Here is a 288,358-nt window from a genome sequence, read left to right as displayed (position 1 = left end):
TAATAGCGTGGCATGTCAGCATACAGCAAAGTGCGAGCAAAATCATCAGTTTGACAGACTGTGAAGAAACTTGTTAATGTTGTCGACGGTGGATGTGCCGCTCTGTCTGCCGCGTTAGATTCATTAAAATAAACTCGTTGACCATTTTCTAAATGGACTGCCAAATGGTATACTGTTGGTTGTCTTTCATGGATCGCAAATGGACGACCTAAGTCAGATCGTCTTCTCCTCGGTTTCGTAAATTGTAATTAATCAAATTGAGAAAATTTCCTGCTCATTTAGCAGTAAAGTGTCACTATCACAAAAAAGAGCACATTACTTGGAATGTCACTATCACAAAGGATCACCAAAGTAAAGAAAGTTCTCGCGCACGTAGCCACAAAGATAGATATAATATTGTAATAATTCTTAAAACTTCATGCTTTATTCAATTTTTATTAAATACAGATTGGATTTGACATATTAGTTGGTTGTTCTATTTTAAAAATATCTAGGTATTTGTTTTTTTTTCTTTTTTTTATGTACTTTTTTTTGTGACTGAGTTTTAGCGAGACTAACGAACAGCAATTCATTTTTATATATATAGATTTTAACGAAGTCGCGTTATGGCATATCCACCATTAAAACAGTTGCCATGACAACGGAATTTTGTTAATTCAATGTCATTATAAAATTGATTATTCGCGACTTCGTTCGCCACCTGATTTTTTTCGGGAAATGCGTCATTTTCCCGGGGTAAAAAGTAGCCTATGTCCATCTCCTGGCTCTAAGCTACCTCCCTACCAATTTTCAGCCAAATCTGTTCTGCCGTTCTTGAGTTATAAGTGGTGTAACTAACACGACTTTCTTTTATATATATAGACTAGCTGACCCGCGCAGCTCCGCTCGCGCTTTCTTCTATAGCTGACCCGGCAGACTTCGTACTGCCTCATCGATAAATAAAAGACCTAATCTTTTGTATAAAATGATTTTAAAACAAACAAATCGAATCTGTATTTAATAAAAAAGTATTTATTGAATAAAGCATGAAGTTTTATTATTATTTTCGATACATCATGTTGCTTACTTAGGAAACGGAGTTTTCCTGAAATACTGGCTATTTATAAGGTTTAAATTTGATATTCACAGACACACACTGTTAAAATACAGTATGTTTATTACTTTAAAGCTTTCTCATACACTATATTTTTTGTTTTGTTTTGTGGTGCGTAAATAAACAAAGAAGACGGTTTTCCGACGCGCGAACACGCGACGTATAATTGTCCATGCGCGAAACAGGGAAACTCTAAGCTGATTCCACAAACTTCTAACGACTGTCCTTGCGATTTATTTATGGTCATCGCAAAGGCCAGACGTACTGGAAATTGTAAGCGTTTAAAATCGAATGGTAAGTCCGTTGGAATCATCGGTATCCGCGGGATCAAGACATCCTCTCCTTTGTATTTTCCTTTTATGATTGTCGCCTCAATGACGTTATTCATCAGTCTTTTCACAGCCAGTCTTGTTCCATTGCATAGTCGAGGTTGATTAATGTTACGCAGCATGATGACAACTGATCCTACTTTTAACTGCAAATTGTGAGGTGGTAATCCAGGCAATTCTAGTGAATTTAAGAACACAGTGGGATAGTTGATTACGTCATCCTGGTTCATTACGGTGTCGACTGATTTGAAGGAATCCAACTGTCCTGGAAGAAAATTCTGAATGGTTGCATTAAGATCCTCGACATCATTATTTTTCGCTGCTAATATTGCTCGTTCACCCAGCCAATTATGGTTATTGAACTTTTGCGCTATATCTGGGAAAACTCGCTGAATAAGCTCCACATTTGAGTCTGTGATGTGACAGAAATCTGTAGGTAATGTGATGAATCCGGTCGAGGTGTCCACTGCAACTTTATTATTTCCAATGTCTAACAACTGCTTCGCAAACACATTTGCAGTTTCATCTTGTTGCAAAAATACTCGCATGTTAGTTGTTAAGTGGAGTGTCTTTACGTACTGCCACAAATTTGATGATTTTAGGCATGCATTTAGTTCATCAGCAACAGTTGATCGGGGAATAATTGGAAGAGTCTGACGAAAATCACCTGACAACAGAATCATGGCCTTTGCCTTTTTTTCATCATCTTTTGGTTGTCACGAAGTTCTTTCAACGTTCTGTCCAGTGCCTCCAGTGACCTCTTATGGGCCATTGTGCATGCATCCCATACAATCAATTTGCATACATGTAGGATCTTGGCCATTGCGCTATTTTTGGCGATGTTGCAAATTGGTGTTTCGGTGATTTGCATGTTTAGTGGTAATTTCAAGGCAGAATGTGCAGTTCGCCCGCCTTCTAGCAGAGTTGCAGCTATTCCAGATGAAACCAACAAACAAAATTAAAAACGTTTTTCCGGTTCCTCCGGGAGCATCAAGGAAATAAATTCCACCAGATCCACTGTTCACAGCTTCTATCAAAGTGTCGTACGTAATTCTTTGTTGTTGATTTAATTGTGGAACATTTGTACGAACTGTTTCGGCCAATGCTTCAATGTCGTACTGACGTTCTCTTTGCAACTCGTGGTTTAATGCATCGTGCATATGACGATTGGGTGCTGTCATTCCCAAACACGACAATACTTTATTTGCCATCAATAAACACATATCTTGATGATCATTGACATGATCAATTTGTCATTGTAAATTTCTTCATTCATTTGTACCTAGTGTAGGATTCAAAGTTTGACGGCGCACACGATGCAAAACATCCTCAGACATGTCATCTCTATACTTAACCCACAAATCTTTTGGATTCGAGGGGAAACATGTCGATATGATAATCGCAAACAACGTACGAATTTGATGCGGCGACGAAGATATTACGGAATCCTTGAGCGTATCATCCCAGTGCGAATCGTTCTCAAGTAAATGTAATAGTTGACATGCCTCACGGTAAGTCGCACACAGCTGTCCATCAACTGTTCTCAGTTGTTTAAACGATGTCGGACCACGAACATTCACCAACAACAACAGCAAATAATAACATTCATCGTTATTTGGATGTACTGTGTAGATGCGACCCAGAGCATCTGAAGCAAATACATTTGGATGTCCTTCAACTGGTGTTCCTTGTTTTCGACGCTGAAACGATTTTGATGATGCGTTCCATGTGTAATAGCGTGGCATGTCAGCATACAGCAAAGTGCGAGCAAAATCATCAGTTTGACAGACTGTGAAGAAACTTGTTAATGTTGTCGACGGTGGATGTGCCGCTCTGTCTGCCGCGTTAGATTCATTAAAATAAACTCGTTGACCATTTTCTAAATGGACTGCCAAATGGTATACTGTTGGTTGTCTTTCATGGATCGCAAATGGACGACCTAAGTCAGATCGTCTTCTCCTCGGTTTCGTAAATTGTAATTAATCAAATTGAGAAAATTTCCTGCTCATTTAGCAGTAAAGTGTCACTATCACAAAAAAGAGCACATTACTTGGAATGTCACTATCACAAAGGATCACCAAAGTAAAGAAAGTTCTCGCGCACGTAGCCACAAAGATAGATATAATATTGTAATAATTCTTAAAACTTCATGCTTTATTCAATTTTTATTAAATACAGATTGGATTTGACATATTAGTTGGTTGTTCTATTTTAAAAATATCTAGGTATTTGTTTTTTTTTCTTTTTTTTATGTACTTTTTTTTGTGACTGAGTTTTAGCGAGACTAACGAACAGCAATTCATTTTTATATATATAGATTTTAACGAAGTCGCGTTATGGCATATCCACCATTAAAACAGTTGCCATGACAACGGAATTTTGTTAATTCAATGTCATTATAAAATTGATTATTCGCGACTTCGTTCGCCACCTGATTTTTTTCGGGAAATGCGTCATTTTCCCGGGGTAAAAAGTAGCCTATGTCCATCTCCTGGCTCTAAGCTACCTCCCTACCAATTTTCAGCCAAATCTGTTCTGCCGTTCTTGAGTTATAAGTGGTGTAACTAACACGACTTTCTTTTATATATATAGATTTGTCATTTAAAAAATATGCAACAAGGACACTTCAAAATAATATAAATTGAATTTATCACTATGAGAGTCATCATGACAATTTTATGTTGTTTAAAACGGTTCTTGAACTTCTGTAGCATAATTCTGTATAGTCTGATCTGTCGACTATCGAGAATTTGACATTTAAAATGTAATGCCAAAATAGTTCTTACGGAGCCCGGTAGAGGCGCTATACCGATTTTCGAGTGAATGTTCTCGATAGCTAGCCGGTTGTCGATAGTTGATAGTAGTAGAATATTGAGCTACTGATCACAGATCTCCACTTGGCCCGCGCGTTATTCAAGCACCAGCCCTTTGCTCATACATATCTAAGAAGACAGAACGGGCTACATACATTAAAACGTCGCGTCCTTTTCTCATAGGGTTAGGCAGAGACTAGAGAACGCCACTTGGTACGTTCTTTACAAACTTTCTTTGCTTTTTTAACATGCATGCATTCATTCAGTAGGTTATTAATCAATTTTTATATGCATCTCAATTCATCAGAGAAGGTGTAATTTAACCACTGCCAGACCAAAATTCACACGCAAATCTTGCCAAAAAACACATTCTGAAATAGCACCGCAGCTTAGAGCACTTTGATAGTACCCACCATATACAGGGTGTCCCAAAACTCAACGATAATCCGAGACAGGATGAAAGGCCAAGTCATACCGGCTATAGGAAAAATAAAAAATAAATTCCATATCACTTAGTTCAGCAATAATAGACCCTTTTCAAAAAAGTTGAAATTCCACACCCTTGGTCGCATTTTCAAGTCCTGTGATCACCAATGTCACAATTGTGCTGTGTTTTTTTGAATTTCGTGATCTTAATTAAATATGCTATTAATTGTATAACAAATTAATGCACAAAACATTGTTAATTTAATAAAAAAAGTTAAGTTTTAGTGAGTCATCTTTCTCAAAAATATCGTTAGTCAACTTTGACGCTTCATACTGAAAAAAAAATGTACTACTTTACCCTTGGCAAGTTATTTCAAAAGTTGGCGCATTTAATCAAAATTTCAAAATAGTATAACACTTGCCACTTTTCTTGCCATTAAAAATGTTATTTTTATTTGAAAGAAGAGTATCCTCGCAAATGGATCGGACGCAGTGGTACAATTTTATGGCTTCCTTGTTCTCCCGATCTAAATCCAGTAGATATTTTTTACTGGGAATGCATAAAAGAAAAAGTTTATTCGAAATCAATACAAAATCTATCATAACTTAGACAGAAAATTGACACAGCGTCAGAGGAAATAAATGCAAGGAATTTTGATTGACCGGTGCAAAGGTCTTTTGTAAGGCGTTGCAGAGCCTGAATTCATGCTAGAGGAAATGTAAAGTAGTACCTTTTTTTTTTTAGTATGAAGCGTCAAAGTTGACTAACGATATTTTTGAGAAAGATGACTCACTAAAACTTAACTTTTTTTATTAATCTAACAATGTTTTGTGCATTAATTTGTTATACAATTAATAGCATATTTAATTAAGATCACGAAATTCAAAAAAACACAGCACAATTGTGACATTGGTGATCACAGGACTTGAAAATGCGACCAAGGGTGTGGAATTTCAACTTTTTTGAAAAGTGTCTATTATTGCTGAACTAAGTGATATGGAATTTATTTTTTATTTTTCCTATAGCCGGTATGACTTGGCCTTTCATCCTGTCTCGGATTATCGTTGAGTTTTGGGACACCCTGTATAATTCCCATCAATTATTTAATTCCTTGTAACCCCAACCTAGACATTAGACAGCATTACCGCAGCCTGCAGCGAGACTATTCCTAGAACCGATTACATCGATGCTTAGCTAATTGAGTTATCGATACAGCAGTGATTGATAGTGTTCAATGGATATAATACACTAATTCTGATCATTCCATGGACTGAGTTCTCAGAATTCTGGATAATTGGCCCGTATAGAGATTAATAGACCAGGCGGCCAATAGACACGGCTAATTGTAGATATGCAGTGTATTAATATACGGAATATCTTTAGGATTATGAAGAAATTCTGTCTGTTCTGCCACTTTAAGAAGCAAAACAATTCCAAATAGTACTTTTCTTTAGGGTCGGTTTGCATAATCATTTTATCATAATTTAATATTTAATTTTGAGTTCATAAGCAGGTAATTCGAAAATTTCAAAAATGTTTTATCTTCACGTAATTTTCACTCGGCATAATATGACAAATTAAATTTCGGGTCTATCCCACTAGTCCCGTTGAGTTGTCCCGTGACGGGACAACTGGCGCTACTTTGTCCCAGTTGTCCCGTGGCGGGACAAGTGACACTGTTTTGGTGCCACTTGTCCCGTTGCAGAAAAATCACGGGACTAATGGGACAGACGGAAGGGTCAAACAACTGGTTCCATTGAGTTGCTGTGTGACAACAGGTACTTGGTACTTTGGTAAGATAGCAGACGTTATACGTTGTGTTGTAGTACATTTTTTCTTAATTTCTAGTAGGTAAGTTGAAATTACATTAGGTACATGTTGAATTGACTTGAGTGTTTGAGCTGCTCCAGGGGCCTGTTAATAATATATTTTTAGTTTCCTTACATTATGTTTTTTCAAGTAGGGAATTTCGGATAAGCATTTTACATTTATGGTATGGAAGGTCGTAGATATGGACACTCTTGTCAATTTAATTATAAAGTGAAAAGCCCAAATGGTAAAAAAAAACTTCTTGTGAATTTAAAGTTTACATAAAGTAGCGTACGATTCATCATCTGCTATCTTACCAAAGTACCAAGTACCTGTTGTCACACAACAACTTAATGGAACCAGTTGTTTTGACCCTTTCGTCTGTCCCATTAGTCCCGTGATTTTTCTGCAACGGGACAAGTGGCACCAAAACAGTGTCACTTGTCCCGCCACGGGACAACTGGGACAAAATAGTGTCAGTTGTTCAAATAGTCGAAACAAGCATTAAACCTGCTGATTTCGGAACTAAGGAATCTAAAAATCAATAAGTATTTAAAACAAAACACACGGCCATCTCATTCTAAACTAGACGGAGGAATTACCTATTTCTAAATACTGCGTGTAATTTGAAGGCCGCCATACATATCCACCGGTTACGAAACCTACGCTCCCGAATTTTGCACCTCCCAAATATCGCTGTAAACAAAAACGGCAACAAATACCATTGATATTTTATTCCAAATGCTATTCGATATGAGAATCGTCAATATATTTCAATATGAAACATGTCGATTGGACATCCAAGTCGAAATAACTTCGTTAATGCGAACAGCCGCACATGTATGTTCGTTGCAGCCGTGCCGGATGCGAAGCGAACTATGCCGTGAGAGGTACAAGCGTGTGCCAGATGTTCGTATGAATGCCTCCTCAGTTAAATGGGTTTTGGGTCGATGTGGGGATCTTGTGACCAGTTTGTAGGCCAAAGCGGGATTTCTGATCTCTTTTGTTTGATAAAAATCGACCAGACACAGACAGTAGTCACATTTGTGACCCACGCAAGTCGTCAAGTGCTCGAAAAATTAGTATTAAAAGTTTAAAAGAAATAACTATACCACGTTTTTTTCTAACTGTAGACGGATGGATTTGGTGGAAGAGACCGTGATGTAGTTTTGCACACCCAATAGTTCTATAGATAATGCAAAGACAAGAATCTAACTTGCGTAGTAGACTCAAGTCCTAACTACTCGAATATTACAAAATAAGATCTTTGCCCAGCGAGAAGGATAAGTCTTTATCCATATTTATTGTAGGCTAAACTACATTTTAGAGTTGAACTACCTTTTATCCAGTAACATTTTTTTTCTTTATTAACATGAATATAGAAACATGTAGCTACTGGAACAAAACACACAAACAAACTTTATTCCTACAGATGTTTCATAGCCACTCTTTACCGAGATAGAATTTACCTTATTTTTTGTTCTCGACAAGGAAAAGTGGGACATTTTTCTTCTCGTTGGGGAAAGTGGAAAAAGTCCTTTCAAAACTAGACGTATGGTCACCTCAGATATTCAGTACACATCAGCCATCTCTGTCTGTCCGCTTTGTCAATTAAAGAGATTATTTCGGTTGAGCAAATCGTAATGTGTGTGAACCATCATGATGTCACGAATTAGTGTTTGCTTTCAGCATGGAAATTATCTCTGATGGCGTTTAGCAATGTCTCGTCGATGACAATTTCGCGACAGATTAACAATTTATGTTGGAAATTTGTTGTTTTGATTTGGAATATTTGAAGCTTGAATTCAAGTGGTTTAGAGTTATCAAGCGTTCAGTGCCGCGATTGTCTACTGCTATCGACTATTGATAACCGGCTAGCTGTCGAAATACTTTGTATAAAAATTAGAATAGCGCCATAGTAATTATATTTGCAGTAAATTTTAAATGTCAAACTGTCGATACCCAGCAGAACCGACTGTAGTGAATTGCACTACAGTTCAGGATGTGTATGTACGTTTTAGAATATAGGCATACACTTTACAAAATGCAACAATCTACAGTAACATGTTATGATTTTGAAATAAATACTTTCGTCGATTCAGAAATATGATGGGTATGAAATAGTACGGTTCGGTTTTAATGAAAACTAAGCTTAAGGTGGCTTTGGACTCCCATTATCACGGTGGGAGTCTAAATAAGAGTACTCTTTTTATTTCATTTCAGAGTATCCACATGATTTTAGTTAGGAAATAGTGTTTATGTTACTGGGTACTAAAGGGTAAGAAATTGTTATTTCAGATGGAATTATCAATTGGATATTAGTTCGTAAAAGCTTTTCCCCAAGAATCGTATATTTTGGACTTTCCAACGGACTGTTGTAAAATTGTTCATGACATATAACTTTTATTCAAGTAGAAGGTAAAACAGACGCAGAACTTGGGAAATTGCATTTACATACATTACCTAGCTCTGAGACGAGATGTCCCGCGACGTAACTTACAAAGAGATATGTTTCTCGTTTTCTTGAGTGAGTACCTTGTATTTGTACTTTTGCTGTAAGAATTTGAAAACATGAGAAGAAAATAAAGGTTTCAGTAACAAGATGTTGTTGCGATTCTTTATTTATCAACCGATCTTCATATCGAAAACTTAAAAATTAATTTTGCCGCACATAAGACCTGTGATTTAGATTTTAGTATTATGTGTATTTACGAGCCGCGATAGTTTAAAAGCGTTAAGATGAGGTTGTCTTTTCAGCAGTTTTTTTTTAATTAGCCAACATTTGTGTTGCTGGACAAATACCTTCCATGGGCCTTAGATTTCCAGTAACTCCTATTGTACGTTGCCTCTGGCAGTAAATGCTTTGAATAGGGAGTTGTATATTATATTTAAGAAGACTTTAAGATGTGTCTGCGTTACACCAGCCATAGCCGAATGATAGTCTAACATAACTTGCTTCTTACACAAATGGTCAAAAGTTACAAATCTTCCCAAACACTTCTTGAAATAAATACATATATACACTATTCCTAAACACTTCTTGAAGGAATGCAAAGTCTGCAGTAGCCAGCACGGCTTAGGGCTCTTAGAAAGAAATTAATATTTCTTAGCATAACAATAATTATTTTAAATTTTTATGCATAGAAAGCTATCAAATTTAGCTCTCTTTGATGTCTTTTTTCGAAGCTTGTATAATTTTCTATAATATAATGATACTGTGTAAGCATTATTTTAATAAACAAAGTGCGAGTGGCTGTCTGGAGTGGAAGCCCGTAAAAGGTTATTTTAATTGGTTGTCGGCAGTCGGTCGCTCGTACCTCAGAGGATACACTGTGGACAGTTTTCTTATAACAAAACACCCAACGTCTAACGAACTTTGTTATTTTCTGTCATAAATTTAGTATAAAAGTATCTAACATTGGACGAGAATTAACGGGATCATGTATCTGCCCGCAATAATGAACGCGGGAAATGATTGGGGGAAAAAGTATCATGTGCTAATCCGAGCTATTCTTCGCAAACACGGAGATGCTTACACAAGGTACACTATGCCGCCTACATTTACGGTATGTCCGTACAGCTAGACGTTGTTCTTGATACTATTGTAAATTTCTACTTAATAGTCTTCATTTTGGGAGGAGACCATCACCAAGAAGCGGGTCAGTAACGGGTTTAATTTATTTCATACTGCGAAGAATTGAAGAGTAAATTTTAGTAATACAAAAGTGTGAAAACACTCATACATAATTCATAGACTTATTATTTCTCAAAATACCAAATTCTAAGTAAAAAAGATCATCTAAGAATTCATTCGTAAATAGTTGGTTTAAAGATAAGAATTTTTCTAAGAATTTAAAGTGAAGCGCGCTGAAAACGCTCGGTGTTTAAACCGCGTCTTAGCGTTCAAAGCATTGGCTCAAAGTCACAAAAGGAATGTTTCCAGTACATACTCATACACCGCATCGCGTCTTGAGAATTTCGTCGAACCACGCCGGGTATTTGTGAGACACATTACTCAATGCTTGTAAGATTTAACAGCACTTTAGTGCACATAATCCGTTTTTTACACAGAAAATATTTTAGTTAAAGTCCGAGTTATTTCTCGGACTTAGACAAAAAAATATTTTCTAAAACCTAATAAATTTTCTAAAATATAATAAATCACTTTTGACAGATTTTTAGTACATTTATGAACTACTAGAGGCCACCCGCGACTTCGTTCGCGTGGAAACCCTTCCCGTGAAAATTCCGTATGCCTCGACAACTCCGGGATTAAAAGTATGTGCCTATGTGTTATTTTGGGTCTTCAGCGAAAACAATTACGAAGAAATTTGGAATGTAGATATTCCAAATCTCTTCGTAATCGTTTTAGTAGTATTTGCGTGATAGAGTAACTAACATCCACAAAATTTCGAATTTGAATGTGTAAAAATAAATCAGTCTGGTAGCAACAATAGTAAATTCCATTTGACATAAAGAATTTTAAGTTTATGGTTATAATACCGCTACCGTAAATTGAACCGTGATCTTAGATATTATCTTAAACATAGCTTTGTGAAGAAAGTGATTTAGAAATATGTATTCATCCAAATTTTTGATAAGTAAGTGAATGTTCAATATGTGAACATCCATCCAATTTTATATTCGTAATTATTTTAACCAACCTCTTACAAAATTGTTACACCAATCTCTTAAATAAACACATTTTCACCACATTTCACTTCACGTTTTTTAAACCACAGCTTGGCTGGTAAAAGCAAAATGTCGCCTGAAAAATTCTTCCCCGATAAATAAGGTATGCAAAAATGTACATAGATCCGAGGTAGCACCTTATTGGTGCATTTTATATATAGCGCGATGGATATAACCAATTCCGTATGATAGATTAAACTCGATTTGCGTCCGTCGCTCCCGATTACCTCTGGGGAGCCGTCTCATGAGATCAGGCGAGGTGATGCATACGAAATACAATTTATTACATCGATATATTATTATTTTTAAACTAGCTGGTTTTTATCGAAGTAATTGTTAATATGACATATTATTAGCTTGTATATTAGGTTGGGGAAAAAGTCTTTTCGTATTATAGTTTATATGAACTTGTAATAAAATCTTTTCCCTACACAAAAAAGCTGGATATCTGGGTACCTCACGAGCTCACTGAAAGAAACCTAATTAACCCTGTACTCATTTGTGATTCTTGTGTGATAAATTAATGGGAAAGTTCGTGAGTTTGGATTTTTTTTATTTCACTCACCGATAGCTTATTATAACCTAGGTTACCACAAACGTTACTTTTTACCCGTGAAATTTTTGAATGACATAAATATCTCAGAATCGATTAATCTTAGAGAAATTGATAAGTCAGTCTTAGTATATCTGTAATCAAAATAATATTTTTTATCGGAACATTCCCAGTTTATGCAGAACAAAGATATGATTAACCTCACTGCCATTATTTCCATAATAAGCCGTTACAGATAAAAATAACAGTGCCAATCAAACAATGCCAAAGTCAAAATATTTGTAAAAATATCTAAATTAATTGAAAGCAAATCTCTCGTACTATTACTATCTATTTGATGTAACGGGTCAATTCTGCGCCACGATTTTCAAACACCATCGACTATCGACAATCGGCTAGCTATCGAGAAATTATATACGAAAATCTAATCAACGCCTCTAGTGAGCGACGTATGAACTATTTTCGGAATACATTTTAAATGACAAGTTCTCGATACTCGAATGTACCGATTTTAGAAAACCGCACTACACTAGCTCGATTCTCTACCACTATCAAGTATCCACAACTGGCTAGCTATCAAAAAATGTATGAAAATCTGGTCAGCGCCTTAAGCGGACGTTGTAGAAACTATTTTGGCAGTACATATTAAATGTCAAACTTTCGATACTCGGCAGTACTGACTAGAGAATCGCACTACTGTTCGCAGCATTTCAATAGTTTTTTGTTCAATAAACTGCGTATTGTTTCGTAAACGTGATTGTTAGGAATTTATTGGTAAAAATATTTTGTCCAATTCCAACTCGGTACTTCATTTTTAAAATGCACGTATTGTTTTTTTAAACGGCGAATATCAACTGGGTTATTTTATTTATAGCAACAGCAATTACCGAACGAATACCAAATAAAAATACTAAACTAATATTGTATTTTACACAACTAACGGATAAACTATCTCGCGGATGAAGAGGTAAACAATGTGTGATACAGTAAATGTAATTTATTAAGATAAGCGACGCATACTGTCATCTACTTACTAGTAAGAATATTTGATAAATAAAAGCGTGTTTATATGGGCGGCTTCCGTAGCGCAGTGGTTAATTTCATCTAGTTACAAACCCACGTTATTTGCATTGTCAATACGGTAACTCGATAACCCCCGAATCTCACACAAGTTGTTAGACAAAGTGTTCTCAGTTCAGGCGCTCAAGTATGCATAGTTCTCGCGTGTTTGCATATTTGTGAGCCCACTGCTTCAGACGGCGACGCATTCCACTCTCCCGTGCCAGTGTAGGTATTGTTTTAGATATCTTAGATGCTTGGATTTTGTTCTGAAAAGGCTTTTTATTTTATCGTGTATTTGGTTAGACAGTAAGTAAAGCATAAATGCGCGTATGAAATATTTACTTAGGTTTGTTAGATGACCCGCACGACAGCATTGGTTCTAACTGACTAACCAGTCTAAATTGCGTAAAAAATAATTGTTGAGTTCTAAAAACATGAGGTCTATACCCGATTCCAACTTTTTTAACTATATCTATGATAGTTTTCATCGAAATCGGTTCAGATTAGATAGAGTCCAGCGTTCGCCATTGCAAATTATAGTGCTACTGAACAACGGTCTCCTCCCGTAATGAAGGAGGGACTAGGCCTCGGGTCTGCCACACTGGCCAAGTGGTTGAAGACTTTGTATTCCTTCAAGAACTGTGTTAAAGAACTCTCAGACATCCGAGGTTGAATTACGATTCCTTCACTGTTAGAACAAGTAATAATGATTTCTAATACACACATCCAAAAACTTCAAAAGGTAACTTTAGTATAGAGATAATTAAATTATTATCATTTCAATCGTACAAACAGACTAGTCAAGTCACAACAATCAAAGGCTCTTTATCTGTAAGACAAAACATCTTACCTTCCTCAGTTGAAAGGTAAATAAAACTTAAAAGAAATGTCTGCAAGGAGATAGGAAATTGCATTGATATCGAGCGACAGTCGCAACAGTATACCGGGTTCGACATCCGGAAGTATCGTATGACCTCTATTGAATTTATGTTTAGTTGTATATTTTAATGTTTTATTATAGTTTATTTGAGACTAGCTGACCCGCGCAACTTCGCTTGCGTCACGTTAGAGAGAATTTGTCAAATTTTTTTTTAATGTCAATAAACTATGGTTTTGAAAATTAGGTGTACGATACTATTATTCAAACACTTTTACCGTGACTGAGCGACTGACACTTTTATTGGCTGGAATCGAACGTCAAGACATGGAAACTATCAGCTCAAATTCCTTGTGGTTTATTTTTGAGGCAATTATCCATGCCTATAGAAAGAAGCTCGTGGCTAAGTAACAATAACTTTACTTGCTGAGCTTTGTCAGTGGATTGGCGACCATGTTGCACATACTGTGTACCGTGTACTAGTTTCTCCGTATTAAGAAAGACACGGTAAAGTGTGAATCCCAGTAGTCATATGCAAAAGATCTTTGACAGTCGTTACCAGTAGTCAGATGCTTGAAATTCTGATATCCATCCTTATCGAGGCATATCATGTTAAAGCCCAAGCAAGTGAGTTGTTGGGGTGCGATAGGATAAAATACTGGTATTCAGCTGCATCTGGTGAGACTGGAAGACGAATCCAACATATGTATTTGAATTACTCCACGACCCGGAGTCCCTAGGGTGTCCCTACCAAATAATTTAACTTACTGACCGTTTCCCCATCAGCAAGCAGAACTATACAAACCGAAATAGAAATAATATTAGTTCAGTCCTATGTTACGTATTTAATAGTATTTATTATCAAAACTAATGACAATTTCATTCAGGTCAGTTTGACAGTTATGAATGATGAATGAGTTGGTTAATATTCGATTGGAACGTTTGCAAACGGCCTGTGTGGTGCAACTCAATATTATTTTAAACACTAATGAGTGTATTTCAAACGATTATTTTGATTGACAAAATTATGACAACTATTTGCGCACTAGTTTTCGTCAGCTTTGTAATTAGTTCATGTGCTTGCTGAAAAAATGAAAAATAGAGTTTTTTGAAAATTATTTATGTAGCCTCTACCTCATTACGGGAGGAGACCCTTGCCCAATAGTGCGACATTAATAAATTGATTTATTATAATATTCTTTATAGTATTTTATTCATGTAATTATTAATGTAATATACCATTTTCAGTTGTTAACATACACAGTTTCTATACTTGGCTATACGAACTGTGTATCGGAACCGATTTTCACGAAATTCGGCATAGAGTTGGTAGACAACTCAAATTGTACGCGGGAGCAAAGTTGCATTGATCAGCTCATACAAAATATAATATTTCATATAGTTTTTCCTATGAAGTAAACAACTTAAACTCATCTAAAACTTCTTTATTGCACAAAACGTGTGCCTGCGCCATCTAGTAGCAGATCGGAGAACTACTATGTGATATGCGTAATAGGCTGCTCTATTGAATACATTTTTCATTAGAATAAGATAACATAAAAGTTTTAAAACTATCGCAGTTTGTACACATAATGCTAGGCAGGTCTTAAACACGATGGCAACCCTTAACATTCCCATTGCTATCACAACTCAGTATAATAAGTAAAATCTGTTGATAGCTTGAGGTAATACATACGTATTCTTTGGTATCGGTTGTACTCATCGGTCAGAAAACGATCTGTGGGTTAAGCAACCGTTGGCGCGGTCTATCTATAGATGGGTGGCCGCATAGTGGTAAGTATTTGAACTGAAAGTCTCCACGCTTCGCAGGGCACGTAAAAATTCGGTCCCGGTTGTTGTCAATTAAGATAACAGTCGTTAAGCCATGTCAAACGCCTTTCGGGCGGCTGGAACAACTTTGACACTAGATTGACCACTAACCATACGAGAGATGATGAGGATGATGATGTCGGCGGCCAGTTTTATTGTAACCAGCCAACTCTGCAAGACTTTGATTATAGTGACCAAGTGTGTGCACAATACACAGGTACACTCTCTGTTCCTTTACTCTCATAGTCTGGTGGGACGGCTAAACCGACACGACCAGAGAGTGGTCAGGCGCAGGACCGACGGCTTTACGTGCTCTCCGAGGCACGGAGTTCTACCGACCTCAACTCCCTAACTCCGGGCAATCTGAGAATTTTTAAACAGAAAATCTCAGAAAAGACTTTTTGGCCCAGGATTCGAACCTGAGACCTCTTGCGCGGCAGTCGTATACACTACCAACCGCGCCACAGAGGCATACGACAGATAGATAGGTATGATAAGCTGCACTTAGTAACTAATTGACCCGCGGCTTAAGTGACACAGTAACACAAAATACATAAGCAAGTATATAAACAGGATACAATACCCTAATCAATGGAAATGTCACTCCTGACCTCAATAATTAATTAACAATTAATGGCTTCTATTGTGATCCGATCTGAATATCAAATTAACTGTCAACGTACATATTTAAATATACATATATAGTATAGTTTATATAGTATATCAATCATAGATTAACTATAGTACTTACTATTTATTTGTTATGTAGCTTTATTGATTAATGATAGCTGATTCGGCTCTGATACATACCTGCGTATATATTTAATCTGTTATTTCAACCACTTAGGGGTTGATGTAGGAATGTTTTTGATCCAGAGTCTTTTACTATGTCCACTCTCAACTTTATTCAAATTTTCTCAGCTGTATAGACAGGTTTTTGCATAATAATATTAGTATGAACTAGTATCGAGTTCTAGATCAATCTTCTAAATTCATGCCGTGCCAAGCACTGAGCTCAAGTACCACAATGCTGCCACCCATCTGTAGTCCACAATAACGTTGCATAACCCAAAGTTTGTTTACAAACAGGTAAGCAGAACTGGATGTGAACACCTCACAGAACTCAAATATCCAAATGTACTTATTTTTACAAAACCATTAAGGCTTTGTAAAACTTTTACTAAATAAATCCGACTTTTAACATGATTTGCACATGATTTTCTTTCATATACAATTCAAAGTGCTCAAAAGTATTTGACATGACGTAAAAACTATTATCCCTACTCCGCAGCATGGAGAGCCTCAACTCTATTACTGCTAATTAGCCAATTGTGTATAGTAGGTATATGCCAAAGTTTTCCTCACTCACTGACCATTTACCAACCAGTAAATACAACAAGCCAATACGCAAACTTAGGGAGAAACCATGTTTGAATATTACTGACGTTTCAATGCATTAATAATGCATTAGAAATTAATATATTGCCCGTCTTTGCCTAGGCTATGATGATACACAGGTTAACTTAAAAAAGATTGGGTGTGTGGATTTTGAGATTAACGTGAAGCGACAGACGGTCGCGGCTAGAGATATTTTTAATTTATATAGTATGCAGTGATTAGCGCGATTTAGAGGTACAAAACTTGACGTTAAGACAAAGGCGTAGGTTTTACATTTAAGTCGTGGTCGCAATGTGAGTGAAAAGTCACGTTGTGCCAAAACATCAAACAATCCAAGGCGGAACGTTTGCATCAAATGCCTTTAATATTAGACAAGAAACATGCAAGGTGAAAGTTTAAAAAGATATAAAAGTCTAAAGTGTAGAAATAAGGGTAATAATCTCAATTGCCCTACCAGTGACAGTCTTACTAGTTATTCTCCTGAGACATAACAATAAATATCCTGTCACTTTCCGCCACATGTGTATCTAATATTATACAATTATACAAAGATAAGCGAAATCACGCATTTACCTTACTTGATGTTTCTCAAACTGATCCGCTGCCCAAGCATCCCAGCAAAACATGGCGTAACATCATAAAACTTATAACTTTGTATTTTAAACTACCGCGATTAAAAAGTTGGTAAACTATCGTGTTCTGCCGGAAGTTTCACACGGTACAACTTATCTACTTAATTAAACTTCTATCGATATATGCTGATCAATTTTGTAGATTGTCGATACCAACTTGATACCTATAAGGTCGCATTCGTTATGACAATTTTCTTCGCTTATTCCAGGTCGTATCTAAAGATATATCTACATATTACGGAATATTTAAGACTAGTCTTATACTTTGTTATGCATCCACTAGATGTCGGATTAAATGTATAAGTCTTAAGTAAAATCTTTTACAGTTTGGAATATTTTAACGTTTATTGATTAGATTTTTGACCCTCCATCTTAGAACACACAATTGAAGTTCTATAAATCCATATACTTTGAAAGCGGTGGAATATTCAATAGGGCTAATTTAATAAAAATAAAATATGACTCTTTTATTGTCATCTGTTAATGTTGATATTGATTATAAATAAGATTACTAATAAAAGAACAAATACTATTCCACTACTCTAGTAAATTTTATTCCTTAACCAAGAGTGGTGTAACAAAAAACCCGAATTAAACAATTAAACGGCGATCGCTGGAAGTGGCGAGGCGGTAAATATCTGTAATTATTGGCTTATTAACCACTACGGCGCGACGCCGCTATTTAATTGCACAATAATTACTATTTCACTGTTATTCAATTATGCGACATGTGCCTGTATAATAATATATAACTGCTTCTGTGGCGCATTTGGTAAGGTCGAATCCTGGGTTATGCCAAAAAGTTCGTTTTGTTTTTTGAATAGACAACTCCCTCACTAAGAATTGCTCTTGTGTCTCGGGGACTTGCAAACATACAAGAAACGGACACAAAGTACAACCAGACCCGAAATAATTATTTGTGGATCGCACAAATAATTGTCCCGTGTGGGAATCGAACCAGAGCGGCGTGGTGACCTAAACTGTTTCTGTTGAGCTGTAGGCCTCTTTGCCTCGAAGACCACGTATAGCCGTCAGAACTGCGCCGAATCTCTCACTGGTCGTGTTAGTTATTCGTGCCACTGGGCTATGACAATAAAATAATAGAGAGTGTATGACCGTCTCTGTGGCGCGGTCAGTGCATACGACTGCCGCGCAGAGATATCGGGCTCGAATCCAGGGTTTGGCCAAAAAGTTTTATCTAAGTTTTTCCGCAAAGAAGTTCTCAGAAATTGCCCGGAGCTAGGAGAGTTTGTAGGCGTTCTAGCCTGGGAGACCACGAAATGCGTCCAGGAGAACATGATATGGGACCAGTATTTATTTCTCCACTGTAACAGCCGATTGAGCTGCATTAATGAAATAATTTTGACTGATGTTGCGTTTGGGAAATTACCGAAAATCGGAATGAAAATTCTTTACGATAAGTGCTGCAATTTTTGGGATTTTCAATTAATTTTGAGCTAAAATGTTATTTTTACATTTATTAACAAGCCAGTTTTTGCATTGCCAAATATCATTGACATTGATTTTATTTTGATAATTTTGATTGTTTAAATTGTTAAGGGTCAGTTTCACGGCTTATGGATAAATGACATATAACTTATCCGATAGACGCAGTGATAATAAAGGTTAGTTTAATTGATACTTATTCAGGAGTAATGAGTTTAGAGTCAGTGTATACTTTAACAACCGGCGAATTATATTCAGGAGCATTTTCAGTAGCTCGATTCTCTACGACTATCGACTACCGACAACTGGCTAAATATCGAGAAATTTTGTATGAAAATATGATCAGCGCCTCTACCGGGCGTCGTAGGAATTACTTTGACAAATTATCCGCGTATATCGCGATACTGGACAGTACCCACTCTGTACAGAATCGCACTACAGTACAAATTTATAAATTCCAAATTATACGTTCCTTTGTTTTAACAATACGGTATGTTTCTACCAATTAAATCGGTAACTTTTTATGAAACATCAAAAATGCCTTTTTAGTACAGAAATGCTGCCGTGATGGCGTCACAAGTATAGCGTTTTTGTTAAGATCAAATGAGTTATTAATAGATTGTGTCTGCAATAATTTAAAGATTTAGTATTGTAAATAGAGAATTAAAACATAAAATAAAATTTTGGATGTAAATTTTATCAACATAGGTATTCATTTTTTTTTCGTTAACTTGCTACAAAGGAAAGCAAGAGGTATAATTATTATCTGCATAAATAACAAATGTAACAACATAAACCAAAATCGACAATCAATAAACGTTTTAAACATCGGATTTAAAAGTCACGTAGCTTTGCCTCGCGTTAGAGTAGTCTTGTAACAAAAAGAGCAAGTATTCAACTCGGTTTCAAAGGTAACCGGATTAGTTCCGCGGGACGATTGCAATCGCAAGCGGCACCGAATGGCGTCTATTTTCAAAAGTTTATACGATATAATAAATCCCTTTAAGGATGCTCTGGTTTCAGTCTTAAACACTATCAAGATTATGGTTTTGTGAATTTAAAATGAGTATAAAGACAGAGTTGTTAGCTTTTAAGTAAGGTTTGAGAATAATTACGTCTGTTTAGTTTGTTTACATCTATAGACAAAATCATGTTTTTTTTTATCAATAGAGGGATACAGAAATCAAAGAATGCTATTTGGTGCAGTCCTCACAAACTATCCTTGCCTCATTCACATCCATACAAGTTGTCATCCAAGACAGGGTTACGAGTAATACGCAAGTGACTATTTTCAGGACACACCGGTACGTTTTGTTTATGATTTTCTTAAAAACGTTTCCTTGTTAAGATAGCCTCAAGAAAATATCTTTGTTTTTGTAAACACTCAATGAAAGTCTTTAAGAAATAGGAGATTATCTTGCGCCGGTTTTAATATAAATTGAACCTTGGTTTTATGTTCCTTGATAAGGTGTGGATACATTTTAACAATTTCTCACTTTTGGTAGACGCACATAGCCGGTCATGTTCTCTGGTTAGTACATCAATGAGTTAAGCAACTTTTGGCGCGGACATAGCATTGATTAGCCATTGGTAGTATTCAAGCTAAGTGTCTCTTTGCTTCCGACGACACTAAGGTTTAAAAAATGGTCCCAAATTTTGTGAATTATCATAAAATAGGGTTTTTAAATTTATTTTCGAGAACTTTAAAGACACAACATAATTATAGTCAAATTCAAATAAACTATTACCTGCATCTACAACAGGAATACAGGTACGTAATCCAGAAAGCTAACCGTCGTTATACACCCAGTGTGTGTAGTACAAACTTGGGTTACTCATTAAACATGCAATCAAAATCTTGTTGGCTCTTCTATAACTCAACACTATCTTGATGTTGATTTGGTTTAAGGAAGAGTTGTGCACTAATACGCTAATCTATACTATAATATTATAAAGCTGAAGAGTTTGTTTGTTTGTTTGTTTGAACGCGCTAATCTCAGGAACTACTGGTACGATTTGAAAAATTCTTTCAGTGTTAGATAGCCCATTTATCGAGGAAGGCTATTATATAGGCTATATATCTTCACGCTACGACCAATAGGAGCAGAGTACCGGTAAAAAATGTTACAAAAACGGGGGAAAAAATCACTCTTTCTCTCTAATGTGACGCAAGCGAAGTTGCGCGGGTCAGCTAGTACTTAAATAAGGCTAAAGTTTTCAATTTAAATTGCTCCGCTAGGGGCGCTGATTGCTGCCGGAAATTAGTTGTGTTCATTTGAAAGTTGATCTAAATTCAGTTCAATATCATACTTTGTAATATAACCCCTCCCTTATTCGGCTGACCATTGCTTTCCAGTGAGGCAGTCGCGGGTTGCGTAAAATACTGTTACTAGAAATACTTTTCCTAGTGGACATTATGTAAAATGAAAAATTTTGTATGATCTTAACGAATTACAAAACAAAACGAATTCAAATTTTAAGTATCGTATAGTCTAAAAATCTTTCAGCATTCCTACAAGGTCTTAGGGCTGAACTTCACCGGGCCAATGGCATCGATTGGCGAGCGCAGGACCGCCTCAGTCAGACCAAGACCGCGAAATGATTCATTCGCCGATACGTCACATGTCGACATGAGATCAACTACGCGTCTCCTGTATTGTGACGTCATTGATGGGGCATTTTATTACTCCAATCGACTACCGACAACCGCGACGCTATCGAGGAATTATATATAAAAACCATAACTTTTAAACTCTCGCGTTACATGTTTCATTAATAACAGAATACGGGAATTAACGCATTATATTAAACATGAAAATCTGATAAGCGCCTCGAGCGGGCGCCTTAGGAACGTTTTTTCAGAACATTTTAAATGTCAAGCTCTTAATACTCGATGCTAAAATACACAGATCCCATGATCGGTGTAATTCGATTGAAATGTGAGGAAATTGCCAAGTCAGCCAGTAACCATTCACGGACTGACTGATGTAGCTGTTAAGCGTCGTCTCCTTGTATCGCGAGTTTATACACCTACCCTCACTTGGAATTCAATTTTATTCCTTTATAATATTTTTTCCTAATTGTTCGGTTTTGTAGGTACCTCGATACAAACGACGTCTTCACACTAGCGCGTTCCGTGATGGCGGCGATGGCTGCACTTGCTGATAACAAGTAATCAATATGTTATCCTAATTAATTAACTCCATTGTTAAATGCTCATCACGTTAATCTTGATTAATACATAACTAGCCACAATATAATATATTTTTTAACTTGGCATTGTCACCGAACAAAAGAGGAGATAGGTCTTCAGTTCATCACACTGCCCAATGGAAGGATGGGGACGTTGCGTGCCCTCAAAAAAATTAACAAAGGAGAATGCTCAAAAAAAACCCAGGCTGTACACAAAAGTTATGTAACTCAAAAAATTAGTTATACTGTGTAATTGAATTCCCAATGTTTACCTCTATCAAATTCGATGGCTGAACATACTATTTTGCTATAACTTTTCAGTAGGGGTTTTCAATATATTTTTATATTTTTTAAATAAGTTACCTATATAAATGTTTAATCTTTTTTGAGTCACACATTTTTAATATAGGTATGTAACTGAGTTACAAATTAAAAAAATTAAAAATATATTTTTGAAAAATGAGTCATCATCACCGGGTCATATATGTCCCCACCGAGGGGCACGAGCCTCCCCTCTTAACAAAGAGGGGGATCAGGCCTTAGTCCACCACACTGGTCTAATGCGGGTTGGCAGACAATTGGAGGGCTATTATAAGGTAGAAAAGTGTTGTCATGGTGGTAGATTGCTAGCCTAAAGCCTATGAAGCACCAAACTCTTCCATCCCTCTACTGACTTTTGCAGTATGCACGGGAAGAAATGCAGCTGGCACCTTCTACTATGTAGTGATAGAATATAATTATTTTATTGTTAATAATCTTTTTAAATCACAGTTCCATTAAAATTAATTATTTATTAGTATTAGATATTTACTTATACAATTATATTATTCAAAAAATAATCATTGTGATGAATGTTTGAAAAATATTTATTTTTTAAATTGACCTTTTAAATAGTAGATAATAGCAAAAAAATAGTATTCAGCCATCGAATTTGATAGAGGCGAATATCTGGAATTGAATCACTCAGTATCACTAAAATTCTGAGTTACACACCGTTTGTGTACGGCTTGGGTTTTTTTCCCATACATTTTGAGCATTCTCCTTTTAGGCATGCAATGTTTCATCACGATATTTTCTTTCACCGTAAAAGTGATAATTATCTCTAATACAAGCGTAATTTCAAAAAGTCGTTCACTACTTTAAGCTATAATATTTATTCAATTTTAAGCTAACCTAATTAGCAAAATAATAAAGTTTTTAGATGCAAATTTTGAATACTATGCTTGTTTACATACAGTAAGGCCTGTCCTATTACATGGGAGTGAAAAGTCTGACGTTGTCAACTCGCTCAGTCAGCGGTCTACGGTTATTCACAGTCTTGTCACATGACATACTTAGGTCTTTAGCATTATTCTACGTACGTAGAGAGCTTGTTGGAAACTAGGGGAGATAGCTCGGTTATACAAGCTTACATTTGACAAAAGTGTAACGAATACGAACCTTACGTTACGTACTCATTATTTATCTTGTTATGCATTTGAAAAACATGATTGTTTATAGTAAAAACGACATTGTTCTATATTCATCAGTGGCTAATTATTTAGTTTTGTTGATGATTAAGTCTAGATAACAGTGAAGAACTAGGCCAGAAATCTAACATCCGACTGTTACTTTTGTAAATATTAAGCTATCACATAATGCAAGGGAAAATCCTGAAGGTGTGATTAGTAAAACGAAGTCAAACTGCAATGTGTGTTTTGTTTGTGTAATAATAATGTCGTCCTAACCAATATTATTTAGTTTCGTCACCGAAATCTTTGTCTTCAACTTCCTAACTTTGGATCATCACTGAGACTTTTTTGACGAAAAATTCAAGAAACAACCTCAGGGGGGCTATCACGTATCTCAGTTGACAGCCATTTGAAAGCCACTATGCTGTCCATTGTTTTCTCCCTTAGATTATAGTAATTAGTACGTTACGTCAAAGCAGCAATGTACTGAATAGTGACCATAGATTTGACGTATACTAGCTGTCAACTGAGATACGTGATAAGCCCGCTGGTCTTATTCGGGTTTGTAACCCGACACCTCTGGCGGCAGTCGTATAAACTACCGCTCGTGCCACAAAGTCGGTAAAAGTTTTGTCATCGAGTGTTTTGTTTTACTTTTTGCTTTTCTGAATAAAAATTTAAACTAAAACCTGCAATATATCACAAGCTTGGCATATTCTCACCCACTATTTGCGAGTGACCTTTATTTGTACACGATGACAGGTGTCAACAGAATAACATAGTAATGAAGAGCAAATATTGGGAGGAAACCACATTCTAGTTAAAACTTGTTTCAAATTACGTACAATTTGTAGGCAAAATTATCTTAAAACAATGTGATCGCGATTAGGAGCATTGCTATCCATACTTATGATGGCTATATTGACGATGGGAAACATATTGCATCTTGATGTATAATAATATGTATATTTTATTGCTTGTCATGCAATTGGATTAACATAACACCTTTCAAACTCTGCTAGAATAAAATATAATACATAATATCGCACTTTAGTTGTTTCCATTAAAATTCAAAAAGTAATACCTATATATTATGGGTCAAAAAAGTGAAACGCCTCTTTAAATTTTCCTTGAGACGTATTTTTACACGAAAATTCTTTATGTACGTAAAAACCATATACCACATAAGGGATAGTTAGGAGTTGGCAATAGTATATAAAGATTTGCATAAGCAAGAATTTTTGGACAACGTACCATTTTAGTGAACTTAAAAAAAACTTATTTCGATTTAAGCAAAACTGAAACTGTCTGTCTGAAACTGTAATTTTGGTATGTCTGTTTAGTTTTTCACAGAAAATTTATGCTTTTAATTAGATATCTTTAAATTTATATTTAAGTACATGCTATAACAAACAAATTATTGAAATTCTTATGGTCAAAATGTACTGCAAAATATCTTCTACGTCAAATCAAAAAATCAAATCATTAAAAATTACCAAATGTTAGGCGATATCAAAATCCTGTATTTTATTTAAACCAGTTACTCTGAAAGATAACAGTACAGTACTATCCTGGCATAGTGACAAAACCATGCGTTGTTTCATTTGGCACCCTGGTATCATTTGCGGCTGTAACCTACTTTACCCGGCCGCCACCACTTTCATCCGGTCCAAGTTATTCGCTACGCAATTCATCCTGTTACGTCATTTTGCTCTTATTAGGCTGTGGGTTATATGTCAGTTTTGCTAGAAAGTTTGTATGAAGGTCAGAAATGTCATTTCTTGTCGCAATCACTAGGTAGAGAATTTTCAAAATCTTTTTTTTTACGTCTCAATGCTATTTTTGATACAAATTAGTTTTGTTACATTATGGACATTGAATGTGTTTTTTCTGTTCAACTTACAGTCCGCGTATGTGTTTTTAAGCTATGCATTGCATTTTATTTTGTGATACATAACAAATCTCACTTACTACTGGGTTAAGGTTTCCTAACAAAACTATTAAGGACCAAACCACACTCAGTGCTTCCGATAAGACTGCTGAGGTCCTTGTCCGCGTGCCATCACCTGTAGGCAGGTCTTAAATTGAGCCTCCGAGTCCAACTTCCTGTTTTTGTTAGTTTAAGATCTGTTTTAAAGCTGTGGTCTAGAAAAAAGTTAAGTATTTTTTTCATAATTTACCTCTTTCCCGACACGATGCGCCATTAATCAACAATCTATTGCAAAATAAAACTCACAGTATTGAAGTTCTTAACGCCTCTCGCTTGCACCTTTATAGACTCTGCTCGCGTTTAAAAGTTACCTATTTAAAATTAGAAAATTTCATCCTGTATAAATATACATTTTTACGCAAGATAAATTACAAGGTTATTCCCAACCACATGCTATCAAAAATATTTTTCGGGTTAATTCCTAGAATATTAATATACTTAACCTGACGTTCTTCCTAGAAAATGTTCATACATTAACGTGTTTGAAACACGACGTCAAAAATGCCTAAGTTTATCGCGAACTCTCATCGTTCACTCGCTGAGATGAATTCTCAAAATAACTTTAACAAGATGCTCTCACATTATATCATAAATTCTGTTGAATCATTATTATTTTACATGTTATTTCAGACTTGATTTTTGAGAGTCGTTACCAGAATTCAGAAGCTTGAAAGTCTGACAGCCAGTCTTACCCTTATGAACCAGGTAACTAGGTAGTGGAGCTCCGATAGGCAGTCGCTCCATATAAAATACTGGTATACATACAACTGTAGCACTGTGACCGAACGAATATGATTTTATTTTCTTTCTAAATCATATTAATTCCTATTTGGGCTTAAGGAATTCAAAATACTTCCTAAAAATATAATGATATCTCTTTTTTTCGCATGAAACCTAGAACAAATTAACCACTCCACTGGAAATACCTTGTAACCTTTCTTTTATATAATTAAGAACTTGTAAACGGTACACAGCAGAATTTTCTAATTAAATTAAAGTTTTTAATCAAAGTTTTACTGTACCGGTCAAGTGCAGCTACAAACTTTACTCCCCTTCAGAGAAAACTCATAGTGAACTTACTTGAAGCACATTTAACTCGATATTTTCTTTGGCCATTAAAACGAGCGATTTTCTAATTGACTTCGGAAACTACAGTTCTATTTAATTGTTCGAGTGTAGTAATCAGGATCCAATGAATTATTGATGACTGCAATTTGGTATCGGAAACGGAATTTGATAAAACTGAAAGGCATTTCAAATATTGCTTTTATTCCACTAATATTATAAATGTGAAAGTTTAGAAGTATAATTGACGTACGTTTGTTAGTCTTTCGCGATAATACTGGATGGATTTTAATGAAATTTGGCACACTGTTAGCTTATTTGGATTAAAACATAGAATACTTGTACAAAAAACATTTCATGCAGACGAAATAGCGGGCAGAAGCTAGTTATTTATAAACCATATTATGTTTATGAGGTTAGAAAAGGTACATGTTTGAAACTTTATAGGTATATTTGAAAGATCTTTGGACACTTCTTGAAGGAAGCGAGCCTGTACTTTACCCGCGTAGTGGCCTCAAGACGGTACCTCTCTCTTACTACGGAAGTCGTTTACTTAGTCGTTCATTAACTGCATAATACATTTGCATGTGAAAGAAGACCGACCCGCTCCTGTACAATCTAAGGTCAAGACTGTAATAATAAGGATGTAATTAGGTTAAAATTCAATTTCTAATCAAATAATTTGATTTATTTCCAAGCTTATATTTTTCGAGATTGTATATTTCATTGATTTTAAGATGGGGCGGATGTAAAATTTGAGCATGTTTTACATTTTTTAGTTCAGAAGTCACTTCTTCCTTAATATATAACAAATTTGTCTTTGTAACATGTTCTTTAAATAACGTCTTTAGGCACTTTCTAAAAATAATATGTAATTAAGGAAAGGAAATTAACATGACAACCGTGTAGCCTACTTAAGTAGCATTTCGTCTCAAGTTCAGAATTACTTTAAAAAACAATTACAGAATGAAAATGAAATCTTTCATTTCACGTCCCTTAAATTCTTAGACCTATTTCAGTTCTAAAAATAGCTACTTGTGGACACAGTAATGAGATGGTAGGTAACAACAGTGTCGCTGAACGTGAATAACCGACGAGATATAAAAGCCTCCGTGTGACGGAACTAGGTCGCTCTGTCCGACCGCACCCTAATATTACTCACTTTATACTATTAGACAGAAATAACGTAGCATTCAGTCACTTATATCGAAGTTTTTTTGAATGATTACTACATTTGACACTTTCACACCCGTATTTATAATCAAGACTAAATAAATATTTGAGTAACTATTGAAATTGTATAGTCATTAATAGCTAAAAGTAAGAACTTTCAAGCGTTAGAATTCTTAACCAAGCAATAGTCGCCATTATGCTTGCTGAAGTAATTACTTCCTATTCTTTTACTGAATTTTCTTAATATTTTAAGTTATTTGTCAGAAGATTGTTATTATGGCTGTATCTCAATTAACAATGAGCCATATAGTAAAACATGTCAGTTGTGCATTAGCTTTATGTACAGGGAATAAAATTTCCAACAATTTTAAGAAGAACAAAAGATGATTTCAAAATTTTTGGTTGGTTTGGAAAGCCTGTTTGGATTGAACATCTTTGTCAGTAGTGTAACCATTAACCTATGTAAAAATATCAAAAGTTTCTACTATCTATACTAATATTATGAAGTTAAAGCTCTTTTTGTTTGTTTGTTTGAACGCGCTAATCTCAGGAACTACTGGTGTGAATTTGTAAATAATTTTACTGTGAGATAGCCTGCTATTTATTGAGGAAGGCTATAGGCTATATAACATCACGCTACGACCAACAGGAGCAAAGTAGCAATAAAAAATGTTACAAAAACGGGGAAAATATCACCCATTCTCTATAATATTACGCAAGTTGCGCGGGTCAGCTAGTATTAAATAAAAGCGCCTTTATCCTTTACTAACATTTATAAAAGGTTAGGCTTACTTAATCATTTAATGTCTTAACCAACGTCCTGATTCTTAGAACCAATAGAACCTCACAATGGTATAAACGTTCTCTTTAATATAAAATAATAAAATAACGGACACATTCCTCCACGTGGATGAGGAAATCTGTAATACCAAGAAATGCATTCATAATAATTGTTTTAAAACTGTTCTCAATACAGAAATTATTTAATTATCTACTCTTATCTAATGGAAAACGAATACCTGATTAAAATTCCCATAATTAATATAATTGCATTCATAATGTAATTTCTTTCGGGATGATGTGTAAAAGAATATTCTGCCAGTAAAAATGTTTTTTATGTACAGGGAATCTCACCTACAAGCTTTTACGATTTGGTAAGGATCAAATAATGTCACTGTCATGTGTCAGTTTTATTGTTTAAGATTTCAGAGTTTTGAAAGATACATTTTAAAATCATTCCGTTATGAATCATCAAGTTTTAGAAGGAATTTTTACTCATATTTTTCAATCATAAAGGCTTTTATTAATCAGTAATAATGTAGCATTCGTATAGTGAAATATTTTTAAAATCAGTCTAGTAGTTTTTGAGCTAATTTGTACATACATACATATTAACATTTTTTTTCCTTTTTATAATATTAGTAAAGAAGTATAAATACACATTACTTAAAAATAATATTATTATCTTTAGATTCTGATTATACCAATATACAGTAGAGTCGGCTACTACCTTCTTAAAAAGAAATAAAAAGTCTTTACATATCTAATAGGTTTAGAAAACAAAGTTTATATTATTAAGCTATTTATCATTTGTCTTTAAACCCGCCACCGACCCCAAAGACAGGTCCCAGAGGAGCTATCGTACTTCAATTGACAAATTCTTGAAAGCAACTTTGCTGTACCTACATAGTTTTCTCTATTAGATTATCGTGTATAACACGCTACGTCAAAGCAGCAATGTACTGAATAATGACCTTCAATTTGTCGTATACTAGTTGTTAACTGAGTTACGTGATAAGTCCACAGGATCCACTAGCGCTATCGCCCCCGTTGGGAACCTATGCACTGTAGTGCTATAGTAATAGTATTACCATGATTGATGACTGATTTGCCCACTAATTAACGCATCGGGCGGCGTAACTTGATCTACAACACAACTGCTAACACATTCAATTGAATTGCAGAAATTGACAAGAGACATATTAATGCAGTTAACCTGTGTTTTTTTTAACCTTATTAGGTTACAGTGGAAGCGCAACCTTTGATCACCTGTAGCGTATTTTTTTGCAGTCGGTACTGTCGAGTATCGAGAGTTTAACATTTAAAATGTACTGCCAAAATAGTTTTTACGGAGCCTGCTCGAGGTGCTGATCAGATTTTCATGCTGCGAGTGGATAGACTTAGAAAATCTGGTCAAGACTACGATGAATTATAATACTTTTCGTTCATTAACCAGATTGGTGACTATCTATATAAGACGAGTATACTTCTCGACCAACACCTCAGGGAAATATCAAGATGGTCTGTATAAATTACGCCGTGTAGATTATTTATATTCTTTGTGTGATTTCAAAGAATATCAATGTCTCTTAATTATTAGTTTATGTTAATGCCAACGTAATGTTTATTTTTCCAACTAATATTGTATAAGAAATTTAGCGACGGTTTTAGCAAAACGGGTAGTTATTTTCGTAGGTAAAACAATAAAAAATAAACTATGGGACGAAATTTGTATAGATTTTTGTAAAAATAAGTTCAAAACACATCAATTCCAGAAACGCGATTTTAAACGTGCTAATTAAGCTTTATATACTACGTAAAACATTATTACAAACGTGTAGTAGAAAATTTTAAAAAAAATCTTAATACACGTTTTAATTTCTATACATCGTAATAAAATGTGTTTTTTATGTTATAAGCATACTGTTTTATAGATATAGCAAACAAAAAATATAATTTTCATTGCATTTTCATCTCCTTTCTCAACAATTAGTCTTCTAATTCCAATTTAAAACCAATTTTATCTTATCAGCCAGTGAGTGAACCACTATCCGACCTATTTCAAACAAAATAATAGAGAAAAAGTGTTAATTTCTTCTTCTAACTGGCCTTAATTTGTAACGTGATGGACACGTATCCCGGGTAACGAGGTTAGAACCTACTTTAATTATTCTACCCTTCTAACCGATGCTGCGAGCAAACCGTCTTGTAATGGCAAACGCACACTTATCCGAATGAAACGAACGAACCGAGCCGAACGAAACAATATTAGCAATACTACTTTTTTTTTTGACGTGGCTGTGCCACTGCTGGGCAATGCTAGCCCTTGAGTCCACCCTCCGGACCAAGTGCGAGTTAGGTACTTTGAAGAAATAGGTTAGAAATTCTTTAAATTATTAATTTTATCGAATGGTTAGTGTTCTGCTGTGACAAAGTGGTTGCCCCCCGAAAAGCTTTTGACATGGCTTAACAACGTTCATTGACAACAACTGGGCATGGAGTCACTCTGCTCAAACACTAGTATTCGGCCACCCAGCTATTGAATGTCTACGCCAAATGTTGCTATACCCACACAACTTTACATACATACAAAATCATGAAATCTTACCCGTTTATTCGCTTTCATACGAAGTATCTATGCTCATAACTTTACATACTCACAAAAGTATGAAATGTGGTCCACTTTCATGCGAACATTAAATTTGTAAGTATAATTCGTTTTGTTCGACGCATTCGGCTCGGATAGTTGTGCGTTCACCTTTAAGGTCGGCGGTTAGACATCTCTTCTAACTATGTAGGATAAGGTTAATTGCAGTGAGCGTTTATGTGGATTTATGTTTTTGAGAAATGCTCTAAGAATTTATAAAAATAATAAATAAAATAAAATAAAAATCTTTAATTACCAATCACAGAGTTTTTACAAGTTTGTTTATCTTAAGCCTAGTTAACATAAATTCAGATCCTTGAATACTAGTGAGGCCCAAACTAAGCGTATGCTTGTATCTTGGGCCTCGTGAGTACAGTTTATTTCTATGCATACGTATACTACACTTAACAAAATTTGAAGTTAAAGTTATTTATGAGTGAAATATAATTTAAAGTTTTTTTAATAGAGAATGATGCGGTACTTATGTGTGTGTGTGTGTGTGTGTTTGTATGTGTGTGTGTGTGTGTGTATGTGCGTTTGTGTGTGTGTATTTGTGTGTGTGTAGTAACTAGATCAGGTTTTCAGTGTCATCATAGGAAAGCTCAAGTAACCATGATTTTGTTGCTTTTATACATTGTAAGTGAGAATAGTTCTTTAAATTATAAAGACTAACAAAATATGAGCTAATGATACGCTCTAAATATAACTAGACCTCAAATATCTATTTGTATATTAAGGTAATATTTTGTTTGTCGTGGGAGTTTTTCACAGACATAATTATCATAGATCAGACACTCTGAAGTCTGATATTCATAACTTTTAAACTATCGCGTTGCATGTTTAATGTATAATAATAGAATAAGAGGAATTAACGCGAATACGCACTCCGATATTCTTCATCACAGACTTAATGTTCGTTCACGAGACACTTTTATAAAATTTAATAGCTGACCCGCACAGCTCCGCTCGCGCTTTCTTCTATAGCTGACCCGGCAGACTTCGTACTGCCTCATCGATAAATAAAAGACCTAATCTTTTGTATAAAATGATTTTAAAACAAACAAATCGAATCTGTATTTAATAAAAAAGTATTTATCGAATAAAGCATGAGGCTATTTATAAGGTTTAAATTTGATATTCACAGACACACACTGTTAAAATACAGTCTGTTTATTACTTTAAAGCTTTCTCATACACTATATTTTTTGTTTTGTTTTGTGGTGCGTAAATAAACAAAGAAGACGGTTTTCCGACGCGCGAACACGCGACGTATAATTTATTGTCCATGCGCGAAACAGGGAAACTCTAAGTTGATTCCACAAACTTCTAACGACTGTCCTTGCGATTTATTTATGGTCATCGCAAAGGCCAGACGTACTGGAAATTGTAAATTGAAATTGTAAGCGTTTAAAATCGAATGGTAAGTCCGTTGGAATCATCGGTATCCGCGGGATCAAGACATCCTCTCCTTTGTATTTTCCTTTTATGATTGTCGCCTCAATGACGTTATTCATCAGTCTTTTCACAGCCAGTCTTGTTCCATTGCATAGTCGAGGTTGATTAATGTTACGCAGCATGATGACAACTGATCCTACTTTTAACTGCAAATTGTGAGGTGGTAATCCAGGCAATTCTAGTGAATTTAAGAACTCAGTGGGATAGTTGATTACGTCATCCTGGTTCATTACGGTGTCGACTGATTTGAAGGAATCCAACTGTCCTGGAAGAAAATTCTGAATGGTTGCATTAAGATCCTCGACATCATTATTTTTCGCTGCTAATATTGCTCGTTCACCCAGCCAATTATGGTTATTGAACTTTTGCGCTATATCTGGGAAAAATCGCTGAATAAGCTCCACTTTTGAGTCTGTGATGTGACAGAAATCTGTAGGTAATGTGATGAATCCGGTCGAGGTGTCCACTGCAACTTTATTATTTCCAATGTCTAACAACTGCTTCGCAAACACATTTGCAGTTTCATCTTGTTGCAAAAATACTCGCATGTTAGTTGTTAAGTGGAGTGTTTTAACGTACTGCCACAATTTTTATTTGATGATTTAGGCATGCATTTAGTTCATCAGCAACAGTTGATCGGGGAATAATTGGAAGAGTCTGCCGAAAATCACCTGACAACAGAATCATGGCCTTTGCCTTTTTTTCATCATCTTTTGGTTGTCACGAAGTTCTTTCAACGTTCTGTCCAGTGCCTCCAGTGACCTCTTATGGGCCATTGTGCATGCATCCCATACAATCAATTTGCATACATGTAGGATCTTGGCCATTGCGCTATTTTTGGCGATGTTGCAAATTGGTGTTTCGGTGATTTGCATGTTTAGTGGTAATTTCAAGGCAGAATGTGCAGTTCGCCCGCCTTCTAGCAGAGTTGCAGCTATTCCAGATGAAGCCAACAAACAAAATTAAAAACGTTTTTCCGGTTCCTCCGGGAGCATCAAGGAAATAAATTCCACCAGATCCACTGTTCACAGCTTCTATCAAAGTGTCGTACGTAATTCTTTGTTGTTGATTTAATTGTGGAACATTTGTACGAACTGTTTCGGCCAATGCTTCAATGTCGTACTGACGTTCTCTTTGCAACTCGTGGTTTAATGCATCGTGCATATGACGATTGGGTGCTGTCATTCCCAAACACGACAATACTTTATTTGCCATCAATAAACACATATCTTGATGATCATTGACATGATCAATTTGTCATTGTAAATTTCTTCATTCATTTGTACCTAGTGTAGGATTCAAAGTTTGACGGCGCACACGATGCAAAACATCCTCAGACATGTCATCTCTATACTTAACCTACAAATCTTTTGGATTCGAGGGGAAACATGTCGATATGATAATCGCAAACAACGTACGAATTTGATGCGGCGACGAAGATATTACGGAATCCTTGAGCGTATCATCCCAGTGCGAATCGTTCTCAAGTAAATGTAATAGTTGACATGCCTCACGGTAAGTCGCACACAGCTGTCCATCAACTGTTCTCAGTTGTTTAAACGATGTCGGACCACGAACATTCACCAACAACAACCGCAAATAATAACATTCATCGTTATTTGGATGTACTGTGTAGATGCGACCCAGAGCATCTGAAGCAAATACATTTGGATGTCCTTCAACTGGTGTTCCTTGTTTTCGAAGCAGAAACGATTTTGATGATGCGTTCCATGTGTAATAGCGTGGCATGTCAGCATACAGCAAAGTGCGAGCAAAATCATCAGTTTGACAGACTGTGAAGAAACTTGTTAATGTTGTCGACGGTGGATGTGCCGCTCTGTCTGCCGCGTTAGATTCATTAAAATAAACTCGTTGACCATTTTCTAAATGGACTGCCAAATGGTATACTGTAGGTTGTCTTTCATGGATCGCAAATGGACGACCTAAGTCAGGTCGTCTTCTCCTAGGCATCGTAAATTGTAATTAATCAAATTGAGAAAATTTCCTGCTCATTTTGCAGTAAAATGTCACTATCACAAAAAAGAGCACATTACTTGGAATGTCACTATCACAAAGGATCACCAAAGTAAATAAAGTTCTAGCACACGTAGCCACAAAGATAGATATAATATTGTAATAATTCTTAAAACTTCATGCTTTATTCAATAAATGCATTTTTATTAAATATAGATTGGATTTGACATATTAGTTGGTTGTTCTATTTTAAAAATATCTAAATATTTGTTTTTTTTTCTTTTTTATGTAGTATGTATTTTGTGACTGAGTTTTAGCGAGACTAACGAACAGCAATTCATTTTTATATATATAGATAACGAAGTCGCGTTATGGCATATCCACCATTAAAACAGTTGCCATGACAACGGAATTTTGTTAATTCAATGTCATTATAAAATTGATTATTCGCGACTTCGTTCGCCACCTGATTTTTTTCGGGAAATGCGTCATTTTCCCGGGGTAAAAAGTAGCCTATGTCCATCTCCTGGCTCTAAGCTACCTCCCTACCAATTTTCAGCCAAATCTGTTCTGCCGTTCTTGAGTTAGAAGTGGTGTAACTAACACGACTTTCTTTTATATATATAGATGATACCCTAAGAATAACTTCAAATATTTATTTTTGTAATTTCGACAAATTGTGCTCAATCTTTTACATTAACAGCACTTAAGAAAACCAGTAACAAATCTGGCCTGGATAAATACTTAACCCTCAAATAAATAACGTATAAAGGTGGAGTCGTGACGGCCGGCCACATTTCTCATAATCCGGGTTTATCTTTATGAAAACTATCCGGTCTGTCGCATTTGTATGCTGCTAGGGAGGCCAACCAATCCGTCAGCGGCCCGAGGCGCGTGACGTGAATCACGCCGAACTACATGGATGTACAGCGCTCAGAACCACTAGGACCTCTAGAGTACACAGCGCTTTTAAGGGTTAAAAAATATTGTATCTTACTAAAGCTATCTCGCTGAAGTAAATCCTTTGTACTTGACACAGTCGTACAAAACCCGAGGGAGCGTGAAGCCCTCTGTGGAAGGGAATAAGGTCAAAGCTAACAAGGCCAGTAATTATATTAAGTTTTTATGAAGGGACGGTTGAAACTGTGGGGGTCAAAGGTCTTTCACTGTTTTTGTACGCTCACCGGTAAATGTGATTAAGGAACATTTAACAAGGACATTGGGTGGTATTCTAATAAAGTCTCATGGTTATATTTTCAAAAAGATAGCATTTGAAATTGCACTTACTTTCGATTTAACTTAGTTTGTTGGTATTCAAACCGAGTATGACTGTGCTTCAAAAAGTATGTTAGTTGGTCTCGCTTGTTGTCAGAAAAGATGGTAATTTATTGCGTTTCAAATAATTTCCAGTAGGTAAAACATCTTCTGGTGAAGAAATTTCATAGCTGATAGATGTCCACGTTAGATTTCGGCAATATAAGGCTCAATCACAGGCTCTTCTCCCATTATACTTGACGCCGTTAGTCATTTGCGCTAAAGGATCAATGGGTTAAACAACCCTTGGCAACGTCAATCTATAGATGGGGGGCGCATAGTGGTATTTTAACTAGTCACCGTGTTTCGGAGGGCACGTAAAAAGTCAGTCTCGGTTGTAAGATAACATTTGTTAAGCCACGTCAAAAGCTTTCGGGCGGCTTGAACAACTTTGACACTAGGTTGACCACTAATCATACGATAAAAGGAAGAAGACACGGAACTAACATTGTTAATAACAAAACGTGTCTCTTCCACCTCAACCTACGCTTTCAGGTACAACAGAAGCGACATTATGTAATACATCTATTACCAAAGATAGTGTTCATGGCTCATCTAGTTTATGTCTCATACAAACAGGCTCTAATGTACTGTCAATAAGCGCGTTACTCTCGCTTGCTTTAGCACATAAGTCCGATGGAATGGCGACATGTGTTATGTGTATATGGGGAAGAGATTTTATCGAAGATAGTTTCAAAATGAATCGATGATAGAGTGAAATGGTGATAGAATGTGTACAAATGTTTTGAAAGTATAGTCTGTTGCTTCGTTTAGAATTATTGAATTAATTTTGAAGCTTATAGAAAGTTATTGTACCACAGTTTTTAGGATTCTGTACTCAAAGGATAAAAAACGGGCTTTTATTGCTAAGACTGCACTATCCGTCCGTTTCCCAGCAGGCTGTATCTCGTTACCGTGATTAGTTCAGGTAATGGGTTGAAGTATTCATAGATGATGTTGATATCTGTAAAAATATAATAAAACAAAATTTTAGAGGGGCTCTACTATAATTAATTATCAAATCCAACTATTTTTTAACCTGCGTGTGATCCACTGCTGGGCAAGGGTACCGTACGAAGGTATTGCTCTTGGCCAGTTTTATTTTAAACACAGGTTTCTTTTACGTAGAAAATCACCAAACAGTTACAAATTTTACTCTAGCTTGAAGGTATAAAGTTCATATACCTTACACTACGAAGGTAGCGTGCTGTTTCACAAACTGTCATAAATTTAGGCCTTCGTATCGACAGGGTAGCTTACAAAGTTTCGTGAGCGTCGACACTTAAACAGAGGAGCTTGTTTACAATTCAGTAATTCTCCTGAGAACACAAGAATGAAGCCGTAATTGATAAATAAATAATTTTTGAGACAGTTTGACCTGTAAATTCACTATGCGAACGTAAATGGTAACGCCGGAAGGGGATGCCCTAGAAAGACATACATAGATCATATCGGTGATGTCTTGCTAAAAGGTCAGGTGAGTAGCATTCTCTGTATGACAAGATGTATGGATGTGAATGGAGCAAGGGAAGTTTTGAAAAAATCGTACCAAGTAGCGGTCTCTACATATCCGTGATTTTATGTATGCACGTTTGGTCAGAATTTTGAAATTTTTCGTTGCTACCGTTTAATATGTTCGATGACCAAACTAGGTCTAGTAGTTTGGTCCGCAATTTGTTTTTTCCACAAATATTAAAAATACAACAAAATTTGATTATGACACTATCAAACTATAAATGTATTTGAAATCACAGACATAACAAAATTACTTAATATGTCGCTCCTTGAATACAAAAGGGTCACAAATCGAAATCTATAAATTTTACAGGAGAGCCAAAACAAATTTTTGAAACTGTTTTTTTATAATATTTCATAAATTTATTTATTAAATATGAGATGTTAATATATCATTGGATGCGTATTTTTTAGCTCTATCTATTTACAAAATAAACTTTGTAATAGCTGTTACCTATTAAGAGAAAAAAGCATATAAGTCTCTTTTGCATTCAAAATTTGAACCAATATTATGAAAAATATGTCAAAAATTTAACACAGTTTTACAAATAAAACTGGTTTATTGTACTTTTTTGGTAAAAAAACCGTATCAAAAAGTTTAATTTTATTACTAAGTAAAACCATAAGTGAATGGACATCAGGAAAACATTGTATTTAACAATCTAAATTTTAAAAAAATAACTTATTATTAAGTAAGTAATATAATTGAGATCAACTTTGTGCGTAACTTTCATTATTCAGTAAAATTAAACATCAATCATTATCATCGACCAATGGTAACGTAACGGGTAGACTGAGTGCAGCAGGAGTATTAAAGAAATAAGATAATCGAAAAGTTTTGAGTTTATGGGTTTAATAAGCCTTTATATTTAGCATTCGTGGATTATTCCAAAGCTTATGACAGCATTACTCATTCCACCATAGAATCATCACTCCATAACCAAGACCTACTTAAAGATAATATGAAGAATCGAACCTACATACATCAAACTCACCAAAGCAATAGACTACAATATCATTCCAAATCCAAAGAAGCGTGAAACAGGGAGACCCTCTACCTCCCAAATTATTTACCAGCACCCTCGGAGTCATGGCAATCAAAAAGCATAGTTGTTAGTGGTAAACAGTTAACAAACCTTAATTTTGTAGACGACATAGTTCTCTTTTCTTCTTCTGCATCGGAACTCGAATCAATGCTCAAAGATCTGAGCACGGCAAGACTTCAGATTGGACTAAGTAAGAACCGTACAAAAACCTAGGTTATGACCAACAACACAAAACGTAGGGTCGAGGCAGACGGGCACGTCATAAACTATGTCGACGAGTACACTTACTAAGGCCAGATAACCTCTTTTAATAACCGACGGGACGAAGAGTTGTACAAACGTGTCACAAGTGCCTAAAAGAGCTCCTGGTCCATGAAAGAGCTAATGAAGGGTAACCTTCCACTGTCACTGAAGCGGAAGCTCGTCGACAATGACATGTTTATACTCCTATACCTATACCTACGCTGCCCAAACATGGTCCCTTACGGAAAACCAGAGAGAGCCAGAGAGCGATGGAGAGGATATTGCGCTCCCAAACTCGCAGAGCCGATGTAGGGGAGAAGACCGCCAGGCTGAAATGGAACTGAGCCGGCCACATTAAGGAACACGGAAAGGTGGGCCCACATATCTACCAACTGGATGCTAGAGGATGGTCATCGCAGACGCGGGAGACCTAAACGGAGATGGCAGGATGACCTGGACGCATTTGAAAAGGACTGGTCGGATCTTGCCGCTGAAAGAGGGATTTCAAAGGAAAGGGTCCCCCCTTGCCTTTGCCTGCATCAAAATGTATATTTTTATTTAAAAAATTGTAGACTAAAATTACTATCATGCCAAACGGCCATATTTCTGGCCTTCCCATTCTAGCACGCTAAAAATGATTATTTATTCCACAATAATTTAATGCAAAAGGGACGTATTTCAAAATATGGCAATTTTGTATTACAAAATATAAAATAACAAATACTAATGTTTGAATGCAAAACGGTCGTTTTCAGAAATATGGCACTTTTGTATTACAAAAACTAATGTTAGATAGCAAAAAAGACGTTTTCCAAAATATGGCAGTCTTGTATTGTAAAATATAATCACACTTACCTAAAATTTTGCATCCAACACAGACATATTTTGGATTGTGGCACTTTTTCATGCAACCGACGTGCGTTTGCGTAAAATTTTCGGGCGCAACTCACAAAGTTGCTGTTTTGCACTGACATTACCTGTCAAAGTGGGCTAATGCAAAAAGGGCAGTAAGTCAGTGCAGCCTTAAAATAAGCAAAAATGATGGGGGTTTTTTTTTACTATAAAATATAGTCGGTCCAGGTGTCATTTTTGCAATAAAACGATTTTCATTTTTTTTTGAGTTGTGGCCCTTTTGTATTGAAGGAGCGATGTATAGAACTTTAAAGTAAGGGTAGAACCCTTAATACAAAGATAATTCGATACAAACTCAAGCGTCTGTCAGTAATACTCACTTCACTATATTGAAACATCATCTATATGGAAATTGGACCCTAAAAACATTTTTCACGGAAGACTTCCTAATATCTCAATAATCTTTCTTATATTTATCATCATAAGGTTGAAAATAGTAAAAATAAGAGACAACACAAACATTAATCTGGATGCATGTCTCCCCTCGATGGTGTTGCGTTGCCATGGCAACGGACCCAGATGCCATTAATTGCTAACGCTGACGTCTATGAGTGATTCTTGTTGCTATGACAATATTGGATGGTGTTCGTGCTTGGTTTCACGACTGTACGTGTGGCGTATACGTATTTTTGTGACCGATTGTACTGGATTGTAATTTAATTTGTTATCACATTATAGTTTTAAATGTATGAAAGAAGTGATCAACGAAATAAATTACTCACACAGGTTGTCATTCTGGTAAATAGGAACGATATAAAGATAATTGGATATCTTATACTTAGATTGTCTACGGTATAAATTCTAAGATGCAATATTAATTTCATTAATTTGATACAATTTTTACAAAAATACCACTATTCAAGCTGCTATCATTTTGAACATATTATTATTACCGATATTTGCAATTTGTTTAAAATATATGTGACGTCTTGGGCGAGAAAAGCTATTGTAAGGAGCAAAGGCCTAAAACTTATTATTTTCATTTAACATCCGAGTATAACATAATATCACGCCTATTTCCCATACAATATTTTATCCATGTATAACTAGAAAATTCTCGAAAATATTTGTTTTCATAGATACAGAGACATAGAAGGGATATCAACAAAGGGGAAGCTACCCTCAAAACAAGGGGATGCCAGGGGAAGCAATACTTCGGTAACAACATTCAAAGATGTTACACTGTGTATCGCTGGTTCAATTCCTATACACGACAAAATTGCATTTAATTCGATTTTTGTAACGACAGGGGTGTGTTTTGAAAACAAGAAAAGGTAGGTTTTTTTTCCCAGTCGTCGTTAGTTTTCCCAATTTTACATTGAATGTTGCTGATTCACTCCTATTAGTCATTGCGTGATGTAGCCTGTTACCTTCCTTAACAAAAAAGCTACTTGACACAAAACAATTTTTTCAATTCTAGCCAGCAGTTTCTGAGCGTAGCGTTTCGAACAAAGAAACAAAATCTTCAACTTTAGGGATTTCTTCTCCCATGTTATGAATAATGGAAATCCTTTACAGTTATGTATAGATAAAACTATCACTATCATCAATACATATTGGAACAAACCACCGTCTAATAGTTTCTTCATGACCACCTAACACAATGACATAATTTAAATCTCGAATATCGGCAATAATATATTTTGTTCAAAATTATTACGGCTTAATGGCATTTTAGTTAAATTAGTATCAAATACTGTTAGATATCTGTCTGTTTGTTCGCTATTAACTGAATATCTACTAACAGGATTTTCATACAGTCTTCACTTATAGATTATATAATTGAAGAGAAAAAAAATATTGTCTAATTTATTAAGGTTTTGAGTAAATTGTCTGAATACGATATGGTAATGGAAAGAGATGTCTATAGAAAAAAGTTGATCGGGCAGGCAGAATATACGGCTGGTCGAAATATAACTAATAAATTAAATATTATGGTAGTGGCTAATATTGACAAAATACAGCCTGTTTACATTTCCACTGCGTTGTTTATTTAAATAATTCGGAGTATAAATATATATATAATAAATAGTGCTGTGTAAAAATAAATATATTTTTGTGATGCTGTACAGAAATGTCGGTTTATTTTCAACATCCAAATGAAAGCTAAAATAACTGGATCATAGTTATTTAGGGCATTCTTATATGTTTTTGTTCTTGTAGTTTCTTATGGTATTTTTTTAAAATAAACATGCAAAAGCTTTTTATTTCGGGTGAAAGTTGAAACATAACATAATATAATTAAGCAAAGTATAAATTAAATATATTTAATATATATATATATATTAATTAGTATTTGAATAAAGTTTTGACAGCTGACACAAGATACAAGGCTTAAAATTATTATTATTATGTTCGTCTTTTGTATATCTCGGGACTATAGAGTCCCGAGATATTATTATTATTATTATGTGAGTCTTTACCACATCTCGGGACTATGGAGTCCCGGATTTTTGGAAGGCGTGCGTGGGGCCGAAGCCAACACGTAGAGGCCCTTTTCGACTGCTTTAATATTTCAAAAATGTATGGTTACACAATCCGGTGATTATCCCTGTGCACACTATGAAATGCACCCAAGGACAATCACCGGACTGTGTGGGACTATGGCAAAACTAACAGGATATACTACTTGGGCTATTGGGATGGGGTGCTTATGAACTAGAAAAACTGGGGATCTATGGGAGCTATGACGCCTGCCTATAACAATGTAAATAACACGTAAAAGTGGCAGGCGGAGACTTGCCAACTCACAAACTGGGCCCCCTAAACTAGTCGCTCAAAATGCAACAAGGGGGCAACAGGGACGTGAGTGGCTGAAGGACGGAGAGGCCTCGCTGGACGTTAAACTCAGATCACTTGCTCCCTGAGGGTCCGGCATCACTGGCCCACTAGCCACTTACGCTCAGCATCCGTCCTCCGAACAGAGTGGGAGCTCTGCTCTCGCGACTCCACTCTGGACGGCCAATGAAGGCAAGCCAGAGGCGGGGGACCGCTTCCTCGTCAGTTTTCACTCCGACCAGCCAACTAAGGCAAGCCGGAGATGAGGAAGGGTGACTTCCCCCTGGAGCACTCAGGTACCGCGGGGTCGCTACTCCCCGTCACCTCGCCTCAAGGTGCCCTGCGGGCTTATTATTATTATTATTAGCCTATATCGTCCCACTGCTGGGCAAAGGCCTCCCCCATAGCTTTCCACTGCAAGCGATCTTCGGCGGTCTGTACCCAATCTGGGTTGTAGGAGTCAATCTCGTCTCTCCATCTCTTGCGAGTTCTCCCTCGCCGCCGTCTCCCGGTTGGCGGGGTCCACTTCGTCGCTATTTAGGCCCATGCGTCATCCGGCATTCGACAAACGTGGCCCGCCCAGTTCCACTTCAGCTTAGCGGCCTTTTCAGCTACGTCTGCTATTTGAGTTTTGGAGCGCAGTGTCGTGTTTCCGACCCTGTCTGTAAGCCGTACACCTAGTATGCTGCGCTCCATGGCTCGCTGGCAAACCCTGAGCCTGGACTTCTGGACGCATGTCAAAGACCAAGTCTGTGCGCCGTAGGTAAGTATGGGAAGGATGCACATATCCATGAGCCTACGCTTCATGGTGATTGGAAGCTTGCCTTTCATTAAATGTTTCATAGCCCAATAGCTCTTCCAGGCATTTTCAATTCGTCTTTCGACTTCTTTTTCTTGTCGAGCCTGGAAGGAGACTATTTGCCCTAAGTATGTAAACTCATGGACATATGCAACCTGTTCTCTGTTCACTTCAACTCTACGTCTGGCGCTATTTGTCATAAGCTTGGTCTTTGACATATTCATCTTCAGTCCAACCTCAAGGCCCGCCGAGCTTAGGTCTTGTAACATAGATTGCAGTTCCGTAGCTGTGGTCGAGAAAAGAACGATGTCGTCGGCAAAACGAAGATTTGTTATCTTAATTCCTCCGACATCGATGCCTTTTCCCGACCATTGGTCCGCTAAACTTTTGAAGGTTTCCTCGAGAACACTGTTGAATAATTTTGGAGATAGCGGATCGCCCTGCTTGACACCTTTTTCTATTTTAAAACATGGACCGGTGGTTTCAAGTTTTATTGCGGCTGTACTATTGGCATATATGTTTTGTATTAAATCAATGTAGGTTTGTTCTATGTTTTGTTTTTTAAGTGCAGTGAGAATGGATTCGTGGGAAACACTATCGAAGGCTTTGGTGTAATCTACAAAGGCCATGTAGATCGGGATATTGAATTCGTGGTGCTTTTCTATGATTTGGTTAAGTGTTTGGAGGTGGTCGGTAGTGGATAGACCGGCACGGAAACCGGCTTGTTCGGGGGGTTGGTGTTGCTCAAGTTGTTTAGTGATTCGGTTTGACTATTTGCACAAATTTCTATAAGCAACTGTATTCAGACAGCGATCCATTACAAACAGTAACCGCCTACCAGTGTCCCGATACTATTTCCCCTTTCACAGGCATTGAAGTACAAGTCGCTTTAAACAAGATGAAATACAACAAAAGTTCAGGCCATGATGGCATATCCACTGAAGCTTTGAAAATTGGCGCACCGACCCTTCTTCCTACTATCACAAACTTTTTTAACGACATCTTAAAAACCGGCTACATGCCACAGGAGTTCTGTCACTCCGAGATCATACTTCTTCATAAAAAAGGGGACAAGAGTGACATTAATAACTATAGACCCATAAGCCTAATCTCCCACTTATACAAAACATTTATTAAACTCACTAGCTGACCCGCACAGCTCCGCTCGCGCTTTCTTCTATAGCTGACCCGGCAGACTTCGTACTGCCTCATCGATAAATAAAAGACCTAATCTTTTGTATAAAATGATTTTAAAACAAACAAATCGAATCTGTATTTAATAAAAAAGTATTTATCGAATAAAGCATGAGGCTATTTATAAGGTTTAAATTTGATATTCACAGACACACACTGTTAAAATACAGTCTGTTTATTACTTTAAAGCTTTCTCATACACTATATTTTTTGTTTTGTTTTGTGGTGCGTAAATAAACAAAGAAGACGGTTTTCCGACGTGCGAACACGCGACGTATAATTGTCCATGCGCGAAACAGGGAAACTCTAAGTTGATTCCACAAACTTCTAACGACTGTCCTTGCGATTTATTTATGGTCATCGCAAAGGCCAGACGTACTGGAAATTGTAAGCGTTTAAAATCGAATGGTAAGTCCGTTGGAATCATCGGTATCCGCGGGATCAAGACATCCTCTCCTTTGTATTTTCCTTTTATGATTGTCGCCTCAATGACGTTATTCATCAGTCTTTTCACAGCCAGTCTTGTTCCATTGCATAGTCGAGGTTGATTAATGTTACGCAGCATGATGACAACTGATCCTACTTTTAACTGCAAATTGTGAGGTGGTAATCCAGGCAATTCTAGTGAATTTAAGAACTCAGTGGGATAGTTGATTACGTCATCCTGGTTCATTACGGTGTCGACTGATTTGAAGGAATCCAACTGTCCTGGAAGAAAATTCTGAATGGTTGCATTAAGATCCTCGACATCATTATTTTTCGCTGCTAATATTGCTCGTTCACCCAGCCAATTATGGTTATTGAACTTTTGCGCTATATCTGGGAAAACTCGCTGAATAAGCTCCACATTTGAGTCTGTGATGTGACAGAAATCTGTAGGTAATGTGATGAATCCGGTCGAGGTGTCCACTGCAACTTTATTATTTCCAATGTCTAACAACTGCTTCGCAAACACATTTGCAGTTTCATCTTGTTGCAAAAATACTCGCATGTTAGTTGTTAAGTGGAGTGTCTTTACGTACTGCCACAAATTTGATGATTTTAGGCATGCATTTAGTTCATCAGCAACAGTTGATCGGGGAATAATTGGAAGAGTCTGACGAAAATCACCTGACAACAGAATCATGGCCCCACCGAAAATATTTTGGTTGTCACGAAGATCTTTCAACGTTCTGTCCAGTGCCTCCAGTGACCTCTTATGGGCCATTGTGCATGCATCCCATACAATCAATTTGCATACATGTAGGATCTTGGCCATTGCGCTATTTTTGGCGATGTTGCAAATTGGTGTTTCGGTGATTTGCATGTTTAGTGGTAATTTCAAGGCAGAATGTGCAGTTCGCCCGCCTTCTAGCAGAGTTGCAGCTATTCCAGATGAAGCCAACAAACAAAATTAAAAACGTTTTTCCGGTTCCTCCGGGAGCATCAAGGAAATAAATTCCACCAGATCCACTGTTCACAGCTTCTATCAAAGTGTCGTACGTAATTCTTTGTTGTTGATTTAATTGTGGAACATTTGTACGAACTGTTTCGGCCAATGCTTCAATGTCGTACTGACGTTCTCTTTGCAACTCGTGGTTTAATGCATCGTGCATATGACGATTGGGTGCTGTCATTCCCAAACACGACAATACTTTATTTGCCATCAATAAACACATATCTTGATGATCATTGACATGATCAATGTGTCATTGTAAATTTCTTCATTCATTTGTAGTGTAGGATTCAAAGTTTGACGGCGCACACGATGCAAAACATCCTCAGACATGTCATCTCTATACTTAACCCACAAATCTTTTGGATTCGAGGGGAAACATGTCGATATGATAATCGCAAACAACGTACGAATTTGATGCGGCGACGGAGATATTACGGAATCCTTGAGCGTATCATCCCAGTGCGAATCGTTCTCAAGTAAATGTAATAGTTGACATGCCTCACGGTAAGTCGCACACAGCTGTCCATCAACTGTTCTCAGTTGTTTAAACGATGTCGGACCACGAACATTCACCAAAAACAACCGCAAATAATAACATTCATCGTTATTTGGATGTACTGTGTAGATGCGACCCAGAGCATCTGAAGCAAATACATTTGGATGTCCTTCAACTGGTGTTCCTTGTTTTCGACGCTGAAACGATTTTGATGATGCGTTCCATGTGTAATAGCGTGGCATGTCAGCATACACCAAAGTGCGAGCAAAATCATCAGTTTGACAGACTGTGAAGAAACTTGTTAATGTTGTCGACGGTGGATGTGCCGCTCTGTCTGCCGCGTTAGATTCATTAAAATAAACTCGTTGACCATTTTCTAAATGGACTGCCAAATGGTATACTGTTGGTTGTCTTTCTTGGATCGCAAATGGACGACCTAAGTCAGATCGTCTTCTCCTCGGTTTCGTAAATTGTAATTAATCAAATTGAAAAAATTTCCTGCTCATTTAGCAGTAAAGTGTCACTATCACAAAAAAGAGCACATTACTTGGAATGTCACTATCACAAAGGATCACCAAAGTAAAGAAAGTTCTCGCGCACGTAGCCACAAAGATAGATATAATATTGTAATAATTCTTAAAACTTCATGCTTTATTCAATTTTTATTAAATACAGATTGGATTTGACATATTAGTTGGTTGTTCTATTTTAAAAATATCTAAATATTTGTTTTTTTTCTTTTTTTTATGTACTTTTTTTTGTGACTGAGTTTTAGCGAGACTAACGAACAGCAATTCATTTTTATATATATAGATAACGAAGTCGCGTTATGGCATATCCACCATTAAAACAGTTGCCATGACAACGGAATTTTGTTAATTCAATGTCATTATAAAATTGATTATTCGCGACTTCGTTCGCCACCTGATTTTTTTCGGGAAATGCGTCATTTTCCCGGGGTAAAAAGTAGCCTATGTCCATCTCCTGGCTCTAAGCTACCTCCCTACCAATTTTCAGCCAAATCTGTTCTGCCGTTCTTGAGTTATAAGTGGTGTAACTAACACGACTTTCTTTTATATATATAGATAGATTGAAGGCTTAAAATTATTCTTAGAAAATAATTTTCATTATATTATATTTATATCAGCTGTAATAAAAAAAAAAGAAGCGACCCGTCTACGACGAAGTTACATGTGCCACTAATTCCTAAAATCCAGCTACTGTGGCGGAGGAGGCGAGGTAGTGCGAACTAAGAGTCGTTCATATATAATTTACTGGTACATTTACGCCGAGTTAATCGTGGATTTAGCGGGGTCGGCGTGATTGCGTCGCTGTCCCTGACAGGACGCGGCGCCGCCGGCTCCTAGGCAACGCCTCGGCCAGCGCGCCGATTGGCACGGCGGCGGCGCCCCGAGCAACCCGGGACAAATCTTTGTGTGATGAGCACGAATATTTGTTCTGAGCCTGGTTGTCAATTTATCTATATAAGTATGTATTTAGAAGTATATAAGTATGTTTATCAGTTATTTGGTTACCATAGTACAAGCTCTGCTTAGTTTGGAATCAAATGACCGTGTGTGAGTTGTCTAATAATATTTATTATTATTATGCTCTTTATTTATAATTCTTCTTAATTATTACATTTTTAAATATATTCTCAATATAGTAAGAAAAATATAAAAAAAAAACATATTAAAAATATAAAAATTAGGTGGCCACCGGTATCGGGAACAGGGTCCAAAGTACCGGCGGTTAGGACTCCAGGGCGAGGAACCTCCTAACGATTCGTGCCGTGCCGAGAAGAACCGCCTTCTGCATCAGGCCCTTGACCCAGCTGCCCAACGCAAGCCTCCGGAGATGTTGGTCGAGACTCTTAGCTATAAGTCCATTAACTGACACGACTATGGGGACAATAATCGCGGAATCCACATCCCACATGTCGACAATCTCATGAGCCAGATCCAAATATTTAACTTCTTTATCTTTTTCGGCCTTCACGAGATTCTCGTCATGCGGGACAGTGATGTCGACGATTACTGCGACACGCTCTGATCGGTCTACAACCACTATATCGGGTTTGTTCGCAATTATAGTGCGATCCGTGATTATAGACCGATCCCAGTACATGGTGATTGAGCCATTTTCAAGAACCGGCTCCGGAACATACCTGTAGTAAGGGACCTCGGTGACCACAAGATTATGCTTCAGAGCAAACTGCTGGTGGATGATCCTGGCTACTTGGTTGTGTCTGTGCAAGTACTCTCCATTGGCAAGACGCGAACAGCCGGAAACTATATGTCTGAGGGACTCGCCAGGCTGAATACAAGCCCGGCACACGTCAATTGTGCCGTCCTTCATAATATATTTCCGGTAGTTGTTCGTCTTGACAACTTCGTCAGCAATTGCGCAGACAAACCCCTCGGTTTCTCCAAAGAGATCACCGAAGCGTAACCAGGCCACCGACGCCAGCGGGTCGACATCGGGTCCGTGAAGGGCCCGATAGTACCTGCCATGCAGCTCCTTGCTCCGCCACACATCGATGCGGTCTCCAACGTCCATCACCACAGGCCGTCGCCAGTTCTCGTTAGCCAAGGACAGAGGAGTGAGTCCTTTATCAACTGCAACCACATCTCGGTGCAACCCCACGTCAGTGTTGAGAAAATAATCTCGAAGACTGCCCACCTCGCGGTTGTGGAGGGTTTTGGCATTCAAAAAGCCTCGACCCCCACACTTCCGCGGAATGTACAGTCTCATCACTGATGATCGCGGGTGATGCATCCGATATGAGGTCAGCAGTGACCGGACTCTCCTATCCAGGGCGTCCAGCTCGGTCTGAGTCCACTTGAGTATGCCAAAGGAGTACATCAGAAGTGGAATGACCCAACCGTTAAAGGCACGAACCATGTTACCACCCGACAAAAGACTATTAAGTACTTTTCTCAGGCGGCCAAAGAAACGTTCCCGCAACGATCGTTTCACTCCCACCTCATCGATGCTTAACGCCTGTGACATACCCAAGTATTTGTAGGTGTCGGTGGCGAGGAGCGGTCTGAGAGTTGTGTGATCCGAGAGTTGTAAACCCTCGGATGTCACCACCCTCCCCTGTTTTACATGCATGACCGCACACTTGTCTACACCAAACTCCATTCTGATGGAATTACTGAAAACTTCAGTCACCTTCAGCAATTCCACCATATGCGGTTCGGATGAAGCAAACAACTTGAGGTCATCCATGTAGAACAGGTGAGATATGACTTGACCATCTCTTCGCAACCTATAACCTTGGCCCGAAATCCTCAGTAAAGTACTGAGAGGGTTCAGTGCCAGGCAAAACCACAAGGGACTCAGACTGTCACCCTGAAAGATGCCTCGCTCTATCCTTAACAACTCGCCGTCACCGAGAACCCGCCCACACCCTGGATAGTGAAGGCCAGTCGTCCATTGGCCCATGCATGATCTCAAGAAGGCGCATAGAGTTGCATCTACTTTATACAACTCCAGCACCCTCAGCAGCCATGAATGGGGCACAGAGTCATAGGCTTTCTTGTAATCTATCCAGCATGTAGACAGACTCCTACGGTTCCGGCGAACCTGCTGGCAAATGGCCATATCAATGAGGAGTAGCTCTTTAGTGCCACGGGCCCCATTCCTACATCCATTCTGAGAGATAGCCATGATGTTATTTGCAGTTATATGTTCTTTTAGTTTTCCTCTCGGAATAGATGTGAGTAATTTATATAACGTGGGTAAACAGGTGATGGGCCGATAATTTTTGGGATCCGTGGCATTACCTGACTTATAGAGCAAGTGGGTGATACCGTTAGTTAAAAAAGATGGTAGCGATCCAGACTCCACAGATGACTGGAATAGGGAAGCTAAGCGTGCATGCGAACTACGCAGCCATTTTAACCAAAAGTTATGCAGTCCGTCCGGTCCAGGAGATTTCCAATTGGCCAACGAACGGACTGCGTTGGCTACATCTTCGGTCTCAATATTTATAGCCGGCATTCTTTCTATGGGCTCACATGCACGCTCAACCTCCCGCATCCAGACACCCTCAGTGTGGTCAACCGGTACCGACCAAATACTACGCCAGAACGTATTCGTAGAATCAGCATCCGGTAGGCCCATGTCGCCCACACTTTGATCGGATCGCTCCCAGTCTCTGTATATCCATCCATCTGGAACATGCGATTCTGGGTATATCTTGCTACACGCTTTTTGTACCTCTTAATGCGGTTTGCCCTAAACCTTCTACTTCAGAAAGTCGATGCGCTCTGTGATCCGGGCATGGTAGTCTTGGGGACTTATCAGTCCCCGTGAATGCTCGACGCACAAAGCGCATAACTCTCGGGCGCATATTGCCCGACCTGAAGCAGATAAGTTTGCCAATCATCACCCTGGCATCAGCAATACGTCGTTCAATCCTGCACTGCCAAGCCGGTACGGCTGGCTTCGGTCGCATCGCTGTGTCTTGTTGGAATTTAACACCAGTGATGCGACATACTGCATTGGCTGCACAGTACAGAATTGAATGCACATCAATCAAATCGTTACAGGTACAGATATAGTCGACTAGCAGCATATCCATGGCGACGACTAGGGAGATGTTTTTCCTGTGGGTGGGCAAACGAGGTAAACGCGGTCTATTATGTGGAGGTGTGTTTCGATACTCCAGAATCGCATCCTCCAGAGCACTCCTCAATTGACTATTACACTGGGTACTCACTGAGGATACCGCTTCACCTACGTCCTCATCAGTAGGGCCGGAATACACCGGGACCAATGTAGGTGCCAGAGCAGTCGCGGTAGGCGTGACTGTCTGCGATGAGGTCGGGTTAACACAGCTCCTCAATGAGTCAGAACGTAGTCTCTCAAGTGTCGCGTCATCAAGCAGGTGGCATCGCTGGATGGCACGCACTTGATCCGATAGCCGCTGAACAGATACGTCGACAGCTGGTTCAAGCTCCTGAAACAGAGATAGGATTCGACTACGGTACGCCGTGAGGTTGGCTCCTCCCTCTGTAGCCGCAAAGTATGCGCGCATGACATTCTCATTTAACTTTGATGTCTATTTCATGCGCTGCACACTACCGCCGGTAGCGAGGATCCTATTCGTAGCCGGTGGGCCACGGGATCCCAGGCATGCTGGCGGCCGGCCTCGTCCCCGTCGTACAGGTGGTGGCGACGATGGTGGCGAGTAGTACTCGTCGCTTGAAGTCGAGCTCGACGTCTCAACAACCTCAACGAGTGGTGCTGCTGCAGATTGCGATGGCTGCGAGGCGGAGCTATGCGACGAGCCCGGAGGTGGAGGATGTGCACTTGGTCTCACTCTTAGGTTGTACGGCATTTTTCTTATATTGACATAACGTCTAACATACTTTTAACAATGTTTTTTGTAAACTGGTGTCCAAAAGTTTTGGCTTCACGTATTGAAATACATTATAAATACATTTTTGTAGATGAATTTTGTAGATAATAGGTATATGTAAAATTTAAAATATTGTAATTTAAAATATGCAGAAAAATTTTTTGACATATGTCATGATGTCGTGCCATAGAGTCATTATTATTATTATTAATCTGTGACATTGTCACATTTTTTCGGTGTTTTTTATATTATGTATTGTTTTAATTTTATAATTATTTCTAGTAATAAGTGTAAATATTTAGAGATAAGTATATGTCACAGTGCAGAGACAGTGGCGATGCAGAAGTGAGTGCCAGTCAACCATCTGTGTCATCGCGCGGTCTAGTGCGCTGCCCCCAATGCTCCCAGGCTCGTTACTTTAAAGGCGAGCGGGGCTTGAAAGTACATTTTGGCAAAGTCCATAAACCCAGAATGTGCTTTCCAGCCCCGAGAATTCTGATCACACCAATTTTTCCCCACAAATTCCCTTTGGGCAAAAGCTTGCAAATCTTAAACATTCGGTCCCAATTTTAAAGCGCATTCCCCGGGCTGCGAGACCTGCAGTGGCTCAAAACTTGGCTCACTGTGTGGGTTCCGCCGTCCGGGAGAACTCTTTTAGTGCCTGGGAGCAGCTTTTAACCTTCCCCTATAGGGTTCTACATGTACAGAAAGACCGAAGTACTAAAACTTTGACAGCAAAAATTAAACAAAATAGTAATAAATCTAACAATCATTTCGACCCAACATTTTTAAAACATACAAACACATACACATACAACAATGATTCGGTCTTTCGACATGTAGAGGCCAAATTGAGGGAAAATGATATTTCTGGTGCGTCTAGACTGCTCTTCAGCACAGATTCGGTGGCGCCTTGCTCTCCAGACACCCTTGCTGGTCTGCAGAGCAAGCATCCGACGCCGCCTGATGACCTCATTTTCCCAGATCCGCCCGATCCAGACATGGATCATATCCTGACTACTTCGAAGGACGTCCTCGCGGCTGTGGGCTCTTTCAGGAGTGGATCGGCCGGCGGTCTCGACGGTCTAACGCCCCAACACCTGAAAGACCTTGTGAGTCCGGGCGCCGGTGAGGCCGGTTGTGAACTGCTGAAGGAGCTCACCGCTCTGATTAACTTGATGCTCTCCGGCGGTGTGGCCGGTGCCGTCGTTGACGTTTTGTATAGCGCCAATTTATGCGCCCTACGAAAGTCGGATGGCGGCATTCGCCCCATCGCCGTCGGGTGTACCTATCGGCGTATGGTAGCAAAAATTGGTTGTAAATTTTATAAAGAACATTTGGCTTCAAAATTCCAGCCCCTTCAACTCGGTTTCGGATCAAAAGGGGGCTGTGAGGCTGCCATACACGCGCTGAGGACGTACCTTCGCTGCAGTGAAGGTGAGGTCATCCTGAAGGTTGACCTAAAGAATGCCTTCAATTCTGTGAATCGGGACACTCTGTTGACACAGGCAAAATTAGAAACACCTAAATTATTTAAATTTCTTTGGCAATGTTATCGGCACCCTTCTAAGTTACTCTTTAAGGATAATCTTTTGGAGTCTTCAGTAGGCTGTCAACAGGGTGACCCGCTTGGACCGGTCATTTTTAGCTTGGCTATTAACCCCATTATTCGGCGTCTAAATTCAAAATTTAACGTTTGGTATTTGGATGATGGTACCCTTGGGGGCGATGTAGATACTGTATTTAATGATTTGGCTTTCCTAAAAAATGAATTCAAACGAATTGGTTTAGAACTAAATTCAAATAAATGCGAAATTTTTTTTAATAACTTACCAGACAAATCTTTGGCTTTTTCCAAATTCACTACTTTGGCTCCTAATTTGAAAATTATGCAACGAAACTCTCTTCGCCTCCTTGGGTCCCCTATTTTAGAAGACGGTTTTGAACCTTTTATAGAAGAAAAAATTCAAAATTTTAATGAAATTTCGGAACGCCTCATCAAAATTAATATTCATTCGGCATTTACTATCATTCGGTTTTGTCTTTTCGTCTCAAAATTTACACATGCCCTTAGGGCTTCGCCTTTTTGGAAAATCTCGGTTCCACTTCTCAAAATTGATGATATAATTAGAAATACACTCACCAAAATTCTCAATGTGGCCTTGGACGACCGTGCATGGCTTCAGGCTTCCTTGCCTATTCGTCTAGGAGGCCTCGGCGTCCGCAAAATTTCAGATATCAGTTTGCCTGCGTTCCTGTCCTCGGTCCACGGCACGGAAGAATTGACCAGGAAAATCTTAGCTCCTACACTGGTTAATTCTGAAGTGTCGTGTAAGACCGATGCCATGAACGCCTGGAAAATGGCCGCTCCAAACACGGATTTACCTCGAAACTTGTTCTCTCAGAGACAGTGGGACGCGCCGCTCAGCAGTTTGATTAAGGAAAATATTTTATTAACATCTTCCACTTCTGCTGAGCGTGCTCGCCTTCTGGCTGTGGGAGAATGGGAATCGGGGCTTTGGCTTCAGGCTCTCCCTTCATTTAAAGTTGGTACCATGCTCGATGATACCACGTTCCGCATCGCCACATGTCTTCGTTTAGGAGCCTCGTGTGTTTCTCCGCATCGTTGTCACTGCGGGGAAGCTGTCGGCGAGCTCGGGCACCATGGTCTATCATGTAATAAGAGTGCGGGTCGTTTCCCGCGTCACGCCCACCTAAACGACATAATTCGCCGGTCTCTTGCCACCGCGGGTGTTCCAGCTCTATTAGAACCCAATGGGCTGGCGCGCGACGATGGGAAGAGGCCGGACGGTATGTCGTTGTTGCCTTGGAGTATGGGCAGGCCCTTGGTTTGGGATGCAACCTGTGTCGACACCTTGGCGCCTTCCCATATTCCAGGTACGGTGGGCATTGCGAGCGCTGCTGCCGCATCAGCAGAAAACCTCAAGCGGCGCAAATATAGTAACATTATTGGTAATTACGTATTTGTGCCGTTTGGGGTTGAAACCTTAGGACCGTGGGGCCCGAGTGCTCGTAGTCTCTACCGAGAGATTGCGAAGCGTCTTGTCGATGCTACGCGTGACCAGAATGCTGGCCTTTACTTTGGTCAAAGAATTAGCATTGCCATCCAACGTGGCAATGCTGCCAGCATTCTGGGTAAATATATGAAAACTATTTCCACCCCATAGCAAGAGATATCTGTCATTAATTAATTGAAAAACAATTTTTGAGCTAAACAAATTCTCGTAGTGGTTTTAAATTACAAATAAAAGTGTTATTAGGACTTACCAATCTGAAATTGAAGGTATGAAAGTCATAAGAAACTTTACTATGGTGTTGGTTTGTACGTTGTAATTAGTACATTTCCGAAAATATAACTCTATGAGCCTTTTGCTCGTAAATTTCTAATAAGAGCACAAAGTCTAACCAGATTATGACGTATGTATCTGCTTGTGTGTGTGAGCACCTGTGTGTGTGTGCACTAGTGTGTGCGCACTTGTGTGTGTGTGCGCTTGTGTGTGTGCTTGTATTTGTGTCTTTGTGCAAGCTCAAAGGGATCCTAATTAAAAAGGAGGCTCTCACCGTCCAGCTTGTTTCGTGTTATTGTTTATTTGCAAATATCTCAGGAAGTGAACGTCGCATTTCGATAGGATTTTCATTAGTCTGAAAGAGCTCTTTTCAAAATCACATCCGTTATTAGATTTTTGGTTTTACTCCATTTACATCGCATTTTTTATGTTTCAGAAAGACTCGTCAATTTACTTTTGCTCCTCCTAATATTTTTTGATAGATGGATGTCCAGCAAAAAATATTAGTTTTTAGGAAAAAAAGGGGCGGTCACTGAAATTAAGTTTACCTTCATGTGAGAATAAAAATGATACACTAACATTTAGAAATAAGTAAATATTAAGTGATGATATTTATAAGTCTTCTACAAATTGGTTATTTAAATAACATTTTCTATGATATAAATAGACATAAAATATTGAATCCTCCTAATATTATTAATATATTCAATAGTTCGTTACTCAGTAAAATTAAATACTAATTCAGAACTCCAACATTAGAATCGATTGAGCTGCCTTTAAAATGCACGAGATCTATTCAAGTGAAACTATGAGGTTATAAATACGTCCTGTATTTGGCATTCGCGTGTTCGACAAAGTGTGTTCAGACACGACCATATCGATCGAGTTGCTAAACTGTCGACAATCGCTCTTCGCTATTTTTTATCGAGCACTTGACGACCCTGTGACAGGATGGGATGGAATTATTAATTTAAGTTTAGAATAGAATGGAATTATTAAGTTAAGTATAAATAACAATTGTCAAAATCTATTGTGTTTATAAATGCAATTTTGACTCGTAATTACGGCTCAAAAATTTAAGAGAGTGGTGAAATATTATGGTAAATATTACTGTCTATTAAAAACCATAATAAATGCTCAAAAATTGACCATACAAATTAGTAAACATGGTTTCTACGCTGCACTTGTATATTAACTAGCCCCTCGCAATATATAGCAATCAGCGCCATCTATGCAACAGTAATGGAACTAACAAAACCCAGTGTCTAGTTTATACACTATTTCCGTCTAGCATCCTAACACGGGGTAGTTCCGTGCATCAAAGCTAGATGGAGACTGCAGGGTGGTAATTTAACGCCCCTTCCGCAATATAGATGGCAGGTGTTGTAAAATGCATTCAATGTTGAGATACTATTCGTCGAGACGAGACTAAACTTTTCCGTTTAAGTATTAGGTCCTGCGATTAATTTATATTTGGTGTCTAAAAGAAGTGAAGTTATATTTTGTAAGCTCAATAAGAGGCTACAATAATGAGACACGTACTTACACACACGATTTTAAATGTGTTAAGAAGTTTATTCTTATCTTCCACTTGGCTCGTAGACGCTTGCTACGGGATGTGCTACGGCGTATCCAGCTACGACAGATACGAACTTCTTTTTTCAACCGCATTCAGTCTTACATTCCTGCAAATTTAGAAATGATTTGAGACTATTTAACACTGTTTATATTCTTCGATCCATACTTCCATACTAATATTATAAATGCGAAAGCAACTCTGTCTGTCTGTCTGTCTGTCTGTTTTTTTGCATGAAATTTGATATGGAGATATTTTGATATCCGAGAAAGAACATCCATACTAATATTATAAATGCGAAAGTAACTCTGTCTGTCTGTCTGCTACTCAATCACGCCTAAACTACTGAACCAATTTGCATAAAATTTGGTATGGAGGTATTTTGATACCCGAGAAAGGACATAGGCTACTTTTTACCCCGGGAAAATGTCGCATTTCCCGGGAAAATTCAGGTGGAGAACGAAGTCGCGAATATTCAATATTATAATGACACGGAATTAACAAAATTCCGTTGTCATGGCAACTGTTTTAATGGCGGATATGCCTTTGCGCGATTTCGTTATATTAAGAGATATAAATTATGTTGAGAATATTTTTCGTAAAAAAAAGCATATTTTATATCATCACGCTACGACCAATAGGAGCAAAGTAACAGTAAAGAGTGTTACAAAAACGTGGAAAATTCTGACCCATTCTCTCTTATGTAACGCAAGCGAAGTTGCGCGGGTCAGCTAGTAGGCTATATATCAACACGCTACGACCAAAAAAAGCGGAGTACCAGTAATTAATGTTACAAAAACGGGGAAATATTTCACTCATTCTCTCTTATTGGACGCAAGCGAAGTTGCGCGGGTCAGCTAGTAAGAAATAAGAGCAAGGCTTCCTACCCACATATTCGGTTCGGCACCGGTTGGTGGTTGTTCGGTTTGGAAATATTTATTTAACAACAAAAACCGACTCGGCTCTTTTTTTCGGCTTGTGCTTATCGAGTTCATCTACACAAGTTCGGTTTTCAAAATCAAAATCAAATCATTTATTCATTTAGGTCAAACGCTGACACTTATAATAGTCAATGATATGGAATTTACCGCCAGTTCGGAAGGTAGGGCCAAAGAGAAGAGCTGTCAAGAAACTCCAGGCCACTCTTTTTAATCGTTAAATGGTTTTAACAATATTTCTATTATGTATAAATCATTATTGATGTAAGGAGCTGCTTACAACATATTAGGCTCTTTGGCTTCAAGAATCACAAATGAGTACACGGTTCATATATTATGGTTTCTTTCAGTGAGCTCGTGAGGTACCCAAGTATCGAGCTTTTTTGTGTAGATAAAAGATTTTATTACACGTTCATACATACTATAATGAGAAAAGACTTTTTCCCCGATCAAAATCAAATCATTTTTCTTTTCTTTATTCATTTAGGTCAAATATTAACACTTATGATAGTCGTTACAATGACTGAATCTACCAGAATATTTTGATCTAATATTTTGTCTAGACTGATTAATGGCCAACTGAATATGTTTGTAGCAAGCCTTTAGTAGGAGCCAAGTATTTAGTAGGAGTATTTTTGGATTTGTAAAATATTTTTCTACTCAATCGCTCTCACTATTCAAGGGCGACCGAAACTGTGCGGGTCTATTAGTATTTCAATAAGAATTAAATACTCACAATGTTTCATAGCTTTTGTCTAGTCATCGCTGTATCAGTTGTCACGCCACTACGCGTCGTGGGGTAGTAGGTTCGATGATTTTCCACCAATTTCGTCTGTTATGCTTTGGCGGCTGCATTGCTGTAACGATTAAGATGTAATTTTGTAGAATGATAGAGCACACTACAATAGGGAATGTAATAATGTACTACCGTTGCAAATACTAATGAAGTACTAGGTTATTATTGTAATTACACGAGTTGTCTTTAAATTTTAAAGCAATATGAACCTAGAAAAAGGCTTACTTACTTAATTAGAATGAACCGATGCCTTTCCATCAACTTAAGGAGTAAAAATTATAAAACAACGAAGATAACGATCAATAGTGTAATTGAAATTAATTTACGTGTAAAATAATTTTGAGATGTTTTTTAGCCTCGCCTGGGTATCAAACCCTGAATCCTTACTATTATGTATTAATAAAATACAAGCATTACGTGTTTGATATATATATTGACAGAGAATGCCAAATCGTTATATGATTAATATATGGCATCTACCATAGAGTAGAAGGAGTTTAGGTGGAGTTTAGGTTCACCACATTTCTCCCCTCCTAACCTCTTAGCTGTTCTGCTGAATATAAGATGCAGCCAACACCTGGTTGAGGTGTCGGCGCCAGACATCGCCGTTGTCGGTGCGGATCTCATAATGAAGTCGGCCTAGACGTCTTGTGATAGTACCAAACTGCCAATGGTGCTTAGCACTCGTGTAGTCACGGGCCTGTACTCGTTCGCCGACTTCCAACTGTCTGACCTTGATCTCTTGATGTTTTGATGTAGTTTTTTTATGGGTGTTTCTAAACATGCAGTGTAATGCTGTTCGAACTTCTCTTCCAAACATTAACTGATAAGGTGTCTGACCATTCAAGTTTGGTGTCCGTCTGAGGCGAGTTTTTACCAAGACAAGTTTCTCTTGAAGATTACCCCTTTCTCCCTCTAAGCTTCGTAAGATTCTCTTGACTGTTTGTACGTATCGTTCAGCTTGTCCATTGGTTGCAGGGTGGTATGGAGCAGAGGTTTTGTGCGAAATCATACAGTCTTTTAGAAATTTTTCGAACTCTCCCGATACGAATTGTCGGCCATTGTCTGAGACAAGGAGTAGAGGTGTTCCATAGGTGCAAAATAGTTCTTTCAATTTTTGGATGCACCAAGAGCTTGTCGTTGATTTAGTAGGTATAATCTCTGTCCATTTCGAAAATGCGTCTACAACTATTAAAAGATAGTATCCGTAAACAGGTCCGGCAAAATCAATATGAAGCCTTTGCCAGGGGCCCTTTGGGTGTTCCCAGTGGTGTAGTGGTGCTTTCTCTGGTTCATTTTGTTGTAATCTACATGTTCTACAGGACTTAACTTTTGTTTCGATATCATTGTCAATTCCTTTCCAGTATACAAAACTGCGGGCCAGTAGCTTCATTTTCACAATGCCCGGGTGACCGAGGTGTAGTTCGTCCAGCACTCGTTCGCGTAATGTTTTTGGGATTAAGACTCGCGTTCCTCTTAGTATACATCCATCTTGTAAAGTAAATTCATTATCATTGTAACCGAGCGTTTTAAGTGATCGGCCAGTTTGTAATGCGAGTACTAATGGTGTATAATCGGAATCAATACTTGTCTCTTTCGCTATGATATTTGGGTTGACATCAATGGTATGTATTTGTTGAAGTTGAAAGCTGTAATTCTGGTCCATTTTGTTTGCCTTTATGTTTTCTACTGGGAACCTGGATAGGTAATCTGCATTTGAGTTGTTAGGCGAAGTTCTGTATTCAATGTTGTAGTCAAATCCAGATAAGAAATGAGCGTAGTGGAATAATCGCATTGTACTCATTGCTGGTAACGTTTGATGTGGGTGGAAAATTATTGTCAGTGGTTTATGGTCTGTCACTAGGATAAATTTTCTACCGTAACAATAATAAAAGAACTTCTTCAATCCCCAGTATATGGCAGTAGCTTCTTTGTCAATTTGGCTGTACTTCTTCTCGCTATCCGATAGTGTTCTGGAAGCGAATGCTATCGGTCTTTCTGATCCATCTGGGAGTCTATGTGATAGTACTGCTCCGATTCCCAGTGGAGATGCGTCTGTTGCAAGAACCAAGGGCCTCTTGGGATCAAAATGTATAAGTACTCTTTCGCTTAGAATTTCTTTTTTAATGTGTATAAAGCTCTGTTCGCATTCTGTAGACCATCGAAAACTAGATTCTTTCTTGAGTAAGTTGTTCAGTGGATTCGTGATCGATGATAGGTTGGGTATAAATTTGTTGTAAAAATTTGCCATTCCAAGAAATGTCCTCAATTCTGCGGTGTTGACTGGGCGTTCTGTTTTAATTATTGCGTTAATCTTTTCTCTGTTTTTGTGTAGACCTTCTTTGTCGATAGTGTGTCCCAAATAGTCGATGCTTGTTTTGAAAAAGTGGCACTTATTTTTGTTTACTCGTAAGTTACTTTCTTTTAGTTTGTCTAACACGAGCTTAAGTCTCTGTAGTAATTGTTCTTTGTTGATGCCTTGAATGATAATGTCATCAAAGAAACATTTTACACCTTCGAGATCTTGAAGGAGTTTATCCATAAATTTCTGCCAAAGGCTCGGCGCGACCTTAACGCCGAACATTAGGCGGTTCACCTTAAAAGTGCCTCGATGCGTACTTAGTGTTTGTAGCATTGCGCTTTCTTCATCCATTGTCATGTTGAGATATGCCTGGGTGATGTCGAGTGTACAGAATAGTTTACCTCCGTTCATCTCTGCAAATATATCTTCTATCATAGGTATTGGATATTGTTCATCTTGTATGACTTTATTTAGTGTAACTTTATAATCAGCGCACAATCGGATACTCCCATTCGGTTTGACAACTGGTACCACTGGAGTACCCCAATCAGAGTGGTCGACTTTCGTGATGACACCCTGTTTGCATAGTCGCTCGATCTCTTCATCCACTTTGGTTTTTAAAGCGTACGGTATTCTACGTGGTTTGATAAAAATTGGTCTTGTGTTTTCTTGTAGATTTAAGTGTCCTCTGTAATTGGGTATTTCGCCTAAGTCGGATCGAAATACTGATGTCTTGTAAAGTTCCAAAAGCTGGTCTAATTCTAGATTTTCGGATTGCTGTAAGGTTTTTATGTCTGCTAAATTTAGAGTTTCGAGTTCTTTCATCCAACTCCGGCCAAAAACGGGGTCAACGTTGTTGTTGATGAGGTATAATTTACCGTGGAATTCTTTTCCTTGGCATCTGCATTGAACGTATGCAACACCTGCAGGTTCGATTACTTCGCCGGTGTATGTTTTGAGTTTTATATTAGTTTTACAGATTCTTTTGCCGATTTTCAATTTTCTGTAGTCTCGTAATGACATAGAAGTAAGTGTGGCTCCAGTGTCAAATTCCATTTTCATCTTAGCATGTTCAATGTGTACCGTTATCATGTATTTTTCGGATGTTTCACCAGATATAACATTAATATCATTCCATTCATCATCATCGCTTATCGCTGAGTCGTTTAATTGATTTATATCCGGTGTAGTCTTACTGGGCTTCGCATCTGAGCGCCGTTGTAGACACACACTAGCTAAGTGTCCGACCTTCTTGCATTTATAGCATGTTATGTTTATAGCGCTACATTTCTTGGTTTCGTGATTTAAACCACAGCGGAAACATTTCCCTTTTAAATCTCTTGGTGTGATTCCTCTAAAAGGAGATTTTTTTGGATTATTGTAGGAATCAGTGGAAATTTTATTGATATTGTCACTACTTGGTTGTTCATTCGGAAGCATTGATGTATTTTCTGCTTTACTCATTTCAATAGATGTTGCAATCTGTGTCAGGTGTTTAAATGTACATACTGTTCGGTCTTGTAAAATTTTTGTACGTGCGTCGCTATCTTTCAATCCTCTTATGAGTTGAAGAGATAAAAAGCTTTCTGAAATGTTTTTCTGGCAGTGTTGACATTTAAATTCGCAGTTGGTAGTGAGCTTTTTTAAATCTGCGGCGTATTGCGCTACTGTTTCATCCGATTTTTGAGTTCTCGATATAAATTTATGTTGTAGAACCCATTTGCTAGGTTTTGGGTCTAAGTAGTCGTCAAGTGTTTCAGTAATTTCGTTAAATGTCTTATTCAATGGTTCGTCTGGTGCTATTAAATCACATAATTTTTCATGGAGTTCTGGTGATAATGTAGACAGAAGAATATTTGTCTTCATGTGGGGCTCAGTAATTTCATTAAGTCTAAAGTACACTTCCAGACGTTTTTTAAAGTTATTGAACGTTTCTGATTCATGTAAAGGATTAAATTGTATTTTTGGTGTAATCTTATGGTATTGGTATATTCTATGTTGGTCTTCCTGTCGCTGACCTTGAATAATGTTTTTTTTTGTTAAAAGTTTTGATACTAAAATAGTGTGAAGTTCTTCGAATTCGTAGCCGTAATTTTGTTCGTGTAAATACGCTGTTTCATCGTTATCATCTATGGTTTTGTTTTCTATCTTCTCTTGTAACTCTCGCAGTGCTGTTATGGTGTCCTTCAAGGCTGCGGAGCGAGCGGTGATGTCCTCGTCAGACATCGTCGCCCTCTGCTCGATGTAGGTATCGAGTCTGGTGAGCATCCCACGTAGGGTGCTCCGTTTTTTACGTAATTTTTCCATTTAGGTTCAGTTTTTTTTCTCGTCGCCAATATTATGTATTAATAAAATACAAGCATTACGTGTTTGATATATATATTGACAGAGAATGCCAAATCGTTATATGATTAATATATGGCATCTACCATAGAGTAGAAGGAGTTTAGGTGGAGTTTAGGTTCACCACACTTACTAATATTGAGAAAATATGTTAAGGGATTGTTACTACCATTAGATCAACATGTTTAACAAAATGGAGAATACTTAACTTTGCACGATATGAAATGTGCTACGGCGTAACCAGCTACGAATGGTGCGGGCTTCTTCCGCTTAATCCAAATTTGCGTCTTGGTATACATACCTGAAAGTTAAGAATTAAAATTTTCTATTGCGCATCTAATAGAGCTAATTACAATATTTTAATTTGTGCATCCGAAATTACAAAAAGTAATCATGATTAACTTAACCTTGTTTCTATTATTCTCTTATCACTTTAAATTAGTAAATTATAAAAAGGGCCGAGGTTAATACAGATTATAATACTTGAATTTGTAATACCTACAATATGTTTGTGTCTATGTTGGTCGCCACGCCGCTACTGTGTCGACGAGTAGTGGGGTCGATGTTTCAACTTTGAAGCCCATCTATTTACCTTTGCGTCTGAATGGCTGAAATAATTTAAAGAGTATTCGTTAGTGTTATAAATAACAGTAGAGTAAAAATAATTTTAATTTTAGTTCGTACCTACGGTGAAATTTTGCACATAGATAGTCTATATACCGAATTAACATTAGTTTATTTTTACTCCAAAACATGAAGTGAAAGACACTCGGCCGTTACCGTAAGTAAGAAAAAATATTCGAAGAGGTTTGCACTTTTAAATTACTTTTTAATTTAAAAATACTTACCAGTTTCTTATTGGAATGTTCATTCTGTCTCACTTAGGTGTCGAACCTGGAAATATATAAATATATATATCTTAAAAATGATAAAAGCCAAATATTCCTTTTAACTGAAGATTCAATTCATAATAATATTTCAAAAAGGTCTAGTCGTTTGTCGAATACAAACAACTAGGCCTTTTTGAAATATTATTGCGTGTGATGTGTTCTCGAAACTGTACATTCAGTATTTGTTTTCTCAAAAAACATAATTCAAAACTGAGTTTCGCCTCTCTGCATGTATCTTAAGTTAGGTATCGGACAACCTGTCCTTGGATACATTTACTTACTAATAAATAATACTATAGTTCATACTACAAAAACTGTAAGCAAACATTTTCTTTACTTCGGCATATTTTCTTTCCGAAAACACTTACAAGACGTGCGTTTAACAGTTGAAGTGACGATTGTTTTCAACTTTGCAGGAATCTGGTATCAGGATGCCTAAATAATTGAATAAAAACTTGCAAATATTTACAAGAATCAAATGATACGAACTAACTGAATGACAACTGAGGCTGAAGTGTTGCTACAATATAAAATGTAATTACTTACACTCTTAACTTACAGATTACAACTATAACGGTAGAAAAATGGGTACTATAAAACTTAATAATTCACGTACATACATACATAGAATCACGCTAGGGGTAGGCAGAGACTAGAAAACAGCATTTGGTACGATCTTTACAAACTTTCTTTCGTTCATTCACATTCATACATCTAGTACCTAAATTAGTTATACATATTTTTTACTCTATATTATAAAAAAAGGAGTGTGAGATACTTTACTAACCAAATATTAATAGCTCTAAAAATATTACTTTCGCTTCTTTTTGTTTTGGACCTTGTCCGTATAGCAAAGTTTTCTATACTTTATATTTAGGTATATATATTACTAGCTTTACCCGCGACTTCGACCACCTGAATTATCCCATGAAAATCTTCCCGGGTAAAAAGTAGCCTATGTCCGTTCCCGGATATTAAAATATCTCCATACCAAATTTCATGCAAATTGGTTGAGTAGTTTAGGCGTGATTGAGTAACAGACAGACAGACAGAGTTACTTTTGCTTTTATAATATTAGTATGGATAGAGAAATATAATACTCTTACTGAATCACGCGTTTCTGCTTATGAATTCACTACAAAGGCTTACGACATCAAATCTGCCCCGTTGTCTACCGCCTTCAATGTCGACTTATTTCCTGCTGCCGCTACTGCTCCCTGCTCCGCTCACGCTACCTCTACAGACACTCATTCCCTTCCTTAGACTTACCAACCACTAGAATATTTTTTTTTTTTTTTTTTGTATAGGTTTGCTTATAAAATTTCATGAACAAATTTCGTAGCTGTAAAGGTAGCTTAGCTGCAAATACATCAGTCGTGTAAATAGACGTGTATATGTCTAGGTTATCCCAATGGAAGATGGTAGATACAATACCACACCACTTGCTTCTCTATAAGCTTATTATATAATCTTTCATGCCCCTAGCCTCCCTACAAACTTTTTCATATCATGATCGCTAGATAAGAATACAATGCGCTTGACCCTTTTGTTAAACACAATCGATATTACCTATGTGTGTCGTTATAGGGCGTCCTTTCCCGGTATTCCCGTGTTTCGTCGATTTACATTAATTAATTGAAATCTCTAAGGTCACTCTGTTGAGCATTATTATCGATCTCTTTGTGTATAATAATATTATTATGAATTTCTAGAACGATATATTGCAGCAATTTTGATTCTACTTCCATCAGTTGTTCACTCTCTCAAATTATCTTACATTTCTTTTTTAACCCGTAACTGCCCGACTGCTAGGCAAGAGTCTCCTCCCGAACGAGGGAGGGGTTAGGCATTGAGTCCATCACGCTGGTCAAGTGCAAGTTGGAGACTTTGCATTGTCTAATATAATATTCAAGATTAATTTGAAAAAACTATCCTAAATACACTATTCAAAGTATCAATGTATTAAACAATGATCTTATTCCTACAAAGATAGTAAGGATTTAAGTTTTGGTATTCACAAACGGTTTCTTGATTTCTGAGTTCGGAAGCCCCGGTGCGCTGATTGCCTGGCCATACCGTAGTTGCGTTACTAAAGAAAAGCCAAGTGTGTGCTGCCTTTCAGACATCCTCATGGCAGAAATTGAAAACGGTTCAATGGCATATCCATGAAAGCAAATAAGACGGACATACTTTCACAATAATATTAGTATGGATTATACATACATTATGTGTCTGTTACCAGGGCGTTATAAATAAAAAGTCTAGTACATTGAAATGATTCCTTTATTCAACCAGAAACTTAAAATTAAAATACATAATTTTGTAATTAATGAATACAATGAAAAGTTATAGGAATGACTAGAATTTTATAACATTTTTTTGGTTGTTCACGCGATATGATCGCATGAACAGTTTTTTATCGGTTTTACATATTTTTTTGGCCTTAACACTATTTGACGTTTAATTACAGTGATGATTAAAACATGAACTATTCCAATCATGATGATTAATACAATTTTGTTGATGTTTTTATGAATGAGTATGAGGTGATTAAATATATGAGATATTAATGATGTATGGATAATGGTACTGTAATTAAATTACGTCTTAAAACTAGTAACATTTATTAAAACATTGGATGTATTTTTCTGAACCCGAAGAGAGATAAAAACTGAAACATTTTAAAACGTCAACGCCTAATGTGTTGTCATTACACATGAAAATTTGGATTACACCGTGCTTTTTAACAATTTTACTAAATATGTATAATTTCATCAGAATTTTATTGAATAGTAATAGTTTAATACTGCATAAATATTTAGGATATATAGATCAGGATAAAATATCGTGAAGAAAATAATAGTTAAATAGATAGATAGACATTTGATATAACCTCGTCGCTTGCAGCAAGTTTGGTGAAGTTAGTCAAATGTTTGAAAGCTCGTTCACTCTGCACAGTTCGACCTCATTTAGGAACTATTCCCTGTCTCATTTAACACGATACAGAAAACTATGATATTCAACGTAAATATTTACGACTAATGTCATGTATAATACTTGATTTGAAAATCATAGTTCTGTATACACCATTTACACTATATAAATACATATATTTTATAGATAAATAGTATATAATTTTGTTATGATATAATTTATACATACATAGATAAATATATATTTATTTTTTAAATTTTGTACATGTAATTTTCATCACATAGTGATAGTAATTTTTGTAAAAAATTCACAAAATTTATTCTCTGTACAAAATATACATATTTTAGTTATTTATTAAACACACGTAGGTTAAAAAAAATAGACATAGGTAGAGAAACGAGTTAAACCGGTGCTGGTTCGGGCTCCCGGTCTTTCTCATCGCCGGTAGCCGCATCTTTCACTTTTTCGTACATATTACTAAAGAACTCCTTGATACGGTCTCCGATCTCCATAAAGTGTCTGCAGGCCCATCCGCTGGGATGGTCCGACCAGATGGCGTCGCGCCTCTTATACCTGTTTTCAGACAGCTTCAACGTTTTTGGACGCACCAACTCAAAATGTATTAAGTCAGTTAGCACGTCCTTCGATTCTTCTTCCTCAACCTCCATAGTGGACTGCCGCGAAAAAGGCGTCGGAGCTTTGCTCGTGCTAGGCTTGTTAGCCATCTCGGTTACTGCAATGATAAATGATAATACATTAATTTTCCGGTCATTCGTTAGCCTCTGAAATGTCAAGTGGTTAGCCTTGTAACAAAATTCAAACATTTAATTAACTGAGACCAATTTTTATCACGAGTGATTTACTCTCTTATTTAGTAGCGCAACAAGTAAGTATATAAAAAAAATAACGTTTATTGTTGCTTTGAACATGTGAATGAAAACTGGACGGGACTGTGTAATTTGTTAGTTTAGTTTGCGAGTGTTCCACGCGTCCGCACGCGATGGCGGTTGGAACAACAATAAACTATGAAGCGAGCAACAAGCTTCGGCGCCAACACGGTCAGTCACCCGCGGGCAGCCGGCGAGAGAACACGTGCTCCTCCTTTTTAAAACTCTCGCAATATTACGTACATATTTCAATATAATTGTATTTATTTCATTTAAATTCAAACATAGAAGCATAGATTGACAATTTATTTAGAAATTTTGTATTATACTATATAATGTATTTTTAATGCATATCAGTCGCAAAATTGTTTCATATATAAAAGTCTTTGAATGTATTTTATGCATGTTGCCTTACATTTGATTAATTTTGTTTATTTATTTTGAACTGATACAAACTATACTAACTAACGACCGTTATTTTATGAAATAAAATCGATAGTTTCTAGCACCCTTCCGAATTTTACTTTTTTTATTAGCAATACTACCATTACTTATTTATTTATTTATTTAGGAAAACAAACAGTTGTACAATGTATCTTACTATCTAGATAATGTTAGAGCTAAATGACTAAAAGTACAACCCACTACGTTTCCACATATTACTCAATTACATAATAATTTGGATTTTTCCTATTCAAGAAACTAAAGATTTTGAAAATATTTTATTAAACCAAAAATTACATATACCAAGTTGCACATAAGTACTTTTACGTCTCGTACTTCTTTCCTAGAGGTACTCATCGGTTAGTTTAACAGCCGTACCTTAACAGTCAGTTTATCTATCGGATAGTTTATATAACATGAAGACAATTTCTCCACCTCTTAATAAGTATTCAATAACAGATGAAATTGTGACTGTCGTTGTCATACATTAAGTGTTACCCAATTTAGCAAATGGTCATCAGACATTTTTTAATGGCCTCCAGGTCGATATCTGGCTTTGGCTGTTTTGGCTCAATTTCATTGTAACCAGACGGATGTGCAGAGGTTTGTTTTATAGTGTTCAAGTGCGTGCGCCATGCACAGGAGCACTCTCTATTTCCTCACTCTCACAGCCCGGAGGGACGGCTAGACCGACACAGGCCGTTAGGTCAGGCGCAGAACCGACGGATTTATGTGCTCTCCGAAGCACGGAAGTCTAAAACCTCAGCTTTCTAACTCAGAGCAATCTTTGAAAATTCAGAAATTATTTTTTGGCCCTAGAATTTAAACACGTTACCTCTGTCGGGCAGTCACATATACTACCAAATTTTAATGTGCCCTAGAGGAAGCAACTCTTATTTATAAACTGTAAAACTTTCCCTTATTCATAAGTTGTACCCTTATTCTTCCGAGAGTAAATCGTTTGCTCAATTATTGGATAACATAATTATTTTCATCTCCTTATTTTTATTTTTATAAAACCGTCATAAACTTTACCGAGGAGTATCGAGTTAACCCAGATAACTACGTTGTGGAGATCTGATAGGTAGTTGCTCCATATAATATACATTTTGCTGTATGCGGTGAAACTGGAAGCCGATTCCAACATAGTTGGAAGAACTTGACTTCGGCTGATTGGTTTATATTTTTTAATTCGACTTGTAAAGTAGTTTTTTAAAATATTTTAATAATTACTTTTCACATCATTTAGTAGTACTCGTAACCGTACTGTTTGACAAGATGTATTGAATTGAATAAAGCAAGGGAAGTTTGGTTTGAGGCAAGTGGTGTTATTTGGTCACTACTTAGCACTTTGAGAAAAGGGCGTCATTTTATGTATATGTACAATATTTACATCATATTACTCTCAGTTAAGACTCTAGTATGTAAAATAAATAAATTAGTCTTTTTCTTCCTGCGTACATTTAAAAAGAAATAAAATTAATAGGTATTCCGAACGGGTGGTATAATTATTTTAGTCTTTTTCTGTTAGGCTAGTTGTCAGACTAGTGACAAAGTTGTTCCAACTGCAAAGGCAACATGGCTGTAAGAAGTTTATCTTAATAGCAACTGATACCGATTATTTACATGACCTTTTGAATATGGCGCTCAGTTCGAATACCACTGAGCAACCAGTCAAAGGAAAGGAAGGTTTTTTTTTTAACATTTTCTATAAGCTCTAATGCTGGCGATAAGCGAATGTTAAGATTTCTTGTTTTAACAGTGAGAAGGATTGCACTTAGTTCTAGAGTTCGATTTCCTGTCTAAATATTGCAGTAATTGCTATGAAAAGCTAAAGTTAGATTACTTGCCTAAACATTCTAGTTATAACAAAAACATTATTTCTGTATTTATTAACTCATATACAAAAGCTGTATAATGGCGGACTTTATGCCAATGGCATCCTCTACCATTCCAATTCCAATGGAGGAAATTCAATCGCCATGCTATTTCAGTACACCATCGCACTGACAATGGGTTTATAGATTATAGGCTGATTGAGAGTGCAACTATTGCGCAGTAAACTGATTTGAATGATAATAGCAATGGTCAAATAGCATTGATAATAGCAATGGTCAGGAAGGATTATTTGTTTTTAAGTTCTTTATTCTTTATTTTTAGCGACTGCATAGATACTGCTTTGCGAATGTTTATAGCGAGTTTACTTTTATTGAAAATCTATAGGTAAATGTGTATTGAGACTGGATTTAATAAAATTTAGTATTTATGCTTTTAAACTGTTACGATCGTTTATTAAAAAAACAGTCTGCAATATTGTTTTATACTGATAGTGGTGGTTTAATTTTCATAGTAATTTAAAATTACTATGAAAATTAAACCACTCGTTTGCTAAGAAAGCGGTATTACTATTACAATCAAAAAATAGTAAAGGGCGTTGCCTTTATCGTAAATTTAATATTATTTCGTATTTAAAAAAAAATATTAAATTACCGTATGTAAGGTAATTGAGCTTTAATTTCGACAATAAGACAACTAGTAATTATTACGGCTGATATAAAAAATATGGAATTGAAATATGAAGTTGTATGTATTATTATTCTTAACGCAAAATACTTTAATTTGATTGGTTGAAGAGTTGACCAATAGCGTTGTTTGCTTCGAACGATAACTTTAGAACAGTCTATTGGTATGGTTTTTACCAAGTAGACTTAGAATTGTTGCTCTATTAGATATGAAATAAACTCAATTCAACTTATTTCTTTTCCACTAGTCTCCTTTCGAACGAGAGAGAAGTTAATTCTTAAGAACAAATCTATTTGGAAAAAATATTATTGTGTTGTTTTTGTCTCCTCATACCGACAATAAACAATTCGCCGTGTTCAAACACATGACTATTCCCAATAAAATAGTAGACATGCCCGTAATTTTATTTATTGAATAACCGAGACATATTAACTTTACTTAATTGAATTGATTACAGTCATATTTAAAGACAACCAAGCAAACGAACAAATTACCGTAAGACAGTGTCTTGAAGACACACGACTATTGAATTTATTGATTAAAGCCCAAGACATTTTCCTGATTTTTTTTATTCCCCAAATAATCCAAACCCTCATTTATAATGATCAAATTTTTGGAAATAAAATCTTTATTATATGGTCCCAAAAATTCCAGGTAATGATTTAATTTTATAGTATCATCCCTTTTCTCCCCATTTTCTTAAGCAGATGTATTGATTATTCACATTGCCCATTCATGAGTCTGTGTTTTTCACATGACTCATTTCCAAGTTCAAACTTACTATAAAAAAATCTAGGAACAAAAACAAATTAAATCGACCCCGGGATTTTCTAAAATCCAACAATTTTTTCTTTTTTTAATTTAATGTCATTTAAACAAGGTACTTATTTTGTTAATTTTAGTACCAAGTTAAATATTAATATAAAATTGATCAAAATGACACCTGAAATAAAACACGTGAAAAACCACATCCAATAATTTATTATGAAACAGAAATATAAAACAAAAATACAAAAAAAAACAAACAAAGAATAAAAATACTCACCCAAAATCTGAAAAAAAGATAAAAATATTAAAAAATATAAGAAAAAGTAATACTTACTCAGCTACTTCTTCCTCCGAAAGCACGAGACAATGAGCGCCTTTCCGGCAGCTGGTGACGGGGCTGCAACAAACAAAAAAAACCTTTAAATACCTGTCCACTTTACCCCCCACTTCCCCCCTAACATAGGACTTTTAAAAGATAATTTCCGTGCCCCTTATGTTAACTCGTCACTAACTTAGAAATCATTGCATTAGTAACTGTGACAAAGTTAGAAAACCAGCCACTGGTTTAATATGACCTATTGTACAGTTAGGAGTTCGCCCCGTCTGTAACATACTCCTATAACAATATCATATGGGAAAGCGCACCTTGAAATATATTATATACCTATATTTTCCTTCTATAGTATTAACGTATGAAACCGTTTTCCAACAAAATCGCGATAAAATGAATTATAATATTTATTTCTTTCTTTGATTTGTGTTTTTTATTTAGAAAAATAACTTTGCAATTTTATTATAAATATTTCAAGTATCAAATACTATCACTGCACTATAATAACACAATTGTAATTTTTTAATATTTTTTTGTTATTTTATAACGAAAAAATTAGGCACTTGTGTGCAATATACACCACTAATGATCGTAGTTGCACTGTTGAAGTAAACGTAGAATAAACGATGTTGGTATTTATATCGATATCTACCTTCTAGAAAATCTGTGTCGCTATTGGGCGGCGGCGACGTAGGGCGTTACGAACAACGCCACACAGAATAGCGTAGGCCGATTAAATTATGCCTTTGAAAGTTGCATGGAAAAATTTTGCAAGAACTAAACAACTTAATTTTGATTTTTAAACGTAAGACGCTATTTTCCGTAACGGTTGTTTTTGTAAAGTGTGTTCCAAGCCGTCGGATATTTTCAAGTGTTTTTTTTTAAATTTTCAGTGGTCAAGTTCATTGTCAGTCATGTGAGTTATCAGTCAGTCGGTCAGTCGGTCAGTCAGTCAGTCGGTCAGTCGGTCAACTTTTGTCGTTTCAGTCATAAAATGTTTAAGTCGGTAGTCAGTTCTGTGTTCCCTGCCTACCCCGTTCCGGTAGAGTCGTGAGTATGTAATGTCGAAACTGCGCGTTGTCGCTTCGCGGAAATATTCGCGTTTTGGAATGCTGTTTTGAAATAAATGTATTGAATGTTTTGTTCTCTCTGTCTGTTCCTATGGGGTGATGGTGTGATGTTATAGTATGTTTATGAAATTGTTTTGTTTCTGATGTTGTCGCGATAGTACTTTAGAATTTAGAATTAATTTATTTTTTCTGAATTTGCTTCGGATTGGAATAAATAGTTAGCTATTAAATTAATAACATAACTGCTTATAGCTGCTATAGTTCGGAATTAGCACTATATTATCAACATTTTTTTTAAGGACTGCTATATTTTTATAGCATTGTCTTTGCAGCTGCATTGGATCTTGAAATTATTTAAAATTCAGAAGTGTTATTATTCGAGTTAAAGTTAACAAATTAACTGTTCAAGCGAAAAATATTATTTCAAATATTAAATATATTATAGGCTCCGAATAAATGAGCTATAATTAAGTCTTTAAAATGGTTAACCGCACTTGTTCTATTAAAATTCCTTTGAACTCACATTGCATTAAAAATATTTCCGAAATTTTGTTACTAATTCAAGATTTGCACAATAATTAAGAAGCATAGTCCGAGATCTTCAAAATTAATCAGTTAAATTCATTTCTAATGTTATAACAATGCATAAACGTTGCTAAGTTATTACAAAATGGGAGCGCGCTAACAAAATGTATCAAGTTCAACTCGGACCAAAGGCCAAGTTCATGTTATGCCGGCGCTTTAACCCAGATATTCAAAACTGCTTTGCACGACTTGGGAACCAAACCGCAAAACGAAAACGAGCAGCCGCGCATACTTAGATAGCAAGAGAGATGCACATTCTTCATAAATATGGACTGGTAAGACACTTTCGTAAATGCGTGGGACGGCCGCCATTTTGAGAACAGGAAAATTCCGGAAAATGCGCACTTTATGTTACTGCAATATATCGATGAATTGCAAAATTCGAATCAGCTTAGCTCAAAGGAATCGTTTTATAAGAGCTAATTAATTAATATCACTTTTAAAAAAATGTCGCATTATGTAATGGCGTCATAAATGAATATGCATGTATGGCCAAATGTAGGAAAATACCGCGCGAGCCGTCGCCGCGAGCACATATTTAGTTGATAACACTTGATTTCCTTCACTATTATTCTATCTTGAAGACATATTGTGCACCAAATTACGCAATTGGTGCAGTATCGATCGATGCCATGAAGTGCGTAATAAGGCAAATTGTGCAAGGAATTAGAATAATTATGCGCATTTCACGAAACGCCAGCCACAGAGTCATAATAATGCTAATTAGACATCAACTTTGGCCTGAAATGCCTTAAAATTCAATGTTGGGACACGGATCGATAATTGGATGGGACACCATTTTATAAAATATTATGTGAAATTAGCAAAAATTTAGGCTCGGAGGGGAAAATAATGATGAGATATATCAATTGAGCTCACCTGTGGGTTTTATTCCGCGTTCCCGGCCGGGATGGGTGTGGATTCAGGATTCTGCAGATGATCAGGTCCGAGGTGCAGCAGCGAGCGACGGTGCTGTGCGGGAGCTGTGAGCTGGTGTGACGGACGACTGCGCGGTGCCGCTACCTGTAGCGTCGCCCACTCGCTATCGTCATTGACGTTCCAATAGTTCACTCTATCATAAACAATCATCGTAAACAACAACAAAAAAATATTTTCATAAACATATATTTTTGGAATCACCGAAAAATCCAATATTTTTTTATATATTTTAATCAAAAATATATTTTCACTAATTTTTTAGAAAATTTTAGTTAGTAATAATAGTTCAGCACGCACCTAATTTACATTGTAAGGCGCAGGCTCGGGTATGTTTTTTTATTTGAAGCTGACATAAAACATCGTAATATTTTGATGATTAAAACAAAAGAAATAAGTTAAAAAGGTTTGTTATGTTTGTTAGATGTTGTTGGTAGGAATCTTTTTCAAGGGCACCGTTTCAGGTTTGCGCGCGCGGCCAGTCGTGCGGCGGAACCCGAGGCTAGTAAATGTTTTGGTTTCGCACTGTTGTCAAACATTGAGGCATGTTGGTTCAACAAGTTAATAAGTAAATAAGGATAAAAACAAGCTAGAATGTGTTCTAACACTGTTGGAATGGTAATATAATAAAGTTTTGCACAGGTAAGCTGAATATGCAACACCTTATATGCAGTGACCTTAACCTTGCGACGATCTGAAAAAAACATATTTTATATCTCAGAAATAACGTTTCGATACTTTCTTCAGTTTGAAGCACTTATCTATCGTTATTTCGCGATGTTTATTTATAATTAGGTCATAAAATAACAATTTGACACATAAACTAACCTATGTAGGTCAGGACATAGTGGCCCCAAAACCTAGTTTTTGAGAACTGTGACATGGTATTTTACACTTCTTAACACTAAATTCCAGTGTCGGGAGTGATTATCACTGATTCGCCAGCAAAATAAGTGCGGATTTACGTCTAAGAAGAACAATCAAGAAGCACCTTATTGCGGACAAAATCATGATTTATTTGGTAAGTATATCCTTTATTCATATTTAAATTGGCTTTAGAGTTCAAATCGTTACGAATTAATTCATTTTTAGTTGATAATTTCCACTATTTTCCTCGATTTTTCAGGTTGTGACACCAGAAATTTTCATCACATTTTTTTGCCTAAAAACGCTCTGAATTAAGTTAATTAAATGCAATCTAACTAATAAAATCCGATCGCTTTTTCCAGGCTTAATACGAGAGAGGATAATCAAGCGATTAAGAGATACAGACGGGCGTCGGGCGGCTGCTGCGCGCGGAGTTACCTGAGGCTGAATCATCCGACGGCTGCAAAATCCACCACCACAAAAATTATCACAAACCACACAAAAACTGAACAATTCATCGGATGCATTTTACGTTCACATAACTTTCGATTTTTGAGAAGGTATGACCACTTTTTAAATAGATTATATTCCATCACAACCTTTTTAAAAGCACACTGTTTATTTATTTTTATTATAACACAATTTATCGCGAGCTTTTAGTGCCGTAAAATGTATTAAAACGGCACTGTTCGAGGTGCATGCTCTCCCGGAGCGTCAGCGGGCGAGTGCGCCGAGCACAGCCCCGTTACACTGGCCTGAATCACACAGGTTTCGCCTTTAAATACTAGGAATCAAACGCTTGCCCAGTATATATAATACATACATAGTAATTCCACAACATTTTATTTTAACATTAATTCAGTACATAGGGAAATTGTTACATAAAAATGTGAATTAAAATTCAGGCTATGTTCACGTAAATCAGCATGAAAATAATTACGTCGAACGTATATTTGCTTAAACTAACTATCGATTTTAACGTTATGATTTTTTTGGCTCCATTAATTTTGTTTTTGATTACTTCTTTCAAATTGAGCGCATATTAAACAAAGACAACGGAACTACCTAACGTTCCTATGCGTACTAATAAATCTGGGTCAAATGAAAATCAACTACTGGGAAACAATTTTAAATATCGACCACAGCGAATGTTTTAAAGGCTGTCAATACATTTTCGCCGAAATTCAGCCAGTGACATTTTCTTTTCATACCGCTTTATTTGTTTTCCTCAGCCTTTAAAAACTCCATTGCACGGTAATAAACTTTCAAAATTAACAATTCATTAAAATTCGAAAGAGCATCTGCACTATTTTCGGCCATTCTCACATATAGGTAAATTTTTGCTGTCGGGCTAGTTGATAGATCTTTTCAAGCATCATTTATCAATCTTACTATCAGATAGGCTAGCTGACACTAATCTGTAGCTTAGAAACTTAAAAGTACAAACATTAACCATATTTTTTACAGAGCATCGAGTATTTTAAATGTTATTTAAAATGTGGCACATTTGGCGCAGTGGTTAGTGTGGTCACGTCACCAATCACCACCTCGTGACGTGGGTTCAAACCCCACATAGCACGATCATTATTATTTATTCAGAGGTTGTAATAATTAATCTAGGCGCACTAAGCTGTTTATAAGCATACATGTGGTAGTCTTGTTACCTTAATAGAAGCTCTGCTTAGTTGTGAATCTGATTACCAAGTTTTAGAAATCAAATAGGTATATTTTTTTACACTTAATATTAATTCTGTAGAAGAACTCGTGGCTTTGTTGACAACAGTCACACGGATCGATCTCTGAGGTTAAGCTACGCTTGCCGAGGATGTTCCGTGGATGGGTGACCATCGTATACATATAGAGTTCAGTTTCCGTGTTTAGGAAGGTACGTTAAATTGTGGGTCCCAGCTGTCATTTTCAAAGATCTTTGATAATCGTTAACCACAGTCAGAAGCTTGAAAATCTGACAACCAATCTTACCGAAGGATATCGTGTAATAGCCCAGGTAACTGGGTTGTGGAGGTCAGATAGGCAATCGCTCCATGTAATACACTGGTATTCAGCTGCATCCGGTGAGACTAGAAGCCGGCTCCAACATAGTTGGAAGAAAGGCTAGACCAATGACTTAATATTCATTATATTTCTCAAATCATTCCTAATATGTCTGTTACATAAGTCAGGCACTTGTAATTACAAATAAACCTTCACGTTTCCCAGTTAGTCATTCCGTATATCAATCGTCAATTCGGTGTTCAGTTTGCCATGTCGGTGTTGGTGTACCGGAGCCATTTATCTCGCTACGCGGCTGCCGTGATATAGACCTAGTTAGAGCCCGGCACACGAGTTATAACTCGTTAACGATCATCACGTTGATGCTGGAGTTACGAACACTGTAATCAAGTTTTGATATGTTTTGGGATAGGACTATAAAAAATCTGTATGTAGTTTAAAACTTAAATAAGACAAAAAAGTAAGTAAAGAACTCTCACACAATCATCTGATTAACAACTAAGCAGAGCTTGTTGTAATTGATAAACCTACTTTAGTCCTCATAAATACGTAATGTATAGATTAATTTACATCCAAACTCAAAGCATATACTCGTGCTCATCATGTCCACATATTGGTTTGGATTGGAACCCATCACACGCACTGCTAAATGTATTGCGGCTAGACAACAACGTGAACTATTGTACCAAATGAACAGTCAGACTATAATTAATCTAACAGAACAATAGTAAATGTAGAAAGCTCTTTATTTCTCTATTCTATTCTTTTTTTTACCTACAATGTCCATAATAATCTAAAGTCACTCTATCACTTTAATACCCATTGCACAATACAAAGATACCTAGACTAATCTTAGCACTTTACATCACGACTTTCAATCATTAGATTAGTCCAACATCATGATTATTGCCTTCCTTCACCCACTGCACAAACAAACTTCTGCAAGGCACCAACATTCACTTACGCCAGTCATCCCAGTTCTGTGCCACTCTCTACCCATTCCCACTCTATATAATCTTTTAAAGAAAAAATCTAACAATTTTCAACCGCTCAACTAAAGCCAAGCCAACAAGCTGTAAGCATTAATAAGTTAATAGAGCATCTGATTCACCGCAGCCAGATAAATTGGTAGTTAGAAAGAGATAGGTATACCTAGACGGCGGCGACCCGTTTCCGAGTGAGCACGTGTTTCTATTTCACAGATTTTCAGCTTACGTTCAGTTTAGCTAAGCGGCGGGATTTGGAACAACCGTCTGTCTTTTCACGACCAGTTTTAAAATTTTTGTTAAGTAATTCCTGAGTAAATAAAGTTTGGCTGTGAAAAGTTTTGAGTGGCACGGACTAGGGTGAAAGTTTGGTACCTAGTTAAAGTTTAGGGAACTAACTTTTAAGTGTACGTACATTATTTTGATACCTCTTAAGTATTATGAGTCAGATGACATAGTTAATTTACAGGAGAGCGATTTGAAGGCAAATTGTTCCTCTTCCTTTCTTACATAATGATTTGACTCGGTAATTATTATTATTTTATAAAAAAATTAACACTAACATTAAGATCATGGTTTATTATATACGTTTATATAAAAATAATAAAATACGTAAAGTTAGATGATTCTGTATACTTAGGAGGTATCGATTTGATATAGGTCATTGGGTCACTAGAATTTTTGCCATGATGTGGTATAATCATGCGTAGTTTGATTGCAATATCCTTGTTATAGATTTAAAATGATAAGTCTGAAAGCCATAGACCACTTTGAATATCTTCGAACGCGAGTTGCGTTCAGATCTTTGAACCCACCTTGTACTAAGGGGTAAAATCAAACTCCTTCTAAACAAATGTTACAGTAACTGAATAAGTTACTTTAAAATAAAATATGGTTTTAGCAATATTGAAAAAAATATGCGTTATTTTATTTCGACTAAATATGTACGGACGTCTATTTGTGCATGTCGAGTTGATAGTGGCAGAAATTGAAATTTAACTAAAAGTTCTTTTACAATATAAATCGATACATAATATTTTAGTGATAGCGTAGAAAATAATTTCGATGAAGATACTAACCTTTGCACTTTGAAACAAACCTCTCATGTTTTTATTTTATTACATCACGTAGTAAGTCGTACCTTTATAGGTTAGAATCTACAGAACCTTTACTCATATAACCATTTTAAGTTGCGTAGGTAATTTTACCATCTTCATCTAGATATCTTACTACATAAGATATATTTTCGAAATTTCAGGAAGACGATATTTAAACGCTATGGAAATTGTATGCGGTCGCTGTTTTCTTCACATCTCTTCATATCCTCGGCTAGGATAACCTCAAGAGGATCACTTCAACTGTTGCTAAGGTCTATTTTATAAGACTAGATTATAAGCTAGACTTTAATATACTAAACGTAGTGTAAGCTTTGATCTGGTGTATTTTGTCTTTTTCACTCTAATGCAGTTTCTTAATTGATTGAAAGAGGATAAAAAACACTGTATCACTAATCAGAGCTTACAAGATTTTTAATAGTAAGCCAGTTAGCTTTTAAGATTTTAACTTTTCACGTAATCATCAATCATTATTTATTGGCCTACTGCATTATTTTTGCAATATTAACGGGTTTAATTTTCAATGCACTCACCTTTTTTGAAATCGATTAAAAATACTCGATACGGCGGCGTTACGATAATATCAAGTGTAGGATATCTCGATTATAGCCTGTTAATAAGGTTAGGAAACTGGGGCGGCCAGTTTATTGAATATAAACATTATTTTGTTGTAAATATTCTATGCAAACGATAGGGAAAGGAAGGGACGCCCTAGAAAAACATATATAAATCGGTAATGTTTTGCAAAAAGACGGATGCGTGGTAGTACATAATATTATAACGTAACGAGTCAGAAACGCGATTGAAAATTAAAGGTTAGAATACCTTATTTGTTCACCCGACGTTTCGATCAAATTATTTCAACCGTAGTCACGGGCTGACTGATGATCTCGATGTACCTCTAATATCGAAAAATAAGGACGACTCGGTAACGACGAGGTATTAGATAACCTTTAATTTTCAGTCTCGTTTAAGACTCGTTACATTATAATATTATATGTCCAAGTCGCGAGAGTTTAAAATCGTTAATTGCGTGGTAGTAGCCGGATATCTTGTACAACAAGAGGCATGGATGTGATTGAAGCAAGGAAAGTTTGAAGGGATCGTACCAAGTGGTGTTCTTTAGTCTCTGCCCCTCTATATAAAAATCTAAGATTTTTTATGACCTCAATTATTAGGAAGAAAAATCCCGTTTATTGGTTATAGTGTCATTATTAAAGCTAAATTAGCTACGATCGAGTGAATAAACTGCCATGAATTTATGACCATGAACTGAATTAAAAAGCGGACTATTCTATATAGTTGTCAGTTACAAAAATGTTTTAGACATATAGAGATACTATTGATAAAAATTCAAGTTCCACTTCTTTGATGCTCTAAAGGTTGTCTAAAGTATCTGCAAAAATGATTTGTCGCCTAGTGTCACAATAATATTATCATCCGTATTTTAAACAAATTTTATGTTCTCCTCTCCTAACTTTACTATGAATTTTATGAATTAATAAATATAAATTAAATATATTATGAATTAATTACATCAAAAATCACAATGCCCATTGTAAAACAGTTTAAAAATGATACAAGGATTTTCTTTTAAAGCCGAGCAACAATTATTATTACAATTACTACGAATATGAAACGATTCAATTTAATTTATTGTTCCTCGTATAACAAGCCATGGCAGTTGTAATCTCCAATCCATTTATAAAATGATATATGAATTTATCTGTCTGTGATGCTATCACGACCAAGCCACTGAACAGATAGAGATACAAGGTACATAGAGTTTCAAATATCTATCTCTCTATCTATATAAATATCAATAGAGAATAAAATGGTTTTGTAAAGTTGCATACTTAAAAGTTTTTTAACGCATTATTTGAGGGCATACTTGACCCTAAAGCCACACCTGGCCAGCGTGGAGCACTGAAGGTGTACCATTCCCTCGTTTGGAAAACTAATTCCCAGCGGTGGGATAATAACAGGATATAAAAGAAAAATTAGACTTAATGCTGTAGATGAGTGTTGCACAGATAAAAAGAATCAGGTGTGTACTCCAAGAGAGTTGAAACTAGATTTAAAAATAGTTGAAAGTGAGTAGAGGACACAAGTTTAGCAAAATAAGGTAATATTAATAACTTATTATTTCAAGGCTAACATACACAACAATACTATACTCTAGGTAGAAAGTAGACGAAATTGTGTAAGCGTACAGAGCCGAGGGGTCAGCTAGTAACAAATTTAATTTATCAAAACCATATCAAATGAGGATAATTAATAACGAATCAGCCGTAAATTCTGCATCCTACGTCGGTTCAATTTATGCGTTTGTCGATGTTTGTTGTTGCCGAACTAATTATTATGTGACAACCTAAACATTTGGTTCGGGGATTAACCAAATTGAATAGCTGTTTGTACTAGCAATCTGTACTGAAATCTGGAGCTAAATTATCATTGAATTGTGAGAGAAGCATTTGTAAATTTGTGTGTTTAGGTATTTTGTTGTAGTTTGTAACTCAGTCTCCTTTGCGTAGGAACTTTGCCGTTATTTAATTTCTTATTAACGGTTGGCTCTGACAAATATCGTGCTTGACACTTTTTTTGTCATAACTATGTATTTCAATTTTCAAAACCAGCTTTTAGTCTTTCTTTGACAATAGCTTAATAGTATTATTATTTTTTTGTACGGGTACAAACATTTCAAACATTATATTATTTATATTATATACACAAAAACCTTTCTTTTGAATCAATTTTATATTGGAGAAGCAGTATAAAAATTTGTTCACTGGTATTTTATATGGCGGTCAGGATTAAAGTCCGATTTATTAAGTTATTCTATCATGCCTTCTCAAGAACGATCGATATAAATAATACAGACTTTTGACAACGGACTTTCGATACCGGATTTTTTGTATGAAAAGTGCACCTGTAGCAGGTGCCGACAATTTTTTAGTACACTAGCTGAACCGGCAAACGTTGTTTTGCCATATAAATAAATAAAAAAATAGTGTCACTTAGGGGAACACATGAAAAATTGATGTTGGCCGATTCTCAGACCTACTCAATATGCTCACAAAATTTCATCAAAATCGGTCAACAGGAGTATGGCAACGAAAACTGTGACGCGAGAATTTTATATATTAGACTTTAAATGTAAAACTGTCGATACGGATAGTAGCAACTGCAGAACGATACAAAACCCGTTATATTAAATTCCTTCGCGTATGATATCTGTTTTAGCATAATATATTAGGTCGGGGAACAAGTTTTTACGCATTATAGTATGATGTATGAACTTGTAATAAAATCTCTATGGCTTCAAGAATCACAAATGAGTACACGGTTCATTAGGTTTCTTTTAGTGAGCTCGTGAGATACACAAATATCGAGCTTTTTTGTGTAAAGAAAAGATTTTATTACAAGTTCATACATACTATAATGCGAAAAGACTTTTTCCCCGACCTAATATTTCGCTTTTACTAATAATATAAAAACAAAAATATATTTTTTAATCGCAATACATCGTTGCTTATCTTTAAAAATAAATTGTACATTTATATTTGCTAATCACGGATATTCGAGATCATTTCCGCATTCAACAATTGTTGAGCCGTACATTTCAAGTAGCAGTTAAGCTTTGAAAATATTTTACAATATGAATACGTTTGTTGTATCATAAAAATATAATAATCTCTAACAAATACGTTGAATAGTGGATATAATAGCAATGGTGATTGTTTATTTTAATATTGCTTTTACGCGATGTAAGTATTTGGATGGAATATTTCCGGTTACCCCGTGTTCATGTTGGCTGAAATAGAGTGAATGCTTGTGTGCATAATAGTGTTAGTAATAATTTTCTAGTCTTTTCATGGAATATTATAAAAGCACAAAAATTTTAATCCGTCGATTTTCCAATTTTTGATATTATCTCCTTAACTAAAAATGTCGTTGAGGTTTGACTTGTATTCGTAGCATGAATTCCACGCCAATAAATCTTAGCACAATTTTTCCGAAATTGATCGTCTGTCTATTAAGCACTTATTTACTAATTTTATACTGATCAGCAGTTTTATAGATGAGCACAATCAAACCAACAAATCACAATTACTAGTCATAGTGCTTAATATAAATGTAATGCGAAAAGCTTACAGAAATATCACAAGTCTTAAACATATTAATACAAATTAAAATAGACTGAATATGCAAAATACGTATGAAGGAACAAGTGGTTCAAACAGTACTCGACTACAATAATATGTGCTATGAATTCGTAGCAAGCGTAGCACCGCTACAAAATCACCGACGTTATGATTTGTGACGATACACAAGACTAATTTGCCATCTTAATTACTTTATAATTAAGTTTGTTTTATTTATTAATTCTAGGAATTTTCTATCCTTTTGTTTGTTTCAGAATAGTTCTGAAAAACACCTAAACAAAGAAAAAACTGTTACCGTATGAATGAGTATATTTTGCTTAATCATTAGGTATAATTTTATATTATCATACGTGACATATCACAAATCTATAACTATCTGACATTCCATACTCTATTCTAGATATTCCTAGTCATCGTTATTTTCATATAAAAATAGATAAGACTGTGTTCATACCTCTGTAAATTGCAAAGTTTTTTTTTATGTGCCTGAATAAACCAAAGGCACGCCTAGTAAAACAAATACTCAAAACGAAATTTGTACTAGATAGCGATGATGCTTTTAGTTTATACTAAAAGCTAGATGCAATCAATACTGCTGATGTAGCGCTACGGACGCGTAGCCGTGCTACGAGCTAGCTACTAGCGTAACATTGAGCTACGAAACCGTAGCACACCTGTATACCAACATGCAATGCCGTGTCGAAAAACATTACCAATCGTTTTGCATAAAATATTTCTTTATTATCTCATACCAATTTACTAAATACCTTAACTAAACCGTGCTCATTATTTCTTTTAAAAAGGGACATAAATAAATAAACTATACTTGCGGATAATATTTATTAAGCTACTATCAACTTACTCTTGTAATAATTGTAAAAGCAGTTTAAAGTATATTGTTCATTTAAGGTAGATACACAAAGCCTGCCTTCTTGGAATCTAGACTTGACTTTATTAGGTTTACGTACAAGTAGCGTGGTTTAATACTTAAGTAAATTATAAGCAGTGTCAGCCGAGTGGTTTAACTAGGTATCTCCAACGCAAGTGGTCGCAGGTTTGAATTCGAAGCAACACACCGATGACTTTTCGAAGTTATGTGCGTGTTAGATATAATTATCACTGGCTCTAACGGTGAACAAAAACATCGTGAGAAAACCTTGCATGTCTAACAATTAGTTTAATACACTTATTGAGAGCAAGCAAAGTCCCCAACCCGCACTTGGCCAGCGTGGTAGACTCAAGGACTAACTCTTTCCCCTCGTTTGGGAAGAGATTTTTGCCCTGCAGTGAAACAGCAATGGGTTAAAGAAAAAATAATAATAAGTTATGCTGTGTGTGTGTTTGAACGAATGGTAGTTAAACAATCGAGTATTTATATTATACCGTCTGTATTGTGAGATGTATTGAAAATTTATCGAAAATTACAAAATGATGTCTATTGTGTCCTTTATCGTAATTAAAGTACAGTCAGCGTTGAAAACATGGCATGTTTTTGTAGTGTCTACATTGTATACACTGTAAAATTTACAAACGCATTTTTATCTAATAGTTAAGTTATGGCGCTAAACAAACTTCAAATTAATTTAATGATAACATCGCATCGCATCGCATTACAACGACCGTGGTCACGAGCTGACTCGTGACCACGGTCGTTGTAATGCGATCAAAACGTCGGGTGAACATATAAGGTATTCTAACCTTTAATTTCCAATCGCGATTAAGACCCGTTACATTATAGTATTATGTGTACAAGTCGCGACAGTTTAAAATCGTTAATTTAATGATCATTGCATCCTGGTTTTACAAAAACGTACGATTAAAAATTTGTCAATATGTACATACATATTTCTGACACTGACTGTACCTATAATTATACCTGTATATTGAATCGACACAAACGGCAAAAGGTTCTAGCTAAATCTATTTTCTATATTTACCACCTAATCAATGTAATTTCTGGTAATTTTGACAATTACCACCATCAGTATTTGAACTCACTAGATATAATTTAAATATATATTTAGCAATAAGAGATACTTGGAATGACCGGATTTGTTTATACTATTTCCAACAAATGCAAACACATTATGCCATAGTTCAAATATTTTACAGCTAAATATTCTATTTATTTTACTAAATGTTTAGATCATTTTGATAAACGCACAAACAGGATAAATTATAAATTTATTTTAGGAAATGTGTGGAATAGTTTTGATTAATAATAAACGCACAACTTAGATAACTCTAAAATAATTTAGTAAATATATGTTACTGTAAAAGCCCGAACGATGGTAAATCCTAAAATTTTCCGGTATAACCTAAGATTTACCAACTCGCAATGGTAAAAGTCCGAACAATTCTTTTAATTCGAACTTTTACCTATACTCACTTGATGATGTCGAGATGTCGCCGGAGCCCCGCTTCGCGGGGCTCCTCCTTCTGGGTGGTTAAAAAAAAATAACCACGAAGGCTAAGGTGGGAGCTTCGCTTCGCTCGCTCCCACCTTAGCCTTCTAACCTAACCTACCCATGTCGCTTTGCCCAAAACTCCTTCTTTATAACTATGTCACAGTATATAATTATACCGTGAAATAGTTATAAACATAGTTATGAAGGAGGATTTTTTTATATATCGTAACATAGTTTTTAAACTCTGGCTTGTTCGGACTTTTACCATTGAGAGTTGGTAAATCTTAGGTTTTACCGGAAAATCTTAGAATTTACCACAGGTCGGGCTTTTACAGTAACATATACATTCATATCAAAATCACGCTTTCACCCGATAAGAGTAAGCAGAGACTAAAAAGTGCCTTCCGTAAGCTTAGCAAAGAGAATTGGCATGTTGATTGTACATGAATAAATATTAATAAAACTTTTCCGTTACTGAGTGACTGACTGACAGACAACGCACAGCTGAAACTACTGTGCGTAGAAAGTTGAAATTTGCCATAAGGAAGTGGAAAGGATTTTTGGAAATTCTACCCCGAAGGAAGTGAATTCCGTATGGGCAAAGCCGCGGGCGGACTATATTATAATTAATATTACTATGTATTTACACCGCGTATTGAATAATCCAGCGTATCACTGGTGTACTACATTATGGATTTTTTATACTTTCGCCAGGACTGTGCACTTTGCGTACAAGCCTCTCCACAAGGATAACTATGATCCTTACAAACTCTCCATACTTCATTCACATCCATACATCACTTGAAACAGGCTGGTTACTAGGATTACGTAATACATAGTAGGTCGGGGAAAAAGTCTTTTCGCATTATAGTATGTATGAACTTGTAATAAAATCTTTTCAAAAAGCTCGATATTTGGGTACCTCATGAGCTCACTGAAAGAAACCTTACAAACCAAAATTCAGTCCAGAATATGATTAATTAACATTTTTTTTAATTACACTGGCTTGGTTAATGGACAATTTCCAGTCCAATCGAAAATATGAAACCTATAGAATATACAAACATTAGGTTGACTATTTATTTCCCGTCACAACTCTTGGGTAGGCAGGTATAAACAGGTAAATCGATTCTAGTAACTTGCACCGGTCTGATTAATGAATGAAATGAACTAAAATAAAAATATGTTTCCTGGTATGCGTGACGTATCTGGACAACGAGGTGATATATTTCTTATTCAAGGCAGTTACTTTTTTATAACATATGGTATGGTAACCTATAAAATTAAAAGTTTTTAATTTTACGAAAAGCTAACTTTAATTAACAGTTTTTAAAAGTTTCATCATTAAAATCAGTATCACCATCATCCAAATCACATAAAAAACCATCGATTACCTGTTTATACCTGCCTACCCAAGAGTTGTGACGGGAAATAAATAGTCAACCTAATGTTTGTATATTCTATAGGATTCATATTTTCGATTGGACTAGAATTTGTTCATTAACCAAGCCAGTGTAATTAAAAAAAATAAATAAAAAAAAATATTGTTAATTAATCATATTCTGGACTGAAATTTTTTAGACAACCCATTCGCAATATATTTATTGACATATTTTATTTGATAAAAAATATCTTTCATCCATTAACCAGCTCGGTGAAGGTCGTTCTTAACGGGATCTTAGACTATAATAATATTCCTTTTTAAATAAATTTATTCTAAGAATAAACTTTGTCTTAGACTAGCTATGTATCAATTCTAAGTCCAAAAAAAAGCCTTAAGCTAAGCTCAAAGCCTCGTGTGAGTAAGTGGATTCTCGTCAAAGCAGTAAGTGGGAATTGAACCCACAACGTCTTGATAGCGAGGTCTATACCTTGGCTATGTGACTACTGGGTTGAATGCAGATAATTTATAGAGACTGTATTAAAACACAGCTAAATGCAAAAATATGTAGAGGAACGCGTAGTGTTATTTACCCGTTAGTTTATGTATTTTCCTTAATTTTAGATTTTTGTGATTGTCCTCATTCATGCAAAACACTTAAAAACGGACAATGATTTTGAAGGGCTATTGCGTTATCCTCCATACACAACAGCATTTTTGCTAACGAAGATTTATACCAACATTAATTTCTACCGTACCTAAATCATTTTGCAATCGTTATGTATTTATTGTTGACTAACAGCTGTAAGGAAATTGATATTTTTGCACAAAAAAGTGCGATTGAAAATGTGACAGCGTAAACATGTTTGGTTGTTACTGTTAAAATAAATATCCGTTCATATATCATGCAAGGCATTTTGTAGGGATACTTTTCTGCTCGTACTCTAGAATAGTTAAGCTAAAATAATGCTATATTTCTTGCTAAGTAACACGTTTATTGCACAAAAAAGGCTGAACATGAACTGTAATGACGCCAAGTAAAATGCTTAACTTCCAATACAATAACGTGCGATGTAATAAACCTTTACAGATGAAACATCAATATTGTTGTGCTAGAAATAAACGGATAAAAAACTTGTAATACAATACAGCGGCAAAAATAACGAACATGTTCGCAAATAACTAGCTATAATTAAGATATCGTATTAACAAAAATAACAACTATAATATGATACCCTAAACAATGTAACAAAAAGCTTGTACAAACAAAGAAGGGGAGAATGTTTTATTTTGGGAGTATTTGTTTCTCTTCCACAGTCGCTAGTTTATTCGACTATAGATCAGGGGGTCTCGGGTTTAATTCCCGGTTCAAGTAAATTGCTTTATTGTCTTAATATTCTACTACTTTGTCAATAGATTTAAGTTAGTAGTTAGTTTAGGTATGTGCACCGTAGCTGAAAAATATTGATCTAGAACGATAAACCATATAACCATATTGTTTGTGAAACTAATTGATACTTTTTATGGTGAAAAAAAAACTGTTGTTAAACTTAAAATGACGGCCTCCGCGGCGTAGTGGTTACATTGGTAGTCATGCCACTGCCAGTGGCTCGCGAGGTCGTTCGATTCCCACACCTAACAAATATTTGTGCAATCCACAAATAGTTGTTTCGTGTCTAGTTGTTACTTTGTTTCTGTTATTTGTATGTTTGTAAAAGTCTCCGCGGCACATGAACAATTCTTAGTGCGGGAGTTGTAAAAAAATAGACTTATACACGGTCGCCTGAATCCAAACTAAGTAGAGCTTGTGTTATAGTAACCAGACAACTGATAAATATATTTATGTTGTTCTAAGTATAGCATATATCAATTAATTAACATACAAAAGAAAACAGAAGCATATTTATCACTTAAAATATCTGGCCATCATTGTTTTCTGCCTAAACTGTAAAACTATTAGGTAAAACCCCTCCCCAGGGCAAATTAAGTTCTGTGCGTGAAAGAGAGCCATACGAGTCCAGCCCATCGTGCCATCTCTTCCTATAATATATTGAGCCGCCATCTTGCTTTATTAAATACCTACAGTGTAGTCATTTGTCTGAAAAACTGTTTTAGTGTCAACAATTGTAAAGGTAGTTTAATTCTTCTTATGTTTTCTTTTTCATTTTAAAACTCTGCTAATTTATACTTATACTTATATTAAAAATGCGAATGTTTGTATGTTTAAATAGATAATTGCTGCTCAGTCACACGGAAATTGTAACACTTGATGAAACTTGGCAGTGGCTTATGTGTAAAATAATACTATAGGAACTTATATTTTTTTCTCTAAATATTTATCTCGTCTTGCGGGGACTTTTACAAACATACAAACACAAAGTACAACCAGACTCGAAGCAACTATTTGTAGATCGCACGAATAATTTTTCCGTGTGGGAATCGAACCCACGACCTCCCGGCGCAATGGTATTGTCGGCGTGGCGATCTCAACCACTGCGCAACGGAGGCAGTCAAAACTACTATGCTATAAGAATACTAGCCTTCGCCTGTAATTTTTGTCAGTGTCCATAGTTTGCACGTTTTGCTAGTACGAACGGAGCGCGAGCGAGCTAGAATTATATTGATACCTCCTAAATATAATGAGTCAACTGATATTACAGTTATAAAAAAAAATATTGTAACATTAAGATCATGGTACGTTTATGTAAAAATAATAGAATATCTAAATTTGTTAGATGACTGACGGAAGTATTGACATTATAATAAGACAAAAGTTTATGCTTTACTCTCTCCTTTGAAAACGAATAGGATAAGATCCGATACTCTTAACAGCAAGTGAGCATTACCTCCAGTCAACCGCAACTCCAAGCTCCATTTGTTATAAATTTTCCTGTAATTGTAGTTTCATATTAGTGTATGTTTCATATTTATTATTTTAAACACGCATTTTTCGTAAGATCATGTTCCTATAATTATAATTTAAGACTAAGATTCAGCTTTATGTTCATAAGAGTCAGCTTTATGTTTGTTATTGCTATATTTTATACGTTTAATTACAAATTTTTCATGTACATATATATTTAACTTGTGCCAAGATATTGTTAGAGTAAGATGGAAATAAATAAATAAAAATAAATCGACGTAGTAGTTTAAAACCCCAATATTAATTCTACGCTAGTAATAAATATATTAAAATAATAAACAAACAACTGACAGTTTTATTAACATTTCTTTTAGGTTTTTCATATAAAACATATGCGCACATGTGTTGTGGAGAAATAAACTACAGCTCAAATGGGGACGTAAGTATTAATGTACACCCAGCGGCGAGCGTAAGCCCGTATTAATTTTTGCACTCAATGCCCTGTCGACATCAGTGTCTGCATTCCATTATCAACCTCACGCAACCCCTCACTTTGAGGGATTAATTTGGGGGTGAAAGGATTGTTATTAAAACAGTGCTTTCAAATTTCATAGTTTTTAATTTATAAAATTTTATAAGCTAGGTTTATTGAATCTTAGGAGCAAGCAATTAGTTACAGTTGATATGAAATTATATTATTAATATTGAGGTAAAAGCTGCGTTTGGCTTGCTAATTGCTATCGAACCGTATTTGCAAGCGATGCATGTATACATGTAGTATGTGGCTTACATGCTCGCAGATAGCTGGTGAGCGTCGGTTTTCGTGGTCAATCAGACGGTGCATATTTACAATAACAAAACGCTGTACAACGTTTAAAGCACAAAGAGTCAGGTTGTAGTTCAACACGATACTATTTTAATAGGTCAAAACATCAAGCAAAGTTCGATTATAACAAAGTGCTTTTAAATTATTTTTAAATATAAATTGTTTCGGATATTTTTGTTTACTATTCACACGAAACTTACTTTTTTATTATTAAAAGATATAATTTGATTCCAGTGATGAATTTGTGTTGCAATATAAAGCAGTCCGTTTTCGGACGAAGCTTTCGATAACATTCAAAATATTGCTAAATAGGATGGTGTTGTTCTACATAAAGAACCAAAAGTACTCGATTAATTTAAAACGGCTTACTTTAATGCCAAGTCGTCTTTATTTCGATCGGGTTTTTAAGTTTATCTAAGATATGTAAATCGGTATAAGTGTGATATTGATTTAAAAAGTAGCAACACTAATAAATACCAATAAGAGTGTTGGCGTCACTTCCGTCAAACACGGTGAAGGGAAAATTGTGTGCTGTGCGCAGTTAAGAGTTAAATGATATTATAGTGAGAAATCTTGGTACTATTTTATCTAAGCTGTTGTTGAGACCGCGACGGCATTCGCGACCGCGTTCAACATTTCATAGAAGAGCATCGGAGAGTCGGACTTGGAAATGATTGAGGCAAGTCATTAAAACTGATTACGTCACAGTCTCTGTGGAAGCGCCGCCATTTTAATACTGTGGAGTCAGGTGTCCACTTGTGTCGTCGACGCATCCTGATCTTGCTGCGTGTCGTACCTAGCCGAGCGACGTCTTGTGATAATACTTACTAATCTTCTGCAATATTTCGGTAATTACAAACAGATAAATACTTGTTTAGAAAGCCAAAAGGCTGGGACGAAGCAAAAATGCCGGGACGGTTCTCCCGCTTCTTAAAAATTAAAAAGAAGCTAAAATTCAGACAGAAGTCTAAGAGCGATTCTAACCTTGCTCAAACGAGCGAACAGTCAACTGCGGAGTCAACATCTCAACAACTTAAAGCTACACCGTTCGATCGCTTAGAGAAGAGGGTAAGTGTATTCTCTGGTGACGATGATTACACCATCGAAGAATTCTACCATAATTTCGAGCATGCAAATGAAATATCCAGCTTCACTACTCAGGATAAGCTGATTCTGGTGAAATACTTACTCAGAGGTTCAGCTCGCCAAATACTTTGGGACTTAGGCACTGTAGATTACATGGGCTTAAAACGCGCCCTCCACGTAAGGTTCGGAGGGGAACAGACAAAGTTCTCGTCGACAGTACGTCGTTGTCGGCGTCGGAGGGCAGCGGACAGTGGCGGCGCGGGCGCAGCGGCGGATACACACAGTCGTACGATACTACACAATCTTACCAATAGACAATATTTGTTAGCTGTATTTATGACCGTAATGTTTATTTTTGTGGTGTGCTTATTCGTTATATTTTTTTTTGGATTCCTTGCATCTTATATACAAAATTTATATTTCAATGACACGGAACACAACTAGTTAAATGCCAACCATTGTATAAAGACGGCACAAGATAAGAAGTATTTTATTAAAATTGTATAGAGGAAGAGATTATTTTGTTAAAATTCTAAACGATGTAGTAAACTGTTAATTGTGCATATTAATATAAAAAATATTAGTACTATTGTCACGTTTGTACGGATGAGTAGAATGTAGCTCAGAGTTAGAGCAGTATGACTCAGATAGAGGCTTTTGAAAGTAATCTGAGTAGTTGTAAAATATTGATTATTAATTCCAGCTTTTAATGAAATATTAATTGGCATAAAACTCATTGGTCTTTGTCATTGGTAGTTTAGAGAATTAGTATTTATGGATACAAATACTCAGTTGTAGCAAATAATCTTTTAGATATTCGAGTTGTTATTCCATTTGATTAATGCTTCACTAGTGAGTTGTAGATTCTAGAGCCATATTTCTTTATAATAATATTAAATATGTGAATCTCAATTTTGTTATAAGCGGCTACTGAACAAATCACAGTTGTTTCTTGCGCAACAAGTAGAGCAAAAGCGAAAATATTGTTATCTTCATTCACTCTAGTTAGTCTTTGTGTGGAAGCCCCCTTAACCAACAGCAGTTAACCGCGGGATTGTTTAGCAGCGCGGTTATAATTTAACCGCCGCTTAGCAGTCATAGCGATTGCATACTAAACTGCAACCGCGCGGCTAACCGCTCCTGCGGTAAAACGCTAGTGGGTAAGGGGGCTTAATGTCGGAAGAGCCCTTTGCAATTTGCACTTGTATGGTACAGATTTGCTTGTCAGTGTAGATTTGTATCAGACAGTCAGCTGTCTGTCATTAAGCCTAATTATATTGTCACGCATTCGTTCCCGCGTGAGTGCAAATGGATAGGGCTCTTAGTTATAACAATGTTACTAAAAGGTTATTTTGCTTTATGCTTGGCGCAATTCTGAATTGTTTTGGTATTGTGTTTTTAAATTGATAATTATGTATTATATGCGAGTGTATTTTCTAATAATATTTGCAAGTTTAAAAAGTTTTTCATTGTATTAATGTTGGATTTTAATTGTTGTAACATATTTGACTATGTATAATAAGTGTATTTAGAATTTAGAACAAAAAAATACAAAATAACAAAAAAAAAATTATAATGTAGTGTTAAATGTGTAATAGAAAAAAATAATAAAAAAACATTTAAAAAAAATGTGATTAGTTAATACTTAAAAATACATTGTTCTAACATTTACAGTTTAATAGTTCTAAAAATATGTGTACTTAAAAAATAGACTTTCTTGTATCTAATTTTAGTTACAATATGATTGTATAAAAAAATTATAACGCGTAGTAAAATTTACGTAGTTGCTTAACTATAATATAATAATATTTATTGTTGTCAAAATCATATTTCTCTTATTGCAATCTGCTTGTTTAATAAATAAATATAGTTCATTCCTCAATTTGTTGTTTCATTATGAAAATATTTTTGAAAGATTTTAATCTCTTGCGACTTGTACACATATTATAATGCAACGGTTCTAAATTAAAGGTTAGTTTACCTTATTTGGTTAACTACCAAATAAGGTATTCTAACCTTTTATTTTCAATCGCATTTAAGACCCCATGCAATATAATATTTTCTTTTAACATTGATTTATTATTTTATTTTTAAGAACTATTATTTGCGACGTGCGTTTTTTTTATAATTTTATACTATTGCATTGCTCTTGCTGGTTGGGTATGTTTTTTATTATCTTGAAAAAATATTTAAATAAGCCTAATTTTATTTTAACTGTGAGAGCGACCTATTTTATGTTTGTTTCTTTGTTTATAACCATATACATAATACACCACACACAACATAAATAAATAAATTTATGTCTGAGCGTTACTTCTCTTATTATTTAACTTTGGCGGGTGCTTTCATAGCAATGTAACATTCAGAATAACATGTCGTTCTCTCCTTTCCCATTCGGTTATCAAAAGAACTTTAAAAGTTTCTAAACAAGTTATTTCTTACTCTGTATAATTTATACTTCTTGAATGCGATGTATATGTTACTGTAAGAGCCCGAACTGTGGTAAATCCTAAGATTTTCCGGTAAAACCTAAGATTTACCAAATCTCAATGGTAAATAAATTAAAGCAGTAAATATATATTAAGGTTTTTAATATATTAACTGCTTAGTAAACTTCATATTTAGTGAAATATGAAGCTTACTAAGCAGTTAACTGCTTAGTATACTTCATATTTCACTAAATATGAAGTTTACTAAGCAGTTAATATATTAAAAACAAAGAAACCCAAGCTTTGTCATTGCCAAATTAAGAATATAATAAATGAATGATAACCATTATACCTCTAACGGTCAGATCACACTCATCACACTCACACACTCACTCACAAACTCATCACACTCACTTTAACACAAAATACTGTCAAAACAACGTATAATGTTTCACATTTACATTAACTTAGAACAAGTTTCACACAAAGGCGTCCAACTTATTTTATTTTATTAATTTAAAAGTTTATCTGTAGGTACGTTGAGAATTTAGTATAAAAAACCCAAAGAAAAATATTTGTAATATATTTAAGACAAATTATTTTCATTCCAACTAAAATTAAGAAAATACAAGAAAAATATATCAAATGAAAATGTCTAACACATTTCCTTCCTCTATTTCAATATTAAGTACTAACAAACATATTGTAAACTAAATACGCGGTAAAGTTGACTACAGAAAAACTACAAACGTATCAATAAACTCTGCTAAAGGGGTGTGTACTGTATGTGGAGGGTTACATTTGTAAATGTCCAAAGCTAAAATCATGAGTTTTTATTGGTTACCGGTACACGGAAGTATACTGCAGGGAAAAAGGGTCCGTAGTACTTGGCGGGCACAGCGCGTCGCGCGTTAGTTAGCCTCCCGACGTTGCGCGCGAATCACGCCGACAGACGGCCAGTAATCAATAAATCAATTGCCCATCCCCGGCACGTGGTACTAACTTAAAGTAACGTGTAATCGCTTAAAATGAGCCGTAGTTTTGATTTCAAGTTGATTAAAACGGTGGAGCCCTTTCCGTGCCTATGGAATGACAGGTGCAGGGAGTATAAGAATAAAACGTTGCGTCTAGAAGCATGGGAGAGAGTGTGCGCTCAGATGGATGATGGCTATTCTTACTTGCCTCGAAATGCCCAGTTAGAAATGAGTAAGTCTTGTTTTCATTCTCTAACTATATTTTTAAATCTCACCTTTTAATTTCTTGACTAATATTTTATAAATTATATTTTTAATTATATTATATTTTACAAAATATTTGTAGTATTGTATTGTAATACAAGGCTGCGTATTTACCAGTAGTTCTGTTTGCTAATAATAGTCCTAAATATGAAAGATGGAATTCTCAATAATATTTAGATGAGTTATACGGAACTTAACTTATAAAACATTTTCTTTTTCAGTCGCATCAATGAAAACGAAATGGCTTATAATTAAGAATATATATGTAAATATATTAAAAATAACGTATGTGATGGAGCCACTAAAATACAAATATCTGCAGAATCTAAAATTTTTAGACGTAACCGACGAAGTGCGGAACATCCAAGTAGTAGATGTAGATGACGGCGACTCAAGTACGGCGAGCGCAGAAGAATATAGGAAATTACTCCACGCCGACCAGACGCCTAAACCAGATCCCAAATATAGAGAAGAAAAACTTTTTTTCCATTCGTTTCTACCGTATGTGAGAAACATGACAGAAACAGACAAACTGAATTTCCATAAGTATATGCTAATAGCAGTTACAAAAATAATGGATGGTACGGCAGACGAGGAAATGACAACCAGGTCGACAGGGACGTCGCCTATACCTGAAACGAGTGGCATGGCCAGTATAAGTCAAGACATGGCCAGTACCAGTCGGGACATGGCCAGTACCAGTCGGGACCTACCCAGCACAAGTGGGTACGTTGGTGAGTCAAGGCCTTCAACGTCATCGGCATCGACAAGTCAGGAGATACCAGATAATGACACTGAGATACTTTTACTATCACCTGATGAGGGACGCGAGGAGAGTCCTCCTTGCAAAATAATTAAGGTTGATGACAACAAGACAAAAGTACAACCGAAAGACACTTCTGAAGTAAAAGTGACAAAAGATTAAAACAACCATTAACAACTCGTATTTCTACATTAAACATTTTATCAATTTTACTATTACTGTCTAATATTCCATTGTAAGTCTAACTTTTATTAATATCAAATAACAATATAATGAAACATTTTCAATTTCAATTTTTAAATCTAAGTACTTACTGTCTAACTAATCTATTTATTGTATCGTATATTAATTATAAAATTAATGTTCCTTGTCATTCACATGGTAATATCAATGTTTTTTCATGAATGTTTCGTAGCTTAGTGTAAAGGGTGCTTTCCTTCGGCCCGCTGTCTTTGCCTGCGGGCTTGGGTTCGGCTTCCACCCGAATGAAATATATTTTGGATGAACATTAGTTCGGTGCGGAAACGATTGGTTAGTGATTGTTATTTATTCTTAACAATTGCCAATTAATGTTAGTGTAATGTCATATCTTAATCAATATAACAGAATTGTAACAATTCTATAGATTTAAGTGAATGCAATTATGAATCATTCGTATTATTTATGACACGTAAATGTCAAAAAACCTTTCTGATAAGTCTGACAGATGTATGAAAAATATGTTTAGGCCAGTCCATAATTCTCTGTGTTGTCAAAATATTTTATTAGTTTATATCTGTCATGTGTCGATATTTTTTATAATTTTGAGACCATTTACAATGATTTTTAAATTATTTCTGTATACTAGTTTTAAATTTTCCGAATAGTACTTATTAATCGAAATAGCCGTAGTTTTTTACAATATTGATAAATATATTCCTTCTCTGAATGTAGTTTGACACAAATAAAAATAAAAATGTATATCAGCGTTTAATTTCTTACCCAATGTGTAAAACATGTAACACATAACACAATAACACACACACACATTAACATTTTCTAAACATTGATGACTGAAAAACCAGTTTCTAAATGTTTAAAATACAATTTCCAGTTCCCTTAAAGGGTTTTAAATTTGTTAATAGCAATTCAATTACACTAAATTTTCTTCATCTGTCCTTAAAGACTCAGCAGCAACAAGTTTACAGTCCCATGAGTGAGGTCCAACATACTTAAATAATTTAAGCCAAAACACTATTTCTAAAAGCAATCGCTGTATGAGAATTTATACTAGCTTTTCCAGTAAAATTACAAGAATTATCTTCTATTCAAAAATGGTAAGTTTTACTGAAATTAAGAAGCAACTTAACCACACTACTCTTAGCTAAATATCTTTAACAAGTTTTTAATCCGATTTTTATTTCACACATAAGTATAAAAATCTTTGAACAAGTAGTTTATATTCTAAAATCTAGGATTTCATTTGTTATAGAGACATATTTATTTCTTATTTGAGCACAATATTAGCCTCTGATCTTAATTTTTGATACCTGAATAATTTTATAAAGATTGAACTAAATTATACAAGTGTAGGAGGCAGTATTGTTCAGTAGGGCGTATTCTGCTCTGATGTCTTGAATATTATAGCACATTGCATCAAGAATGTATACAGTTCCAAAATGGATAGAAAGGGATGTTTGACATTGTTGTTGGCATGTGACATGAAATACTGTAACCAACATTAGTTCTCTAAGACAAAAGCTGTGTGTTAACACAGCTTAGATGGTCTAGGTGAATTTCAAACGTACACTAAATTAATATTATATTGGGCAGAATGTGTAAGTATTTTACCTCTATATAGTGCTCTATTCATTCATAAAGTATTTTTGCTACAAACTATGAATCATTGAACATTGAACCATATTCTAATAGTTATTACCAAATAATTAAATCTAATGTAGTCCTTTCTCCTGAATCATTATTTGTATTGATGAAAACTGTTTTTAATTCTATCAGAAAGTTTTCGAGTTAATGGTGTATTACACTGACTCTCAAAAGATTTTTCAATGTATATAGATAAATATTTAAATAGTTCATAGTAGAACAGTTCTTAGATTTTTGAGTAAGAAGAAATTTCTATTAAATAATCATCTATAGTAGTCATTATTTTAGACTATTGCCTTATGAAAAGAGCTAGCAAGAAACTCACGTAGACCATTTTAAATTAGTTTTGAAAACAATAAAATGTTTTTTTTTATTATAAGACAAGTTAGTCTTTATGTCCCTAATATTGATAAATCATTATTTAATTCATAAATACACGTACTTTCTTATCCGAATATTTTTCTCTTAAGCCATCTTTTTTGCTAATTAATTGGGGTGGTCCCCTAAATGCTATCTCAATGCAATTACTACTGTACAGAAAAGATAATGCTCTGAGTGTGTATGTGTGTATCTTTTTATAACAGGGGGACTTAGCTCATTTTTGCAAGTCAGTATGGGTTATGCTCTAAGCATTGCAAACTAACCCTTTTGAATGCGCTTCATTCATTAAGTTAGTTAATATATTTGAAATGTGCTACATTTGATGCATCGATGTAAATGATTATTCAATATCCTCGACATCTTCGCTGTGATGAACTTGACGTTAATATTGCTAACGAATGCTCGCTTTATATTGAGTTAGTTGGCGACACTTTAAGGAAATGATGTTATGTAAAACAATTAGCATGTGAAGTCGTCTTATGTGCTAGAGACGGTAACACAAACCATCAATGCCTTTATTCCTATTGAATGGAGAAAATGTCTAAATCTACCTGAGAAGAAATCCCATTTCTCATTGACCATAAATAATAATAAAGGCACCTATAGTCAGTTGTCTCACCGTTCGGTTAATGAACTGTGGGTTAAGGAAACGTGGGCGCGCTCATTCCATAGATGGCAAACCGCAGGTATAGTAGTATTTAAGTTGGGCGCCTCCGTGCTTCGGAGGGCACGTTAAAAGTCGGTCTCGGTTGTTGTCAAGTAAGACAGTTGAATCAAGTGAAAAACCTTTTAGGCAGGATGAACAACTTTGACACCAGGTTGACCACTAACCATACAATAAGAAAAAGAAGAATATTAATTAAAAAATATATATATACTTCTAAAATAGCTTGATCATATTATTATATTTTTTCGTATATATTTAGAAAGCCTAAGACAAAACAAACAACAATCCAACAAATTGCCAATGATCTATCATTAACAATTTGTTAAATCCTTAGATGAGAAATAAAATGAGTATGCATAACTACTGACTGACTGATTCTTCCAGCCAGGTTCACGCCAATGTCATAGATAACATCATAACTAGATGTATAAAAGAAATATCGATTAAAGTTCGCTATTTAGCTGGGGGTAGGCAGAGACGCGACAGCGGCGGCGGTGCGGGGAGCTGCGTGGCAGACGCGGCAACCCCGGGGACCTGCGCGGCACCCACGGCAACGCGAGACAAGCCGCGCGTATACATACATATAGAGCTGTTTAACAATATGTAATTTGGATGTAAGCGAGCCGATCAATTCGATACCGTTGTCGTTTTTACGTCCTATTTAGTTAACCTTTAACCGCCCGACTTTTTATCAGTAGGCGTGCTCCCAGCGCCCGGCACATTGAATCGAACAATAAATACCTACAACAAATAGGGTTGTTGTAGGTAAATTTTTCGATGTCGATATTTCGCTATAATAATGATATTTGTAGTTACGAGCTTGGTAAACTAACAACTACGTACATATTTACCTACTACTGTATACTCTATGAACATATCCGACATTTTTTGTAAGCAAATAAAACATCAATCGATTTAAAAAAATATAATAATAATAATATAAGTTAATATCAAATTCTTCGTCTGACACAACTTCGTCATCGTCATCACCTTCTAGAATTCTTATTAATTCTTCTGCAGTCGTCATGGTAAATATCAATTTGTAAACACAAACGTAAAACTTACTAATTTATATCACAAAAACACGCGCAACACTAATGGAAAATTCCATACGGCTCAACTCGGTTGTGACGTCATGAACGGTCGTGTTTATCCGACGCAGGCGCTGACGATACTGGCGAAAAGAACACAGTCAAGGGATGGGAATTCGCCTTCATAGTTGTCGATACAAAAATAACTAAATCGCTAATTTCTTACATAAATATAGATTTACACAGAAAAAAAATAACACGTTATTAAATAACAATTACTTAATGTACTTTTTTATTTAATAACTTGGTATTTAATATAATATTTTTGTTTATGCATATTCCATGACTTATAAATTCTAACATTATGTCTCATCACTACTGTCGGATAAATACGACATAGGCGTTCGAAGTTTATTTCACTTTCTCCGGGATAATATTAGTAAATTTACCTTAATTGAAATAGTATTTTATTTTGTTTCTTGATATAGTAAATCTGAATTATAACACAAAATAAAAGGTTGAATAGATAAACTTTAGAAAAAGATATGTATTTTAGGCTAAAACATCGTAATACGTTCAGAAATTGGATATAATATAATGCACAGGGTTTTGTGTCGGATAAATCCGACACAGGCGGAATAAGCCCGAATTTTTTTGTCGGATAAATCCGACTCAGGCGGTGAAAAGATTAAGTGCCAAAAAAAGTTGTTGCTAAGTTGGGAAGTTTTTGAAATATACGATTCAAAGAATCTAAAATAAAATCAAATAGAAATAGTAGTATATGTATTATAAATTTACCGCCTGTTCGGAAGGAGGGAAACAGGCAGAGAAGAAAATGGGAAAATAATATTTCTTGTTATTAGCAATGATAACCAGACAGATGCTTTCTAACAATCATTACACAAAAATGAAAAGTACATAAAACAAAACATAATTTAATATCCGTTTGTTGTAACGGCGTAGCACGTTTCGTAGACGGCGTAGCAGTAGCTACGCGAACAACGGAATATTTTTTTCAGGCACACACTTAATAAACTTTTACTACCTTGTTAGTTAAGTGAGACATTACAAAAGAGCAGCTACACTTTGTGTAGACCCTTCCGTCAGTTCAGTTCAGTCCCTTCTTTATTTTAGGTGATCTTTAAAAAAAATTATAAGTTCACATTGAATATTTTGCCTGGATAAAGATTAGATAATTGGCTGGAAAAAGTGATAATTAAAGAGTTAATTATGACACAAAGTACGAATTTAATATTGTAAGTTTAAAACAATTTTTTTGTGTCGGCATAAGATATTTTTTGAGGCTACTGATCATTTTTTGCCTCAGGCACGCAGTAGATTAAAAACTAGCCTACGTTTGATCGCAGGTCTTTAACTATCCTAAATCATTATCCCTAGTTTTTATCAGAGATAAACGAAAAAAATCAGAACCATTTTCGGAGTTCCTAAATTATTATAAATCATTTATATAACTATATTCTGTTTTTTTTTTATATCTATTATACAATATAAATCTAAAATAATCAAAACAGAATAGAACTCGAAAACAAAAATAAATAAAAAACAAATAAACATACTTTTTCTTACTTTAACACGCAAGCATTATTTAAAAGATCAATCAAATCGAACTATCCCCTCAGCATCAATAAAGCAAGCTTAAAGCATTAAAGACCTGGTTTCAATGCATTACAAGTTGTTCCTATTGCGCCGCAGTTTACGATGACAAGGTCCCAACACGGCGGCAGTCCACCCCTTAGAGCATTTCTCTCTGAATTTATAGCTAGCTATCTTTCGCTCACCGATCGACATGTATACCGTCGATTAGGGAAGCCTTATATTAACAGGGGTCGTTTGCTTTTTAAAGGATTTATTCGGCAGTCAGGAGATCAAAGAGATTATTAATTTTTAATTTTGTGAAGACTTGTTTACTGGTTTCACACGAAGAGCCGAGAATTTTGCTCGAAGTAATGACGAAAGAGTTGCGTACGCTTTGCGCCTTTAAGCAATAAGTTTTACGGTCATAAATAGATCTTTACTTAAATTGAAATGACACTATCAATACGAGTAATGGAACATAAGACTGATAATGATTCTCATACTATTAGTATGCCGAGTGCCAAGTGTGTGCACAATACACAGGTACATCCTTACTCTCATAGCCCGATGGGACGGCTAAACCGAGACGACCAGTGAGAGATCAGGCAGGACCAACGATCTTTCTGAACTTCCTAACTCCGGGCAATCTCTGAGAAATTCTTAACAGAAAAACTCAGGACTGTTTGATCCGACCTAGGATGCAAATTCGAGACTCTTGTAGTCGCATATACTACCGACCGCATCACAGAGACATTGGTATACACAGCAGCGCAGTAGTAATTAACAAAGGATATTGAAATAGTCAATTTCCCGTCCATCGTGATTGCTTCAGAATAGCATTTTGGTAGTGTATTCATCAAAACGTCTGTTAGTTGTCTGTTAGCTGTCTGTGTGTTACTTTTGTGCCTGGATTTTGCAATTGAATCTGCTGTCTATTCCGCGCAGTTTGAAATGATTGTAGACTTACAATAGTGGATACTGGATATGGCATACTTTTTACTGCCCGAAGCACTAAAATAATCGACACCATAATCCTCCACCATTTACAAACCTGTTTTAATAAAAAATCTACTAAAACAAAAAGTATTCTTATTAAACTTCTACGAGTTTTCTAGCAAATCCCCTAAACGTTTGTTGTTGTAAATAATTCACCTACAACGACTCGTGTCTTCATAAAACGCGTTACATTGTCGCGTCATGAAACACATGAAACTGCCGCTAAGCCTTAGTTCCCATACCGGCCATAAAACTAGACCTTGTACACACTGTAGTGAAAGGAAAGTGTAACCTTCACTGATCCTGAAGTGCTAGGTCAAACGGTCGTAAACGTTTCAGCCATACTTTCAATGCAACTTTTTAGTTTTCACAAGGGATCTGAGTTTTATTTTATTTCATCACTAGCTGACCCGCGCAACTTCGCTTGCGTCACATAAGAGAGAATGGGTCAGAATTTTCCATGTTTTTGTAACACTTTTTACTGTTACCTACTCTGCTCCTATTGGTCGTAGCGTGATGATATAAAATATGCTTTTTTTTCACGAAAAATAATTTATATCTCATAATAATATAACGAAGTCGCGCTAAGGCATATCCGCCATTAAAACAGTTGCCATGACAACGGAATTTTGTTATTTCAATGTCATTATAATATTGACTATTCGCGACTTAGTTCGCCACTTGAATTTTCCCGGGAAATGCGTCATTTTCCCGGGGTAAAAAGTAGCCTATGTCCTTTCTCGGGTATCAAAATATATCCATACCAAATTTCATGCAAATTGGTTCAGTAGTTTAGGCGTGATTGAGTAGCAGACAGACAGACAGACAGACAGACAGACAGAGTTACTTTCACATTTATAATATTAGTATGGATGTGGTTAGTGGTCAACCTCGGGACGAAATGTTTAGGCAGCCCGAAAGACTTTTTTAACATTTGGCTTAACAACCGTTATTTTAGAGACTGGGACCAACTTTTACAAAGCACGTGCCCTCCGAAGCAGTAGACGTTTAGTTCATATACCACTATGTGGTTACTCATCTGTGAATTCCGGTTATGATTTTGGCGTATGATAAATTCACAAAACCGTACGATTCATTCCGTCCGGCAAACAACCGCGAAAAAACTGTAAAAACAGAGTATTGAATATAAAAATCACGACCTTTTAAAACCCTACATTTATTTGTGGCACCCGTTATCGAGAGCATGGCTTTGAGAACCAGTGACTAAACGTAAGGCTAGTACTAGCGATATTTGAATGGGAACGTGCATTGAGAACCACTCAAGTATTCCTTCATTCAGAGCGGGGCGTAATTGGTATACTAATATGTTTCTTTTAGGGAAGTATACATTAGAGATGCATAGCACGACATCACTCTGTTAAAGCCGAACAGTTACACCTGAATATATGCATGCCACGCAAGTGTTACACCACTAACTTTTCAATAGCTTTAAACTTAGGCTAGGGTGAAAAGAAATGTCGTTAGTCACTCTGCGTGCCTGAAATGTCCCAGAGGTCACACAATAGTTAAATTATATATTTTTGTCTTCGCTAGATAAAAAAATAATGAATTGAGCGAAATAACTCATAATTAATTGTCTATATAAAAATGATTATCCATAAACTCTAGAATCATTTTTCTTTTATCAAATCAGATATATGACCACTTACAATACAAGGACAGTTTAGTTACCTTAGAGCAGAACTTTGGTTACTAAAGCTATTATTTGCATCCCTCTAATTAAAAGGTAATTAGAGGGATGCAAATAGGAGATTGTAGTGATGATACTATAAATAATAATTGTCAAAAGCAACGTCGAACGTTCGCAGATATGTTTATCTCAACTGTACGCTCATGCATCAGGGCCTTTGGTCTAGGAAAGGTTCTAGTCTTCAAAGGAAACTCCTAGTTATTACGTCAAAGAGATAGTTTATATTTCAGGTATCAAATGGGGACAAACTTCCTAGATAAGTAAAGAGTTTGCGGTGTTCAATAGTACTTAGTTTGATTAAAACTATCTGCTGTAAAACATTCAATTAATTAGGTATGTGGGAAACTAGCAGCGTAGGAAGACATGTGACAAGATGGGTTGATAACAGTGAAGTGAGTGAAGTTTGTAGACAGCGACAAGAGTGACACAAAATAGAATTGACTGGTTCAGTTACTTACTTTTATTTCAATAAGTCATATCGTAACGCGACCATTACCTCCTGCGACTAAATCACAAGACTTCTAAATTTTGGCGCGAGCAGCGACTTGCGCCAAGGTTTTTCTTCTAACCACGTTTTGTTTCTTACCTAAATATCAACTTACAGACAAAATGGATATCGAACGAAAGTTAACAAAAAAATATTTAAGAGTTAAAGTTAAGTCAAATTTCCACATTGTGGCAGTGTATTGGCTAGTAATTTAGTTATACCACCTCTAAATAAATATCAGTTTTATGATCTGTTTTTTACTGCCTACATTTTTATCTTTTTTTCTAAATCGGATAGTTTATATGTAATTTTTCCACAAGCCGTAAAACTAGACTCTACTAGATTCTACCCCTATCAATATTGGACAAAGTAAACACCCCTGCAGTGGCCGTGCATTCAATCTATAGATAAAATCTGCAATAACGCGACCCTTCAAGTTTCATTAAATCTGTGACGTAGGTATCTTCCACCCCTTGGCCGCTGTAATTATGTCCGTTCATGGAGCTCTCATCTATACTAATATTATAAAGCTGAAGAGTTTGTTTGTTTGTTTGTTTGTTTGAACGCGCTAATCTCGGGAACTACTAGTCCGATTTGAAAAATTCTTTCAGTGTTAGATAGCCCATTTATCGAGGAAGGCTATAGGCTATATATCATCACGCTACGACCAATAGCAGCAGAGTAATAGTAAATATGTTACAAAAACGGGGAAAATTATGATTATCTTAAGTGACGCATGCGAAGTTGCGCGGGTCAGCTAGTTATGAATATGTAGGTAGAGAGCATTCAATTAAGCCGCCCCCGAATTTCACGGTCGGTGAAAACAACTCACTCATTATGGAGAATTATTTTGTGTTAGGATTCCGATACTAATGATGTGTTTGAGTTTTCAATGTTACGACTGTAGGTATAAAATGATACATGTCTTTCTTTTGCCTATGACTTCGACAGCGAGAAAAGATTAAGATCCAATTTCACCACTTCTAAATAACTATCAAATAGTTTTTGACGTGGAATCTTGACAATGAGTCACACCAGCACATCAAAAAATGACTATTAAACATACTGCATTTAATTTGTGTACTTATGCTGATAATAATAGTTTTTGTTTTATCAAAATCGGGTCAAAATTACCGAAGTTACAGCGTTATAAAGTTTCATTGCTTTTTTAAATTTGCGTTGCTTCGCGCGCTATGCGCTGACGTCACGTCGCGACAGACACGCTTGTTCGACTGCGGATGATACGGAGTTTTGATTTGAAAAGTGATTTGCATTTAATATTTAAAGAGTCTGTGTATGTGTATGTGTTATAAATTGATTAGGACATTATTCTAATTGTATTAATAAAGCGCGATGGAAGAAGGTTTTGTAAAAGGACAGTCGGATAACCTACCAAAAGTCGATATTTTTATGGACTCGTATACTACTAATAATATTTTTGTGTGTAGTTAACAATTAAATTGAAAGTTTGTTACAACTGGCATTACAAATAATGAGTGTTACGTACCTACCAAGTGTAAATTTGGAAAACGTAGTTTTAAAATAATATTATAATATAAATGTTTGTCACCCCTGCCTCTGACTTTAGTCAGGTTGATGGCTATCATATGAACGCATGAATCTACTCTGTAGGTAGTCTTATAATATGTTTGGGTGTGTAATGAGAACTTTTAATTAAACTAACATTTTAAAACATGTTTTGTTATTATTACATATTTTAATAAACATGGGTTCTTTTTTCAAAACAAAAAACCAACGCCAACTCAACCGCCGCGCTCGGCTCGTGAAGTCATTGAACTGCTCATTAAATAGTATCAACTGTTTAGTAGAAGTTCATTGCTAGGTAGGTATGAACATGATATGGCATCACATATTTGACACATGATTGATCTTCAGGAAGTGTTCAAAAGGCAATAAACTTCTATTTAACAGTTGCGCTTGACAGTATCTGAACCGGGCTTTAAGTTTTAGATTAGGTGTCTTTTGCAAAAATATAAAACAGTTTTGTATGTAGGTATATATAATGAAAACAATATTTACGTCGAAATGATCTTCACAACAATGGACGTGACTCGTGTCTGTGAGAGGATCTGCTCTCTTCATAACCTTTAACCACTTTTTTCGCACATTTTTTATCTAATGGTACAGAAAAAAACAATTTTTGGGGTGTTTTTTCACTGGAGTTATAATTTATAATTTATTTATTTGTCCACTATAAACAAAACAAGTTATTTAAAGCGAAACCGAGAGAGCGCAACGAGCCTATGTAGGTATCGGCAAGTACTGACGAAATAGCTGTGTCGCGAGATGACGTCACACGTCCGTGCGGCCGCTTCGCCGGAGTTTGGCGCGAAGGCCATACTTTGACGTTTAATATCTCGGCCATTTTAAAAACAGATTTTTTGTCCTTGAAGTACCTAGTTTTTAAATATGCTCATTAGGGTGTTTCACTTACTAAGGCAAAAAATTTAATGTATTATTTTTCTAGACTTTGCTCGCCTTTCAGATCTCAGTCATGTAAAAGGTATGTATACCAAATTTCAAGCCGTTTGGATAATATTTAGGGGTTGCACACTTTGGTCACTTTTGAAAATGTATGAAAAATACTCAACTATCAATATTCATCACGTTTATTAAAAAAAATTGAAATCAAAACTCTAAATAATAATATTCTTTGAATACTAAAATTAATATACATTGTGACAGACGATAAACAATACGCATCAAACAATTTTATGAGATGGTAGCTCAGCTTTAGTTCACTTGGTGACGTCTTTTCCGTGATTTTTGACTACCATCAACAGTATTTGTTTTTGTTGCTCGTCTTTCACCGTTTCATTAAACTTTTCTTACATTAGAACTATTCCTCGTTCTGCAGTATTAATAACCACCTTCAGAACATTTACTTGGATCCTTAGTAAATCACCAACCACATCTTTTCTTTTTGTTCTGCGGGTACCATTTCCAGATTTTGAAGCACCTTTTCCTTCGCTTCTCCACGTAAACGTTCATTAAAAGAAGCCAGTCACACGTTTGTTTCTGATAGATGTCAGACGTCTTTTGGCCGCTGAAATAGCATTTTTGTCTTCGTCTGGCTAAGAATTTAATAAATGTAGTAAGTCAAGTCACATGAGCCCATCGGTTTACAGGTGCCTCGTGCCACAAACGGACGTATATGAGACTGACGGAATTATCTATTCTCATCATTAATTCCTGTCGAATTGCGTTGAAATATGTTCAATTGTGTAAAAAAAAACAATTTTAATTGTATAATAATATATTATGCTTTTGTCATCGATCTTGCCTGACGGAATTCTGAAACTGAAGTTGATTTCAGCTCAACCTTCTAAATAACGGGAGTGAGAGTAGTAACAACTCCTTGTAGTTCTCTTTTGGATGGTTTTGTCCCTTAGAATACTTTGAATGTAACTAACCATTACCACACGTTGTTTTTCGAATAATCCTTGAATAGGAGAGTTTTAGTCTCTATTGGCTTTCGTCCACACATCTAAGAATTTAGCACTGGCAAAATTTAGTGGCATTTGAGAGTGTTACTTTCATTTCTTTACGGTGATAATTTAACACCAAAGTAATAAAATTGCTCTTTTGAAGGAAGTCTAGCTTCTAAAATATCATTAAAAGGCTCTTTTTCTAATAACCAAATACCTCTTTTAGTCCCTATGTTTAAAATAGATTACTAACCTGCGACAAATATAATCCTACATAAGAATTATAGAATAAAAACCCACACTAGCACAATATGGTACAAAATTCGAAATTATGCTATATCAAGATAAAAGTCACCAATGTGTGCAACCTTTAAATATTGTCCAATCACAATGAAATTTGACTGAAATGATGTTTGTACCATTGAGACTCAGGGGCCGTGCAAAGTCACATTAAAATCACAACTTCAGATAAATGAAACACCCTAATGCTCATAACAAAAATCATTGGTGTGACTCATTGTTTTCATACATTTGTTGTTACTGCATCTGACAGAAATGTGTCAATTATTCGTAAGCTGAAGCAAAAGGTATTTTATGCGTTAATTCAGATTATAAAATGACACGGGGAAAAAATCGCTAAAATGAATTTAGCAGATTTACTAACTCACTAACTTTAGTTCAGTTATAATGTCATTACGATATTCAATTCAATCTAAAATATTCAAGGCCAAGAAATCTTATTCAAAAATGCCTTCATAAAGTCTGTAACAAATAACTCGTTTACACGTAAACATTTCCCTCAGACTTTTTATCTAATTTTTCCGACGCCGCCAACGCGGAACGAATTGTCGCGTAGGATCAGACGCTCGAGGGATAATACACGATAAGTTGATGCTCAACATCGGAACTTAGGTCGTTAGTATGAGTACTGGTGTGGAGTGGCGTGACACTAGTTTAATTGCAAATAACTTTATTCTTATGTTGCAGAGAGATTTATATTAGCTGGAACTGTTTTTTATAATATTTTGATATTATCACTGATGTGTTTTTTAGGTTGTACCTCAGACAAATTTAAGCTTAGTATGACTAATAATAATGTAATGAATAAAAATAAACATTTCTAAAAGTAGAACATAATGTTCAAATAAATTAAGAAACCTTTTTTTCTTGCATTCCCACTGACACTGACTGCAGTGAAAACTGCTTGGCAAAGATCTTCACTTTTCCTCTGAGCCTTCGTGTACTAAAATCTTTATAAATAAAAACAAATCAATTTTTATAACCAAGTATTTATTATAGAACCAGTTTTTCAAAAAAACTGCCTACATCAATACACAATAATTCGAAAAAATCTTAATACAAAATTCTACCTAATAACAACACAGACAAAAAACAACACTCGATGCTTGTTTTTAAAAAGACACGAACTATAATACTATTTTCGCGATAATCCAGTTTGCTTTTTACGATACACAGACCATGTTTTAACACCACCTTTACAAGTTATACTGTTTTATAGTAGGCGAGAATAAGTGATTAAGCATTTTGTTTAATGTGAGTTATTTGACGCTTCAGGTCACGTAGTTGGTTGCCAGTGTAACTGAAGCGTGTCTGTAAAACGCATAATAATGCGTGCCATTCGTCGTACTCATTTATACAAAGTGCTGTCAACTTTAAGGGGACTACGCAAGGTAAAACAGCGTTATGGACCTAAGAATAACTCATCGAAATTAAGTATTAAGATCTCTATTAAAAGCAAGCACGAGTGAAGACTTAATAAACTTTATTTAGTTACACAAATTTATTTTTATAGGTGCTTCCTCTCATCAGTTAAAACCTTATTTATGTAAAAATAATTATGGTTGCAACCACGATGACAAAAAAATGGAATATTCGATTCTCTTTTAAGGTTTAATAATATAACTAATAAATAGCGAGTAAAAGTTAATGTTAGACAAAGTTGTAACTGATGAAAAAAAATACCAGTGACCAAAACAATACTAAAATACAGTTTTAAATCAAAGCAAAAAGGACAGTCATAATAATACTAGCTTGGACAGCTTTCATAGCGCTGGCTCTCACTTGTGGCAGCTCCAGCCATCTCAGGCTGTTGAAAGCCGTCCACCTGATGCCGTTGCAGTAGTGGAAGGACCAGGGGAAGCCGAGAATCAGCTTTAAAATGAAGGTGGAGAAGAAGCCTAGGTTCAGGCTCTGGATGATGCTGACGTAGGTCTCCACGCCGTTGCTGAGGAACAAGGCTCCGAAGGCTAGAAGGACCGCGTAACTGGCCACTACTACACCTGGAAAATAATTACTTTGGATGAGTGTCACTGTTTATTGCTAGCGAAACTGGTAGTATTTTGTCCAAACTCGGAGCCCGATCAAAGGGCTATAATAATATCTTCATTGACATGTTATTAATGAAACGGTCATAAAAAAATACAAAACGTAAACAAAAGTCTTCACATTCGTAACAATTTTTAAGTAATAATATAATCTTCAAATGCGCTAGTGAAAGGGCGTTCCTCATCTAATACATACTTACATAAAATCCCGTCATCTTCCCACAGGGGTAGACAAAGAGACCAGGTACGACCAGAAAAGCATCTCTTCGTGAAACCCTACATCTGTGATTTTCTCGCAGTCATACAGTAAACAAACCTTGAGATAAACTCTATATAGGAGTGAGTTTTCAACATCACTCATCGATTGAAAACCTGTTCATTTTACACCTTTCACATTTATCTTGATTTCATCAACAATTTCAAGAAAACGAGTTGTTTTAGAACAGTTTCCGTACACACACACACACACACACACACACACACACACAGCACACGCCCCTGGAAAAATCACATACGCCCACACGCACACACACATAAGTAAATAAGTTACATAAGTGCATAGACACGCACACATATAAACAAATGTAGTTTTAACCAATCACAGTGGTGCAAAATGTCACACAAACACACATACACTGACAGACACACACATAAACAAATGCGCATCACAGAAAATCTAATATTGCACATGCCTGTAAATCTTTAGACTCGAACGATACACTGACGAAAGATTTTGAGGCATTTTTAATACTTCCGCAATAAAGTACCTTTCGATATAAGATTGCAGAGACCTAAAAATGGTACTCCTTCAAAACACAACTTTAGTAAGAATATAATAGAGTATTATTTTAATTGAAAAGTTTCTAATACATTGCGACATAGTTTCCTATGCAATATACTAAAATATTAGGATTTTTCCATAACGCAGCAAACCTGGCGTACACTCAAATATGATCTTACTGTCCTTGTTGTTTACATCCATACTGTTAATAAGTATATTAAATATCGAAATATTCCCGTTTCCCTACGTATTACAATAACCTCCAAATCAATTTCATAATTTTTTGAAATATTAGTTAGACCGAGCGTACGTACCCGAGGCAACACATCTATGATTGTTCAAAGTTATGTACGTTTAAGAAATAATGATCACTTGTTGTAACGGTGAAGGAATACATCGTGATCCAACCTTGCATGTCTGACAATTCTTTAGAACGTTTCTTGAAGGTATACAAAGTCCCTAACCCGCACGTGGCCAGCGTGGTGGACTCAAAGCCTAACCCCTACCTCATTCTTGGGATACACGCTTGCCCAGCAGTGAGATATTGATAGGTTACATTTATTACTAAAAAAATATTATGTCAATTTCTGCACGCAAGTGAAAGCCACGTGAGTCTACGGCAGTGCAGAATATTACATTAAAATATTGCCTTAAAAAGGCACTCAAAATAAGAATATCTCATTAAAGTTAATAATTATCAGCTCAAAAACTGAATAAATGAATATGGCAAGACATGAGAGATGTGCAAACGCATACAGAAGTATTACACAGAAACGCTTAAGGATTGTGGACATGCAACGATGCTCCTTTGCCGTCAAAAAACCTACTTCATACGAATTACTCGATACGAACATTAATGAGAAAAGCCTCACATGTCTGATTAATTACGTATTTTTTAACGATCGAGAAATTTCCTACCAGTGAGCGCCAGTAGCTATGAGTTTTTAGTAATATCGACTATTCATTCTTACAGCTAATAATGTCTTATAGGGGATGGAAATTTGTATAAAATTCTGTCCTAAATGACAAACTAGTAAAAGGTAGTATTTTATAATTAACATAAAAAACTATAACGGTTGATCGAATAGATACGTGTGTCTGTAACTCCCACGTCTCCAACCTTTACCGTGTGACGTCATGCGTGTCCGTGGACAATTCCAATAAAGTGCTTAAAATAAACATTCAGGTTATGTTCGTATTTATTGCTAACATCACGGCGGTTACAGCCCTAGAAGTAAGCAACAATTGTCAATGCTAGACCCATGTATTAGAGGTGAGACGACAATTGTCGAAAATCGGCCACGCCGTCAAGAAAATATATTTTTTTAACCCACTACTGTCCAATTATTGGGCAAAGGTCTCCTCCTTGAGTCCACACTGGCCAATTACGGGTTGGGGACTTTGTATGCTTTCAATGAACTCCAAGATAAATTAGAAAAATCCAAAAGCAATTTTCTCGACCTCAGAAATGAGCCTGAAACGTGATCTGTAACCAAATAAATACGACTAGTTGGTATTAATCTCCAAGGGCATTTCATCATGCACTAATGGAACCATATGATTTTAATTGAGCCCATTGAAGCCTCTCTACAGTCAATTAGTATTAGTATTGAAATAAATTGTAACAGATTCTTTTCACAATTTAAATTAATGAACAATGTGTGAAAAGGCTGTGACTTAACAATGAATGTTCTCATTTGTACAAGTAGCGTCGATAATTGTCCAGTTCTTTTGTATAATTAATTAAAATTATATGGAAAATGATATTATTTTGTATTGTTGGCTTGTTGACAGATTGAAACTTTAAACTGTTGCATTTTATAGAAGTCAATGGATACTTAATTTGTGAAAAGCTTAGAAAAAATAGTGCCTCAAATTCACAGGATGTTTTATCACCTCATAACTACTAATCAAGTCTGAAAATGATTTCACAAAAAGGAGGTGCGCTTTACCAAACAGGCTATATGTATGTAAACCTAGTAAAACTCGGGTAATGCTAAAACCGCTAATTGTTAAATAAAATATAGGCCCTGGAATGATCCAGCACTTTCGAGATTTCGAATATCACAGATATTTAATTGATTACATCTGGAGGTTGCTTCAAAAAAATTCAAGTTTGCAGTTTATTATATTATACAATAACTACTAAACTTGGAAACAAAACATTTTATGATCATTTATATTCATCATCATCTATTGCAAATTATTAAGGCCACCATTTAATATATAATTGGTACTATCAAATGCAGGTATAATCATTTCATTTCAAATACAAAACGATAGTCCCGCACAAGAGGCTTAGCCATTTAGAGGTTCATTGTTATACTCTATACCTCCCCAATGCCACGGTATTGAAGCGAAGGCTTACTTTGAAACATTGTTCAACGATTGCTAAATAATAGTCGAATAGATTTGATCTCGAGTGGTATAGAACGGCGATGAATGACCTAAACGGGGAGAGGCTTATGTTGGGTGCTAGGTTATTTATTTATTTATTTATTTTATTTATTTTAAACTTCATATAAGTACATGTGTATATAGGCGGACTTAATGCCAAAGGCATTATCTACCAGTCTACCTTAGGGTGATGAAGAGATTGAAAGAAGTAGGTGTTTAAAAAAATAAAAATAAAGGACGTTAAGAACCAGGTTTACCAATAAATAAAAATAAGGTCATGTATGTACGTGTACTTAAATATAGATAGGTTTATACATACATAATGATTAACAAATAAGAAATATTAAATACATATACCCATATACATAAATAAATAATAAAATAAACTATATACTGAATTATACAATATATATATTATGAATAATAAATATACATAAATAAAAACTAAGACGAGTGTGACGATTCTGCTACTTGTTTTAACAAGAGATTCCGCACTTTGCTCTTAAACGTATGACGGTTAGTGGACATCCTGATTTCAAGAGGGAGCGAATTCCATAATAAAACCGATTGGACAGGAAAGGAAGAGTTGACAAACCCAGAAGTGTGAGATGGACATAGAAGAAGAAGATTGTTTGAGGAACGGAGGTTACGGTTGTGATTGTCGCACAGATATTGAAAGTAGGGAGTTAGGTAGGCTGGGGGAGTAGAAGAAGAGAGAAAAGAGAAGAGAGTCGTGAGTGCACGTAAGTGACGACGCTCACGAATAGGCAGCCACCTAAGTGGGGAGCGATAAGTAGATAACAATGCAATGGTTAACAATGCCGTATTTGGAATTACAGTTTGGTGGTATAGGAATACTAAATTCGGGTTGCAGATTTTGTGTTCATTGTTAATAGTTCTACAATTGAGTAAAGCTTCGTATGTTAGATCGTATTATCGTTGCTTCGTGTGCCACAAAAATTAGAACTAAAACAGTCACTCGCTGGCTTATGCAGCAGAGTATTGCCTGCTTGCAAGGTTCGCGGCTGGCGAAGGTATTTTTTTTTTTTTATATTATTGAACGCACGCTTATGCAGCTGATGGGCCTGGTCTGTTAGACACAGATTTTTTATGTCTTTTTCATACAGCAGTAATAATAAATAACAAATTCTTAATTAAACCATAGATAAATCATGCGTGCCAAGGCTCTCAGTTTTCTCACTCAGTTTTACTAAAGTATTTATAGAAGATTTTCTGTAATCTTTTATTGATCTACTATATCGGCCAGTAGAACATAAGTTGATTTTCCGTACGATTGATTTTCGTCTCTCAGACGTTTGTAGTCAGTTGCAATCGGTCAAGCGGTCAATAGGTTGAGCAATGAACCACCTACGAAACAAGATACCGGTATTTGATAGATCAATGGTCAAGCTAAAATATTTGACCTAGTGCCTCTGTACTTCGTGGAGTTTGGTAAACCATACGGTCAGTAAACCATATTAAAAGCAACCATTTAAGGCAGTTAAATCAATCTTTACTCTAGTGTAAGTTTACGAAATAAAAATACTTTTCCAGAAACAGCTTCTAAGGTTTTTGTTTCATCATGTTTGCTTAGCGGTTGGAAAAATCGGAGCTGAAATATTTTTTGATATATTTGATTAAATGCAGCGTTATTGGAATATCGGAATGAGGCATAAAGCCAGGATCACCACTAAACTAAACTAAACAAAACAGTTTTTAACCTTCGTAGAAAACAATTTTAAGTACCAACTTATTCCTTAATCTCTATAAAATGACATAGTCTATATGCTAAAAGTCTCAAAGGGAACCTTCAGCTGAAATTGTAATCAGTGCAAGTCTTGTCTCATAACGGCTGGAAAAATGCCTAAAGACAACTTCAATATCTAAGAAAATCAAAATGCCCTCCTTCATTCGCTTACGTAGATATGAATTCTTCAAGTATCATGTTTGTTAGAAGAATATTGTGCAAGTTATAATCGATTTTATTTCAATGTGGTATGGTTTAATTTTCAAAATTTATTGGATATTATTATAATTTATAATTTTTGAATAATTTAATTTGTAGCGCGATTTCCTACAGTCAGTTTTAATAAGTGTAGAGAGAGTATAAGAATTTAACGTTAAAAATGTACTAAAATATTAGTTGCTATGACAGCCGGTGCTGATCAGGTTTTCTTACATAATTTCCCGATAGGTAGTCAGTTGTCGATACTCGATAATTGGCAAGAATCTACCGTAGACGCGGTATGACTACTATCAGGTACATAATTACTGGTATATTGTCCGAATATTAGGCTGTCTTTCTAGAACCTCAGAAAAAGCCCCAGCACACATTCAAAGTCATTCGCGGGTTCAGAATTTAACTCAGTCATACAAGAATTCAAGATACACACCTTCTATTGTAAAATAAATCAACATCAAAATTAGATTTAACACAACATTTTCAAGGATTATTTGTCTCGCTACTTTACCATCCGGCAGCAGTACACCGTGACCGCAAATCAGACATATTTCCTAAATCGTATACAAAATGCTAACCAATTTACCGTCTCAATACCCGTAACAATGCGCTGTATCGCATAAAATACTCATGCTCCCCTCACTCGGCTTATTGTGTTAACACACGTATCAATTTGTTGAGGGAAAATGTTTTCTTATTGTATGTGATATCTTAACGATTTAGAGGATCTTTTTGTTGAAGTGTACTTTTTGTCGCACGGTTTGTTTCTTAGATTTGATTTATAAATGATGCTGCCTTTTACTAATTTAGCCATGATTATAATTAGTTATACTGATCATCTCAAGTAGAATTGAAAAATTTTTATATAGTTATATAATGGTACAAATGTATATGAGTTTTATATTTTTTAAGCTTTGTCTCCTAAAAATCTACTGGAAAAGCTTTTACCCTGCAGCAGGACACAAAAACAGATTCTGTTAAAAATAAAATGAGTTTGTAAGCCGTGTATAAAAATATTTTTTATTTCATTCCAAACCATTGCGACTCGTCTACGAATTTTACTCCTGCCGTATTTTTTGCTCAGTCCAAATCTGTCGCAGTACAAAAATATGTATTTTTCCTCAAAGAAATAAGCCGAGGCAACCAAACGTCAATCAATTAGAGACATAACACTGTATTTTAATATCAAATGAAAAAATCCCTTTGTGAATTAGGAGGAAGCTCGCAAACTCGCGGTGAAACATAGAGGGGGTGAAAAACACGGTGCATTTTACCGACCGACTAATTGAGTATAAGGTTTTTCACAAATTCCAAAATACCTGTGGTCTAGACAGAACAAAGTACAAAAATAAAAACAGTATAGTTTTCACCACTTGAGTAAGTATCGGATAGTATATCAGATGAAATTCTAATAGTTGTTTTCATACTGTCACTTTATCTAGCACGACGAGGCGCCCATAGCCAGTTGCGCTCACCGGTCGGTAAACGATCTGTGGGTTAAGCAACTATTGGCGCGGTCATTCTTTAGATGGGTGACCGCATAGTGGTATTTGAACTGGGCGTCTCCGTGCTTCGAAGGGCACGTTAAAAGTCGGTCCCGGTTGTTGTCTACTAAGATAACAGTCGTTAAGCCACGTCAAAGGCCTTTCGGGCGGCTTGAACAACTTTGACACTAGGTTGACCACTAACCATACGACAAACAAACATCTAGCAGATAGGCTCTGTGATAGTTATTCATAGCCAATGAAACGCTCCTTAATCTTGTACAATATTGTATTGCTGCGGTTGGACAACTGACAACAATAAGCACTCTAATCGGTCGAAGTTTTTTATTGAGATCGACGATTAACCGACTGATCGGTGTGAAAACTATCGATCATCGTCGTTTAACAAACTTTGTCTACACTGTGATACTAATAAACGTCGTTTTAACACTGAGTTATAGTTTCAAAATTGATTGAAAAGACAAAGCACTGTAAGTATACCTAATCAGAGCTCACCTCTAAGACCGCTAATTTAGATTGCATATAGTAGAAGACAATGTAACAATGTAATCAATCGGTGCGTTTGATTAGTAGCGAGCCCGCACCGCACCGTTCATTGTCTTAACGAAAGCCTTGATTGAATAGACGGGACAATCAAAATTCGATGAATCAACCGTCGTTTGTACAATAAACCTAAGTACACTATACACTATACCGCCGCCGAGTCGACGTCGCTTCACCGCACCTCTATACTGTTGTATACGCTCGCATCCGCGATTCCGCCTACGCGCCACTAGATTTAAACATACCACAAGACAATTGTACTCTTTCTTAACTCACTTTCCTTCTTCTTTTAAACATCTTCATAATTATCTCTTCATCACTCTACGGTAGACTGGTAAAAAATGCCCCTGGCATTAATTCCGCCTTTATGTTGTATATTAAGTTTTAATAAATGAAATAAGACTAGTGGTAGGTATGTATTCGCTGGTAATTCATTGCTCGCTAAAAATCTATACTAATGAGAGTTTGTTTGTTTGAACGCGCTAATCTCAGGAACTACTGGTCGGATTTGAAAAAAACTTTCAGTATTAAATAGCCCATTTATCGAGGAAGGCTATAGGCAATATATCATGACGCTACGATAGGAACAGAGTACCAGTGTGACCTAGCGTCTGCGTAGCGGTGCGGTGACGGTGCGACGACGACGCGGCATTGTGTAAACGCAAGCTAAAACCCCATTGAGTTTAATCCTAGTCCCGTTATTGTGTAAAGCGGAACAACTCAAACCTTTGACTCATCAATGTATATTGAAAGTTATTGCAGCACACGTGACAAAGAAAATTGGACTACAGCGATTGTTGTCCCCTTTGCCTGTGCACCGTTATCTACATTGACTCTTGATATGAATTAGAAGAGTATGATTGCAGACATGGTACAGTTAGAAGTGAAAATATTCGGTATCAGTTATCTAACTTTTTTGTATTTATTTTAGATTTGATTGTGTATTTACGGGTTTTCGAGATAAAACACAAGAATTGACGCTGATTTATACGTCTTCCTCTGGTTCGCTTATCGTTTTGGCACTAGTTTCAATACAATAAATGATACGAGAAATTGATACAGCTGTTTTCGAATTAACACGACATGAACTTTTTCTTTCCTTATTGTATTTAAGTAACCATTGCAAACAAAAACTCTCCTATTATTATTTCATAGAAAATTGCGTATTTGAAAAATCTTTTTGAAATACTACAATCTGGAAGCTAAAAGTTCCATACTACGATGCAGCAATACAAACAGTAAACGTTTTGAAAAACTAAACTCAGGAAACTAAGTTATCCACGTATATACGTAACTCAATTAAACAACAAGTTCAAAAACAGTTACTTCAAGCAATAAACACTCTATCCACACTTAATAATAAAACAGTAACATAACAATATTACTGAACATACACCAGCCGTACAAACTATAACTTCAAAGTGACATAACACATAATTTTCCCCTTTCCTTTCACAACACTCGCTCTACGTTACAACGTGTAATCATGCACGCGACTGTACTGACCGCCGGTGTAACAACTGAATATGTAATCCTAAATCGATTTTGCTATGAGAATAGAACAGGAATAAGTTCTGCGCTGAAAATTCATAGGGAAAACGTCGTGGCTCCTTGCAATTATATTTTCTGATAGTTTAAAGTTATAATATGGTATTGGTCGTTTTAAAACTTGAATTATAATCTTTTTTTAACACTGCAGGGCAACTGTCTCCTGCCAAACGAGGGAGTGGCTAGGTTTTGAGTAATCTACAACAGTTTTTTGAGTAAACACTATAAAGTAAGCGCCTTTGCGAGTTATATTATTTATGCCGTTGAAAACCTTGTTACCTTGATTTGTTATGAAATGATTGTTTAATGTTTTTTTTCTCTAATATAAAATGTAACTAATTAATACGTTTTCTTGTTTCAGGTAATAACAACAACTCACTACACAGCTGTTTAATATTACATTAAAGGCAAATCTCAAAAAAAGGTAACAAATAATTTAAAAACAATTTAATTTTTTAGCGTAGATTCGAGCAACGACTCAATTTTTATAACGAGAAAAGATTCATGATGATTTATCATATCTAGCAGTGGTAATTATATAATATATCATAATTAATATAAATCAATTAATATAATTTTAATTATAACTATTTAATTTAATTTATATTACTAAATCTAAAACGTTTCATCAAACTGTTGATGATTGGAAACATTCAATTAAGTGATATATTTTGAATTTGAATTGGATACCGTTACAAATTAATTATAATGTGACCGATAATGAAATATTCAATTTAAAGTCAATCATGTAAATGTAGAGCGGTAATTAATTGTACTCATTCATAAACATACGATTACTACCGGAACGGGATTGGGTTTACAGCGAAAACAGTCTGTATCTCACACTGTACTGTACCTCGATTCTCTACCGACTACCTCAACCGGCTAGCTATCGAAATTTTGACTTTTAAGCTTTCTGCCCATTACCCCGTAGCATACTATGACCGTGCTAGGAACGTATCCGGCACGGAAAGCAATCCGATACGCTCTATTTTGCCCACTGAAGCGGGCCGATAGCGTTCTGAACCCGTTTACAACCCGTATGTAACCCGTATTTTATCTGTATGATGCCCGTATGTAACACGGCAGGCATCTCTCGTACAAATATCAATGTTGCGTAGACGCGTTAAAGTGGTGAAATATTGAAATAGTTATGGCTATAAGGAAACTAACGATTGAACAGCTGGCAATGATTGCTTTTAATTTGGATGAAGAAGAAGAGGAATGGCCAAAAAACACTCGACGCTACTGGATTCAGAATTCTATAAAAAAACGCAAAACGGAAGGAGAATATTGGACACTAAGATGATGATGAAGAAAAGTTTTTTCAGTACTTCCTAATGTGTACATTCAAATTCGCTCAGTCACCGTTTAGCCGCCTGCGCGCAGCGGTCTGGCAACGTCGCGTGCCATGCACGTAGCGTGTCCGCACCGGCAAAATATTCCCTCCGACGAATAGTTGGCGGCCCGTGCATGGCACGCTACGGTGTCGGCCGGTGACGGAACGGTCTAGTGGGCATAGTCTCATACTTCTCAATACAAAGAATAGTTTTTTGTCTGAAACGGTCATGGTATGCTACGGGATAGTGAGCAGACACCTTTAGAATGTACTGCCAAAATATTTCCCACGACACCCGTCAGAGGCGCTGATCATATTTTCATACAAAATTTCTCGATGACAGGTCGTTTGTCGGTAGTCGATAGTAGTAGAGAATCGAGCTACTGTATTCCGCGCGGAGCTACTTTAACCGAACTAAACAAAGTAATTCCTGAATATTGGTAGAAAAACAATCATGAGTTTCTGGACTACAAAACGGAACTTCGACAAATTCTTGTACGACACTACTCTACTCCGACAAAATGGCACTCCGATGCGTTTTAATTTAGACAATACTAGAGTTCGATATACCTAGTCTCAGACACTATTGTACACCGACAAACCGTTTCTTCGACATAACTTTAATAAGAAACAATGCGACTTCGACGACATACTCCTTCGAAAATAATGCTAGGTCGATAGCAGTAAACTTCGAAGTACTCTTCTCAGGCATGTTGTACTTCGACAATATCGTAAATCGACGTGACACATCTAAGCCACCAATGTATATCAATTTCTTTTTATATGTATTTTAATGAACTATTTTTACAGCATATTATGGCATCGCCTATATTATGTTTATTAAAAAGAAATAAGATTTATCTTCACCGTTTCACCGTTGGAGCATGTGATAATTATTTCTAATACACACATAACTTCGAAAAGTCATTGGTGTGTTGCCTCGGATTTTAACCAGCGACCACTTGCGTGGGAGGTGTCAACTTATATACCACTCGGCTATCACTGCTATGAAAAACAAAAATATGCTGTAAAAATAGTTCATTAAAATACATTTTAAAAAAATTTGATATACATTGGTGGCTTAGATGTGTCACGTCGATTTACGATATTGTCGAAGTACAACATGCCTGAGAAGAGTACTTCGAAGTTTACTGCTGTCGACCTAGCATTATTTTCGAAGGAGTATGTCGTCGAAGTCGCATTGTTTCTTATTAAAGTTATGTCGAAGAAACGGTTTGTCGGTGTACAATAGTGTCTGAGACTAGGTATATCGAACTCTAGTATTGTCTAAATTAAAACGCATCGGAGTGCCATTTTGTCGGAGTAGAGTAGTGTCGTACAAGAATTTGTCGAAGTTCCGTTTTGTAGTCGAGTTTCTGGAAACGAATATAACACTCATAGCTAGTCTGTTGCGCTTTAAGTTAAGCGGTCACTGTATAGATGGGTGACTGTATAATGATATTTGAACTGAGCGTCTGTGTTTCGGAGGGCACGTATCCTAAATCGAATAACTAAAATGTTAATACTTATGATAGTTATTACAAATACTGAATTCAATTTTGAATCTACTACTAGCTCAGCACGGAATGTACAATCTTAAGAGAAGGGCTAGTAAAAACCAAAGGTTTGTTTCTAAAGCCACATTATTTATAAAATTAAATAAAAATAGTTATTCTTTGCATCTATAATTTTTAAGCCTTTTCGTAAAAAGTAACAAACATACATAAAAATGTCAACCTCCCGACACGACCCCAGTTGTAGTTCGGCACACGGCAGACAGTATCTATTTCTATACAAGACAATATATTTTTAGCCGACCAACTTGCGGCTGACCGCTCCGCAAGCCTAGTCTTTGAATAATACATTTGAAAGAATTGCCTAGCTGTCTACCGTAACCGTCGCCGCAGTGTGGCTAACCCGCTGTATATTTAGGCTTAACCACAAAGGGGACTATACAGTCAGATTGTTTGAGTATTTTCAATGCCGAACTATTATTAGGTACATTATAAAGTACATAGCTGATTTTTGCCAGTACTTTTAAGTATACATTTTAGCGAGTGAGTTATTTGCTAACTCCTCTAATACGCTTCTACTCCCCTAAGTATACAATACATGCATCACTATCATATAACTGCAAGTTATGTTCGTTCGACCGAGATATACTGGTGGTTTTCAACATTTGACATAGCTATTTTGTATGAGTAGAAATGTTTAAATATTAACAACACATTAATTACAATGTTGTGTAAATTGGCTAACAAATATTTTCTTCATAAGTTATAGACTTTTTACTACTAGGTACTAACTAAAGTTGAAAAGAGTAAGTAAGTAAAGAGTTGAAAACTGAAATAAATATAATGCAGAAATAAAACCCCAATCCACCCAAATTCATAACAAAAATAAAACCCAAACTAACCCGATATTCTTTCCCCTATCGAGGTCATAGAAGCGATGTTCGGCGCGTACACCGTCAGATGAGGAGACATCGGCCTCTTGAGCTTCATGTTCTTATAGTCGTGTTGTTCGTAGCACGGCTTCTTGTAGTCCGTGTACGTTATCTGATGCCCGCCGCCCTTTTTACTGCTCGTTAGATTCAGCAGACACGGCCGTATGTGAAGAAGTGATGACCTGCAACAAATATTTATATCAACTAGTGGTAGTAGTCGAAATTCGAGTATGAAATTAAATTATAATTAAACTAGCTGACTCGCAAAAACTTCGCTTGCGTCACATAATTAGAGAGAATGGGTCAAAAATTTCCTCGTTTTTGGAACATTGTTTACTGGTAGGTACTCTGCTCCTATTGGTTGAAGCGTGATGATATATTTATATTTTTTTTCAAATCGGACCAGTAGTTCCTGAGATAAGCGCGTTCAAACAAACAAACAAACTCTTCGGCTTTATAAAATTAGTAAAGATTAATATAAAAATTCATGACATTCAGTAAGACCTCATTAAACATAAAAAAACGGTACTTTATGTCTATGTCAGAGCTCAATGTTTACAGACAAATTTAAATGTCAATGGCGTGGTAGTACGTGTAATGTTTTATTTATTGATTTAATGTACTATAAAAGCATTTTTATTCAAAAATATAAGCGTTATGAACCCCTTCTACACTAACCCTCTTATTCATAAACACACTAAAAACCTATTTTGTTATGTTTTCTCTTTTTCATTTCGCTTAGGAGTGAAAGAAACAAAACACTTTATAAACCTTTCATAATTTCATATATTATTATGATTGTGAGAGAAAACTATAAGTGTGCCAAATTTTATTTTGGCGTCTCAAATAGAGTTCAATACAATCAATTCAAAATATATTTGTCTAAGTCTCAAGAAAATAAATAAATAAATAATCTAAAGTAAATAAAATTATAAGCAAAAACAGTTCTAGTTATAATAACAACTACGTATAATTTAAATAGTACCTATTGATGGATGTGATATTGTTTTCTGTATATAGTTTATTATTGTTACGTTATTATTTTTGTAAAAGTGCGCTTCTCGCCATCAAACGTTAGAGTTTGGCGAGTTTACTTGAAATTAAGAATAATTGTAATGTTCATATGTACAAAATAAATATAAAAAAAAGTGAATTCCGTGACAATAATACATTGTTAAAATATTTTTTTCGATGGAACAGAATAATTTTCCGACTTTTTGCACGAAATAAATAAAAATATTTTTCTCATAATGCCATACTCCTTTTCTTTGAATAACAGGACAGAAACGGCTCGACTCATTTTACAAAACATCCACATTCAGTGAAATGCCAATAAAGGAGATCATCCACGCTCCATACATTACGCGCATACGCACCACTCCCATCGTCGTGAGCCGGGGCGATCACATAACGATTCCGATAAGTGTGGTACAGTAGGGAATTACATACAAATAATACTGATGATCTCGAGTTGATACGGTGACGACCCGTTTCCGAGTTGATACGTGTGCTTACGACCTTAAATCAACTTCAGAGTGGTCATTTGCTTGAGATAGTTAATTCTAGCAAAATCAATCATTATTTTATGCACGACGCATCGAGGCGCCGGGGGAATCAAACTCGCACCTACTTCAGAGTGGTCATTTGCTTGAGATAGTTAATTCTAGCAAAATCAATCATTATTTTATGTTTCACAGCACTTTCAGAAATGAATTAATGTTTGAATATTATGAATCTTCAAACCTGTATAACTCGGCTCAAAGCGATCCTACCGGTTTTGTGCCATACTAACTATTGCTTCAAATGGCTAGCTCTATCGATACATGCCACTTTTTTTTGTTGGCCGGCACTTTGAAAAAAGGCCCAAAATGGATGATCTCCTTTCTTAGATATTATTTTTAAAAGGATATAACATTTTATAAAAACAGCCGCGGGGGTGTAAACCTACACTTTTACAAACAGAAGAACCATTTTATTTTCTGCAAGAAAATCACATTTCTCTGAGGTCGACAATATTAATTTCGCTTAATTCTCCGTAATGTTTTTCTTTCAGGCCAGTGGTTGATGTTGTAATGCACGCTTTTATCAAAGCGTAGTTTATTAAAGTCCCATAAGGGTAGTATTTGTCGTATCTTTGTTTGTTTTATTTCTCTTTGATGGTGGCACGTGCAAGGCAATAGCAACCGTGGTAATACAGTCACGAACGCTGCGTCGCGTGTCCTGCGAACCCCATCAGAATACACACTAATTTGTATGACGAGTGTATTGAGTACGAATATTTGTTTTAGACTCGTATGTTAGTATAGTAAGAAAGAGTAATTTGAATGGATAAAGTGTTAGTACGTTTATCAGTTGTGCAATTGTTGTAGTTCAACCACTACTTCATTAAGAATGAGATGAATTTTGATTTTAATACTTACGCAAATCAAAAATACATTTTAATGTTTTTTTATTTTGCTATGGCATTTTACTATTTTTAAAGCATTTTGTATTGTCAATACAAAACCACGATATACTTTTTTAATCCATTACTATCTTTCATTCCCATCAACAATTTCTATGTTGCAGTGAAACATTCCAAGTGACCGATCCCCACATACCGAGAGCAGACGACAGTCGAATTCAAATTAACCGGTGGGTCCGACCGGCACGCAAAGATTTGTTTTGACAAACGAATGCATTGAAACACCCTTTTTCACCCCTTGCCAAATCTGAGCCGACGTGGTCGCTAATTAATTGCTACTATTTTGATGGGGATTTAATAATAGGAAGTCGATATTTATTATAATCCAGATCGAAATGTATGGATTTAATTCTGATGTATTGAGAATAATCTCTCATAAAAAAGTTCAAATATAGTCTAAAAGACAAAAATAGAAAGTTAAGTAACTTATTAAATTCAGGGAGATTGTTGAACTGTAAGTTAAAAAATTACTTATTTTCATTAAAACTTTGTCAATGTTCATCAATATTATTTTCAAAAAATCGGAAAATTGCTAAGTCTTGGCAATTTAACCGATCGAGTAAAAAAATGTGTCTCGGTCAAGAATCAAACATAGATCTATACGTTCTGATATGTCGACGTTGCCTCACCATTCCCATAGACTGAGCAGGCTAGTTTAAGTATCAAATTATGGAACCAGAAAAAATACAAAAAGGAAGTATAATTCTGTGGTGAAACTCAAAAATTCTTTGCTCCCGTGAACAATTTATTTTTTGCAGTATTATTTGTTCAAATTACACTGATCGCGAAATCATGGGATTGCGAGGGTACTTTTAACTACCCTAGGACATCCGATCCCGTAATTAAGACGGCTATGGATGGAACCTGATTTTACAGATGATATCATAATGGTTATTTCACGGCAGGGGTTCTCCAGTCCACCCCATGCTTAATAGGGCTCCAGGCATCCACCACTTCGAGAGTACGAAAATTCGAGTAATCATCATCTGAAATATCATACAATGTTTTGGCAAAACCTTCATAAACAACACACACATGGAAACAACACACAGACAAAAGTCAATTATCGGATTAATTTCCGCCACCACAATCGAATTCACACCTTAAATCAGACTTTAGTTAGTCTGATTTAAGGTGTGAATTCGATTATTATTTTGGCGCTTACTACCTTTCCACACTTCATAGTCCAAAACCCACCTACATTACCTGCGCGGAGGAAGAGCGGTACACAATCACAGTTGATGTAATTCAAAATCAACCTTACCAGTTACAAAATAAAATTGCATTTACGTTACGAAATAAAATGGAGCTTCGACGATTTGTTTCCGATTGGGAAGCGGAAAAGCGGGCTACCTCAAAGGCCTTGCAGCGAAGTTGCATCATAGTTGCATCTCTCTCCAACTATAGTTGTGTTAGACCAAGACGAGAGAATGGGCAGCACATCCGTATGTAAAGAATTACTTCAATTACGGGGGGTTCAATTTTATAAAATAAACTCTAGGAACTGGAAATCGATGCAGCGACCTTGAGCGAGATTTCAATGTTATACCTCTACAATATGTAGGTATAGATAATGTACCGTAACTGCGTAGTTGATTTTTAAATATCATTTTATGATTACGTAGGGTTTGTTAATGCTGTTTATGCAGTTAGATGTTTAAAACAGTCTTTCATATTTTTTATGAAAAATGATAAGTATATGAATATAATTTAATTATCAAATTTTTTGGAAGCAGAAGGGGGTGATCTTTGCTTGGCAGGAAAAAAATAACGCCAACCCTAGTACGTAGTATAATAAATTAGTTCGCTAAATTTATATTTCGGTAAGTTAATAAGTCTCTGTTTTCTAATGAACTCGAATAAAAAGAGATTATTAACGTGGCGTAACTCAAAAAATAATAATATTAATATGCATTTTCTAACAATTTGATTCAAAGTATCAAACTACTTTTTGAATGAGTACATTAAAAATAAACGTTAAGACGATGTCTAAGCAAACCAACTACAACGTAAAATGAAATCATTTCCATATCGTCGCTATTATACAAAGATATGCATTTTTAAGGATAAAAAAAGAGTCAGATTTGAATCAAATTCATACGGGGCGACAAGGCACAAAGCCTTTGAAATAAAAAAAAACCGCCTGCCCAGTAAAACGTTATGAGGCCACAGAAAATGCATGCGACTTAAGAAACTTCGCCATTTTTTCAAAAGTCAACTATACAATAAGATTTTAACTAAAATTGGTTGTTACACCAAAAACCCATTAACCATCCAAATACACCCTAAATTAAACCCCTCAGTCAGTTGAACAACTCAAATTCTGTAAATACAAACCAAGCTGCAATTCGGGTTAAATCAGAACCTTTCGGATCTACAAACTGGCTTCTAACCGGCAACCCGATTTCAACCCCTAACTGCGGAATTGCTCGATCAGAGTGTAAAACAAGCGTCATGGGGGATGGTTTTATCCCTACATGGTTGATCTGCTGTTTATTTCACGGAACAACTGGTAACATGTGGTTACATCTGGTTTTCCACCCTTTGGTTGATTTTGTGATGTTGGTGGGTTTACATCTTTTAGTTTACAACTGTGGGCTGGTTTTTACTGTAATAAAAAGCTTTTTCAACAAATATTTAAAACTTGGATTTTTTTTATCTATTAAATTGTGGTTTCTTAACAAAAACTTGAAACATCACAATAAAAATAGCTCCTAGAAAGGTTTTTAGGCAGACAAACTTTGTCATCTCAACTCTCTTTAAAATTAAGTAGCCACATTTAAAAAATCCCAAGTCCGATAACTTACCTTTGTCCGGCGTTTAAACTACAAATAGGCCTATCTGTTTCTACCAGCAGTAGATTCAAAACTAATAAACTGATTATTGCCCACTTATTTCTAATTTATTATAACAATATTTCGGCTACTTATCATAGTGCCATAGTTTCATGACGCCCGAATGTTTTTGTCTTAAAAACTTATCTTGACTAACAGCGCTTACCGTTTATAAATGAATCTCGGATACACAGACATACTCACTACTCAGCTCATTACAACTACACACCGCTCAACTCGTTTCGAACATACGCACATTTCAAACATTTAACACGCGTTATAATTTGTACGGCCTGATAAAGTGTTTGTAGCTGTAAACGTGTAAAAATTGAATATTTTAACGGTGATTGTAACTGTTGATCGACAGGATTCTAATTTTTACGGCAATGTAATCAACGTACTATATACCTGAACAAAGTTCTAGTTTAGTACAAAAATATGAAGTCATAAATCTATAAACGATCGGTAGTCTCTCACTGTTGATCAACCAGCCTAAGGACTTTTATAACGTTGTTATAACGCTTAAATCCCTCGTTAGTATCTGATGCTAGGCAGGCTCTCCACGGCGGTACTCATTAGTGTTCATGACAGCCGTAACTGACCACTTTATGTGCGCAATTCAAAATTGCGATAGCTAGCACTAGCCGGTTGTTGGTAGAAGCAGGATATCATCCCTCTGAATACAAGTTAGCTCTCAAATTTAAAGAACGGAAAAAACAAACATAAATTACAGCACCCTAGTGGACAACCGTAAGGAACTTTTAAATAACTGGTACAAAATCAATTAGCAAGCTGGAGAATCAAAGTTACATACGAGTTACAGCCAACAAAATGCTATGCCACAATAATCAATAATCACTACCAAAAATTCGCTGTACTCGCTTCCATACTAATATAACCATGTCCACAACCCATTTAACTTTTACCCCCAGGCTTAACACACACAGTCATGCCTTAACTACATACTGCCAACAACAGGGAACGTACAAACTCTAAACTCTTTTTTAATCACACTTTCTTTTTTCTAGATGTTGGGTTAACACTCATATTTTGGCTCAAACATTTTCGTTGAAAATTTTTAACAGGAAAATTGAAAAACATTGGTTTGCAAGCTCGCATTTTGAATTACTACACTCGACATTTTGACAATGCGATACCGACAAATGTTCGGACAAAACAAATGCAGGAAGCTGTCAGATTGTGCATTTAAATTTTCCGCTAGACAAACAATTATTCTACAGGTACTGAGTATATCGCGATCAAACGCAAAACGCAATTAGCGTTGGGTGTAGCGTTGCGAAGCGGCCATGGGTTATCGCGGATAGTTTTAATAATATTTCTGCTTTTACCCCCGGCCACTTTGAGCCAATTTGCGAGTACGCTTGGGTGGAATGCGTTGTAAGCCTACAGTCCGGTATAGACGGGTGCAGTCAATCAGTGTACATTTTAGTGGCACTTTAACACGCAAGCTGCTCGTCTCGTATCTACTCGCCTGACACGTGAAACTGATGGATGTGGAGTATGAAGGTGAGGAAACTCGGTTACCTTTGATAAAGGCGTTCGCACTCACTTCAGCACTTTTGTGAGCGATTCCTGAAAGGTTTTATCACCACCTAGCTTTTCAAATATTGACTGACACGTAGAATAATTTTTATAGAGGCATAATTTTTTAAATCAAACATTGAATAATTAGAGGAGAGGTATTGTATTTAGGATTTTTTAACATGGCGTTTTTGGATCAAATACTTCAAGAAATGTAAACTCACTCAACAATCAACATTAATGACGAAACAGCAGTGATATTAAAGAGCGAGTTTATGCCATCGGCCAAACAGTAGGGGAACACTAATTGTTAAGTTTTAGCACCCTACCACGTCCTCCCGCGGTGAAACTGTTGATTAACTTATAACCTGTTTAGCGACATGTGCTCACATTGTTTTTTTAATTTTTAATTTATAGCTCAAACCCTCTTTTTTAACTTTAAGTACGCGGTTAAAAAACTAATTGTAACAACTGCTTCCGTGGCAGTCAGTTGATTTTGGTCGCCACGTCGATAACACTGCGTCGTGAGGTCGTGGGTTCGATTCTTACACTGAATCATTGTATTATTTGTGAGATCCACAAATAATTGTTTCGGGTCTGGTAGTACTTTGTGTCTGTTGTTTGTATGTTTGTTAAAGTCCTCCCGACGCAAAAGCAATTTTTTGTGCAGGAGTTGTAAAAAAAATAAAAAAAGAAAGGTGTGTTACTATTCTGTCTACATACAAGATTTCTCTCAGACTTTCAAACGTTGGTCACCTGTTTTACAAAAATAATGCACACGTTCAGTCCGTTTTCGTATAGCAAACAGGAGAAGGAATTACAAAAATCCCATACCGTGTCGTTGGTTCACTCGCGTACACAACCATATTACATGGAGCAAACACATTTAATCACTGCGCGTTTAAAACTGTCACGAACATAATTAATACCTCATTGTACAGTCGAAAGCAAAAATTTATGCCGGAACATCAGCGCCCAACAGATTATGAGTTGAAGTAGTCACCATGGCAGAAATCGGTCAGATGTATTGCAACATTTTCAACAGTAGTATTTCTAATGAAAAGATAAAAGTGGCTACTACAGGATGGCTATCCTAGGTAGAATATGTGTATGCGTTGATTCCTGTACTCTCATATATTAGGTCGGGGAAAAAGTCTTTTCGCATTATAGTATGTATGAACTTGTAATAAAATCTCTTTGGTTGTTACTGTAAAGAAATTTATAATCACTGCGTATTTACTGTTTACTAAGCAATAATAACATTGATATTTTCATAAAATAAAGTGGCATTAAAAAGTGAGTCTTATACACATAATAATATACGAGTCGGCACTTTATGGACCGGCCCGGCCGGTAAAATCAAATATGTAGATGAATGTTCGAAAAATTGCCACTTGACGACGATGACGAATGAAAACTGAATTGTTATGGTTGAACCAGATGGAACTACCCGATGGGTGTTAGCCAGACCTAGTAGCAGTTACGCGTCGGATAAATCGTTCCACAAATACTGCTAAATAGAATTCATTAAGCCAAATAGGCACAAGCCTAACAAGTGCAGTAATTTCGTCGAGTCACTTTTGTTGTTCGACACGTCATACTGACAATGCCGGTACGAATATGTGTGTACTAAGCTTGATAGTGTAAACATATTTTTGCTGGTGACTGTATCACGTTTGAAAATTATTAACTTCATATTAATCTAACAAAAGCCTTTTAATTACCACATTAGAGGCCGTGGTTTATAAACAGCAAATAAATTGTTAGTAATTATGTGACACTGGCTATGATGGTTATTTATTAGATAATACTAGATCGTTAAATACACAACAGTTTATCGCAAATCATTATTTTAACTATTATTTTATAAATTGATTAAATGAACTATCATATCGTTTCCCTAATTTATCAAAACAAATTTATCTCTTCATGAAACGCTTGCCCGGAAGAGATGGCCCAGTGCGATAAAGCCGCCTGTAACTACATGTAAGCAAGATTTTTCTATTCGATTGTACTTGTTTTTTGATTTGATTGACATTTCTATTGAATTGAAATTAGTGCGTACATTAAAATTGTTTAAATTATGCCAACGTGTTATATTATTATTATTACGTGTGATTCGTAGTGTTGGTGGCAGTTCCTTTCAACATCAACGATTTGTTATAGAAAGATTAAAAAGAGTAGCTCTCTGAATTAGCTGTAAATTCCCTTACTGTATTCTTGGCAGTCATAAGTGTCAGTATTTTTGGGTACCTCACCAGCTCACTGAAAGAAACCTAATGAACCGTGTACTCATTTGTGATTCTTGAAGCCAAAGAGATTTTACTACAAGTTCATACATACTATAATGCGAAAATACTTTTTCCCCGACCTAATATTATATATAAAGCTCTCAATTAATAAAATATTTATTCTCAGTCATGATCTTTTTACTCCCACTGAGTATTGATACATAACAATTAATAAACTGATGCGCGCAGATAGCCTATAATGACATTTCATAGCCCTAATTGGCTGCTATAACCTCAGGCCGTGGCTTCACTCGCGGCGCTTCACTGGCCACGTTAATTGCCACGGACACTTAAAAATAATTGCCAGACCGTATTTTAATAACTGTCACATGAGAAATAAGAGATGTATGGTTGTAATAAAATCGTTTTGAATTGTGTATCAATTTTGCGAAAGATCTTTGCTCTTTATTTTCTTCATTGTACTCATAAGGGAGTAAAGCGTGATATTATGTGTGTAGGCATTTTATTAGTGCATGTCACTTTATAGGTTAGGGTCATTGTCTGGCTGCTCAAGCTACTGGCAGAATGTCTTTTTTATACAGTAATATGTTTTGTAATCAAAAAATTGTTTTCCCTGGTTTGATTGTAAGAATTTGCTTTTTATGTGGGTGAAAATAGTTTGCCCTTATGACGTTTATTTTGTTATAAACGTTTTGGCAATAGCATCTATACTACTTTGTTTATAGCATTTGCGTGAGTTAGAAATTAAACATCCTAGCATCTCAAAACGGACCAAAAATAAAATAATGCATTATAATTGTGAATAAATATAAGGAGAAACGAAAACAAATGAAATGTTACAGATGTATTAAAATTGGGTCAGAGCCCATTCGTCCCCTAAGATTCGCACCCTGTGCCCACTCGTCCCCTGGAACTTTTGAGGGGCCCATTCGTCCCCTGAAGAATATTTATTTTTATTCATTCTTCTAATATAAGTACATGTATATGTGTATACTGCAGCTTGGTAGTCCTGGTACAGTCGCGCAGAAAAGGCTATAATAAAAAATATAGTATTTCGGTAGATATCATGTTTATTTCAAATAAGATTAACACATACAAAATTACAATGTCCTAGAAACTAACAAAATACAACTCTTTTACAAAAATCAGTCTTGATTGACCATCATATAAATCAACATTAAAATTAAATATAAAATATGCAGAAAAAAATAGAACACATATCAACAGTAAATAATTACTTCTTATTTTTTTATATATTAACCAACTACATGCAAAATCGTAATAGCTTAAATCTAACAAACTATAACTACAATAACAAAAAATGACTAAAATCACAATAATTATTGAAGATTAAACAAATCAACATTATTTTAGTACAAAACTAATCTTATATTTGTTTTTTCATTTTAAATTAATAATATATGCATAGCTTTTTCAATGATCTGTTATGATTTATTAAATTAATTCCGTTAATAAATTGTTCACAAGTGTATTATGTTAACCGTTTCTTATGTAAAATATAGCTAATTTTATCTCAGGGGACCAATAGGCGCCTGAATAGGTGCCGAATCTTTAACTTATATTGTATATATGTATATTAGAGGGGACGAATGGGTACCTTAAAAATAATATTTTTTATTAAAATATTAATTGGTCCCCTACCAGGAGACCAATGGGCACCTATGTAGGGGCCGAATCTACAACTTTTATTCTAGGGGACGAATTTTAGGGGACGAATGCGCTCTGACCCTTAAAATTTAATATTATCAAAGTCCAATAGCGACCAAATTAATTACAATATCCCAGAAATTCTCATAATTGGGTCCATACACTTTCGAAATTAATCAAACAGGGAATGAATTTAATTTTATTTATGTTTAAATCCTTTATTATTATTTTTTTTTTCGTTTGTACATATAAAATTATTATTTAATGTATTAATTTAATGTTTAGTTTTAATTATTATTGTTAAAATAGATTGCTGTGTAAAAAACATATAACGTTGAATAATTAACAGGGAATTTATCAGAAATATACTTCACTAGCTGACCCGCGCAACTTCGCTTGCGTCCCATAAGAGAGAATGCGTCATAATTTTCCCCGTTTTTGTAACATTTCTCGTTGCTACTCCGCTCCTATTGGTCGTAGCGTGATGATATATAGCCTATAGCCTTCCTCAATAAATAGGCTGTCTAGTACTGAAAGAATTTTTCAAATCGGATCCGTAGTTCCTGAGATTAGTGCGTTCAAACAAACAAACAAACAATCAAACAAACTCTTCAGCTTTATAATATTATTATAGTACTAGCTGACCCGTGCGGCTCCGCTCGCGTGAATTTCGTACTGTTGCTTATTCGTTTGAGCACGCGAATTGCGAAGCACTCAATACACCTACACATAAAAATGCTAACAACTCTTTTGTCATCTAATGGTTATTTACGAAAGGGACCCGAAGGGCACACAATGTGACACAGGCTCAGGCAGGCCTGATTTCCTGTGGTTACCTTCTTTTCCGCTCTCGTCTGTATCCGTACCAGTTTACAGTGTAAAATATAATACCTTATTATAGACTGACCATTGCTTACCCGTCTGGATTCAGAATATTATTATAGGTACAGACAGACCGCGCCGGAGTTCTTCACACGCGTAATAATGTATACTTGCGATGATACGTCCGAAACCGCGTAACCCGTAAATATTTGTTATATATCATCCGTTGTTTATTTTTTAAACTTACCACATAGTCTGTTCCATAGCTATCCAATTTATTTCTATAATGCAACCAATTAATTTGGTTATGTGTTACGAACTACAACGCCATCTGTTAGTTGTGGCGAACAACGACAACAAACGAAATTACTCGGTTTGCCATCTAGCATATCCCGACCGCACCGGACCCACGTAAACCAACATTTTTGTGTAATATATCATACATCATTTATGTTTGAAAATCTTATAAATGTATAGCCTGTTTTAAAGGTATTTTTTTTACAATAAAGCCATCAAAATAAATGAATTAGGAAAAACATGCTTTTTGTGGACTATAACGCCATCTATTAGTTGGTGCGAACAACAGATATCGATACGGCAGGCGCCGCGTTAACTATATGCGAATGTTGTGAAATGGATTGCAATGCCATCTATGGTATCTTTAGAGAAACGCAGGTTCAAACGATTTCTACGTATTTCTTTCAATTTTCTAAAAATCTATGCAATTTTATGCGATAAAAAGTATCCCAATAGTTGCTCCACTACTTATTCTATGCATATACCAAATTTCAGTGCATTCTAATCGGTAGTTTTTACGTGATAGCGTAACATACAGACGGAGGACAGACAGACAGACAGACAGACAGACAGATAGACAGACAGACAGACAGACAGACAGATAGACAGACAGACAGACAGACAGACAGAAAAGAAAATTATAAATTGCAGATTCGGTATCAGTATCCGTTACTAAACATCCCCCATTGATTTTTTTTTTAATATATTCAATGTACAGAATTGACCTCTAGCGCGTTCAAACAAACAAACAAACAAACAAACAAACAATCAAACAAACAAACTCTTCAGCTTTATAATATTAGTATAGATAATTGACGGATAATCTCGTTACTCTCAGGTCATTACAATTTCCTCGAAATAAGTACAGCAAATTTCTTCCAATTATATTTAATTGGCGAATATTTGTATTAAATATTAATATACTGTCAATTTATTTGAATCTGATTATTTAATTTGGATATAGCGATAAATTTGATTTCAGATATAAATGTTAAATTATATTTAAATCTTGCGCTTTATTTTGTAGTTCTGATTAAATTTTTTGTTTCTTTTTATTTTAGTTTAGCATTGTAAATTTATATATTTTCTGGTAATATGAGAGAGAAATAATAGTATGGCTAATGTGTGTATGTAGGACATTGTCTGACTAATAAAAGTAGTATAAGCTCCGGCTGTGAGGATCTCACCGGTCAGAAAACGCTCTGTGGGTTACTTTCTATGGTTAACCGCATGACACTAGATTGACTGCCAGTTTCTTTTTATAATAATAAGCCAAGTTTATAAATAAGTAAAGCAAAAACGACAGTCAAATTTGATAATTTTATAAAGAAACAGATTTGTCTTTACTACACAGAGGCTTTAACGGTCACATTAGATATGTGTGTAGAAACTGCCTAAAAGCAGGTATAAAAAAAATGTTTAAGATCTGACAGTTTTTGTCTTTCTTAGGATCTCATCTCTCATCACTAAAAAACACGAAGGTCCTTTACGCAAAATTAATATAAAGCATATAGAGTATGTATAAAAAATAATATGTCTGTTACAAAAATAACATTATTTTTGTATTTCACATTCCAAGAAAGGTGCCAAACATAATTTGAAATACAAACACATCATTTTATCAAAACGAAAAAGATTTTATGGAAATCTTACTATTCAACAAACTAAGCAATTAAAATAAGAGTTGAAGCGAGTGGGTGGACGGTAGACGGTGTTTCTTCAGAAATAGGTACCTTTGGCATCTCAAATGGAATAATTGGAGCTAGCAGTAAGCCGATGACAGTGACAAACTCGCGACGGCGTAGGTACTTGCACAGGCATCGAACCGACATCGAAGACGTCTCAATTAATCAGTTTCAATGCTTCGTTGCACTGAGCTATAACTACCTACAGTTACGGAGAAATAAATACCGATGTAATATTAATATTTCTAAAGAACTTGAAACGCGATGAATTCTGTGAAGGGAAACGGTATCGGAATCTTTTTCCATTGCTGCAATTGAATATGCTTATAAAATATTGCTATTAAGGCGGAGAAGTACATATATTTCTTTGTTTGGACGCTATATTCAATGGCCAATCTCATTGCCTTTCTGAATATGATACACATAGTCCAGTCATTTAAGCTTAAATTAGGTAAGAATCTCGGAATTCGAGATACCCAGCTGTATTTTTTTTTTTTTTTTTATAACGTTTATTCGTATAATGCTGGGGCTACATTAGCGAGCGAAGATTCGTATGGTGTTGGCGCGACAAAAACATCGTGTTCGGGTATGGGCGACGTTCTTGTCTACATTAAGGCGGGCGAAGATTCGTGTCGAGTTGACGCGATGCATCGTGCCTTGTGCTGTTCAGTTTGTTGTGCGGAGACGTGAGCGGTAAATTACGACGACACTGAATAGACGTAGATGTAGCCACCTAAGCGAATATTGGCGCGACAAATCCCTTTGATTCGCGCCAGTTTACCGACAGCTCCTCGATACTACATCGTCTTCGCCCGAATACTACGCGATGACACGATGAACCCGGCCACATTCATCGCGTTAACACGAATATTCGCCATAGCCCGCTAATGTAGCCCCAGCATAATACATCACATTATAAAATACATACAAAAATCGCCAAACTGTCAACCAGTTTGTTGGCGATAATGGCGCTCTTTAATTTACAATTATTATTATTACATAAATATTATTACTTATCGACTATAATATATACTATATACGTTATTTTTCTTTATATAAAACTAAATCTTATTAAATATATCATATTATCACATACATATTATTTTAATCATATTTATCTTATATCTATCTTTATATTTATTTCTTAGGTACATGGCATTCTTATATCTTTAAGTAGTAATTTTTCAGTCTTTTTTTCAGAGTACTTATATTATTTATGTCCGAGTTCCTTATAAAATCTATTTTATTAAATATTGTTGGTGTTAAATATTGCCTAGTTCTTTTACCATAATAGTTCCTTACATAAGGTATAACAAGCTTTCTTTGAACGACATTCATAGTTGTATATTTATGATTTGCGGTTTCTTTGTATTTATCTATTTTGTATTGTTCTATAGCTATCAAATATTCAACTTTTTCGTGCACTGGTATAATATTACAGAACTTTAATAATTCGTCATAATTCTGTTTGTATTTTAATTTAACCTTTTTGCTAACAAGATACTTACTCAGTCTAATCTGTAATTGTTTAATTAAATCTAATTGTGTTTTAAATGTAAGTCCATAGCTACTTAAGCCATAACTAATTAGTGAGTCAGCAAGTGCGAAATATAATACTGATAATACTTTTTTATTTACAAATCTACTGAGGTGAAAGAATTTACCCAAGACTGATTGGAGTTTAGCACACACATCATTGACATGTGTCTTCCAGTTCAAATTACTATCTACCGTTAAACCTAAATATTTATATTTATCTACTCTATCTATATTTGCACATTGACATCTATATTTATTACTGTGTAAGCATTCGTATGTATGACCTGTTATGTGTATTTGTATTTTGTTTTTATTGTTATTATATGGGGAATATATTAGCATTAACTTAGTTTTAGTGAAATTTAGTATTATTCCGTTGTCATGAGCCCACCTTATTATGTTTTCAAAATCTAGCTGCATGTGGTGTTGCGCGTCTGCCGCGCTAGTGGACGAGTATAGTAAATCTGTAAATACTTGTATATTGACACCCTAAAAGTTGTCTCAAAACCTACATATGGTAGGGTGTACGCAACTATAAAATTTCAAGGTCAAAGGTCACAAAAACCGTTTTTTTGCGCTTTTTTTTGTAAATATCTCATTTCCTATGGAACGTTTGCAATTGGTATTCATTATTAATATTGTACAGTATAAAATTCTCTACAAATTTTGTTTGAAAACATTTTTTTACGGTGAACCGTTTTCGAAATAGAGGGCGGAGAGCGCGCGGTCACAGTATCATATTAGGTCAACCGGTGCCTCCGGTCGAAAATGTCCCATATATAATTGATGAACTATCGATAAATCAATGATTATAAATATTATTCCGCCCTCTATTTCGAAAACGGTTCACCGTGTAAAAATGTTTTCAAACCAAATTTGTAGATAATTTTATACTGTACAATATTAATAATGAATACAAATAGCAAACGTTCCATAGGAAATGAGATATTTACAAAAAAAGCGCAAAAAACCGGTTGTTGTGAACTTTGACCTTGAAATTTTATAGTTGCGTACACCCTACCATATGTAGGTTTTGAGACAACTTTTAGGGTGTCAATATACAAGTATTTACAGACTTACAGCTGGGTATCTCGAATTCCGAGGTGAACTTACTATAATGACTGGACTACACACCAATGAAACTATGGACTCTCTTAAGCTATAATCAGTGCAAGCTGAGACACGAAAAAAGCTGGTCAGATCAACTTGTATTTGATAGAGTTAGTTGGTTAGTTTCAACCAAACTAAGAAGTGATAAGTATCCTCAATTTTTATACACGTCTGAATATCTTTGAAGACAAAGAAATATATTTCGTTTATTCCATCTAGTCCTACCAGTAGTTCGATAGTCGAACTGTTTGGGTGTTTTTATTCCAATTTGTTATACTGACGGATCGAACTATTTGGAAACGCGGATTTTATTCCAAATAGAACTACTGACACCGATGTACAGTGAAACAAAAAATAAAACATCACCTACTTATTTTCAAGTTTTTTTATAAAATAGAAAATGAAATATTTTGAAAGTCATAAAACAATCATGATGTTTATAAATGGTGACATCTGTAGGACATAGATGGATCTCTGGCGAAAGAGGTGATATTTGAAATTTTACCTCGAAATTTCTAAACAAAGTCAGTGATAGCCGAGTCGTTTAAGCTGGCACCACCCACGCATGTGGTTGCAACACACCAATGACTTTTCGAAGTTATGTGTGTATTAGAAATAATGATAACCTGCTATAACGGTGAAGGAAAACACCGTGAGGAAACCTTACATGCCTAAAAAATTGTTGAATACATTTATTGAGAGCATGCAAAGTCCCCAACCCGCACTTGGCCAGCGTTGTGGACTCAAGGCCTAACCTCTCCCTCCTCGTTTGGGGGAGACCCATGCCCTGCAGTGGGACAGAAATGGGAAATTAAAAAAAATTGTGAATAAAAAAAAATATTGACATGTAAACACATTTTCTAACATCCTTCACAGAGGATTGATAAGAAATAATAAAATAGACCATTTCCTCTTCCTACATGACTGTACCATTATATGCACAATAGCTCTATTTGGAATAAAATCCGCGTTTCCAAATAGTTCGATCCGTCAGTATAACAAATTGGAATAAAAACATCCTAACAGTTCGACTATCGAACTACTGGTAGGACTAGATGGAATAAACGATATATTTGACCTATAGATATTTTTAAAGGGTGTTTCTTTTATTTGTGTCTATATATGTCCAAACTAGAACCATTTCCATGCAATAAAACTTAGTTATCTCAAGTTAACACAATATTATTGTAACACTTTTAATTCTTCTAGTCTTTTATTTTTTTGCAATGGATTTAATTAATTCAAAAGCTCAAGTCATTGAAACTGTGTTTAAAGAGCAATACGAATAACGAGGTACGGAAACAAATCAAAACGATACTTAGCTGCAGCATTTATTTATTTTTTGTACTCAAATAATTTTATGGTACTAGAAGTTACTTCTATTCGCAGTTTTATCCGCGTGAATAGATGAGTGTCTTCTGTGTTAATCTAGGTTATACACATATGTACCAAATTTCAAGAAAAATCCGTTCCGTGTTTTTTGCGAGAAAGAGTTGCGAGTTAATAAAAATCAATTAATTTGACGACTTCTTATCTCCATTTCGGTGCGAAAGGTACTGATCAGATTACATATCGCTAATGAAATAGTTTTTACAGGTAGGTTACACTTGTCTTACATTAGTTCGTCGAAAGGACTGGAACAGATTTTGAAGAGCCAAAGCATATCATTAAAAAACATATGAAAAAAAATAGGTGACGGTTAAGCTAACTGTGACTTGTCCGGAAGTTGTAAGATCAACATCGAACATGCCGAAAATATCGACTACGGAAATATGAATTAATGTAAGGGACATTTTGGCGATTTTGAGTAATGTATATCGTTGTATTCAGGATTTCAAGCTCTATCGAATAGTATATATAACATTTGGATATCTTGAAAAAATTGTCGATTACCGCAAAAAAAAATTGGGCAAAAATATCAAAAATTGGGGTAAAAAGTACGATAACGGACATAAAAAATGCAATTTGTCTCATACATTAAGTTACTCATCGTATTTACCAATTGTATTACCCTTACGCTACTTACAAGTTATGTTTATCAAATCGGATGTGCATCTTACATCAATTTACAAAAATATTAATAACTAGCTGATCCCGCGACTTCGTTCGCGTGGAATAGTGACTATGAGCAGCGTTTTTTAAAATATATACTTATTTTTATTTTGGATCATAATCACAGTCATTTTGGGTAGCTAAAAAACCTACTTTACTGTAATGCTTCTCTATATAACATACAGGCTGCTGGGATTGCTAACACGGGACAGAGCCACATACAATTGACCGTGCGAAAAACAGCTGATACTTAGATCTACACCCACAACTTTTAGGTCTGACCTTGAGCTTTATTAATTGTCATGGCGAAACATAGGCTCACTGGAAACTGAATTCGTTTAAAACTAAACGGAAAATTGTTTGGAATGAGAGGAATCCGAGGAATAAAAACACTATCGCCTTTTCCGCACCCTGTTAAAATCTCTGCTTCTATCAGATTTCGTTGTAAATTTGTTACTTTTAATCTAGTACCGTTGCAAAGTTTTGGTGGACTTAAATTTCTAAGGAGCATTATGGGTACGCCGATTTTTTATTTTATTTTGTGAGCTGGTAGTCCAGGACCACTAAGAGATTCTAAAAATTCTACTGGGTAGCTGGTAGATTCTCCTTCTTCCATAACTCTGTTAATAGAGATATACTCTACATTATCCCCCGAAACTAAGCTCAAAATTTCAGCGTTTATTGCTGCTGCTTGGTCGTTTCGTGGAGTCAAAATTGCTCTTTCGCAAAGCCAGGAATTTTCGCAGGTTAGTATTTGCGTTGGGTTTCCATACACCTTTGAAATGAGGTCTCGTATATTTATTATTAAAAGATATTTATTATTAAATTAAAATGATTATAAAGTTTCAGTAAATTCTACTAACAGAGAAAAAAAGTAGTTATTCATAATAGAATTAACTCTTACTAATAATATAAACGCGTAACTTTGTATAGACGCATATTTGTTAGTCTTTCTCGCAAAAACTACTGAACGGATATGGATGAAATTTGGCAAACAGTTAGTTTTGGCTTGGAAATAACAACACTTATGTTACTTTTTACCGCGGGATAACATCTCAGACCCACGGGAAACTGGAAGGAATCTGTTCGACATTATTCTTAAAATTCAACAGCTTACAAACTACCTTCAGCCGTAAAAGAACAATGTTTTTTCATTCCCATGGGAGTACTATGATTTCCCTCGGTAAATTATTCTTATAGTTTATGATATCAGCCTAAACTAACTTAAGTAGAAAGAATTTAGATGAGCCCTTTTAATTTTTTTCCCATGGTAATCCAGTCGATTCCAAGGTAATAAGTAGCTATAACATATTCTATTAATGATTGTAATTTACCTATCTAGTAACAATGATCGATGTCGTACGTTGACCGGAACAGGCGTTAAAAAAATAATAAACTACCGATTCCCATAGGAATCGGATTAGTCCATTGAAATGTTACAATTTGAGGGTCGAATATTGCATTTCTTAGAGGACGCAATTTTATTTTTGGGACATGTAGGGGGGGTCAATAGAAGCTTAACTTGAAGTTTGTGGGGTCGCCACCCTTGTCCCCCGGCCGCCATCTTGGAAAAGGGGTGGAATCACTTTTTTCGCTATATCTTGGAAACTATGCGTCTTACAATAAAATTGTAAAAACATAATTTGTAGCAAATTATTTTGTCTACAAATATGTTGAATAACTTTTTGTCCTGAATTAACAATTAAAGAAGTTATAAGCAAAATAGAGATTTTTTTTTTACAAAAATTTTCTTTCCGAATCCGGTCTATTTCGGAGCGCTACTGAGTTACTGAGTTTCTAATTAATGAAACAAAAAAAATATAGGGCTAAATTTTCCTCGCAAAATTATCTACAAGATTGGTCTGAGTTAATTTTTTTAAATATATTCATATCAGTTTAGCCTTTTTTCCAAACTATGTTGGAGTCGGCTTCCAGTTTCACCAGATGCAGCTGAATACCAGTGTTTTACTTGGAGTGACTGCCTGTCTGACCTCCACAACCCATTTACCTGAGATATAAAACGATACCCCTCGTTAAGACTGGTTGCCAGACTTTCAAGCTTCTGAGTACTGTTAACGACTGTCAAATATCTTCGAAAATGTCAGCTGGGACCCACAACGCCCCTTCCGAAATAGGGAGGAACTCGATATGTGTAAGATGGTCACCCATCCACCAAACAACCTCGGCAAGCGTAGCTTAACCTCAGAGAGCCATCCGCGCGGCTGTCGCTAAAAAAAGTTATAGAGCATTAAGAAAATAACTATAAAAAATATTGGACTTTTTGGCTTATAACTTCTTTAATTGTTAATTTAGGACAAAAAGTTATTCAACATATTTGTAGACAAAATAATTTGCTACAAATTATGCTTTTACAATTTTATTGTAAAACGCATAGTTTCCGAGATATAGCGAAAAAAGTGTTTCCACCCCCTTTTCCAAGATGGCGGCCGGGGGACAAGGGTGGCGACCCCACAAACTTCAAGTTAAGCTTCTATTGACCCCCCCTACATGTTCCGAAAATAAAATTGCGTCCTCTAATAAATGTAAATCTCATGTAACATTTCAATGGACTACTTTGAGTTTTGCAAGAATTCATACATACCTACCTAGTTTAAGTTTTTTCGAAGCTTTTATTGTTTAATTATAGAGGACCAAATGAAAGAGTTCCCACACGGTCTTTCTATGTTAATGAACGTTGATTTTTCATTATTTAACGTTAAGTTTTATAACGCTTTTTTTGTTATATTACGTACTTAAAAGTATCTATTGCTTGAGATTTATAATTACATAAGAAGTTGTTTCTGTTATTTTTTATTACATAGCGTCAATGACGCATTTTCAAGTATATTTTCATAGAAAATAAATGATTATTATAAAGTTTTGGGGCTATTTATTTCAAAAACCTATTGAAATGATGACCTTTACTGCAATTTTACCTCGTTAATGATAATAAGATGTACGTTACATTATTTTTTTTTCAAAAAGAACGGTAATTTTAACAGGGTAAATTAATGTAAGGGACATGCTAATTCCTAAACTACAGGGATATCTCAGATAATGATATCTTCAGCATAAACAGTTCAAAATTCTAAGCAATTTCGCCATAGAAGTTATTTAAATCGGACAAGAAACAAAAAGTTATAAACAAAGAATTAAAAAAAATTGCAATCGTTTTTTGGCTCTCCTGAAAAATGGCGTTTAGTCCCTTACATTAATTCATATTTCCGTAGTCGATATGTTTAACTCATGTAAACCCAGCTCTTACAGAGAATATTCTGTTATTTGTATCGAAAATATTCGACGCTCATATTCAGTCAGACTGTCATCATTCATCAGGCAGTCATATAGGCCTAAAGGAAGGCTTCATACAAAGGACGGTGCACAAATAATATCGTAGATAAAGCCTTACTATATTCATACACGCAAAGCAAACGTAGAGAAAATCTCAAGTTAGACATTTTGAACGTAAATGCCATATTCGGTCGCAAAGGCTATGTTTTACGCGTAGTCGTCATTTTGAAATCAAATGCTGCATTTTGGTTCCAAATAATTTGTTTCACTACCAAAGGAATTCGGCTCTAGTAGACTTGTATTGAGAAGTGAAAGCAACAGTTCTGAATATCGTAGAGACCGTGCCGTATTCGGCCTGTTTCAGTCGCACATAAAGTTACAAGTATCAAAATTGTTACAGTTACTCCAGCTTTAAACAATTTTCATACTTTTACGCCTAGCGGTGTCTCCAAACTAAAATAAATATCAACAAACGTAAATGTTTCGGACCAGCCGAGCAGACATTAATGTGCTAACGACGCCCTGTTTTTCTAAGGGCAAGTGACGTTCCTAACGTAAGTAAAGGTACGTAAGGTGAAGTGAAGTTCCTAAGACCAAAAAAACCTATGCTCTTAAAATAAAAGCATAATAAAGTCCCTAAGCTAAAATGAGAGTCGAACTTCAAAACTTCGTCTTGAAACTTTAAAAATAATGCCACAAAGAAATCAACTCGATTAAAATCCACAACACAAATCAATCACAGACATTCACCGTTTTAATAAAGCTACGCTTTTAGCTCCACAGACAGGCAGGCATATGTAATCATACGAATATGTATGGTATTTACAATAGGGTCAACGCAAGGGGCGACGCGCGGCGTCAAAAATTAATTTTGTTGTAGCCACCTTTGTCTTCTCTCTTTTGTATGTCGGTGCTACGTTTACTGAATACTTTGGACAATAAATCGAAGAACTTATTGAGTTATTTCTGTAAAAATAATATTTGTTTCGAATTACGAGACGTACTAAAAAATGTTTATTGTCAACTTTCACAAAGTTTTTTATAAAGACAGACATTTTCGAAACCGTTTAGGAGCATAAAGTCAAAAGCGCGAAATGACAAATGATCGCAAATGGTCAAAAGCGTAGAATGTCAAAGGCGCAGAATGTCAAAGGCGCAGAATGTCAAAAGCGCAGAATGTCAAAAGCGCAGAATGTCAAAGGCGCAGAATGTCAAAAGCGTACATAGTCAAAAGCGCGTAATGTCAAAGGCGCACAATGTCAAAAATCATGGGGAGTCAGACTCGCGTTACTTTATGGGCCATGAAATAAAAACATATATTCAAATCAACAAAAAAATATTTATTTTTAATCTAAACGAAATATACACACATTTATTATTCCCTTATGTCTCATTTATATAAATCATCAAATTCAAAGTCAGCTTCTATCTTCTAGTTAGTGACACAGTGGCAACTAACAAATGTAAACATTCTTTAATAATCATAATATTAGAAGGGGAAAATAATTGTGTTTTTACTTTTTCAAGATAAGTTGTAAAAATATAATTTTTTTTAGAAATTCTGGAATTGTAATTAATTTTTGATCAAATTTTTTTAAGTAACGTCTGTATCTTCTATCAAAATCAATATCACATTGTTTTCTTTTATTTTTTGGAGGAGAGTTGAATAGTGAATATGTTATTCTTCTATCCCAATATTTTGCTTCTCGCCGAAGTTTATGTATAAATAAATAAAAGTTAGGCTTTTTTGGGATTCTTTTGTTAACACGGTGGTGCCAGCCCTCAAGAGCATTCGTAGTTCTATGTCGTTGTTCAGCTACGCTTAATGTACTTGCTGATTGTTTAGGATACCAGGTATTTTCAAAATAAACTCGGAACTTTCTCATTTCTCGTGAGTCTGGTGCAGTATGTAGTATATGTTGCCATGTTTCGTGTATCCGGTTTGCAGGTAAAAGAGGAAGTATGTACATAAATACTTTTTGCGAGCACGACGCAAAGAATCTTTAAAAGATTTGTAAGTAATACCAAGGTCTTGACCGCTCTTTTCCATTATATCATGATTTGTATTTTCAACATTTTTTTGAATAGGTCCAAGATTTGTACATACAGCTTTTTTTAAAATCTGTTTCTGTTTCAGCACTTCATTATCTAATTGGTCCGGTTGACATGTATGAAGAATAGATTCTCTCAATAGTTTTTTACTGTTATTTTCCGTAGTAACTGAAGCATTACATACATTTCGTCGCACACATCTCCATAAAATGGTTCCACTCTTGTTCGTTACATTTTTCGTATACCTATAACCACCACGTAGTAGTGCCAAGTTACCCTTCTGATTTGTAACTATCTCAAATTCTTGATCATCCATCACAAACTGCGAATATATGTGTAGCAGTAATGTTTTATACTAGTTTACAATAACGATTCACTATATATTATTTGTAATATATAACTGTAATCTTTATACTTTCTCACGTAATACAACACACCTCCTAAACAAAAAACTTGTCTCATTTGACAAGTCACAAACTTTTTTGAAACTACCCTCTAATAGTATAATTTATAATGAAATAACAGATTACGTTCCATTCTATCAAAACGATGTATTTTATTATGCTAATATTATGAAATACCAGGAAAATATTGAAGATGAGATAGTAATGAGGAAAAGTCAGCAATTATTAATTACGAGTACAATTAACATAATTTATTTAAACATACCTATAGTTTGGTATCTTTGAATAAGGGAAAGTAGTTAATTACCTATATTAACCACTATTTTCATCTTTGAATTTGATGATTTATATAAATGAGACATAAGGGAATAATAAATGTGTGTATATTTCGTTTAGATTTACTATGTACGCTTTTGACATTCTGCGCCTTTGACATTCTGCGCTTTTAACATTCTGCGCTTTTGACATTCTGCGCCTTTGACATTCTGCGCCTTTGACATTCTGCGCTTTTGACCATTTGCGATCATTTGTCATTTCGCGCTTTTGACTTTATGCTCCTAAACGTTTCGAAACATGTTTATTTGTGGAAAGTTGTTTTAAAGATAGACATTTCAAAAACATATTTGTCAAGAAAAACATTAACGTATTTATCAAACAATTTTCTTAAGTCCTCAAGACCAACAATAAGCCAGGAAAACAAACAAGGATTTCTGATATCAAATAATTCCAAACGAACATTCTCAAAATTTCGATTCCTATCTATGTATGTATGTATATTCTCAACTCTGAGCCACCTTACGCGTTTAAAAGAGCAGGAGCGGTTAGCCGTGCGGCTTTACAGTTTAACCGCTTTTACAGTTTTTAAATACTACCACCTGTGATTGTACGCACTTCACCGCCGGCCGCGCCGTGAATTTTGAGGCGGATGCATATTAAACTGATTGCCGGCCACTGCCACTACTGGCTATCCGCTAGTGTTTAAGGGATCTTAGCAGTTGACCAGAATACATTTTAGACTTGAAAGACAGTCTAACAGTTTGATTTATTGTACACTAAAATTACATAGTTTGTGTTAGAAACCTTTGTAAATCCGATAATTCCTTTTTGCACAAAGTGAACCAATTATATCAAGTTAACATTTAATTAGTTTCATCAGATCTATTACTAAATTTGTTATTTCTTTTCTCCTCAAAGCAAATTCTCCAATCTTTAATTAGAATAAACTAAATCGAAAATCAGGTTACCTTTAAACACCAATTCTCAATAATACTTTCAATGAACATTCTAAAACAAATTTATTTCTTTGTCAAGAAAGTAATTTAAAAAACACTTGAAATAAAACGTGACGACGTATTAGATGTCAATGATATCGGAAGAACAAAGACCGGTGCTAATTACAGATCGCTAATGAAGGCTGATTTGTAAACGGATCTTAATGTACCAAAGAAAAAACCAGCCATTTGTACTCGCGCATGAAGGGTTCCGTGCTATCTTCTTCTTATATTATATAAGAACTAGCATAAAAATGAATAGCCAACTGTGTTACTAAGCGCAAAACTAAATACAGTTTAATCAATTCGACTAATTGCTTTTGTGAAATTGTCTTAAAGAAAGGGGAAAAAATTGATGAAGGGGAAAACACAAAACAAAATGTAAAGAAAATTTGTTAATTGATCTGCGCGGGTCAGTCAGTTATTTATGTGTAAGAATGGCAATAAAATCATTTTTTTGTAATTGCATTGGTAAAAAACTATTCTGTTTTTGCTATACATATGTATGTTGTTTTAGCGGCAACAGAAAAGGATCAATCATCTCTGTAAATTTGAAACTCTCTAACTATCACGGTATAAGAGATACAGCCTGGTGTGGCAGACAAACAGACAGAGAGAAAGCGAAGTCTCAGTAATAGGGTCCAGTTTTCACCCTTTGGGTACGAAACCCTTTCAGGAACACTAAGTGCTGTGGTCCACTGTATTTTTTAGACTGACGTCGCCTTACCTTTTCTTTCATAAAGCTTAGTGTCACAGGTATTTTAGTGATTCTTCTTATTTTTTTATAAAATGAGTGCTTTCATGAAGGGAGACTTCATGCTTTAGCTAGACCACAATGCACATTTTTTATGTTTGTTAAGTAATTTTAGAAAATGTTGTTTTTACAAATATAAAGCATAAATACTGGTAATAAAAATTGGTTATATAAAACATTGGTATAAAAGTAAGTAGATAACTTGTGTGGTAGTACCTAATTGTGAGCGAATGAAACCGGTATTTGGCTATAAGTTGATAATAAATAAAACTACGTTTTAAAAAGCCATGTATCTCACCAAATATACATTCACTAATATTGGCACGACAGATAAACGTCCCTTTAGGTAACAATTATTATACAAGTAGCTTGCGACCACCAGTGCGATCTCACTTTCAAAATGCCGTAACATTAGGCAAAAATATAAGTAAACACAAAAACAGGCAAGTCAGACAACCGTTCCATTAGCTAAAAAAACTTTTACATAAGAAGCTTGCGAATATCAGTGCGTTCTCACCACGCCGAAACATCAAGCAAAAGTCTAAGTAAACATATTTCAATGTATCCTCCGTAAAATAAACGGTAAAAGGCGCGAAGGTGTAAACCTTAAATAACACCTACCATAGGATATAGTTAGCAGACTCTTTAGTCTATTACGGCAGCGACTAACCAGTGACTAGTATCACACAGGCTATATTTTCGTATATGTTACTGTAAAAGCCCGAACTGTGGTAAATCCTAAGATTTTCCGGTAAAACCTAAGATTTACCAACTCTCAATCTCAAAAGAAGGAGTTTTGGGCATAGCGACATGGGTAGGTTAGGTTAGAAGCCTTCGTGGTTATTTTTTTTAACCACCCAGAAGGAGGAGCCCCACGAAGCGGGGCTCCGGCGACATCTCGATATCATCAAGTGAATACAGGTAAAAGTTCGAAATAAAATAATTGTTCGGACTTTTACCATTGCGAGTTGGTAAATCTTAGGTTATACCGGAAAATCTTAGGATTTACCACAGTTCGGGCTTTTACAGTAACATATATAATGACGGCGATGTACCGGGAGTCTCCCGCTAAGTAATTCATAGTCGTGGGAAACGATCAATTGATGATTTGCGGGTCGTTCATCGCTGTACGGACTGTAATGATATACAATAATATGACTCTTCTTTTAAAATTTCGCTAAGTCTAGGCCGCACCAAAAAGTAAATGTTCTTGTGTCATAGTTCGGCCAAAGTTATGAATTGCGAGAATTCTAATAACATTTGCATATTCAACGAAATTGAATTTTCGCTGATTATAGTAGGCATACAGAATCACACTGCAATAAAAACATCAAATTATGGAAACCGTTTGCATAATTAATGCAAATTAGAAAAAAATACATGACTTTGTATAATTTATTTATTTTACGATTTGATTATTTATTGCTCAATACATGTCACTTAGAAATTTATCCTGATCACATGAAAATTAAACTCAAAACCCACTTTTGGAAATCTTTTTTTTCCTAGCCATGACTAAACTCGTTCATAACGCTAACTTAAGTACATATATTAATTCACTTAAAATTTCAAAAACAAATATGTAAGAAGTTGTTAATATTCCGTTTGAATCAAGTTCAGCGGCGAGCGTACGTCGATGGTTATCGATTTGTAACACACGTTATCAAGTTCATCACGAGCCTGCAAATAACTAATGTTGTACGCTCTTCGGTACAAGATTTATTGAAAAAGAAGGATACTTTCTAAAGCTATATAGTCTGTATAAAAAATATTTTATGTATTTGAGAGAATTTCTAATGCAAATTTCTTTATAGAAAAAAATCTCGAAAACCGATTATCAATTTAGAATGTAAAAAGTTTTTTTATTGAGCTTCGAAACCTCTTGATCCGTAAATTTTTCGTAACAGAAAGAACCTTACGCTTAAGTTTTTCATAACCATTTAGGTTTTAATTGACTTGTGTTTTACATTCTTACAATTTAAGTAGTAGGCAGAAACCAGAGAACGCCACTTGGCACGATCCTTACAAACTTGCTTTACTTCATTCACATCCATACATCTCCTCATACATGACCGCCGGTTACATCATATAATTACTCGTACATAATCATAAAAAAATTTAATAACAGCAATCGAGCAACCCAAAACAAAATGATTCACTACTTAAAACTACTCTCAAAAATCGTACATCAACACAACAAAATATCAAATTATAGAACATTGGGGTGCAGCCCTTGTACTGACAAAAACATGCTCTCAACATACTCCCTTAAGCCTAACCGGAGGGGGTTAACAAGATTGCATTGTGCATATATATAAAACACTAAACATTGAATAAAACAGCATCGACAGAACAATGAGGGAATAAGTGGTCTTTTGTAATACCTGAGGCAAAGCATTATTACCAGTGGTTCAATCAAATAAATTGAATTTTATTGAACGCTCAAAACAATAGGTTTAAAGTCCCCACCGTCCCCCTGCACGTCACCCCATCGTGATGAATAAGCTGACAGAAGGTCAATTCCCAAAATTAAAAACATTCCACAGTTGAAATACATCTAGTCCAGTCATATAAGCTTAAATTAGGTAAGAATCTCGGAATTCGAGATACCCAGCTGTAAGTCTGTAAATACTTGTATATTGACACCTTAAAAGTTGTCTCAAAACCTACATATGGTAGGATAAAATTTCAAGGTCAAAGGGCACAAAAACCGGCTTATAAAATTCTCTACAAATTTTGTTTGAAAAATATTTTTTTACGGAGAACCGTTTTCGAGATGGAAGGCGGAGAGCGTGCGGTCACAGGATCATTAAAATTTCAGGTCAACCGATGCCTTCGGTCGAAAATGCGCCATAGATAGTTGAAGAAGTATCGATAAATCAATGATTATAAATATTTGTGAATTTCTATTATCCTCTCGAGCGCCCCAACGTCAAAATTCAAATATACCGTTATGTGCCGGGCCAAAAATGGCGCGCAAAATTGAATTGGCGGTTGGCGTTTAAGCGCCGATTCCGTCATATTTTAATACTAACACCCTAGTCATACCTTATATATTTGAAATCTACATAAAATTTGCTATAGATTAAAAAAATAAACCACAAATAATATTTGATAATGGTAGTACAATAGTCGCTTTAATCTGAATATTGTGTGCTTTAGGCATGTGTTTGAAGAAAGTCTAAAAAATTTTTTTAGGCAAAAAAATAATATGACGAAAGGTCTTATCGTGTAGTTAATGAATAATGACATTAAAATCCAACTGTAAAATATACTCAAATGCTCTTGCAGTTGCAGAAAATTCTATTTAGCAAATCTTCTGGAGCAGGTGGTACAATTGTCATGATAGGCTCCAGAAAATCGTTTCGCATCGCCCAACCCCATACCTGGGGTTCCAAAATCATGCCCTAACCAAGTTTGAACTTGATAATATACACGATAGAAATGTTGATGAGCAGCTGCACTCGTTGGTGGAATATTTGAAAGCTGCACAGGTTTATTAAGTTTTGTAGACTTCACGTAGTGCATATAACGAAGATGATCAAGACTTTTCACAGATTTCGGAAATTTACAGATTTTCAAGAAGATGCACTTAATTATTTTCTATTTAAAATGTCATTAGTGTAAATGGAAATATACTTATAATATGATTTAAGTTTCTACTTTAATTAATTTTAGAAAACGGTTATCAGTATTATTGAATAGATATAGATTTAATATATGATAAAATGGTAAAATACAATATAATAGTTAATAGAAATTCACAAATATTTATAATCATTGATTTATCGATAGTTCATCAACTATCTATGGCGCATTTCCGACCGAAGGCACCGGTTGACCTGAAATGATCCTGTGACCGTGCGCTCTCCGCTTTCCATCTCGAAAACGGTTCAACGTAAAAAAAAAAATTTGAAACCAAATTTGTAGAGAATTTTATCCTGTACAATATAGATAACGAATACCAATTGCAAAAATTCCATAGAAAATGAGATATCTACAAAAAAAGTGCAAAAAACCGGTTTTTTGTGCCCTTTGACCTTGAAATTTTATAGTTGCGTACACCCTACCATATGTAGGTTTTGAGACAACTTTTAGGGTGTCAATATGCAAGTATTTACAGACTTACAGCTGGGTATCTCGAATTCCGAGGTGAACTTACTATAATGACTGGACTAATCTAAGTTTCAAAATGATGGCTAGTGATACCTTGCTATTAAATGAGCAACGCCATAAAGACATGAGTGATTTCTTACTGAACTGAGAACTAGGGGAAACTAGGTTGTGGACGTCCGGTAGGCAGTCGGCCCGTGTAAAATACTGGTATTCAGCTGCATCCAATGATACTGGAAGCCGACTCCGACATTGTTGGAAGAAAGAATACCTACATAGGTGACTACCAAAATAATAAAAAAGGACACATTACTCTTCGCCCTCTGATTTTCACCTACATTTTGACAGATACTCTTTAGTAGCCCTTTTAAACGAATGAGAAGAACAAACCAATGCAATTATAATTAGTGCTAGCTTTTAGCAAATATTTGGATATGAAATTTTGTAATCCGGGTGTAAATCTCCGGGTGAACCGCACATTTACCGGTCATTACGCATGATACGCCGGTTATCATTCTACTAGATTACTCCCGGATATTAATTCGATAGCAACAAGTGTTGTTTTTACTGTCTCTGAATAGATAATTTGTCAGGAGGAACTTTGGTAGCAGATGTGTCACCTTACTTATCGGTTAAGTTGTACGACATTTATAGAAACATAATAATGTGAAAATATCACGAATATTACACCCAAAAGCGTAGGGAGATGTGTACAAAATACACCTTCGTTACGCCATTAACAGTGATACTCCCATGTAATACGGGCCAGGCCTATTGGCTTTTAGCGGGCTGTGTCGGACACGTCACCAAACTCCGGGGCTACTATTAGGCTGGGGTAAAAGTTTTCTCACATTATAGTATATTGTATGAACTTGTAATATTTTTTTTCTCTCCACACACTGAATATTTGGGTACCTCACGAGCTCACTGAAAGAAACCTAATGAACTGCGTACTCATTTGTGATTTTTGAAGCCAAAGAGATTTTATTACAGGTTCATACATACTATAATGCGAAAAGACGTTTTCTCCGACTTAATATACGTACACAACATCACGAAGGTTTATGCAGAGGTATATGAAATACATATATTTTGTCGTTAAAAATATACCCATGTAAGGGCGAGATTATTGCCATTTACCGGACACGTTAAGAAACTAAAGAAATATTGTAGTATAAAGTAAAAAAGGCCTAGTACTTTGGCCTAGTACGGGAGTCGAAGACCTTAGACCAGCAGTCGGACATACTACTGAAAAAGGCCACACGCGCAGTCTTATATTTCTTTACATAGCAACTTTTACAACTAAATATCGAAATAAACAAGATTTTTTTTTAAATTTACTGAATATACCTCGTTACATATTCGTTTGAGTCAGCCGGACAGGTAAAACTGAATTTTACCAAACTCATATTTTAGAAATAAAAAATATTATTCGTTCACCCAAAAATTGGAAACCTTTTAAAATGATAACTCGATTCCTGACAGCGTGCAGTCAGTTACAAAAGTCGCTTAACTAATTAATATTTTCGGAACCTTTTTGTTACGAAATTCATTAATTATCTGGACAAAGTTCTTTTTTAAATATAGGGCTTCGAAAGATTGAATATGTTCAATGATTTTTGGTGTTGATTGTACCACTACTGCGTCATTTTAAATGCGTATAAAATAAACTTGGGTTTCCATTAAAGGGTGTTTTTTGCCGATGATGGATTACTAAAAGGCTTTTAGTCATAAAAGTTCCATTGTGTTTGCAACGTCCAACGATCGATACAATGAGTGATGTGAATTAATTACAATACACTTGCTCTAACGATGAAGGAAAACATCTTGATGAAAAACCTTTCATGACTACAATTTGTTTAATGCTTTTCTTAGGGGAATGCAAAGTCCCCAACACGCATTTGGGCAGCGTGGTGGACTCAAGGCCTTACCTCTGTCTCGTTCAGGAAGAGACCCTTGCCCAGCAGTAGGACAATGAAGGGTTAAAAAATCAAATTCTGTCCAAAAAATTGATTTTGTATGAATTATTTGGTATGAATTATTATCATAATAATAATAAGTAGATTATTACAAAGTATTGGGTTAAAACCTTTTCTTGTAAAACAATTGTAAAAACATATTAATTGCTACACTTTTTGGTTATTGTAAATATTTTTTCTCTCAAGTACTGGTCAGACTAGTGTCAAATTCTTCCCTCTCCCTTTTGATACGCGTTAACGATTGCTATTTTAATTGGCAACACCCGAGAACCCCTTTTTACTGGCGTTCCGGAACGTTCAGTTTGAATATAACTGGTAGCAATGTACAAGCTATAAATGCGAGTGAGCGCCGAGAATTCGGCGTTAAATTTCCTAAAAAGCTACAAAATCATTGAACGTTACAAGTATGTAACGAGTTGAAAACTTATTTACAAACGAGTAAGCGAAAAAAATCGAATAAAGATATTACGAGTAGGTATATCGTCATTGAAAATTTTCGTTGCTAAGAAATGTTTGTATTAACTGGCAATAACATTGGGATAAAAGCATAACTATGTGATATCATGTAAGTTATTCTCAAAAAATATATTTTGCCATTCTTCTAGAAAGGAGATCATCCATTTTGGGCCTTTTTTCAAAGTGCCGGCCAACAAAAAAACGTGGCATGTATCGATAGAGCTAGCCATTTGAAGCCATAGTTTGTATGGCACGAAACCGGTAGGATCGCTTTGAACCGAGTTATACAGGTTTGAAGATTCATAATATTCAAACATTTATTCATTTCTGAAAGTGCTATGAAACATAAATAATGATTGATTTTGCCAGAATTAACTATCTAAAGCAATTTTAATTGTGAAGCGACCACTCTGAAGTTGATTTAAGGTCGTAAGCACACGTATCAACTCGGAAACGGGTCGTCACCGTATCAACTCGAGCTCATCAGTATTATTTGTATGTAATTCCCTACTGTAACACACTTATCGGAATCGTTATGTGATCGCCCCGGCTCACGACGATGGGAGTGGTGCGTATGCGCATTATGCATACACCAGCACCCAGGGTGGAGTGCGGGGCTATGTGCAAATTCCGATAGAAGGGCGGGCACACCCTCTAAACCGCAACATGTGTCCTCATAACAAAGTCCCTTATCACAAATCTTGCCCGAAGCACAAAATATTGTTCCACATGCCGACGAGTCGGACATAACAACCCAACGGCAACACTCTAGGTGACCTCTTACCTAGACGATGGTTTGTTAGTTGCACACAACCGAGGGTGTGGCCCCTTAGGTGCGAGTTGGATTCCCCCGGCGCCCCAATGCGTCGCCACTGGACTGGTCACTGGCTACTAGCGCAAGGTCAGCGCATCCCCCCTTAGCGAACCCAAGGGGCCGCACCCTCGATTGTGTACAACTAACAAACCATCGTCTAGGTAAGAGGTCACCTAGAGTGTTGCCGTTGGGTTGTTATGTCCGACTCATCAGCATGTGGAACAATATTTTGTGCTTCGGGCACGATTTGTGATGAGGGCCCTTGTTATGAGGACACATGTTGCGGTTTAGAGGGTATGCCCGCCCTTCTATCGGAATTTGCACAAAGCCCCGCACTCCACCCTGGGTGCTGGTGTATGCATAATGCGCATACGCACCACTCCCATCGTCGGGAGCCGGGGCGATCACATAACGATTCCGATAAGTGTGTTACAATAGGGAATTACATACAAATAATACTGATGAGCTCGAGTTGATACGGTGACGACCCGTTTCCGAGTTGATACGTATGCTTACGACCTTAAATCAACTTCGGAGTGGTCGCTTCACAATCAAAATTGCTTTAGATAGTTAATTCTAGCAAAATCAAACATTATTTATGTTTTACAGCACTTTTAGAAATGAATAAATGTTTGAATATTATGAATCTTCAAACCTGTATAACTCGGTTCAAAGCGATCCTATCGGTTTCGTGCCATACTAACTATTGCTTCAAATGGCTAGTTCTATCGATATATGCCACTTTTTTTTGTTGGCCGGCACTTTGAAAAAGGCCCAAAAATGTATGGAGCCTGGATGATCTCCTTTGAATAACAGCCAACCGAAACATTTTCACCAGAATGTACCTACTGAAGGTATGAAACCTACCAATGACTATGGCGAGATTTTTACAAGGCTCCAGTCTCTTTGATTTTTCAATATTTTAGTCCATTGAAATGTTACAATTTGAGGGCCGAATATTGCATTAAAGAAGTTATAAGCAAAACAGTAAAATTTTTTTCACTGTTTTGCTTATAACTTCTTTAATTGTTAATTTAGGGCAAAAAGTAATGAAACATATTTGTTGGCAAAATAATTTGCTACATATTATGCTTTTACAATTTTATTGTAAGATGCGATGAGTTTCCGAGATATAGCGAAAAAAGTGTTTCCACCCTCTTTTCCAAGATGGCGGTCGGGGGACAAGAGTGACGACCCCACAAACTTCAAGTTAAGCTTCTATTGACCCCGCTACATGTTCCAAAAATAAAATTGCGTCCTCTAAGAAATGACTCATGTAACATTTCAATGGACTATTTCGATAAAATTAAATTTTTGATCCGATTGTTTCACGACATTACCATTCCAGACGTCAAAAGGCTTATTTTTGAATGAAAAAGGATCCCATACAAATTTACCCATTGTTTCTTACCCACCAACTCACTTTTTCCTGTCCCATAGTAGGTACATCGTTTATATGTACACACAATGTTATATGGGACATTACACGGCGACTCTGACGGACGCGGTGGATTTTGCTTTGTAATACGCCACTGATGGAGCGGTCAATCTACGTATTTAACTGATGTCATTGTAAAAGGAAGAAAGCCCTTAAGTTGGTTACGAAAATTATGACCATTTAAAAAACCTAGGAATACATGAGAAGAACTGGCATGAAACTAAAGTCTTGCTTTTTTAAATTGATAAATGGCACTTAATATATGATACAATAGCGACTACATTACTAGACATTACCATGACGAACGGGATGTTTAACTTAACAAAGTTTAAAAAAGCACTGCCATGTTGTTATTTGTAACTACAAATTTTCTAAACAAATGCAGTGAATATGTGAACTACTTCACAGTGGGCCCTTTCGGCTAAATTATGAAATATTTTGATTTGATTTGAAATAACGCTAAAATAACAATGAATTCGTAGTATTTTAATAGTTGAATCACGCGGCACCGCTCGACGTTGAAACTTTTTGAGCAGATTTTTATTCAAAGCGTAAAATATGATCTTTCTCTAGTCTTCGACTATCTCCATCCTTCACCAAAATAAGGTTCAAAAACTTAGTAATAAAAACTGAAAAATATAGGCAAACTGTTCCATCTGTAGTATTAGTAAGGATTCATTACGCAGAATATGATTTTAACAAAATTTCAATCATGCATCGCCGGTGCTTCGCGGATGCTGTCAATTTATTTTGATTCGATTGAAATATAAGATCACGCTGTTTTTTCAAATCACGTCCTGTTTTTACAAAATGGGCGGGCGAAATCGTACGCTATTTTGACAGGCTTCATTTATTTGGATGCTTTAATCATTGTTAGTATCGTTTTACATTACTAATGGAAAAACAAAAAAAAAACGCCACGGGCACTGCGTCTTTTTGTTCGATAATATAAAATTCCGCATTTATAATAATTGAATTGAATGAAGTATAGATTGTGCTCTTTGACGACCGACTTCAATAAAATCGTGTATGGAATTTTGCTGGAGAGTCGGATAGTCTTAATAATTTCTTCGAAGTGAAGGACGGCGCCTAAGATCAAAAAGTATTGCTATTTTTTTTGAATACCTTACATACTAGGTTGGTACGGATATTGTAGTTCAAGTCGAAAATGATTGTACCTCTAAGACTTTTAACAGAAAATGTCGCGGAATAGACAACGCGTGATCGATAACACCAAAAATATTCTTCATTCATAAAATATTTTTATTTCTACATTCCTGTACACCACAGTATTCTGCTAAATTTAGAATGAGATGACCGCATGTGAGTACCAATTATTAAATATTAATTATTTAATTCTTCTGTTTCAGATACTGACATCAAATACACCAGGTTGAAGGGTGAGTGCTTTTGTAATAATAACATAGTCAAATAGACACATTCCCTATTGAAATGGTTAGTGGGATTATCAAACTACATTTCGTTGAAACTGTCCCCTATTGACGCAGCGATTTCGCGGTACATAGCTGAATATGAAATATTTTGTAAAGCAATTATTTGTTTGGTAACAGTCTATTGAATGGTTCTGTGTATTTTCTCTTTGACCATTCCGATGGTAAAAGCGTGTGTACACTGGTTATGGTTTGAGGTAAAAAAAAAGGATATTCGAATATAAATATGTAAAATGTTGTCCCCGCTTACTTGATAGTGGTCTTCGTACAGAATTTTGTATCATTGTACTATGGTAATTTCAACTACCTACAGATGACAGCCAATACTCGTCTTTAAAAAAATTTCAAGACTGATTCGGTCAAAGGTCTTGTTTCATTGATCTCCAAGAAATCAGAAACAGTGCTTAAACACTCCATGTACGTACAATGTAAAAAGGCGGCTTTACGCCCTCAGCATTTTTGGCCAGTTTAACTTTCGATTGTGCACAGATAAAATAAATTAAGCGCAAGTCTGTAGGAAGGTGTTGATGTAATAGAGACGTAATAACGCCGTCTATCCGTCACACTACACTCTCCTAAATCTGTAGTCATCTTCACTTTTCTTCCTCGCAACAACTTGCAGCTACATTCATACAAGCAAAGTTATTTGGCGCGTGCTTTAATTAATAATTCTCAACGTTGTGACGCTGCGTTTGCTGTTTGAGACGTTGCAATTTAGATACTATTAGTGAATTTCCACTAATTTCGAGCATCTCTCGCTTGTTTTGAATAGGAATATTACAAGTAAATGCTTGAACACATTTCGTGGAAAATTTACTTGAATTGCATAAAGCATCTTGCACGTGTAAGATATTAAAGGACGTTGAATATTAATGTATGGTTAATAAATAATTTTCACCTATACGGTAAACTGCACTTCTGCTTCAAACTCAATGTGAAATGTGACTGATTACAAATAGCCACCAAAATATGCTGGGTTTCTGTTAGCGGCTAAGATAAGATAAGATAAGATATATTTATTTGCTTTAACACGATTGTGTGGTTTGCAGAAAACATAAAGGAGTATCAAAGCTGTAAGATATAAAAGGCTGTCTCAATATACGTTCTCTATTCCAATACCGACCGCGTTTAAGACAAAAAAAGACAGTAGCATTTTTGAACATAATCATTAACTAGTAATAAATAGCCCAGCGCCATAATTTTGACTGTATTCAAAAGCTATACATTTGTTCTCTTATGGCTCAGATGCAAAATCACCACTTCACAAAATATCCACTGGTCGCAAAATGAGCATTTATTAATGTTACATTTTGTTCAATCTTTTACTCAGCTGTGTATTAAAAATACACAAAGTTTTTTCCTTCTAATGTCAATTTGCTTTCAACCAAAGATCCAGTGTACACTCTCCTTCAAAACCATACTCCAATACAATTTGAAATTTCAATAGGTTTATATTACGCATCAAGTTAAGCTGTTATTCCACTAACCAGTTCAATTATAGGTAGACTAAATCGAAAGCGCATTGGTGGAACGGATTCAATATGGCCGCGAAACAGCAATTTTATAGAATCAACTTCATTACCGATAGAGTGAGAAAGAATTTTAAGCATATTTTTCTCTTTCAAAGACCATCTCTGAAGGAGGTGTTATAGACGGGATCAAGGGGAAAAAAGTTTCATATTAAACATTTAAAGGGTTTTTGAATGAACTAGTAAATATATGTATATTGAAATGACCATGACAAGCCTGCTAACGAACATACTTATTTTGTGATGAGTTACCATGTAAGAAAAAAGAGACTAATTAATAAAACATTCTCTAACTACCGACTAAGAGCCCGAAACATGATATTTCTACAGTCAAAATGAAGATTTGTCGAGAGCAAGCCCCGAAATCCTTTTTCTATCAAAATAACATGCCCTTGTTTAAATTATTGTGACATATTGTTTCACCTATGTATATTGTTCCAATATATCCAAAAAGTTGAAGACAACTAAAACATCTTCAAATCGAGGTCAAAGTGGGGTCCACAATTATTTATGTAACAGTACAAACTTAATATGTACATTTGCAGTACAATTTCTTGGAGTGTGCTCATTTCGTGTGTGAATACCAAACGTGATGACTCTATAACTCGACCTGGCTTTACATCAGTGGTCCTCAACCACTTACAGCCACTAAATACTTATTTTTTCTTTTCTGACTTGATGATTTTATTACCTTCGTGGTTATTCAAAAACCACCTAGGATTACGCAAAAAATCTATGTAGGTAAATGATTTTATAATTTTAGAGACTTCCTATTGGGATAAGGTTTTTCAAATATTTATACTTGTAGATTAAAAAATTATTAGATTTTTTGTTAAAAAAAAGTCTAATATCTTTCCCATTCTTACTTTTCTCATCACTTATTGTTTACTATTTCTTTTAATTTAAGCAAACGGTCAGGTAATAAATCTCTGTTCAGAAATGTACCTTTATCTCAAGCATTTCAAAGACGCTTACTATAAACTATAGCCAAAGGTTTAGCACCACTGTCCACACAATGTGAGGGCGATCCAGTGGTCTGCAACACGTGGGCTATTCTATACAAATTGCCGACGTCTTACCAGTGCGGGTTCGATTTACAGTCACAATACGAGGCGACTTGCGATGCTATGATCACGTTTACACACGTATATACACGTTCGAGAATTTTGTTTAAACCTGTTATTAGCTAGCTGATCCGCGCAGCTCCACTCATTCCCTCTATAAAAAACATTTTCCATGTCTTAAAGACAATTTTACAAAAACAATAAGTAGAATTGGTTGAGCCGTTCTGCAGTTGAGCGCTAACCAACACATTTGGCGATTCATTTTTGTATATAAAATATAGCGATTTCACTGTTCTATCAAAAATTATAGATAGATAGCTATCTTAGATAATTGTTTGCAAATAATCTGTCACTAACTACTTTCCGTATGAATTGTTATCCGTGAATGGATATTGAAGTATCAAAATCGCGGTAAAATGCTAAAAAAGGTCACGATAAGGCATGAAATTGGCTGTAAAATAATGTAAGAACATCTTACACAGCAAGCAAACATTAATTTGTGATTATTTGTCTTGTGAAATTAAACATTCGGTCCTATCATTCAATGAAAAATATCAAAGCTCAGGTAACCAATCCAAGATCACGCAACGCTTATAAAAGGGCGGTTGGTAAATAAGTACGGGCAAAGAATAATGTGCAGACGCAAAAAATCTGCTAAAGAAATTTATATAAAAGTTGGCCCCGTGTAACCGCTCCGTAAATCAAAATAACATTTTTCGCGAATATTTATCGACATAATATTTGATACATTCCACCCCGGTGTCACGCAATAAAATTGATACATCATAATGAGTTTCATTTGCAAAATTGAGTTTAATTCACCGAATGAATCAAATAATGCAATCGTTCTCATTACTAAAGGATTTTGTGGCTTCAAGGGAAGCCGGTCGTGGCGGGGGGCCGGGCTAAACCCCCGTCAACTACATTGTGGTATTGCCTTTGAATATTCACGTATGAGTTTAAACCAATATAAATGAGAATAAACAAGTATCAAGCGTTCTGATCAATATTTTCCATACGTTTTTATTCGATTCCGAGAACAGGCATCGTTCGATGTATAGAGTAATCTAGCTAATTAGTAGACCTTCAAAGAGTATTAATTATTGTGTGCAATAAAGCCTTCTCTTATTACAGCCTTCTGTCTGATTCAGAGGTTTTTTTAAAGTATTTTCTGTTTGCATATTAAATTAAAATATTATTTGTTTGTAATTCCTATTTTATAGACCTTGCTGTGTGGGAATTCTTAATGTAATTCTTTTTGTAAACTTAGACGAATTGTAACTAGAGATATTATTCGCAGATGAATAGAATGGTTTGAAGAAGAGAACAATATTACTATATAAAGATTTTAAACTATAGGCGGCTTATACACATAATTCTAATGGTCTAATGTGTTTTTTTATTAAAGTTTTAACGGTACCTTATATTTACCCGACGTTTCGATCAAGTTACACCAGTCATGGTCGGTATGCTATTGTTTTAATGTTGAGATACATTAAGGAAGCGAGAAATGTTTCAAAACTTACTTTGTTAGACGTTATCATAGCTTATCGCATTTCGTATCGTATACCTATTTCAAAATATATTTGATACTTTGATGTTCGAAGTGATCATAATAACTATCGTATAGTAAAAAACACTTTTTTAAAACTTTATCAAAGAAATTGTTATATTGAAATAATTATTTGAATATATTTCATACTGAAATAAGAGTGTAATAAAGACCATTTGTAAATATAATATTAAACGAAGGTAATTTTTTATCACATCTTTTTGTGTTAGTAAGGAACACTTCAAAAATAAAATACATACATATATGTTATAGACACCTACATGAATTATTTTCAAACTAAATAATAATTATTAATTTACTTCGAACTCCAATTTCCACACTGTGTTTAGATATAAGATAAAAACAACTCTATTTTATCCCCTAACAATATTTTCAACTATAAATCTTATAGTTGAACGCAAGTACGTACAGTTATCGATTGGTTGGAGATACGAAATTCATTGCCAACGTCCATCGATCGGACACACGCTGCACGATTCGCATGTTTCACGCTTGTGTTAGCAGTTGTAAAGTGTAAAAATATGTTTAGTTTAAATAGTAATGTTTAACACTGTTTGATAGGGGTTATTGGTAATTAAAAAAATGTAAAAAATCTTGAAGAAATTTTTTTTTAGCCATCAGTTAGTATTCTCGACGATTTATGGTTTTTTTTTGCCAAAATGATTCATTCAATTATATTGATTAAATTTTTTTATACTTGATTTTTAGGTGTCAGTTCAAAAAACGATTTACTTATGCATTATTCGCCAAAATGAGCCAAGCCAAGAGCTTTCTCATCGCCCTGATATACCTACTTAAAATCAAAATTAATTCATACTTTTCGTTCAAATATAATTCTAAATCTTCAATATATAATTATCAAAGTTACTTGATTTTGACATAGCGCCTGTTTAAACGAATATATCACTACATCTTGAATCACATAAGAAATATATCATTATATTCTTACAAAAAAATATATTATAGCTACATAAAATCGCGCCTTTTACTCATAGGAATAGGCAAACACCAAAGAACGCTACTAAGAACGATCTCTTCAAAATGCTCTTACTTCACTCACATCCATGATACATCTTGTCATATAGGACCGCTAGTTACGTGTATACGTACTTAGTCTTTTTGCGAGACATCATCAAAAGAATCTATCTATTTTCAATTACTTAAAATTTTTGTAGTTTAATGTTTGATTCTACGATTTTTACTCAGTTAAAGACACTCTATAAAAGTATTACATAAAAACCTGTCAAAAATTCTAAAAAATAAAAATTGATCGTTTAAGCCCTAAAAAATCTGTACGCATTTTTCACTATCATATCCATGTTGGTGAATATTCATCGCGTTTTAAACGATATCTGTCCTCCCCATCATAATTGTAAAGTGCATCAGATATAGGGCACCGGGTCAGCTGTGCTTGCTTTAAAATTAGGTCATTACCAAGCCCCAAATCTGACTAAGTCGCAAAAATCTACAATGTGTCTTATTTCAATTACAAAATTACCTACAATATTGCAAAATATCTCATCTTTGAGACATAGGCCTCTAGGCCTAATGTTGGGTAGAAAGTTATATTTCTTATGATAGCAAAAAATCTGAGATATCTTTCTACTCTGTAAACTAACGACATAAACTTAACTGCCAGAAGTAAAAACACGCAAATTTTATAGAACTACATATTTTAAACACCTCTTGAATTCCAGTTCGGCAGTACAGAATAGCTAAATCAAAACTCCATGATAAATAGTGATATACCAAAATGTAGTTAGTTCAACCGCGAAATGAGCTGTTTCCGACAGTTTCAAAATGGACTGCCGAGCATCATCGTGTCTTCATCAAGCAAAATACAATTTGCGGGGTATCAGATTCATACGCGGCGATTGATCGACCGGGGAGAGCCGAAATATTAATAGAAGCGCTACCAGCCACCGGCCAGTGGCGAGGGGTGCGTGGGGCCTAAATGAGTGCAACCCTCCCCACACGCACTTCAATCGCACTACAAACGAAATCATGGCACAACGCTGAGCGCTCCCTTCTAATTGATACGGAGTATCATTTATCTCATCACTATTGAGGAGCTTTTTCACTGGGTTGAGAGAGAATAATTAGGATAAATAATTTTACGGAAACATGCTCATTTAATTTTATAGTTGGAAAAAATTGGCAAGGTTTGCGATTATTACCAAATTTTATGTCTTGAAACTGTAATGACTAGGTACTACTTTTTTATCCTCTTTTTTGGCAGTCAGGGACAGTTTTATCGCGTTTTTAGCTAATAACTAGTAGAACTAAAGCATTTTTTGTGCGGTGCAGCTTTGCGTTTCGTGAGGCCTCGCGGTATTGAGGAACACCTTACGACGTGGAATCAAGCCACTCGACGCCTGTAATCATTTTACCTACCAATTTAATATATATAATTTAAGTTACGAACACGTTGCGATGCATATTACTGGTCTCTTCAAGTATAGTCGCGCCGCGACGCATCGTGTCTCGGTATGAGCTGACTCTACGCACCGTCGAATAAAAAATTGTTCACTTTAATTGAAATAACAAAAACCAAGACAAACCAAACTATAATTGTAATTATTTTTGTCATTAAAAAAAAAATGATCTTTCTTACCCGTCTTTACGAAGGGTCCTTATAAACATGATTAAAATCATTCCCAAAACTAACAATTTCATACTTCTGTACAAAGAGTAATGCCCGCCTTCCACTGCGAGCGGAGCGGGCTTCGTACGGACTCCGTTTAACTCGCAACGGCAATCTTCATAGAAGTGCTTCCACTGTGAATGAGCGAACGGAGCGGAGCAAAAGAGTAAAAAGAGTTACAAAAGTGGTGACAGAGTTGAGCGGATTTCTAACGGACTCCGCTCGACTCGCAACGCAAAATTTCATAGAAATGCTTCCATCGTGAACGAGTAAGCGAAGCGGACTGAGCGAGTTAAAATGGGTCCGCTGTGTCATTGTGTTGCGCGCTAGTTTTGAACGGACTCTGCTTACACCTCCGCCCCCTTCACCCTCCCTGCCCCTTTTCTCGCCCGCTTTCGTCCTTTGTCAGTGAGGTTAGGACGCCTGCGCTTGCGAAACGTGTCGACATGGAGCTGTTCATTGAAGCAGTGCGGCAGTACCCGTTGTTGTGGGACACTAACCACAAAGATTATCGTCATGGAGATAAAAAAGATATCACATGGAAAAAGATTGTTGATTATAATGGTAGAGCAGCAAGCATTTATTTATTGTATTTACGTAGTCCTCTTCACTAGAATCGTCGGACATCATTTTCGTAAAATTTATCGCGCGACTTGCTTCCTCTGCGGACTACCCGGCACTGAGATATTTTTTCTGCGCCTCTTCGCTCATGGCTGCTGACAATGGAAGGCAAACAACTCGCTCATCTGACTCCACTCATTTCCCGCCTAGCTCACTCCTCGAAACTCGCCGGCAATGGAAGGCAAAACCCATTTTTCACTGAAACTCTTTCTTAATGGATGGTGAGAACTATTTACTCCTTTCCGCTCAGCTTTTTCCTACTCATTACCCTTTCGCAGTGGAAGGCGGGCATAAATATAAATAACGGTTGCACCTGTGTGTCAGTCATTTATAGGGAACATATTCAAATTGCTGCAGTCATTAGGACTAGGTACGTTATTAGAGAAACTACCTGTAAACCGGAACGTTTGTTGCAGAATACACGTGGATTTAATTTAATGATTTGAATTTCGGATATTCCTCACCATTTTAGACAGTTTGATTTACCGGTGCAACGTTATTTCGAAATTTACGTTACATTGTTGCAAGCTTGTAGGAAAATCTATGCAAACGCTTTGAAACCATGATACGTTAAATTATTAAATGGAAACTGATCGATTGTAAGTATACTTGAAACTTTGCGTACATTTACCAACATTGTTACGTCGTTTAATTACCAAAAAAGTTCAAATAAAGATCTTACTTTAGTATAAAGTTACTCTCAGCCTAATTTTTCGTCGCACCAGGAAGATGACCAGTCGATTACAAGAACTCAACAAAGCATCTCTGCATACCTTATGCTGTCTTTGTCACTTTGACGCGTACCGTAGAGACAGAATTACATTTGGGCATCACTGCATTCAACTGAGAGTGTACTGTTTCATCAGTGCGATTAATCTTACTAGCCACTAAACAAGGACATCTCACGCTCCCCCACATCGGGCAGCTGATGACACCAATGTAAATGACCGGTTACATAGATGGATTGGTAGCCGGATATCATCAGTCGCAATCAGATACTTACCTGACTGTATGCAGAGACATCGTTAAAGCCTCTACACACAAGCGTCTGTACTGCGTAAATGCTGCGGCAACGCAACGTTACGGCGTTGTCTTTTGCAGTTATAAAATGCTGCGTTAGGCCGCCCCTAGATGATATATATCGCACAGTACCGCATTTTACACAATATTAATAACTACTTAGGTCACTACTTATATTTTGAGCCTTGACGAATCTGATAATTTTAGACGTCAATTGGTGTTTTCATCGTAAAGTTTGACATTTTTGACTACTACATTCCGAAGAACGTTTTGAAATCTGCGCTGAAAATATTTTCAATATCGTCGATCGAAAATTGTAAGTGTGCGGGAAAATGGCATTCGGATGTTAACATTTTCGTGCAAATATTTTTTACGACTTTCGACGTGACTTAAAGAAACAGTCGTGTCTATATCGACTTATTTATTATTTTGGCGATAAAGTCCGATTCTTTGAAAATTTAAAACGCAAATAAATAGAGTTCTATCATGATTATTTTTTCCTCACCAATGAAATTCTAGAAAAAATTCATATTAATTATTCATTTGGCTAGACGTGAAGACGGAAGGTGGACCAAAGCAATCACTGAATGGCGGCCATGGAATGGGCGAAGGTCTCAAGGAAGACCTGCAACTAGATGGTCGGACGACATTGTTAAATGTGTAGGGCCGAAATGGATGAGATAAGCGGAGGACCGTATAAAGTGGCGTGCTGAGGGGGAGGCCTATACTCAACAGTGGGTGGATACGGGCTGATTAGATAGATAGATAGAATGAAATTCCTGAAGATCGTCCAAGGTCACTAGTTGTGTCCGGAAAAATTAATGCTGTGCGAAAATTAATTATGCATTTTCGTTTCCTGATGCATCAAACGAATAACGAAATCCTAAACATTATTTCCACTCTTAGATATAAAATATTAGGTAACAACATTTCCCATTATAAGATTTTTTCTAAATTGACCAATTTTTTTTTACAACAATTAGAAGGTCCTCGCGCCGATATGTGCAAATAAATGCTTGAAAAATCTATCGTTTTGCTTCAAAATACATGTATCAAATTGTGATAGAACACGGATCTAGGATCTATGCGCATGAGCCGAAAAATAAACACCAGTCGACTTTATGGGTGCTTTAAGATGAACCAAATCCAGAAAAAGTTATTCGCGCTCGAAGCATTTCGAAACAAACGGTCCCTTGATTTTTTATAAAAACTTAATCACTGCGCAAAGTAACTTCAGAAAAATTTTGAATGGTTAATTTTTATTGATTTACGACCAAAAATTTGCCCAAAGTCTGGTTTGAAATATGGAAATACCACAAAATCATACAAGTCGAGTTCTATAAAAACAATGTCAGCCTTAACGCATCTTTTTAAACAACCGGCTAATATGTGGACTAAAAAATCGGATGAATGAGTTTCTCGCCATACCGTTACAGTTTGACATCAAATGACTTTATTTTAATCAAAAACGTCAACAATAAATACCGTAAACATTAATTATTCATCGGCTCAAGTCACAGGTTATGCTCTTAAACTCCCTGTTTTTGAGGGGTCTTCGGGATAGAAAAAAAAATATTAAAAATATATTTCGATCGGATAAAAATCTATCTAGATCATGCATAAGAATACCCGAGAACACGATAAAGTAGTTTTCACTCACATATTTACCGTTTTTCATAGTTAGGCTCAAAATATAAGTAGTGGCCCACGTATTAAGGGTTTATATCGTGCTATGTTATTTTACTATTTCACTGCCATGCGATGACGTACCATTTTATGAAGCACCAAAAAAAAAAATTTTTACTGCTAATTTTATTGAACGTTTAACGGTGCAAGTGGCAAACCAAATTGCGTGTCGTTTGGGCTGCAAGAAAACGCCTCACATGTCCCACGTTGATACGTTCATCGAACGCTTAACAAACGCAAGTGTGTGGGGGCTCTTACACAAGACTGTAGCCATCGTTATTGTAAGCACTGTCTCAGTGATTTGATAAAGAGGTTTGATAGTCTTTGTCAAGTAAGCCCTAACAATGCACTAGGTTAATTAAGCGAGACAGTAATTTTTATACAAGGAACAATTCGTGGAAGCCTATCGATCAGACCACTTGATTAATTGGAAACATCTTAGGCGAAAACAAAGGCTCTCTTACGTGTAGAAAATTAAGGATATTGATATTGTAGCAAGCAATACATAATAAAAGGTAAATAGCAGTAAAGTTCTAATGTAAATAGGTGCTTTTTTATATTCACTCAAAGTTGACTCACTAATTTCGGTTACGATACTACTTTAGTCCAAAAACTTCTTCAAGTCTTGTATGCAAGATTCGCGGCTTGCTGAGGTGTACGAAATTCATAATTTAGAATATCTGTAGCCCGGAGGCTTTACAACTGCTGTGCAGTTTTCGATACAGCTACTTTTGTAAGGAAAACATACAGAATTCATAATTAAAATCTAGGTATATCGTGTATGTGTAAATCATTTTGCAATTTAAACAACAACAGTTCTAAATACTGTATACCGAAAAGCAAATTGAATGTGTAACTAAAACCGCTTATTATGTTAGTTAATTGCACAACCAAAAACTAGAAATTAGTTCATGTAGCCGTCTGTACAAGTGCTAACCACATACTCACTGACATTTCAATTATAACATAATATTAATATTAGTGATGTTCCGATTAGTCGACGATGAAGCCGGCCAATTTCGAGATAGCTTTACCGACTTATCGGCTTTCAACTTGTGATTTTTTTTGTCAATTCGAGTTATGTTAAAGAAATACAAGGATTTGAGTAATTCTTGAATTTATGTTTTCAACTTAATGGCACAAAATTGAGTATTTTGCGTATTGGCGAAACATAATATCATAATTTTCATAAACTGTTGACGAAAACTTATTTTTGCGAAACCAAGAACAAAATTAAGAGATAATTATTAAAAATGAAATTAAAATTATACCTAGTCTAGATATACTAGAAACCACGATCGCACAGACGATTAATCGGCCGCCTCGGCGACTATACGCCCGACTAATCGGCCGACCAAAGTAATAACCGGCAAATATCTAATTAATATATTTGGAGAAGCACTTGAAGGGGATAGATGCTACTAATTCAAAGAGGAAGGCAATTAATGCTTAGATTATAACATTCCATTGCATCAAACGCAATCCAAAGCGAGTGTCACCACCAGGAATTGTATCAATACTATATTGATAGCATAGTCTGTGTAGATTGGACCGCGGAGAGGATTACATTGCAATGGTACAAGGCCCAATATTGTGATAATCTGTTTGTATGCGACACTTATAAGCCGGTGGATTAGCGAACCGCGGGGCTCGGTAAAACAATAATGGTTACAAATGGACAATGATTTTCGTGATGATATTAATATTAATTGATACACATTGATCAGGTAATAATGTTGACATTAAATTTGTACTGTTACCAAAATGAGTTTGTATTAATTTATAAATATCATCATTGGCCTGTATTCATTTATTGCAGATGATTGAGATGGCGTCAGAAAAAAATAGTAACACTTTAGTTCGTGGATCAAAAGGTTTATGCGGGAGTAGCAATCGCGAGCACATTCACGACATATATTTTTTAAAGTATGAACGTCAGCATTTTTTGCGAGTTGCAAAGTATGCTGTTGTAGATTTTCGGCTAGTTTATCTAGCAACAAGTGAACATTACAATGAAAAAAATTACACAGTCTTAGTGTAAATGTAACGAATCATATTATATTCCTATCGTTTATGCAAACGATGTAACTCAAACCCAAAAGATTCAATTTTCCTTTCAAGATCTTTCTTACATTTAAAACAGTAAGAAAAAAGCAACTACATTTTTCTAGAGCAATAGCAACTTCTCGAAAAACAATTAAACACTATACTTATTAGGTTTCAAGTACAAGTCCTAGTTACTTTTGATATCGAATGAAAACAAGTAAACGGAGAGACGTGATCGTTTCTAGGACAAAGAATCAAAGGCATTATTGTTTTAATTAGTATTTACTATTCGCGCGAACAAGAAAGAAAAAAGGTCCCCTTGTACTCAATTGCACGTCCGATATTTTCTAGAAATCACTGTAACCCAGTTTACTTTTTTCTATGGTAAAAAGATGCTGGTTTCTTTCTGCGAAACAATATTAGCTTTGACTGACAATTATTTTTCTGTGAAGGTATTTTGTGCTTTCAATTCATGTGAAAGCGAAACTTTGTGCCAATTACGATACAGTTTTTGATGCTAAAACAGCAATATTAAGCTAGGTTAGAATCATAAATAAGTGATGATTATTTGATAGATACAAAAAAAAATTATGAAGAAATCTGATGGTATGAAGAATTTTAATCGTTATTAAACTGCGTAAAGTTTTTAAACCTGCCTTTTTGAGGTTAAAAATACAATACGTAACAATAAAAAATATTAGAAGCTTAAAATACGTTAGCTAAGTATTGAAAAGAAAGCAAACGAATGATTCAAGACTAGAGAGATGAAATTAATGCTAATATGAGGAAAGCCGATATAACGAGGCTTATCATTATAATACGACGCTGATGTGCAATTTAAATAATCTTTCCCATACGGAATATATTCCCCATACTTTAGATACCTAAAGTCCATGACTTTTTCTCTTCAAATCGGTTTGAAGTGGCTTCTCGTGTTCAGCGCGTGTTATAGATTAAATGGTAATGGAAACTGTTGGTACTCATCACAGAAAATATAATATTATTTTCAATTGTAAAAGGTACTAAATTATATTTTTTATAAATATTCGTTTTCGAATATCAAACCGGGAGTTACGACAGCAAATGTAAATCCTGACTACTCAAATATATTGCCATTAAAACATTTAATCAATTGCTAAGATAATAAAATTATTTACTTCATAAAATATCGGAAACATAATATTGTAAACTTATGAACGATAGAGTTGCATCTTTGCAAAACAGATTTCAAGTTATTTCTCGATCCATTTCATTCTCGCTAACTTGTATCATTATTACACTAGAATTAACTGAACAACTTAACGAGTTTGTAAAGTAACAGGATTTATCTCGTTGTCAACAAATAACTATACTCTTTAAAATATAGCTTGATTAAAATGACAGTTCTAAGCAAAACAGAGCACACAACTTTGTAGTGACGTCTAACGAGTATTACAAATTGAAACACGAAAAATCTGTCTTGTCTAGCATTATAACTATTTTTTAAATACAGATCCTCAATTAGAAATCAGAATAATTCAATACAATCAGCCTTTAAACTAAAAATCAGTACTATTTTCTTTAGTCTTAAAAATAAACCTAATAATTTTCAACCTCTCTACAAGGCTACGTCATGTTGCAAAAATTTTAGTGAGGAGACACAATAGATAAGAGTAAATCATCTGATTAATCGTTAATCGCGAATTACACTTTGATACTATTCGTGACCAAGAATTAATAATTAATCTCCAAGATTGTTCCAGCGATTCTGATGATAGCGATGAGGATGATACTGATTTAGGATGCGCACTATTAACTGCGCATCCTATATTACTATCATCTTCATCCCTATCATCAGAATTGCACCATTAACTGAATAAATTAATTTTATTTAACTTTAATTTCATTGTTTTATTTAATTGGTCCTAATTAATACTAAACTAGGAGAGGTCTCCGTGCGGTGTTAAAAGTAGAGCTGGTCGTCCTATACGAATTTGCTTAAACAATGAGATTCACAACAACAATTCGTAAAAAGCTAATTCAAAAATAATTGAATCGAATATAATTATTTTTGATTCGATTTTTTCGCTATCGATTTTGATCAATACTTCTACAACCCTAGTCAAAACAGTTTGACATCTGTCATTCTAATCAAGCTATATTTTAAAGACTATAATAAGAAACATACGTGTGTATTTTACAAACTATTACTAACTTTTAATGACTCGTTTTCAATTCACGGCGCGAGTATTGTCGAAGAGATTTTATATCTTTAGATGATCTTCACCCAGGGATCAAAAGGGTGTAAAGAAAATATTTAAAAAAATGTGTATGCCTATGAATATTTCAATTATTGCTATAATAGGTATTAATTAGGCTGTGTTAAATAATTGTTTTCTTAGTTAATTTGAGATTATTACAGAGTGTAACAACTTTTCTTAGTTCTTCGATTCATACGAAAATATTGCATTTATGACTTTATTTTGTCAGTACTTCTTTCTAATTCCTTTACTTACTTTCTAGTGTCTACTAAAAGTTTTTGATGTTTTTGTAAAAATAGCTAATTAAGCTGTCGGTTAATTACAACTGTCACCCGAATGTTTATGATTTACTACAGTTTCAAAAATAATTTTGATTCTGGATTTTTAAAATTGATAGGCGAACATTAATCTAATTTTGGGTAGACGGTCACGTATTGACAAAAATTATGAAAACTACCCATCATTTCTCCCGATCGACCGAAAAATCATATTGCTTTAGGTTACAGTATATGACGGGTCGTTAGCGAGTTTTATTTGTAACGGCAAATTTTTAATCAAATCTTTATAATCAACGGTGTACGAAATTCACCCACTTTTTATCATACAAACATGAATCTTTTCTTAATTAGAGTCGCTTTGTTTTTTTTAGAGAAAAATTATACTGGTCATTAGTGTCGCTAGTTGTATTTACGCCTATAGTCGCTAATTTAGTTATAAAACTTCTAAAAATTCACGAGTATACTGTGAAATTTACCGCAGAACAAACCGCTGCGGAAATCAAAACAAGAACATTCAAACAAGGGGAGAACCTATCTCTTCCACCGAATAGGATCGCGAACCTCAAAAAATAGAATATCGAAAATGCAGTAACGAACTATCCGTGGTACAAAAAATTATACTATTTGGAAACCAGTTGTCAGATCCAACGAATCGTCAGAAATTCATTCAGAACGTTTCAATAAGACCACTGCAGGTGACACAAAACGACCACAGAACCACGTGTCGATTTTGTATTCACAGCACAGATCGAATGTGAAATATTGAAATATTCCGTTTCTTTTGGTGAATTTCGCGGTTAGGCTTTGGCAGGAGAAATTTATTTTTTTCTGTGCAGATTGGAGAGCTGAGCAATTTTTGGCACGATCTAGTTAGTTCTTTTTATTTATCTTATAACTAAATCTTGTGTCCTAGGGTAAAGAATTTTCGAGCCGCCCGAATACCTTTGACACTGCTTATTTGACTAACCTTAATTGGTAGTAGTCGAAACTAATTTTAAACATTCCCACCAAAGAAAAAAAACCTAATCATATACCTACTAAAATTAGTGCTAGAAGTGATCCCCCTTGGTTTCAGATATCAAGTTAAAAGAGCAGTGTAGTAACTTTATTATAAGTAGTCTGTAAATTCGAAAAGATTCTGGTCCTTGTGTTTTGAAAGCTGAGACTTAAATAGACATTGTTAAGATTATTAAGAATTATGAATAGGAAAAGAATTACATTTCTTCTATTATATTTTTTTTGCTTCTTTCAGTCTCAAGATTATTGGTTAATGACACTAATAGCCTAATAATAAGTGTTTGTATAACAAACTCCCCGGCAGTGTTATGGATCTTCCCCAACAAAAATTCAAAGCAGTTGTTAAAGATCATCTTATTAAAAGGGGTTATTATAAGGTTGACGATTACTTAATGGATAAGAAAACATGGGATTAGTTAGTTACGCGTTCTACACAAATCAAGATTAAATATCTATATATTTATATATATACATCTTTGCATTGTATAAACATTAATCAGTCATTTCAACTTTGTAACAGAGAGGTATTGCACGAGTCTCAGTGGTATTCATTATCTTTTTTTTTTTCATTGAAATGGTGGGCTCCCATGCTAAGGTTCGTCATGCTCACTAAAATGTCATTGCTTGCGGCGGCGTCGTGTGCCGGGTCACCCCCTTCCCTCTAATATGTGCGAAGGGGGTGATGGCTGGTCCACGCGTCATACTCGTGAACGGGTGCTGCTTGGGGTGACTGGTCGTCCTGGGTGTGGTGACTGCCATAATTTTAAAGTAACTACGTTTCAATAACTGTACTTCCTTTACCACAGTATGCTCTTGAAATGCCTCTTATGATTTCATTACTTATATTACTATGTGGGTAGATGCTCCCATCATGCTTCCAATACTATTTATATCTTGTTTTTTTAGCACCTTAATATATTGATTTAATTTAATTTATGTTATGACCAAAGTGTGTTCGGTAGTGTTGGTAGGTAGCAGCTACTTACATCATCAATGTTTTATACCAGCATAAATATTGTTAAAATCATTTGGCGATTAAAAAGAGTGGCCAGGAGTTTCTTGCCAGCTCTTCTCATTGGCCCTACCTTCCGAACTGGCGGTAAATTCAGTCTCTGTATCATTGACTATCATAAGTGTTAGCACTTGACCTAAATGAATAAATGATTTGATTTTGATTTTGATTTTGTAATAAATAAAATATGTAAAAGAGATATTATCCCTATAATGATTCAATTGGTTGTAAGCACTTCAATTAATGAGCAACAATGAGAGTTAATACACGATTAAAATAAAGCCCACTGATGACTACTTTACTGAAACTGATATCATATTAACAGGTGTTTGTGTGAATGAGTAATAAATGAAACAATCATCACGCCAATTATGAAACTCGAAATATTTTAATTTTAATTGAGTATTTTGTTCTTCATTTGTTATTCTTCGGAAAACCATATATGGAGCCAAATTGACAACTATACCAGCCTAACGTTTCCTCCAACTTTGTTGCAGTCAGCTTCAGTCTCACTGGCTGGCAGTATTTTACATGAAGCGATCGCCTATCGACTATTAAGGTCTTTGAAAATGACAGCCGGAACCCACAATTATTTAATGTGCCTTCCGAAACACGAAGTAACTTGGTAGGCATAATATGGTCACCCATCCACAGAAGAACCTCGGCGAGCGAAGTTTAACCTTGCTTATAATTTTGACTGTATTGAAAACCCTATCAGACACAACATTTTTCACTAAACAAAACAGGCAAAGGGCAAGTCGTTAATAGATATTAATATAAAAGCGATCACCTTGTCATACTGTTTGTTCACGCCCTAGAATATGATTAAAGAGGGTAATATAGTCTAACAACTTAGTAGAGAGCCTTGGCACGCGCAATTTATCAAGATTATTACTAAGAATTTATTCTGTGTACTACCATTAAAATAGCTGTAAAGTCTACGATGAGCTGCATCAACACCATCATCATCACTACACAGTATAAAGCAAAATCGCTTTTTGCGTTTGTTCCAACAAAAACAACGCAACTGATTTTAATGCGGTATTTTTAAATAGATAGGGTGATTTGTTAGAAAGGTTTATGTGTAACCATTGTAAAGATTTCTCTATAAACGAACTGTTTGAACCGAGCGAAACCGGGGTAGGCCGCTAGTTGATGTTATTAATTATGAATTTTGCAAACTTCTATCAGCCGCAAACCTTGCATACAAGACACTCTTCTAAGTTGTTAGACTATAGAACAACACTCGTGGAATTGACAGTATATCCGGCACTTTTACACGTTATCCGGCGCTTTCAAAAGTTACCCGGTTCTTTTGTTTAAGGAATTAATTCGAAGACTGTGGTTTTGCGAACAAACTAATTAAGAATCGGGATTTCTGTTAAATACGAAGCCTTTTGTATGATTAGACGGGGCATGTGACAAAGTAAATTCTTTCTGAAGTACGGTATGTACAATATGTGGAAATTAGCATCAAGTAATGTGTGTTTGTGTCGAGCTCTTGTTCTATATTATTTCGAAATGCTTTACATAATTTACTTGAATAAGAATCTTTGTCATCATATTATTAGGGTCCCAGTTTCTTTTGCAAATCAAATTGTAACTTTTAAACCTCGTGTGTAAAAATCCATAATTAAACTTATATTTTATTTTTATTAGGTACCCTTATCTTATTTAGGCACATTACTTTTGAAAGCCATGGAATGGGATTAAAAGAATAGTATTATAATCCAAATAACTTAAATCGCCAATTTGTTACGGACATCAGTTGTATACAAATACACACATACACCAACCCATGCCATCCCATAGGAGCAGGCGATGAGTAGAAAAGGCCACTCAGTACGAGCCTTACAAACTTCCTTGGCTTAATTCACATTTTATAACCATACTTCATCTTGTTATACTGTTAAAATGTAAATTAGTGCGATTATTACATGAACGCTATTGAAATACTGCACTGTCAAATAAATAATTTAAAAAATACTGTAATTTTGGCAAAACTAGTAACATAACATCACTTATGTTAGTAAAACAAACATTTTTAAAACTAAAATACTACCACTCATGATTTAAAATGGAAGCAAAACTAGATTTGTAACAAGTATCATACAAATTGAATCATATTTAGTTCACACATGAACAAACTGAACGTTTGATAATATAATGATATTATAACTAAATTTACTTGAAACTCAACCAGTTGGAATAGATCTGTTTGCTAAAGGGTCGCGAGAGGAGGGTTGCTTTTATTTTGTTATCTAGGGCTTAAACCGTGTGCTCTTAGATAGTTATATTGATCGGTAGGTATAGTTTAACAATTCACTACATAGCATTAGCAAGCAGGATTAATCTTATTTCAGGGTGTTTCCAAAAAATATGCCGGGTGACCACCATAAGCTACATAAGCCATTATCACAGGTCGCTGATATATTCAACTCTGAAATTTGTTTACCTCCGCCAACTGCAGCTAACCTTTACATATAAGATTTTCTACATAATTGTTGGACTATACTTAAAAATTACTGAGTAAGTTAGATAATCATCTTTATTAGGTGCTATTGAGACCGCGTCCGCTCAATACGTATATTTTTTTTCGTCGCATAGTGTAATGACTTTATAACTTACGAAATATGAAAGAACCAAAATAATTAACGACCAATATTTTTACTTAATGCTATAAAAAAATATTGTAGCCGCTACTAAATAAAAAAAATAATAAAATCATCAATCATATTTAGCAACACAAATGAGTAAAACCGAGTTTAACTACGCGCACTATAAACTTATTTCCTCCCCTCATACTAAACAAATAAAAACCTCGCTATAAAGACAGAATCTCTACCACATTCTTATGCACATCTCGTACACCACATTGACACGTCAGATAATCGTGTCAGATCGCTTGTAAGGAGGGCGAGTCGATCTGCATTAGACTCGCGACGTGTTGTTAAACAACTCATGTATATCGTGTTAGGTAAGTTTTATAAAGATGTGTGAAGTATTTTTCTGTAAGAAATTGTAACTAAGAATCTGATTATAACAATTAAAAGCACGTAGTACGAAAGTGATGCTTATTTATTTGGAGATAGAGATATAAATTACGAGTCTTTCTGGCATGTATAATTCGAGTTGTCGAAATAGTAGGCCTAAATTCACTACGCTGCCAAAGAGCAGGTGAGAAGTGTATAATAAGTTCAAATAAAAATGTATTTAAATGCCACCTTAAGAACCTATTACTTTGACATGTTATATAGCTAGAGTACAATCATTTTGATCAACCTATTGTCAAGTTGTTCAAGCCGACCAGTACCGCGATTCTGTACAACTATCGAGTATCGAGTAACGAGTAGCTATCGAAAAATTTTGTATGAAAATTGATCAGCGCCCCTAGCGGATTTTCGCAACAACTATGTTCTTCGATGGCGCCATTTTCCACCAAACATTAAAATAAAATTAAATAAATATTATTTTTTGCTGGAGCGCACTTAGGGGCAATCCGAAATTCGAATTTCGAAATAAGATATTCTTTCCATTTTTAATTTTAATAAATTATTTTAATAATCTTTATTGGATATTTTTAGGAAGACGAGGCCAACGAGGCTGAAAAGATATTGTCTCCTTTGCCTGCTTCAACGTAGAAAAAAAAGACGCTGATTCTTTTTTTGTGTTGATAATGTTTCGTTGAACAACATTAATTATGATATTTTTATGTTATTGATTTATTTTTACTAATACCGTTTAAAGTAGACTATAATTATTATTTATGAGAATAATACCTTTCATGATTATTTTTTATCCAGAACGAAACTTTTTCTCACTTTAAATGTCAAGTTTTCGATACTCGATAGGTCGCGATTCTCTGCCGGATTGCTGCCGGTTTTCTAACGAGTAGCTCGATAGTAATTATGGTATTCGATAGCGTGACGTTAGTATCGAATGTACAGAATCGAGGTACAGGACTGACCGTTTACGTGCGAAACGTAGCTTCTTACAGTGATAATATCAGACTTTAAAACCTAGCCTTATGTAAAAACGAAAAAATTAGGACTAAGAGAGCTCTTGACGAGTTTCGAAGCGTACTTCCTACATACAAAAGAAAATTTTTACTGTCAAATGCCTAACAATACAATAAATTACAATGTTGTACACTAACATTGTGTTGCCAGCAAAGCAAAGCAATAACAATGTAATTTAAATACAAATGATGTGAATAAGCAGTACTGTGTAACGGTAATGACATTGCATGATAACGTCGCAGATCCAATACAAATGCAGATCATGTTACAATGCAACTGACCCACGCCTCCCAAGGTACACTCGCCGACGTACTCATGTGTACGTAACGTAATTCAATACTAAGATTGCGGTGTTGCTTCAATCAGAAGTCCCACCTCTTCTAATATTTGAAGTACAATGTTGTTTCGAACAATATGTAGATGTGATGTCACTACACAGTAGAAAGGAAAGTCAATTCCCGCGTCTGTTCTATATATGCTTAGGTATGTCTTTTTGTATGTATCTTTATAACTACGCAACGGATTTTGATGCGTTTTTTTAACAGATAGGGTGATTTAAGAGGAATGTTTATGTGTAAATTGTAAAAGTTTTCAAAAATAACTGTTTAAGCTGGGAGAAGCCGGGGTTGGCTGCTAGTGACTTTATTAAGTTAAGAATTTTACTGTGGCAAATTACTTTTCTTTAGAGGGTAAAATTGTTTTATATCGAATCTCACCTCGTTTTAAAAACAAATAAGAAGATATACGGCCAGTTTATAACTAACTAGCTGACCCGCACTACTACGCTTGCTTCACATAAGAGAGAATGGCTCATATTTATTCCCGTTTTTGTAACATTTTTTACCGGTACTCTGCTCCTATTGGTCGTAGCGTGATGATATATAAGCTATAACCTTCCTCGACAAATGGGCTATCTAGCACTGAAAGATTTTTCCAAATCGAACCAGTAGTTCCTGAGATTAGCGCGTTCAAACAAACAATCAAACAAACAAACTCTTCAGCTCTATAATATTAGTATAGATTGTTGGATAGCCTATCAATTAAATAAAACGAGAGCACGTGTAAAAAAACAATTGTCTACATTTCGCTTAATACTCGTAAACTATCAGACTGATAATTAAAAGAGGTGAAACCTTAATAACGTATGATATAGAGGGATTAAAAAATTAGATGCTGCAGTTTTTGTGCATTTATATTTTTAGAATATTACAATTGAATATTGAAAAATAGCAAAACTAAAAGTAATTTAATCCATTCGTTATCCGCATAGCGTTCACAATAGATTAACAACATTTTCATAACAAGTCATATAATGGGGCAAAAAATGGGATACTTAGTTATTTTTCAACTCGCGCTATTTTACAATTCAACGAAAAAAATAATAAAACATTTACATCATCGTTAAATTTTCGATTTTTTTTTATAAAGTATTGTTACATATTACCAGTAAATAATTATCAGTTGCTGTAACGGTGAAGGAAAACCTCGTGATAGAAACTTTAACTCCCAAATTTGATTAATACACTTCTTGAGGACATGCAAAATCACCAAGCTGCACTTGACCAGCGGGGTGGACTAAAATAAAATAAAATATAACATAAAAACCAACAGTATTTTTTAAGGAAAACATCAATTTTCATTCCAAAAAGAAAATATTTTTCCTAAATGAAAAAAATTAAAGGATTTCAAAAACCTTTTTAATCAATCATTCAATTTTTCACTACTGTCAGGGACTAATTGAGTGATCATGCAACCATATCGCTGCCGTCGACTGTACCTGCCGAATATCGATTATGTACGTGTGTTATTAGGGGAGCGGCAGTCTTTAATTTGCGACTCAATATTATAGAGGGTGCCATCATGCCACTGCGCTCTTTCATCATATTTCCTTTTATTACAGGACGAGTGATGCGTAAGTAGGTGGCAGGTGGAACTTAAAACACTCGTTAGTGTTTTGTTTTTACGTTTTACAAGTTTTATTTATGTTTTGAAATAGTTAGAAATGTAACAAAGAATGACGTGTTACAGAAAAATGGAATGGCTGAAAGATGTCTGTGTTTATTGATAAAACATTTATAATAATTAAATTAGGACTGAATATTATAGAACATCAATCGATTTTTCATCTTTAGAATTTTTTTTAAGATGCTTTAGCTCATAGCATCAAAATTGGTTTCGTTCAAACGTCTGGCGAAACATAAACAGATAAATATTAAAATCTGCCTGTTTTTACAACCAAATGCAACAAAAACTCTATACCTTATCATAAAACCAAAATATGGTTAAACAAATACCTCTATTAGCCTTTCCTTTACTAACAAAAGCTTAATTAAATGCCTGCTTAAAACCCGCAGAAACACACCGCTCAACGAAATACGAATACAGAAATACGTTGGAATTTCCAAACAGTGCAAAATAACTTGTCATCCGGAGCCACTTAGCGGACCGACCAGTTTGCCCTGCACTTGTGACTTTAATGAAGCGAATAATACGGCCCGGACATGTGGAAAATGATAACCGTACTGTCAAACTGTTTAAGTGTAAGAGATTTCCTTTGTTCTGTATTTGGACAAAGTTTGTATGAATTTCGTATTGGTTTATGTACGCTTTGAATGTTAGCGTTTGTGATTGTCTTAATTATATTAGATGTGATTACTTTATGTCGGGAGAGGGCACTAGAAAGATATACCTACGCTGATCGTAAAGGTGACTAGCTGTGCGCCGGCTTAAACAGTTACTTTACGAAAAACCCTTTACAACTTTTACAAATAAAGCTTCCTCTCGAATCACCCTATCTATGAAAAATCCACATCGAAATTCGGTGCGTAGTTTTTAAGATCTAGATTATGGACAGACGCGAGAAGCGACTTACCTTAATATTATACTATGCAGTGATGTCTTTCAAAAAGATGAGGTAGTACTCGTAACCGGTGGTCTTGTATGACAAGATGTATTGATGTGAATAAAACTACTGAAGTTTGTAAGTATTGTGCCAAGTGGCATTCTCTAGTCTTGGCCTGATCCTATGGCTTGATTTTTCATGAGTATTAGTTTAGATTAATTTACCGAATGGATTGTGGTTGCTGTTTCCAGCGTTTCAAACGGCACGTGTAAAAGTTAGTTCGGTTTGTTGTAATTAAGAATATGATTGCACGTGGAGCGCTCTGTTAAACGAGGTCGCGGATTGTTTCGCCAACTTACACGAATTTTAATGTTGGAAAAAAAATGTTGGTGTGTGTGTGAGGTAGATATTGGAAGGCTATGTCAAACGCTTTTCGAGAGCTACTTTGACTTTAGGCTAACCACTACACATACGTTAAAGTAAAATAAAAAAGTTTTAACAAATGTAGCTTTGTCTATGATGTCTGACTATGATGTCTGATTATGATGTCTCGCGTTCGATTTCCTGGTCGGTAAAGTACTATCAATTCGTATTTTGTATCTATTTTGTAACATTTTTTAAGTAAACCACCCGGAGTATTGTTTCGTGCTCGTTATGCTTATGGTGGCAATATGATCGCTCTGTTACATGCGATCTAATATTGTAAGATGGCGAAACATGGGTGTATTTTTATACGCCTCTTTATCTACACAACTCTGCCTACACTTTCGGGCATGACGGGCGTATTCATCATTATTCTTATGTATCTATGTAAAAATAATATTGCGTTTGTGGTGAAACAATAAACTTTTGTTAAACAATAATAATATTATTGGTTACTTTAGAACGATGGCGTCAAAGCACAATAACGTTTGTAAGTCCCCTGTTCCTTTCAGTGGCGTCAACAATGTCAACTTTCTAAGAAAACTGTATTGTTTCAAAAACAGGGTCCTGTGAACAGTTTCAATGTGGCTTCTTTCGTACTTTTCTTATAATTTTCCGTACATTTTTTCAATAGTTTATTGAACAATGGTCGAATCATTACAAAGGTTTTTACAAGAAGCTATTTTATTTTAAAGAAATTTTAATCTGTAAAATTCTCACTACGTTCGTTGGTAGCTTGCTATGTGTATTGAACGTTTGACGAGTTGTCTAACTTTGAGTTGCAACTGAGTAAATTCTAACAAAAATTATAAACCAAATTAATTCGGAAAAACATACAAAATTTCACCATTATTATTTTTTTTTGATAATGTAACTTAGAAACTTCTTAAAACATAAAATTCAAGTCAAATTCTAGCAAATATAAAAAAATATATGCTTCCGTAAAAAAAAAAATCTTTTATCTTCAAGAATGGTCAAAAATAAATGCTTTATAGCCTCCGAGACAGGCATGGCGACAGTAAGTTTATGTGAATTTATGAACGCGGCGCCCTCCCCGGGTTTAAAATTAACTTGATAGAGATTTACATAAAGCAGTAGCCGTTTGTAGACGACAAGTCGTCTGCCTGTCAAGGGTCTAGCCTTGATTCTTTCGTGTTTTTCTCGGACAAGAAAAATCGATAATGACCCTCAATTATGTAAATATGAGCCAAGAGCTTCTTGGAATATAAAAAAGAACATAAAACGACATAAGTAACTGCGTGAGTCGTGACACTACGACTACTTGTTCTATTATTGTTACCTACTAACAAATTAGAACTTCCGCAAAGGTTTATGTAGCTTGGAACATCTTTCTTTGATCCACAGATTTTCTTTTATCTAACACTAAGTCACTTACGAGTATATCATAAATAATATTACTGTGTTCCAATGTCATAAGCAAGTAGCCAAAACAAAAAATAGGCCAGCTTAGACAAAGCACTATTTTTGCAATACATATCGGATTTTTTTGTGTGGTAAATTAGTAACGCCTACGTTTCATACACTTGTTCAAATCATTGTTTTAGAATAACAGATTATAGGTAAATGCGTGTTCGCGTTAATTCACGTATTCTATTATACATTAAACATGCAACGCGAGAGTTTAAAAGTTACAATTACAGATGTGTGGTATTTACAACGGCTTACCTATAAAGTATTTATATCAACATTCCAGTAGACTTCAGACATTACTTGTCAGGAGCAAAACTAGGAACAACTGTACCACAAACGCTTGTTTTTGATCCTATAAATATATAATGTTATTTCACTCACCTGTTATACTGCAGGCCTTCGATAATGCAGCGACTGACGCGCACGCAACCACAAAAATACATGATGATACTTCAGTTATATACTAAATGTTATATAACTGATTTTTGTACAAACTCCACTATGGCTGACGTACGTGACAGTAAGCAAAATTTATTTTTTGCTTGACAATTATTTTGTAAGGAGGTTTTATACATTTTTGTATAAAATCAAAGAGGTTTTTGTTAAACATTTTAAAAGAGATTTTAATGCTTTAAGGCTTTAGTTATGTTTAAATAATATCCATTATGATAATACTCTTATATTGAACAAGAAGAAAAATTGTGAAATGTAGCAAAAATACAGCAATCACCAAATTCAGGTTAACATTTGCAATCATCGTTTGCATTTGCAATCATTCGTATCGTTTTCACGCGAGCAAGCATTATTTGACATGATCAGTTTGAATGAATACGAACAGCGAAAAGCAACAAAAAAAGCATCAAAGCTTACACATTATTTTTTAATTACATTTAATTGAATACCTTTACACTGGAGTTGTGAAGTAACATTACATGCATTTGCATGCCTGTAGATGCATGTGTTTCAAAATTAGGGACAAATAAAAAAATAAAACTTCGTAGCATATGGAGCTTAATAAAAAAGGAATAGTAGAGAGATGAGACTTTTGAATTTTTGTCCGCGAGATATACTAAATGTTGTTGCTGACCGTCTCCTCGGCGCCAACTACATTAACTTGAGGTCGAGGTAAGTGCAGGTGTCAAACAGCCATTGTGTTAGTCAATGGATCACGCACAAAGCCCTCAATGTCTCATATCGCGAAGCAGATATTACATGTGTTAGTTTGAGAGCCGACTGGTTAAATACAGGCTAATTATTTAATTAGCTGTTTTCTTCAAGCAGATAAATTTCCCTGATATAATATTATAAGGTGCCAAAATAATGCAAAGAAAAACATTTTTTGTGTTCACAAATACAGAGGAAGATGAATTTTATTAATTAAATCAAAATTCAATCAAAATCAAATCATTTATTCATTTAGGTCAAATGCTGACACTTATGATAGTCAATGATACTAAGAGTGAATTTACCGCCAGTTCGGTAAATTCACTCTTAAAAACCACTGTAAGCAATATTATACTCTTTCTACGCTTGCCACTTTATGTTATACTTCTTCAACCTTTATTGAGTAGTAGGTAAATGGCATCCGTTTTCTTATATTCTTAAAGTAAAATCAATTTTTAAGGTCTTTTACATCGTCAATCCAAACTTTATTTGAACATAAAATCCTACGTTCCAGCAACTGCTCTCCGACTACACGCTACGGCGTAGGCGCCGTAGGTGCTACATTGTCTACGGCGTAGACACTAAGACGATCGAACTCAATACCTTTCTATGAAATCCTTTCACAATATTTTCTCGGAAGAGGGACAAAGAGAGCCCATTATGGGATTACATGTATGTAATACAATAAGTTAATGGACTTTGACGTCCATAAGAATCTTTTATTCTCGATAACAATGCGGTTCTATTTCTGATATTTGCTTTTACCTGCGATTTTTCTCGCGGATAACAGCTTTAATATTTATTGAAAAGTGTTTTACAGTACTTTGCTGGAATTTTGGTTCAATGTTTTTCTAAGTTCTAAACAAATTATTAAAAAGACTAAAACTGAACATAACTATGAAATTGGTGTATTTTATATCCACATGAGCCATATTATAATATACAATTAGGATCACACCTGTAACAAATATTTGTGTATCACAGGAATCTTTGTTCAATGTGAGTATCGATCTTCTGAGCTCTATAGCAGTGTCTTTCTGACTAGGACAATTTTGTAACGAGCCTCTTCAAAAACTTTAATAAGTACCCTATATATTGCCATGCAATAATAAATTTAAAGTCTAAAATTCTATTCTAACACTATAAATGGCACGCGTACTGCGCAGTGCACAATGCAATTTTAAAGTGAATGTATCTTTCAAACTACTCAACCGATTTTAACCCTTCTTTCTATTTATTTGCAACTATATAAACTTTTTATCTGCAAAGTTTCATAACATTTCTTCCAGTATTTTTCACTATGACGCTCGGAATATCAACAGATAAATTTTCGAATGACTGTCTCTGCTTGGGCCGTAATTGAACGGTATATGATATTTTAAAATGTGATTAGCTTTAAAACTAAGCAACCGATTTTAACCATTCAAGTTTCTGTTGGTCTGTGATAGTATAACCTTTCAAATTGTAACTGGTTTAGTGCTAATATTTTATTAGTTCTTGCTATGGCGCTCGGAATTTAAGTAGACGAAACGTTGAATGACTGTTTTTATTGGAGCGATAGTTTGGTGGTATATGATTCTTTAATTGTGTTTATCTTTTAAAATAAACCACTGATTTTAACCGTTCAAGTTCCTGCTTGTTTCTTATAATAATAATATATACTTTCAAATTGTATCTATTTTAGTACAAATCATGAAGTGCTTTTTGCTATGACGCACGGAATAGAAACAGACAAAAAATCCTAGTATCTCCCAACTAGCACACAAGCGCTATAACAAGCTGCACAATGGCCGGTTAAAGGATTTTTATAACGCCTTAGGCTCCTTAGTAAGAAGTATAGTGGTTCTATAAGCGGCTACAGATCTCTTGTAGCGTCAAATAGGCCCATACTGTCCAGCTTATAGCTCGACATTGGATCTACAGTGGTCGTAAATAGTAATTATAATAGTACGTAGTATAGTAGTAATACAGGAGCGCTAAAATAAGATGAAGGTGGTATAATCGCGCTACAAGAGCTTTTTCGCAGCTTCGTGGCGCTTACCAGCTGTTGTACAGAGGTGGTTAGCGCCACGAGCGTTCGAAAAAGCTCTTGCAGCGCGATTATACCACCTTTACCTTATTTTAGCGCTACTGTGTAACGGTTATAAATGCTAACGCTCTAAATTAGTAATATGGTCGGTTTATTATGGTGTAAACTAAATATATTGTATTAAAATGAATCATCAGTGACAAATGAGGAGACATTTTATTTTTACGGATTGGATTATTAAAATAACAAGTAGTCTATCGCTTTTATTTCTTTGTGTACGTGATATGAAAGTGCGAGTTCCAGTTTGCTGTCAATATATATGTATATTATCGTCAATATTTTCATGGGCCCTCAAAATATTCAGTTTTAAATGCAAAAATTATATAGATATGTGGATTTGGAAATTGTATTTTAAACATAAATAAGACTTTGAGGGTTACAGATAGTTTAATTAGGGTTATAGGTAATAAAAAATGATTTTAATTATGTTAGCGTTACCAGGCTATAGATTTATATGATCTTCAAAAGATCGTAATAACCTCAAAAAATATGTTTGCCAAATGCTGTAATGGCGTCTTGATCAAGCACCTCTCAGAGTTGGTTACATCTGCTCTAGCGGCTTAAGCTGTACAAAGGCTCTAGTGTTTGCTGTTGTAGACCTCAAGGTTCTGCAGTTGTGGCATAGGAGTGCTTCAATATAACTGTTTTGGTCGCACACCAGCATTTTACTCGTACTTTTAGGGGTCAGTCGTTGAATATTAGTTTGAAAATCATTTTTTTGTTATTTATTTTATTTTATTTTATTTTATTTTATTTTATTTTATTTTATTTTATTTTATTTTATTTTATTTTATTTTATTTTATTTTATTTTATTTTATTTTATTTTATTTTATTTTATTTTATTTTATTTTATTTTATTTTATTTTATTTTATTTTATTTTATTTTATTTTATTTTATTTTATTTTATTTTATTTTATTTTATTTTATTTTATTTTATTTTATTTTATTTTATTTTATTTTATTTTATTTTATTTTATTTTATTTTATTTTATTTTATTTTATTTTATTTTATTTTATTTTATTTTATTTTATTTTATTTTATTTTATTTTATTTTATTTTATTTTATTTTATTTTATTTTATTTTATTTTATTTTATTTTATTTTATTTTATTTTATTTTATTTTATTTTATTTTATTTTATTTTATTTTATTTTATTTTATTTTATTTTATTTTATTTTATTTTATTTTATTTTATTTTATTTTTTCTTTAAAAACAGTTGACAGACTGAACCACCACTGCACCTATGTAAATATATTATGATAATAATTTTAAGCTTTAGTATAAAGGTATATTACTCGGTTATAGCGCTTTAGGTGCTTAACATAATTCTGTAATCCCCATGGCTGTAAAAATGTTTCGAATGATACCTTATGTATACATCTATTTGCCGTACAGAAGCCATATAAATATTTGATATTTACGCTCATGAGCGCTATAAGCGCAACGCATAACTCCGTTTAAACTCCTTTATCTCCTAAAGTCCCCTTATACAGTTAACGGTGTTATAGAAGATTCCATTAACTCAGTTATACTTCCCTAGGCTGTCTAGCGATGCAATTACATGCTCATATATCACTATAAGTTATTAGTTTCCTACTAAACGGCTACTGTCCCGCCTAGCTGTTAAAGGGTTTTTTAAATAGCTAGTATACAACTTATAGAGAATTGTACAGCATTTGAACGACTCTTATGCAACTATCAGGCTGTATAACGACTGTATAAGCAGCTTGTGTGCTAGTTGGGCTGTGACATAAATTACATTTAATGTTCAATTCCACTATTACTGAAAAGGATACCAGAATTATAAAAATTATATTCTGATCATTTATAAGACCCTCCTAACCAAATGGCTGGACCAATTTTGAAGAAACTTGGCATGGTGATACTTGAATAATCTAAACATCGAAGTCTGAATCTCAGACAAACAAGAGCTATATTATACATATATATTTATATGTTTTGTTATTTCAAAATTAAGCTTTTTATTTATTAATGTAGACCAACATTACACGAATGTGGAACCGCACCGGTGCTCTTTTAAGTGCTAATTAAATGCATCATTATTTTACGAGGCTGTGTTACGTCTGATACAGAAATAACTGGTGAATTTTAACAAGTACCATCGTATAAATTACGAGGGCCCTTTTAGGCTTGACGCGTCAAAAGGCTTTACTGCGCTAATTAGGTGGTGACACCCCATTACACAAATACTCGCAATGTCGGGAAGCTGTTTACGGATTGACACTGGTGGCGATAAACATTTAAAAGATATTTACTTTCTGGTTTTAAATAGCCGTAAATTCGTTGTAATATAAATAAAAAATGTTTATTTCAAATCCCCAAATTGGCCTAATCCGTTGCCTAGTAGTGCGACAGTAACGGGTCAAAAAAGATACAAAAATATTGATATCGTCTGTAAAAAGTATTTTGCAATACGAATGTCAACTCCGTTTCGAGGCAAATTTAAAATGTGTTTACTAGCTAAACGTAGGGTGTGTAGCTTGAGCAACGAGACCTTGTAGCGCGTGCTACGAGATTTTAAATCATGGAGTCTTGGTAAACAGCATGACCTTATGACTTTTTTTTATTTGGTGAATTTGGTGGTTGATTTCATTTAAAAAAATCTTTTGAGACAGGATATGAAGTATCGGATACTAAAGGCTACAATATTAAATATAAACGTATTATTCGATTTCCACCTGTAACAATATAGTCATTACTCAATTGCAGGTTCGATTCAAACCCGAAATAAAAAATTGTTTGATGCACAAACACTATTTCGTTATAAATAAATAAAATAAATAAATTTAACCGATTACTGTCCCACTGCTGGGCAAGGGTCTCCTCCCGTAATGAGGGAGGGGTTAGGCCTTGAGTCCACCACGCTGGCCAAGTGCGGGTTGGGGACTTTGCATGCTCTCAATAAATGTATTAAACAAATTTTAGGTATGCAAGGTTTCCTCACGATGTTTTCCTTCACCGTTGGAGCATGTGATAATTATTTCTAATACACACATAACTTCGAAAAGTCATTGGTGTGTTGCCTCGGATTCGAACCTCGTTAAGTTTGTTAAATCCACGCAACGTTATTATTTACTAACAAAAAATAAACTAACGCATTGTACGCTTACAATGTTGTTTTGTTTATGTATGAATAAGCTTTTGGTTTGTAAACCGTCGATAAAACATCAAATATCATTGAGTGCAACTGGTTGTGAAAAGCTCCCTCGCAATTTACATGCATACATATTTAATGGTGACATGCAACAAGTAATGTCACACAATACAAACTTGAAACTTGGGTGAACGAAACACAGCGCAACAATATTGGCATAGTGTTTCATTCATTCTATGGTTAGTGTGTCTACCTAGCGTCAAAGTTATTCAAGCCGCCCGAACGGGCCGAACGGCTACGTGATAGTTAAACCACTGTTATCTGATTTCAATCAAGATAGCAGTGGTTTGCAACCGCGAAGGGTCGGAGCATGGAGGCTTTCAACTCATGACCTGATCCATCCTGACACCCATCTAAATGATGTGCGCGCTAAAGTTACTTAACCAACTGATTGCTTATCGACCGGTGAGGGCAACTAGCTATGAGCGGTAAACGTGGTCGCTTCGCCACTGTAACCACTGCAGAGTGGATTTAGATTGACACACACTAAATATAATCTGTGATACTTACACGAGAGAGTAACGGAGTTTGGAATTCAGTTATGAAAGTTTTATAAGTGGTATAACTATCGTACAAACTTTGCTTAGTTTAGAATCAAAAGGCGAAGTGTGTAAAAATTATTGCAGATGTTTTATACATAAGTTGTCACTTTATCTTTCAGATTGGTTATCCAACTCATCTACATACATATAAGTCGCGAAACTGGCTATTAATGTTTTTTGATGTTTTGGTAGTACTATGCAGCGGTCGTGTTAAATAAAGGTCTTTAGTTCCCGATCGCATGGAAATTATGCGTGTGGGGTATTGTGCGTGTAGATATTGAATGTTGATGTAGACAGGAGATAGTTCTGACTTCGATTCCTATTCGGATCAAATATTTGTGTGAACTTTGAGTAATCCTTTTCGAATTGTAGTTGGTGTTAATTAATTGTACTTTTGTAAGGTAATGCGCGAAATTAAAAATATTTATTTTTTACATAATATATGTACATAAACACGCCTTTTTCATAGGATTAGGTAGAGACGAAATAATGCTACTTGTTACGATGCTTACAAACATACATAATTCTTATCATACATTTATTTTTTGGCGTGGGAATAAATTTCTTTTATATGACTTTTCACTTACTGACTTTTTATGTATCAAATTAACATGTAGGTATTACATTTTTGTGTTTTTTTAATAGTTTCGAATACGGAGAAAATGGGACTCAATTAAGTGATAAACGACGTATTTTTGTAAAACCTCCATTTTGTAATGTGTTAGAAATTGCACAACGATTCTGAAAATTGTGACGGAAAATTAGTAAAATGTTTCGCCGATATGTCAAAAAAATGTAACCGTACTTTTGATTTTAATGAATCCTTAATTACTTTCATTGAGCTGTAACTATAGGTGCCAGAATATTTTCTCGCTCTTTATTTTTAAATACATTACACCTGACTAAAAGAAGTATATAAACAGTGTATAATAAATTGTATTTGCATAATATTTTTTCTGTTTTTTGAATAAGTATTTATACATTTACAAAAATATTAATTCCACGTTTGCTTATTTAAAAAAAAAATGTCTGAACATAATGCCAGAAAAATCAAAAATCTTAACAAAAAAATCTGATAAGCTAAACAAGTTTAATACTTAAACAAAACCGCGTAGTATAATCTCAAAATCAAAATAAAAACCGAAAAATCACAGTTTAACAAAAACAATGCCGCGGAAATTGTCCAAAAAAACTTTACCGCGCCTTGTTTGTAGACCTTGAAAACTATCGTGCATCTGTGCAAAGAGAGCGAGAGGACTATTGCCGTCTCGCTCGCACAAATCCCAAATCGATATACGGCATTAAACAATTGTAAATTCTAGTGTCATACACACAGAATATTATTTTAAATAAGTGAGGTATCGGCCCCGCCCCTTTGGAGCGCGGGCTCAGAGGTGGAGGTGCCCCCGCCCCCCCGCGTCACGCTACGAACTGACAAGCAGCAGTCACGTGTATTGCACACATTGACGCGTCGGTGCACGCGTGAGCTCGTGCATTTATGTAAACGTCTAAGCGTGTATTGTGTAAGGTCCAAAATGTTCTGCACAGTTTATGTAATTGCGTTTGTAATAGCGAGCCTCACCGTTGTCCGCCGGACTAGGGCAGGCCGCTGTTTACTTTTTCACGGCGCACGCTGTTGCGGAATATCAGAAACTTTGACCAGTCCTAAGAAAAAGTCCAAGCGCTCATTAGAAACAGCATTACGTGAGTCAATTCAAATTTGTAGAATATTAATGTTGTTTAAATAATAGTTAGAGCACCGCAGTGTTGCTTGTTGTTCTTAACTTATTAAAACTTAACTATTATTATTTTTCATGTTTCAAATCCATTAATCATCATCACCACATGGCATATCACCATACTTCGAGCACCATTGAGGAACTTAAAAAAGAAAATAGAAAAGTTCGACGCGGAACCTGAACCCGAGACCTCATGTTCACCAATCATGTATCCGACCATCATCATGTTCACCAATCACAACTAAACAATATTTGAATGTCTATGCAAAATCAAGCCTATTTGACGCAACAGTTGTGCCATGCGGTCGAGAACAACCGCATGGGCAATTAATATCCTTCTGTCGGATATACGACGAGGGCAATCAATTCAATTGAAACTGTAAACTGCGCAGGAGATTGATAAGAGCCTCTGCAGACGAGCGTTTGTGCTGCGTAGGCGTTTGATGATCGTATGCGCAGCACGGACGCCGCGCATGCGTGGTGTGGGCGTCGCTTTTTCACGCGACTCAGTCGGCATAAGATTTCTTTTGAAATCGCCATGCTAACGTCGATCGTTCAAGTCTATGCAAAACTTTATTGATACTCTCTAGGTTCAGCCAGCCAGTATCTCAATAGTGTACATCAATTTGATGGTTACTATTCAATGCATTACTGCTTTGACGTAACGTGTTAATCACTAAGGGATAAAACAATGTACAGCATAATGACTTTCAAAAACTTGGGTGGCGGATCCTCACTTTCATAGACTAGTAGGACGGCTTTTTGATATGATTATTAAGAAGTCAAGAGTTTGACCGATGATTTTCCAGTTTCTTAGAAGTTTGAAGTCCAACCAACTTACCTATAATCATAATATACCTGAAATATGATGACAGTCACGAAGGACAACACGGAATTATAACAATACTAATAGGACTATTACTTTTCTGCTTCAGCGCGCTTGAGATATTGGGATAAAAGAAAACAACAATTTCTTTACTTATTGAAAATCACAAAAGAAAGAATAAAAAAGAAAAAACATTTATTTCATTCATAGATGAAAGAAAATCGTAACAATATTGAACAAAATTAAAAAAATAGTCGTGAAAAAGAAACATTGTACAGTCAATCACATAAATCTTAAAAACTTTTCAATTGTGTTCTTAATAAAATTTCTTCATAAGAGTTTTATCATTGAATACTCATTTAATTGAATATTGTTGCGACTTAAACATATTATTATTTTAGATCAAATTTTCATTTACTTTAAAAGACTGCCAACTTACTCTCCCTTTCAAAAGCGGCTTAGATCAAACATAACAAGGCTATCACACAACACATCGCTATAATACGTCAAACATTTAAAAACACTTGAAAAAGCTGACGAACGCGCGAATGCGCAGCGGCTCGTTCATTCAGTTGGCCAGATGTTTTTACGCCGCCAGACTCCTGTATAAAACTCGATACATATAGTAGCGTACCCGCCATTTAACAACAGGAATATTTACAATTTGCGCACGAACGGCATCGGAGTAAAAATCTACCGTCATAAAAATGTACTTATTAATTAGAGAGATAATAATATTTTAAAGGCTTTACTTCTACTACAAGTATACCGAAGATTGACAATAGTAGTCGGAATTTGTAATGCATTTAAAATGCAAATAAACATTTTTTTTTTGGTAACATATCTTTCATTATTTCGTGTCTGATTATGCGTGTATAAATTTCATTTCAGTTTTGTAAAACTAACATACGAGACGAAAATTACACAACTCACTTACCGATAAAGCGTCATAGATTTCCAACCATGAGTTTAATAATTTTGGCGGTCGACTGTCTTTATTATATATATATATATATATATTATTAGTCTAGCCGTTCGATGTAATTGCAGATTATCAATGCTCCAGCGATTAATCGCATCAACTGCCCCTCGCTGTTACATTAATAAACACATACCTTTCACTAGCCAGCCCTATCCATTAGTGAAAATTGAAATAGAATCCGTTTAGTAGTTTCCGAGATTATCGTACGCAGATAGACGCGTAGGGGGACTCAGTTTTCATACATACACATGTATATAGGCTTAGGTGATATGGTTCGAACCTGTCTGGTCATTTTAAAATAGATTAGTGATTGACTAGCGGACCAGCGAGGGCCGCTCGTACTAGTAAATGATTCGGGTAAAGAGACAAATATATTTTGAGGATCACGTGGCTTAGTGTAGAGTTGCGGCACGGATCGATCTCTGAAGTTAAGCTTCGCTTGCCGGGGTCGTTCTGTGTGGGTGACCATATCATACATTTCGAGTTCCTCCGTGTTTCGGAAGGCACGTTAAGTAGTAGGTCCCGTTAACAGTAGTGAGAAGCTTGGAAGTCTGACAACTAGTCTTACCGAAAGGAATCAAAATTTCATAACCCGGGTAGATGGGTTGTGGAGGTCCGATAGGCAGTCGCTCAATGTAAAATACTAGCATGTATTGGAAAAAAGGCTGAGCTGAGTGTGGCAAAACATTTCGAAAAATAAAAAAAAAATTTTTTGTCCAATCTTCAGTTATTTACATAAATAAATAAATTTCATGGAAACCTGTTTTAGTTGATCGGGTAATGTAGCAAGCGTAAGACAGAGAGACATTCAGGTCAGCAGCTTTTCGCAGTTATAGTAATTAAGTAGCATGTAGAGTGTAGACAGACATTCGGAGAAACTAAGATTATTACGGTTTACGTAGATGCATTGATGAATAAATGCCATTCAAGGCTATTTTTTAAACAAACCTAAGTTTTGTGCAGAATATCCAGTTTCTCGTTTATTTCAGTGTAACTTCAAAGGACACATTCCCAGTCTTAATGATAAGAGGAACTACAAATAGGATAGCTAGAATCTTGAACTGTAAAACAATGAAGGGTGATATAAATTAAAGGTTTTCTACCAGGAACTAAGGACTGATTAAAATAATTGTTTTTTTTTTCATATTTAATTATTTTATAATATTACTAAATTGGATAAATATGTTTGTAACTGTCGGGGCAATATTGTTGGGATCCCCTCTCGAAGTTGGGCCAGTTAGCATGTATGAAGAAATTGGCGGTTAATATTTTTCTAAAACATAACTATTTACAATGTCTGGGAGCGCGGTAGAAGACAAGCCAAGCGAAGCGTAAACCTACGTTTCTTCGAAGGGTTTCGTTTTTTTTTAACCCTCATAAAGAGTTGGTTTCTGATGTATCAGACAGTTCTTAGAATATGTTGTAAATAATAGATATTTTTTAAAACATAAATAGACGTAACATAAGATCTGACTCTTTAAAAAGTTGACTCAATTATTTGTCACTTGCGACCGAGCCTGCAAACCACCCTTTTGCTAGTGGTGACTGATGTTGATCACTAAAACCACTATAACCTGACCGTCAAAATGATTGAGCATTTTTTGGCAGTCGGCCAACACCGGTTTATTTGCACATACATTTATACGTAACTAATAGTTTATAGTGTTGTGAGGGGAAAGAGGGAATGTAAAATAGCGATTAATGTAACGGCGTGGTGTTAGATGTTTTAAGTTACTACTTTTGATCTTATGAGGGTTTGTTCATGGATAAAATGATTTAGTACTTTCAACGTACCATTACTTTGTTCGTTGTAAAGTTTTCAAAAAGATTTCGGTAGGTGACTGTATAATTTTATTCGATGATGGTACCATGTTAGAGATACAATTGTTAAAAATGCAAATCGATTTGTAGTTGTGGAATCAAAAAATGAATACTATTGGAATTGTCTGTTTTTAGTGTACTTGTTAAAATAAAAACGACATTCTTTAAAATATCTCTCTTTTGAGTTGTGTTGGTTGTATTGTAGGTAGTTGCAAAAACGCTTCGACATCGCTTTTCAATACGTTACATTAATGTTGCGGTGTTGTAGTGAAAGAGATAGTAATGGCTTGGCGGTCTTAGATATTTGATGATAAGAAATTTTAATTACGGATATTAATTTTATTTTTGTTTTAAACAAATTGTGCTTATTATACCTAGCTGAGATAACACAGTTTAATTTTTCGAATCGACACCAAATAAAGAATAGTAACGTAGAAAACATACATCAGAAAATAATGCATACCTTTCAATCATGCGTTAGTTTCGAAGAGCCCTATTTGGCTTTAGCTCGAATCTGCTTCAATCCAATTTGATTTTTCGGAAGAAAACCTACTGTTCGTTTTTGAGAATTTAGTATTTCATCTTTATATGCGTCCTCCTTCTACTAACTGTATTCCGAGTGCAGTACCTCGATTCTGTACCACTATCGACTACCGACAACCGGCTAGCTATCGAAATTTTGACATTTAGAATGTACTGCCAAACAGTTTCCTACGACACCCGTCAGAGGCGCTGATCTGATTTTCATACAAAATTTCTCGATGACAGTTCGGTTGTCATTAGTCGATAGTGGTAGAGAATCGAGGTACTGGAATTCGTTTATAGAGAGAAATGGTTTAAGCAAATTCTCGTACGACGTTTTTCCTTCTCTAAGCAAAGCGTATGAGTATTTCTATGAAACGTTGTCTATGGTCTTGCGGTTTCGAGACGAGGTACAATTCAACATCGTTTGTGCACACGTGCAACAAGACGATTATTATGAAAGCTTTATGCTCTCTGAATTTCAGTTCTATCAAATTCTCGTAAGTGTATTTGAGATACGAATATTATTAAAATGAAATAAGGTATGTTAAGTTATTTCGACTATTTAATTGAACTGGTTACGGTAAAAGATGGACTGAGTGAAATTTTACATGACTTTTTTTTTTATTTAAAGACACTTTGATGCAACTTTGAGAAACTGAATGAGAAAAAATTTAATTGAAATTGAAGAGTTTGTTAAATTGGCAGTGGTATTCTTTAAAGTCGTTATTATCAATGAGCAAACAAGATACGATTAGATATTTAAAATTACTTAAAATTTTTTTTTGAGATATGCGGTTCTCGATAGTCGATAGTGTCTCAAAATCGTCACCACGTGAATAATACGACTTTTTTCTGAATTATTCTTTACCTTTAAGATAAATAACATAACATACAATAATGACTTCATAACAGACCAGTAAATTAATCTCGCTGACGTTCAATTTACCACCTGATTGGTCTCAACTGCAGACATCTTGGGCCCCGAGGCAAGCTTCTGTTAGTTACATATGCTTGACACATAATATTGTTATGATTTCAATGCACTAATTGTATTGAGGAATGGCTGCATAGTCTTTATACAATTAAACAGTGGAGACACAAAGGGATATTGTTGATGACTATCGATTAGATTTTGTCTTCATATTGTCATGCAACGATGTGGAAATCCCAGACAGTAGGACGGCAAACGGCACTGTAGCGCGATTTTCTACAGTCGGTACTGTCGACTAGCGAGCGTTTGATATTTCAAATGATTTAAGGTTAGTTAGTATTTGTGTAACACGCTAGGGGCGTTGGTCAGTTATTCATACGTTAATACTCGGTTGAAAAAGAAGTAGTTGAAAGAGAAAGCACTCTTCCGACACATGTGATGAAATATAGACGACAGAATTTTTTCATTGCTATTTCTTAGTATTGCCAATTTCACTTGTTCACTTTACTTCGCTTTTCAGATTATAGTCTCGAGTACGCGTTAAAACGGTAAATAACTTGAAAATAAAATAATCATTATTAAATTATAAATAAATCACTGGTCAATAACGGCACAATTCCAAATAAACACGAATCATTTCTATCTTTCTTTTTTCAATTCACCACTATACAAAAATAACTTAAACAAAAACAAAATAACTATCATTTGCAATCTCAAAATATCAACCCCGTCTTCAATTCATTGTCAATTAAAACAAACTCAATAATAATATGATCGTTGATATGAAACTGTCAAACAATCAAAACTGATCAAGGTTAAAAGCTTTCTAAAGTCATATTCAACTGTATCTCAAAATAGGAGGCTATTTTGCATAATATATTCTATCTCAGGCAATTCACAATCTAAATCCGTGGAGTTGCCGAGAAAATATAATATATCGGCGACTATTTATTAAAGAAGAAACCATCGGAAATTAGGACATAATATGTCGATGGTCTTTGGACTATAAACTGCATCGGGCGTTTCACACAATTGCCCCGCATTAGGCAGCACAGCGCGATAAGGCGTATTCTCAAGTAAATATTTATCTTTAAACAGAAAACACGCCTAGCGTGATATACGGAAAACGCTTTCGAGCGCCTGGATGCAATGAAATAAAAAAGAATCTAATTGGGTTCAAATTCTAAAAACTATTTCAAAACTACTTCTTCTTCGTGTCAATGTTTTTTTTTATAATCTTAATTTCAAAACTACTACACACGTAGCTACGATTATATTATTAGGGCAAGGTGACTATAGATACTACACCAAGCGAGCAGGATAAGCAAACCACGCTACCTATCAAATATTTGACAATCTTTGTGTAAGAGATTCTATATTACGAGATGCAAATCTACACTCCCACACCACGCAGCGTGAAACAGGACAGTACAATTCGCCTCATATTACAGCATTCGATTCCATTCAAAAATTTCACCGTTCAAACTGCATTCCTTTTCTTTCCTTTGTCATCTTTGATCTTCTAAGCACTTCATTGTCTCACTAAAAACTTTGGTGTTTTTAAAATAATATGTTGTATCGTCCTCGGAAACGTACAGATATTTACTGAGTTTTTACTTTAAGCGGAAATATTCTAATTTTAATAATTATCATTGTTCTAACAACTTTGTAATTCGTTTGACGATTGATGTGGGGCCGCGAATTGTTTGCAAGCTCTCACTCTCTATTACCTGTACCTGTAGTAACTGTGGGGTTAAAGATTCAGTAATACGTTTACTTGATATTAATTTAACTTGCTCTCTTTTACCAAATGGTTGGTCAAAATATCCTTTATTTCGTTAGCATTCTACAAAGTACCTATCATAGAATTCTTTGATTGATGAAATGGCGTTAGTCATGAGAAAAAACGGCAAGAAACTCACGGCTTTCGTTATTTTACTCATATTAGTCTCTATCTATCTATAAACCTCTCTACATATTTGTCTCTGGCGTTTCTTTCCCCTCCGAACTGATAAAAGGGCACTTAAATTAATTTTAATATAGAATTTTTAAAGACGTCAAAGGGGCTTGCGATATTGGTATGATTTTACCGTCTGGCTTGAGTCTGGGGGTAGCAGCGGTAAGCCGTCAACCAAGGGGCTTATAATAAAACTTTTTGTACCTCGCTTTTAACCGTCGTCTCGTCGTCAATATACTGCTAAGTACCATCCTTTGTAGAGTTATTGTAAGTGGTGAATAATACATATCTGCTTCATATAGTGGTGGTATAAAGTTCTTTGTACTTATACGTCGATGTATCCATCGCCTCTTTGTCAAAAGTAGAAGGCTGGGATAGCTGGTTAGGTAATTGTGACTGGTTTCCAATGTTTAACCCCAATACAAGCAATATCATTTTTGAGAACACCACTAAGATAATAAGATAAATTGATAATTTCAATAGATAATAGAGTTAGGTAGTTATTTTCTGATGATCATTCCTTATCATTTTTTATCACCCAAATCAAAAACCTTTTTTTATAAATACTATTTAGGCACAGACTACAACCAAACTCCAACAAAATATTTCACAACCAATATTTAATACAATCACTACTGTAACTGGTGACAAAAGTCCTCCCCAATGACGTCCATACATACACAATGGAGCCATCAGTCACACTCGCGCTCGTCCGAAATGCTCCACGCACCAAAATAAGTTCCGACTACATAATTAACAGTTACAAACAAACACTCTTTGGCATTTTCACTATTTATGCGATCCTGACGAGTACAGTCGGTAGGGAAAATCACTGAACAAAGGCTCAAAAATAAAAACGCTTTAGATATGACTTTGCCCATAATTTAGTTAGGACCTCTCGAGAATAATTCTACATAGATATTATAAGGAAGATGATATATGTAGCTAACTAAGTAGCACACTGCGATACTGAAAATAAGTGTAGGTACTGTACAATTATACTGAAACAAATTTTTATATTAAGAGCTAAAAAAAGTCTTTGAACAACTCTCAACTCATAACCATGAAATTTCGCTCTCTCTCTCGTCAGTTGCTTCCGATCGCTGAAATCACAGAGACAGTAAAAACTTTAACTCAAATTAATAAAAATCTCCAACCAGGCTCTGAGCAAATACTCGAGCCTACACAAATATTTGTCATGGCTGGACAGGAACTGACAAAATAAAAAGCAAAATATTATAACGTACCTTTGATGGACGTTCCTAGTGCGTGGAAGCGGAATATGTAAACACCACTGTAAAAATGATATTATAAGCGACGGTTTTTTTCTAATATTACAACGCACGTTGTCGGTAAATACGAACTGGATTTTAAATATCGAGTCAGTTTAAAATACAGATTCTTTAATATTGAAATGATAATATTATTTCTTAATATATGGAAATAAATCTTCTAAATACATGTTCGCACCATAGCCATAGTTTTGATTAACTTTACCAAATTGCATATTTTTTTATTTAATAAGTAATGTTTTTGAGTTTGATAAAGTTTTTATCAGATTGTCGGAATAAAATACTACGATGAATATTGATGAGAAAAATCTAGCCGTACCGCTAGTTTCTCAATGGAAAAGCAAGTAATTTATCTACTTAATTAACCAATGTGAAAGTTAATGAATTCTCAGGCAGTTTGTTGAGCAAATAATTGGCTCTACTTAATGGCTCAACGAACTGGCAGTCTCGAGAAAATCTCGACTACCCTTGTTAATTGGCAAGTAGTCTTTACATTTCTGAGAAACGTTCATACCTATGCCTAATAACGTACGTATTATAACCACAAAACAATATAAGTATATTAATTTGAAAAACAAAAGGATTTTTAAAAAGGGTCATTGTTATTTTGCCGTGACTGTACTTCATTGGGCGCTCATTGACGGAATAGTTAATGACAGCCGGTAGGGGTGTGATCCCATGGCGGCAGGGGGTGTTTAGGACGTTAGTATATTATAAACCTAGGCCTTAATTGAATTTAGGCAGTGTAGGCTAACTTAGTGCTCATTTTGAATACTCTTATTAACGACTACGAAATAATATTTATGTTCAAACTCGTATACAATTAAATTAATTTTAAACAATTAAATCGTGATATTTTTAATTCCTTTAGTTAAATAGTTCAGTTTAAAACGCGAACAATTTTTATTTAATTACTGAACAGCCTTAATTTTATTCTCGTATCGATGCAAGTTGAAAATGATAACTCGAAGAAAAATTTATAAAAGTCGTTTGAATGAACCCAATTCCTATGAGAGTTCTTAGAAAGAGAGATCATACTGAGAACATTTACTACATAAGGCAATACTCTTCTTCGAGTAGGTCGTTGACCCTAACGTAAAACCGTTGCGTCACAGTACGAACGAGGTCAGTTAGTTGGATATTTGGTGTCGTTCGGGACAGCCGTGGAAAAAGGCATTTTATGATCGAATTATCCTTTCGCATTACATTCGAGTTGTGCTCGCGATAAATTCGCGTCGTTCATATATCTATAAATAATCGATATGAGTTTCGTTCGCGAGTTGGTAAAGTGTTTGTTTGTGTTTGTGGTGAAGTTCATAAAACTTTTAATTTGTCTCGCATCAAGCCAGTCCATGAGGCGACCGAGTGAGTTCCGGTTTTCGCGCCTTTTGGTACCTGGAAGAGAGTATTGGATTGGATAGTAAGGAAGATATTGGGCTAAGCAAATGAATAAGTTCTTTGATTTCTGCACTGTTTAATAAAATGCAAAATAATGTTAATGCAATAATTGTAAAATTGGGTAAATAATTTGATTTAGGATTCTGCTACGTTTGCTTATACTAAGCAACTACCGTCTACCGTAGTAGACCAAGAAGCTTTTTTTCTGAAAGAATAGAAAAGTTATTAAATAAATGTCAAGCATTTCCATTACTCAGCAAAAAAATCAGTACACAGACAATTAGAATTTTGATGTTCCCCAGTAAGCCCTCATTACTTAGCCGTAACTTTAACTTAACTTGTTCATGTACAATGCTGAACATTAATTGCTTTATACTGATCTACTCGAAGACTGAGTCAAGAAAACTAAAATAATCTTGAGATTTGGAGGTTCTCTTTCCATTTCCACTGTACGGGTGACTGCATTATTATATTTTGCTGAAACATCTCATGCTCATATACCATTACCACCAGCAAGGTCTTTGCACCATACTCAATATACATTGGTCTGATTTTGTATGTAATACCGAAGTTTTGAGACAAACTGATTTGGTTGGTGGTACCATATATAGTAATATGTACAAAAATGAATAAGACCATTTACAAGAGTAGAGTGGGCCTTAGAAAGACAGAAAGGAGCAAGACATCTCCTGAAATATAAAAAGACATAAGTACTAAAAAGATGGAACATGCGTCCAAGAGCTTGTGAAGGTCTGATATCAGACCGTGGACAACGGACATTACTGGTGATGACCAAAATCTTGAAATTTCAAGGCAATATGTTTGCTCTCCTAACTGGATGCCATTTATTACTTTTGCTATTGTCAGACCAGTCTTGCCTAGGCAACGAACAAGCGTCTGCAACGGGTTTGCGACTGACGATGCGTGTCATAACACGCATAAACCTAAGAAACCTGTACAGTATTTTCTGCTATTAAAACTTAGGTGAGTTGAAAAAGTTTTAAGGTTTCTTAAATTATTAACAGCTTTATAAAATATTTATATTATATGCGTAAATGCGTGAAGCGTGCTATTTTTAGAATAATAATAATAATAAGCCCGCAGGGCACCTTGAGGCGAGGTGACGGGGAGTAGCGACCCCGCGGTACCTGAGTGCTCCAGGGGGAAGTCACCCTTCCTCATCTCCGGCTTGCCTTAGTTGGCTGGTCGGAGTGAAAACTCACGAGGAAGCGGTCCCCCGCCTCTGGCTTGCCTTCATTGGCCGTCCAGAGTGGAGTCGCGAGAGCAGAGCTCCCACTCTGTTCGGAGGACGGATGCTGAGCGTAAGTGGCTAGTGGGCCAGTGATGCCGGACCCTCAGGGAGCAAGTGATCTGAGTTTAACGTCCAGCGAGGCCTCTCCGTCCTTCAGCCGCTCACGTCCCTGTTGCCCCCTTGTTGCTATTTATGCGACTTGTTTAGGGTGGCCCAGTTTGTGAGTTGGCAAGTCTCCGCCTGCCATTTTTACATGTTTTCGGCAGGCGCCATAGTCCCCACAGATCCCCTGGTTTCCAGTCCATAAGCACCCCATCCCAATAACCCAAGTAGTTTTTCCCGTTAGTTTTGCCATAGTTCCACACAGTCCGGTGATTGTCCTTGGGTGCATTTTATAGTGTAAACAGGGATAATCACCGGATTGTGACACCACACATTATTGAAAGATTAAAACCGTCTAAAAAGGGCCTCTACGTGTTGGCTTCGGCCCCACGCACACCTTCCAAATGTCCGGGACTCTGTAGTCCCGAGATATGAAAGAGACGAACATAATAATAATAAATTTAACCCATTACTGCCCACTGCTGGGCAAGGGTCTCCTCCCGTAATGAGGGAGGGTTTAGGCCTTGAGTCCACCACGCTGGCCAAGTGCGGGTTGGGGACTTTGCATGCCCTCAATAAATGTTTTAAACAAATTTTAGACATGCAAGTTTTTAGAATGGGGGTATGATTTTTCTTTTAACTCTTCTGCATATTTTAGAACCTTTGCATTACTTACTACGAGGTTGTAATTAAAGTGATAATCATAACCGGCTAATATAATTCGTGAAATAAATAGTTACATTTTCAACTGTTTATTCATCGTTAAACACTGTTCACTATAACAGATCTTTTAAATACCGAATAGAGCTGTGTTTTAGTAAATATGGTAATGGAAATAAAATTATAACTAAGAAAAAAATAAAGTTGACTTTCAACCACCTACTTCTAGCTCATTGGGGTTGATTAATTTTGATCTATCTCAAAGAGTTTAGCCAGCGTTTGCGATGAATGAGTTAATTACGAATACGCATTATAAATCCTGAAATTATTAGTAACTAGCTGACCCGCGCAGCCCCGCTCGCGCTTTCTTCTATAGCTGACCCGGCAGACTTCGTACTGCCTCATCGATAAATAAAAGACCTAATCTTTTGTATAAAATGATTTTAAAACAAACAAATCGAATCAGTATTTAATAAAAAAGTATTTATTGAATAAAGCATGAAGTTTTATTATTATTTTCGATACATCATGTTGCTTACTTAGAAAACAGAGTTTTCCTGAAATACTGGCTATTTATAAGGTTTAAATTTGATATTCACAGACACACACTGTTAAAATACAGTCTGTTTATTACTTTAAAGCTTTCTCATACACTATATTTTTTGTTTTGTTTTGTGGTGCGTAAATAAACAAAGAAGACGGTTTTCCGACGTGCGAACACGCGACGTATAATTTTATTGTCCATGCGCGAAACAGGGAAACTCTAAGTTGATTCCACAAACTTCTAACGACTGTCCTTGCGATTTATTTATGGTCATCGCAAAGGCCAGACGTACTGGAAATTGTAAGCGTTTAAAATCGAATGGTAAGTCCGTTGGAATCATCGGTATCCGCGGGATCAAGACATCCTCTCCTTTGTATTTTCCTTTTATGATTGTCGCCTCAATGACGTTATTCATCAGTCTTTTCACAGCCAGTCTTGTTCTATTGCACAGTCGAGGTTGATTAATGTTACGCAGCATGATGACAACTGATCCTACTTTTAACTGCAAATTGTGAGGTGGTAATCCAGGCAATTCTAGTGAATTTAAGAACTCAGTGGGATAGTTGATTACGTCATCCTGGTTCATTACTTGGTGTCGACTAATTTGAAGGAATCCAACTGTCCTGGAAGAAAATTCTGAATGGTTGCATTAAGATCCTCGACATCATTATTTTTCGCTGCTAATATTGCTCGTTCACCCAGCCAATTATAGTTATTGAACTTTTGCGCTATATCTGGGAAAACTCGCTGAATAAGCTCCACTTTTGAGTCTGTGATGTGACAGAAATCTGTAGGTAATGTGATGAATCCGGTCGAGGTGTCCACTGCAACTTTATTATTTCCAATGTCTAACAACTGCTTCGCAAACACATTTGCAGTTTCATCTTGTTGCAAAAATACTCGCATGTTAGTTGTTAAGTGGAGTGTCTTTACGTACTGCCACAAATTTGATGATTTTAGGCATGCATTTAGTTCATCAGCAACAGTTGATCGGGGAATAATTGGAAGAGTCTGACGAAAATCACCTGACAACAGAATCATGGCCCCACCGAAAATATTTTGGTTGTCACGAAGTTCTTTCAACGTTCTGTCCAGTGCCTCCAGTGACCTCTTATGGGCCATTGTGCATGCATCCCATACAATCAATTTGCATACATGTAGGATCTTGGCCATTGCGCTATTTTTGGCGATGTTGCAAATTGGTGTTTCGGTGATTTGCATGTTTAGTGGTAATTTCAAGGCAGAATGTGCAGTTCGCCCGCCTTCTAGCAGAGTTGCAGCTATTCCAGATGAAGCCAACAAACAAAATTAAAAACGTTTTTCCGGTTCCTCCGGGAGCATCAAGGAAATAAATTCCACCAGATCCACTGTTCACAGCTTCTATCAAAGTGTCGTACGTAATTCTTTGTTGTTGATTTAATTGTGGAACATTTGTACGGACTGTTTCGGCCAATGCTTCAATGTCGTACTGATGTTCTCTTTGCAAATCGTGGTTTAATGCATCGTGCATATGACAATTGGGTGCTGTCATTCCCAAACACGACAATACTTTATTTGCCATCAATAAACACATATCTTGATGATCATTGACATGATCAATGTGTCATTGTAAATTTCTTCATTCATTTGTAGTGTAGGATTCAAAGTTTGACGGCGCACACGATGCAAAACATCCTCAGACATGTCATCTCCATACTTAACCCACAAATCTTTTGGATTCGAGGGGAAACATGTCGATATGATAATCGCAAACAACGTACGAATTTGATGCGGCGACGAAGATATTACGGAATCCTTGAGCGTATCATCCCAGTGCGAATCGTTCTCAAGTAAATGTAATAGTTGACATGCCTCACGGTAAGTCGCACACAGCTGTCCATCAACTGTTCTCAGTTGTTTAAACGATGTCGGACCACGAACATTCACCAACAACAACCGCAAATAATAACATTCATCGTTATTTGGATGTACTGTGTAGATGCGACCCAGAGCATCTGAAGCAAATACATTTGGATGTCCTTCAACTGGTGTTCCTTGTTTTCGACGCTGAAACGATTTTGATGATGCGTTCCATGTGTAATAGCGTGGCATGTCAGCATACACCAAAGTGCGAGCAAAATCATCAGTTTGACAGACTGTGAAGAAACTTGTTAATGTTGTCGACGGTGGATGTGCCGCTCTGTCTGCCGCGTTAGATTCATTAAAATAAACTCGTTGACCATTTTCTAAATGGACTGCCAAATGGACTACTGTAGGTTGTCTTTCATGGATCGCAAATGGACGACCTAAGTCAGATCGTCTTCTCCTCGGTTTCGTAAATTGTAATTAATCAAATTGAGAAAATTTCCTGCTCATTTAGCAGTAAAGTGTCACTATCACAAAAAAGAGCACATTACTTGGAATGTCACTATCACAAAGGATCACCAAAGTAAAGAAAGTTCTCGCGCACGTAGCCACAAAGATAGATATAATATTGTAATAATTCTTAAAACTTCATGCTTTATTCAATAAATGCATTTTTATTAAATACAGATTGGATTTGACATATTAGTTGGTTGTTCTATTTTAAAAATATCTAGGTATTTGTTTTTTTTCTTTTTTTTATGTACTTTTTTTGTGACTGAGTTTTGGCGAGACTAACAAACAGCAATTCATTTTTATATATATAGATAACGAAGTCGCGTTATGGCATATCCACCATTAAAACAGTTGCCATGACAACGGAATTTTGTTAATTCAATGTCATTATAAAATTGATTATTCGCGACTTCGTTCGCCACCTGATTTTTTTCGGGAAATGCGTCATTTTCCCGGGGTAAAAAGTAGCCTATGTCCATCTCCTGGCTCTAAGCTACCTCCCTACCAATTTTCAGGGAAATCTGTTCTGCCGTTCTTGAGTTATAAGTGGTGTTACTAACACGACTTTCTTTTACATATATAGATTGAATTAACAAAATTCCGTTGTCATGGCAACTGTTTTAATGGTGGATATGCCATAACGCGACTTCGTTATCTATATATATAAAAATGAATTGCTGTTCGTTAGTCTCGCTAAAACTCAGTCACAAAAAAAAGTACATAAAAAAAAGAAAAAAAACAAATACCTAGATATTTTTAAAATATAACAACCAACTAATATGTCAAATCCAATCTGTATTTAATAAAAATTGAATAAAGCATGAAGTTTTAAGAATTATTACAATATTATATCTATCTTTGTGGCTACGTGCGCGAGAACTTTCTTTACTTTGGTGATCCTTTGTGATAGTGACATTCCAAGTAATGTGCTCTTTTTTGTGATAGTGACACTTTACTGCTAAATGAGCAGGAAATTTTCTCAATTTGATTAATTACAATTTACGAAACCGAGGAGAAGACGATCTGACTTAGGTTGTCCATTTGCGATCCATGAAAGACAACCAACAGTATACCATTTGGCAGTCCATTTAGAAAATGGTCAACGAGTTTATTTTAATGAATCTAACGCGGCAGACAGAGCGGCACATCCACCGTCGACAACATTAACAAGTTTCTTCACAGTCTGTCAAACTGATGATTTTGCTCGCACTTTGCTGTATGCTGACATGCCACGCTATTACACATGGAACGCATCATCAAAATCGTTTCAGCGTCGAAAACAAGGAACACCAGTTGAAGGACATCCAAATGTATTTGCTTCAGATGCTCTGGGTCGCATCTACACAGTACATCCAAATAACGATGAATGTTATTATTTGCGGTTGTTGTTGGTGAATGTTCGTGGTCCGACATCGTTTAAACAACTGAGAACAGTTGATGGACAGCTGTGTGCGACTTACCGTGAGGCATGTCAACTATTACATTTACTTGAGAACGATTCGCACTGGGATGATACGCTCAAGGATTCCGTAATATCTTCGTCGCCGCATCAAATTCGTACGTTGTTTGCGATTATCATATCGACATGTTTCCCCTCGAATCCAAAAGATTTGTGGGTTAAGTATGGAGATGACATGTCTGAGGATGTTTTGCATCGTGTGCGCCGTCAAACTTTGAATCCTACACTACAAATGAATGAAGAAATTTACAATGACACATTGATCATGTCAATGATCATCAAGATATGTGTTTATTGATGGCAAATAAAGTATTGTCGTGTTTGGGAATGACAGCACCCAATCGTCATATGCACGATGCATTAAACCACGATTTGCAAAGAGAACATCAGTACGACATTGAAGCATTGGCCGAAACAGTCCGTACAAATGTTCCACAATTAAATCAACAACAAAGAATTACGTACGACACTTTGATAGAAGCTGTGAACAGTGGATCTGGTGGAATTTATTTCCTTGATGCTCCCGGAGGAACCGGAAAAACGTTTTTAATTTTGTTTGTTGGCTTCATCTGGAATAGCTGCAACTCTGCTAGAAGGCGGGCGAACTGCACATTCTGCCTTGAAATTACCACTAAACATGCAAATCACCGAAACACCAATTTGCAACATCGCCAAAAATAGCGCAATGGCCAAGCATGTATGCAAATTGATTGTATGAGATGCATGCACAATGGCCCATAAGAGGTCACTGGAGGCACTGGACAGAACGTTGAAAGAACTTCGTGACAACCAAAAGATGATGAAAAAAAGGCAAAGGCCATGATTCTGTTGTCAGGTGATTTTCGTCAGACTCTTCCAATTATTCCCCGATCAACTGTTGCTGATGAACTAAATGCATGCCTAAATCATCAAATAAAAATTGTGGCAGTACGTAAAAACACTCCACTTAGCAACTAACATGCGAGTATTTTTGCAACAAGATGAAACTGCAAATGTGTTTGCGAAGCAGTTGTTAGACATTGGAAATCATAAAGTTGCAGTGGACACCTCGACCGGATTCATCACATTACCTACAGATTTCTGTCACATCACAGACTCAAAAGTGGAGCTTATTCAGCGAGTTTTCCCAGATATAGCGCAAAAGTTCAATAACCATAATTGGCTGGGTGAACGAGCAATATTAGCAGCGAAAAATAATGATGTCGAGGATCTTAATGCAACCATTCAGAATTTTCTTCCAGGACAGTTGGATTCCTTCAAATCAGTCGACACCGTAATGAACCAGGATGACGTAATCAACTATCCCACTGAGTTCTTAAATTCACTAGAATTGCCTGGATTACCACCTCACAATTTGCAGTTAAAAGTAGGATCAGTTGTCATCATGCTGCGTAACATTAATCAACCTCGACTATGCAATGGAACAAGACTGGCTGTGAAAAGACTGATGAATAACGTCATTGAGGCGACAATCATAAAAGGAAAATACAAAGGAGAGGATGTCTTGATCCCGCGGATACCGATGATTCCAACGGACTTACCATTCGATTTTAAACGCTTACAATTTCCAGTACGTCTGGCCTTTGCGATGACCATAAATAAATCGCAAGGACAGTCGTTAGAAGTTTGTGGAATCAACTTAGAGTTTCCCTGTTTCGCGCATGGACAATTATACGTCGCGTGTTCGCGCGTCGGAAAACCGTCTTCTTTGTTTATTTACGCACCACAAAACAAAACAAAAAATATAGTGTATGAGAAAGCTTTAAAGTAATAAACAGACTGTATTTTAACAGTGTGTGTCTGTGAATATCAAATTTAAACCTTATAAATAGCCTCATGCTTTATTCGATAAATACTTTTTTATTAAATACAGATTCGAATTGTTTGTTTTAAAATCATTTTATATAAAAGATTAGGTCTTTTATTTATCGATGAGGCAGTACGAAGTCTGCCGGGTCAGCTATAGAAGAAAGCGCGAGCGGAGCTGTGCGGGTCAGCTAGTGTCATTATAAAATTGATTATTCGCGACTTCGTTCGCCACCTGATTTTTTTCGGGAAATGCGTCATTTTCCCGGGGTAAAAAGTAGCCTATGTCCATCTCCTGGCTCTAAGCTACCTCCCTACCAATTTTCAGCCAAATCTGTTCTGCCGTTCTTGAGTTATAAGTGGTGTAACTAACACGACTTTCTTTTATATATATAGATAGATATATAGTCTGTGTCCTTTACGCTTTTACGGCTTCCCCCCTAAATCAATGTAGCATGAAGATAATAAATGACCCAGAGTAAGGACGTAAGGACAGACTACTTTATTTTTCAAAAGATTTCAAAAACTATCTACCTTTCGCATATTCTAGGACATGGAGCCGCGTAGGTTTCGCTAGAAATTTACTTCTAGTGATTCGTTAATAAATCACATCCTATTCATAAGTCGACGAAACGGTAATGTTCACAAACTGCTGGATTACACCTTTCATATGAAACTGTCGCACTTATCAATTGACTCCCAAAAACAAATGGCTATAGCCGATAAAAAATCGCTCACAAATCTCCCGGAACATTTAGTGTAAAAATTCACGTGCATTTAGCGAGAGTACAATGCCTATTAGTCTCCATCGAGCACTAACCTCGTTACCTCAAAAAAAGTATTGTCTCAAAATTCCATCACACTTTGTTCTAAATTGAAAGTACGGGTACGATGGACCATTGAAGCTGTAAATCTGATGGCTAAATCAACTTACCTGTTGTTTAAACAGCTTCTATTTCGGTTAATGGGTTCTACGTGATAAGTGAAAGGCTGTGTTTTCAAGCTTAGCGAGTTTTAAAGTCGTTATTGTGTTAGGAAGTCGCCAATGGAGTTGAGATTAGAGATGCAGAAAAAGGCTCTGTTTGTGCACGTTAATGGCCACGTAACAACGTTGCAGATTATTCAAATGAACAACAGTAGCACGAACAGTTCGATTCTCTACAATTTGTACCATCGAATATCGAGAGTTTGACATTTAGGATGTACTGCCAAAATATTTCCTACGACACCCGTCAGAGGCGCTGATCAGTAGCTCGATTCTCTATTACTATCGACTACCGACAACAGACCTGTCATCGAAAAATTTTGTATGAAAATCTGATCAGCGCCTCTGACGGGCGTCGTAGAAACTTTTTTGGCAGTACATTCTAAATGTCAAAATATCGCTAGCTAACCGGTTGTCGGTAGTCGACAGTGTTTTTTTTTTTTTTTTTTTTTTTTATTTGGGTAAACAAACAGTGACAGCAATACATATTACAGACAAGCAATAATGTTTATAGGGTGCTGACAATTGTGTCACCAACACCGTTTACCACAGCTTACATACAATAATACTTTAAGCGTTAAACAGAGATGATAAAGAGCTATACTAGGAGCTTCATAATATCACATTTAAAGGCACTAGGACGAATCGCCGCAATATCTACGGAGTTGAAATTAACATTATAAGAATGAACTATACGGTATAGTGGAGAACGTTTACCTGCATTAGTGCGACAGCGCGCTGTAGCAAATAGCTTACAGGGGTTACGGCAATGCGTCCTAGTAGGTATTCTATAACAAATCTGATTAACTAGAGACGGGCAATCATATCTATTATTACATATGTCGTAGAGCAACATCGACTCGAGCAGGTTACGTCTATTTTCAAGTGTTAACATATTATATTTTTCTAGAAGTTGTTCGTATGGCAGGTAATTATGGAAACATTTGTATTGCATAGTACGCATAAACTTTTTCTGAACGGACTCCAGTCCTTGCTTGTATTTTCCATAAAACGGATTCCAAACTGGCACAGCATATTCCAACTGAGATCTTACCAAGGCTTTGTAAAGATGGAGAAAAGTAGTTGGCCTAATAAATTTTGAGGAGGATCTCATAATGAAACCGTACATTTTGAACGCCTTAGCTATTATAGCATCTATATGTAGATCTAAGTGTAGCTTACTATCTAATGTGACGCCAAGATCTCTTATTGACTGAACAATGTCTATTTGCACATCACATATTCTATATTTAAAATTAAATATTTGTACCTTTTTAGTGAAAGTCATCGCTTTGCATTTGTTTATATTTAAATCTAACTTATTTTTCACACAGTAAGTTGAAAAACGATTAAGATCACTTTGAAAACTAACATGATCGCTAGCATGGTTAATGGTTTGGTATATTTTTAGGTCATCTGCGTAGAGCAAAAAATTACAAAATCTAAAGCAATCAGAAATGTCGTTGATAAATATAACAAATAATAAAGGGCCCATAATTGAGCCCTGCGGTACGCCAGAGCTTACAGGCACAAATTGTGATTCATAACCATTTAATACGACCCTTTGAGTTCGATTACTTATGTATGATTTAAACCAACGCCATAAATTTCCACGTATACCATTGAAGGCAAGCTTATCTAAAAGGATCTTATGGTCCACTCTATCGAAGGCTTTCCGAAAGTCTGTGTATATGCAGTCTGTTTGTTTGTTATTATCCATATTTTCAAAAAGGTTACTTGTATAAATTAATAGATTAGTGTTAGTGGGTCTCCGTTTCACGAAACCATGCTGTTGAGGTATAATAATAGTGTGTATTGATGGATATATAATGTTATGCACAAGTCTTTCAAAAAGCTTCGACAGAGCAGGTAAAATCGAAATAGGCCGATAATTCTCAACTTGAGACTTGTCACCTCCTTTGAATACCGGTACAATACGAGCTGATTTCCAGACGTTTGGAAAAACACCCTCATGTAAGCAGAGGTTATACACATACAGTAAGGGTTCGCATATGACGTTAGCAGTTGACGTTGAGAAAGAAAGGAGAAATATTATCTAAACCGGACCCCTTTGTAACATCAATGGCTTTTAATTCCTTATAAACCGCTTCTTTTGTTATTTTTATGTCGCTTATTATAAGGTCAGATTTGAGATTAATATCAGATATGTTATTAATATTATAGTTGTCTGTAACATCAGAAGGTTGGAAAACAGATTCGAAAAATGAGGAGAAGAATTGACATATGTCTGCTGGATTGTCCGCTGTTGAATTTTTATATGTAATACTACTAGGTATATCAGGATTAGTTTTAAGATTATTTACATACGTCCAAAAGTGTTTGACATTACTTTTAATACCATCTTCAACAGAGTTTATATATTTTTTATAACACTTCTGTGATTCCATTCTAAATCTGTCTCTAAACATTGTGAAGACCCGATAATCAGACATGTTACGGTATTTCTTCCATTTAATCCAAGATTTATTTTTATTCTTAAATATATGAATGAGAGCTGGCGTGAACCATATAGGAAATTTAGATGGTTTAATAACTTTTATTGGTACATGTTTTTTTATTATAGAAAAAATATTTTCATAAATCACACAAATTATATCAAAAGTTAAAGATAAAATATTATAAAGTCGAATTTTATCGACTTCTGAGCAATCATGTTGAGACAAAAGTCAAAAAACATTTGTTACTGTCCTAATCATACACAAATTAGAAATATCTAATACTACTAACAAAATTCAACAATCAACCATCACTCTAATTCGACTACATACAGCAGACTACACAAAGCATTACTAAAACAATAGCACGGAGTGAGGTGTGTACTACAAGCAGGCATGTTAGTCGCTGAGGAATTTAATCACACATACCTCGCACGCGTTCAAATCTTACTTTAAAATATGACGTGCACATAGCACGTATTTAAATTACACATTTATGATGTATGCTGACCTGCATTCAACTTGCGGTGAAAATGGGTTGGAATAAAAGAATTGTAGACTGATACATTTAGCTATAGATAAGATCAGTATCTATATATATAAAAGAAAGTCGTGTTAGTTACACCACTTATAACTCAAGAACGGCAGAACAGATTTGGCTGAAAATTGGTAGGGAGGTAGCTTAGAGCCAGGAGATGGACATAGGCTACTTTTTACACCGGGAAATTTACGCATTTCCCGAAAAAAAACAGGTGGCGAACGAAGTCGCGATTAATCAATTTTATAATGACATTGAATTAACAAAATTCCGTTGTCATGGCAACTGTTTTAATGGTGGATATGCCATAACGCGACTTCGTTAAAATCTATATAATATTATATAAAAATGAATTGCTGTTTGTTAGTCTCGCTAAAACTCGAGAACGGCCGCACCGATTTGGCTAATTTTGGTCTTGAATTATTCGTGAAGGTCCAGGGAAGGTTTAAAAGGTGAGAAAAATTCGAATAATTGCCGGGAAAATCCTCAAAACAGCATTTTTGACAACACCAATTAGTCATGATCTCCTGGTAGCTGTGGATCTATTTTCCGATCAGAATTAGGCCTAAAAACAAAAAAACGGCTCTACAAAATCTAAAAACTCTCTATAAACCTTTTCACAGTTACCAGGAGAACATGACCACTTGCTTGCTAAACAACTTTAATTTTTATAGATTTAGCTTCAAAACCGACGTAGTTTCATAGAAACTTTTTCACCCCCGTTAAGGCAGAATTTCCAAAAATATTTATTGCGTCATTCTTAATTTCTAACGATATAGCCAAATATTAATTTTAATCGAATTAGCTCCAAAAGTGAATCGCGAACGCAACAAAACTTCATAGAACATCAGTACGACATTGAAGCATTGGCCGAAACAGTTCGTACAAATGTTCAACAATTAAATCAACAACAAAGAATTGCGTACGACACTTTGATAGAAGCTGTGAACAGTGGATCTGATGGAATTTATTTCCTTGATGCTCCCGGAGGAACTGGAAAGACGTTTTTAATTTCATTGCTTTTGGCGAGGATCAGATCGCGAAATGATGTTGCTCTAGCGTTGGATTCATCTGGAATAGCTGCAACTCTGCTAGAAGGCGGGGAAACTGCACATTCTGCCTTGAAATTACCACTAAACATGCAAATCACCGAAACACCAATTTGCAACATCGCCAAAAATAGCGCAATGGCCAATATCCTACAGGTATGCAAATTGGTGGAGGTCACTGGAGGCACTGGACAGAACGTTGAAAGATCTTCGTGACAACCAAAATATTTTCGGTGGGGCCATGATTCTGTTGTCAGGTGATTTTCGTCAGACTCTTCCAGTTATTCCCCGATCAACTGTTGCTGATGAACTAAATGCATGCCTAAAATCATCAAATTTGTGGCAGTACGTAAAGACACTCCACTTAACAACTAACATGCGAGTATTTTTGCAACAAGATGAAACTGCAAATGTGTTTGCGAAGCAGTTGTTAGACATTGGAAATAATAAAGTTGCAGTGGACACTCGACCGGATTCATCACATTACCTACAGATTTCTGTCACATCACAGACTCAAAAGTGGAGCTTATTCAGCGAGTTTTTCCAGATATAGCGCAAAAGTTCAATAACCATCATTAGCTGGGTGAACGAGCAATATTAGCAGCGAAAAATAATGATGTCGAGGATCTTAATGCAACCATTCAGAATTTTCTTCCAGGACAGTTGGTTTCCTTCAAATCAGTCGACACCGTAATGAACCAGGATGACGTAATCAACTATCCCAATAGTTATAATAGTTCTTAAATTCACTGGAATTGCCTGGATTACCACCTCACAATTTGCAGTTAAAAGTAGGATCAGTTGTCATCATGCTGCGTAACATTAATCAACCTCGACTGTACAATGGAACAAGACTGGCTGTGAAAAGACTGATGAATAACGTCATTGAGGCGACAATCATAAAAGGAAAATACAAGGGAGAGGATGTCTTGATCCCGCGGATACCGATGATTCCAACGGACTTACCATTCGATTTTAAAGCGATGACCATAAATAAATCGCAAGGACAGTCGTTAGAAGTTTGTGGAATCAATTTGGAGTTTCCCTGTTTCGCGCATGGACAATTATACGTCGCGTGTTCGCGCGTCGGAAAACCGTCTTCTTTGTTTATTTACGCACCACAAAACAAAACAAAAAATATGGTTTATGAGAAAGCTTTAAATTAATAAAAAGACTGTATTTTAACAGTGTGTGTCTGTGAATATCAAATTTAAACCTTATAAATAGCCAGTATTTCAGGAAAACTCTGTTTTCTAAGTAAGCAACATGATGTATCGAAAATAATAATAAAACTTCATGGTTTATTCAATAAATTATTTTTTTATTAAATACAGATTCGATTTGTTTGTTTTAAAATCATTTTATACAAAAGATTAGGTCTTTTATTTATCGATGAGGCAGTACGAAGTCTGCCGGGTCAGCTAGTATATATATACTAGCTGACCCGGCAGACTTCGTACTGCCTCATCGATCTTAATAAATAAATAAATAAATCTTTTGTATAACATGATTTTAAAACAAACAAATCGAATCTGTATTTAATTAAAATGCATTTATCGAATAAAGCATGAAGTTGTATTATTATTTTCGATACATCATGTTGCTTACTTAGAAAACAGAGTTTTCCTGAAATACTGGCTATTTATAAGGTTTAAATTTGATATTCACAGACACACACTGTTAAAATACAGTCTGTTTATTAATTTAGAGCTTTCTCATACACTATATTTTTTGTTTTGTTTTGTGGTGCGTAAATAAACAAAGATGACGGTTTTCCGACGTGCGAACACGCGACGTATAATAATAATTGTCCATGCGCGAAACAGGGAAACTCCAAGTTGATTCCACAAACTTCTAATGACTGTCCTTGCGATTTATTTATGGTCATCGCAAAGGCCAGACGTACTGGAAATTGTAAGCGTTTAAATCGAATGGTAAGTCCGTTGGAATCATCGGTATCCGCGGGATCAAGACATCCTCTCCTTTGTATTTTCCTTTTATGATTGTCGCCTCAATGACGTTATTCATCAGTCTTTTCACAGCCAGTCTTGTTCTATTGCATAGTCGAGGTTGATTAATGTTACGCAGCATGATGACAACTGATCCTACTTTTAACTGCAAATTGTGAGGTGGTAATCCAGGCAATTCTAGTGAATTTAAGAACTCAGTGGGATAGTTGATTACGTCATCCTGGTTCATTACGGTGTCGACTGATTTGAAGGAAACCAACAGTCCCGGAAGAAAATTTTGAATGGTCGCATTAAGATCCTCGACATATTTTTCACCCAGCCAATTATGGCTATTGAACTTTTGCGCTATATCTGGGAAAACTCGCTGAATAAGCTCCACTTTTGAGTCTGTGATGTGACACAAATCTGTAGGTAATTTGATGAATCCGGTCGAGGTGTCCACTGCAACTTTATTATTTCCAATGTCTGACAACTGCTTCGCAAACACATTTGCAGTTTCATCTTGTTGCAAAAATACTCGCATGTTAGTTGTTAAGTGGAGTGTCTTTACGCACTGCCGCAAATTTGATGATTTTAGGCATACATTTAGTTCATCAACAACAGTTGATCGGGGAATAACTGGAAGAGTCTGACGAAAATCACCTGACAACAGAATCATGGCCCCACCGAAAATATTTTGGTTGTCACGAAGATCTTTCAACGTTCTGTCCAGTGCCTCTAGTGACCTCTTATGGGCCATTGTGCATTCATCCCAAACAATCAATTTGCATACCTGTAGGATCTTGGCCATTGCGCTATTTTTGGCGATATTGCAAATTGGTGTTTCGGTTATTTGCATGTTTAGTGGTAATTTCAAGGCAGAATGTGCAGTTCGCCCGCCTTCTAGCAGAGTTGCAGCTATTCCAGTCGAAGCCAACGTTAGAGCAACATCATTTCGCGATCTGATCCTCGCCAAAAGCAATGAAATTAAAACCGTTTTTCCGGTTCCTCCGGGAGCATCAAGAAAATAAATTCCACCAGATCCACTGCTTACAGCTTCTATCAGTGTCGGACGCAATTCTTTGTTGTTGATTTAATTGTGGAACATTTTGTACGAACTGTTTCGGCCAATGCTTCAATGTCGTACTGATGTTCTCTTTGCAACTCGTGGTTTAATGCATCGTGCATATGACGATTGGGTGCTGTCATTCCCAAACACGACAATACTTTATTTGCCATCAATAAACACATATCTTCTATCATGATCAATGTGTCATTGTAAATTTCTTCATTCATTTGTATTGTAGGATTCAAAGTTTGACGGCGCACACGATGCAAAACATCCTCAGACATGTTATCTCTATACTTAACCCACAAATCTTTTGGATTCGAGGGGAAACATGTCGATATGATAATCGCGAACAATGTACGAATTTGATGCGGCGACGAAGATATTACGGAATCCTTGAGCGTATCATCCTAGTGCGAATCGTTCTCAAGTAAATGTAATAGTTGACATGCCTCACGGTAAGTCGCACACAGCTGTCCATCAACTGTTCTCAGTTGTTTAAACGATGTCGGACCACGAACATTCACCAACAACAACCGCAAATAATAACATTCATCGTTATTTGGATGTTCTGTGTAGATGCGACCCAGAGCATCTGAAGCAAATACATTTGGATGTCCTTCAACTGGTGTTCCTTGTTTTTGACGCTTAAAACGATTTTGATGATGCGTTCCATGTGTAATAGCGTGGCATGTCAGCAAAGTGCGAGCAAAATCATCAGTTGGACAGACTGTGAAGAAACTTGTTAATGTTGTCGGCGGTGGATGTGCCGCTCTGCCTGCCGCGTTAGATTCATTAAAATAAACTCGTTGACCATTTTCTAAATGGACTGCCAAATAGACTACTGTTGTGTGTCTTTCATGGATCGCAAATGAAAAGATACGCCAAATTGCTTCATTGCTATTTACATAGCGACCCATCTGGTACTGTGATATGTATTTCATCATTTGCATTGGTTACACCGAAGACAGCCATATCACTACCTTTACTAACATATTTACATATGTACTTTATCGACTTCAATTTTAAGTTCTCGCGCACGTAGCCACAGAGATAGATATAATATCGTAATAATACTTTTTTCCGTGCTCTGAAATGCGACAGGATGGATTGACATATTAGTTGGTTGTCAAATCTAATGTCAAATATTATGATTGCGTTCAGAAATTTATAATTTAATTTATGACAAAACTTAAGATTTATCTTTCCTTGTCTATATTATAGTCTAATTAAAAAATAATCGGACAGTTAATCTGTCCGATTATTTTTAACTGAAGTTAGCTAAAACTGAGTTTCTCAAAGCCGACCACTACTTATGTACTATGTATTTTGAGACTATGCAATTTTGTCGCGTTCGCTTTCACTTTTGTTGAGTTTCAGAACGCGATATTATATTCTCCAACACGCACGCGAATTTGAACTTTATGCAGCAGTAACAAATTACAAATTGACTCTCCATTTTATTTATAAAACGTTTGTATGGGAAAAATTATACAAATTTGATATTATTTTTTTATTATTTTTATTTATTATTTGTAGGATAAAAAGTACCCTATGTCCATCTCCTGGCTCTAAGCTACCTCCTTACCAATTTTCAGCCAAATCTGTTCTGCCGTTCTCGAGTTATAAGTGGTGTAACTAACACGACTTTCTTTTATATATATAGATATATATATATATATATATATGTCGACGCATCGTGTTGACTAATTATTCGCAAAGAATAACTAGTTAAATAATTCGTATTTATCAAATCAAACTGAACATCAATATAAGCTTTTGGTGTCTTGCCTAAATATTATTATTCATTTATTTGATTTTGTAACTTTAAAATGAAAGTATTTGATGGTTGGATTGTACCCATCAAATACAAACAAATTGTTATTTGTTTTAAGTGCAAAGATTTATTACCTAAACAATATTGTTAATTAATATTAGGATTTATTAGCATCAATCGATGTGTTTTTATCAACCTTTAATGATATCTAGCTAAAACAACATTGAAACGGATTTTATTACCATTGAGGTCTTTATTCAATTGACGCCCTTATTAATATTTGATAAAAACACATCCGATTTGGATAATAATTAATAAATTAAATGCAAAAAATTAATGTAAAGGCTTTAAAATTACTAATTAATTAGATTAGAATTTTTGATGTAAAAAGTTTATGGTTTTAACACGTTGTTGTATTTTAAAACATTTTTAATTATACGTGTTCCGCTTATGAAGCACGCCATGTTGCAATTCATTCTTAGCGGTAACGAGGACATGTGAGGACCTGTGCTGTCTGTGCTGTCTGAGAATTCTGAGACTGTAAGTTTTTGCTTGTATAATTACTAAAAGTGTCGATTAGGAGAATAGTTATAATTAAGTAATGTCTGCAAATAAAAGTGGGATGGGTGACGCCAGCGATGCTGACGTCACTCATTCTAATACTGTAAATGGGTTTTCTTCGTCGTTATATATATATATATATAATAAACTGTATATATATACTGTTTATTATACAATATTCGCTTAGCCTTTGTTCCAAACTATGTTGGAGTCGGCTTCCAGTCTCACCGGATGCAGCTGAGTACCAGTGTTTTACATGGAGCAACTGCCTATCTGACCTCCACAACCCAGTTACATGGGATAACACGATACCCTTCGGTAAGACTGGTTGTCAGACTTTCAAGCTTCTGACTGCTGTTAACGACTGTCAAATAGTGTCAAAGATCTTCGAAAATGACAGCCGGGACCCACAATTTAACGTGCCTTCCGAAACACGGAGGAGCTCGATATGTATAAGATGGTCACCCATCCACGTAACAACCTCGGCAAGCGTAACTTAACCTCAGAGATCGATCCGTGCGGCTGTTGTAAACTAAGGACACAGACTATTTCATTGAATAATGAATTAGAAGAGTTGTCTGGCTGTCACTACAATAAATTGCCGGCACGTCATCTGAATCTCGTCAGAAACAATTACGTTCTCGCTATTGTATCGATGAACGAAAATTGGGGTGAACAATCAGTGAGGTATAACCTCTTGTAACTTTCTAGTAAGCTACGAAACAATCTGCATTATTTTGCATAAATACGCGGTAGATCGAGAGCTATAAATTAGACTACTAATATTATAAATGCGAAAGTTTGTCAGTATGTATGTATGTATGTTTGTTAGTCTTTCACGCAAATACTAAAAAACAAATTTGGTATGTAGGTTGCTGAAGACCCAGAACAACACATAGGCTAATTTTTATCCCGGAGTTCCCGAGGAATCGAGGTTTACACGCGGACGAAGTCGCGGGCGGTCTCTAGTGTTTAATATAGCTTACTCGGGTACCCAATATCCAAATATTGTGCAATTTCCTTCCACATTGGTCCTAGGAAAGCCGCAACATCGTCGTTCCATTTGTAGTGCGGTCGGTCTCGCTTTCCGTATCCATCTTTAGACATACAATCCATCAATTTCTGTACAAATTGCATGATGCATACTGTATGTACCGTGCTCACCTTAACTTCAGTTTTGCTGATTTTTGTCATACGTGGTGGTAATGTAAAAATGTATTTTAAAGTCACTGCTCCTCACGTTGTGCCATGGTACAACCAGCGCCATCTGTTGATCAATGAAAAGAACTACACTTTATTAGAGTTTGTTAGTTGTATTACAAGTTTTTTTTTGGAAATGAGAAAATTTATTTCTGGAAAGTATAGCATAAATTACTTTCCAATTCTTAAATTATCGTTACACGAAAAACTACGTCAATTTGTCGCTCTGTTTGACATAAAATTAACGAGTGAAAACTGTTGCGACTCGATCGTGTATACGATTATCATCTTATGAAGTTATAATAGTTCTAAAACGTTATTAAAATCGATACCTCGAAATATAATCAATAAAAAATACAATACTAATTACTGCAGCTCATTGCCTTAAAAATCGTTGTAACGGTACCTGTAACTGTAAAAGCCTCACGTACTTACAATTTTCAAGCAATTGCTCTACATTTTGAGTATTTAGGTACTTGTAACTTAAACTTATAGTGTCATTATGGCTTTAAACGTAACTCTAAGTCTATAGAATTGCTGCAAAAGAACGCCCTAGTAAAATAAATTACCGTAAACGCAATGTCCTCCAAAAAAGAATTACGACAGGATGAATTTATAGCCGGATTTTTTTCGCATTATATTTGGTTACTTTGAAGAATTATTGAAGAACAATAGTATTAGAACAGTCAAAAAACTTTTTTCTCAGAGACCGCATTTAAGACTGCACCGGAACACTTGATTCATACGAGGCAAGTCCTTCCGCCTTTGTAAAAACTATTAAGCGATAAATAGAGTAACTAGGAGATTTTTGCCAGCTCATCGTTCCTACTTTCTGAACTGACGGCAAATTTACTTACTGTACAGTAACTTTTACAATCATACATGTCTGCCACTGCCTGAAATTAGCCTAAATAAATAAATAATTAATCTTTTGGTGTTCCTAAACCACATTGGTCGAGAAATTTAAGGACTACGTCAGTTGCGTATTAGCACAGAAACGTAAAAAAACTGATGCACTCTTCAGCGTTTGCATGCAGAGATCCATAGTACATCATGTATATACGTAGGCTCGATCAACAAACGCCAGACGTCTGCGTTGAAAAAAGGAAGCCACAGACGTGGAGTAACGAAATCAGTATTTTATCATACTCTTTCTACATTCAGTTGAATTTAATGACACATGATTTACAGTAGATATTACCAGATATGCATTGTACTCGTTAACTATTAGCACAAAAGCACAGAGAAAATCTTTTCATAATATTACTCTCGTGCAATTAATGAATGATGTACACAATCTGTAATTGTCTTGTAAAACCAATAAATAAAAAGAATGTACGTTGGTCTCTCAAAACTAACTCAAGAACAACTAGATTGAATAGGCTAATTTTAGTTTTTGTAAATACGTGTACAAGTATAAAGAAAAAATGGAAATCTCTTCAAGAAACTGTAAGATTAGGTTACAATTTTTCCAAGCCGACTTACTTGTCAAACAATGTGCGTTCAGTAGCGCTACCATGAGTTGGTAACTATAGTCTCCCGAAGACACTGTAGTTCTCGTAAAACTCGAACAGCGCCTCTAGCGGATAGTTAAGGTACCAAAATTGCTACCATGGGTCGCCATATTTAATAACGTGTAGTTAAATTAAACAACAGTGAATGTAGATTGGCTTTGTCGTTCATTCTTTCCCTATTTGAGCCCACTGTTGTAGTTGTGTTCTCACGTTAACTACTCTAGTTTTTAACTACGCCAACTCATGGTAGGGCTACAGAAACAAAGCTCAGGAATGCCAACGAGTCATTGATAAATCTTCGTCATATTATTATAATAAACAGTACTGGTATTAACAATAGGAAAGGTGATTTATTTATCCAGTAGGTTAATACATTCAGTAGTGTATGTATTTTCTTAATTTTACTAAACTATACATTTTATTCTTCGATTAGAAGCTCTTTATAAATTCCTGTCAGCCAGGGTACGTTCAGAAACGAAGTTTGGCCGCACATGATATATGTTTGTGAGCATTAATAAATGAAAAACGATTGATTATCTTTTTCTCCGTTCCGTAGAATAAAAAAAAAATATTTTTATAATAGAAAGCGAGATATTGCTAATAAAGAATGAAAGACAATAGCAAAAGCAACAATTTTATTTTCTCATTCACACATTCGCACTTGTCAAACTCGATGCGTTCAGAAACTACATGCAGCGGTACAAAGTTCGCCAGTTAGACCTTATTAAAACACACGAAAGGAGAATGGGCACTCCTGGGCGGTCGGCGGCCATTAATGAAAGTAGTGTCAAATTAAAGTAATGATAACTAGGAACAACTTTTACTAAGAACGTTTCGCTGCAATCCTTTCAGGAAACAATATATTGACATGTAAATATAATGGAATTTCATAGAACAAATACAATTATTTCGTGTCTGTAATGCATTTAATGTTGTGTAATAACGTTACATCTTCTTATAACGATTGCAATGCCATCAAAATGAACAATAATCGTAACTCATATCTATCTATCATATGGTTCACCCAGTTTCAAAGTTGTTCAAGCCGCCCGAATGTTATCTTAGTTGACAACAACCGGGACCGACTTTTGACGTGCCCTCGGAAGCACGGAGAAGCTCAGTTCAAATACCACAATGCGGTCACCCATCTATAGAATGACCGCGCCAACGGTTGCTTAACCAACAGATTGTTTACCGACCAGTGAGCGCAACTGGCTATGAACGCCTCGTTTTTAAGCTGAGCATTCAAGACAGATAAGTCGTCTCAGTGAATATATTATAGAAGAGCAAGATGTTTATTTGTTACGATATTTATATATTTACATGTTATGATTGTTCGAATATTAATAATGTCTACATTTGTATGCAATAATATAAATAGTACTTTTTATTTAATCTGCGAGTATAAGCCAAAAATATGTTTTTATACTATTAAAAGTGCTCAAAAACAAAAATGTATTTTGTTCGTCATATAAGTGCGTCGCGGCAATAAAACTTCTACACGGTAATTATAGGACTAAACTACATTAAAAAAACAAAAAATCAAGTTTGGCCGCGGATCGCCCAGGCTCCATACTATTTTGCCCATTCTCCTTTACAGTAAATGTAAGTGAACCAATTAAAAAGTCCGGATAACCGGCTGGTAAGTTAACCGCCGGCTCCCCCTAAACTCTCACTGGCATTATTCGACACTGTCTGGGTATTTCAGCGAACATTCCGACGACTTATGAAATATTTGAGCGAACTAAATCTGAAGGCGGCTGAGTCGTTTTTATGCTTGGCGAAGCGTTTTATCTAATGTTGGGATTTTGGTAACACTATTTTCGTATTACTGTATGTCCGTATTTACTACAAATGTTACTTATGAAACCCGAAACGACAAGGAGTGAATACAATAATATAACTCCGGGCTATTATTGGTCATATTTTAAAAGAAATTATAAAGAGCTGAATACTTATTTACCTGGCCAAGGAATCGAGTCCGAGAAATAATATTAACAATCTATATTGCAAAAATAATAATGTACAACCGGAATAAAAACATGAATAGAAAACGCGTTGTATCGTCGTGACAGGTGAAGAACAAACGTTCCAGAAAAGCAACATTGCCACGTTGTATGGCAATGCTACCACACCTGTATCTGTATGCGTAGGCATCCCCTATCTCAGTTGACAACTAGTGCACGTCAAATTGTTGATCACTATTCAGTACATTGCGGCTTTGACGTCACATGTTAATCACTAAAATCTTAGGTATAAAACAATGTTCAGTATAGCCGCTTTAAATAGTTTTCAACTGAGATAAGAGACAGCCCCCTGTAATAATTGTGGTAACGAACATATTTTCGGCATCTCTTTGCCTTTTTTTTTTCGTCAGGAAAATGCATTACTGCATGTCCCGCTCCAGGGAGGTAGCGGGGGTCTGTCGGGCTCTCCCGCGCCGGCTAGGCGTTCCGGCTTTTAAATTTGGGCATACCGACTAAAAACCTGACGGTGTTCCTTCAACTGTCACCATAAAGTGGCCAGGACGCGGTACCTCCAATTGGATACTCCGCGTCCCAACCGGTGACGGCCCGCTTTGGATGCGGGCCCACCTTCGAGCGGGGGCGGGCATGAATATTGCCCCCCCCTAGCTCTCCACTTCAAGGGGGTATGCCAGGAACACAGGTGCGTCTAGCGCGGGATGGGAGGGGAGCGTTAATTTCCCGCTCCCGTTCCGCAGCCTCTTTTGCGGAAATTACATTTTCGCAAAATGAGGCGGCCACGGTCGACCACGCTGCCTCGCTCCCGACCATGGACAGAACCACAGCCGAGAGCGAGAGGTCGCTCCCGACCACCCCGATTAACTCACGGCGCTGCGACGACCACGCCTGGCAGTCTGCCAGCGTATGCAGCGCCGTATCGGGGCAGTCATCACAATGATGGCACCTGGGCGTCTGCTCACGGCCTATACGACACAGGTACTTGCCGAAACATCCGTGTCCGGTCAAGACCTGCGTCAGCCGAAATGTGAGCGCGCCGTGCCCTCTCTCCAGCCACTCCGTGACCGCCGGCCGCACGGCCTCGATGGTGATGAGGCCGGCGCTGGGGTTCTCCAGTCGTCGCTTCCACGCCACCAGGACGTCTTGGCGGAGCTCCGCCCTGCGCGCCTCGACTTCTTGAGGCGCCGGCAGGAAGCCTCCGCCTCGAGCCTCCTCGCGCCATTTATATAGTGACGCGAGGGCCTTTGCGTTCAGATCCCAGGGCGGCGTTCGGGCCAGTAGGCACGCCGCTTCGTATGAGACCGTGCGGTAGCCTCTCACGGCCCTGACGGCCATCACGCACTGTGGACGCCGCAGCGCGGCGATGTTCCTGGATGACAGGGCATTGGCCCAAATGGGAGAGCCATATAGGGCCATCGACCGCACGATCCCGGCGTACGGCCGACGACAGTTGTTATTTGGCCCCCGAGGTTCGGCAGCAGACGCGAGAGTGCGCCCGCCGCACCTACGAGTTTGGGGGCCAGCTGTCTGAAATGGGCTGTGAAGTCCCATCGACCGTCGAGAAGAAGACCGAGATACTTCATCGACGGTGCAATGCCGATGCGGACTCCGCCTACTATTATGCTGGATCCTGGAGGCGGGTGGCGTCGGGGCCCGTGGAAAAATAGGGCCTCCGTCTTTTCGAGAGCCACCTCCAGACCCTGCCGCCGGATGCGAGCGACGACTTGTGCGACCCCAGCTGTGGCCAGCACCTCCGCGTCGCGGTGCGTCTTCCCCCGGGCTGTAACTAGCGTGTCGTCGGCATAGCAGAATATGCCGACGCCCGGCGGGAGCGCACCGCGTAGGACATAATCGTATCCTACGTTCCACAGGAGTGGGCCTAAAACCGACCCCTGTGGAACCCCACAAGAAACCACTCTTCGCGACCAACCTCTTTGACCCGGGTAGACGATCGACCGCTCCTCCAAATAGGCCCCGATGATGCGGCGGAGGTAGGGTGGCACTCGGTGATATTCGAGTGCCACTCGTATGCTACTCCAGGGGAGGGTATTGAAGGCATTGGCGGTGTCGAGTGACACCGCCAAGACGACCTCTCCCTGGACTACTGCATCCTCCGCCAGAGCCCTAACGCGTGCAATTGCATCTATCGTGGAGCGCCCTTTGCGGAACCCGTATTGTTGGTCCGCTAGGTCCGGCCCGACTTGAGTGAAGTGCGTGACGAGGCGGTCTGCGAGGATGCGCTCGAAAAGCTTGCCCACCTCGTCCAACAACACGATGGGCCGGTACGCGGATGGCGAGTCCGCGCGGCGCCCCTATTTCTTCAACAGGACGAGCTTCCCGGTCTTCCAAAGTGCCGGGAACTCGCCCCTCTCCATGCACGCGTTAAAGGGACCCAGTAGTCGGGGCTCGAGGGCCTCTCGAGCCAGGACCCACGCTCGGCCAGGAATGCCATCGGGCCCTGGGGCGGTGTTCTTTGCCGCGAGGCGTTGCACCGCCACCCTCAGGTCTACCCGGGTCACCGGGGGAATCTCTTCCTCTTCCATCGTCGTCGTCAGCGTCCCACCCGGGGGAGCCATGGGCGACGGGATGTGTGCCGCCCTGAGAGGGCCGGCGGAAGCCGGGCCTCTATAGCCCCGAAGCGAGCGTCCACCATCAGGCGGGGGTCAGCGATGGCACGCTCGACTGGAGGCGCCTGCCCACTGGTTTTGGGCTGGGCGCTAGTGGTGGGGCTGTTGCTAGCCACGGACTTTAGAGCAGCGATTTCTCGCCGCATGTGGTCAAGCTCCGCCTGGAGTCTTTGATTCTAGGCCCGCAGCGCAAGATTTTTTTTTGTTGCAGACCGCCTACTCAACTCAGATGCCGACAGTTTGATGTTCCTGGCGGCGTCTTTAAAGGACTTTGTCCCGTTAAGGTGGCCGGATTTGTCGGCCACCTCCACCACTGCCTCCAGGCTGGAGAGAATGGTGTCCGCCAGTTGGACGGCGGATTGTCCTTCGGCGTCGTGGCCAGACACTCGTTTCCCGAGCGCCTTCTTCTTCTTCCGCGCCCCGTCCGACTCCTCGGACTCGGGACGCTTTCTTCTCTTGCGCCAAAGACGGCCGCAGTCGGATGGATGGGTGGCATCCGATACCACGCTCATATCGGAGCCAGTGTCGGAATCGACACTGGTCTCCTGAGCGACCCTGGACCTCGTCCTCACCGACGAGGGTCGCGCAAAACTGGGCGTGCGCCGACCCTTTGCAACAACGCAGTCTAAACTGCCGGGCTTTTTGCCCCCTATCTCATCAGATTTGGGCTTCTCGCCCCTCCCACTATCCTCATTGGTGGTTTTATTTAAATTAACTGGATCCATACGATTCCCACGAGTAGGGTTGCAAGGGGTAGTCCGCCGTGGCAGAGGCACCATACCACGGTAACCCTCATACCACTGGGGGGCGGGAGGTACCCCAGGGTTGGCCGCTAGCGACTGGTATTCCCTCCAGCCACTCGCATAGCGAGTGAACTCCGACCACGCAAGGCCCCAAGAGGGGGCGCCACTGCCGAAGCTACTGGGGATTTTTTATAGAGGTTGTCTCCTCGCGGCCCGGCCGGTTAAGGCAAGGCCCTCGGTCGCGCCCAAGATGGGCGGGATTACGATATGCGACGGTTGACGAGGGCGGCGGCGGCCTGGCCCCCCGTCTGCTCGGGGCAGTGTGAGTGCACACCGAGCCCGTCCTCCCACTGACGGCTCACCCGTCCTTCACCCGTGTCCTCTGCAAACAGAGAGACACGCACAGTAATTTTTTATAGAGGTTTTCTTCCTCGCGACCACCACCTCGAAAGGGACGGCAGCCCCCGAACCCGACTTACGTCAGGCCTTACGGGTTGAGTCCCTCCTAGCTTCACCGTGGCTGGATTGCCACGGCTACTGAGCCCCCTTCACCAAGACAAGGTGGAAACTCCCCGAGGGGGGCATCTCTTTGCCTACCAATCTTTAAGCGATATAAAAGATGATTAAAATTTGTATTTTACCTGAATCTATGTCACGAAACATAATAGTAAATCAGGCTTCAAATTCGTGGCGTAGTGAAACTAAAATCATTTACAAATGTACATAGGTCATATTATTATATTCAGGCCACGGTTTCAGGTCATGGGGATTAATCAGCTTATGTATTCCTGTGCATTTTCAGTACTTACTGATGACATACATAGACTCTATAATTGAATTGAAACTAGCCTACTGCTTTATACGTAAAAATGAAAGCAGAGTAGGCGATGCTGAACATGGAACTGATTATTTTAATGCGCCATCAACGTGTGTTTTAGCAAGGGTAAAAAAGTTTACGTCACCCGACTGTTTATTTATTTATTACCGCCTTACATTAACAGTATATTTATGTTTAGTATAAATATGTAATATGTAAGTTATAGGTACATTAAATTATAGAACATTGTGAGATAACAAACATTAACATTATAATAAAATAATAATAATCTAATGATGAAATAATGATGAATAGTGCTAGGGGTTGCGATTGAATGGAGGTAATGCTCACTGGCTGTTAGGAGAGTTGGTAACTTGTCATTAAATAGATCAATAAATAAACATCATATATCATTAATTTAATCTGTTGATCATGATGGAGTTCTACTCCTGAGTCGGGAATGTAACTATTAGGAACACCGCACACTATCGACTTCTAGTATCGGTGATCGGTGTTTAAGTCACTTTTCGAAAGCTAGATGCAGCGACCGATCGCTACAGACCGCACACTGAGGTAATGCCAATCGCTGCGTTTTGACAACTATCGAGTATGACTGAGCTAGGGATGCCGAAAATTTGGAGTTATTTAGTTGAACGTACCTTAAAATCAAAACTAACACAATGAGCACCGCACTTTCATGGTAGTGAAAAACACGTCGTCATTAATATTGCACTTAAAATAGATTATGAATAAAGTAACGATCAAAGTCAAAACTCCTGGCCCGTCTTCATCCGAGTAGGTATAGTACAATTTTATCTAGTCGATCCCATTCCCGTGAGAACTTTATTTCATCGATCCCATACAAATATTGTCCTGACAGTTATAATACACATACATATAAAAAATGAATTATCCAATTTTGTTTAGTACTTCAAAACGTGTATTCATTTCGGTGACTCTTTTTTATTTATATAGATTTTATTGATATAATATGTTTGAATGAAACTGATTAACTTTCCAACGTATGTTGTTACATTTAATTGTTAAGGAATTATGTATTAATAAGAACAATTTGTTTTCGTCTTTACGTACCTCACACAAAACAAACTCTGTTCGTTGGATGGTGGAAAAGATTAAGAAAATAATGATTTTATACTACTCTTACTTCATGGGCGTGAAGAAATCTATACCAACAATAGCTCTTTACTATGTAGTAGTTGTGACGTTAGATCTAGTATCCGCTAAGTATTTGTTAATATTAGAAGGTTAAAAAGACGTGGCAGTGGAGGCAAATAATTCACTTCTATGTTTTGTGAGCGCTTGGAAAAATGGTGGCGCCACTGTCTATACAAAATATTACAACCAACTTTCCAGGCGTATTTTACCATTTAAAATTATGAAAAACTGTTGTATTTCTTAAAAAAATACTTCTTGTCCTATATTTATCCAAAGAAAACACGTAAACTAATCAAAAACCGTATTTTTTATCACTTTGTAGGTAATAAAATAAGTTTAAAAAAAAACGGTTTTCCTTTATTTTAGCTACGACATATATAGCCAAAAATCTAAATAAAAGGATATCACTGGTAATCACAATAATTTTGATACAAATTTAACGTTAAAAACGTATTATTGTAACAAAAACCCTGCGCCAGAGCTTCCTCACCGCTCGATAGATGGCGTTGAACCGGGTTTCTGAATCGCGCTATGGTTTCGTTACACGACTGGGTATATAAACTCTCGATGCCACAAGTTAAATAAAATGTGCATTATAATTATCTCCAATTGGCATATTGGAGAGTTTTAATATAAAAAATTTTTTGAGAGAGCCCTTCACTGCTTTGTGGTGAAAAGCTCTTGAATATACGACTAACAATGCCTGGTACAGTGTAGCGGTCAGTAATGTCAGTATTTGAGCAACAAACTTTGGGTTAAGGTACGGAATTACGGATGGCGCGGTCATAATATAGATTACGCTAACTTGACGCAGCGCTGTCATTTTACAACGTTGATTTGTAAGGTAGCGGCTATCGCCTCGTCGGCACGAGGCGAACCTATCGCCTAGTGATACTGCAATTTCACCTTTGATCGATTCTTTGACTTGTAAAAACAGTTGAAAGTTAGTGGGAACGTTTGTAACTAAATAAACATAGGCGCAATCTTTATTTTAAGTCATTATTACTTATTCTTATTGTAATGATTATAAACATTGAAGAAACAAATAACTATCAGAAAACAACGTTGAAAAATGGGTGCGGGCGATTTTCGACTTTATTGACATTATGACATTAGTAAAAATTTGTTGTTTTTATTCAAGACGACCACTATTAACCAAAATGACGTAAAAAACAAGGGATATATTAAGTGTCTATAAGGTTAAAAATCGCGTGCACACATTTTTACTATAGTTACTGATTGCTTATTACGTTCCTATAGTTATTTTGTTTTCCATAATTTATTTGTCTTATAGATTTCCATTTCCATAGAGCCAAAATAAATTTACATGTATAATTTCTGTTAAATTAGGTTGAATATAAATGTATGAAAAACCAAAAATGCATTCAATGCAAAAAAATGTCGATTTCTATTACTGTTATGTATAACAATATGAGAACTGAAAAAAAATCATTAGATATGTGTTGGTTATTAAGGAATAACTACATTGCCTGCCACGGAACTGCTAATGTGATACGTCAGCGCGTACAAGTTTATTCAAAATAAAAGATAGACCACAAGGAATAACACAACGCCAACTCCCTGAAGACAACAATCAATTTCACATTCACCATGAGAAAGAACGTTAAAAATCAGAAAGCCAAAAGAAGTAAGAAGAAATTAAAAACAATACTCGCTTTGAACATCGAATCGTAAACATGTACTATTCATATTATTGCATACAAATGTAGACATGAATTTTATTGTCTGATTTTGCAAGCAAGTAATTATGATAACAATTATTATATTTCTATATATTCAATGTACAGAATTTTGTTATAAATAAACTAAAACTAAACATTAAATTAAAACATTAAATAATAATTTTATATGTACAAACGAAAAAAAAAAAAAATAATAATAAAGGAACTAAACATAAATAAAACTAAAATAAGGCATCATAAAATATCTCCGCATCGCCGTCCCCGGGTAACGTGCCCAGAAGGCTGGCAGCATTGCCACGTTGAATGGTATTATGTATTAATAAAATACGAGCATCGTGTTTGATATATTTATTGACAGATAATGCCAAATCGTTATATGATTAATATATGGCATCTACCATAGAGTAGAAGGAGTTTAGGTGGAGTTTAGGTTCACCACATTTCTCCCCTCCTAACCTCTTAGCTGTTCTGAATATAAGATGCAGCCAACACCTGGTTGAGGTGTCGGCGCCAGACATCGCCGTTGTCGGTGCGGATCTCGTAATGAAGTCGGCCTAGACGTCTTGTGATAGTACCAAACTGCCAACGGTGCGAAGCACTCGTGTAGTCACGGGCCTGTACACGTTCGCCGACTTCCAACTGTCTGACCTTGATCTCTTGATGTTTTGATGTAGTTTCCTTATGGGTGTTTATAAACATGCAGTGTAATGCTGTTCGAACTTCTCTTCCAAACATTAACTGATAAGGTGTCTGACCATTCAAGTTTGGTGTCCGTCTGAGGCGAGTTTTTACCATAACAAGTTTCTCTTGAAGATTACCCCTTTCTCCCTCTAAGCTTCGTAAGATTCTCTTGACTGTTTGTACGTATCGTTCAGCTTGTCCATTGGTTGCAGGGTGGTATGGAGCAGAGGTTTTGTGCGAAATCATACAGTCTTTTAGAAATTTTTCGAACTCTCCCGATACGAATTGTCGGCCATTGTCTGAGACAAGGAGTAGAGGTGTTCCATAGGTGCAAAATAGTTCTTTCAATTTTTGGATGCACCAAGAGCTTGTCGTTGATTTAGTAGGTATAATCTCTGTCCATTTCGAAAATGCGTCTACAACTATTAAAAGATAGTATCCGTAAACAGGTCCGGCAAAATCAATATGAAGCCTTTGCCAGGGGCCCTTTGGGTGTTCCCAGTGGTGTAGTGGTGCTTTCTCTGGTTCATTTTGTTGTAATCTACATGTTCTACAGGACTTAACTTTTGTTTCGATATCATTGTCAATTCCTTTCCAGTATACAAAACTGCGGGCCAGTAGCTTCATTTTCACAATGCCCGGGTGACCGAGGTGTAGTTCGTCCAGCACTCGTTCGCGTAATGTTTTTGGGATTAAGACTCGCGTTCCTCTTAGTATACATCCATCTTGTAAAGTAAATTCATTATCATTGTAACCGAGCGTTTTAAGTGATCGGCCAGTTTGTAATGCGAGTACTAATGGTGTATAATCGGAATCAATACTTGTCTCTTTCGCTATGATATTTGGGTTGACATCAATGGTATGTATTTGTTGAAGTTGAAAACTGTAATTCTGGTCCATTTTGTTTGCCTTTGTGTTTTCTACTGGGAACCTGGATAGGTAATCTGCATTTGAGTTGTTAGGCGAAGTTCTGTATTCAATGTTGTAGTCAAATCCAGATAAGAAATGAGCGTAGTGGAATAATCGCATTGTACTCATTGCTGGTAACGTTTGATGTGGGTGGAAAATTATTGTCAGTGGTTTATGGTCTGTCACTAGGATAAATTTTCTACCGTAACAATAATAAAAGAACTTCTTCAATCCCCAGTATATGGCAGTAGCTTCTTTGTCAATTTGGCTGTACTTCTTCTCGCTATCCGATAGTGTTCTGGAAGCGAATGCTATCGGTCTTTCTGATCCATCTGGGAGTCTATGTGACAGTACTGCTCCGATTCCCAGTGGAGATGCGTCTGTTGCAAGAACCAAGGGCCTCTTGGGATCAAAATGTATAAGTACTCTTTCGCTTAGAATTTCTTTTTTAATGTGTATAAAGCTCTGTTCGCATTCTGTAGACCATCGAAAACTAGATTCTTTCTTGAGTAAGTTGTTCAGTGGATTCGTGATCGATGATAGGTTGGGTATAAATTTGTTGTAAAAATTTGCCATTCCAAGAAATGTCCTCAATTCTGCGGTGTTGACTGGGCGTTCTGTTTTAATTATTGCGTTAATCTTTTCTCTGTTTTTGTGTAGACCTTCTTTGTCGATAGTGTGTCCCAAATAGTCGATGCTTGTTTTGAAAAAGTGGCACTTATTTTTGTTTACTCGTAGGTTACTTTCTTTTAGTTTGTCTAACACGAGCTTAAGTCTCTGTAGTAATTGTTCTTTGTTGATGCCTTGAATGATGATGTCATCAAAGAAACATTTTACACCTTCGAGATCTTGAAGGAGTTTATCCATAAATTTCTGCCAAAGGCTCGGCGCGACCTTAACGCCGAACATTAGGCGGTTCACCTTAAAAGTGCCTCGATGCGTACTTAGTGTTTGTAGCATTGCGCTTTCTTCATCCATTGTCATGTTGAGATATGCCTGGGTGATGTCGAGTGTACAGAATAGTTTACCTCCGTTCATCTCTGCAAATATATCTTCTATCATAGGTATTGGATATTGTTCATCTTGTATGACTTTATTTAGTGTAACTTTATAATCAGCGCACAATCGGATACTCCCATTCGGTTTGACAACTGGTACCACTGGACCCCAATCAGAGTGGTCGACTTTCGTGATGACACCCTGTTTGCATAGTCGCTCGATCTCTTCATCCACTTTGGTTTTTAAAGCGTACGGTATTCTACGTGGTTTGATAAAAATTGGTCTTGTGTTTTCTTGTAGATTTAGGTGTCCTCTGTAATTGGGTATTTCGCCTAAGTCGGATCGAAATACTGATGTCTTGTAAAGTTCCAAAAGCTGGTCTAATTCTAGATTTTCTGATTGCTGTAAAGTTTTTATATCTGCTAAATTTAGAGTTTCGAGTTCTTTCATCCAACTCCGGCCAAAAACGGGGTCAACGTTGTTGTTGATGAGGTATAATTTACCGTGGAATTCTTTTCCTTGGCATCTGCATTGAACGTATGCAACACCTGCAGGTTCGATTACTTCGCCGGTATATGTTTTGAGTTTTATATTAGTTTTAAAGATTCTTTTGCCGATTTTCAATTTTCTGTAGTCTCGTAATGACATAGAAGTAAGTGTGGCTCCAGTGTCAAATTCCATTTTCATTTTAGCATGTTCAATGTGTACCGTTATCATGTATTTTTCGGATGTTTCACCAGATATAACATTAATATCATTCCATTCATCATCATCGCTTATCGCTGAGTCGTTTAATTGATTTATATCCGGTGTAGTCTTACTGGGCTTCGCATCTGAGCGCCGTTGTAGACACACACTAGCTAAGTGTCCGACCTTCTTGCATTTATAGCATGTTATGTTTATAGCGCTACATTTCTTGGTTTCGTGATTTAAACCACAGCGGAAACATTTCCCTTTTAAATCTCTTGGTGTGATTCCTCTAAAAGGAGATTTTTTTGAATTATTGTAGGAATCAGTGGAAATTTTATTGATATTGTCACTACTTGGTTGTTCATTCGGAAGCATTGATGTATTTTCTGCTTTACTCATTTCAATAGATGTTGCAATCTGTGTCAGGTGTTTAAATGTACATACTGTTCGGTCTTGTAAAATTTTTGTACGTGCGTCGCTATCTTTCAATCCTCTTATGAGTTGAAGAGATAAAAAGCTTTCTGAAATGTTTTTCTGGCAGTGTTGACATTTAAATTCGCAGTTGGTAGTGAGCTTTTTTAAATCTGCGGCGTATTGCGCTACTGTTTCATCCGATTTTTGAGTTCTCGATATAAATTTATGTTGTAGAACCCATTTGCTAGGTTTTGGGTCTAAGTAGTCGTCAAGTGTTTCAGTAATTTCGTTAAATGTCTTATTCAATGGTTCGTCTGGTGCTATTAAATCACATAATTTTTCATGGAGTTCTGGTGATAATGTAGACAGAAGAATATTTGTCTTCATGTGGGGCTCAGTAATTTCATTAAGTCTAAAGTACACTTCCAGACGTTTTTTAAAGTTATTGAACGTTTCTGATTCATGTAAAGGATTAAATTGTATTTTTGGTATAATCTTATGGTATTGGTATATTCTACCCCCAGATGTTGGTCTTCCTGTCGCTGACCTTGAATAATGGTTTTTTTTGTTAACAGTTTTGATACTAAAATAGTGTGAAGTTCTTCGAATTCGTAGCCGTAATTTTGTTCGTGTAAATACGCTGTTTCATCGTTATCATCTATGGTTTTGTTTTCTATCTTCTCTTGTAAATCTCGCAGTGCTGTTATGGTGTCCTTCAAGGCTGCGGAGCGAGCGGTGATGTCCTCGTCAGACATCGTCGCCCTCTGCTCGATGTAGGTATCGAGTCTGGTGAGCATCCCACGTAGGGTGCTCCGTTTTTTACGTAGCTTTTCCATTTAGGTTCAGTTTTTCCTCGTCGCCAATATTATGTATTAATAAAATACGAGCATCGTGTTTGATATATTTATTGACAGATAATGCCAAATCGTTATATGATTAATATATGGCATCTACCATAGAGTAGAAGGAGTTTAGGTGGAGTTTAGGTTCACCACAAATGGCAATGCTTATTCTTTGCCCTAAGTAAAGGCCAGCCCTCTGGTCACGTGTCGTGCTGACTATTCGGCGAGAGATATCAAAGAAATTTTTTTTTGCACTCGGACCCCACGACCCCGTCGTCTCAACTCCGAACGGCTCAAATATGCAATCACCAATAAGATTTGCATATTTGCGCCGTTTGAGGGACTCTGCAGCTGCAGCAGCAGCGCCGGAGCAAATCGACGTGCTAGGAAGATGTGATGGCGCAAGGGTATCGACGCAAGTTGCGTCCCATACCAAAGGCCTACACATCTTCCAAGGTAGCAACGACATACCATCAGGTCTCTTGCCATCGTCACGTGCCAGCCCATTAGGTTCAAGAACAGCTGGCACGCCGGCGGTGACAAGAGCACGACGAATTATGTCATTTAAGCTGCAATGACGTGAAATGCGGCCGGCGCTCCTACTACAGGAGAGGCCGTGATGTCCGAGGTTGTCAACTAGTACACCGCAATGACAGCGGTGCGGAGATACACAAGGTGCCCCTACACGGAGGCAGGCAGCAAGTCGGAAGGTGGCGTCGTCCAACATAGTCCCTACATTGGACGACGGGAGAGCCTGCAGCCATAAACCCGATTCCCACTCACCCACAGCCAGAAGGCGCGCGCGCTCTGCGGCAGTGGAAGTGCTGTCCAGAAGGGACTGCCTTACCTTGGCGCAGAGCGGCACGTCCCACTGTCTTTGGCAGGAAGGGTTAGTGGGAGCATCTATATTTGGACAAGCCATTTTCCAGGCATTTAAGGCGTCAGTCTTACAAAGCACCTCGGAATTAACCAGTTTTAAGGGTTCTAGAATCTTCCTGGTTAAAACTTCAGTGCTGTGGACTGAGGCCAAAAAAGCTGGTAAACTCACATCAGAAATTTTGCGAACGCCGAGGCCGCCCAGGCGAACGGGTAAGCTCACCTGAAGCCACACTCGGTCGTTCATGGCTAAATTTAAAATTTTGCTGACTGTATTTTCAATAATTTTGTCTATTTAAAAAAAACTAAATTAATTAATTTAATTATAATATTATTATTATTATTTAATTTTATTTATCGTAAACATTAAAAAAATATTACTAAATAAGTATTTTTTACTGTCTCTATGTCATTCAGCATATGTATATTAAAATCTATACTAATATTATAAAACTGAAGAGTTAGTTTGTTTGAACGCGCTAATCTCAGGAACTACCTGTCCGATTTGTATCAGTTCTTTGATGCTTGGATAGAGGAGCTCTGGGACCTTAAAAACACACCAGTACCAAGTACCACATACATGTGTGCCTTATTAAGGCTCAACCCGGAGGCCTTTGTGCCTTTCTCCTTGACGGGGCGTAGATTATGAATTAGTTCGGATTCTAAACTCCTTAGTTCTTACGTTATGGATTTTGAGGGCAATGGTGACCGTAGTTAGGCTCGGTTGACAGTTGCCGCATGAGGTGCACGCACGCTTACCTATTGGCTCGAAATCTTGTTACATCTTGTTAATCATAAGTGAATCTGTGTCAAATTGGAATTCAATCAAATAACAAGTCGTTGCACAATTCAAGTGAGCTTATATTTTGGGATTCTTGTCGTTACAACGCCCTCAATAGATAATGACATCCAAGACCGCGATGAGGCTCCTTTTGACGTCCCCGCACTCCTCTACTCCGTTCGACAGGTGACACCTTCGGTTACTTAGGGTGCCACTATACATCCCGGAGCGAACTCGTAGCGTACAGCTCCCACTGTAAACACCTACCGTCCCTTCTATCAGATCTAGGAAATCCGCTTTCGTAACAACCTGTGTAGCTCAAAACAAGACTCAACTGCTACAGATCAGGATTTAAAGCCTGCTAAAGCAGCAAATTTGGCTAATTTTGAAGTACAACTTTAGAAAAGGGCCGACTGAAATACCTAAGTGGATTTTCTCGCTAATCGTCACCAGGCAGCACTCGCAAATTATTTGTATCACCAAAATGGTGAAACATGAGTGATGGACTAATGCGAGTACATTTTATCACATGATATTGTATTTTGGTGTGGTTTTTCGATTCCAGAGCCCCTATTGTAACGGATGGATAATGAAGAACTTCTTAAGAGCCTGTTCTCTCCTCCTCTAAGAATACTCTAGGAATATCAGTATTTGAAGAAATTTTCTCTTTGCCCCTATAAAAAAGTGGTCGTGGTGATTCAAGTCTCTAACCACACGTTTACAGCCATATTGACGATTATGTTAACTTGCAACTTGCAGCCAGTGTGATCTGGCAATTGAGAATAGAAACCGTAGACTGCCGTGGCTTAAGTGCTACGGTACGACGTAGACGTTCCGCACATTCGTACAAGTGCTACACCTGCAAAGAAGGAAATTATCGATACTCTATGGTCCATGCACAAAAGATTAAGAACGTTGATTCATAATTCATATAAATAATTTCAAGAGATGTAGCAATACCTACACTTCAACGTAGCAGTCTGCTACGCCACTTCGTAGCACACAAAACCAAGTAATTTTACTGTCATTATCAAGTCTACGCCGTAGGACATCGCTGAATAATTTAAGACATAAGTGTAGCTTACTTGCATTTGTATACTTTTATTGCGATTTCCTCTATTGTATTAAGCTATTATTTTATAAATATGAAATTTTTGTTCTGCTATTAGTGAACAATAAATTTTTGTCGTTAATAATTATTTCTATACAAAATATTGTTTATTTCTTCTCAGCAGACGGTAGACATAACGTTTTAAACTAACTTAATTAGTTTAAGTTATTTTAATACGTCGTTATCTAGCAACTGCTATGCATCTTCAAATGTTAAAATTTCATTTTTTATTTTATTTTATTTTGAAGGTAGAGGGTTCAGTAATTCGGGTAGTTTATAACCTAGATTACCGCACTAGTAAACAATGTATCTTAAACGTCCAAAATTACTCGAAATAATGTAATTTTCGAAATTTAGAAAATATTTTCCTCTTGATTTTTACCCTGCCACAGCTAGCGCCACCTGGGGATACATTTTTGGCAACTTTTGGAGGCTTTCGGTCCCCGTACGGGTTTGTCTGTGATAGCTGCTGTAAAAATACCGCTATACGTTTCTGAAACAATTGAAAGGAGAATAAAAAGAATCACTGAATGACATAAGTAGTTGAGAGATCCTGAATGACAAATTGTAGGGATGTGAATGTAGCAAGGGAAGTTTGTAGGGGTCTTTCAAGGCCACGAAAATGTCATTGCTCGACAGGAAAAATACATATTTTAATTTTACAATTACATCAAATAAAAGTTTGCTTTTATTCCTGTAAGAATAATATTTATAGTGTTTCAAAAAAACATACACTTATGTAATTTAAATCAAGTAAACGTAAAAAACGTCTATCTCGAAGGCATATTGGGTACCTCGCTATCAGATTAGTCATTCATGGCGAATAGTCTAAAATAATACGCGCTAGACTTAGCTCACTAGTGTATTTTTCCATTAAAATGATTACAGCACAAAAATAGACTAGGATTCAACCGATTTAGCTGGATGCAGATACAGTTCCGAACGTCTGTTCAAAATCTTTACAGCTCATTAAAACTCTTTCAAGCGTCACAACACCACTCCATCTGGCGTCTGATAATCAATCCGCCATTCAAGACAACCAACACCGGCGTCTGACCACGCTCTCTCATAGACAACCTTCACCAGGCGTCTGATAAGCCATTCAAGACAGCCTACACCGGCGTATGACCAGGCACTCTCATAGACAACCTTCATCAGGCGTCTGATAAGCCATTCAAGACAGCCTACACCGGCGTCTGACCAGGCATACATTAAGACAGTTTCGCCTCCCATCCAATATTACAATTCAAGACAGTCCAACTGGCGTCTGATGGTGTAAATGACTTTTCAAGACAACTTCTATACTCAGCAGAAGAGCTCTTTTGCAGAAGAACATATTCCCAACAGAGAAAGGCTTCAAACTCGCTTTAATCCTATCGAAGCGAACCTTGTCATACTCTGCAGCACGCTCCATGTCGCGCTCCAAGCACTAGCCAAGATAATGTCTAATGGTTTAACGCCACAGGTAACCCGAAAATACTCTGTTTGGCGTTGACCGCTACGCAGCAGCTCATGTTATCATGAAAAATTCGTATCAATGTCAAATTTTTCTAGGCATCCTATTTTAAGTAATATTTCCCATGACAGGCCGTTTGTCGGTACTCGATAGTAGTAGAGAATCGAGCTATCGGTGGGTTTTAACGCATCGCATTGGACGCGGCGGCGAGTGTTTTGTTGCAATTAGTCGGCGCGCTTTAAGAAGAACTACTAAATACATAGTTACAAAACTTTACAGTTTAAGAACTTATGTTGCGATGAATAAACAGAAACTTGAATGATTGAAATCGGTTATATAGTTTTAAAGATATACACGCTTTAACTCAACCCGAATCCGACCGCTGAAACGCAGGCGACCAGTCGTAGAATTAGTATATTATGATATGGTGAACTAACTTCTTATGCCGACAACAGTTCAGAAAAAAATCTCATAAATTATCCGACACCTATGTAACAGAAGCAAAACGGGGCCTTACAATTATGTCGCAGAGTCTTTTATAAACATACGATAGCAAACATTAAGAACAACAAGAATCGAAGCAAGTAATTGTAGATCACAACATGTTTTTCTCATATGGATGTTACACTCCCAACTGCCGCTCGTAGCTTTTCTAGTAGTCTTTAACATCCGCGTTGAGTTTTAAAAACAAAATCGATAATGAAGACTGCACGCGGCAGACTGCTGCCAATATTTTCAATACAATTACTGCGTATATATTGCAATGTTTTAATTCGTATTCATATAAACTTTGAATGTAAAACTGTCCTACAGAAATTTGGTGATTTAAGAATTTAGAACCACTGACTTCATACTATCTAAGAATCGAATAGTGGTAAAATTTAAGAAAGCAAATACGAAGAAATTATGGAAACCAAAATCAACAAATTTTACTTTCGTTAACAGAGTGTTCACTTCCGAACGAATCTGTCAGACAGGGTGTGTTCGGAACATTGACAAAAGCGTCTTACATATTCTTGCATATTATTTAAATTCTGAACGCACTTTGTTTGACAGGTGCGTTCTGATACACTCCACAAACAGTTTTTTATGAGATATTATACTTCATATTAGTTACGATAACTTCGTTTCATATTAATTTTGAGCCCCTTAACTCAATAGCGGCTAGCCATGCGGCTACAATTTGATATTCGACAGCCTGTTAATTTATGGCGGTTAAGTGCGTACAATCACAGGCGATTGCATATTAAACTGTAAAAGCAGTTAGCCACTTCCGCGGTTCTGCTAGTGTGTGATTGGGCTATAGCCTATCTAGAACGTTTACAAATACGTCAAAGCTAAAACTAGTTTAGATCTAAATTTCTTTGTTTATTCAAAATCGTAATATTTAAAACCTGTAGCTCGATTCATTCGATCGACCATTTTCATTGCTTCAGTTGTGTTTTAATAACTCAAGCAGTGATGTTCTATCCAGGTATTTTCGTTCGGTAGTAATTATCATGTAGCTAATCCGAGTGTCTCTCGGAAAGCTTCACAACAAATTGTAAATCAATTTTCTCAGTTAAAAAGTTCATAAACTGATACATAGATAGTGTTATAAATGATTTAGTAACTTGATAACAAAATATTATACCTATTTATTTGATATAAGTGTAGAATTATCTACTCTTACTTGTGTACACACTCGATAAACAAGTGTGTTTTAATAGATAGAAAGTTGAAAGGTTAAAATCCATTGCATAGTTATAAAAACACAGACCTTTTAACGTGTAGAAATTCGCACATTTTACGCGAGATCGATAATGAAAGCTGCATTCGTTATGCTGACAACCAGGTACCTACACCATTTTCACATCAACTGCGTTGGTTGGTACTTACATACGAGTATAACAGTGTTTTGATTCCAGACTGTTTTGTCTCTGCGTGATAGAAGTGGGCTCATTTATTACAAATAAATTGTTCCAAAAATACTCTAGTTTTATTCTTAGTTTGTTATTTTGGGAATCGTTTATATAGTGATAGACAATAATAGATTGATAAACCTTATGAAACTCGATATAGGAATAAAAACAGCCCAATTTTTTTTGAGCGTCCCACCTAAACCTAAAACCTTAAAAACCTTAAACCTTAAACCTTATGGCGAATACTTATTATTGACATAATACTATTACTCTTAACTCAATGATTGTACCAAAAATAGAATAAAATGTTTATTCATTTTTATCAAATAACATAGCTCCGCACAAAAAATTGTTCTTGTGTCGCGGGGACTTTTACAAATATACAAACAACGGACTCAAAGTACAAATAGAGCGACTTATTTGTATTTTTTACAAAAATCAAAAGTATTAATCCACGGCCATATACCAAAATAATAATGTATTATTATTATTTAAACCCCAAACGCTACAAAGATTATCAAAAATAAACTGTTAAAATACTTAATGATGTTTGAACAAACCTAGCTCCGGCCGACGCGTCGGCAGGCAGTTTTCAATTCGTGCGTCATACTTGTTACTTCCGAGTATAGTAAAACTCAACTTATTCAGTTAAAAAGCTGGTATTGTGAGAGATAACTAGAAACTTGAATGGTCCAAATCGGTTGGATAGTTTTAAGGCAGACAGATACCGCCCGCTAACGACTAAAGGTAGCGTAAGAGTAAGTGTCCAGAAAACTTAGAAAAAGTAGCATACTATGAAATACTAAAAGGTTCTTAAATAAATTAGTAATTTCGAGCGATAAGATTAAGAGGTTAGAATAGCACTTTTTATCATTATGGTTCGTGATCGAAGCTGGCTAGAGCCTCCGAAAAGATTTTGACATGGCTTAACGACTTTTATTTTAATTGGTAACCGGGACTGACTTTTTACGTGCCATCTGAAGCACGATAACGCTCAGCTCAAATACCACTACGCGGCTACCCACCTACGTGATGACCGCGCCAAGGTTTGCTTAACCTATAGACCGATAACCGCTACTAGCGCAAATATAAACTAGATTCATCGTTATTGTTGCGATCGTTTCATAGATACACATGTTAACATAGGCTTTTAATCCGCGGGTTATATGCGAGTGGAATCAATAAATTGATGAAGGCTAAACGCTGGCTTACAGTCAATGTGCTCCGAAACCATTAAGCTTTACATAATATTCATAACTTGTTGATTGCTACTAATCTGCTAATTGCTTCATGAATAGAACTATATATAAGACTAGAACGAGAAGAATATTGTCTTAGCAAATATTCGGCTATGGATAACAGAGAGAGAGAAAGAGAGAGAGAGAGAGAGAGAGAGAGAGCGAGATAACAGAGGTAGACTCATTAAAAACAGCCAATTTTAGGACTTTGTTAATAGTGTCCAAGTATAGGCACAACACACTATCTTTTCTCATAGCCCGGCGGGTCGGCTAGTCAGACACAGGACCGATGGTTTTGTATGCTCTCCACGGCATGGAATTAAAAAATATTGACAAAAGGAACCCAGAAATATATTTTTGGGATTCGAACCGGAGAACACTCACGTACATTACCGACTGCATCATTAAGGCGGTCATAGAAGAGTATGTAGTCTATATTTATTAAAAGTCTTAGAAGCAAAATAGAGTAAAAAAATTCAAAGCAAATGTTTGTTATGACTAGGTGAAATCCAATACAATATCTATCTATAATTAGCTTGAAAATAAAAAAGTATCTTTTATTACAAGAATTGTTGACAAGAATGTTATTGTACTGAAAATAGAAAGCAGAAATCAATCTTTTACTAATTGGATAAATAAAATGATAGAAAAAATATAGAAACCTTACTAATCTATCATTAGTTCAAAGAATAAAAACTAAGTCATAACTTCAAACAGCTAAAGAAAACAATAAAATAAATTTAGAAAAAAATATATTTTTGTATCCATTACTAGCGGGCTGACCCGACTTTGTCGGTACACAACAATTGCAGGACCAATTTATCCCAATGATTTCATTCTCGTATGAATTTTGATCCTATCGATCACATACAAACCTTGTCCCGATAGTTACAAACATAATTAGATAATGCTACGGGTCTTAAAAGTTAGGATACCTTATTTGTTCACCCGACGTTTCGATCAAATTGCATCCACTGTTGCCACTGACTGACTGACATACATATAAAACAAAGAAAACAATTAAATTAACTCGTTCAAATTTATGCGCGTACATAACCAGATACACATTGATTCATTTTTATTTATATTGATTTTTAATATCGGAACTCATAAAATATTCAATAATGCAGCCGCTATATTAAGCGTCAGACGGACGCGGCGGTTTCAACCGTCACTGTAAAAGCTACTCAATAATTTGTGAAGCGTTAAAAAGCGTATTGCATGGGAAATAAGTGCACCTTGATTGCTTTAATTCGATTCAGACTTTAGGAGACGCGATCGATGTGAAAATAACAAAGTAAAACATGGATATTGTATATCGTTGATGTTGAGGGAAAATTTAATTACAAATCTTAAAATTTTGAGAAAATTTGGCTCTACTGTTGTATTTATAGATTATATGTATGAATGAGCGAAAGATACCAAATTTCATAACAAATGAAGAAAAACTTGATTTTCAAGGGTAAAAAATCGTATCCTCCATATTAGCTGATACGATATCACATTTTTAGTATAACAACTAAGGAAAATGCTATGAAAAGGTTTTCATTGTGTTCGAGAATTTCTTTGGTTAACTATTCCGAGCGTTAGGGTGCAAATTACCAAAAATAATGTCATAAAACTATTGTAGTTTAGTAGCTTATAATATGATAAATAAATACAAACTTGATTCGTTTAAATCGATGAGTTAGTTTTAAAGATATAATTTGATACGGAGTGGAAGCCGAGGGCCACCACAGCGTCGCCCGCTGTAGACAAAACAATCATTTTATCATTTCTACATTCTACGACCAATCTGCCTCTTGATAAGTTTCAGTTATAATATAAGTAGGCTCACTATATACATATATTTTTGCATTGCACTAATCACTAAATATTATTTTACAAGTAAGCTAATCAACAGTTGTAGCAGTAAGTGTTATTTCATCGATTTTTCGACCGATTGATTATTATGAGCGTTACAGGAGTTTAAACTCATTTTGAAACACATATTACAATCAAAAAAATTATAAATATGCCGATCATACTCGAACTTAGTTGAAGCAAATTGGTTGGATAGTTTCGGAGATAGAAATGACTTAACACAGCAGCAAAATCTACATTACGTTCGAGATTTGTCATAATTTACACTTTCTGTCAAAACCCAGTGTTACGGTGTTTCGTGAATCCGGAGTTTCGCTAGTATTATGGTGTTCATAACTAAATAGATTTTTGGTTTCGTACTTTCGCGCATCATAGGAGGTTTAGAAAATAAAAAATATATACATGCGACGCCTGGAAATAAATGAAATAGTGGTAAAAATCAAGCAAAATTTTGTTTTCATTGCCTGATACTAACCACCCAGATTTTTTGTTCAAATCCTAGTTTTTACACACGCAGTTTAGTTTTATTTTAGAAAATATGCATTGGTAGATTTTTCATATGAATCGTATTCATTGTATTCGATAGTGGTTCGTGGCTGCCCCTCCGAACTCGGGATTAAGTTTTGGTAAAGTTTGCGTTTGCCAACACTGTTTTGTATGTATGCAAACAGCTTAGAGAATTTATTGTGAGTGAGTGCGTGATTGTTTTACATATTCTATGTTTGTTTGTTAGAATTTCTGTTACTAGTTTAGGCCTATTTGTAAAACTGTTTCAGTAATTGGTCTCAATAGATTTTTCCTGCATACATATGTTTATAATATAACAGTGGAAATCACAAATTTTGTTTTAGAATTACAGTTTATAGTTAGTTTGATAAATTTGTGGTATTTTTTTACGCACATGCATTATATTATTACGCCTGTTATACTCAAAGGTGTAGTGTAGTTAGAGGAGTATGAAATACACTTACTTCTTCACTTATCTTGTATATGATAATAGTTTGGTAACCCGAACTCGGGGCTATTATTGGGAAATATTCTGATACCAATAAGAAAAGATCAGCTCTGTGCTCAATCCAGTAATCGAACCCGAAATCTCTGCACAGCAGTCGCATAGATTACTGACTGCGCCACAGAGGCAGTTTCTTTTCTTTTAGCTACTTTAATTCCTAATTTTTATATTAGGTCTTGGGGAAAAAGTGTTTTCGCATTATAGTATGTATGAACTTGTAATAAAATATATTTGGCTTCAAGAATCACAAATGATTACACGGTTCATTAGGTTTCTTTCAGTGAGCTCGTGAGGTACCTGAATATCGAGCATTTTTGTGTAGAGAAAAGATTTTAATACACGTTCATACATACTATAATGCGATAAAACTTTTTCCCTGACTAAATAGTTTCAATTACTACTTAACACCAACTACGTTATACTTAAAACTGCCGTATAGTAGTACTAACATCATGAAAGTGAAAGTGAGTGAGTATGGATGGAAGTAGGTGTGTTTGTTATTCTTTCACGAAAAACTACTTGAAACAAACCGTTGTACATTAAGAATTATACAGTTACAACGATACATAATAACGCAGTCGGAAGTAGGACGGCCCGCGGTCGATAATGCAGACATACGTGCGATGCGAGGCACTAGAATTACTTGTCTGAGGAATTCAAATGTAAATGTTGTATTTGTTTAAGTTACTTATTGCGGAAATAATATAGTTAAGTATTTTAAAGTAATGAATACTATTCTTTTATTAAGTTTTAGAAGATTATTTTAGACAATTTATTTATTTTGTTTTCGCAAATATTTAGACCGAGGTCATTATGAAATATTAATACTACCTTATTCATTTGAAGGAAAACGTGATGAAACCTAAGATTTGTTTAAGAAAGTTCTTGAATAAAGGCATAGAATCTAACCCGCACAGGCTCCGCACATAGATCCGTGGTGAACTTAAAGCTTCACCCGTTCCGCATTTCGGGATAATAATTTTGCCCCACAGAATACAGTTATGGTTTATTTGTTTAATATGTCAATTATATTCCAAATGTGCATTTTAGTCCGAAACACAACCGAATAAAAATATTCACTATTTCAACCTGAAAACATTATTTGCATACGATACGACCACCTTACGACTTTCATAACTGGTACTAGCAAAAGCGATGAATTCAATAACTGGACCACTGAATCACTCTTGTACTAAAATGCTTCCAACAATGTTAATCATAAAACTGACACTTTTTTTCTTTTTTAATGTTCACAACCAATGGCTCACTTGCTGCCCATATTCTTATTATCACATGCTAGTAGGTGCTCCCAACATACGGTATGATCAGAGACTAATAAATAACCTAGCTATACTCATTTTCCTTAATTGACGTTTAGTCTATATCGCTGATTGTTGGCAGCTCCTCGCATGATCAATTATTGTATCAACCACATTGTAAAACTTTTGGCGATTGAAAAGAGTGGCCGTGAGTTTCTTGCTAGCTCTTCTCATAAGGCTCTACCCCCTTTCCGAGCTAGTGGTAGATTCAGTAATTGTAACGACTATCATAAGTGTCAATATTAATTGACCTAAATGAATAAATGATTTGATTTTGATTTTGACCCACGGCGGATACATTTACTATTCGTGAAACTATAAAAATAATGCGAAATTCTTCTTCAACAAATTGTCTTACCATTGAGTTTTTTAATTTTTCTTATATGGTTAGTGGTCGTATCTTAGGAGATAACAGCAACGGTGAAGCACGGAAACGAATAGTTTAAAACGGTCACCCATCTATGCAATGACCGCGCCAAGTACTGCTTAACCCATAGATCGCTTACAAACCGGTGAGCGCAACCGGCTACGGGCGCCGATAATCGAATAAAAATGCAAGATCCTCTTCTTTTGGATTCTTTATTAAGACAACGATCTCACTAAAATAGTCATGTCTCACTTGCAAACCAGACTTATAAACATACAAACAATAAACACAAAATATGAAACCCGAAACGACTATTTGCAGATCATAAAAATTAAATACCAATCATACCAACTAGCATTCCACGGTCTCTGCCTTCCCCTATGGGGCGTGATTTTATGCATGCTAATATTTCATCCATAAGGACATGAAATCCACGACTCTCCAACGCTACGGTAGTAGCTTTAACCAAACACTACCACGGAAATATTAAAATCAATAAAGCAAAATAAAAATATTTTTAACATCTCCATTTTATACGCGTAAACTATAACGAGCGTTAAACAAAAAAATAATAAATATATTGTAGTAAAACTACGAGATACTTGTCCATAAAATAACAAATAAGAAAAAGCTTGAATGGTCAAAATCGGATGTGTAGTTTAAAAGACATTATGAACATTTAAAAAAAACCTAGAACTTACACATATCGTGGGAGCTTTATAATGACATCGTACTATCGATTTTATACCAGGCATCCGATCACATTAGCCAGTTTGTTAAAACTAGCGTTTTTCTTACAAACATTATTATTTTATAGATTACTTACATGTTAATAAAATATATTATCTAAAATAAAACTAATTAAAAAAGAATTACACAGTACAAGCAGACTTCTTCTTCTAACCGTATGGTTAGTGGTAAACCTAGTGTCAAAGTTGTTCAAGCCACCCGAAGGCTTTTGACTGTTCTTTTGAATGACAAAAACTTGGACCGACTTTTTACATGCCATCAGAATCATAGAGATGCTCAGTTCAAATACCACTATGCGGTCACCCATCTATGGAATGACCGCGACAAGGATGCTTTACTCGTGGATCGTTCTCCGGCCTGTGAGGGCATCACACACAGAACATCTTTATCCGCTAGAAATATTCGTTTCCCAAAGTAACAAGTATTATTACTATATTGAATCAAAAATGCCTATTTTAATAATCTGGTAACAAATCTTACAAACTAACAACTTACATTACAACACAGGCAGTAATTTTTAAACAAATAAGCAAACGCTCTGAAAGTGTGTCATTCATAAATCCAAGTAATTGAATAACATCCCGTATCTGTAATGTAAGTATTGCAACTACTTTGAAAATATTCCCTTTGCTTGGCAGTCTTGTTCGTGCTCTATACGAACAAATACTAAACACATCGTAATCAATTTTTGTTAGGTAGATAACAAGCTCATAATATGGTGCAGAAACAGTTTGAATGGTTAAAATCGGTCAACTAGCTTAGAAGTTATGACCATTATAAAGCAGACGAGAATTGGTACTCTTTGCAAGAGTTAATTTGAAGGGAAAATAGCAAGAATTTTTAAAACGTATTTTATAAGTTAATAACATACGTCTATGTTTTTTAATTCTCATAACTATCAGATAATGACCATAATAATTTTTAATGGTGGTCTTTTCCGAGCGCCTTACAAAGAAATACTTAGCATATCGTTATAAAACTATAGCAGCTAGCAAGCTTATAGTATGACAAATCCATAGAAACTTGTATGGTTAAAATCGGATGAATACTTCAAGAGATAACATTATCATCCCGACGCATATTCCCCCTTCATTCACTCTTCGCAAGAGTTAAATTTAAATCGAAAGAGAATATTTAAGTACAAACATATAAATAATTTAAGTATTTTATCAACAAAAAATATAACTTTTTTTTTCGTTTCGTTTACTGCTCGGCTTTTCCAAGCGTCACACAAAGAAATATTTAACATAATTATCATAATGAAAATTCATACTTAGCAAGCTTATAGTATGACAAAGAAGTAGAAACATGATTGAATAAAATCGGTTTAATAGTTTAGAAAATATAAATATTATAACTCAAACACGAATACAAGGATTCAATTTAAATACCAAAATACATACAAGAACTATGATAATTTATTTTTCGTACAAACGTTTAAGTTAAATGAGTTTATTGTCAAAAAAAAGATCACAATTTTTCTTAATTCGTTTTGTTTACTTCTCGGCTTTCGAGCGTCACACACAGAAATAACTAACACACCGTAATGAAACTCAGATACTTAGCAAGCTTATAATATGACAAATCGATAGAAACTTGTTTGGTTTAAATCAGTGTAATAGTTTAGGAGATATGAACATCATAACTCAGGCCCGAATACACTCTCTCTCCGCAAGGGTTAAATACGTTTGTATAGCGAAAAAAATATCTAAAAATGTACTTATGGCACAAATGTTTATGTAAATCTAACGTCAATATAGTAATACCTATAATAATTTTGAACAATCGTTTCGTTTGCTGCGCCGTTATTGTGAGCGCCATGCAAAGAAATACTAAACTTATCATAATGAAACTTTGATTCTTAGCAAACTTATAATATGACAAACTTACTCGTATAATAACTTGTTTGGTTCAAATCGGCTGAATAGTTTAATAGATATTGACGTCATAACGCAGACGTAGTTCTGTATTAATCTTAAAGTTCCGTAGAAAAGGCCTAGTCGGTAAACATATTTTTATAATAATTTGTATTATGAATGTAGAGTACAAAATAATTTTACTTTTTGTTTTACGTTTTCTGCGTGTTATTTTTTTTTTAAATACAACAGCCGTCATTAAAAGCATTAGTTAAAATAGTAAGAACTTTGTTTTTAATCTTAACTTAGTTTAGAAAACATACTAAAAAGTTAACTCCCGTACTAACAACAAATTTACAATTGTTAAGAAACGTTTCGTTAGTAAGCAAGAACTCTAAATTGAACAACAGCTTCATAATAGTCGTCACAAGATCAACAAATAATACTCAGGGGATCGAACCGTCTGCGCGATAAACCCACACCGTCCGAAATCACAAGTGAAAGCCCTACTACAAACCCTTTCCTCACCCGAAACTCACTTCGAATTCGAACAAAACATGAAACACAGAACATGAAATTGTGAACAATAAACTTTTAACTGCGCTATTATGTTATGTTCAAATTGACTACTATTGTCAATACCATAAATGCTAAATTTTAAACAGAATATAATTATTCATAACTTTAATCTAAATAATAAAAAAATCTTTAAATGTCCTACATAAATCCACAATACAGATTCACAAAAATCTATAAATCTTCTAGATTTTTTTTTTCGAATCTACACATTTCCAAATAAATCCTTTTTATATCAAAATTTTAATTTTAGAAAATGAAAAAAATTCCAAAATATTTATTGCAGCAATAGACAGATACAAAAGTTTCTAAAATAAACACTTCACATTATTTCTATATCTAAAGCTGATACATTCTTAACGGTAGGGACAATATCTGGTGGTCTTCTCACTAGGCATGCCTGTGTCGAGAAAACCGTCTACGGTTTACAAAAGCATAGTTTCAGTCGTTCAGTTTTAGAATTATACGTTTAGACTATAAATGTATATAACAATTAACAAAATTATATAGCATTTCTTAAAATTATTAAAATACTTAAAGCTAAATAAAATATAAACCCAAAGACAAAGTTATAATTTATGAGTTTAATGAGATCAGTTTCAGGTAGTTTTATCATTATGTACGTACACTGAATATAATTAATATTGTGTATATATGTATGTGTTTGTATGTTTATACAGGGTGTCCCAAAACTCAACGATAATCCGAGACAGGATGAAAGGCCAAGTCATACCGGTTATAGGAAAAATAAAAAAAAAATTCCATATCACTTAGTTCAGCAATAATAGACACTTTTCAAAAAAGTTGAAATTCCACACCCTTGGTCGCATTTTCAAGTCCTGTGATCACCAATGTCACAAATTCGCTGCGTTTTTTTGAATTTCATGATCTTGATTAAATATGCTATTAATCGTATAACAAATTAATGCACAAAACATTGTTAATTTAATAAAAAAAGTTAAGTTTTAGTGAGTCATCTTTCTCAAAAATATCGTTAGTCAACTTTGACGCTTCATACTGAAAAAAAAATGTACTACACTACCCTTGGCAAGTTATTTCAAAAGTTGGCGCATTTAATCAAGATTTTGAAATTGTATAACACTTGCCACTTTTCTTGCCATTAAAAATGTTATTTTTATTTGAACGAAGAGTATCCTCGCAAATGGATCGGACGCAGTGGTACAATTTTATGGCCTCCTCGTTCTCCCGATCTAAATCCAGTAGATATTTTTTTACTGGGAATGCATAAAGGAAAAAGTTTATTCGAAATCAATACAAAATCTATCAGAACTTAGCCAGAAAATTGACACAGCGTCAGAGGAAATAAATGCAATGAATTTTGATTGACTGGTGCAAAGGTCTTTTGTAAGGCGTTGCAGAGCCTGAATTCATGCTAGAGGAAAACAATTCGAAATTACTTTAGTTTAAGGAGAATAATTAAATAAGATCGATGGTTCGCGCATTGTTTTTTTTTTAATTATTATAACCTATTATGTTTATGACATAAAATATTTGTTATGGACTGACTCAATTACCTCTTTACTAAAAATAATTGCTTTCCTCTGGCATGAATACAGGCTCTGCAACGGCGTACAAAAGATTTTTTCACCAGTCAAGCAAAATTCATTGCATTTATTTCTTCTGACGCTGTGTCAATTTTCTGGCGAAGTTCTGATAGATTTTGTATTGATTTCGAATAAACTTTTTCCTTTATGCATTCTCAGTAAAAAATATCTACTGGATTTAGATCGGGGGAACGAGGATGCCATAAATTTGTACCACTGCGTCCGATCCATTTGCGAGGATACTCTTCGTTCAAATAAAAATAACATTTTTAATGGCAAGAAAAGTGGCAAGTGTTATACAATTTCAAAATCTTGATTAAATGCGCCAACTTTTGAAATAACTTGCCAAGGGTAGTGTAGTACATTTTTTTTTCAGTATGAAGCGTCAAAGTTGACTAACGATATTTTTGAGAAAGATGACTCACTAAAACTTAACTTTTTTTATTAAATTAACAATGTTTTGTGCATTAATTTGTTATACGATTAATAGCATATTTAATTAAGATCACGAAATTCAAAAAAACACAGCGAAATTGTGACATTGGTGATCACAGGACTTGAAAATGCGACCAAGAGTGTGGAATTTCAACTTTTTTGAAAAGTGTCTATTATTGCTGAACTAAGTGATATGGATTTTTTTTTTATTTTTCCTATAACCGGTATGACTTGGCCTTTCATCCTGTCTCGGATTATCGTTGAGTTTTGGGACACCCTGTATACGTAAATATGAGTATATCCATAAAATATTGGTAAATAAATAATTAATTCAATTGTATTATATGTTTAGTGACCTTATTATTATGTTCATGTATGTATATCACATTTGTATTTTCAGAATTTCTTCAGTACTATTTATATGTCATTGTGGTTAACCATTTTGATATAATAGTTTTGGCCTCACGCAAAGGCTTATCTTTGATGTTACAGTGTTTGAGAACCGCATTATAAACATGGACTTTAGCAAATTGTCCAAAGCGCCGAGCAAACACTGTTTTAACTGCTGGTTTTGGTAGACGGAACATTCTTCGGTTGATTAACTCTTGGTACTCATTCGAGACTAGAACAATCTTGTGTACTAAGGTTGACATCTTGAGAATGTATAATTGTCTAACACTGAGTACGTTGCTATACTAGAGCATATACTAGAGTTGTAGGATACCGAAACGATTTTTTTAAAATCACTTTAAGAACAGACCTTTACGCTTTTTCTACTAGAATGAGCAAGGACTTGGCAGCTCCACTACAACAGGTGATGCAATAATTGAATACTTACAATAAAGCAATATTTACCACAAATAGAGAAAAACCCCTCATTAATTCATTTCAACAAACATAACAGATACCACAAAATAGTTTTACGATACAAAAGTCTAAGAAACATGGTACTTTGGTAGGGGTCGGTACTTTGGGGAACACCCCTCATCGCACCGTCAAAACATTACCTTGTAGACATAACAAAGATATCGACCAATAAACACCTGCGGTTTACAGTTCAAATTAATTAACCGCTACTTTAAAAGTTATGTTATTAAATTAAACATGTTTGAAACAATTAACTACTATTATATTAACAACTAGCTGACCCGCGCAACTTCGCTTGCGTCACCTAAGAGAATGAGTCAAAATTTTCCCCGTTTTTTTAACATTTTTCGTTGCTACTCCGCTCCTTATGACCGTAGCGTGATGTTATATAGCCTACTAGCTGACCCGTGCGGCTCCGCTCGCGTGAATGATTTTTTTTTACTCATACAAAGCTTAATTATTCCTTAACAACAAAATATGCTTTTTTTCACGAAAAGTATTCTCAAAATTATTTATATCTCATATAACTCGCGCTAAAGCACATCCGCCATTAAAACTGTTGCCATGACAACGGATTTTTGTTAATTCAATGTCATTATAATATTAATTATTCGCGACTTCAGTGGCGAAACCTGAATTTTCCCGGGAAATGCGTCATTTTCCCGGGGTAAAAAGTAGCCTATGTCCTTTCTCGGGTATCAAAATATCTCCATACCAAATTTCATGCAAATTGGTTCATTAGTTTAGGCGTGATTGAGTAGCAGACAGACAGACAGACAGACAGAGTTACTTTCGCATTTATAATATTAGTATGGATAACCTTCCTCAATAAATGGGCTATCTAACACTGAAAGAATTTTTCAAATCGGACCAGTAGTTCCTGAGATTAGCGCGTTCAAACAAACAAACAAACAAACAATCAAACAAACAAACTCTTCAGCTTTATAATATTAGTTTAGATTAACAATTAGCAGCATTGCCATTGAACGTGGCAATGCTGCCAGCCCTCTGGGCACGTTACCCGAGGACGGCGACGCGGAGATATTTTATGATGCCTTATTTTAATTTTATTTATATTTAATTCCTTTATTTTTTCGTTTGTACATTTACAATTATTATTTAATGTATTAATTTAATGTTCAGTTTTAATTATTAATGTTAAAATAATTAACTACTTAATCAAAAATAATCTTTAAGATTTTATATCGTCCTAGTGTCAAGAATATTTTATGGAGCGCTAGGCTGTTCGAACGCTGTTAATATTCGCTGAAATGTGTGACAGTGAAAGTTCATTGTATGCTTTGATGCCGGCAGAGTGCCATAGGTGTTGCCTCGTCAAGGTGCAATCATTGAATGAGTGTGATAAGATGCGCGAAAAGGCGGGTTCGGGCGTTCGGCCGCCCACACATAGGGCGGAAGCTCCGACGAGCACCAATACGATGCAAGGCGATGTTAGTCCTCGGCCTCGGGAACTGCAAGCGAGAGAGCGCACTCGACGCACTCTAGCCTGCACAATACCTGTGCCGCCGCGACACTACGACTGCGAGCCTGGAGTGCACCACCCGCGACCACTCGGCTCACTACCGCCCGCGCAAACTAGCCGCGTTAAACCATCTCCATAGCTTAAAACTCAAAAGTGTAGCAAAAAATGTTTTAAAATATATAAAAATTCTAAATTCTAATAAACGGCAAATATGAACAAATAGTTAACTAAAAACTAGAAGTTCTTTACGGCTCAAACTTTAACAAAGAAAGTAGTGTATAAAAAGTTTTGAACGCGAAGTCGAGGCGCGAAGAGAACCGATAATGGCACGCGACAAGTTCAAAAGTATCAAAAATAACATATATTTTCAGTTCAGCTCTTGCTTTGTCAGGCTCTCTTACTACAAATGCCCCCGCAAACGAACTAAGGTTGGCTACGATAGTGTATGTCACCGGAACTTTGACAGCTTCATGTACCCCACTTCCCACTGTGATGGCATGGAAGAACCTATTGTAGCTCAACCTTATTCGGCACAAGCAATTGTGGCGCAACCGATCGGGGCGCAAAGTATACGTATGTCTAATCTCTTCTGTAATATTATTTTTAACTGTTTAGCTGTACTCACGACCATAAACCCTGCATCCCACTATCTCGCTGACTGGAGTCAGGCTCCAGCTCTCCTCAGCGTCACGTCACATCACACCGAGTCACCAGTCACTAGCTGCCGCCGGGGACTAGACACCACTTCACCTCACTTGCTTAACCGCCAGTGTCCCGGCGCATCAGACTAACTTATCATCATACAAAACTAATAGTTGGTCCTTCACAGTTGGTGTGAGACATCTTCGATGTAGTCAATCAATCAATACATTAGAAGCTTAATCAAATTATTATTTATTCATCGTTACATTTTACTAGCCTTTCTACTTTGTTTTAACGGACATACAATGGTCGCCTCCGCGTTCCTCTAAAATAATCCTTATTCAATTTAAAAAATGCTTGATCATATTATCCAAGGCCTGACAGTCATGAGTTGAATTTATTATTACTACTGAATTAATTTATCTTAAAGAAATATACTAATACATATTTTTCCTAGAAGCTAAGGAAGAGAGTAACCGAAAAATATTAAAACAGGACAGAAATCGCACGAGGATCCTGAGTACCATCAGACGTGCTATTGTCTCCATTTTTCAAAGTAAAAAGAAGCGAGATGGCTACAAAAAATTTTAAAAAATCTATTTAACAGTTTATTAGTCATTAGTTTCAATTCAAAGTAGTATTTTCAATAAATAAATAACATTTAAAAGATCAAGAAAGTAATTCTTCTCTACAAGCTCGAGCACTTCAGTAAGTTATTCAATTTGTAACACTTCCAGCGGACGGAATCATGTAGCATTTGCTCAATGTCTAATACTCCACCGGGATCTGGCCGACGATTTAAATAATATCGCGTTAGTATATAACTACATACAAAATATCTAACCGATATATTTATCAGAGAACTTGCAGTCATATTTCTGAACTAGTCTACAAAAGGAAGAATATTTTTACAACTGTTCAAAGGCTTTGTTGCCTTACCTTAAAGGCACTTTTGAGACCAGAAAGGGAGCTAAATATTATCCTCTAAAAGTCTTGTAAGAAAGAATGTTTGTTGGGAAGTAAATTGGCGCATTTGTCAGAGTTTTCAATGGTCTGTGTTTGAGCAACAGGTCTCGGCAATCTATTCTACTGTCGACGTTTTCACGACTGTTGTCACAAACAATGAAAATCACTTGTTTCAGTACAAAATGTACGTGATTTGTCGCAATGTTTCCGTTTAAAGATCATTGGATTTGAAACAGTTAAAATATTTTGAACGAAAAGGAATAACTAGGCGGAGTCTGAGCTATCTTTAGTAAAGTTAAAGTAACAAATAAAAAAGTAAAAAATAGTTTTTAAATTCTTAAGATATACTTAAATCAAATTAAATTACAGCATAACAATTGCATAGTTCAGAAAAATAACGGTAAAGACAGTCTTTTAAGAATACAATAGTATTAAATAATATTAAAGTCAATAAATAAATGTAAAAGAAAATAAAGGCTTTTATGTCTTAACAGCTCGGAAAAATTAAGATATACTGAAGATTATACTGAATAAATAAAAGGCGAGAAATCAAATTTATGTGACAAAACAGTTTTCTTATAAAAAAACTAAGTTTCCTTAAAAAAATAAACTAGGAGAGTATCAAAACGTAAAATTTTAAATTTACTATTATACTACTTAATGCAATAGGGAAGTTAATTATAACTATATATGCAAAACAACTTGTAAGGTACAAAATGACCTAAAGAACGTGGGTTCAATTCCTGCGAAAAAATTGCAAATTATTTACTCAAATAGTTTTAAAAAAGAAATAAAAGAACTGTGGTTATAGGTGATATAATGTAACGGATTTAAACTCCTTTAAAATAATTTTGATATTTGTAAAAAAATAAACTTTAGTCATTTTTAAAAACAAACTTAACTAAAGGAAAATACCAAAAATCTAAAATAGGAAGTAAAACTTCAAAGACATACTAAAAAACTATTTTTTATTCGAAAGTTGGATATCAAGACTCAATAAAATATCAGCCTTACCTTAAGCCAAGTAAAACTAAGTTAAACTGTTTGATTAATATAAATATTAATAACTTGTACATCAAGTTAAGTCGTAGTTTAGAAATATAGAAATTATAATTATTATAAGTGCAAATAGCGCGGTCTAACTACAGTAAACGTGATCTACTACGAGTACCTTTTACCACTATAATGTAACAAACACTTCAATATTAAAAGAAAAAACTATCAATACTGTGGTTGGAAAAGAAAAAACAAAGAAAAAAATTAACAAAAAAAAATTAAGGGTAAAAATCAACCCAAATACAATAAAAAAAACAATAAAATCATTAGGAAACAAAACAAAAACTCGGAACATTACTCAAAATACGTAGAAAACTAATATAATACTCGCATCAAGTTTTTAGAGCTCGGATTAGTAAAATGGCAAAATAAATTAACAAAAAACAATTAACAGATTCGCATTGTAGGTAATCCCCACTTTGAAATAATAGAGGATTTCAACATTCGCAAAAATCAGTTTTTAAAAAACATTACTCGTTATATTTTTATAATCCGCATAAAAATTGAATATCGTTTTAGTAGGCTTAATATTTTCAAACTTCCTATTATAACTAAATTTCAAACTGCAGAATTGACCGGACTTATTTCACTGGAACTAGAAACTAGTAAATTATGCGTAACAAAAAAAAATATTTAAAACCTTTTTAAGTAATATTTTCAAAGTTTTTTGGTTTTTCAACATCAAACTATAATTATTACTGTACCACGTCAATGTTTCACTTAGGCAGCCACAGCTAATAACAACTTCTGCTGTAAACAGTCCAATATCTTTGCTACTTTCAACCTAAGGAAAACTAACAATGTAATTTCATAAAAATTAGCCAATTTTGATAAGGTTTATCACAAATAAAATTAGAAAAAGTTCACCAAAAATGCTTTAGGTTACGACCAAAATTTTAAATACGCCGCAGCAACCTTTTCAAAATTCTATACTTGTTCAAAAATCCCGATTTCGTAGTTGGGACTTTTTAATTGGGGTGACAGGTGAAAGCCGACTGCGACAATAAATGAAACAAAGTTAGTCGCAAAGCCCACTTGAACAGACGGCAGCTTGCTGCGCTCCCCTTTGCAACGAATTTGAAGCACATATCCCGGCTTCAGCGGATAAAAACATTTGAGTGTTTGACAACCGTTGATCTCTCGCTCAATCCGCTGCATGATTCCGACGTATTTATAAATGTTTTAACACGCAATTATACCCTCAGTCTGGGAGTTGTCTTTTATAAAAATAGCCACTTTTAAAACCCGACTGCTGCAAGTCTAGATTATGAGACATTTAAAATGAAATTGCCGCTTGAGCAAGTACGTGAAATAGTAAGACCTCGCAAAGCTGACAAGTACTCTATTAAAGTGGACAACCGTTGAGAATTCCGAGAATTTTACACCACTGGCGAAGGAGAGCCAATGAAAAACAATTTCACTACTGGAAAATATTATGAAGTTAGTTCGACCTTCCGTTGACGTTACTTATAAAAATGAAAAAAGCGTAATCGGAACAATAATTGTATTAAATGTAAAAATATTTAATATCTGCGCACTACATCAATATTTGTTTGACGTGAAAATTAGAAAAGAATTCGATATATATTTTGGAGCAGCACTAGAACAGAATTATAAATATTTTTATAAAATAACAGAGCCGGCTCGCTAGTTCGCTGAGTGATTGATATTTTTTCAAAATTAATTGACATGAATTAAATCCGGGAGGCGGATTTCAGCAGATGATTTGATTACGTTCTCAATAGCATTCGTATCAATCGAGTGAGTGAATCTAGATGAAAAGTACTGTTGGAACATATAGTCTAAGATCCGACCGCGTGATTTATACATTCACCTGTTTGATTGATGAAATATAATTTTTATCGATATTCATAACTAAACCAATGCAGATCCGCAAAGGTGGCCATCCAAATTTGGCCGCAATTAATTTTAATTAAAATGTAATTAATTATTTATTGTTGAACAATTACGTTCACTTGTTATTGTTAAAAAATATATTTCATTAGAAAGAAATATACCTGAGATACCGAGAAAGGTCAAGGTGCCATCCCTCACTTGGCCGCAACCTAATGTCAGCCAGGTGTAAACAGGTATAATTTCGTTAAATATATACGTTCATAATGTATTATCATGTTATACATACCAAATTGAAGATTAATTCTTTCCCTACATGATGAGATATATGCAAAAATGCCCGCAAATAGTGACTGCCAACGATTAAAGATAAATAAAAGCGAGAGAAACTTAAGATAAACACCGCATGTCGAATAAAGATAGAGCATGCCAGCTGCTTGTCGTTTTCATGCTACTGCACATGCGTCCATAGATAAGACTAAATACCGTACTGAATATTGCAATGACGTGTTTTTGACAGTCTTATGCGCCACGTTGTGTTTTTTCAAGTCCAAAATTATAAAACTTTGTTAATATTAATATTGATATATTTCATTCTTAACGTTATTAAAACGAGAGATATAATATGAAGAAGTGTTTTTTTGTTGTGTTACGAAAAGACTACAAAACTGAACTTCGACAAATTCTTGTACGACACTACTCTACTCCGACAAAATGGCACTCCGATGCGTTTTAATTTAGACAATACTAGAGTTGACACCTCCCACGTACTATACCTAACATTTCAATGTATGATAACATGTTATAAAACATTGCTGTATAACACTTTTTTTTTTTCATGTGTACGCACAGTTCGATTCTAATTGGTCAGTTTTGCATAGTCATTTGTCGGGTTCTAAAAACAACTCCCTGACTCTGTTGAAACTTTTACCTACCGTTAAGTTTAAAGCCGCATATAATATTTAAGGAAATAAACTTATAGTTACCTGAATAAATAAAAATAAAGGAACTATAAGCAAAGTTACTGGTTCATATTTGCCAATTCGAATTGGAATACAATTTCAAAATTTTCGAATTGGCTGCTCATTGGTTCTATTATTATATTAAATGTCATACACTTTTACGGAAAACTACACACTTTTGAGTTTGTCTAGATGATTATTTTTAGGAAATAAAACATAATAATATGGAGTAGTATACCGTTGTCTCACACATTCGCTTTCAAGCGAAACTATATCCGCCAATATGTCGAAAGGTATATGATATTTTTCTAGCATCACTCACATTTATTTTGCACTCATAATAACCACGTCATTCCCCTCACACGCATCAACATTTCAGTAACAAAACATTTGGACTTCATTGGAACATACATCATCGTCATCATGATCAAAAAAATCATATTCACTATCAAATTACATGCTGTCTTACTAATATACGCCGTGTAGGTCCTTGCTTATACAATATTTTGTCTCTTTCACTCAAATGCATTTTTCAATTTGATTGAAAGTGACAAAGCACTTCAGACCTTACACGTCGTTTATTAACAAGACAGTTGAAAAATATAATCCGCCCAAATAGTTTTGATACTTGAAAGTATTATCAAATATTCGCGCATGCTCTGTAACCATATGCTTTGCTTTATTTGTGTAGTTAGATTTCTTAGATTAAGTGATACCAATATATCGACTATCTCAAACCAAACGATAAACCCAAGTATATGATTTAAACTCTTGATCAATAGTCCTATGATCATTAATCCTATGATCAACAATCCTATTGGCTGTAAGGAATTAGTTTGACTCGTGGGGATCTCATAAAACTTTACTAGATTAGGTTAGTTCTAAAATAATTGTTCAATCCTAACCCTGTTTTTTCATTTCGTCCCGCGGCTGGACTGAATTCGCAAAAAGGTGAGTGTTATAAACCGGCGCGTTAGATTATAAATAATGATAACTAAATTTAATTAGGTAGGTAGGTTAGGTAATCATAATGATAGGCAAAAAGGGGTAAGAAAAATATGGATCATTAAATTTTTACTAACCAAAAACCACTGATTACTGATGCAAAATTTTAATATAATTAAATTTAAATTAAACACAGATTATTGGCCTGAAGATCCAACAAATCAAAAGTAATGTCTGTTTAATACGCATTCGCAACAAAATTGAATACAAAAAATATTGAATAATATTCTTGGGGAAAAGTGAAAAGTGCAGGGCTTAGTCATTTTACGATGTTTTAAATGAAAGCAATGATGACTATCCTATCCCAAAAGTATTTTAAATTTATATTACGTAGATAGTTTTAATTATTTAAAGTAGCATGTAATATTGATATAAGAAACGCAAGAACAAGCAGTATTAACTATATTTAATTATTGCTTTTTTGTAAAAAGGAATGTGGTATTTTCAGTATGTAATATAGAAATATTTACTGAAGGCTCCTTCGTAAAGTGACAGGATTCCTTCGATTTTTTTTCGCTTAACGCTTTAAAGTTGTGAGTATATAGAACTTATTATTCCAATATTTATTATTGAAATATATTTATGGTATGAATGAAATGGTAGATAACATATAATGTATAACCTCCTAAGCTAAGTATGTTAAGTTAATTTTAAGTAAGCTTAGTTAATATAATTATATGAGATTAATTATTTTGAATTTGAAAAAATGCAAAAAAAATTATTAATGTTTTAAGTTTTTTCGATTTCATAGAAAAAAAAATACAGTCGCATTTTATTTGATATTTTCGATTGAAATATAAAATAAATATAACGAAATTTTAAAGAAACAGGAATTCTCCTGTTTTTTAAACGAAGCACTGATTGCATTACTAATAAATAATGTACTTATCTGACATTCAGCTTTAATTCACTTCGAATTATGTTTTGTGAAACAAAATATATCAATTACAGCTTTATGCATACTTGCAAAAGAAGTGCTATTTCAATTATAAAAGATCTAATACAATATATGAAACATTTTCATAAGAAACTGAAATGAAAAAAGTACCAACAGTTTCTCGAATTTTAATTTCTTAAAGGAAATTGTTAGTTTCGGTCATGTACATTATTTGTCTTGCCGAAACAATATAGACCAAGTAAAAACAAATCAGCGCTATTGGTCTCTGCTTAAAGAATAATTGAATATCGTAATATTGAACAATAATTATTAATTGAACAGTAATATAAGTAGCTTTTAATCGAAATAATAAATTTGTTTGAAAATATGAGTTCAATTAAAGAGCTAATTACATCTTAGCGATATAATAATTTCCTAACACTGTTTTAATATTATAAACACATTTATAAGCGATTATAACGCAGTAAGTTCTCCATTTCGGGTTTCGGGTAATTTTACTTAATTTTAGTTACTCATGCCTAATGTCTTCCGACCAACATAAAATAGACAAACTTAATTATTATTGATATGGAAAATTATAGTACAGCCACATTTTTTTTAAATTATCGGGCTACAAAAATATTTTCAAACTATATTAATTGCAATTTAGCAATTATTTAAACTGCCAAAACTGAGAAAATACATAAACAATATATTATTATCTACAAGTGGCATGTTTTAAAGGCATAGACTAAAACTTACTGAGCAAGCACGTGTAACGTAAATAATTTGGAGTACTTACTGCAAGCGTATCTTTATACCGACCCTGTATCACGACTCGTTTTATATACAATGAAGATTATTTCCCCACAGATACCTCGTCTTCGGCTCGCAGCAGTCGCCGCCCGTCACAGGAGTACAGCGACCTCTCTAGTCCCATCTCCTCTGGCCGAACCCTCCAGGACAGGCGTTCTGACGAACAGGCCACTGAAATCATCTCCCCTCCTAGGTCCTTACCCACCGATACCCTCTCCCCACAATTTTCCCCGAGAACAAAGCAACGGAACTTCTACGCTAGGTTAAACAGTTCACCAGAACCCTTTCAAGACGAATCAGCACACGCTGATATATCGGCTAACTCCGGTTCTTTAGTCCATCTGCTAGGGCACCGAAAAAAAGATGGTACTAAAAAGAAATCAAGTGATCGTCAAAGAACGACACCTGATGTCTGCAGGCACGGTGTTGAGAGAGTCCTGGACAGCCCCAACCGTAAATTACTAGAAAATTCGAGGCCCGTAAGTTCACTTCTTGAACCGGAATATAGCCAACCCTCCTCTTCCCGACAAATTACAGTGAAGGCGGAGGTTTACGGAGACCTCCTCCGTCCTCACAACCCACGCTCCTATTACCGCGACAGCAGCGCCTTCCATCCATTCGATTATCATCGTAGCACGCCGCCACCATCACCTGCCCCAGAAGGTCCGTTCTTTATTCGTTCGTCTTGATTTTAGGCGGTGACGAAAGTCCCACACCTTTAACCGCTAGCAGAGCTCTCCTGAGATCTTGCTACGGAGTCTCTGCATGTGGCCGTTCAATTTGTGATCACTCAACCTGTTTAGAAGGCGCCAGCTTCCACATTGAAGACGAGAACCCGAAAGATCGTCGGAAGCAAGACAGGCACATCGCATTCAACCTTGATCCAGAGTTCGTCGAGCCTCAGCCGGGCACCAGCAGGCAAGTGGACTTCTCTCCGCGTCGACGGCCTATCGGCAACACATATTCCGATTTCTTTCCATCTCCCGTGTCGCCTACTGATCCCTATTACGCGGACCAAAGCCCGGAGTCGCCACCTCACTCGCGACGCTACTCGAGAGATTCGCAGAGCTCTCGCTACTGGAGTAACTCTCAGAGTCCGCGCCACCACTCGGCCGAGTGTCTGGCCCCTCGCTACTACCACCACGCATCACCGTACCTCTTCGAGCGCTGGCGACACTCCTCACTGATGGGCAACATGGGGGAGATATCCGAACAAGAGAGGAAGATAACCTTGGAGTTTTGCCATCTTCTTGAAAAGTCCAAACAGCTTTTCAATGGACTACGGTAAGTAACTTACTATTAATCTATATCTATATATCAGTAGACTTTTTTTAATTCAGTGGGAACATTCATAAACAACGAAACCAATTAGAATCTATTGAGCCGAAAGCGTCGAGCACTTAACAAGAGTTTAGTATAAAGACATGAGCTACATATAAGTGTGTTATATCATTGGAAGTAGTTAAACAGTCGGGGCGGTGACGGTGGCAAGTGTAGGGGCACCAACTTGTTGCGCCTGAAGCCGCCTCGTATCGCCCGCCTCGCTCTCTATATACTTCATCTATCTGTGTAGCGACCGACCGAGCGTCGGTACATAAAGGAAAGTGCTGAACTTTAAAATTCCACGCCATTCTTGTTTGTTGGCACGAAATCCGTTCTCGCCCGTTGTTCACACTAAAGTGCCTGTATTATCTACTACAACTAACATTTGTTCAGTTTAAATGCAGCTTATTCTGGCTGTGAATTGTTGCTTTAAAAGATGTCTTGTAAATATAAAAATCATTAACACAGCCATGATCCGCTTAGTAAAGGCAAAACACTATTTTAGACATATTTCTAGCACGATTATTTACACGTACATGTGTATATTTGTTTATCTGACAGGGAGTTGCCACAGTACGGGCACAAACAATGGCACTCATACTTCGGTCGTACCTTCGACGTGTACACCAAGCTGTGGAAATTCCAACAGCAGCATCGTGGTATCCTCGACACCAGATATGGTCTGAAGAGGTGGCAGATCGGCGAGATCGCTTCAAAGATTGGACAACTGTACTACCACTTCTAGTACGTATTTAAACCACTCAATCAGAATTTAACAAACAGGAGCTTAATTCTTTTTAAATTTAACATGACTATTTTTCCCCGTAGCCTGCGGACAAGCGAGACGGCGTACCTCAACGAAGCGTTCTCATTCTACTTTGCGATCCGCGGCCGAAGCTACTACACCAAGGCTTCGAAGGAAGACCGTTGCGAGCTGATGGTGAAGAAACTGCGCTACTACGCCAGGTTCATTGTAGTCTGCCTGCTACTGAGGAAACTGAAACTGGTCCGAGAATTGATCAAGGAACTGGACCGCCAGATCATTGAGTACGGAAACACCTATGACCCAGATGATCAGCTTGAATGGACAGTGGTGGTCGATGAGGTGAAAGCCTTCATACAGGCGGAACCAGTCCTGACCGTGATGCATCCGGATAACTATCCAGTCATTCTGACACACAGGTAATTCATCATTTATCTTGTAACTTAATGTTTTTATAAGATTCACAACGAATATTTTTTTTCATTACCAATAACTTGAAAATTAGTCATAATTTATTGAAGCTCAAATTTTATTTTCTTCTAACAGGCTGAATCCACAAATCACTCCACCGGTTGAGCGCAACCCGATGATGACGCTCTCCCTGCAAGAAGTGGTGATCGTGGGCAGCACTTCCCACCAGGTCAAGTTCTCCGAGCTCACGATGGACATGTTCCGCATGCTGCAGACCCTGGAGCGGGAGCCCACTGGCGACGTCCAGCAGCTGTTCGACGACTCCCCGCGGCAGAAGTTCAACACCACTCCCAGCGCGCTCAACAATAAAGGTGAGTCTTACTTGTACTTCTGTGCTTTTTAGGGATTCTTCGGGACGTCGGCTGCTGTATATGGAGCAATGTTTTGTAAAATATTGACCATTGCATATTTTTTGAGGATGTTTGCTAAAGATAGGACATTTGAGAAAAATGGGACTAACATTTTAAAAACTTTTTATTTTATACATTTGGATCAAAAGGAGTTAAAGAATAGTATGATGTAATAGCATTTTGGTAAACAGCTAGCCTTACAACGACTCTATGTTAAAACAAGTACAATTCACAAGTTTAGAAAAGAGATCAGATAATATGAAAGAAAACTGCCGGCATTATTTATCGGAATTCACTCCTAAATATGACACAGTCTTGTTAATCAGTCAGTTGTTAATAAGTCGGAAAAAGATATCACGCATTGTGAAACTTCAAGTAATACAAAATAAGACGTTACAAAATTCTTCCTAATACCTGCAAATAGCTCTCCAACTTGTTAGAAGTACACAACGGTAACATTTTTAAAATTTCCTCTCAACAAACTTTTATGATACGATTCTCTCATTCCATTGTCGTAAACAATAAGTGAAAGGAGGCTTTACGTCCACCCAATCATCTCTGAACCGGTTTATAGCAGCTATTGTACCGCCGGGAATCGGTTCATTGAATTTCGTTTCAATTGTGGAGAATAGAGTTCACTTTGAAACTTTTCTGAAGTATATTTAGAACTTAAACTTTTCTTGATACTAAAATTTCTTTTTTAATGGTTAGTGATTGAGTTAATTACTGGACAGTGTAGTCCTTTAAAATAGTACAAAAATGGTGTACAATATATGAGCTTCTTAAGGCAAATAAATAAATCAATAAAACTTGCACAAATGTGGAAAAAATTAAAATTATTATTAAATTTTTACTAACGAAAATTATTAAAATAGAAAAGTATTACTTTTAATAACTTTCATATCGATTCCGACGTCAATATGTCCTGGTCAGTATTTTACACTCATTGCAATAGTTCGTCTTGGCCGGCGTGGACTCAAGGCGTCACCACTCCGGGAGAAGGCCCTTGCCCAGCAGTGGGACAGTGGTTATTATTATTATATCTTTTGTATTGTATTGGTATGTTTTGTTGTGTTCTTGTTGCCTGCGATACTAGGTGCTGGTGAGCTGGGCGAAGCGAATACAAGCATATAAGCGTGTCTTTTCTTTTGTTATGTGATGTTTACAGGATTATCTTTGCTTATAAGTTGTTTAATATTAATTTTGAGAATCGACTTCAAATAATCTTCTTTTTCAAATACGGGAATTCAAATCTTAGTAAATACTCGGTCATATTTAATTAATTAATTTATCTAAATAGCGTATTAACTAGCGATCAATTAGAATCATTACTTTAAATTCAAAAGATAACAGTCATTATAAACCAAAACATACTTCAATAAATTTGTCGAGTGCGCGAAAACAGATTTCATATAAAACTTAACATTAAGAATCAGCAAAAAAATGTTAAAGTACAAAATCATAAAGACCTATAGTTTCAATCTTATACTAACCGATGTATTATGTTTGAAATAAACTTCTTTGTCTTTAATTAAATCATCATTTGATCCGAAACTCAAACAAAACACCTTAATTAAAATTAACTAACACGGCAATGAAATAGCTAAATCGGCGCTAAATTCCGAGCGACATTGCACATATGAACTGCAAACAAGCGAGCGCATTTCACCGCATTCAGTCATGCTAATCTAAATCACTGTGTGAAGCACATTCAAAACATGCATTTGAAATACAGCATTTAATTTCAAGTCTTCAATTTGAACTGGGGAATGAAGTTACGGAGACTACTAACATCCTTTGGTAAATAACGCACCGACTATAGTCGTACTACTTAGTAGAAGGCTTTGGATGAAACGTTTGCAGTTAGAGGATGCATGCAAAATTTCGACTTTTCTACTATTGTGATATGCTTATGTAGCTAGTAACTTCTTTGTAGAGAAAAGAACGGGTCTTGAGTTTAGTGCGGTTTCTTTTCATAAGAAATAGCTTTTTCGAAACGGTGGTTGTTTAAAAATATTATGAAGTTTGTACATACTAACATAATATCACGCCTTTTTGTCGTATATGTGGGCAGAGACAAATGTACGCCCACTTGAATAAAGAACGATCCTTACAAACTCATAAAACATTTATGAAATCTAGGAAATTGAATTTGATTTCTATTTCTGCTAAGGTTATTTTATTTTGGACATACATTTTTCCATCCATACATCTTAAATATATAAAAAGTTTATGAAATTGTAATCGTACTCTGCATAAACCGAGAATGCCAAAGCTTACTACTTAGTTGTCGTACTATAAGACACAATGGTATAGACTGGCACAGTAGGTTGGCAAATACTCGATCGATGGCACACTGGGCCTTGCTGTTACATGTTTAATTAGGTCTCATGTAGAACAGCCAGTTGACAAGAAATCAATATCTTTGTCCGCTGTGTCATTGGAATTGATCGTCTTTTACTTTATACCACCTCATGTATATTTTACAAGTAGTTATTGTTTCTTGAGTAGTGTGGAAGGAATTGTTAGTTTACTAACACGTAATGAAAATAAAATGAATAAAGATTTTGTCGAAGTAATTATTATGTAATAAGGTTAAAAGAAATTGGGAGGTTTGCGAAAATATAACGCGAAGACGATCAACAATTTATAATTTGAGGCGCTTTTTTGGATAAAGATTAGAATCGGGAATGAGGAAAGTAGTAGTAGTTCCTCGTCTCTATTATGAAAAAATCTGTACCTAGGAATGGGTTACACATTATTTATTTAGCTACTAGCTGACCCGACAGACTTCGTCCTGTCAAAAAGATTTGTAAATGTTTTTTTGCCTACGTATTTAAAAAAAATCTCCTGAACAGAACCTTCACCCTGGTGATAGGACGTTGTGAATAAAAAATAATTAAATACAACATATATAAGGATTTAAAAGTAAGTAATCGCTTTATTGTTAATCATGTGAATCATAATTATTATTATTATCATTGTAGTGCTTTGTGGTATACGATGTTATATGTTTAATTACCAGGCGCATAGATAAACAAATCTGATGGTTTTCCAACACGGGAACAGGCAACATACAATTGACCATCTGAGAAACATGGGTTTTCTAGATTAATACCACAAACACTTAATGATTGCCCCTGGGACTTGTTTATAGTCATAGCAAAAGCAAGCCGCACTGGAAACTGTAGTCGTTTAAACTCAAATGGCACATCAGTCGGAATCATTGGGATGCGCGGTATGAGAACATCTTCTCCTTCATACTTTCCTTTGAGTATAGTTGCTTCTATCACATTGTTTAGTAATTTTTTTATCGCTAACCGTGTACCGTTGCAAAGACGCGGTTGGTTGATATTTCGCAACATTATAACCACCGATCCAACCTTTAATTGAAGATTGTGAGGTGGCAATCCTGGCAAATCCAGCGAGTTTAAAAATTCCGGTGGATAGTTGACTACATCATCTTGATTAGTAGCCGAATCAACTGATTTATATATCCTCAATTCGCCTGTAATTTGTTCTTGAATTTTGAAATTTAATTCATTTACATCTATGTTTTTTGCAGCCAGTATAGCTCGTTCGCTCAACCAATCATAGTTTCTGTAATTTTGAGAAACATCTGGAAACACCTTTTGAATAAGTTCATCTTTTGATTGAGTTAACTGACAAAAACTTTGAGGAAAGTTAATGCAGCCAGTCAACATGTCTATAGGAAATTTGCCATTACCAATGTCAATGAGTTGTTTAGAGAATATGTTTCCAGATTGGTCATGTTGCAACTCGACGCGCATATTCTTGCTTAAATGTAGTACTTTAACATGTTTCCACAAATTGGAGGACTTTAGACATGCATTGAGTTCATCAGCTGGCGTTGATCGTGGAATCACTGGCAATGTTTGACGAAAATCTCCTGCTAATAAAATCATTGCACCACCAAATCGGTTATTATTGCTCCGTAGATCTTTTAAGGTTCTGTCTAAAGCCTCCAAAGATTTTTTATGTGCCATCGTGCATTCATCCCAAACAATCAATTTACATTGCTGCAAAACCTTTGCCATTGCAGAGTTCTTCGAATCGTTGCAGGTTGGAGTTTCATTGCTTTGCATATTTAATGGCAATTTCAGTGCTGAATGGGCTGTTCGACCACCTTCAAGCAAAGTTGCTGCGATTCCCGACGAAGCGAGTGCAAGTGCAATTTTATTTTGTGAGCGAATTGTTGCTAATATTAATGAAATCAAAAAAGTTTTTCCTGTACCACCAGGTGCATCTAAGAAGTAAATCCCTCCAGTTTCATTATTTGTTACTTTCATAAGAGTTTCAAATACATACTTCTGTTGTTCATTTAACAGTGGAAGATTTGTTTGAATTAATTCTTTCAAAGCGTTGAGATCATACAGTTTTTCTCGATGCAACTCTTGGTTAAAAGCATCATGCATTGGACGATTGGGCGCGGTCAGGCCTAATTGAATTAATAGTTTGTTTGACATTATCAAGCACATGTCCTCAATTGAAATCAATGCTTCATTGTAAATTTCTTCACTGATTTGTATATTTGGATTTCCCATTCTATTCCGTATTTGATACAAAATATCATCACACATATAATCTTTGTACTTGATCCACAAATCAATTGGGTTTGATGGGAAGCATGTAGATATGATTATAGAAAACAATGTTCGTATTTGATGAGCGTGTGATGATATTACAGCATCATTGAGAGTTTGATCCCAATGAGCGTCATTTTCAAGCAATTGCAAACGTTGACAGGCTTCTCTGTAGGATCCGCACAATTCACCATCAACAGTTCGTAACTGTTGGAATGATGTTGGGCCACGTACATTGACTAATAGCAGTCGTAAATAAAAACATTCATCATTGCTTGGATGTACTGAATAAATCCGGCCAATCGTATCGGTGGAATATACATCTGTATATCCTGGAACTGGTTTTCCTTGTTTCCGTCGTATAAATCTCCTTGAGGATTGATTCCAGGTATAATATTTTGGCATTTCAGAATATAGCAATGTTTGTGCGAAATCATCGTTTTGGCATGTCTCAAAAAAACTGGTTAATGTAGTAGATGGTGGCTGAGCAGCTCTTTGTACTGCGTTCTGTGCTGTAAAATACACTCTTTGTCCATTTTCTAGCTGACCCGACAGACTTCGTCCTGTCAAAAAGATTTGTAAATGTTTTTTTGCCTACGTATTTAAAAAAAATCTCCTGAACTAAAACTGGTTAATGTAGTAGATGGTGGCTGAGCAGCTCTTTGTACTGCGTTCTGTGCTGTAAAATACACTCTTTGTCCATTTTCTCTTTTTCATTTTCATGTGCTGTAATATTGCTTTGAATGTCACCACGATATACGAATTTGTTTCGTGTATTAGTTGACAAAAGCAAACTCAATAGGTTAGGTCACAGACAATTTTTTTTTTTTTAATTTGATATGACTTGAAGTCAAATCCTTTTAAGCCGTACGAATTATTTTGTTTACGTAAAATTTGGATATTAAAAATAATAAAACACTGTTGGTAAAGCGATTTTTGTTTGACTGATGTAATGACGTGGAAACTGATGCATTTTATCTCGCGTGCCGAAACTAATACAAAAGAAACGCGAGTTTCGGAACGCGACATTTAAACTCCTCCAACTATGTATTCTGTGCTCCAACGAACACACGCACATTGTTTTGACAGATACGATCTTTGACTTTAGGAACACACCTACATTGCTTAGACAACAGTGAGTGCATGTAATTTTGATATGAACTTTATACCATAGCAATAAACCTCAAATTGACTACGTTTTAGTTACAAATCATTTGTATGAGAAAAAGAAAAGGGTTATTTTTAGGATTTTTCCAGCGATAATTCTAATTTTTCTCGCCGTAAAAACCATCCTTAAACTTCAACGAACATTTTAAAAAAAGATTTGGCCAAATTGGTCGAGGCGTTGTTGAGTTATGCGCTTACCAACACATTTTGCGATTCATTTTTATATTATAGAAGATTATTCATGTTATATTTTATTGTTCCTCTAACAATAAAATATCAACCTAGAGCCATAGTTACTTAGACTCCGTCTTTTAATCGTGCATTCCGAAGCACGGAGACTCTCAGTTCAAATATCACTAAGTGATCACCCGTCTATGGAACAACCGTGCACTATAACAAGCATTGAAAATTGGAACTTAAACAATAAACACAAGTCTACTAAATCTGCAAACAAAATATTGGTTCAAAACAAATCACTTAAAATTCTACATTTTACAATAAAAGGATGTCTTAACTTATAAAGCGTAGGACTAGTATTAAAATGGAAAAAATGTTTTATGAAATTCCTGAAACGGAATGTAAGGAGAAAAAACGCGATGGTTTCGTTGTTAGAACATGGCATAATTTTAATGGATGGCATGGCAAAATATTAGAATATCTGGAATCCTATTAGCAACCAATTAGAGTTCTCATTCGATCTTTTGTTCGGTTTAGTAGTATTGTTCGCAAATACCTGTGTTTTTCTCAATTGAGGGAATGTAAACAGATGCTTGGCGGAAGCCTGCAATTCATATTTTTTATGCCCTGTGAAAGAAACGTTCATTATTCAGAACCAGAAAAATAATTGTGCAAGTAATATTTGCATTGTTCGTGAATAGTAGAGGCAACAGGGTTTAGTACTTTTTTATCGGAGTAGTTCTAATGGTTGGTGGTTCTAACAAACAAGCAAATAATTTATTCTAACCATGGCTTTGCCTGAATTGATTATAAACTAATAGAAACTTAAATACATTTCAAAAAACTGGTTGAAGGGTACCAATATTTAAAATTATTGATGAATACTTACTTATGACATCAACTAATTTTCAAATGACATGATTAGATGATCTAAATAAAATACAAACCTTAAATAAACCCGATTGATAACAAATTATAAAGTATCACACTTTACCTCTCGGATTTTACCTAAAGCCTTGACAAGACATAAACGCGCGCCACGTAAATTTAACGTTTCTACAGTAGGTAGTGTTATTTCTTCACTTGATACTATCCACTAGCCGGGAATTTATACTAGAAATTCTATAAAAATAGCCTTTGCAGGATACGCTTGGGACGCTGATCGGACCAACTAACAGAATTACTCGTAATTTAATTACAACTGAAGAATTATATTACAATCATTATGTAGTACTTAGCATACGGAAAATATAATTAGATAAAAATATTGCGTTAACTTTATTTCACCATTAAGTTTGTTGTTTTCAAATATCTAATAAATCAAGCGCATCTAGTCATCAAACTTAATCGTTTAGTAAGAATACATAGAAAGTTAACATTTTTAGAACTTTGAAAAAAAAAATACATAGAACCATTCATATAGAATTTGTCATCAATAGTGCCACACTAAAAAGAAGATTCTTTGAAGGTCCTACATAACTGTACTGTAGAGGTACACCATCGAGAGGTTTCGTTTGTTGCAGGGTACAACGTGGACAACGGCCCGAGGAACGAGAACCCCCACAAGTTCCTCCTCTTCAAGCCTACTCCGGCGCAGATCATGGTATACCTGTCAAACGCCATGAACGACCTGCCGCCCCATGGTGTGATGCTGCTGTACATCTCGGCTGATGGCCATATCGTGCCCACATCTAAGCACGTTGAAGATTGTAAGGCTTCTTTTTCAGTTATAATACAAAAGCTACACAAACTTCAACTTTAGGAAATTTTACTCATACATACACACTACACCTCTAACTGAAACTATAAAGTTAATTGAAATTAAAAATCTAATTATTTATTTTTGATAGTCACTGCTACGGTGAAACCATAACTAAATGTGAAAACATAACATAAATAACTGAAATATTTTCACGTTTACATAAACACAAATAAATCCATCGTATGCAATGATGATAAACATTATACTTCAATTAATTTGAATAAATAAATTTTAAACAAAACTATTTCGACGAATACTGAGATTTAAGATTAAATAATACAGAGAATATAGTTACGGTTTCAGTTGAGAAGCTAGGTCCAATGGGAAGAGCTGGCAAGTAACTTTTAGTCATAATTTATAATCGCCAAAAAGTTTTCAAGATATTTCTTTTGCAAATTGATGTCGGGCAAAGAGTAGCTACCAACACTCAAAGCACTCTCTACAGCCGGTACTGTCGAGTATCGACAGCTTGACATTCAAACTATACAGCCAAAATAGTTCTTACGGAGACCGGTAGAGGCGCTAAACACATTTTAGTGTAAAATGATAGCTAACCGATTGTCAGTAGTCGATAGAAGTAGAGAAGCGAACTACAGGTCAAATAATGAATTAATTCTAGGAACATATAAAGGTACTCGTAAACGAGACACAAAGAATCAAATAGTATTAAAAGCATATAAATTGGGGGCAACAACTTAAAATCTAGAATCATGGCCTCCACAAAATAAAATGACTACTTTCCTGAACAAATCATATACAAATATTCCTACATCTAGCTTTCTTTCAACTATCAAATATAGGGCTGACTTAAGCTCGTAGAGTTAAAAGCCCTTATTAAATAAAGAATAAAAAAATACTACCAAAATAAGTTAAAATACCTTCTTAAGTATATGGTTTCTTAACTTTCTTACACACATACTTATGCCGCTATTAGCCTCAAAGATCAAGACCCTCATACCAATTTACAGTGGCCTACGACTCCGGAGGTCTCCTCACAGTGTCAAAGAACGATGTGTACCGCGAACCGTGCAAGGACCCGAAAGCTGGTCTCCCGAAGCTGAAGGAGTGTCTGTACCCTGGGGACCTGTACCCCTACACCAGGCGGCCGTTCTTCGTCATCATCGAGTCGGACAACTCGTACGGCTTCCAGAACATTCCCCGGTACTTCGGCCAGCCGGCTGTGATTCTTATGTCGCCCGTGGAACTACCCACTTCACTGCATGGTGAGTTTATTTTCAAGTGATGGGTTTAAGGGATATTTCGTTTATATTGTTGAAGTATTATTTTTAGAGTTTAGGAGTTCATGATGAAAATTATTATAAGGTTTTTTAAACATCGGGAGTTCTTACAAAAAGTCATCGTAAACTGAACTCATACTTGTACGTAATGTACGTAGGTCTTATGATCTGAACAATGAATGCAACAATTCTTGACTATATAATAAATAAAAGTAATTCATTTTAATATTTTTTCAAAAAAAAGTAAAGTTAAGTATATTATTATATATTCCAAAAATATAACGAATCCTTTAATTTCAAACTTGTGCTGCTATCTAACGTTAACTAGTCAAACTAATAGAGATAAAGACATACAACATAAGACATTCTATGGAAGTTCTTTTGATTTTTAACAGATGTCGCTATTCTAAAGAAGTAATTAAAGAGGTTTGTTGTGAATTTATTCGCAAAAAATTTTAGTTATATACCCATTTTTATTTTTATTGTTTAACTATGAATATTAGAATATAGTAAAAGTCTTTAGCGCCTATCATTTTAGTAAACAGAGTTGTAAAATCTGTATAAATGAACATAATAAGCCATAATCACCAAACAAGCCAAAATATTATAAATCACTATAGCTCTCTCAGTAAAGTATTAAGGTATAATATTAGAATTAACTATAAATACTTTCAAGTATTGCGGTTGCTTATTTGACATCTATCAAAATAATAGTGTCTTTAGTTTCGTAAACTATAACAAGATGGCACTGCTCGTCTAAAACGCTGTGGAGCAGAATATAATAAAGCGTTTTCTAACGCAATTATTTACTTTATAAAAATCATATTCAACTCTTATAAATCAAATTAGAACGTACAATGCCTGTAACTATAGTTTAAATCCGAAAAATAGTCCCTCGAAAACTAAAATTAGTTCTTATAGTACAAACTAGATGGCGCTAACTTGACTTTAACATTGTAACATTGGTTACTTCAATAGACATCCAGGTGCTCTCAGCGCCGTATAAACCGTCGACTTCAGGTGCTGACCGGCGGCAGGGCGGGCTCTTCACTTTGTTCCTGCACTCTCCCTTGAGTGCCTTCTGCTACATCTGCGATATACACACGTTATCGCTGTCGCAATGGGAACGCGCCCAGTCGTACATAGACGCGTTCATGGCTGAGTCCAGTGCGTTGTTCCTGAGGTGCCGTGTTGGTATGTATGATACTTATTTTTGGGTTTCAACACAATTTCAAGAGTAAGTATAAATCGGTATTGGAAGGTAAGTGAGAAGGATCGCAATCTGGTAGCAAAACAATGGATAAGTATTTTTTCTTGAATTCATATTTAACTATCTTTGCTGCTAACATTTTAGTAACACAGTTGAAGCCGTTTTATTAACAACAAAGAAATAACTTTACACACAAACTTCACAATCACTTTATTATGAGATTCACACAAAATATTACACATTCTTCTTATATAAGCTAATAAAGCTAATAATTACGAATTGATACATGAAAATTTAAATGTCACTTGAAAAGTTTTCAAGCAGTTGCAAACGCCATAACATTGTCAATTCCAGACGGGTCATACATAACCTTCATGGGCGACGATTTCTTGCGTCTCACGATGGTTCGCTACAACTTCTGCGAGATGGTGATGAAGATGCACCGGGCCTTCAGGATTCGCACCCAGCTGCCCCGCGCCTCGCCCCCCCTCCCCGAGGAGCTCGTCGAACACCCAGCCCTCGTCCACATCATCATGGACCTGGCCACACACCTGCAGGTAAAAGACGCTTTAATCACTAACCCCCGGTTTCTGAGTACATTTAGCAGTAGTTTATCTATTCAATAGCGTTTAAACTCATATAAAAAAAGTTTGGATAGATAAACTACCGCTTAATGTGCCTCAGAAACCGGGGGTTACTCAATCTGACTTACAGGTTTGTCCATCTGTTTATAACTTAGTTTATTTTGCTGGTGATTTAAGCGTTAACGCGCATAGCGATTGGTAATTTATTTTTTGTATCGTGTGTTGGTGTACAATGTGCGGCTTGATGTGTTTCAGGTTCGCGGACATTTCATCGACCCCACCACGGCCGGGCCCCCGCCGGCTAAGGAATGATACAGCAGGCCCACGACCGTAACGTTCGCGGAGTGAACTCCCCGTAGTGACACTTTTAATAAACTATTACATTATATAATACATTTCAAATGTTATTAATGTTTCAATATCAATATTATCTACTAGTCTGTAAGATTTAATAAAAGTCCTCCATCATGTTATAACAAATTATTCAAATATCTTAGAACAAAATTGTTAATTATTCATTGTACTTACTCGGCTGTAGAATCCGTAGATAGTTGATTTTCAGTATTATAGGATAATTCAAATATTCAATATTCAATCATATGAAATAATAATATAACGTTTATTCACTTATTAAACTTTATTCCTCCAGATGGTTTTTGGTTATTTACAACCCCTGTATGTACTACACATAGTAGAAAATAACACACAGACACATTAACACACACAACTATACGCAAATGTAGATAAGACAAGTACGCCTGAAGTAAAAAAAAGAACAGGCAATTATATACACATTAATATTAAATTAGAATATAAAAAAATACATTAGTAAAACATGATATTAAAATTGCATATGAATCAAAATTAGTCTTCGATATTTAGGAGCAATTTATGCACTAATAAAAATTAAAATAAGTGCACATTTTAGTAAAATACATAGTACTTTAGTCGTAGTAATATTATTGGTCAGTAGGGCGTGCAAAACTACAAGACAACTTAGTTAGTAGTCAAATATAGGCCGTCTCCCCGATCGATGGACCTTCAGTCGTTCGAGTAAAAGCAATTACAGACATACACACTGATAGCCGTAGTATATTAATGTGCTGTGCGATATTCTCTATCAACTAGAAACAAATTTTGATATAACTACTGCCTTTTATGCTTTAACCCACTGCTGAGCAAAGGCCGCTTCCTGTGACCTTCTTCTCACCTTCGCAGCCGAAGTTATTTTGTCGTATAACAAAATTTTGACATTACAAGTGGATAGTCCCCCGTTTTTATAAACCTATCTTTAGTAAAGATAGTCATACTACAGTTAAGTTGATAGACAATCTTGTCATTTGAAAATGACAATTATTGTCTAGCAATTTTACAGTACTAAACTTATCCGTTTCTAAAGATAGTTTTACGAAGCCAGTGAAAAGCTAGAATATCTTCGACACTAGTTCACAGGAAGAAACGAAATATTCGCTGGCAAATATCTAAAGATCATAAGATGCGTGCGTCATTTCGTCACAAATATATACGAAAGTTTTATTTGAGGCTAAACTAAAATTAATAAGAGCCCGCACTGTGAGACGTGAGATAATAATCAGAATAACACGGACGTAGTTCATATTCTTGCAAAAACTCTGTCGTTTATTCGACAATTTTTCATTTTATCTTATGGCTAGCGATCAACCTAGCGTCAAAGTTGCTCATACCATCCAAAAGCATTTAGTATGGCTTGATATCTATTGTATTGATAACAACCATGACTGCCTTTTACGAGACGCTCAGCATATATACTTAAAAGCGCCCACCCATCATAGAAATTCTGCGCCAAAAGTGCTTAACTATTCGGCTATGAATGCCGTTATTTCGTCATATTTTGAATTTACATCAGAATTGACCCTCTTTTCAAAAAGTTCCCCGAATCTAGCAAAATACAGCCGAAATACATTTTGGCATTTTCATTTCCCAAAACAAGTACAAAATAAAATAAATAAAAATTGTTTATTTTGCAATCCAATGACACACATTTAGGTACATGTTAACAGTAATAGCCACACCAGGCAGAGCCTGTATCGTGGCCAATCAATTCACAGCCAGTTTAACATAGGACTTATATTGCTTGGTTACAATTTAAAATAGTTTTAATACAATAGAAACATTAAAATTAAAAGTAACAATGTATTCACTAGATAATTAATTGGCAAAACATGTTTATAAGTATATGTTTGTGTGTGTGTGTGTGTGTTTGTGCTTTTCATGAATGTCGTTCGCTGAATAAAGTAATATTAACGTTCACATTTCGCTATAAACTATATATTATATATTTGCAATATACATAGTTTCAGTTACAAAGGCTATAAAGTAGGCCAGCATAAATGCTCAATCCTGTTCATCATACTTGCATGATGATGATGTTACTTCAGTATCCCTCCGTCCTTCCGTCAGTCTTGACTGACGTATTTCTCTAGTCCAAAATGACTGCACTGTGATTCATTGCTTGCTCACCTATGAAGGAATTAAGTTGGGTTTTACACGTTTTTAATACGACGAGTTTAATAGCAATTCTAGTCAAATATAAGCACATTTTATCAAGATAGAGTAAAAACTGTACATATAGTTGAAATTAGAAATCCCGCATCGCAAACATAATCCAAAAACTACTGAACCCATATACAATTTCACCAACTCACCTTCATATTGATCAACCGCAAATTCAGTAGAAAAACGTTTTAAGCAGTCTCGAATCACGTTTACGTTACGACCTTTTTCATTTGAGAAGATACCTTTCCTCCCACTAAAGGCGTGTCGAGCTATCAATATCAAAAAGGGCGTAAGTGGTCCGATATTGACTTGTCCAAAGCTTTTCTTCCATTAAACTGGTACATTAAGTTCCCCTGAAAGCGTGTCGCTCGACCAATTTTAAAAGAGCGTATGTGCTTCAATGCTCATTCGATCTTAAGCCGTTTTTACTAAAGGTTCTAAGGGTTCAGTAATTCTGGTTAAGGGTTTAGTAATCTTTGTAGTCGTTGTCGATGTATGCTTATTGCAATCATATACTATATAGCTCATTTATTTATTAATATAGTAGGAAAATTATGTTATGTATTTAAACAAAAATATACAATTAATTAAGCTTATAAAAATGTAAAAGTAGAAAGCAAAAAGAAGGACTTTTATTGATGAAAAGTGTTGTTAAATAACACGAACTATCAAAATGTGACTTATGTAATTCGAAATTCTGCCGTCGTAAATCTAAACACAGTAACTTCAAAATATGCGTTTTGAGAAAAACGCGGTTGAAGTTTTATGGTTAATTTTTGCTCTCATGAAGATACTAATTATTGTATATTATTTCATGCAACTTTTAATGTTTGTATATAGTTAAATCTTTGATTCTGTATATATATATCTAGTATATTATTATTGTATAAATAATAAAATTAGATAATGTGTTTTAAGCTAGGGTAATAATATAATATTTTTTTCTTTTTTAAGTTACAACACGGTAACTCAACGGTTACTGTGTTGTAACCAAGTTTTACCTATTACTGTGTTGTAACTTTGTAAAGATATTAACATTAGGGGAATTACGACACAGTAAGTATGTACATACTGTGTTATAACTATGTTTCTTAAAAATAAGTATAAAATCAGTAATACAGTAAATGAGATACTGTGATTTATTCAAGTATTTGTTGTTTATCTTTGAACAATATTTTATACGCAATCACAGTAACTGAAGAAGCCGTGTTATAACCAAGCAAAAAAAAAATAATTTAAATATATTCAAGTTAAAAAAACACAGTTAGTAGTGAGATACTGTTATTTAATTTAAAATAACACAGATACTGTATTTTTTATTAAAAAAAAAGTTTTTTTTGTAAAAATACTGTGTTTTTATTTAATGTATTTCGGTAACTATCCATCGTACAAACAAACCGAAAACTTTCTCAAATAGCCCGCGGTCTCCTGATTCCAAAGAACTAAACAAACTATAAACACAGTAACTTAAGTTACTGTGTTTACATTTACGACGGCAGAATTGGGAAAACAAGAAATTGTTAATACAAAAGTGAAAATCTCGGAATTGTGAAATTGAAAATTATGTGAAAAATAAACTTTTGAAACCAATTACGACAGTATATATAGTTTTAATTTTAATAATTTCATGTAAATATTTAGTTATATAAGTTTTGTACTGTATAAAATGTAATAAAATTCTATTCTTATATAAATAAAAAAAAAAAAAACTATTACGACAGTGGTTTAGATAATTAATATAATATTTAGTAATAATTTGATCTCATTATAATAGTTAGTCAAAATTTACATCACTTCATATATCTATACATAATATAATAACTATATAACTATAATATACTATTGTAAATATAAAACGGGAGAATATGGATGACAGAGAAATGTATAGATCGCTTAAAATGCCTTCCAACTAGGAGAAATGATGTTATTTCGCATATAAAAAGGAAAGATATTTTGTAAATGACGGTTTCACCACCTACAGATGAAATATCTGACAAATAAAGTATCATTAAAATATGATATTGATTTTCAAAGTACCGCTTTTTGTGCGCCTTGCTCGGTGGTGAAATCGTGTGTATGTCTCCCAATATTAATAGTCGCAATGATATTCCATTATTATGCATTCCATTAATATACTATAAAATGTATTTCTAGGTCAATAACTCAGATATAACGTTACCAATGTAGAACTAAAATGACTTAAGTACGGATAAAAATATTCCATTTTACGACATTATTCAACTTAAACAAGTGTAATATTATCCATTCAAGAAGATACTTGTAAGAATAACAGATTTACGACTTGCGGATAAGTGGCGGATAGTCAATCCTGGAGATAAAATAACTAGTATTGGAAAACCAATTACGAAAATCTGTTGGTTATTTTAAAAATACTTAACCAGGGTTTGGAAACTCAATCGTACGAACATAAACAGTAAGTGTTTCTACGCGTTACCGGTAAACTGTCCCATGGATAAAGTGTCAACCATAATATGAAAACGTATTTAGAAAATGTCAGCCGAATCTTATCCGAGAGTCGTAAAACTGGCCATAATGTTATAACAATATATTATAATCTCTGTAGTGAAATACATAATAATATAATTATATGTCTATCACCTATATAATAGGCTCTTGAAAACTTTCCTAAAATCGGCAGGTTTTGTACATAATGTACATATTGAGAAGAAGGCTGAATAAACGTCATGTATTTTAGCGCGAGCCGTATGTAACAACATGTATGTATATACTACACATAACCTCATATTCTATGTACTACTGGTAACATATACGCAAGGCCTGAATTTATTTTATTTTAATTCAAAAACTAGTGTACTGTCCTGATTTCGTCCGGGGAGGAACAATTTTATCCCGTTGATTCCATTCATATGGGAAGTTTGATCCCATCGTGGTCTCGTACAACCTTTGTCCCGATATTAACAAACAAATAAAAAAGATACAATTTGGTTTAATTGTTAAGATTGCTGCAATTCTGATTATCTATAAAATAGTATGAAACACCGAAATGTATGTACGCGCATAACTTTTGAACAACTAAACTAAATTGGATAATTATTTTTATGTGTTTGTCACTGTTGGGACGTAGTTCATGAATCCAAGGGATTAGAATCATTGGGATAAAATTGTTCTATACGGGGACAAATGGGCATATCCGCTAGTGTTTTTAAAAATATAAAAAACGAGGTTTGACTTGTATAAAACTATAAAAACAAATTGTTAATCGAATTCCACATAGAAATATTCTATTCTCAGTATTTTTAACAAAACCCGCGCGGATCCACTAGCGTAAACGTTCCAGCTTTTTTTTCTTTTTGAGAGAAATCCTACAGTCTACACATAGCACAAAATTGGTTTCTGAAATTTAATGACTCTCAGTCTTTTTATAAAACCTCCCGGCTCCTCTTACGGACTGACTTTCATTCCCTATTGCAATGGGTTAAATTTCGAAAAATATATTTGGCTCGGGTTTTTAACTATATTCGTGTTGAACTTCAACGAATTCGTTCTATCAGTTGGTTGCGAAACTGTTATAGAAAGATAACTGTTATATAAAAGCAGCTTTTCAATTACGCTCGAACGCAAGATAAGAGTGAATTCACGTCCCATAACATATTTTTTTCCAAAAGACATTTATTTCTAGTTAAGTGGTTTTCTAACGATTGTCAATGTTTTCTCGAAAAGTGAACATAACAAAATATAATTAAACTTGCTTATTTGCCTTGCCTTTGTTGTTTAAAATAGGCGAAGGCTGTAGTTTCGTAGTCTCCCTCGGAACGTTCTCGGTCTACGAGTGTAATATTCCGCGCCACAATATAAAGGCATACATCTTTAATTTATTTTACATGAGTTAGGGCCAGTTTCGCAACTTTTGAGTAAGTTTCGGATAAATTAACTGCTGGATAAAGCAACATGTTTTAAAACAACTGTCAAAATCTGTGATTGAAACTGGGAATTAGTGTGATTTATTTTTCACTATTCATTTTGTCGATAAAATACTTTTCGTTGTCAGGCCTTGCGTTAATGCCGTTACTCGTAACATCACTGCAAATAACTTCATATTCGACTATCGAATGTAACAAAATTTGTCATAATAATTGCAATTATTGAAACAGCAACATGTAGTCCTTTCAGGCGAATTGCCAGTTGTAACTTACCATGTATCTCACGAAAATTGTTTCAGCTTCATATAATAAACATGTAATACATACTTTCTACTATTCATATTGTTTTTCATTTCATTATAATATTATCATCCTTTAGTATATTTTAGAGTAAGTATGTTGTAAGTCGTAGTGGTCGGATAGTCGGTCGAAAGCGAAGATGCTTTGTGGCTCTGAAATTACATGTTACTCTTTACGTAATGAAATTAGATTCGATAATCAAAATTAACACTTATTACAACAATTATAATAACTAGCTTTGAATACTTTTCTAAAATTGATATCTCATCCGCCATTAGATTGAAGAAATAACAGTGTTTGGGTATACATACATTGAGCTCGTGGTGAGGTGAAAATATCGTATATTTAGTTAGAGATAACCTCGTGCGTCATAGGTATCCTAGATTCGTTTCGAGGCCATAGGGTGGTGTACCCCTATAATCCTATAAATCAATTGTATTTCATCGCACCTGCCGTATACTGCGCATGCGTCAACCCTTTTTTCGTCGTTGAATTGGCTGCATTCAAATTTCAACCCTATCATCTCAAAAATAGAGTTGAATTTTCAATGTGTTGCAAGATCGTATGGACGCCTAGCTGCCAGCTAGCCTTGCCTATAGTATTGATTTTATAATGTAGTGCATACAGAATGTAATTATAATTGAAATTATTTTATCTTATTTTTTTTTTTTCTTTTTTCTATTGCGAAAATTTGTCGTGACTCAGGATCTACGTAAAGGGTCTTATCATCAGGCACAAACTATTTTCGATACTATTTTATAACTTTAATATAATAACATCACCCCTGAAGTACCCAAATCTGTAGGCAGAGTTGATGAGGAGATATCACTTCTAGCAGTTCAGTATTTTGGCATCATGGTATAGGGGCGTGTGCAGGATAATAAAGGATAATAGAATTATTATCCTGCACACGTTACCAATCTCCGATCTGCTATAGAAGATATTCTAATCGAAGTTAGAAAAACTTTACTTAGTAACATACCCGTGAGAAAAAGGCGTGATTTTATATATTTTTGTATGAAATGAGAAAAACAGTTTTTTTTTCAAATTATAAAAACTAACCTAAGACCTCGTGATTGGCACCGGCGTGTACTACCACTCAGACCACAGAATCAGCTAAAATAAAAACTGCTGTGTGAATATCGATGTAATTTAGCATAGAGATATTTGATGTCCGGGATCAATAAAGGATGCATAAAGGAAAACATCTTAAATATTTAAAATTATTCGCGAGCATAGCCAAAAACTATAAAATCATTTTTACTTACAAAATATCACGCCTGCTATACCCGAAGGCGTAGACAGCGGTGTGCATTCACGTTTTTTTATTGCCTTCAACCAGGCACTTACTAAACACCGGGCTACTATTGAGAAAAAGTGCCGCGCGTGTCAACTAGTTCACAATATAGAGACAGTTCTGAAAAAACTATTAGAATATTTACACAATAAAACAACATTAATTAAATTAAAATTAAAATCAACTATCTGTTCGTTCAAATATTTATTTCATTTATATCAAAAATAATTGTGGCTACGTAAATAATTGCAATTGATTAAGCATTCAGAAATTACGTCTCAACACTATACAGTGTAGTAGGTACATAATTATGTTTCAGTAAATAATCTTGTACAGTCAGCCACATATGACGGCAACTAGCTGATCCACGCGGCTCCATTCCCGTGTTTTAA

General features: G+C 35.7%; 3 protein-coding genes across 7 annotated transcripts; 2 read left to right on the top strand and 1 right to left on the bottom strand.

Moving 5' to 3' along the window:
• The first annotated feature begins 95,460 nt into the window (after positions 1–95,460).
• Positions 95,461–96,778, top strand: LOC142986726 (uncharacterized). The gene is made up of 2 exons (XM_076135338.1): positions 95,461–95,768; positions 96,022–96,778. Exons 1-2 carry the CDS (start codon positions 95,591–95,593, stop codon positions 96,723–96,725), a joined length of 882 nt encoding a protein of 293 aa, XP_075991453.1. The 5' UTR covers positions 95,461–95,590; the 3' UTR covers positions 96,726–96,778.
• A 13,247-nt stretch (positions 96,779–110,025) lies between these two features.
• LOC142986165 (succinate dehydrogenase cytochrome b556 subunit-like) lies at positions 110,026–185,862 on the bottom strand. The gene is made up of 3 exons (XM_076134472.1): positions 185,723–185,862; positions 123,579–123,790; positions 110,026–111,044 (listed from the first exon to the last, which is right to left on the bottom strand). The coding sequence occupies exons 1-3, from the start codon at positions 185,782–185,784 to the stop codon at positions 110,758–110,760; spliced, it is 561 nt and encodes a 186-aa protein (XP_075990587.1). The 5' UTR covers positions 185,785–185,862; the 3' UTR covers positions 110,026–110,757.
• LOC142986163 (protein SCAI) lies at positions 159,816–286,707 on the top strand. 5 transcript variants are annotated; one of them, XM_076134467.1, is made up of 11 exons: positions 159,816–159,845; positions 266,341–266,946; positions 267,090–267,567; positions 268,168–268,350; positions 268,435–268,788; positions 268,916–269,151; positions 276,662–276,847; positions 277,869–278,123; positions 279,117–279,332; positions 279,703–279,905; positions 280,188–286,707. In XM_076134467.1, the coding sequence occupies exons 3-11, from the start codon at positions 267,470–267,472 to the stop codon at positions 280,242–280,244; spliced, it is 1,788 nt and encodes a 595-aa protein (XP_075990582.1). In that variant the 5' UTR covers positions 159,816–159,845; positions 266,341–266,946; positions 267,090–267,469; the 3' UTR covers positions 280,245–286,707. The 5 variants fall into 5 exon arrangements, with proteins under 5 accessions (XP_075990582.1, XP_075990584.1, XP_075990581.1 ...); XM_076134469.1 differs by having other exon boundaries at positions 267,087–267,567; positions 279,159–279,332; XM_076134466.1 differs by having other exon boundaries at positions 267,087–267,567.
• The last annotated feature ends 1,651 nt before the right edge of the window (positions 286,708–288,358 follow it).

This window comes from Anticarsia gemmatalis, chromosome Z (genome assembly GCF_050436995.1).
Source record: "Anticarsia gemmatalis isolate Benzon Research Colony breed Stoneville strain chromosome Z, ilAntGemm2 primary, whole genome shotgun sequence".
NCBI classification, from domain to species: Eukaryota; Metazoa; Arthropoda; class Insecta; order Lepidoptera; family Erebidae; genus Anticarsia; species Anticarsia gemmatalis.
This window is presented reverse-complemented; position numbering and strand designations above follow the sequence as displayed.

What these genes read in the sequence shown, in the direction of transcription:
- LOC142986726 (XM_076135338.1), top strand. Translation starts at nt 95,591, where the DNA reads ATGAGCCGTAGTTTTGATTTCAAGTTGATTAAAACGGTGGAGCCCTTT. An exon ending in AAATGCCCAGTTAGAAATGA is followed by an intron (nt 95,769 to 96,021) that starts GTAAGTCTTGTT and finishes TTTCTTTTTCAG; the next exon opens with TCGCATCAATGAAAACGAAA.
- LOC142986165 (XM_076134472.1), bottom strand. Translation starts at nt 185,784, where the DNA reads ATGTATTTTTGTGGTTGCGTGCGCGTCAGTCGCTGCATTATCGAAGGC. An exon ending in GAAGGCCTGCAGTATAACAG is followed by an intron (nt 123,791 to 185,722) that starts GTGAGTGAAATA and finishes TATTTGTTGCAG; the next exon opens with GTCATCACTTCTTCACATAC. An exon ending in GATAGGGGAAAGAATATCGG is followed by an intron (nt 111,045 to 123,578) that starts GTTAGTTTGGGT and finishes ATTATTTTCCAG; the next exon opens with GTGTAGTAGTGGCCAGTTAC.
- LOC142986163 (XM_076134468.1), top strand. An exon ending in CAACTGTACTACCACTTCTA is followed by an intron (nt 268,351 to 268,434) that starts GTACGTATTTAA and finishes TTTTCCCCGTAG; the next exon opens with CCTGCGGACAAGCGAGACGG. An exon ending in ACCTGGCCACACACCTGCAG is followed by an intron (nt 279,906 to 280,187) that starts GTAAAAGACGCT and finishes GATGTGTTTCAG; the next exon opens with GTTCGCGGACATTTCATCGA.